The sequence below is a fragment of the Oryzias latipes genome, chromosome 7 (assembly GCF_053564925.1).
Source record: "Oryzias latipes strain Hd-rR chromosome 7, Olatipes_Hd-rR_3.1".
In the NCBI taxonomy this organism is placed as follows: domain Eukaryota; kingdom Metazoa; phylum Chordata; class Actinopteri; order Beloniformes; family Adrianichthyidae; genus Oryzias; species Oryzias latipes.
In genome coordinates this window covers 26,194,530-26,449,347 of record NC_136243.1, presented here as the reverse complement: position 1 = coordinate 26,449,347, position 254,818 = coordinate 26,194,530, and the positions used below count along the sequence as shown (strand labels likewise).

The 254,818-nt window shown below is 39.1% G+C and overlaps 12 protein-coding genes across 48 annotated transcripts in view; 2 read left to right on the top strand and 10 right to left on the bottom strand.

The window, feature by feature from the left end:
* The first annotated feature begins 29,454 nt into the window (after positions 1 to 29,454).
* tardbpa (TAR DNA binding protein a) lies at positions 29,455 to 35,412 on the top strand. Of its 6 annotated transcripts, none has more exons than XR_908992.3 (7): positions 29,455 to 31,614; positions 31,773 to 31,936; positions 32,031 to 32,171; positions 32,939 to 33,109; positions 33,248 to 33,332; positions 34,127 to 34,276; positions 34,993 to 35,412. XR_908992.3 is itself a non-coding variant. In XM_011476959.3 (6 exons), the coding sequence occupies exons 1-6, from the start codon at positions 31,374 to 31,376 to the stop codon at positions 34,222 to 34,224; spliced, it is 900 nt and encodes a 299-aa protein (XP_011475261.1). In that variant the 5' UTR covers positions 29,455 to 31,373; the 3' UTR covers positions 34,225 to 35,412. The 6 variants fall into 6 exon arrangements, 3 of the variants coding, with proteins under 3 accessions (XP_011475261.1, XP_078806880.1, XP_023812294.1); XR_908991.3 differs by having other exon boundaries at positions 33,248 to 33,764; XR_002873520.2 differs by having other exon boundaries at positions 33,248 to 34,276.
* A 3,736-nt stretch (positions 35,413 to 39,148) lies between these two features.
* pgd (phosphogluconate dehydrogenase) lies at positions 39,149 to 46,481 on the bottom strand. Its single transcript, XM_004070382.3, has 13 exons — positions 46,291 to 46,481; positions 45,846 to 45,921; positions 45,582 to 45,761; positions 45,440 to 45,505; positions 45,235 to 45,353; positions 45,084 to 45,153; positions 44,865 to 44,999; positions 44,578 to 44,767; positions 42,893 to 43,023; positions 42,488 to 42,621; positions 40,179 to 40,278; positions 39,713 to 39,835; positions 39,149 to 39,599 (listed from the first exon to the last, which is right to left on the bottom strand). The coding sequence occupies exons 1-13, from the start codon at positions 46,296 to 46,298 to the stop codon at positions 39,480 to 39,482; spliced, it is 1,452 nt and encodes a 483-aa protein (XP_004070430.1). The 5' UTR covers positions 46,299 to 46,481; the 3' UTR covers positions 39,149 to 39,479.
* Positions 46,482 to 47,772: 1,291 nt separating this feature from the next.
* kif1b (kinesin family member 1B) lies at positions 47,773 to 101,264 on the bottom strand. 19 transcript variants are annotated; one of them, XM_078950736.1, is made up of 51 exons: positions 100,872 to 101,264; positions 98,748 to 98,893; positions 87,277 to 87,353; positions 86,969 to 87,148; positions 86,742 to 86,810; positions 86,392 to 86,570; positions 85,703 to 85,814; positions 84,828 to 84,905; positions 84,681 to 84,746; positions 84,539 to 84,556; positions 84,153 to 84,228; positions 83,796 to 83,874; positions 83,552 to 83,694; positions 82,939 to 82,980; positions 82,379 to 82,444; positions 81,211 to 81,344; positions 78,837 to 78,916; positions 77,708 to 77,783; positions 76,317 to 76,396; positions 75,984 to 76,090; positions 75,693 to 75,776; positions 75,324 to 75,504; positions 75,107 to 75,179; positions 68,498 to 68,603; positions 68,367 to 68,384; positions 67,382 to 67,530; positions 64,905 to 65,083; positions 63,655 to 63,792; positions 62,577 to 62,828; positions 61,158 to 61,276; positions 60,766 to 60,851; positions 60,449 to 60,578; positions 60,023 to 60,176; positions 59,177 to 59,267; positions 58,937 to 59,055; positions 58,756 to 58,811; positions 57,620 to 57,728; positions 57,350 to 57,416; positions 57,143 to 57,227; positions 55,545 to 55,650; positions 53,736 to 53,850; positions 53,532 to 53,665; positions 53,373 to 53,434; positions 53,074 to 53,219; positions 52,709 to 52,969; positions 52,555 to 52,626; positions 52,132 to 52,253; positions 51,873 to 52,025; positions 51,344 to 51,536; positions 50,642 to 50,760; positions 47,773 to 50,565 (listed from the first exon to the last, which is right to left on the bottom strand). In XM_078950736.1, the coding sequence occupies exons 2-51, from the start codon at positions 98,851 to 98,853 to the stop codon at positions 50,523 to 50,525; spliced, it is 5,490 nt and encodes a 1,829-aa protein (XP_078806862.1). In that variant the 5' UTR covers positions 98,854 to 98,893; positions 100,872 to 101,264; the 3' UTR covers positions 47,773 to 50,522. The 19 variants fall into 19 exon arrangements, with proteins under 19 accessions (XP_078806862.1, XP_020560217.1, XP_078806868.1 ...); XM_020704558.3 differs by lacking the exon at positions 82,379 to 82,444 and having other exon boundaries at positions 81,211 to 81,422; XM_078950742.1 differs by lacking the exon at positions 82,379 to 82,444.
* A 425-nt stretch (positions 101,265 to 101,689) lies between these two features.
* On the bottom strand, positions 101,690 to 119,021 carry ube4b (ubiquitination factor E4B, UFD2 homolog (S. cerevisiae)). Of its 4 annotated transcripts, none has more exons than XM_023956530.2 (29): positions 118,473 to 119,016; positions 117,013 to 117,232; positions 116,051 to 116,186; positions 115,753 to 115,840; positions 115,342 to 115,486; positions 114,410 to 114,635; positions 113,759 to 114,238; positions 112,788 to 112,892; positions 110,701 to 110,842; positions 110,362 to 110,462; positions 109,966 to 110,080; positions 109,637 to 109,720; positions 108,378 to 108,434; positions 108,123 to 108,239; positions 107,913 to 108,011; positions 107,712 to 107,825; positions 107,396 to 107,594; positions 106,999 to 107,137; positions 106,821 to 106,920; positions 106,534 to 106,661; positions 106,307 to 106,405; positions 105,844 to 106,079; positions 105,551 to 105,677; positions 105,288 to 105,432; positions 104,905 to 105,039; positions 104,568 to 104,759; positions 104,282 to 104,456; positions 103,153 to 103,299; positions 101,690 to 102,608 (listed from the first exon to the last, which is right to left on the bottom strand). In XM_023956530.2, exons 1-29 carry the CDS (start codon positions 118,494 to 118,496, stop codon positions 102,544 to 102,546), a joined length of 4,140 nt encoding a protein of 1,379 aa, XP_023812298.1. In that variant the 5' UTR covers positions 118,497 to 119,016; the 3' UTR covers positions 101,690 to 102,543. The 4 variants fall into 4 exon arrangements, with proteins under 4 accessions (XP_023812298.1, XP_078806878.1, XP_023812299.1 ...); XM_078950752.1 differs by having other exon boundaries at positions 118,245 to 118,479; XM_023956531.2 differs by lacking the exons at positions 112,788 to 112,892; positions 113,759 to 114,238 and having other exon boundaries at positions 118,473 to 119,021.
* Positions 119,022 to 122,617: 3,596 nt separating this feature from the next.
* rbp7a (retinol binding protein 7a, cellular) lies at positions 122,618 to 124,307 on the bottom strand. Its single transcript, XM_020704569.3, has 4 exons — positions 124,144 to 124,307; positions 123,780 to 123,958; positions 123,578 to 123,679; positions 122,618 to 123,486 (listed from the first exon to the last, which is right to left on the bottom strand). The coding sequence occupies exons 1-4, from the start codon at positions 124,214 to 124,216 to the stop codon at positions 123,436 to 123,438; spliced, it is 405 nt and encodes a 134-aa protein (XP_020560228.1). The 5' UTR covers positions 124,217 to 124,307; the 3' UTR covers positions 122,618 to 123,435.
* Positions 124,308 to 125,205: 898 nt separating this feature from the next.
* Positions 125,206 to 131,385, bottom strand: nmnat1 (nicotinamide nucleotide adenylyltransferase 1). 2 transcript variants are annotated; one of them, XM_011476967.4, is made up of 5 exons: positions 131,277 to 131,385; positions 130,772 to 130,911; positions 128,432 to 128,615; positions 127,757 to 127,881; positions 125,206 to 125,803 (listed from the first exon to the last, which is right to left on the bottom strand). In XM_011476967.4, exons 1-5 carry the CDS (start codon positions 131,303 to 131,305, stop codon positions 125,400 to 125,402), a joined length of 882 nt encoding a protein of 293 aa, XP_011475269.1. In that variant the 5' UTR covers positions 131,306 to 131,385; the 3' UTR covers positions 125,206 to 125,399. The 2 variants fall into 2 exon arrangements, with proteins under 2 accessions (XP_011475269.1, XP_011475270.1); XM_011476968.4 differs by having other exon boundaries at positions 131,225 to 131,366.
* A 1,346-nt stretch (positions 131,386 to 132,731) lies between these two features.
* On the top strand, positions 132,732 to 135,488 carry lzic (leucine zipper and CTNNBIP1 domain containing). Of its 3 annotated transcripts, none has more exons than XM_004070385.5 (7): positions 132,732 to 132,906; positions 133,202 to 133,315; positions 133,403 to 133,538; positions 134,310 to 134,408; positions 134,605 to 134,700; positions 134,790 to 134,871; positions 134,953 to 135,488. In XM_004070385.5, the coding sequence occupies exons 2-7, from the start codon at positions 133,215 to 133,217 to the stop codon at positions 135,006 to 135,008; spliced, it is 570 nt and encodes a 189-aa protein (XP_004070433.1). In that variant the 5' UTR covers positions 132,732 to 132,906; positions 133,202 to 133,214; the 3' UTR covers positions 135,009 to 135,488. The 3 variants fall into 3 exon arrangements, with proteins under 3 accessions (XP_004070433.1, XP_011475272.1, XP_011475271.1); XM_011476970.4 differs by having other exon boundaries at positions 132,735 to 132,911; XM_011476969.4 differs by lacking the exon at positions 132,732 to 132,906 and having other exon boundaries at positions 133,022 to 133,315.
* A 2,164-nt stretch (positions 135,489 to 137,652) lies between these two features.
* On the bottom strand, positions 137,653 to 172,729 carry clstn1 (calsyntenin 1). Of its 4 annotated transcripts, XM_011476971.4 has the most exons (19): positions 172,362 to 172,661; positions 160,915 to 161,037; positions 158,131 to 158,160; positions 156,601 to 156,796; positions 154,633 to 154,841; positions 154,130 to 154,279; positions 153,728 to 153,913; positions 153,391 to 153,639; positions 152,324 to 152,445; positions 152,068 to 152,230; positions 151,236 to 151,286; positions 150,391 to 150,548; positions 149,975 to 150,123; positions 148,226 to 148,470; positions 146,629 to 146,799; positions 145,496 to 145,641; positions 145,281 to 145,416; positions 143,436 to 143,620; positions 137,653 to 140,513 (listed from the first exon to the last, which is right to left on the bottom strand). In XM_011476971.4, exons 1-19 carry the CDS (start codon positions 172,441 to 172,443, stop codon positions 140,319 to 140,321), a joined length of 2,946 nt encoding a protein of 981 aa, XP_011475273.1. In that variant the 5' UTR covers positions 172,444 to 172,661; the 3' UTR covers positions 137,653 to 140,318. The 4 variants fall into 4 exon arrangements, with proteins under 4 accessions (XP_011475273.1, XP_011475274.1, XP_011475275.1 ...); XM_011476972.3 differs by lacking the exon at positions 158,131 to 158,160 and having other exon boundaries at positions 172,362 to 172,729; XM_011476973.4 differs by lacking the exon at positions 151,236 to 151,286 and having other exon boundaries at positions 172,362 to 172,647.
* Positions 172,730 to 192,648: 19,919 nt separating this feature from the next.
* ctnnbip1 (catenin, beta interacting protein 1) lies at positions 192,649 to 214,351 on the bottom strand. Of its 4 annotated transcripts, none has more exons than XM_078950734.1 (4): positions 214,212 to 214,351; positions 204,367 to 204,481; positions 203,302 to 203,392; positions 192,649 to 195,186 (listed from the first exon to the last, which is right to left on the bottom strand). In XM_078950734.1, the coding sequence occupies exons 2-4, from the start codon at positions 204,460 to 204,462 to the stop codon at positions 195,128 to 195,130; spliced, it is 246 nt and encodes an 81-aa protein (XP_078806860.1). In that variant the 5' UTR covers positions 204,463 to 204,481; positions 214,212 to 214,351; the 3' UTR covers positions 192,649 to 195,127. The 4 variants fall into 4 exon arrangements, with proteins under 4 accessions (XP_078806860.1, XP_004070435.1, XP_020560231.2 ...); XM_004070387.5 differs by lacking the exon at positions 214,212 to 214,351 and adding an exon at positions 211,546 to 211,699; XM_020704572.3 differs by lacking the exon at positions 214,212 to 214,351 and adding an exon at positions 211,480 to 211,602.
* On the bottom strand, positions 212,484 to 233,213 carry pik3cd (phosphatidylinositol-4,5-bisphosphate 3-kinase, catalytic subunit delta). 2 transcript variants are annotated; one of them, XM_004070663.5, is made up of 23 exons: positions 232,934 to 233,213; positions 232,198 to 232,369; positions 231,574 to 231,802; positions 230,426 to 230,655; positions 229,945 to 230,121; positions 228,519 to 228,674; positions 227,998 to 228,087; positions 226,861 to 227,082; positions 221,810 to 221,906; positions 221,192 to 221,322; positions 221,056 to 221,106; positions 220,795 to 220,962; positions 219,152 to 219,273; positions 218,911 to 219,054; positions 218,733 to 218,832; positions 218,494 to 218,660; positions 217,910 to 218,019; positions 217,675 to 217,753; positions 217,440 to 217,607; positions 215,502 to 215,625; positions 215,114 to 215,259; positions 214,912 to 215,044; positions 212,484 to 214,832 (listed from the first exon to the last, which is right to left on the bottom strand). In XM_004070663.5, the coding sequence occupies exons 2-23, from the start codon at positions 232,333 to 232,335 to the stop codon at positions 214,695 to 214,697; spliced, it is 3,120 nt and encodes a 1,039-aa protein (XP_004070711.1). In that variant the 5' UTR covers positions 232,336 to 232,369; positions 232,934 to 233,213; the 3' UTR covers positions 212,484 to 214,694. The 2 variants fall into 2 exon arrangements, with proteins under 2 accessions (XP_004070711.1, XP_020560232.1); XM_020704573.3 differs by having other exon boundaries at positions 232,198 to 232,366; positions 232,934 to 233,126.
* Positions 233,214 to 239,073: 5,860 nt separating this feature from the next.
* Positions 239,074 to 253,874, bottom strand: tmem201 (transmembrane protein 201). Its single transcript, XM_023956533.2, has 11 exons — positions 253,654 to 253,874; positions 251,155 to 251,275; positions 250,869 to 251,063; positions 250,598 to 250,777; positions 249,751 to 250,112; positions 247,753 to 247,953; positions 243,725 to 243,945; positions 242,361 to 242,423; positions 241,986 to 242,270; positions 241,014 to 241,139; positions 239,074 to 240,312 (listed from the first exon to the last, which is right to left on the bottom strand). Exons 1-11 carry the CDS (start codon positions 253,776 to 253,778, stop codon positions 240,215 to 240,217), a joined length of 1,977 nt encoding a protein of 658 aa, XP_023812301.1. The 5' UTR covers positions 253,779 to 253,874; the 3' UTR covers positions 239,074 to 240,214.
* Positions 253,875 to 254,337: 463 nt separating this feature from the next.
* foxl2l (forkhead box L2-like) overlaps positions 254,338 to 254,818 on the bottom strand; it is a 1,334-nt gene continuing 853 nt past the window's right edge. The window contains exon 1 of the mRNA XM_004070665.5: positions 254,338 to 254,818. This exon is cut by the window's right edge and continues 853 nt beyond it. Coding sequence (XP_004070713.1) covers positions 254,737 to 254,818 — 82 coding nt within the window. The 3' untranslated portion in view covers positions 254,338 to 254,736.

Genomic DNA, 254,818 nt, shown 5'->3' with positions numbered 1-254,818 from the left:
CCCAGTGGTTTTTTATTTATGATTATACCATTTTTAGCCAAAATAAAAAAAACCTGTGTTGTTTTCTAGGACACAGTTTCTATAGAGCTTGATTAGTGTATTAGAAATTCGCCACTGAGTTGTGGGCGCAACTGTTGTCCAGAACAACCCCGTCCCCCCTTCCCATCCCTCTTGCTGAGAGAACGGAGCATATTTTCTACATCAAAAATAAGCTTCATTACTTTAATATTTCCTTCATCAGAAAAATGCTTCAAGAACATGTTTAAAACACCAAAAACATTTTTTTTTTATTGGAGTGGGTCTTAATGCCACTTTCCACCATTTAAAACCATGGTGCCTCCACTATACGTGTGGTTCTTGTGTCCAACATGATTTGTGTGTTTAATGAAAGGATTGGGGTTTAATAGTCAGTGAACCCGTGAACTTTAATTCTGAAAAAAGTTGTGGCATCAAATAATGAAATTTTAAGGTGTAAACAGCTTTAAAAAAGACATAAAACGGTAAAGTCAAAGGCTAAACTTTGCTGGTTCTAACAGAATTTGAAACTTTGCTTCGCAAACGCAGACTTCCTTCATCACCTGCTTTGTACAACCTGACAAAAGCTTTAGTGTTTTGCAATATGTGTTGACTATGTGTTCAACTATGATCTTACTTTGCGGTAGGTTATGTCCATAAATACCTAAGGAGGCATGTCCCTTCAACTAATCTGTTATGGGATCATGTCTTCAGTGTCAACAATGACAACAGTTTGGTTACATGATGACTCTTAATGCTAAAAATGTAGACAAATTTAAATGAAATTGCAATTTCCCATCAACCGTGTTATTAATTTTTAAAAACACCCACAATAGTATGTGATTTAATTTATGGGGAAAAAATGCTCTTGCTAAAAAAAAGGTCTAGGGACTTGTGCAACCATGAAAGAAGCAGGGCGGCTTTTTGCTGTCTTTGTTTCAGTTGAATTAGTGGATGTTTGCTACATTGTTGTATGATTCCACCCTTTTTTCAGCAGCCATTCTTGAAGTTGTATGGTAACCACAAAAAAGTGCACTACAGTATACCCACTAATCTCACAATTACTTGGCCTTCTTGGTCTTTTAAACTGAGACTTCCTGTGGAACAAGATGTGGCAGCAGCACATGATACTCCTCAATCCACTGAGTCTTTACAGTTTTAACATGGTCTCTTCCAATTATAGGAGCCAAAAAAAAAAAGTCCTAATTTGACCGGCTTAATTTGCCTTGTTTGGGGTCTCACTCAATCCCCTGCTTCCAAGTAACACACAGTGCACTTTTGCTTCGCGCTCCTCCCCGACAAATTCAGCCTGAGCCCTCAATTGCTTGTTTAACTTGACACATAATTACTGTGGAAATATTTGTGTATTTTGTACGAGTGCCACAAACTGCATTGCAACTGAGTGCCAAGTCCTCGCAGCTCCCACTGCAGCTATCACAGCCAGAATCCCTGATTAAAACAAGATGCTTTCATTTAGGCCAGCTTTGGAAAAAAATCACTCCCAGAGATGGGCTTCTGCCTGCCAAGCCCTGCTGCAGTCATGTTTGCCATGTGTGGCGAGGCTGACATGCTCATTTTCACTAAATTAGTCTTTTTTTCCCCCTTTACTTTGGGTTAAAACTCAAATATGCCACTGAATCAAATCTCCTTCATCAGAGTGGGGCTGCAAGAGGCCACAGTGGAGCTCTGGTCAGCATGAATCACACCCCTGTGAACTGAGATTGATGTTATTATTGCAAATCCCCATAAAATCTGAGGTCATCTCTATAATTTTTCACACAGAACCCTTTAATTTTTTTCTAGTTTTTATTGGCATTTCATATTACAATTTGGACCAGTGTGCAGAAATAAGTAGTTTTGAACAGACACAAACAGTAAAATTTGGTAGACCCCCTAATTTAAAGGAACATCTTTACATTTGTTACAGGTCAAGGAAAAATAAGGACAAAAAAACTCCAGAAGAGTTTTTTATCCAACTGCAATAAATATTTTAAATGTGACTAGGAATCATTAAACCTGGAACTCTTTTATTAGACTTCTTAAATTGTGCAACAGTGTATGCTTTCTTCATATATATATTTTCTTCCTGGTTTTAACTATTTTTACACACATTAATTGGGTATCCTGTTTTTCTTTAATGACACAAGCACTTTTATTTAGCGACAAATTAATTTTGATTTCCTGTTTTAGTTACTGGATAGTGCACTTTTTATGTATTATTTAATATTTTTAGTCATACGTTTTTACCATGGGCTGTTTAATGTATGAGTGTTACACGGATCAGGAAGCACTTTTAATATCATTGTACCTGTGACAATGACAAATGAAGATCTTTCTATTCTATTCTATTCTATTTAGAAGCAGGTTCTTTTTGTCTGTAAAGTCTCACAAAGTTACTGTCGATTATACAAGTTAAGAAATCCAAATCTATATTGCACTTTCTTTGCCATCAAATTGGCTTTTACCCTTGATAAATGCAGTTTAAGCGGTTAATCTATTTTTAAACAGCAGCTTTGACATCATACCTATAAAAAAAAAGATCAAAAACTAATACGAGGAACGAATCTACAAAAACTGGTTATCAGAACCAGAACATGGTGGAAAACGGATAGGTTCAGGTGTGTTTTATTCAGTTCAAGATGGTATGTGTGATCTCTAGCTTAATGATAACATGTGAATAAGCAACAGTGTTAGACATGTGACAGTCGCAGGTGAAATCCCATCCGACAGGCGGTGCGGTCACTCATCAATTGGGCAGTGACAGACGAGTCCGGAGTCTGGATGAAGCTGACACTTCGGGTTTGACTCATCAAGTGGCCCAAACCATCAAAACCTCAAGACTTTTGACATTTATTCGTTACAAATTCCTAATTTCTGTTTTGACCAAAATATTGAGTCTGTCAGGGTGAGCTTCAACATGTCCCATTGTCAAAATAAGTAAAACACACCACTCCAGTCAATGCTGTGGACTGCTTTCATGTAAATTGGGACCTCATTCACAATATCCAAAGCAAATTATCTTCATTTGATTTCCAAAGCCACACAACTGATTTATCAAGCTGTGAATGATAATGAAGTTGTCTGGTTAATGAAGGACTGAAGATGCAGGCTTCCACAATCATGATCATCTTCTATATAACCCTTATGAATATTTAAGGTTCTTAATTCTCCATACAGGATAATTGTGCACCAAAGCTCGGTATCCCGGTAGACTTCACAAATAAAGTATGTAACAATAAAGGCAGACTGATTTTATTTCATTAACTATTGAGATTAATTAACTGGTGATGATATAGGAGGTTGCAGGATCGACAGGGAACTGTGAAAAAGGGAATGTGTGGTGGGTGAGCGCGTTTCTCTGAAATTTTACTTGCGAGAACATCATCATGTGTTCACAGAAACACACTTTTGGTTTGGTTTTTGTTAATAGCTTTCAAAAAAAGATCTTGAAATGAAACTATAAGTTCTTGCTAAGTGTTCACCCTCAGGACTGTGGTTGTTTATTGTGCTCAGAAAGCAGAGGTTTGCAGGAAGCAAAGAACGACGGCCTTATTGTGATCCGACCAGGTGCTTGTTCCCAGAACGGCTTTGAGAGTAAACTGGAGTGGATTTGAGTGTCATGGTGGAAATCCTCAGTCAAATAAAACAAAGTGGAGCTGCATCGATGCTCTGTCTTGTTTTATATGATGGCATGAAATAAATGAACTTTAAATGGAACCTTGGCAGGGACTCAAGCTATTGATCGATTGAAGCAGCAGCTGAAGTTTAAGGGTACAGCTTTCCCGGGGCTGAGGCTGTAACTGGAGTAATGAAATTGATTAGGCCAATGGGGGGGGGGTGACAAGCCAGTAGAGTCAAGCCCTTGATGTAAGGAAACAAGAGTGCCATCTAATTGGGGTGTAATATGGGTCTTTAGAAGACATTAAGCACACAAGTGGCGGAAGTAAAGCCACTCTACTGGATGGAGCCAAGATGATGTTGCACAGTGTTATTATTTGGTAATTATTCACTTAGATGATTGGATTATAGGAGTTAAAACTTAGAGTCCAGCCAAGGGTCATCTTATAGACAAACTGTAGTCAGAGTCTGAACAGGAACCTCTAATCGTTGGAGAGTTTGTGTAAGACGAACGACGACAAGGCGATGAACAGTGAAGCGTGTTTTTCTCCGTCAGATGTGTTTTCTTTATTCTTATTTTCCTGGATCTGTGACCTCCACCCAGTATTTGCAATCTTTTGCAATCAACTAACTAAGGTGTTGAGCAAATTACACAAGCTTCATGTTGAAACTTGAACTGAAAATTAGTGCACCAATGCTCCAAACAGGCAGCTTTTACCACTAAGGCTCCAATTTGTACACCCGTCAAACCGTGTTGGATACATTTTTAAACAAATGTAGGATTTTGAAACACATTAAAATTGATCTGAATTGTTTTCTTTTTATTAGGTTTGGTTGGAAATCACAATATAGCAAATAAATAAATAAATTAGGCAGCTTGTTACACTTGAAAAATTGATGAAAAAAATTATCAAAACATTTAGAGAAGAGCTAATTTGAAGGCAAGTTTGGGTGTTTACCTTAAGTGCTTTTTTAAAGCACTTGACCGTGAAGGGGGGTCCCAGGGCAGGGATGCCAGTTTAGTTTAGTCTGCTTAGTTTTAGTATTATTCTAATTAATTCTATGCATTTATGATCCTTTTTGATTGCATGTTTACCTTACAATTACTGGTACGAAGCCCACTGAGACGACTGTTGTTGTGAATTTGTGCTATATAAATAAAATTGAATTGAAAATTGAATTTAATTAAAGATGAGTGCAAAAATCCAGAGACAGGTACCTAATGATATAAGATGTATTTTTTTAAAGCAGAAGGAAAACTAGTGCATCCTTGTAACTGGAGCTGTTGCAAACTTTGACTTAAGTTTGTAAGTTTGTGGAAAAAACATTTGTACCTTTTGGAATAAAACAAAACGTGGATCAGATCAGTCAAAGCATAGATAAATAATAATAAAGCAAGCTTTTAAATAAAACTGGGAATTTTTTCTTTTTGAAAAATCAAACAATAAAAGAAATTCTTTTGCTTCTGATACAGTTAGAGTTCCATATTTTAAAATAAATCCTCATTATTTTTTAAAATCTAAATGACAAAACTGGTTTATCTAAGGCCTTAGTCATAGCTGTCCTTAAGATTGGATATGGACCGTCCTGCAGGCGAATAATGGGTAAACCTGTACGGGACATGCAGGTGGCCGCATGAAATATCAAGGTTTTAGACCACATAGTGAGCACTGAGCAAAAATGATTGTGCACATTTTTTCTACAGGCATGCTGTGAGTGACAGGTCATAGCGAACACTTAAACAGCACATACAGGTAAGTAAGGAGGAAGAAGTTGAGACACAGGCATGTCATACAGATTTTTCAATTTTTCAAACCCTCGCCCCCACCAGTTCTGTGCAAAGGGCCTGTTAGTGCTGTTCAAGTGATATGATAAGCGCATTGCGCACTCCTTACATGCAGCCTGGCTGTTAGAAATTAGGAAATCGGATCCGATCGTATTTTGTATGAGCATTCTATGGGCACTTACGTATCACCTGCACACCATGCACATTTGCACGAGGTCACCAGAGGGTCAGTGCACACACCTTACTAACAACTAAAGCGTGGCGTGATCTTATGTTCTTATGATCTTATGTTTCATGAAGTGGCCGCACAGGCCTCAAGGGAACTGCAAGACTCCCCTTTAGATGCAGCCACTTCTCTCTAGAGCCCTCTGCAGGCCCAGACAACCAAAAACCTATACAGGTCATCCCCCGTCACCAGTGCATGTGACTAAGCCTTACTATAGCAGTAAGTTTTCTGAACCTTTTAGCAGTCATGGGGTTGGTGGAGCTTTTCCCAGCTGGAGTTGGGCTACAACGGGGTACACTGTGGACAGGTGGACAGTCTATCGCAGGGCCGCAAACACTGAATGCTCACATTTAAAAGAATTGTGATATTTTCTGCCTGATCACTTAAACAAGACCAAAAGAAAAGGTGCAAGGGTTGAAGAAACACTGTTTCCTATATCCTGTCAATTTCTTTGCTCAAAAAATGTATGCACACACCCTTTGGATTTTTAGACTTTTAAAAAATAATTTTTTGTGTGTAATATAAAATCACCTAGAAAACAAGTTAAGAAGGTTTGAAAAAGTCTCACGCTACTTTAAAACCAGCCTCTACAAAACACATTTTAGCAACCACTTTCAATGAAAAGTCCATGTAGACATGCATATACGATGGATTTCGAGCTTTTGTGTACAAAACTTCCATATTCACGCATTGCTATGTACGTTTTTAAGTCTGGTTTCGGGCTCTACGTACAAAAAGTGCAGCCATTGAATGTGCAGTGAATGTTAAACCAGTTTAACTTCACCCAATAAGGGACTTGGAATTGGGTGACATAAGAATGACTTACATTTTAATTCACAGAAGTTCCAATTTAACATAGAGGAGTAATTAATAATTGTGGTTTGTGCCTGGACGGAATTATATGACACCAAGTCTTTCATATATCAAATAGAGCCGTGAAAGCCTCTTCCAACTGTGAGTACAGGCGCTAGCATCAGGCAGCGACAGTCCAGTATGAACACCATATGCTAAATGTTGTTAGCATAGCATCAGAGGAATGGCCTTGCTCTGAAGGCTAGTGTTCATCGAAGCATCTGTATCCCTTGTGCTTTCTTAGATGACCCCACCCTTGCATTGACGTGTTCTCCCTACCATGACAAAGGTGGATAAAGGTGGAAAGATTTCATGTAATCCATGGACACCAGTGAAGATCACAAATCATTGAAGAAAAAAGGTTCAAGGCACTGTCTAGTGGGGTCTTGTTGGCATTGTGAGTATAAAATGTACTGTAATGCAAAAAACTGCATTTAGAAGCTAGACACAACCAAAATTATGCAACTAGTTGCCAAAACTCATTCATTCATTCATCTTCTAATCCATTTTATCCCTTTTTGGGTCACAGGGCTGCTGGAGCCTATCCCAGCCATTTGCGGGCGAAGGCAGAACCCCGGACAGGTCACCAGTCTGTCACAGGGCCACTGATGTCGAAACTGTCGCAAAAAAAAAACTGATTGTTTTGGCAAACTGATTAGTTTTTCTAAGTGTTTAATAATTATTCCCCACTGTTTCTATTTCTTTTATATTTGTGACCGTTAACTTTTAACTATGCCAAAACTGTCGCAAAAAAAAAATGCATCTGTGGTCACTTGTCTGCCACTTTTTCAAACCTGACAGAGAGCTCGGCGGGATCACATTGAGAGCAGTGTCCCCTGCCAGTCAGCAGAGGCCCTGTCCAGTACAGTGGCATTTATCTCCTGGCCTCAGCTAACTCACTCAACAGGATGGCCAGAAGTTACGGTGCATTACAAGCACTTAGCGCAGTGATATCAAGGTTCACCTCCGATTTTCAATCTCAGGCCAGAATAGTGGGCTGGGAGGCCGTCATTAAAAAGCCATTACATGCCCATATTTCATATTCCAGTCTCTCCTGTGTTTCAAGGTGTTAAAAGCTCAATGTATATTTCCTCTAAATTTAAGCAGCAGGACAACGGAGCAGCACATAGCATCTGACTAGCAGCCATTGCCCTTGGCCCAGCCAGCCTTCATTAGCTTTTAGACACTTATCAGTCATAACTGGGTTTGTCCTCTCCGCAACGTTTCCTCCTTCACTTCACCAGGGCTGGAAAATAATGGCTGAAATCCATTTATCTGCCATTTCTAACAAGTGCGTGACATTAACAAATTATCTACTTTTCACTAAGTATGGCCAAGGTATCCTCTAAAGGATTCCTTCAGTTAGCCGGCCAAGGTCAGACCTTTTTAGAATCTGCCCCTTTTTTCAACCAGAGCTTTTTTTCTTTCCTTCCCATCTTTAAATATTCATTCTCCTTTTGCATGCTGGGCTGAGATTTTATGAGCACCATCAGCCATATTTTTCCAAACACACATCTTTATTTGTTTTTGATTATTTATGTTCCACTCTGACTTTATAACTCACATCCCTAGGAAAACATTGATCCAAGAGGCAAATGAATCTAATTAGGACCTCTTTCTTCGCTGCTGAATATTGACTTGTTTTGAAAGGTGCCTCTCCATCCCAAGCAAATGTCTCTGGAACGCTCATTCCTGATCTCTTCAAGGAAAAACTTCCAAATGCTGATGAGATGTTTAGGTCCATAAATGCAGTGCTGCTCAGATCTGCAGTGGCGCCTTGAATAATGCACAACATTAATTGCTGGATAAGTGCCCTAATATCCAATTCTTTGAAACTCCTGCCATTTCTTTCACTTGTTGAAAGCTTTCCTTTATTTTTCTTTTGAAATCTCGTGCTTTTATCCAGACATGAAAAAAAAAACAACTCCTGCCTGAAGCCGGAAAAAAACATGGCACAATCTTTGCAGTGCACTCTTGTACTCTTCAGCGCTCCTGTCAGCCTGGTCAACAAGGACACCATGAGGAGTGATGATGTACCATTAGTCAAGAATCATCTCAGCTGAGAAGAATCTTTGTTCCTGACACAGAAAACTTGTGCTCCCTCTCGTTCAGTGAGGAAATGGGGCCTGGCGAAGCGTGCATCGACTTGCATTTGTCTCGAGCTGCCATCCCAAGGCACCAGTGCTTGTTCAGAGCATTATGCCGTCGTCTTTTGATATAAAGCCTCCGCATTTTGCCATTTCGCACAAACCCAATTCTAAAATATTCTGTCGCATTCCATGTAGTTGATTTCTATTTAAAATGGTCATGATTATTTTATTTTGTAACATTAATGGAAGTACATTTGGGCTGGAGGAGGGTGGCGGTGCTGCATTTGCAATTCATATTCCCCTGCATGATTACATTAAGAGTATGTTCTGTCATATTTGATTAATGTATGGTGTTTTCTATAAAACAGGACTAAAATATGAAAACAGACAGAAATTATTCTATTACAAAGACTGATCAATTTTTAATAATCCACTCAAGAAATAAAAATGATGTTGTTCCGAGAAGAGAGCGGATCAAGACTCTGCTACATTTGTAACAAGGCTTTGTTTCGAGTCCCAGACATAAGTCGAGACCTGCAGAGCAAACGTTCACTATGTGAATCAGGATGCAGGCAGATGGCTATTATCCACGATTTGGCACATTTATGTGTGTAAAAACTATAGTTTCAAACTCGTTATTTTTCTACAACCAGCACAATCTTTCCTTTTACTGGAGATATCTTTATAATTTTACAGAGGCAGTCATAACATTTAATGCCCCGTCCTAAATTTCAAGGAGAGTCAACTAATGATAACATAAATAACAGAAAAAATACACACTTAGATGTTATGAAAAGCAGTTTAACTGGCAAGAAAGTACATCATCCGACATGCCGTTTAATGTGCTCATTGCTGCCTGAATTGAAAGAGCATTTCAGGACATATCTCATTCAAGGAGTCCCTCTTGGCTGCATTTTTTTTATTGTAGATGAATAATACTAGATTTAGAGAAGTATTTAATAAATTTGAGGTTTTTAGTCGGTATTAACTGCCATCTTTGAGAGAAAGTGTGCAGGCGCTTGAAAACTGTCGACCAATCCCACTGTCGGCCATTTCGCCTGACCATGGGTGACTGTGAATTAAAAAGAGGGGTCTTTATGTGCAACCCTGCAGCACAAAAGGCTACAACCATAACTTATTGAGACAGGGGGGCCATTAGCTGCCACAGTCGGGCCACCTTTACATAATGTGGAGTCTGTGGACTAATCGCTAAACTGAAGAGTCAAGCTGTCTGTACTGCACAGTATATCACACCAATTCCACATAGAGGGATAATACGGGAGAATACAGAAGGTTTAATAAAATCAGACAGAAAAAATATCAAGTCTTTTCCCCTTTGTGTGGCGATTCAAGTGTGCTGACCGTCGGTTTGGGAGTGAACGGAAGCCCGCTTCTTCACAGCAGATCGCATCCATATGGTCGTACAAATGCAGGAAGAGATCAAAATGTCTCTCGTAAGCCAATTATTAATGCTGAGACTGTGATTTTTTTTTTTCTTGAGGGAAGAACAGATAAAAAGTAACAGCGAAGCCACATGGACTGCCGTACGGAGTATGAGACCCATGTGAGCCGCACATTGTCACAATGTTAATTTGCAGTATCATTAAATATTTAATGGTACAGCCTTTTGTGTTTTGGTTTCAAATCTGCTTTAAAACACAACCTCTAAACTTTCTTTTATCCACAGTTCTTGCTTGTGCTCTAAAACAATTAAACTCATCATAAAGTTGCTGGACGTTCAAAAATCAGGTAAGCGATACCGTGTATCCTGCTTAGAAAGGATTTGCAAACCAATTGGCCTGACTGCTCTTCATATTACCTTAATGTCTCCCAAAAGACCAAAAGCCAAGAATGAATTATTGATAGCCATCATATGGATCGCACGCTGTGGCTCCACATGCCTATTAAAGGCTTTTGTTCATTCATTTACGCCAACTTGGACTGCTGCCTCCACTATCGCATCACTTTTCTTCTTTTACTTTTATCCATTAAGTGTTAACAAAAAATGACTTTGCGCCAGTAACTGCATCTCTAGTAAACTGTGAAAACAGAGTACAGTGGCAGGAATCAGGTTGCATGCTCTCCTGGTTTCTTCCTTCACTGCCTGCCCAACTTGACCTTTGACACTTCTGGTTAACCTGCAAACCTTTTAGGCTTTCTCTTGTCTCTTTGCGCAAATTGGAAACGTGGAGACAACCATTTCTGCCGAAACAACAGCTGGAATGCAAACCGCTAGGTTTAAAAAACAGAAATCTAATTGTGCTGATTCCCTTGGGAACCAATATAGGACTATCTTATAAAAGGCCCACTGCCTCCCTGCAGTGATTTATTGCTGAATTCCAGTCATTTTCAATACATTATAGTTTCCAAATTGTGTTTAAATTGAGTGTAGAGGAGAAAAGGCCATTAGGAGATGCAGAAAAGAAGATAATATTTAAATATTCATGTAGCCGGTACCTTATTATTGAATCTGTACACTAACAAAATCAATATTAAGTGCAGCTTGACATAAATTTATTAATGAATTTCAGCTTTCTAAGTACTTGTGTTTTTTCACTCAAAAAAGGATGAGTAGAATGCTGTAATGATATCAAAACAGAGTGTCAGGATGCATTAGTCTGGGAGTTTATGAACGCGCACATAAAAACTCAGGAGCGCCCCTGTGGAAGTGCTTACTTGGCAGAAATGTCGCTTTTTACAAACATCAGTCATTTTACGGCCCCGTATAGCAGAGCGCTCCTCGGCTGTGGGTGATAGTTAGAGAAAGACGCAGTCATCTTGTTTGTCCTAAATAAGATCTTTGCAGTAAGCCTACTTGTATTAAGCCCTCCAAGTGGGACTGTGTACCATTTAATTAAAATGGATGTCTCTTGTTGTCCCTAACCTGTCCCCCTAACTCTTCCTTGTTTTCAGGCCATGTCTTTGTTTAGACAACAGCCCAACGTGACACTTCTGACATGAGGACGCCGGGGTTCGGAGGATTTTCTCGCTGCACCATTCCCGACATAGCAGCATAAAATGACATAGGATTGGCCGTCCCTCGCTGAAAGCCTCAAGGAGATTTTTAAATGTACTGCCAGCGATAAAAACACCAGTTTCTTTTTTAAGATTTTATAGTGTCGGTGACAGCAAAGGAATTGCCACAATTTTCCTGCAATACTGCATGTTTTATGCACACCATGATGTGAAAATAAAATGGATTTTCATGCGATTTCCAAACCGTTTCCAATTCTTTTGTCTTTTAATAGAAACGTGAGCAAAGTTAAAAGGCTCTTTATTGGGGGAGCCGCAACTCTGGACACAAGCTGATGCCATAAAAGCAGGAAAGCATTGAAAAGCAAAACATCAATCTAAACTAAGAGGAGGAAGCCATAAATCAGTGAATCATAGCCTTCAGCCCCGCCTTTAAAATCATTTAAACAGATTCAAAAACCCTGATTCTGCTCGAGTCTCTCTGTAAGCACTCTTATAAAACCTTTATATGCCTCCCACAGAGGATAAAACCGCAAAACCTTATTGAGACAGAAAAATGGCCGCTCTGTACATCGGAAAGGGAAGCTTTAAACCGCTCTGGCATCCTGATCACAGAGTGGATGCGAGTGAGTAAAGATCTATGAAGTCATCCATCCAAAGCATTTCTCTGGTACGTTTTTACAAACCTTTTCAGGTCTGTTTAAATGTAAAGGTCCACTCATTCGAGTTAAGAGAATTTCAAGAGTTTATCAGATTGAAAATGCATCTACATTATCACAGTTTTCTCATTTCCCAATTTAGAAGCATCGCAGCAGCTCTGCCTAAGCTCAGCGTCGGTGGCTGAAACAGATAAAGCTGCATCAGTCACTTCCTGCTAAAAAGGTACTGGAACATCAAGAAAAACAATCTTTCATATCTAAATACTTACTTTAAAATATTTTGAATTTAAGTTTTCATGTTAGAAATCAATCAAAAAGGTGACCCAGGAAAAACAAAATGTTGTACTAATAAATTTGATCAAAAAGGGGGCAGGATGAGTCTTTTTTTGTTTTTACCGGTACACGATTGATTGTGACCACTAAACCATTTTGTTTGTTGGCTCAGTATAAATGTTTTAGTTCAAATCGCCACACAAAACAAAATGTATCCTGTATTTTCTTTAAAACAACAGTTTGAAACATTCACAGGAAGTTATTTATTGACTGCTTTTACTATGTTAATGCAGTGTGAAAGAAAACCAAGAAAACAGTTTTCATTTTATGAGTAAAAAAAATGTTTTTTTCCACTGTAATGTGACGAATGGGGACGTGGTGCAGTATTTAAGTAGAACAGGTGTGTGTGTGTGTGGGTGTAACACTTGGCCGTTTCTGGTTTTGCAGTGCGTCGTGCGGTTGCTGTTTATGGTATGTGTTTGTTTTCACATTTTTATGTATTGTGTTTAATGTTTCACCTGTTTCTTAATATATTTGTGTATGTTACATTATTGTATGTCATCTTCTTTTGGTTGCAGTGCCGCTGCTTTGGTCTGGCAACATAAGAAAATAAAAAAGTGCTTGAACCTTTCTTCATTGTCTTCGCTCTCGTTTCTGTCGTCGTGGTACGCATCTACGGAGGTACGGCTACAGTAACCTACGGTTGAATCAGTGAACACTACAAATTATATAGTGTTTTGAGGTCCAAAAATGTGTTTTTTCCTGTTCTGAAAGGATTCTTGATAACTTGCTGTATTTGTTGTAAACTTTTCTGCTCAGTTTATCACATTTTATCATGAAGTCCTTCTACATCTAATCTATATACTTTTACTTTCTATCTGCATTTTTCTATGACACTCTTCAAATAATAAATTTTGTTGGATAATAGTTCATTTTGATATTTATCAATGATTCCTCTTTATTAAACCTGCATTTTATTTTGAAATTTTCAAGAGTTTACTGAAATTTGGATAAAAAGGCAAAAAAAACTCAACTTCGTCACTTATTTAAAAAGTAACAGCTTTAGATCCAGATCCAACTTTTTTTGACAAATGTGTTGTTGTTTTTTTTACACTTTTATAAAAGTACTAAGTAATGGTGAACATACATTTTTGGCCACAGTGGTGTAATAGCTGTAAACACACAAAACATGAGCAGTAAATTAAAAGTAAAAAATAATTTAAATTAAATTAAAAAACTTGTATCAAAAATATCTGATACATTTTTCTTTAAGTTTTAAACCAATCAAATCACAAAGGATGGAGCATGATGTGGTGTTTAAATGATAAAGCAGACTTTTGGGTCGTAGTTTGTTCAGTTGGTAGTGGGATGTTTCTCAGTAAGCAAATACAAAGCAACCTGAATTTAATCATCTCCAGAATTCACTTTTTCACATTTTCTTCCCAGAATCACAGCAGAAATAAAGAGTTTTCAGCTTCAGATCCAAAGAAATATGGATAATATTTCAGAAGCATGTTGTCCATAACTTGCTGCATATAAAAACAAGCTTTGTTTGGTGGCAGGAAGCTTAATAATTACATTATACACGGTTGAAGGGTTTTAGAAATTCATAAAAATGTGATTATAGCGCTGCAGCTCACACTGAAGGTATATAATTATTGTAAATTAATGTGAGAAAACAGCATTCAACCGCTGGGGAAAAAGTTTCCTTGTGGAGAAAAAATGTGTTAAAGATTGTAAATCGAAACTCAGTGTGCCAAATGTGACACTTTCATTAGGAATAGTTACCAATGTTCAAAAGATCAAATACATTTGGATACAAAGGTAATAAATCCACAACTTTCTCAAAATGTGCAAATTGCTAAAAAGTGATGCACTGATTTAGCAGCTTATTAGCAAATGTTTTATGTTTATGGAAAAACTCTCATTTCACAGTCACAATTTTTTTTAAGAGCCACTCCAATGAAAACCGTGTTTTGGGTGTTTTTAATATGTTCTTATGACATTTTTCTAATGAAAAAGGACATAAAAATAAAGAATTTTAAGCTCAAAATTGACTTTCTGGCTATTTCTTTACTCAAATGGTTATGAATCAGGCGCAGATGAAAAAAAAAAGCTTATTTGTGACATCGAAAACATGCTGGGCAAGCCCCGAGCTCCCTGCTCCAAGCTCTCAGCAATGTGGAGGGGAAGAGGGGCGGGGTTGCTACAGAGGCAAAGTATCAAATGAACTACTGCCACTCTGCAGAAACTCTGTCTTAGAAAAGTAAAGGTATTTTGGGGTCTTTTTGGCTTAAAACAGCATCATCGGAATTAAAAGATAATAACGCTTTCACAATGGATCAAAAGATGATCAGAGTGGCTCTCTTAAGTTAGTTTTGAAGGTTTTCTTTGCAGAAGAGCTGAGTCATTTTGAGTGAATGCGGTTTTCTGTTGCCACACTGTATTTTTTCCTCTGTGGGCCTGGAACTTAATGCGCCTTTGGTCTGTTTCAGCCTCCCAGTTCACTTTCAGCCCTGTTCACCAAAGAAATGGAATCATAAAAACCATTCATGCTAAATGAAAAAGGGCACCATAAAGCTGCATTACACCGCAGTACACTCCTCTGCACCTTCCATCCTTATCAATATCACCCTTCGTCTCCTCGCATATCTGTCTTCTTCCCGGTTCCCTGAAACAAAGAATAAAAGCCTTAGAAAGAGGCTCAATCCGTCATTCCAGTAATATAAGATAAAAGTCTTTAAAAGCTAAAGAAGAGATTGTTTTTTTTCCTTCTCCTTCAAGCCAACGGCCTTTAAGACAGCTTCTCAAGATTAGCAGCAAAAAGAACTATATATTATTTGCAGAAGAGCTTAGTGAGCGCACTCTGAGCTTATCTGTACATAACTCAATTTATATTAGAATTTCCATACATGCATTTTCCTGTTACTGTTGATATGCAAAAATGGTACTTACTAACAAACACTGCATAATGCACTGGAGGCAGAGCATCAATAACTGTATTTTAAGGTGGAAGAGAAAATGCAAAAAGGCAGAATAAAAAGATGGGCAGCATAAAACGCGTAACACATTAAACAGGAAAATGTCAAAAATATAAAGATGGCTCTTTGCTCAAGAGACAGCAAGTTGTTTATCTGCGAAGAGGAGGAAGGAATAAAAGGCTTCCATGGGCAGCTCTGTGTATTTCATTCACTAACAAAGTCAGGTGTTTACAGGCAAGTCTCTTCCCCCTGCCAGCTGCCCAGCTTCCATCACAGACCAGAAAGAATGGAGGACAGTGCCTTACGTTTCACCTCAGATTTATTGATAAACAAGTTCAGTACCTTATTTCTGTCATGTAAATTATTCCACATAAATCTGTGAGAAAGAAGCAGATCTTACATTTGGTTAAGTGCCTTTAAACACTTACTCCAATAAAAATCATGTTTTTTTGTGTTTTTAACAGATTCTTGTGACATTTTTGTAATGATGGAAGATATATATTAAGAATATTCAAAAACTGGATTTCTGAGTAATTCTTTATTCAAATCCTGGGGAAGTGAGGCGGGGTTGCTTCATAGACTACTGCTGCTCTGCAGAAACTATCTATGTCCTAGAAAACAACGCAGTTTCTTGTTTTTTTTCTAAAACCGGCATCATCGTAATTAATAGACCACCGGGAATACTTTTACAGTAGATCAAAAGATGATCAGTGGGTCTTTAAGGACAAAACCTATCAATGTACGTCTCCTTTGAGCACACTAAAGTATCACATAACACATGTTCTCCTCTGCTGGGGTAGGAGATGATGTTGTGTAGCTTTTTTGTGGTGAACCGTTGCTTCTGTTGCATTTTCTCCCACTGGTTTGACATTCAACGTCTCTCAATTATGTATGAACGGCAAGCAATATCCTTTACCATCAGGCCCAGATGTAACATATTTCATTTTCAAGGGCTGCGGAGCACAATCAGACCCTCTGTGTAATTACGACTTATTAAAAATGATTCCAAATTATCAGTGGATCTGTGGGCTGGTGTCTGGGTCCAAGCACAGAACTCTTTCACTGCATTAGACAACTTCCCGTGGGTGATTGGTCTGTCACTAAAGATCCCTGCGTTTGATTCATACATTTACATGCAGCCTACAGTAAATACCTATGGGGTCTTTTTTTTTTTTTTTGCGGAGGTAATTAGTGATTCAGAATTAAAACATAGTAATTTTGGAAATGCACCCTGACTGTCTTCCTGCAAAGCGCTTTTGTGGCTCCGTGTGTACAGTCTTATAAAGAGAAAACACAGCTCAAGTCAAAAAAGACACCTCAAACAGCATGTTTACCCTTCACACAACATGGAGGAATTAATAATAAATGAGGGCCCCCATCCATTATTTCATCCTCCAAATGGCAAAATCTGTATAAAGCTCTGAGTATCCGTCTGGGCGAAAATAAATAAACCAGATCTGCTCTTCAGCGTTTCCTGCTCCTTTTTCTGTGCAGGATACGTGTCTGCAGAGAGCACAGACTGCTCCTGAAAACATGATGAGCTTTCTAAACATATATAAATAAACCAAGTCTTTGCAATTAGCTTTCACATCTTTTCTGTTAATTCAGATGATTTTGTCACTTTTCTGGGGCAGTGCATTTAATATTTAGACAAGTCTCCTTTTTCTCCCAGAGCTGCTCTCCCAGCTGAATCCTCCCAATGTGAGGGATTGTAATTTGTGAACACGCCGGTGTCAGAAGTGATTTTGCTGTAAAGTCACTAATTATATGCAACATCAATGCAATGTGGTGAAACCGTTAAAAAATTTAAGATCACAAGACAAATGGAGAAATGCGTGCGGAAACAAGGAAAAGAAGCACTAACATTCACAGTTTTTCAATGAATAATACATGCCTCTTTTTTTCCCCCTCCCTTTCAAAAGAACTCGTCTAGATTGGCTCCGGTGTCTCACTTATCTTTGTCCCCAAAAACGAAACAAACAAAAAATGTGTTTATGAATTTTCACATGCTGCAATCCTGATTGCATCCTCTCATTAAAGGAATAGTTGACTATATGAGGCATTGTTCTATGAACTGATTTCATTAGCAGCTTGTGTGTACAGAACTGGAAAAACAATAGGAGGGGGGGAAAAAAAGACAAAGTGTGTTCAGTTTCAACTAATTTATACACGACAAAGTCAAAACTTGGAGGACGTCTTGAACCCAATCCCTCCTGTTATGATTAAACGCATGTTTCAAACAGAAGTGACCAATTTCTGTCCTTTTTTCCAGGTTTGGGCCTGCTTCTTTTGTCTCAAACGTGTAAAAGAGGTGTGTAAACATAACAGCGCCTTTGTTCAGAGCCCCCCTGCCACTCGCTGAGCATGTAACAGTGAAAAAGAGCCTGATAAACTGTTGGTGCATCAAATTGACAGCAACTAACCTGCCTTCTGAACTCTGTCAGCAAAAGCTGACACACTGGGTCAGCGCCGGAAAGACAAACAACTTTTTAAAGGCATTTTTCCAAGCTCCCTTTACACAGTAATTATATTCCAAATCATTATGTGTTGTAAAGTCTATTGACCCCTGGTAAACTTAGATTTACCAAGCTGGAACAGTTAATGAAACAGTCTTTTAATTAGCACTCCTCTTAAGGGTGGAACTTCTGAAGGGGTCCCTGCTTTGTTTCAGCTTTGTGGTTGACTGAAGTGTGCAGATCCACTGTTCTCAGATAAAACAGCAATACTTTAATTAAGACTTGCTGTTTGGCTGTTTACATACCAACTCAGCGGCACCATTATGCGCACCTCTGTACCGGGGGGACGTCACCTGCGCTACAGGAATATTCACAACTCTGCAAATCAATAACACAATATCGTAATTTCTTCCTTTGTTATTTTACCTTTTTTTTTTTTTAGAAGCCTGGGTCGTTTTTCAAGCTTGACTGATTGAAAGTGGCCTGAGTACTCACGGTAACAACTGGACGGGGGGATGGAGGGGTCGGGTGCTGCTTGTATAATGCAGTCTTTGGCAGGCTCTCTCTTTGTATTAGATACATTAGGGTGGAAATGTGCACTAACTTAAAAATGCTCATGTGAAAATACATGGAATGTATTAAATTAATGGTCTCTTTTGCCTCGGGGCAGTAATGAAAAGAGACCCCCAATGAGTTCATTTTTCACGGCTTTGGTTATGCATTCAACACTCTAATTGAATTTCAATGTAAGTTTTACGAAGTCTTTATTACGGTGACTCTTGATGTAAATTACGTGTGATCTATGGTGGGACTTTCACCCATTAAGTAATTTAATTGTGACGTGCACTTCGGGCACACCTCATGCTTTTATTCCCCTTCATCTACATTGTCACTTTTTTTTCTAGTATTGGCGTGTTTATGTGGATTGATGAAAGCAGCCACTTGTCTCCACTAGGACGGAGCAGGCGGTGTTCGCTCACATATCCTGCTCAGATTGAGTTCAAACTGGGAAACATGGATTATTTGACTTATATTAGGGAAGAGAAGGAACAGATCCTCCAACTCATACAAAAAAATTGAAAAACATTCAGTTCTGTCTCTGAGTGAGCTGCAATCTGATGCTTTCTCTGTCTCCATCTAGTGTTTCTGAGAGATCTGTCTGCTTAAGCTTCTCGTCACCTGGAATACATATATATGAGAACCTCAACCAGCCTTCTGGTTAAGGGTTATAAGTGAATATTGTTTGGGGGAAAAAAAAGCCCACACCTCAAGGAGACGGAAATCTTAATCAAAATACTGTACACAAATCTACATGTGAATGTGCATGAAACATCTGAAGGACTGGGGTTGAAATGACCTGATCATTAGAGGGAGGAAGAGGCTTGACCTGATATTTCCTCTGTTGTTTGGTCAGGAAAGGGACGTTATTGTATAAGGGCTGTAAAGATAAATAACCCTGCCGTTTCCATGGAAAAGGCACAAACAGTGGTGGCCAGAGACAAAAGAGAACAAGACAATAAATCCAACTGTGTCAATTTTGTTTAGTTTCCAGAGTGTTTTTGAGGGAAATATGATTTCAAAACAAGAGACCGCATCCATTTTTCCATGGAGAAAAGGAAATTGTGTCATTTTTTTTGCAGCTTTTTCTGAACAGGCCACAGTTTCATCTTGTGCATTATTTTCCAGACCGCTGCATCCTGACTGGTAATAGGAATATCTGACATGGGTTTTTTTGCCTTTGGATCAGGAAACTCCTTGTACAGCTGTATACATGTTTTTATAGCCTTCGGAGGAAAGGGTATTGTCTTAAAAGAAGAAGGCTTTGTCCAGCCTTCAAATTTAAGTGGAAAACCATGCTTGGAACAGTCTTTTTTTTTGGAAGCTTAACAATAATGAATTAACGCACACGTCTCCTTTCTTCAGGTCAAATGAAGTTCATCTCAATAGAATCCAGGCTTCAATTTTCTTTCATCAGTGCATCTAATCAGTACAAAAAATGAACTAGATGGAAACTTTTGTTTGGAGAAAACTTCACCACAATGTTAAAGACCCATTTCGATAAAAAATCTGTTTTTGGTGCCCTGGACAAGACATTTAAAAAAAAATTGTTCCCTCACTTTACCAATTCGTGCACACAAATTTGAATGTTGTTCGCACAAATTGCTATTTTGTGACCACAAATTAGCATTTTATTAGCAATTTGAGGCACACAAGTTCGCATTTTTGTGAGCACAATTTAGTATCTTGTGTACACATGTTAACACAAGTTAGCACAAGTAGGCATTTTATGCACACAAAATACTAATTTGTGCACCCAAATTAGTTATATCTGCAAACAAATTAGTTTTGTGTGCGAACAAGTTAGCATTTTGTGTACACAAATTAGTATCTAGATACTAATTAATAGCCGCATCTGTTTTATTTACCTAATACTAGAGGACTTTACTCTAGTATCCGAAAAGTTCATTGGATTTTCTTTAACACAGTATACCCAACATAGAACAAAAAAGTAAAGCACAAAATACTTATTTGTGTGCAAAAAAGGCTAACTTGCGTGCTCAAAATTTGAATTTGAGTTTTTTGAATTTGACTTTTTTTTTAATGTCATGCACAGTGCTCTGTAGTTGTTAACATGCTCTTGTGGCAATTTTTTGAGGATATATATTAAAAGATTAAGATTAAAATTGCATTTCTGAAAACTTTTTCCTTGAAATCGCTGTGAATCAGGAGCAGACGAAGAAATGCCGTTGGAAAAAGCTTGTTGCTGTGACAGAAGCTAGAACGGCAAGCTCCCTGTTCCGCTCCATTCTGACTAATCTACTTGTCGACAAATAGATCCACGCATGTCTCCATTTTCCTCGCCTGACATCTGCCTCGCAACAGTACTGCTGGATAGCTCCAATACTGCCCACAATTTTTGTTGCTCCGGTAATGTTAGGTTGGGGTGTGAGGGGCTGTAATAGCGGGAGAAGGTGTACACAAAGGGATGATGGGAAGTAAGGACAGGCTTACTCTATGCCAACATTCCCACCCACAACTCAGAGCTGAATTTTTGATTAACTACTCCCACTCTGCAGACACTATGTCCTAGAAAACGACACCTTTTTTTTTTTTTTTGGGGGGGGGGGGGGGGGGGGGGGGCTAAAAATTGCATAATCATAAAAAAAAAGAGGATCAGAGTGGTACTTTAAAAAAAAAACAGAGTTCTCCCCTGCATCCCTCCCCCAACTCACTTCACCATCTTCCGTCATCAGGGGAGACGAGCTGTGTTAGAAGCTGATGAAGAGAGGCCTTATCACTCCAATGCGAGAGCAAACACAGGAGTCTTTACAGCACATCTTCTCAGGAAGCAGCGGACGCTAAGATTACTGCCCTTTAAGAAGCACTAAGACACCAGCAATCCAGAGTGCTGTTTTATCTTGACAGTTTGCTCCGCTTTGTTTGCCTTTTCTGTGAAGCCTGGGGATAAAAGAGCAGCCTCGGTGAGCTGTATCTGATTAGGATCTAATTGTTAACATTCACTGTGTCGGTTTTATTAACAGCCCAGTGTTGCCGAACATGCAGCAGGTAGAGGCCTTTTCAGTGTTATGAAGGACTCTCCCCTAACTGCTCATGTGTTTTACTCAAGTACTAGTTAGCACTAAGGTAGCAAGAGAGGAGCCCCAAGCTCGACATCATCAACAACAACAACAACAACAACAAACAAGAATTGATGGCGAGTGTTTATTATCTGGTTTAATTGCTCCTCATCTGGAGGATCTGACAGTTGCGGTTAATGAGAGAGGGAGAGGAGGCGCACGGTGTTGGCAGGCAGTTTCATAATAGAAGACGTGCGAGTGTGTGTGTGTGTGTGTGTGTGTGTGTGTGTGTGTGTGCATCCGTGGCCAAAAGGAGTATAGATCACGCTCCAACTTGACAGGCGCAACACATAAGATGAGGGAAACATCAAACTGAATCAGGCCCTGAAATCCGAAATCCACATTGTTGCTGCACACCAATAAACACACCTGTTTGCGCACAGACGTAGGTGTTCACACAGCCCTCTTGGTTGTAGCTGCATTGTGATCAAAGATCTGACATTCAGCAAAGACAGGATATCACTAAAATTGAACCTCTTCCACAGTTTTTCATCCGGCCTGCAGTCCATCTGGCTCACTGCCAATCAGAGACCTTCCTGACATGGTGCAGGGTCACGCACACACATCCACTCACGGTGCAAAACCAAATGCATCGGAGCAACAGGAAGGCCTGAAGTATCTTACCTGGAAAAGCAGGGATCCTCAAAAGAAAGACAAGGTTTGGGTTGTGAGGGGCTGTAAGCTAGCGGGAAAGCATGTAAACAAATGGATGATGGGAAATGAAGGCAGACTTACTCTGCGCCAACAGTCTGGAGCTAATCTCCTGCTGCTCTGCAGAAATTCTTTCCAAGAACGAGCACAGTTTTTTAACTTTAGCCTAAAATGGAATAATCAGAATTAAAAGACCACTGGGAACGCTTTTAAAATAGATCAAAGTGGGACTTTAAAATGAAATGAAACTAAACACACATTATCACAATACAATACAATCGCATCCCATTCACAAATTTCTGCTTGTGAGAAACCCTGGCATTTCTTTAACAGGGCATACCCACCCCCTTTTACTACTCCAGCTCAGCAGGCCCACATGGGAACAATTAGGACTGCACACAAGTTTGGTGAAGACTCGTAGCAACAAGCCGCATCTGTTTTTATTTACCTTTTTGCTCTGGTGCAGGGTAATGTCAAGAGCACATCTGCTACTGTGCAACGTAGCCGTGGTTACATGCGTGGTTGACCCATGATTCTGTAATTACCAGCCGCGCAAGATGAAGAGGCCCAGCAAACCACTCCAAGCCGCACATTCCCGTCCTCCCGCCTTACTCCCCACGTCTCTCTTGTGGCACGAAGCCCTGTCTGCCTGAAAAGTGGAAGCTGGAGAGCTGGGGATGCTGAAGGGCAATTTGACGAGCCAAAGTTGTACACAATAGTTATTTTGAATTAATTTTGGTGTTATTAACCTGCCAGTTAATGACACTTTCCTTCTATTATGTCCCACTAAATGTGGTTATTCTGGGATTAAATGAGACACTGTGCATTTCCTAATCCAATTGCTCCATTGTGATCGCAGGAGACAGGTGACTCAGTAGGCTAGACTACTTTAAATGTGACAATGAGCAATAACTGAAAAATATGACACATATTTATATAAAAAAATGTTCCCACATCTATAAACTAAAAAGTTTCCTCCAAAAGGTTAAAAAAGTGACTAAATATGCCTTTATTGGGCAGCAAAAAAATAAAAAACCTTGTATCAATAATAATGAGCAATTATGAGTAATAACAATGAAGACCAAATATGGTTCACTTCACAGAAGCCTGTGGGGGCTGGGTGCCACCATGCTTAGAACCTCCCAGATGTGCAAACCATATGTTCTGTCTCAAATTAAAACAAAGAAGAAACAGTGCAACATGAAAGGGATTTCTAACTTTGTAAAGACAGCTATAGCCGTACAGATACGGAGGAGAACCAGCAAAAGAGGCCACATAAAAAGGAGGATGCCGCTGCGCCTTTTTTTTTTTAATTTCATTTCCTGCTCATAAGTTCAATGAACAGATGGGAACCAAAGACGGAGGGAAGTTGAGATTTTCTGCCCCACAGCCTCGTGTATATGATGCATGTAAATGTGTAACCCTGGGCTGTTATCATTTATGGAAGCTTTTGGAGCTTGGCAGGTCACAGTGGGACAGAAGAGATGAGACTATTGCTAAAGAAAGATGACAAAACTTTCCATTCTAGGTTCTAATCTGTGTTTCTATCTAAAATCTTAACTGCATACAAACAGCACTGGCAATCATAATTAATAAAACATTCAATATTTAATGATTCCAAATAAACGTTTGTCTTTTAGTTTGGAAAAAAGGAGTAGAACCTGCAAAAACTAGTCAAACTGGTTAATTTTGGTAAAGCTCATCTGAAGGCAAGCTATAAACCACCACTTTGAAACATATTCAATAGCGCCATCTTCTGACAATTTACTGCCAAAACATGACGAGGAGTTTCATAAACCAGGGGTCTGCAACCTTCTACACTCAAAGATCCATTTGGGTTTATTTCTCATTGACACAGTAGCAATCACAAAGTCTCACTTCATCCGTCCGAAAAATTGAATTACTGTTTTTCTGTTATTGTTACTGTTATGATTAATATAGATGAACTGCTGTTTTTTTGGCCATGACTTCCTTTCAAAATAAAAAATACTCTGTGTCAAATAGGATCATCTCAATGCAGCAAATGTAGTAGGTAGATAGTATAATAATAGTAATGATATAAAAAAGAAAAGTTTATTTTACAGTTTTGGTGCATCTAGGCCAGTAAATTTGTCAATCTAACAAACAAAAATTAAATGAGAGCTAATTAAGTGACCAACACTGGATTTTTCAAAACCATACATTTTGGTCTGTCATTTTTATTATAATTACAATAAAAAATCCACCCAATAATCCAGTGTGCCTTAATTCTGGTTGTGCTCATTGACCAATTGATTTCCTGTGGTACACAGTGCACAAAACTCTGTCAAAATGTTTTCATTTGACTCGTGATACGCAGTGTCCTCCAAATGTTTGTGAGTGAGTTGAATCAAGTTTGAGTTAGTTTACTTTTCTACGTACTTACATTTATTTTTTTAAATTCAAAACTTTCGTATTTTTCTTTAACCAGAGCCACAATGGAGGTGTAAACAAGCCAAATGTGGCTCCGGAGCTGCAAGTTGCAGACCCCTGCCATAATAAGTTATCATTTCTAAAAAATCTTGTATTTTATACCCAAATTAAAAACACATTTATAGCAAGAAAATATAAAATTGTAAAATCGTCAAGTCAATTTAACATCACAAGTTTCTGTGACAGGCGGCATTACTTTAATCAACTGTCGGGATTTCCCACTCCAGTCTATTGGGCAATGCAGGAAAAAAAAACTAGTTTATTTAGTCCCTGCCTATTACAGGATATTACTGCCCTTGAGCAACACCTGGAAGATACCCAAAAGGTGTTTTGTTTGTCTAATTAAACTTCACAGGCAGTAGTGCCACCTTGCATAACTGCAAACAGACACATAGCATGTCACATTAACAGAAATGAACATTTTCTGACGGCTTTAAATCACAAGTTTGTAGCAGTTGTAACAAGAATTTGAACAAATGTGAACACAAGAAAATTAAGATGGAAATTCTGACCATGGAGATGTACAGTAAATGACTCAATCTTTCAAAGTTTTAACTGTGTTTCCAAATATTCTAAAATATTGTCTGATTTTGAGTCAGTCCTCACACACGACAGAAAAGTCAACAAAAATTAAAATACCATCCAAATTTAGAAAATAAAACAGAAAAAGTAAAACGAAGCCTTTCAGAAAACAAAATAAAAACAAAACAAAAATTGATTTTTGTCTTAATCTGTCTTGTGTTACGCACAAACAAAAAAAAAAAATTGTCAAATGTTTCTAAACAACAAACAATGTGAGGACAGTAACCAGCCTGGAATAAGCTTGTGGTCACAGTGATGTCTAGTAATGACGCGCCTGTGCAGTTTTTCTGTGTTCCTTCAGCTGTACATAGAGTTGATCACATGACACAGAGCAAGAGAAGATGCTGCTGTCCGGCCAGAATCTTCTGATGAAGAGGACCAACATCACAGGGATTGATGATGCATCGTCTTGAACCAAAAGGAGCCCGTTACCACGTTTACTTGATGATCCAGAAGTAAAAATTCAAATCTATAGGTTGAAAATGAGCCATTTACTTAGGGGCTTTGAACTTTATTGACCTTTTAGAAGTTGACCTGTTCTCCCCTGGAAACCCCTCAGTATAAATGAAATAGAAACAAAAAAAAGGCTAACCATCTGATAACTGAGTGGATGAACAGCATCCTGGAAAAGCTGGATCTTTTAGTGATGGAGCTTGAAGATGACTCTTACTTATAAGGAAAATGACAATCAAAAGCGGCTCTGAACAGTCAGCAGGTTCTAACCATGAGCATTAAAGTAATTTGGTCTAATTTGTCTTTTCCTCTTGTTTCACTTTTGGGTTAACATTTCTGAGTTTCAGAATTTCGGCATCTGAGTTTTAGGCTCAATGTTTTTTGTTTTATCTTTAACTCCATATCATGTTTGCTTCCAACTCTACCAAAACTTGTGTCAACAGTTCATCTAAAACCTTTTTACAGAATGAAAATTCCTACTTATTGTTTAGTTTTAGGGGGAAAAAAATTCTTCTGCTGATGTTTGCAATGATTCTATGCAGAAAACAACACTTCAAAGACATGTTCTGGACATTTCCATGACAACGGCATAGCTGTTTTAGGAAGATAATAGAGTAAAAAAACTGTTGGGCAAATTATAAACCGTTAAAATAAGCATTTAAGTCAAAATACCAATTTGAGCAAATTCCATGTGCTGACTGACTTATTTATTTAAATTAAATGCAAAATTATTGTTTCCCAACTGTTGATTTTGACTTGTCAGATCTGAAAAATATTAATGAACACAATTTAGCAAATACTTCTTTGTTTTACTTTTTTGTCATATATTTTTTTACAAAATCTTGAATACTTTATTGTACTCTTATGGTTTCTTTGTTGTTTTTTTACTTACAGTTAAAGGATTGTAGCCTTTTTACTTCATGTGACAGCTGACAATAACCTCTAACTTGTTAGTGCTCTTTTGCCTTTTGACACGTCACTTCCATTATTTGTGTGCATAAAGACCTCCTAACCACCTTCTAAGCCGAAAGACTCCATTTTCCATTTTTCAAAAACACTAATCTAGTAAATCTCAGGTGTAATACCGTGTACAAACACTAGATGGCAACCTGGCAAAGTGCTGGCAAAGGGTTTCAGAATCTCTTCTGCTCTGATTTGTCTTCAGTCCCATCAGTGTTGATCTAGATCAGACTGACATCCAAAAATCCCACGTCTCCATACCAGTTTTTTTTTTTTTTTTTGAGGAACTTGCTGAATCCAGCTGAATCCATTGATCCCTCCTGACCCATTTGGAGACAATAACTTATCTACTAAACCAATTTTAGAAGCTTTTTCTTGAACAAAGCAACAACAAAGTTGTCCTAAGACATTGTTGTGTTGGCGACCGACAGGTGAAAAGTTCAATGATCCAGCAGGAAATGTGGATACGTGCTATAAAGGCCTTTCTTGTTAACAAATGTTCAACTTTATGTAAATAACATCAGAGAAATAATATTGATACTACTACTACTAATAATTTATATTTACTAGGCACCTTTCAAGTCACTTAAGCTCAACAGAATATAATGGATTTGTCCTCTGTTCATTTCTTAGAAAGAACATGTTGCTAAGAGATTATTTGTGCCTAAAGCAAATGTTATAACACCGGCTGTGTTAGTTGTTTTATTGGTGATTTAAATACAAAAACTTACCCAGATTTTTGTCTGATTATTGGTCAAATTAACCTTTTATTTAAATGATCATTTCAATACATTCAAATTTTATGGAGATAAAACTAATTGTTTTTAGAAAATGCCACCAAAGTAAAGAAATTTGTGTTTAAAAGACCAAAAAAAGAAAAAGGTCAAACAGATCTTCCCAGTTGGTATGTAGTGGTTAAGCCATCTCATGCTTGCTGTCTCAGCATTTGATCTAATGGTCATTTTACTAGAGCCTCTTCATTGAAGCATGTATAGTCAAGAGTATTCAGAACTATCTACACATCTATTTGGGCACTTTCTGGTTAAGCAGAAGGCTAATGGTGACACAATTAGTCAGATTTTGCCCCGTCTTCTAGAGTGTCCTAAGCTATGAATATTTTAGATAACTCCTCAGTTCAAAGAACAAAACACAAGAAAATGTGTAAATAATGCAATTGATCTGTATTAGCATTTTGAAATGACATGCATTAAGGTAAAACTATGACAGAAAGGTTGTGGCTTACACACATTCTCACAACCAGCATTGCACAAGTTACTTTCAAACTGTAATAAAGTACAGATTACTCATACTGTCAATCTTCTAAAGTAATCCCTTACTTTACAAATATTACTATTTGGAATGATAATTAGTTACACAAATCCTGAATAACTTTTAGGTTACTTTCTTTTTCTTTAAAAAAGACATGCAGAAGTAAAATAAAAAATAAAATATTCCACAGTAATTCTCGTTTATATGAGGGCCGTTGACAACCAAAAATATTGTGTACTTTGATAGAGTAAAGTATTGAAAGCACAATTGCAGGAGCAACCTTAATAAATATAAAAGTGTATCTACATAGTATAAAAACACGGATCTGTGAAAGACAAAAATGGACTAAAAACACCAAGAAGGAACACAAAAATGAAATTAAAGTGTTTGGACCAATGCAAACTTAAGAATTAAGAAATTCAGCTCAGTCATTTATGTCACAATCATTTTGTTTTTAAAGCTTAATGTTTGAGTGGTACGTCTGTTGTAAAGCACAAGTTACTGGGCATAGGAGTAAAACACTCAAAATGCCTTACATTATTTAGTTACAGCAAGAAAATGATATCACTATAATTCATTACTTTTGTAGTGAGTTACTCCCCAATACTGTTCTCAAGAGGCTGATGTTTGTTTCTTTGCTTTAACCCCTGAGGACGATATTGCAATTCACTTCAGGGCTGAAATTCTGACTGGTCCAGGCTATAATGAGGCTAGTTTTAGAGCCAACGTGTGTGAATAAATCAGAAAGATAAGGCAAATATATGTATTATATTTATAATTTTTATTGAGCCTATGTCGTAATTCTTAGATCAGCAATACATGTTGAAAGAAAGAAAGAGATAAAATAAAAATAAAAACGACACACAGCCTAATAAATAAAACAAAGGTAATTTTTTTTATTGGAATGAATGAATGAATGAATGAATGAATGAATGAATGAATGAATGAATGAATGAATGAATGAATGAATGAACTAAGAGCATCCAAAAATTCAATGTAAATTCTTAACTTTCAGTTGAGAATAATTTTGTCTTGTGGAGGATCCAAGTCCAAAATCCAAAATCCTCAGAATAAAAAATTTCTGAGATTAGAATTGTAGTCAAAGGGTCAAAGAAAAAGGAAAAGTGGGGAAAAGGAAGCATGAGGGAGAATTTTCCAACCATTGTGAAAATGATGCTGAGGTCACCCATCTTGAATGATTATCAGTTCTTTGAGGATTAAAAAGATATACATAAAACACTAAATTGAGTTAAATAAATTAAAGTCAGAGATTTCCTCTGCTATTTTAAGCATCAAAGGGTAGATTATTAACAAAAAAGCACTAAAAAACAGTCAAAACTCAACAAAAATCATTCAATAAATGTATTTCAAATTATTTCAGGTTCACAGAAAAGTGGAGTAAAATGAAATGCATCTATTTGTTACAGTAACCAGATTCAATAAGCACTAAAGTTAATAGACAGAGGGGGAAAAAAAACTATTTAAAATTCATTTTCAATATTTTCGTGATTCAAATTTAAAGCAATATAATGATTTAATTGAAATGCCGTAGACCGTTATGGCATTACTATCAAAAAACATAAGAAAACCCCAAAAACGGAATAAACTACTAAATAATTTGCACTCATTAAACTTTACCAATAACAGTACAACATTCGGCCACAAAGAGAACAACAACTAGACAAACTTTACTGGATACACTAAAGGCAATCGGTGCTTCAGCAGCGCTAGCTTAAAATTATCCTTAGAACATCTAAAGCACGTTAAAGAGACGACTCACCAAATAAAAAGGATTAATGGATCAAACGATGGGATGAGTTAGATGAGCAGTATTTGTTTGGCCAAACATTGAGCAACAGGAGTCAGGGAGCAGCATGGAGCACGAGGAGGAGGAGAAGTGGGCTTTGATTGAAGAAGAACAAGAAAGAAAAACATTCTTTCTGCAGCAATCGGTCAGGCGGCTGCCAAAGTGAAGTGTTGCAATCGATTTACTGACGTTTATTCAAAACTGGTGCAGTGATTTATTTATCCTTGCGGATAACGGCTTTCGGAGATTTTTACTTAAAATTACAAACATTTTTACTTCAAGTATAAACTTTTTCGAATAACGTGGATGCAGTTTCACCATATAACCTCTAGATGGCGCTCCGAAAGAAGGCCAGTAACAGTAACAGTTCTTAAAAGTCGTGTCCAAATGTGCACTTAGAGTGTCAAGAATATAAAATATCACTGTGTTGTTTTTTTAAACAATATCTCTTAAGCATATTTACGTGACCACTAAAACATCATTTTCGGAAATTATCAGATAACTTCAATAGTTGCATCCGACCCATGCATCATCAGCATAAATAATGCGCTTCAGAAAAATGATCCGTTTCGTCTAAAATATTCATGTTAGATTAACGTGTTGTCAATGGTCTATGAGTGATGTTTAACATTTTTTTCTCTTTCGTCTGCGTAACTGTGTCCACTTAATGTAATTATGTTTCCATAAAAAGTGTACATAAAGTGGGAAATCCGATTTTTGCAGAGAAAAATATAATAATAAATAAATAAATTTTAAAGACATTTCTCAAAGTCAGCTAACTGATAAAATCAAATAAATAATACTAGATTACTATGTTTAAATCAGTAATTTAAAATGTAATAACTATTTAGTCGAATAGAGTTTGCTTTCAAACGGGCCCAACGGAAGCCTGCTATTTCGGGGAGGAGGGATCTTCACAATTGTATTTTACAGGGTAGTGTCAAGACTGCAACTTAAAAAAAACTACATCACAATGACACAAAATATATTTAAAATAAAAACAATAAATGTTAATCTTGCATATTTAATTAAAATACCAACTTACTGGCTGGTTGAAGTCAAAATAATAAAATAATATTTTCCTTCTGTATTTGTGACATCCCTTGAGAAAAACGACAATGCTGTCTCCCAACTAAATGATGTCATCTTTACACGGTGAGCGTTCCGTAGCCATTTTGTTAGCTTGCTTAGGTTTAGCTCGGTGCAGCTGGTATTGTTTCGTACATAATTGTAGCGTAAAAATACTACTTTTTTTAATGAATTTTTGGGGACAACTTTATCGACTGTGGACTCATAAACAAAACGGCGACTCGTGTGTTCAGTGACAGTGTACACGGAGCGGCCATTTATTTGTTAAGTTGTCCTGAGCTTGTTAGCTCATTAGCTAGCTGGCTAACTTGTTTACGCGTGGCTATTCCTCTCAAGAAAACATTTGCCTTTCAGGACCACACGTTTTTCAAAGCTAACGTGGACTACTTCGCATAGTTCACTCAGGCTTTCATTGAGATTGTAAGAACATTTCATCGGCCTACTTAGGAGTAGACTAGAACAAAGATCGACACCAAGCGAAGAAGATCAAACTCGCGTGGTTCACTTGTTTTAGCTGGAGCCACGTTTCGCAGCTCTGGACACCATGTCAGAGTTGTATATTCGGGTGGCCGAAGATGAAAATGAAGAGCCTATGGAGATCCCCTCGGAAGACGATGGTACTGTTTTGCTGTCATCGGTAGCTGCTCAGTTCCCAGGGGCTTGCGGGCTGCGGTACAGAAACCCAGAGTCCCAATGTATGAGGGGGGTCCGGCTCGTTGAAGGAGTTCTGCATGCGCCCGAGAACGAATGGGGAAACCTAGTCTATGTCGTCAATTATCCCAAAGGTTAGTCAAGAGTCTTCCGCCACTCTCCAGTTGTACACCTGATGTTGATGTCATGTCAAGAGAGGAAAGAACTTCAAAACGACCTCTTTCCTCTTGGGTCTGCTTCCGTCCCAGACATCTCTCTATTTTGACTGGAGATGCGTTTTTATCCCTCACAGATAACAAAAGAAAGATGGAGGAAATAGATGCTGCCTCAGCTGTAAAAGTTAAAAGAGGCTTTCAGAAAACGTCAGATCTCATTGTCCTTGGGTTGCCATGGAAAACAACAGAGCAAGACCTGAAGGATTATTTCAGTACTTTTGGGGAGGTCATCATGGTACAGGTATTGATGTACAATCTCTTTCTTTTTCTATTTAATTGTTATGTTTACATCTGAAATGGTTGATTATACTACTCTTGTTACTACTACTATCTAGGTGAAGAGGGACGCAAAAACTGGGAACTCTAAAGGTTTTGGGTTTGTTCGGTTTGCTGACTATGAGACACAAACAAAAGTCATCACTCAGAGACACATGATTGATGGACGATGGTGTGACTGCAAACTTCCGAACTCAAAGGTACAATATGACAACCATCTTATTTAGAATCTTGTAAAATGAATGTACAGATAAATACACTTCTATAGATGACACCTTTAGAGATTACATCTTATAGAACAATGCTAAACTATTTGGATAGTATTTTTTTAATAAAAGCTGAAAAACAGTTTTGGTAGAAAATTTAAGAGACTGTCAGAAATGACAGTTGACTGTATCCTCCTGACTACCAACAATGCCAATAACCAAACGTGAAGGGGTGGGCCTTTGGGAATTGTGGTTTCGGTGGATTTAAATAAATGTTTGACTGGACAACATTTCTGTTCTCTGGTAGTCAAGAGGATATGAATGTCATTTTAAATTTACTGGCATTTATTTTGAAATAAAGATGATAAATTTACAATAGCTGTGGTTTATTGTTGAGCAAATCTTGCGTTTTTGTATAATTTTTAGCACAAAGGAAGAGTTTGGCTTCTTGTAAACAATTGTAAGCAAAAATGAAAACCTACAATTGCTGCTTCTTCATCAGTTATGAGCCAGCGCCTGTATGTTTAAAAATCAGGTGTTTTATATCCTTGTTAAATTAAAAAAAATAAGACTAAAATAAGTTAATTTAGTCATTGAGCCTTTTAAAAAAACAAAAACGTATGCATTTTTGTCTTAGCTTACAAACTCGCCACACAATCACAAAAAAGCATCTGCCTTAAACCATAAAACCAACAATTTAGATTCTTGCTTCCACTTTTAAATAGTTTCTTTTAATAAATACATTTTATGTTTCCTCTCAGGTTTGTCCCGATGAGCCCATGCGCAGCCGCAAAATATTTGTTGGCCGCTGCACAGAAGACATGACGCCTGATGAGTTGAGGCAGTACTTTATGCAGTATGGTGAAGTCACCGACGTCTTCATTCCCAAACCTTTCCGTGCATTCGCTTTTGTCACGTTTGCTGATGATCAGGTAGGCGTCACCATTTTTCAAAACTTTTTTTTTCTTCTTACAAACAAAAAGGAATTTTAGCTGTAAATAGGCAAATCCTTTCAAGTATCTTTGATATCCATCAATATCGGATTGATCCATCCTGTTGGGTTGTTTCAGGTTGCCCAGGCCTTGTGTGGAGAAGACTTGATCATCAAGGGTGTCAGCGTTCACATCTCCAACGCTGAGCCCAAGCACAATAATAGTAGGCAAATGATGGATCGAGGGCGGTTTGGGGTTGGTGGGTTTGGTCAGGGCTACGGCAGTAATCGAGGGGGGCTAAGCAGCGGCAGTGGAGGAGTTAACTTTGGGGCTCTGGGTCTTAACCCAGCAATGGTGGCAGCTGCTCAGGCAGCTCTTCAAAGCAGTTGGGGAATGATGGGCATGCTAGCTAACCAGCAGGGTCTGACAACAACGTCAGGGACAGCCACGACCACCCGAGATCAGACTTACAGCTCTGCAAGTACGAGTTACAGCAGCCCCAGCTCAGCTAGCCTCGGTTGGCCTGCAGGCAATAACAACGCCTCCAGCAGTGGCTTCAGCTCTGGGTTTGGCACGTCTATGGAGTCAAAGTCATCTAGTTGGGGAATGTAGAAGGCCTCAAGTTGACCTTTTATGTTGCTGTTAGCCTAATATGGTAAGTATACCTTCAGGGGAGAATGATATCTTATTTAAAATTAAAAAAAAAAAAATCATACACTGCCTTTTATTTTATTAAATGGAAAATATATAGTAAAAACTGTCTGGGTAGTTATGCATTGAATGAGCGAAATGCTTAGTTTAAGTGAATCTCCCCAAAATGGTTTTGTTGGTGACATTATTTTTACACCACGATGATTACGCATGGACCATACTGATTTACAAGATTGCATGAGTACCTCAAACCCCCTGTTAGAGCCTGTTGTGAACTGGCCTTGATATGAAAATGTATGTTTGAGCATTTGATTCTTTTTCCTTTGATCGTTTTTGGAAAACTCTTCATGGACGTCTCTTCTGCAGTTCACCAACTTTTTCGCAATTTCCCGGGAGGCATCGCGTCTTTGGCGACGCAGATGTTCGGCAGGTCTCAGTATCAGTCCCCCTCCTCCCATGTGTAAATGCTTTGTCATCCAAGAACACAACGTCACCCTGCATATACTGTTTTAGACGGTGGGTGTGTTTTGTTTTTTTGTTTCGTTTCTCTCCGCTTGCCTTTTGGTTAAAGAAATGTTGTAGCTCAGTGAGTGGGATTGGTGATGGACTGAGTGAGCGAGAGGAAACAGGAGAAGAAGCTGAACGAAAGCACGTGTGAGAAGAGCGGTTTGTGCAAGGTCTTTTTTTTTTGGTTTTTTTGAAAGCAACAAATGCCTGCAAGAGTTGAAGATCCTGTGGCGTGATGCGAGTGTGAGAGGAAGAATCCAGTGCGAGTGTGTTCCCAGTGACTGTCACAAGGACATTTCTTGCATTGAAGATCCTAAGCTCTCCATTTTCTGCTATCATTTTCATTATTCTTTTTAGAGTCACAGTGAAATGTCAAGTACTCTAAATATTTGTATCCTTTAGTAGAGCTCCTCCTGTTTGCTGTGAATGTGTCTGGTTGTGTGCTTTTTCTCCTTGTTACCACCCTCTCAGTGTGAAGACGTGACTTTGTTATTGACGTTTGTGAGGCAGAAACACAGCTGGTGAGCTGAGAGGCGATGTGATGAATGTTTGACAAGCTCCCATTGAAAGTTTGTGTTTGAAGTGGTTATGAATGCTTTTTCTATGTTTTGTGAATTAAAGGGAAGTCTGAAATAAAAACTGAGTTTGACTAGGTGATGATACTCTTGATAATGATTTCTTTTTGACTTTTATTGAACTGCAAACACTTTAATTTACATGTATAGGGGCCTCGGACATGGAAAGACCAGGTTTTCTTCTGAATGGAGGTGGGAGTCAGTTGCATGGAAGATGAAAGCCTATCCTGAAAAGGATCTTCATCATCTCAATAGCAAGAATCCTCGGATCACCAAATTTAGCTGGGCTCAAACTGGATCATAATCAACTGAGCTTTTTTTGTTTTGTTTTGTTTTTTCCTGAACAATCGGGACTAAAAACCTTTTTTGTTTATTAGCTCAAACAAAACAAAAAAAACTACATTTTCTCTTCTTTCTCCTTCGCTGATATTTTGTTTTGAACATGGCAACCATTTGGTTGCTACTGTGGTTAAATTTTTAGTGTAACCTGAAGTGATGCTACAACAGTATTAATCTGTTTTAAAAAGTACGTGTTGAATTGTGAAATAAAGTTTTTGAGGTTTTTCTATATCTGTGGTCTCTCACTGCAAGAAAAACTTTTTATCTGAGCTCTTCATTCAAAAGTTCAGCGTTATTCCTGTGTGACATTCTGCTTCATTATATTAAACAGTTTTTTGGTATACATTTTATTTTGAGTTGAGGTTATTTTATCATTGTTTTCCTTTGTACAAATAATTGTTTAAAACGGGTAATAATTTAGAAGAGAAACTTAGTGCATTATGTAGGATGTTTGAATGTCATCTATCTAAAACAATACTTTGATAAAAGAAAGAAATGAACCTTGAAGTTAAAAATGTATACATCCTAGAGTTCTTATGAGGGGTAAACATTCAGGTACTCCATAAACACTCCCTTATAGCCTTTCCTAAGCCTCTAAAAGACCGCGTTAAGTTTCCAGAGGACATTCCTGCAAATTTAGCCTGAAGTCGAGTTAATCCTAAAACCCAGTAGCTGACCATTAACTCTTAAACATCTCCTTGAGCCTGTTTATTGCAAAACTTTAACAGCTGGGTGAGAAGACTGAACAAACATTTGAAGGCCAAGGGAAAAAAAGTAACTTCTAAAGTAACTAATCATTACTGAGGTTAATAAAAGTGTTATCTAAAATATAATTACCGTCAAAAATGACTATGTGGGGTTAAATATGTGCGCTTGTTATGCAGATAATGTGTTGGAGTCACAGTGAGCATAAAAATCTTAACAGAAGAGACTTCTTGGAAACTCGGACAGGCAATCCAAAAAAATCCATGTTCTCTGGAAAGCAAAGAATTAGTTCAGTAAAGCATCTTATAGAATCATTTGGGTCAATTTATCACTGACCACAACCCAGCAGGAGCCGCAAAGTCTCACTTCACCCCTTAACCCTTGTGCTATCTTAGATGACCCCACCCTTACTTTGACATGTTCTCCCTACCATGATAAAGGTGGAAAGATTCCATGTAATCCATGGACACCAGTGAAGATCACAAATCATTGAAGAAAAAAGGTTCAGGGCACTGTCTAGTGGGTCTAGATGACCCAACTCCCAAGGTTAAAGTGCCTAGGATAGCACAAGGGTTACAAAAACAGGACACTGCTTTGTATTTATGCTGTTGTTACTATTATTTGTGTAAAAAAAAAAAAAAAAAAACTTGTTTTTTGCATGAATAAAACATACATAGGAAAAGGATTCTCAAAAAAACATGAAACAGTTTATGACGTAATTAACAGAGGCTCACATGACTTCCTTTCAAAATAAAATACATCCTGTGTCACCTAGTATCAATGCAGCAAATAGGTAGTGTAATGTCAGATTACAAAAAACACAGTTTATTTAACCATTTGTGGTGCATCTCAAAAAGAAATTTCTAAATCCAACATACCAAAATAAATCAGAGCTAGTGAAGTGATCGTTACCGTATTTTTAGAGCACACTTAAAATCCTATATGTTCAAGAATAGCAAATCTGCCTTAAAATCCGGTGCACCTTAATTGTGGTGGTGCTTACTGACCAATTGATTTTCTGTGGTATGCGGTGCTCAAAAATCTGTTAAAATGCTTTAATTTGACTGTCCTGCAACTTTTCGTGAAGGAGTTGAATAAGATTTGAGGTTTTTTTTTACTACTTTAGTTACTGCTACTCACTTTTTACCTTTTAAAAGTACTTTATAAAGTAAAACTTTTATTCTTACTTTAACCAGACAGCCACAATGGAGGGGTTGCATTCTCGGGTTGTAGACCCCTGGTTTAGACCCATAGAAGCGCGGTTCTGTGTTCTTCTTGAGTTTTATTGATGCTTTTAATTATAGATATAAAATAAGTTTCTTTGGTGTCTGCAGGTCTCTGTCTTCCTGTGCTTCATTTTAAGGCTTCAGACTGAAGCATCCTAACGACAGGTTTATTTTCAGTTTCCCCTGAGAGTCAAACACAATGACCTTTGAGAAAAGCCTCCTACTGTTGTCAATATGGCCGTCACTAAAGCCACCGCAGCCCTTTTCCACGGTCTCTGTTCCTCTGCCCAGCAGCAGGTGCTGGAACAGCTGCAACCGTCTTGATCTGCATGACATCTAAGTTCACACTTTCATCAGAAACTCACTGAAAACCTCACTGACAAAGTCAAACCTACAATAATTAAACAGAAGCGAATGCTTTCCAGCTGTGTTCAGATTGTTTAAAGTTATTCAGCATAGCTTTAGTTTTCATGCAGGACTTCATGCTGTAAAGTTTAAGTAGTAAATGTATAAAATTCAGGCATAAGGATTTACACCCAGTCGACAACAAACGTTGAATTAATGTGAATTCAGAAAACAAACAAATCTGTTTATTCCATAGTCTATGGTTTATTCCCAGAATATTCTTTGTTTTATTTGAAGGGGTGATGGACACAGAGGTGAGGTGATTGTCAGCTGAATTCTTTCAATAGGGTTGGGGCTCATGAGGTAACACCTGTTTAGATTTAAGAAGATCAAACTAGATCTTCCTTTGTGTTGTCGATTCAGATCCACCTGCTGGACAATTCCTGCAAACACATCCCTGTCTCTGATGAACATGTGCATTAAAGTAGGACAGTCTTATTGCCAGACTAGCAAGTAATCAGAGAATATTTAATGTACTGCTCCCCCTACCTCACCTACTGTAATGAAGTTTGGGGGACTAATTATAATCTTCATTACATCCATTATACATATTTATCCACAGATCCGAGCAGGTAAGATTGTTTCATAAACTGGGCCTGGACGACCCATTCCCCCTATTTAGATTAATACTATATTGTATTAATATTGTTGTGCTAAAAGGTAGATTTCCTATTATTGTTGTAATTATCCACTATAAGTACCATTGTGCATGCAACTTACATTTGACATGTTTGAATTAAATTCAATAACAATAACAGTTGTTAGGCTGCTAGAAGTTAAAAATTGAGGAAAGTGTAGTGCACTGGGGTTCTGTCCACTATTCTCATCTACTTCTCTCCTCTATTCTTCATCATTTATGTATCATTTAGTTCTCCATGCCTCTGTTTGGTGCAGTGTGATTCATATGTCGTCCCTCTTTCACACTCCCCTTTAGGGAGAACAGGAGTGATTCCAGATACCAGTTGGCTCGTCTCTGATCCTGTGTCTGTATTTGGTCCTCACCTCTGGCTCGTCTCGCGCCCTCAGCTGTGCCCCAACTCCATCTGGATGAAGTTCATCTGTTACACTAGTTAAACATGTAGTTGTAGAGTTAGATAAGCTAATTCTTCTCTAAGAGTTCTGGTACATCGCCTGTCCGTCTAAGGGCAGGGACGACCAGTTTAGCTTGGTCTGTTTGGTTTAGTCATTACCTACTGAATTCTATGACTGATGACTATGATTTCATGTTCTTATACAATTACCGGTATGAAGCCCATTGAGATGACTAGGTTGTAATATTGGGCAAACAAATAAAATTGAAGTATTGTTTGCATATGATCTATTACTAATTTAGGTTCAGTTACAGGAATAAGTATGTTCTTTGGCTAAACAGCTCTTCTTTGCTTTAGATAAGGTGTTAGACTAATGATGTCAACTAGGATGCATCAATTCTGAGTCTAAAACCAAACCATTTGTTACACCATTAACTGAATTGTGTGGAAAGTGAATTGCTGTATTCCTAATGTGTTCACATTTTATTCTTAGACTTCATCTCCCTCACTTCTTTTCCTAAACGTGTTGTAGTTTAAGGCCACAGACAAACATACCCCCGGGTCTTGTTTAAACCTCATACAGAGTAAGGACGAGCTAAATTTAAAGGGATTGAAATCTTTATTTAGTCTACTGCAGCACAACATTTCACCTTAATCCAGTGTTGATTCTGTGAAGCCTGTCCTCAACACAACAGGTGAACTTCAGCCTCAGATCCAAACTAAGCCCACACTTTCCTCTCTTACAAATGCAGCTACGTCAAAACACAAGACAGAGTTTAACACGTCATCTGGAGAAACTACAAGTCTCTGAGAGGAGTAGGGAGCTGCGTATGGGTCTTTGCTGGGCCAGATGGTTCCACAAGTGGACCGCTGTCCTCTTTCTAAGGCATGTCACTTGGTCCATAATCTTCTATTTTGTTTTTGAATGTCTTCAGGCGTTGTAGGAGGACGAGGACACGTTTCCACCGTGGCCTGTCCAGTTGGTGTGGATGAAATGACCGGGTTTTGACAGGAGCTCATACGTGTGAGCTCCAAAGTAATCCCTCTGGGCCTAAAAGAGAAACAAATCGGATTTCAGTTCTGAATATTTAAATTCTAGAAAAACTGCACAGCACTTATTTGTCATTTTGTGCTGAAGCTCTGCAGGTGGTGACGTTTTCTTACCTGGAGCAGGTTGGCGGGGAGCATGTCGTGTCTGTAGCCGTCATAGAAGGACAGGGCAGTGGTGAAGCAGGGCATGGGAATGCCGTGCTGGACGCCGGTGCCGACCGTCCTGCGCCACGACTCCTAAAGCCAGACACTCAACCCATTAAAAATCTCTGCTTTCGTGTATCATCTGATCATGTGATTAATAAACTGAATGGTTATTTTTCTGTAGGCAGATAAAGGCATTTGCCTAACCGCCGCAGCCACTGGTAGCACTTTAGAGAAATGTTTCTAATCTTTCCAGCAAAATTTGGAAATTGGTCAGTTTGACTTGATAAGTCTGTGCGGCCTCAGGCCGCAAACATCTAAGCTCAAAGTCTGTGTGGCTTTATTTCCCTTCTTTCTGCAAAATGAAGAAACAAGCGGCTTTGTGTCTTTGCCAATGTCGCTGTTACAGGTTTAGCCACTTCCTTATTCCTCGTACCTGACAGTCTTGCACTGCTTTACTGAAGAAATGATCCAGCAGCAAGTTCTGCAGGTCTCCGTCTCTGTCGAAAGCTTCTTTGATTTTCCCGAGGAAGACGCTGGCGAAGAGATGAAGAGAAGTGATGCATTTCAGTATAGATTCTCCTCCAGATAGCTCAGTGGAAAAGTGGTTGGTTTCATGTCACTGAGCTTTTATTTGACAAAGATTTAGACATTTTTCCACAGATTGCACAAAGCAGACCAGTGTCACAATCGGTCTTTCCTCATACCGTTCTCAATCTGACTTCTCTTCTTTTTTTTTTTTTCTTCTTTTTTTTTCAACTTGTCCTGTCCAACAGCTGGGCAGACAGATGAGAGGTGAGGGCCTCTTGTGTTGGACATATTTTACTTTAACAAGAGGGGTTATTAATCTTCAGACAAACCAAAGGTACGTCTGAATAAACCCCTTTTGTAATTGAGGCCAAACTTTATTAATTTCAATCATGTCTGAAAATCTTTGGTGTTGGACCGGACGGAAAAGGAAAGAGGGGAAGAAGAGAGAGGGACGTTAGAGAGAGGGGGGGTAGGGGGTGATAATAGGAGGGGAAGGGGGATAAGACCATGAAGCAGCATAAAGCAACAAGTTTACTGGTTGTTAATCATTATGGTAAGGTTCAAATGTAGAAAAAAAAAAGAAAAAAAAGGGGCGGAGCCTGTCCACACACACTCAAATGTTATAAACACACCTGCTAGCTGCAAAAATGTCCACCTGTCGACATGTACACAAAACAGATAGTGTTCACACGCATACTTATGCCTTAAAACCAACTAGTGTGAAATATTTCAGTCATTCAATCATGCAAACTGTTAGTGCAAAGGTGAGCTAACACCAGTGCTCAGGTGAGTGTTTATGTTCTTCTAAAATGGATGGTGGAACGTGAAAAGAAGGAGGGAGAGTGCCCAGCCATCCCCACCCCAAGACCCCCACCGCAGCAGCAGCGGCAGCCGGAATCCCCCCAACGCTACACGGGAACCGGCAGGGAACAACCGCCGCCCGGGCGACCAAGCCCGCCACCCAGGCCAGGGCCAGCAGGGCCGCCGCAAGGCCCCCAGAGCCAGAGGCCAGGGACGCACGGAGGGAAAGAGAGCGCCGCCCCAGCCCAACCAGGAGAGCAGCCCCCCCGCCGCGCCGGGAGAACCCAACGCAGGGCCCCACCGGAGAAGGACGCCCACAGCCCCAAACGAGCACCCCACCACCACCCAGGAGTTCCGGGCATCCCCCCGCCCCAACCCCAGGTACGAGCCAGGACCCCCCAAGGGAGACCCGCTCCGCACTCCAGGCAGCCACCCGCCCGGCCCACGGTTGGTCCAGGGAGGAGCGAGGCAGGGGCCCGCCGCCCCCGCCCAGGAGGGGGGAACCCCGGGGAAAAAAGAGGGCCCACAAGGGGTGTTGTAAATATGGCCCGACCAGGTTCGGCCACAGTTGGAAATTTGGCGGGGCCCAGCACTCAGGAGCAAGGACCAGAACCCACCCCCCAGGGACCAGACACCCCCAGCTCAGATGTAATGTGAACCCCCCCACCGCGCGGAGAGAGCACCACCGGGCCCAGGAAGCCGGCACCCCGGGGACACGGCCGCCGCTGCAAAGGGGCCCGTACCCCCCACCAGGGAAGAGGCAGGGGACAGACGGACCCAGGTCCCACCTTCCTTGCAAAATGTGTGTGCGTGTATGTGTGTTTGAAAGGGTGGGTGTGTGCATGTGTGTGTGTTTATGTTGGGATGTATATATTGAGGGGGGAGGGGTGTGTGTACTAAGGGGGGTGCGGTTAAAATTGGCGGGTAGGGCACTAAGGGGACATCTCCTGATTACTCACAGTGACGTCCCCTCACCCTCCCCACCAAGGGGCCCTAAATGTCTAAGGTGCAGTTAAAATTGGCGGGTAGGGTGCTAGGAGGACATCCGCTGCTTGCTGGCAGTGATGTCCAAGCACCCCCCCTACCAAGGGCCCTACATGTCTAAGGTGCAAATAAAACCGAAACTGACTTCTCTGAAAAATCCTTTTTTTTTTTGGCAAACAACGTATGTAGAGCCCTAATGGATAAAGACACCATCTTCTATTCCTCTACGTTACTTTTTTTTTCTTCCAGAACCGACGTTTTGCAAAAAGAAAACTTAACCAACAAAAACTGACAGTAAAAGAAATGGAGAAAAACTTCTGCTTTCTCAGAAACGGTTTCGTCTTACTACCCAACTTCATTTTCAACATCGGTGCTGAAGAACTTTGCACAAGTCAGGCATGAAGCAAGTATGCGGCACGTCTGCTGTACCTCCGGATGATGCAGCCGCCCCTCCACATCAGAGCGATGGCGCCGTAGTTCAGCGACCAGCTGAACTCCTTGGCCGCCTGCCGCAGCAGCATGAAGCCCTGAGCGTAAGAAATGATCTTGGAGGCGTAAAGAGCCTGGACAAACAAAAAAGAGACGCATTTCAGAAATGCAGAGACGTTACTGCACAGCTGCGGTTTCAACTTCAAATTGAGACAATCAGATTTTTTAGAGAAAGTTGTATGAAGTGCTGATGGACAGCTACTGTTTTATCAATCAGGGACAAATATTTGGATGCCTGGAAACTACAGCCAACCCAAACACTTGTCGCATAGATCAAAAGATGATGGGAGTGGGTCTTTAAGGCCTTTTTCCTTAAACAAAGTGTATGTTCCCTGGATGCTTTACCTTTCTGATGTCCTCCAGGAAGGAAGCTTTGTTGCCGCTGAATTTAACCCCCTGGGGCCCTGAGAGGCTGCGGCTGGCCTCCACTCTCTCCTCCTTCAGAGATGACAAGCATCTGGCGAAGACAGCTTCTCCTAAAGCATGACAGAGGGAAGAAAAAAGGCAAGGAGAAAAAGAAAAAGGGAAATGTGTTTTAGGAAATGTTCCAAAATCCCCCACTTTAAATTATGAAGCTGTGCAGCAACACTGTTCTCCAAAGGTCAATGTCCACAGGTCGGCATGACTCAGCACTGCTGATTTCATTTTCAAACAGATGAGTCACCTCTAGACCACGACTTGCTAGTTGCCAAACCTTTATGGAAAAGATGTTTCTTTTGTTTCATGAGTAAGGAAAACCTGTCCGGTCAGCATGACTTGCAAAAAAAAAAAAAAAAATGAACAGAGAGGATTTCAGCAAATCTGCTGGAGGACGGTCCACAATGAAACAATGCGGCCTTTCATGAGGAGGTTGCTCAATCTGCAGCTTTGACAGGGACTAAACAGGCTAAATTCAATCAATTCAATTCCAGATTGAAGCTGTGAGCAGCGCTGTGTGGCGCTCCCCCCATTACCCCCCCCCCCCTTTTTTTAACCTGCCTTCACTGGCTGCTTTACACCCTTTTTAAAAACATTTTATTTTTTTAAATGGCTGATTTTCAGTTGGTTTTAGCTCCATAACAACTATTTTATTGTTTGGTTGCCTGGGGATGGCGAACAGGTCTGTGTAATTTTGTAAAGGATTGGCAAAAGTCAACTTTTGGATTTCCTTGTGTTAACCCCGCTGACAATCCTAATATATTCATATCGTTTTGTTCTGGTGGAGCAAACGATTCACTTATTCAATTTTCATAATATTCTGGCAAAAAGAAACAAACAACAGGGGAGCGCCGCTTTTGTATGCTCGCCATGTTAGGCTTAAATCTACAAACTCAAACTCAAAACCATAGATGATACTACATGTGATATATATATATCATTTTCAAAACTTCCTTTGGATATCCTGACACGTGTGTTTTGGTTCGTTACTTGATTTTAAGCATTTTTTCAGACCCATAAGATATTTTGGCTTATCAATTGCTTTTAATGAAGTTGTTCACCATGTCAAAAAATTTATTTTTGACGGGTAGTAAAAACATGGAAATTCTGGTACGTTTTTTAGGATGTGGTGAGGGCAAAATGTTTGCTCAAAGGCGCAGTTAGAAAGAAAAATTCCTAAAACAATCTGGTCTCTGCAGTCCAGAACTGCTGCGGGGCAATTATTATGTAAGAAAACATCTACAATAAACTTCATGTAAAGCTCTGGTGGACACATGTAACATGAGATGAACAATATTGTTGCTTCTTGTTTGTCCCACACAGAGACTGAAACCAAATCCTTCTTGCGTCACTTAAGATGAGCAGACTATCAGAAAAGCCTTCAATCTTCTTAGACGCTGCACTGAACTGATCACACCTCTGAGACCAAGCTTACCAGCTGCTTTGTTAGCTAACAACAAATCCAATCCCTGACTAACTGTGAAACCCAAACGGGCGTGACTTATTGTATTTGGGAATCTGGATCATAAATGCAGCTGTCACTGAAAGAAGACAGAAGAAAAAGAAAAAAAAAAAGCTACTTCCTTGTCTACAGCTGCATTCCTTCCTCTTACCAATCAAAGTGACGGGCGTGCCGTATTCCAGGGCAGAAATGGCCGTCCACTTCCCTGTTCCTTTCTGTCCGGCACTGTCTCTGATCTTCGGCAGCAGGTGTTTGCCATCGCTGTCCCTGTATTTGAGGATGTTTGCGGTGATCTCAATGAGGAAGGAGTCCAGCTCTGTCTTGTTCCAGCTCTCAAATGCCTGGTTGTGTTAACATTTGAAGATGAAATTCAGTTAGTCGCGCTGCTCCACTTGGATTTTTATTTTTTTTACCTTGGTGGAGGGGGGTCACACTCACCTGTCCCATCTCATCGTGATCCATCCCCAGAACATCCTTCATTAGGTGGTAGGCCTCACAGATCAGCTGCATGTCTCCATACTCAATGCCATTGTGGACCATTTTCACAAAATGCCCCGCACCCTCATCTCCAACCTGCCCCGGAATCAAACAGTCCTGAAACTTGTCGAGGTATCAAACTAGCCTTTTCATCAAAATCAGCAAAGCTTTAGCACTGACCCAGTCACAGCAAGGCTCTCCTGTCCCAACTTTAGCAGAAATGCTCTGGAAGATGTCCTTAATGTGGGGCCTTAAAGAATATACAAGTAGATAGTCAGACATGAAGTTATTCCAACCTTGTTTTTATTTCACACAATTATCCATGATGTACCAGGCCTCTTTATGTCCTCCTGGCATGAGTGAGGGTCCGTAACGTGCGCCCTCCTCGCCACCACTCACTCCACTGCCGACAAACAACAAGCCTTTCTCTTTTAGACTCTGACACCGCCGCTGGGTGACAAAAACAAAGCAAAACTGTGGAGACAACCTCAGGAAAAAGATTTTAAACACCAAACCGTGGCTCTCAAAAGGCTTACTGTTGTGTCTCTGTATTCAGAGTTGCCACCATCGATGATGATGTCGCCAGCATCCAGAAGTGGAACCTGAGAAATAAAAGAAATGTTTGAAATCTGCACATCTACACGTTTGGGTTTCCTAAAACTGGTACAACCCACTGACCAGCTTGTCTATGAAGTCGTCCACCGCTTGTCCAGCCTTGACCAGCAGGATGATCCTCCTGGGCTTCTTCAGCTTGGACACCATGTCTTCCAGGGACTCGGCTCCGACCACCTTGGAGCCTTTAGCCTCATTATTTAGGAAGTCGTGCACTTTGGACACGGTACGGTTGTAGGCGCAAACCTACAACAGAGATTTGACAGACTGAAAAGAAATCTTCTTTCTTCACCAAGGAAGATGGGAAAACATAGGAAGCCATGGTCTTACCACAAAACCATGGTCATTCATGTTCATGATGAGGTTCTGGCCCATGACAGCCAGGCCAATCAGAGCAATGTCAGCCCTGTGAAACCAGGAGCGAGCACGTTTACTGTCAGGACTCAAAACTCTGACTACAAAAGCGTTCTAAAGATTAGGCACACAGCCGTACATGCTAAAGTATTCATAATTGAATCTACTTTAAAAATGTACTTCATTTCCCAGAATCCATAGCGACTACATCGATATTTCTTTTTCTTAGGGGGGTTAAATGGAAATAGAATGAATTAACTATATACTTCGTTAAAAAACAATTTAGTTATGTAATAATAATACAACAAAGTTATTGTAGTTATAACTCCAGAGGCCTACAAACTGACAAACGGCCGTTTAAAACGCTACCACCCCCACGTCTATAGCATATATTCAAAATAGAAAACTCGAATAAACTTACTCAGCCATCGCGTTTGGGTGAAGAAACAGTCGATAAAATGTCTTAAACTGACAGTCAGACAGGTTATACGCTTAACACTCTTCTTCAGATTCGCTCTTCTTCCTGGTTCTTCTCCATCTAACTTCACTGAAAAGCCAAAGCACGCCCATCTCCCTCCAACTTCCAATCATAAAGCGCGTTGATTACCGATGCAACGTCGTTTGTAGCTTTTGATTGGTCAGAAACTCTGGGCAGAGAAATGGGTGGTTCCTATTGGTTGCTTTTGATGGTCACTCACGTTAGGTAATCCCACAGTGTACTCCCTGCCCCCGGTGTGGAAATTCGGTTAAAAACATTAAATAAATCAGGCTCCAAGTTACACACACAATGATAGTTTGAATCAATGGTTTTTTGACAATGAATTGCAACTAAATTAAGCTTTAACCGGCACATGGGAAGTCTTAACACACTCCTCATTTCCAATGGCCACCAAAGTAGTTTGTCTAATCCTGTCAAGTAAAATTCCCACCAGAAATTTTCTTCTACCTCTTGGGGATTCACGTCAGGTTACTGATGTTCACTCCAGTATGTCCCAGGATTTGCCCCCTATATAATCTTTTATGGAATGTGAGAAATTTCAGGGATCAATGTCCTTATAAAGCGTTGAAGTCCTGTTACATCAAATCTTTATCTAGAAAAATCTCTCTCTAGATAACACAAACAGTGAAATAGAAACACACCAAAATAAAAAAAAATGAAGCAAATTTGCCTATTGTTTAATGCAAAGTTAACTGAGCTGTAAAAAAAAGTTTGGGTTCGAAACCAACTGCAGGTATTATTTTTTTCTGTACATTTCATGTTTTTAAAATATAGCCGTCTTATTTAGAGTTAGCATTTAGTTGACAGTTGTACATCTATAAGCATTTGCTGCATCATGAATGCACGCACGAGAATACAAAACAAAATTAGAATTAAACCAACTTGTTTCCATTTCACCATCTTAATACGACCTACACATTTTCACTCTTAAAATAAAACTTTCAAACTGCAAGAAAATAGTCTGGAAAATGGGAGCAAAAGCCCAAATGAGGTGCGTGCTCTGAAGCCAAGTAGCTGCTTTATAAATACATGTATTAAAGTTGATCAATGTTGACGCTATTTATCACAAATCCTCTGGTGACCCATGTTACTTCTCATTAGTATGAGGAAACGAGGAGAATGAGTGTAAAGCAGAGTCTCTTAGGTATATTTGTCAAAGAACAGAAGAAAAAAAACACTGTAAAATGACAATTTAAAAAAAAATGTTCATGGCTTGTTTTAAAACAACTGTCAGTCCTTTAAATTATATCTGAAAATGTATTTAGAAAAAAATGAAAAAAGCTGTTTGGTTTGGTGTGCTCTGAAGCAGGAGCATCTAATGGACAGCAGGAAGCTGTAACTTGTCAAAACATGCTGGCATCACTAAAGCACGCCACAAAGGAGAGGACAAACGGGCATCACAGGTTTTTGCTAATGCACAGTTTGCACTTTTTATTGTTGCCTCATTCACTAAACGGTTCAATGGTGCAAGATTACCATACACAGAATTAGGATACCTGCATGACACATCTATGCTATACAGCGAATGGATTATAATTATTACAAATACAGTAAACATATTTACATTTTAGTTCAAGCTCCATACAACATAGATATTTACAAAGTAAGTATGAAAATGAAACCAGTCGGAAATAATATACAGTGGTAATGCTTGTTTTCAATTCCAAGGTACCAATTAAAAAAATAAACGTAGATGATTCGAAGCTATAAGGGGAGATGGAAATGATAGTTTTGATTCAAAGGCATCCATAGAAAACAACGGGTTGAGATGAAAAGCTTTGTCCCAATGAATGAAAGTGTTACTCGCTACTTCATGTTAGAATCCCTGACACTTGGAAAAAAAAAAGAATAATAAGGATTCACAAGAACTCTTTCAAATTTAGCTGGCCAGCGTGAATATTGACAAAATTATAGTCTTCCAAACCAATCCCTCAAACCACTTCCTGATGGACAGAAAGCACTAAAGCAACTCACCTGAAAAGGTGCAGCTGTTAACATCTTAGATGGCCTCCCCACCCTGCTGAAACACACACTCCACCGTACATTCAACCCTCTTCCAGCTCAGACCAGAGGACATTTTGGTTGATTTCGAGCAGAACAACTAAACCGCAAAGACTTCATTTGATCAGTTAGTTGAACCTTTTTATTAATATGTGCAAAAAGCTGCAAACTAATATATACAATGCAAACATAAATACACAATCCAAAACAATATATCTCTGCAAATTAGCCACTGAGGGGAAAATGTTTGCTCTGACTTTTGCCCTGATAAAAGTGCAGCTGAGGTATGTTGCATATCAGCCTTGATGAGTGCAAAAAGGCCGTTTCCTTGTGCCGCTTCTCCTAACCGGCAGGATTTACTAAGAAAACAACATATTTGTTTGGTTGTTTTTTTGTCTCTGACTGACCAGCAGGTTTGCCGACCTGTGGAATGTTATTTAATAAATGCAGGCACCTCTGCTTTTACACAGGCTCCAGTTCCCCTTCCTGCACAGGGCTAACTGCTGGTTGGTAGGCCAGAGTTTGTTGACGCCCATCGATGCATCAAAGCCCGTGTAAACGCAAAGGCGCCGCAAATTTAAGCGCAGCTACACCAAAGCAACATTAAGGGGCAGTGTGCAGAGCAAAGATTTTCAGGTTACAATAAAAGAAACCTTCCTTCCACTACCTCGTCCCTTTAATATCTGAGAAAGCTCTTATCAGAGACAGCTATCATCCAGTGTAGCCTTGATATGTGCTCTCTTGTTCCTGATGCTCAGACATCATCCTGCGCGATCCGCTCTAGTCTTGCTATAGATTTAAGTTAATGTGCAAATGAAGTGAAAACACACTAGATGCTGGTTACAAATGAAGAAATACATAAATGCCCTCTGTTACATTTCATAAACACCTCTGTGGAACAATTAAAAGCATAGGCGCAATGTACAAACAAACAAAAAAATAATGTTAAGGTTTTAATAATTAAAAAAAAAACACGAGTTGAGGATGTTTCAATTGACATAAAAAGTGGTAACATTTGGTGCTGCTGAACTGTAAGCACTTCACTTTACAGATTCTCCCTGACGGTTCTCTTTCCTGCAGGCTGTGTACAAGCAGCTTCATCTCCTCACTACTCCTTATGACCTAAAGGCTACGACCTCGCTGTCTCCCTCGTGCCACGTCCCGGAACATCTACATGCATGTGACAGTCAAAGACATTTCTGTGGACAGATTGCCTTCCTTACTTATCTAACCATCTTCATTTTTCTTCTCAAAAAGCCTGTTTTTCATTTTGATGAAATAGCAAACTGACAATTATCTACTCCTGCAGACACGAATGCACTGGCACTATCAGAGGTTGAGGGGGGTGTGTGTGTGTGTGTGTATATACACAGACGCTTACAACTGCAATCCTAACAAAGCATCAATATCGATGAGCTCTAAGGAATTTCACCCAAATCTTTCCTGATTTGAGACAGCGGGGCTGTTTTGGGAGGAGGGCAAAGACTGAACGGGAACTCATTAAGATTAAAAAAAAAAAAATTAAACTAGGGATCTGTTAGCAGCAAATATCTCTTAAGGAAGAGCGTAACCTAATACATCACCTAGATATACATTTGTAAAGTTTCCCTTCATGATTTTGTCTGTAAGTTAAAAGATTTGTCACGGATTTTATTTTTCTCACGGTAAGCAAACCTAGTCTTCTCCTGAGGAATGTTGCAGTTGCCATGCAAGCACATCGTCTAAGACAACAGAAAAGTTAAAGAACATAATTTGGGAGACAACACTGAGACGTTTTTTTTTTTTTTTCCTCTCTTTACAGATGATTGGCAAACTTAAAATTAAGTTTCTGTAGAGCCGTGCACACACATTTAGACTACCACAACATGCTACTAGTAAGGGAGATCAGGGATGACTATAAAGAGGAACAAAATCAGACCCGAACGTCAGAAAATATGAAAGCTGAGGGGGCGGGAAGGAAAGCTAAAGCTGGATGGAGGGAAGGCCGATTTCTCTGGAACTGAAACTTTTAGTCGCATGAAGGGAGACTTAAGCCACAATTCTACTTACAAAGGAAAACCATCAAGAATCACAATGGTTAGTAAGTGTTAACACTTGTATGTTCGAAGGCTGTTCTGAAAGAGCAGGAGCCCGATGCTGGTGTGCCGCTCTGCTCAGTTCTTCATCAGGCCGCTGCGCCTCCTCGCCAGCTTCGATCTGTGGGGTGAAGTGAGGCGAAGGTTCAGTTTGCGTGAGGGGTGACGTGAGCGGCGAGGTCTGACCGTGTGTGTACCTTATCGTCCCCGCAAGCAGAGGGTTGAAGGCGTACAGCCAGTCGTTCTTGTCTTTCTCGTTGTTGGCCTGGAGGAGGATTCCTCGATGTTTTGTGCACACGGCAAATGTGTTGGGAGTCTGAGACAGAAATCAAGAAATATCCTTACTGATGTATGTTGTACACCGGAAACTTTGATCTGAATAAATGCTTCAGCTTTAGAACACATAGAAGAGACAAACTCTGCATAATTAAAATACAATCGAGGGGTTTCAAAATTGGAGTTAAAATATTGTTTTAAACAAGAGCTGCAGCTGCAAACATGAAATATATAAGACAAACGTATAAAAACCTGCATGCAGTAAACCTATGGGTAAATGTTGAAGATCCACTCCGATTCTCTTTTGATCTATTTCAAAGCAGCAGTCGTTAAATGATGATTGTGCCATTTCTAGCCAGCAGGGAGCTTAAGGCTCACCCACTTGCATTTTCTACATCACATATAACAGCATTCAAACAGCTTTTTCTCGTGTGCTACTGATTCAGAGTACTTTGGATAAATAAATGCTCAAATAGAATTTTCAGCGTAATTTTCTTTATACATGTCCCCTCTCATGAGAAAAATGTGACAAGAACACCAAAGACAAGATTTTCATGGGAGTGGGTCTTTAAGGCTTGGTGAGGCACAGGCTGGATGAGGAGAAGCCATTCCAAAAGCTCTACCTTGAGCATGGCCTGCTGGTCTTCGCTGTATTCCACCTGTGCAGTTGACAGGTTAAGGACTCCCCTCTCCACCGGGTCCTTGTCACTGTTGTAGATGAAAACATAGGGCCGGCGGACGACCACGAAGTGCTTCACCCATGAGTTAGAGCGCGGCTCCATGAAGCTCAGGAAACCTTTCTTGGACACAACAGACCTGGAATAAAGTTGGACAGTGTTTAGTGCTTCGTTAAGGATCCTCTTTTGTGGTTTCGGATGAGTTTCTTGTTTGTCTGTGTTCACGAGCCATAAGCAAATAAATAAAAGAAGCTACTGAAGCTGTACCGTTTAAGCAGAATCGTTTTAAGTTGATCATTGAACCCTCATGCCTGAATTTATTTCCAATTATATAAAACATATTCTTCAGTGTTTTTTCCATTTGAGGTTATACTAAATTAAAAGAAGTCCTGGATTAAATGGTACGTTGCGGATTAGTGAAGGGGTTAAACTTTGATTAGGTTGCTGTAAACAGCACAAGTAAAAAGAAACCTACCCTGGCCTCATTTCTTCAATATCAGGCACCAGGTTGAGGAACTCATTTTTTCCGGCTCGTGCAAGGTAGGATGTTTCCAGAGTGGCAACCAACGGGAAGTTCTCGTAGTCTGAACAGGAAGGGCTCGAGGCACGAGAGCTGTTCTCTGGAGTCCTTTAAGACAATAAAAATGGGGCATTTCCAGTCAAGTCAACATTCAAGCATCTGCTGGGTTGAAAAATGAACAAGTTTAATTTGTTTTTAATGGAAAAAGTTTTACTTCTGGTCCAAGGAGCCACAGCGGGAGTCAGCCAGAGACGGGCAGGTGGAGGAGGGGGTGAGGGTGGCGCTGCTCAAGCTGGTCACGGACAGGTCGCGTCCGATGGGTGAGATGTCCGACAGCTGCCAAGAGGCAGAAGATACAGTCGAACAACAGCACAGCAGACTCTGATGACAGACCATTCACTGAACAACTGTGAAGGTTTGTCTTCAGTTTTTAAATAAAGTTTTACCCTTAAAGATAAGGTCAGATGGAACTCTATGTTGGCCTTCTTTGGAGATTCATTATTGATAACACGCTTTTTCAAAATTCTAATACGCAAACAGATTTAGAAGAAATTCCTGCTTATGCTTGGTCCAATAAATACATCATATATCGACGACATAAAAAAAAAGGATTCTCCACAAAGAGGATTGTTTTTACCTTGCAGTCGCTGATGCTGTTCACCACCTGATTGTACTCGTTGTTGAAGGTGTGCGTGAGCAGACGCAGGCACTGCAGGGTCAGAGAGCACAACGCTTGACGTGAGCAGAAGCAGCAAAGACAAAGCGTCTCCTGGAGGAGATTCTCTTCCCACCTTTGTGGCCAGCTCCTTCTCACGGTCCACCAGGCTCTCGATGTCTGTGGAGTCGTAGCCGCTGCTTTCACTGGGGGTGATGGCGCTTTCAAAGGTTGTGCTGGAGATCTGCGAGGAGATGGACGTGGAGGTGGACAAAGTCCCTGAGCTCATGCTGGGGGACAGAGACTCGCACAGAAACTTTGTGGGAGGGGTGGTTCCAACTGGAGCTGCCTCTCCGAGCTTTTCTCGGAGCAGGAGAAGGTGACGCGTCTTCTCCACCTTGACAAACAACAAGGGAAGTTTGAACATTTGTAGACTGTAAAAAAGACGAACGTGTGTACTACTGGAGCATTTGAATGTCCAAAATGATTTTTTAAGCTCACCTCATGCAGCTGCTCCATTTTCTCCAGCTCCCATTGGTGCTCCAGGATGAGGCTGTCTCCTCTCGGCCTCCAGCCGGCCAGGTTCTCCTCTCCACGGACATAAGCCACAGACGTGTCCAAAACCTTCCTTCTCCTACGCTGCATCCCTGATCAGAGCCACAACCACAATTAATGCAGAGAAAAATGTCATCCAAACTTTGGGGGTAGTGTTTGGATAGAAGAAAACGGAAACAATTCACAGAAGTGTAGTCTCCTTCCTCTCCTTTCTCCCAATAATGTTAACAACCATTCTGACTCACCTGGACTACCAGTGTCTGAAATCTTGCACAAACTGAGCTCATAGATCCCAGTCACTCGGTTGCTGTAGTGAAGCAAAAGTGTTTGTTTGTTATTAGCGTCACTTCTGCTTACTATTTGTGAGCTAGAAGCAGCCAGAGATCATCCGTTCAAGGCCTTACCAGTCAGGAGTTTTAGAGTATCCGCTCCCAAACAGGTTCCTGAGAGAACGAGGAGGGGAGATCTTAGCGTCTCGCGAGTAGAACACCATACAGATGTCTTTAGTGATGATGGCAGGCTGGATGCAGTGGTCCAGCTGCAGAGGAAAGGCACAAAGGTCAGCAAACATGCAGAGAGGTCGATTCTGTGGCGGAGCAAAGACAGACCTCCAGATATGCAGACAAGGTCATGAAGATCTTCTCCCCATAAGGAGTCACTCGGTTCAGCAGGAGGGAATTATGCAGGGAGCTGTCCCACACGGCCTCAAAACGATAGAAGGTTCTAGAGTGGAAAACCAGAGGAAGGAGCAGATGGTTTCTATTTTATCTTCAAAATGATTATGAACTCTAGCTGGACAAACATTGAATTTTGGGAATCGGAGCTGGGAATGTTTAAGAAAAACGAAAAAAGGTTTCTTTATGCCAAAAATAAAAACCAAGAATTTTAGATGACAGGTTCAAGGATGATTTACACCGGTCCTTCCGTGGTGCGTCTCCGTTGTGTTGACAAAAAAACAGAACATTCATTAATCAAACAAAATGTTCACTTTGCCTTTGTCATGTCTGTGTCTGACATCCGTCCCTTTGTGGCGCAACACAAGCTTTTCTATTTCCAGCCTGGTGATGCGTCAATTTTATGGAAAAAAGCGAAGCATTAAAACAGGTCCAGGTTTTAAAAAACCTTTGCATTAAACTTTCAAAATAAAAAACCTAAAACATTTTATCTTATAATTTAAGGTGACGTGCTAACTAAGCACGCATAACACAGTTGTTCATTTTCGCCATGAACGATGAAATATTGGGAGTACAAAATCCTAACATCATTTTTGACACAAAACATGAATTTTACAAGGACTCAATGAGGAAGGAGAGTGCATGGGGGCCCGATTGCCAAAGTTTTGGATGAACTACTCCACATGAGCGCGGCAGGACAAATCACTTCTCCGTAAGCCAGGAGGGGGAGGGGACAGACTGGAGACACAACGGACACAATGTAAACTAACTGACGGTGGTGAGACGGACTCCCCACGCAACGTTAGGGAGTCGCACCCAAACGGACCAGTGTAAACCCAGCGTGAGCAGAGTGGAGTCTGAAGTTGTCCTTGCTGTAAATCCCTGTCATCAGAAGTGAGGAAACTCTCTGAGGTCAAACCTCAACACAAACAGGAGGGCGTCAGATAACAAGACTCCTTTACAGATGAATTGCCCGACACCATCAATGTTAAGCTATTTTTCTTCATGTTTGTGAGACCATTTTCAGTAAATACCCCAGGGGGCGCTGTTACACTGGGGTTAAGCTGAAGGTGACTGTTGCAACACTTTAGGTTATGACGGTGGAAAACAACAGAGGAAAAACATCTCCTGAAGCCTTTTGCTGCTACAGAAAACAGACTAATCTTTGTGGTATATTCGAGTCAGAATATCACAAACTGAAACAATAAACGGGGAATAAAGGTTGCATTTGCTGTTAAGAGTGTCCTTACTGAGCCATTAACATTTTGGCATTATGGGAAGTAAAATGACAATGGAAGTAAAGACAAATCTTAAGGATTATGCATGGAAATAAAACCAAACGGTGGAAAAAGTATTTCTAAAAATCTATGGGACTATAAGAAACATAAAGATCCTTGGGGTCAAGGAGTCTCATGTTTTCGGATCGTTGGTACCTATCAATATCTTTATCAATTGAAAGCCTGAGCACAAGCATGAGTCCAGCCGCAGCAGGAGGAGGAGGAGGGTGCACAGAAAAAATAAAGAGAGAAGCACAGACAGTCAGGACACAGACAATGAAGCAAATCAATAGCTGAGAATATGGAAATGGTCATGCAGTGATAAGCCACATGACAAAAAACTGTTTTTATTTGAAATGTTTGACATCAAATGCTTTGGAAGTATAATCGAACAAACTTCTCACAGAAGAAACAGACAAATTCAGCGGGTTTTTTTTGACGAAATCCACCTTGGAGGCATTTTTACCTGTTGGTATTGTGGGAAGATTTGATGTTTTTGGCAGAAATGATGTTGAGCGACAGAATAGCATCTGCTGCACTGTCGTCCACCTCCGCTTTGCTCCGAATACGACCTGTCAGGAAACAAAATGACATTTATTTATTGATCAGACTAAACAGAAATGTTCTGTCAGATAAATACATTTTCAACATCAAGTATCTTAAAGATAAATCAGTAAAAAGATATCTTTTAAATGCACTAAACGTATGGTTTTTGGTCCATAAAGCAAAATGACAATGTTGTTGTTCACCTCTTGGCTTACCCCGTCAGGGGTCGCCACAGCAAATCAGTTTTCACTGATACACACAGGTGGTTTGGCAAAGAGTTTACCGACACAACATTGTATTTTTTTAAGGCACAGGGAGACCCAGAAAGGCATCAGAGCACAGGGTCTTGCCTAAGGACTCACACTGGATGGGTTTTTTTTTGGCTCATTGCACGCCCTGGGAATCAAACCCTGTCCTGCGTGACAGTCCCACACCCAGCCAACCGAGCCTTCCAGTAGCTTATAAAGCAAATGACCAGAAAAACTGCATTTTGATGGGATAGAAATTGGTCGCGCTCATGAAACAAAGTTCCTTGAAGTCGATATTGACAGTCAGGTCAGTTGGAAACCACATGTTGAATTTATATAAAACAAAATATCTAAAGCTTTAGGTATAATCCACAAAACCAAAAGAACCCAGAGTAAAAATGTTTGCATATTCTATACATTTATTATTAATTATTCCATACTTCCAGTTTTGTTGTGAAATTGAGGGAAATGTGTACAAAACAAATATTGATCAAATAAGTAAACTTCAAAAAAGAGCAATTAGAGTCCTACGATTGTTTTTGTGAATCCCCAAATGCACTATTTAAAATGAGAATCAAATACAACTAAATCTGTGGATATTGTGCATCTAAGAATGTTAGAAAAAAAATGTTATGCCTTTAAAAGATGAGAGTGCAGTCATTTAAAAAAAGGAACATTATAATTTGAAAAATTATTTTTAGTTTGACTTTAACTTTATTTTATCTAACGGGGAAATTCACTCTTCATGGCAGCTCAAAGAAAAACATAAGTGAGTACATAAGTAGATAAACTATTGTTCAAATTTGTGTTTGAATCATGCAAAGCAAGAACTCGTGCAAAATGGAGAGATGTCCTTCTGTTTTTGGAATTGGATGGATAAACATTTTAAAGGAGTTATCACTGTAAAAGAAATTAGGCTACAGTTATAAAGTGAAATAATTAGGCAACAATAGTGATATTTAACTATGAATTAGTAAATATGTATTCATGTATTCGTGTATGTGTTTATACATATGTGTGTTTGTGTATTTGGTAAAGTATTTTGGTAAAACTGCTACATTTGTAGAACCAAATAAACTTAAAATTTAATTTATTGGTCTATCAGATGAGATTATGATATTAACATTACTGGAAACAGGAAGTTTCATCAGGATGTTCACAGTGATAACAGTCACAGGGTAATGTCCCTTTGCTTCACAAGGTAAGTGCTTTTGTGTTTCTTTTTCTGGTCTGCCGTTGAGACAATGATGCCAGAGGCAAAGGCACTCACCCACAACCAGCTCACGAACGTCCTTCCAGTGGAGCTCGCTGCCCTTCTCGTGGATAAGAGTGACTGTGATTCTCCGCTGGATCCCCTGCAGCACAAAACGCCACATTAGCATTACAGCAAAAACAGCTGCAGTGTTCTTTAAATGCTCTGTGCGCCAACAGAGTTAAGAGAATAGTGAGCGGAAAGCGTGGGAGGGGTGGCCAGTACCTGGTGCAGCAGAAAGGTGCCGTGACAGGGAAGTCCTCCAGTGTGATCCACGATAGCTGGGATGTACCTGTGGATGAATCCCTTTGAATAAACTCACAGTACTTTATGAGAAAATCACAAATAAATACAACCACTACAGATAAGACATGGAAGTGTTTATTTAGTATTTTTGGGTTAATAAAAGCCTGATTGGGATTTCGCCTTCATATTGAAGAACTCACATCTGAGTTTGACCTCTTTGAATGAGTGAAGATAAGATGCAAGACTTACTCTCCAGTAGGCTCCAGTTCACTGATCTCAAACCAGACGAGCAGGTCGTACTTGCTGACACAGTGACCCAGGTTGGACTTGGTGATGGTGTTAAGTTTAGTTGCTGGTACTGACAGAATTAACACACGAGAAATCAGTTTGTCAATTTAGAATGTATCCACATTTCAGAGAAGATGAACGAAAGCAAGAAACAGATATTACTGACGCTAGTTTGAGGGCTAAACGGAGAATGGATGAGGTGTGAGTCAGCTAAAACTAGGAATCTATGACTCAGCTTTAATCAAATCTGGGGCTAACAGAGTAGAAATGGAATTTTTTCAAGGAACTGTTCAATGCCAAACCAGAATTGTTCTCCTGCTGAACCCAGATGTGTTCTGATTTGCTTGGAGGGTAGTGTTTTCCTCTGAGATGCTTGAAGATCAAATCTAATGTATAAGTAGCAACTAAATGCATACATTTAGCCTTGTGAAATTGGATCATATGTAGTGTAAGTGATCTCCCTGAAATCAAACTCATTTTGGCTTTAGATTCTGCATAGGTAGCTCATCCACCTGGAAGTGTAAAGTCTGGCCTGCTTCTGAGCAAAAAGGGGAGGGTTGGACCGAGCTGACGGGAGCAAAACAGGTCTGCAGCGAGGTGCACTGCAGAGATCTGCTGTGCGACTGCCTGCGGTAACAGAGCACCACAGGAGCAAAGCGCTAGGCTATCCACTATAGCACAGGTACATCTAATGCCTGCCCGCTCAGCTATGACAAGCCCCTCTCTGTACCAACCATGGTGCCTGGGCACAGTTAGCACAAAGTCGCTGAGCGTAGGGAGGAACGGGAAGTGGGACGGACGGTCAGCCTCGTCCTCCAGACTGGCAACAGCAGAAGAGGCGAGAGCGTTGGCGTGCTCAGACAGCGTGTCCAGCACTTGACCGTTCACATAACCACTCACAAGGTATCGGATCAACTCAATCTTACGAGTGTGGTCTAGGTTAGCATCGCGATGCAAACAGAAAAACAGATGAGAGACAACGTGTAAGAAAAGGAATTAAGGAAAGTGGCGGACAGATAAATACGGTGAAATAATCACACAAAGAAATGGAGATGACCGAGCACACAACTGTGTTGCTCAAGGACTAAATGTCTGACCTGGTTTAGACAAAGGCATGGGAATAGGGTAGTATTTCCTCGACTGTGTTGGAGGACTGTTGGGAAAAAAAGAAAGACACTTAGTGCAAAAAGTAGCGCAATAAGCGCAATATGAACAGCAAACAATTATTAAAAAAACAAAAACCTGACACACACAATTGTCGTACTTGAACTAACAAACCTGATCAGATCCTGGCCATGAATATGCAGTGGATGCTGCTGGTAGTGTCCAAACACCTCAAAGACGATGGGTTTGCTCTTGATGTACTCAATGAAAGACTCTGTGACCTCCACTGAAATCTGCTCCATCAACGGCAAAAGGAGACGTCAGTCTTCGACAAATATAGACTCGAGTCTCTACAGTTGTGTGTGTGTGTATGTGTGTGTATGTGTGTGTGGGTGTGTGTGTGTGTGCACTTACATTCTGGACGTGGTAAAAGCCCAGGGGAGATCCTTTCCCTGCATTCTTCAGAGGCTCAGTAGAAAAAGCCTCATCATGGCGATGAAGGAAACTGGGGAGAAAACGTGAAAGCATGTTGGTCTGATGTCTTCACATTTTCAGTAAGTAAACTAAAATTAGGCTCAAAACATTTAATCATAACTTAATTAGGTTAGGTAAGGAAGGGAACAAAACTGCTAAAAAATACATATTTTATATTCTCAAAAGACTATAGTAAAATATTTTAGAAAAATTCCAATGTTAGAAGAACGCATGGTGGTGTAGTGGGTAGCATTGTTTCCTCACTGTGAGAAGGCCCTGGTTTGAAACCCAGCAGGGACCTTTCTGTGTGGAGTTTGCATGCACCCCCTGTGGTTTTCCCGGGACACCCCGGTTACCTCCCATAGTCCAAAAACATTCTTCATATAATGATTGGTTATTCTAAATTGTCCCAAGGTTTGAAAGTGAGTGGCCCTGCCATGTCAGTAGGGATAGGCTCCAGTAACCCATTGAGCCCAAAAGGGATAAAGTGGGTTTAAAAAATGATTGGATGTACAATAAGAGTCCGTGTTTTGAAGCCCTTTATGCCTGACTTTTTCTCTCCAATTGGTGTTGAAAACTCACCATGTTCAATTTTGTTATAAAAACAACCAGAATACTCCACTCAGAAATATTCCTTACTGCAAAAAACAATAGTGCGTCACACTCATCACATATCCACACGGTTGCTGTGGCCTGACCATTACCGTAAACTGGAAGTGTGCGACATAACCACCGTGTTGACCTAAATCGGACTGTGGTGGATGTGTGTAAGGATCGTGAACTCACTTGAACTGGCAGAAGATGTCTGCATACTCAGGCGGGACCCCACTGGCCTGGAGAACGGTAACACGGAAGGTAAAGATGCTGCCCACCTCCAGCTGGCCTGCCAGACCTTCACTGGGGCAAAGCTTGGCATCTGTAACGTTTCCCAATTTAAGATCTGGAAAAAAAGTCACAGGAGAAAGTCAGTGTGAGGTGTGACCATCTAAGAAAATGATTGTAAGCTTTTTCACAGTTGTTGTTCCATTTTTTGAAACTTTTGATTGTGGAAAGGATTCTTTAATTACTTATTCTTTAATAGAACAAAACTGGGTCACAAAGACCTAATTTCCATCACAAAGTATCCTAAGTTCCAACAGGAACATCTGCCAAGTGTATTTCCCAATGGGCTAAGGGGTTCAAACTGGAAGTGGAAGGTTCTAGCAGTCGCACCCATCTCGTTTATCCTGTTAAGCTCCTCCAAGGGTGTGATGACCTCTGAACTCTGACCCTGACCCTCCACAATGCGCAGCTCTTCCTGGGACATTCCGGAGCGGGTCATAACCATGGAGGGAAAATCATTCTGATTGGATGGGAAAAAGAAGCAATTAGCATACAGCTGGTGGAGAAGAATGAAATACACAGCTTATGTATTTTAAAGTAACTGCAGAAAAACTTAAAAGCAAAACATAACTATACGTCTATGGGAAAATTAGATAAAAACAGAAATATCACACATCAAAGTTGTTTTTATAAGATTCTGGGCTTACCTTTTTGAAGTACTCATCATCAAAAGAAATCTTGGCGGTTCCCGACTGCCTTACTCCTGACCCGTAGTCTGGAGCTTCCTCATCAGCTACAAAGAGACAAACCATCCTGTTGTCAGACTCTGTTTTTGTCAGAACCCTTAAGAAGTTGTCAGAGTAGCTCCAAAGAGATGCAGGGGAAAAAAAAGATTTAAGGGAATCTACTTTCTCTTCAAGAGCCCTTAAGCATTTGGTTGTGTTGTTTTTCTGAGGAAATTAAAACAGCCCAGGAACCTACTCTTTCAGTCGCAGTAAAGGAAAACATATCAACATCAACACCACTCAAATTAAATCAGAATAAAATCCTACCAGTTGCTTTAATTCATTATTTTTCTCAACTCAAATTTTCTTCTCACCAGAGATGGCCTGGACTCCGACACGCAAGAAACCTCGCACATCGCCCTTCTCGGTCACTATGGCAACACGGTGAATCAGTGGTACAGGGTACAGCAGGTTGCTCAGGTACACAAAAGCTCTGAGTAAAAAAAAGAGAAGGGAGAGCTGAGAGCCTGAATGTGGTGCAGTGCAACACTAAGAACCAGCAACCGGTCCCAGAACAAAACATAGAACTGCTGGGTTCTCTGCTGTGCTTGACTGAGCCGGTATGAAGATGCGTTTGTACCTGTAACTTAGTCATCAAGTAAAAACACATTTTCATGGTTTAGTACATATTTATGAATACAAAATATATATAAAGGCAAGCAAAAAATAAAAAAATAACAAAAGATACAACACCAAAGATGCTTTAGGGCACAAAAAAGCATGTCATGATGCATCCAGCTGTAAATCTGTAGACTTCTTTGCTGCATTGTGCAATAGAGAATAAGGTTCTAATTCACATCCTTACTGTTTGTGTGATGAGAGTTGACTAAAATTTTATTGCTCACTTTCAGAGCAGCTTCCTCTATCGGCCCTCCATTCCTGTGCTGGAGGAGCAGAGCCCAGAACAAAGGGCAGCTTTCAATCTGCAAACCTTCTGAAGTCAATGTGACACAGGTAAAGGGAGCTCCAGCTGCTGCAGACTCTGTCCAGATGGAGGCCCGTATCTTATTAGCAAAAAACTGAATTAATTAATAACCTATTCTAATAGCAATGCAAAGTCTCCATCATTTGCATCTGTGCTTGATTTCTGACACTGCTGAGGCATCTGCTTAAATCTGAAACACATCCAGAAGAGGGAGGATTACCAGCAGCTGTCACATGCAGGTGGTGGATGGAAAAACTACAAAACATTTTAACAAAACTGTTAAAACAAAAGTTAACAACAAAACAAAAAGCTTTGGATCGTAAAAACAAATAAAAAACAAAAAAAAAATGACATGTATTTATGCAGTTAGCATTCAGCACAGACAATACATTTTTTCACACAAGGATGGTAGTTAGAGCAGTCAGCACTGCAATGAGGGCGGAGGAGTAGATGAAGAAAAACACAGGACTTTTCAGAGGTCAGGAAGTTAGTTTAAATTAGAAGTAGCTCATAAAAAGTTGAAATATTTAATTACACATGTGACTAATGAAAATGAAATGCAGCCCTTTAAGATTTATCCCTGACAGCTCCAAATGCCTCACCAACTCTCTGTCATTTAGTTGCACAGAGAAGCGTGATCATATTTCAGCGTGGGATTTGTCAGGTGTTTCAAAAATAGCTTCACATTAGTATTACTCCAGGCTGTCATTAATTTCTGTTTTCTTGATACACATAAGCCCAACCAGCCCAATTATAGTGTTCCTGTCCCCGTGCGGAGGATGAGGACACAGACGCGCCCGTCACCAACCTTCCCACCAATATGAACCAGGGGGAGCGGTCGTAAAACGGGTCCTGGCCGTCGCTGAAGATGTCCGAACCCTCCTCGGTGCCGGCGTCCGAGCTGGTGTCATCCACGAACGCCTCATCGTCCATATAGTCGGACATCTCGCTCTGGCGCTCGTCTGCCAGCTCGGTGATCTCGGAGTCGGTGGTGGAGAAGGTGGGCGAGGGCGTGCGGTCCGGCAGGTGCTCGTTCACACAGCCGTGGAAAATTGGGGAGCTGAGGGTGGGGTTGGCGGATTGAACAAAGGCGGCAAGATCCAAGGAAAGGTAACAGTGGAGCAACAGAGCAGTTAAAAACAAACCACTGTCAGACGGAATATTTCATTATGGAACTATTTTCTCACAACTTGTCCCTCCAAAAACAACTTTCTTTGTGGTAAACTAATAAAAGCGGGATAACAATAGTAAAAAAGCAAGACTGGATCCTTCAGCCATACTTACAAGCAATCCTTCAACATATTAAAGCAAAACTATTTTAAGAGCTGCTGTAAATGCGGTGGAAGGATTATTTCACAGAGCAGGAATTAGACTAATACCAGGTGTCACAACAGTTTAAAGAAATGTGAGCATTTTGAACCAAAATGAAACGCCCCTTTAATGGATTAACATGCAAATCTTCTCACGCATGCTGAGAAGAAGAAAGAGGATCAAATGCAACACGCTGCAAATTCACGCCATTCCTTAAACCCTTCAGGTTCCTCATAAGATTTAAGTGAATAAAAGAAAAATAACATGAGAGTGACAGAAGAATCATAAAAAAATGTTTAAAAACTCAACATGGGATGAAAACAAAAATACAGGATTTTTTATGTGATGCCAAGACCAATAAAACACAATCAAATTTACACAAATGACAAAACAGAAAAAATAAACACAAAAAACATGTGGACTAACATGAGACTAATAATGAACAGTGAAAATGGATTTTTTTTAAAGTACAACATTTTTTTATACCTGTCATCCAAAAAAGAAACCCTTTCAGACACAAACAGCATTCAGTCTGCACGTTCAGTTTAAGTGACAACCAAAGTGTTTTTACAAACCTGCCTACGAGCTTGAACCAGTGGAAGCGATCATAGAAGGGGTCACTTCCTGTCAGAGTGCCCTCCCCATCGTCCTGATGAGTGGAAGCCATTTCTCCAGCTCGATCATACATCTCTCTCATCTGCTCCAGCCTCTGCCTGCAAATGACGGCACCGTGCACTCAGTGTTAATGGAAGGAGGAGAAAACACAGCTCACCTAATGGCTGAAGGAAAGTGACGCTTCTCAACTGAGATCTTGATTTGTGTTTTGTTATTTTTGTTTTCTTTGTACTAAAGGGAACATATGCAACAAAAACTAGAGGAACACTGAATATAAAACACAAAATTATAAGTTTCTCTTTGGGTAGCCTCCATGTAATATCAACAATCTTTTTAAACAGCATTTTTTTCATCTGCTCCCGATTCACAACAATTTGGAACAAAAGAAATACTCAGAAATGCAATTTGAAGCTTAATTTTCTTTATACATTTCCTCAATATTCAGGAAAATACCACGAGAACATGCTAAAAATACAAAAAACACCATTTGTAATCTGAGTGAGTCTTTAAAACCAAAATAAGGAAGTATCTAAAAAGGAAAAGTAACTACCGTATTCTCCGGACTATAAGTCGCTCTGGACTATAAGTCGCACCAGCCCAAAAATGCATTATAAAGTAGAAAAAAACACAGATAAGTCGCACTGGACTATATGTCGCATTTTGACGGGAAATTTATTTGACAAAATCTGAGACCAAGATATAATAACTTGCACAACCTCATATGACACAATCATAGCAGAATGTTTATCTCATAATTTCACAGTAATTTTTTCTCATATTTATTTATTCCTTTCATAAAGCATCATTGGCCAACTAATACTCTGTTTTCATCCTGTATTTGTAGAAACAGTTGTCATTTTTATTGCATTTCTGAATCTATGAAATCATTGGAAAATAGAATATTATGTTGTTAGCCTTCAAGATCTTACTGTAAAAAAAGTTTGCTGATTCTCTGAGTCACTTAACATACTCTTAACACTTAACATACCTCATACATCAAATTGACCCAGAAACATCATCTCTGTTCCCCACAAATGAACATAACAGGAGGGTTAACAATGTATTTATTTCAATTTATTTCTAATATAAGTCGCTGCGGAGTATAAGTCGCACCCCTTGCCAAACTATGAAAAAAAGGGCGACTTATAGTCCGGAAAATACGGTAATCTAAGTGTAGAAGGTTCGCATGTAGCTGTGGTGTGAGCATTACTTCAGTTTTTCGAGGGACCAGTAGTGCGTGGCTCCGTTCTTGAGGTCCTGAACCTCAACAGCCACCACTGTACGGGGGAACGGTCTGACTTCACGCTCTTTCTCCGGCTCTGGGGGCAGCAGCTCAGGTGGCAACGGAGAGTAAAGTGTGTCTGTCAGCAAAACAAACTGGAACTGTACCTAAGGGGGGAAAAAACAAGAGTGGGATTTTTAAGAGCCAACTAAAATAACACCCAATTTAAAAAAGCATTTAATCGACAGAGGCTTTCGACCATCATCAGACGGAGAAGAAAACCAACACGATGAACAAATTCAGACCAACTACAGAGATGACATTTCTCTGAAAGTATTAGTTCCTTAAATTATAGAAAGAAATGCAGCAAAGCAGATTTTCATTTGTACCCAATTCCATTCGTCTTTGTGACAACAAATCAATAACTCACTGCTGGATGACATAAAACCCCGGCTTGTGCACCGCTAAGACTATTAAGTGGGATTTTAGCTTCCTAACTTTCCATTTATAGTGTTCTCTCGCTATAACGCTCTTCGCCTTTTGCAGTCATGCAGACGGTTTGCAGTGCAAAACTGCACCGCAAACAGTCTGCACTGATCTGCATCCTGATTGGCTTTTGACCCTGTCAATCAATCACCTCCACATCCCATCTACTGTACACGATGCATTCAAACTGACAAAACTAAATCAGATCTTAACCTATCGCATGTTATTTTTAGAACATAACTCCTGCAATAAATGAGGTAAAAATAAACTAAAAGAAACAGCTAATAGAATGATTTGCATGAGTAAATTCTCTTTTTTAGTTTCAGAAGTTTCACAGGGACACATAGAGAGGGTACATGTTTAGATTTTTACCAGTATAACAATATATTAGGAGGATGTTTTCCCAACATTCCTTGTGATCCTTGTTCTCCCTTCCCTGAAGACATTATCATGAGATAAATGTGACATCCTACGTCACAGCCTAACACACATGACCCGGCTGAAACATTACTGTGATGGGAGATTCTCTACGCAGCAAAGTGATTATCCAAAAAGAAGAAAGGGGCGTTACCATCCTCAATGGTCTCTTGTTATTAATGTTTGAGGAATAATCCACGCTCAACTCAATCTACAAATCTACCCTTTGGCCTTTTGGATAATCGAGTCTTTTGTATTAAAGAGAACATCTGACACTGTGATAAGATTATTGAGTTATATTATGAAAAGAAGAAACATTTCTGCAGCTCCTGGATTCCAATTTAAAAATGTCTATTAGTCTGCCCCTTTTCAAATCCCAGCTGTCCTTGTAGCTTCAAACTAACACAGTTAAGCAGAACTAGGTGGTCAGCAGTGAACAGGGCAGAGACCTTCACAGGCCAACATGAACAGAGGCTATCAGGCTTGGAGTGGCCTGTCCCTGAAATCCTTTCAATGTAGCATTCAGTTTATTATGAAAAATGCAGTAGATATGGGAAAAACATGTGAAGGAAGCAACACATTATTTAAATAATGTATCATGTAATACATAAAAGACCCTTGATCATTTTTTATGTTGTGCATGGAACAAGCAATAGAATGATAAGGTGGGTGTGTGCTCTATAATATAATACACAACACTGTACATGTTCCCTTTGAGTTTTTAACATTTTTCCCTACTTTATTTATTTTAACAAACTCAATAAGGTTTTTGACAGGGGTGTAGTTATTAATCAATTTGTTTTCCTAAGATCCAACCAAATAGATCCTTCTGAGGCAAGTTGTTAATTGAATCGGTCTATACCATTATAAAAGAAATTCAAATTGAAATAAGTTTTATATATATATATATATATATATATATATATATATATATATATATATATATATATATATAGGAAAATACCATTTGGATTGAGGTACGGTTTATTGTACTATAACGTAAAAAATGACCAAGTGCATCACAGCGGACAATGTGATGGCAGCAAAAAATGATCAAGCATCATTCCAGTCCAGTGTGTGGAAACACTTTGAATTTTGCAAAGACATGTGACCGTACAGTGTGGTAGAATGTTCTAATAATGGATTATTTTGATGTGGAAAAGCAACAGTGGTCTGAGCTTTATGAAACTAAGTTTTGAATGGATTTATCATTATTTCTTGTTTACTTGTTTGTACACATATTTAATCTACGCCTGATTATCTTGCAATAAATATAAGGAATCTGGAAACCTTCCCCTGCACTGTTCAGTACCCAGATATTTATCTCTGAGTCACACTGGTTGAATTTTTGGCTGAAGATGTACCGGATCGATTCTAGAATCTGATTGTTCAAAATAAACCGATATCGACTGTGTATCGTACCTTCAACCAAAAATTATGATACGAATTGAATGGTTGTTAAATTAAAACGTTGCACCCCTAGTTCTTGATTTTATCATTTGATGGTGAACCTGCCGGTGACGACTGTTTGACTCTCCCAGCCCCATCGTCATCCTGCTTACTTTCTTCTTCAGTTCCACACTAATGGCGTTGGCTTCCTTCAGGTAAACGGCGTTCCCCCACAGTTGGTCACGCAGGGAGGTGAACTGGTGATACCTCCACTTCCTGAAGGCCCACTGAGCCAGCTCAAACTCATGCTGAGTCCACGGTACTGCGAGGAAGCAGCAGGGGGATATGAAGCACACGTTCAACTCCACACAACACAAACAAACTGGTGATAAAGGAGCAAAGCATGTTTTTAATCAACAGATCAGCAGTTTCTAAAATAAGTAAAGCGATACTCAGCAACAACTCAAGCTTCAAGAACAGTTCTTATCTTCTGTCTTGCAAGAAAAATAATCTCATCAAAACATTTTTCAATAGCAAAATTATCTTAATTTGAGAATACAAATCCTACAGACAGAATAATTTTAAATAGGAATTTTTGGTGGGAGAATTTTTCTTACCCGACTTGCAGATTTTTTCGCTGATCTAAAGAAATTTGCCAAAGGAGTCAGAATTTCTGACTAATTTCTTAGGGGCCTGTTTTGCAGTGTATATATTAAAGTTTTTTGTGAGGCTCTTAAGTATTTTAACAGAGTATTTTTTAGTATTTATGCAGGCAGTACTTCTGGAACAGGCAAACATGATGCAACTTTAAGGCTGGATAAATAATTACAAAATAATATAAATAAAGCAAATAAATAAGCATGTGGTTATATGTCCACAGAGGACTACAAAGTTAGCTTTATGTAAGGATGATTAATGCTTTTTTTTTTAAACCAGTGACATATTTTGTAATGAGTCAGCAACTATTTAAGGATAATTAAAAATAAAATTATAAAACAGACATTTTAAGGCAACTAATACAGATGTGACATACTGGTAAGTTATAAGGAATGAGATAAAGCAATATTAATGCAACTCAATAGCCTTCAATGGCCAATTAGTACTTCTTAAAAAAATGATTTTACTTTGAAAGGTTACAAATAAAAATCCTATACGCACATCCCAGTAGTTTAGACTCTGGATACAAAACATGGAAGAAAAAAAAGCACTTTATGATGTTTAGATCCTTTTTTGTCTATCAAAGTGCAATTTGTGGAGTAAATCTTAAAGGATCTTTCAATAATACACACCTTCCTCCTCCTCTTCCTCCTCCAACTCTTCTTCATCGGGGGTCTCTGCCACCAAAGAGCGAGTCTCTACCTGTTTCTGAAGTTCCTGCAGTTTGCTCTCGTAAACCTGGACACCAACAAACAGGAGAACATGGAGAGCTGTCCATCAGCCACAACAAAAGAAAGCAGCAGAGGAAGAGGAAGAACATCATCTTCCTCCAGATGAACCAGAGTTCTTAAGCCAAGATGACGCGCTCCATTCTGAAATTATCCACTGCCGACAAATAAGAGCTGAACTGATCTTAAAACGAAATGTGTCAACAAAATTTATAGTGAAAAACATTTGAAATGCATGAAGCAAAATGACTCAATTCTTAGTTTGTTATTTTTACAATTATAAATACGTATTTATATATTGTGCATTAAAGCTCAAAAAGCTGTAATTGTGCAAAAGACTTACTGAAAAATCTAAATTACTCATTAAATCAAATACAAACTGTCCCAGTTTAACAGAATTCCTTTAAAAATGGAAGTCATAGCAACCATAAATAACAATGACATTGTTTTTCGAAAGAACATCCCATAGAAATGGCTGCAGAGGAAGAAGAAAGCTGCTGGTAGAAGCTGAGTCAACTGTAATCCAATGAGGGGCGCCATCATCATCATCCTCATCAGAGAGAGATGGGCTGTGGTCCCGATGACCTCATCCTGTTTGTTCAGTCTTTTGAGAAGACAATGCAGCCGTTCATCCGGGCCTGACCCCCTCCCTGATGAAATCCTAGCAGCAGCCCATCACCCAAAGTTCCCATTGTTCTCAACTTACAACAGTGAAAACAACAAAAAGTCTTTCTAGATTCAGATCATGGATACAAATATTAGATTTATTTAAAAAAAAAAAAAGACCATTAAATAGTGATTAATTGTAATGGAGGATTAGCTATAGCCTCACAAATGCAACCACTTCCTCCAGTGCTAGTCAGCATACGATTAGCACTGGTCTGCTTTAATAGTGGGTAGAAAAATAAATCCATATTTTTTTTAAATAATCCAAGATTAACTGCAGATAAAAATTAGGTTTTCTTACATATAGAGACTCCAATAAAAATGTAACTTCATTAGCTTTTAATACTTTATTCTCATTTCATCCAGAGAAAAAGATAAAAAATAAAACACTCTTTTTGTATTGCATATCTGCACATGAAGCAATTTTATTACAGTATTGTGGTTTTTAAAGTAAACCTCCAGCAACACATAAATGCGTCATTTTTGTTTGAACTTAATCTAGAAAGGTGTTTTAACCAAAATAATAAAACTGCAACACAACTTTTGTACACAGTCACAATGAGGCACTTGTGTATTTTGAAGAAGCAGTCATTCGTGCAACACTCAGATGATAGAATGAGGTCTGTCTGAAGGAAGAAGGGTTATAATGACATCAGTTGACGTTGCATGGTTATATTGAACTGGTTGCAATGAACCAGAGCAAATTTTTTAACAGATCGATTAAGGCTGAAAACTAAGCCACGGCATGCAAAGATAGTCAAAGTCGCACAAAGATTTCTATAGTAAATGAATTATACAGTCCATATAGTCTTTACAGGTTTTAGACAGCTGAATGTCTCTGCTTTGATAGAACATACATGAAGGCCATCAGATAGTTATGAAACATCTTAAAGTTTCAAATATAGCAATGAAAAGAGGATAGGCAGCTCTGCAGCAAACACTAATGCATCAGCTAAAGCTACATCCACTTAGGTTGTGCAAGTTTGAGGAGTTTGCAAAAATAAAACAGTACTAAAAACCCCTAACTTGTTATGGATATTTCTCCTGAATAACAATGAAGCAAACATTTCAAGTTTTTGTCTGCCTTCCAACATTTTTAAGGCCAGACTTTGGAAACCATGACGACGCTCAGTGGGCTTCCAATTGAAACATGGTGAACTCTGTGTTTACTCATTGAACCACGAAGTTAAAACTTTTAAGACTGGATTCAATCAATAGGACCAAATGATGAGTTTGGTTGTGTGTGTGTGTGTGTGTGTGTGTGTGGGTGGGGGGTGGGGGGGTCTATTTACTGTAAAACTCTCATGATGATTTAAGATCATTTTTGTCATAGTGAAGGACGCAAAGGCAACAAAACAAGATTTCAGAGGCGCTAAAAACAAAAGTGGAATCAAGTATTGAGTAGATTAGTGTGCTTCCCTGGTAGGTTTGACAGCTTAGACATGACTTGAGTGCAAAATACTGTAGTACATGTGGTTAACAGTTACATCGTTGAAACAAATCTAAACATTTACAAAAGGACAGGCCAAATTATCAACTAAACTAGAAAGCAACTTGTTAATATTTAAAATGAAAGAACAATTGCATGTTAATAAGTAAATGTTAGTCTTAGTGAGTTGTGAAGTTTCACTAAACACAGCTAAAACCTGAGCAAATACTGTATAAAGTTTAAAAAAAAACTGCAAAAAAATGAACAGTTAGTGCATTTGAAGGCACCTTTTTTGAATACCACTTACCAATATCTTGGTGTGTTTAAAAGACATACAGTTAACGGTTGCATTGAGTTATTCAAATCCAGGTTTGACATGTTTGATTGCTAATCAAAGCCGGTAACTTTGGACAGAAGACATTCCCGAGGTACAACACAGGGTACAGGTTTCGCAAGAGGGTTATTTTCCCATTCTAACATTCAGTTCGATGGCATTCAGAGGGAAATGAAGCCTGTTTTCTGTTCCTCCCTCAGAAACAACAGACATCCTGCATATGTCATGTGATCATGGTCTAACAGCTAAAAACATTCCTCACATACAAACACTATAATGGCAGAAAAAAACGATCTAAATATCAGCAAGCACAACCAAACTATTTTTGGAAAATCACACTAATGAGTTGTCACACAAGCTGAGAAAAGAACAGTCATCACATCTGCAAAAATACTTTTCAGAAATCTCTTTAACAAGCATCTTGGAGTGATTTAAACAATAACACAAAATGCAGAAAGAAAGAAAAAACATGACAAATATGACGATGATGGAAGAATGTCTTTTTTTTTTAAACAGCACAAACAATACTTGAGCAATGTTCTGATGTAAAGGTCCGTCAGTTTTGTTGTTGTGATCTGTAATGCGTTTGCCTACATAAGCGTTAAAAAAAATTAAAAGTAAAAGCAGTTTGTGCGTCCACATGTCAGACTGCAGTCTCTCTGCTGGCTTTCAGATTAGGTGCAGATAACTGCCTGCGCATTCGTGGGGGGACGTGAAAGTTGACTGGAGGGTTAGCTTGGTCAGAGTGATAGTAATGCTGATAGCCATTGAAGCTGCCATCTGTATAGGCCATGCCATTATAGTGGCATGGTGGTTGTTGGTAAGGGGGTGGGGGGGTTGCCAGCTGGTTGTGGTGGTAGCGAGGCTGGTAGAAAGCTTGGGAATGCCTCCTGTTGTTGTCAGGCTGCTGAAGCGACTCCATGGAGCCAGTGGGGCGTTGTCTGTGGTTAAAGGAGTTGCTGCGACCTCGCTCGTGCTGGTGCTGATTGTTTCTATAGTGATACCTGTGGCCCTGGTTTGGATCCTGCTCAAAGTCTCTGACCTTGTGGTGAACTGAGGGGCTGGACAGAGGAGGCGTCATGTGGACAACTGTAGCAGCCATCTTGTCTTCATGCTGCACTACTTCTTCAGCCTGGCTTTCGCCCTCTTCTTCCTGAACAGTTTCTTTGGGAACCTTTAGCTCTATGACCTGCTCATCAGTTATTATGATGTGAGTTCCTGGACTCCATGAGTTGCGATGCTTGGGGTTACTTTTGAAGGGGAACCGTAGCTTACGATCTTCTGGAGGTATAAAGCGGTGCGGTCCGGTATGCCGCCGGAGCTGCTTGGAGATCTCTTGTTGCTGTAGATTTTTGAGGCGAACTTGTTCCTGGCGCATCCAACGCATATGACCTCTTCTTAGCGCGGCGTCATCTCCCGTCATCTGGCCCGTCGGGGAATCCATTTCCTCTCCAACAGGCTTTTCAGCCACAGGAGGTTTGCCTTCACATGGGCTTGGAGTTCTGGTGGCACAAGTCGAAGCTTCTACGCCAGGAAGCTTTTCTTGACCTTCTGGAGTGATGAGCGGAAGGACCTTCTCCATTTTCACCATCTTGTTCCTGAGAGCCCGGATCTCCTCATCCTTCATATTGTTCTGTTTCTTCACCTCATGGAGGATGTCTTCAAGTTTATCGATGTGTACTTTTAATTCATCCATGACAGCCCCGCCAGGTCGAGAGCCGTTGGTCAGGACATCCTCAATGCGTTCATCACCAACTCCAACAGTGTCCCAAACATCCCGGGCCACTGCCCTCCACGAGTCCCTCTCGTTGGGGTCTTTCTTGTTGTAGCTAGCACAAAGCTCCTTCATCTTCACAATAGCTAGGGCCTCAATTTCCTGCCGTGTGTGGCGGAAATCATTAAGTGCTACTTCATAGCATATTTCTTTGACTGCTTGGATCTTCAAGTCAGAGATGGTCACCCACTTGGAGTCCTTGGTGATGCGACGGCGCTGAGGAATCTGATACATTTTAACCGGCTCTCTTCTTTTCCCACTGCTGGGTAATCCACACTTTTTTACTATGGTTTGCAGCTTGCTTGGAGGTAGCTTTTCCCTCAGGGAAGTGATCAGTCTCCAGCTCTCTTCACAAGACCTCTTATCTGAGTCATCCCCACTATCAGAGTCTCCATCCTTGAGGAAACAACAAAGGACACAAACCAGATGGTTCGCCAAAAAAAAAAAGGAGAAATTACAATGGGAAATCAGGAGGAGGATGAAAGGATGGTTTGAAAAAAAAAATGAATGAATAAAATGTCAAATATGCAACATTGGAACTAAAACTGCGAGTCAATTCTAAGTTCAATTGAGTTTTCACTCACGTTTGGATTTTGCATACATCGTTACTGTTAAGGATGTATGGCATCATGCAGTTAAATGTCCACAAGAAATAAATGGCAGCAAACTAAGAAAAAACGGCAAACAGTGGCTTCATTGACGTTCTTTTCAGTTTTCTTTTACTCAACCTTTTAATCGAAATGTCAAAACTCAGATGAAATGATGATATTGTTCCTAATGTTGCATATTGATAGTAAAGTAAAAAAGTAAAGCATGTCTGTCATGATTAGAAATGAATTACCCAAAGATGACAGTCTCTGAATGGAGCAATTATTGGTCTTTTTGCAGTTTTCCTCTTCTTAATTGAAAATTTTGCGATTCGCTAGCTGGATCCCAAACATGCTACAGTGACATGCATGTGGGACGGCTTTGTAGCTTTTCCATCCATTTCTTCCCCCAAAGCTTTTAGTGGTTTGTCATTAGTGGGTGAGTTAGAAGACATTCTTGCAGTTGGTCAGAAAGCCAGTAGAGAGAAAAGGCAGAAGTGAGTGTAAATGTTAATCCACTACAAAAAGGTGTTAGTTGGAGAGGGGGGGGGGGGGGGGGGGGGGATGCAGTTTCTCATTTTTTTTGTGGTCGGCATACATTACAGATCACAATCAGTATGTATAGATGTTCAGCTGTTGTGTATCGTATTATGGGCTAAAATGGGTTTTGTCTGAAAAACTCTAGCTTGTGGTTCAGCACACGAGAACAGCAGAACATGAGACGGTTATGTATTTCATCCATTCAACTGTGAGCAGTGGGGATTGTTGTGGTGCCATGCCCTCAGTGTGAAGCAGAAATGCCAAGTAGGGCCAGCAAAGAAAGAAGTCAATGAGAAACCACATTGTAGCTATCCATCAAAAAACTACAGCAGGATTTTTTTTGTTTTGTTATCACAATGCATTGGACAAGTCAGCAACTGCATTGAAGAAATGAAACTCAAGACAAAACAAGAGAGCAGGAAAACTAGAGAGAAAAGCTAATTCAAGCAAATTAACAGCCACTTCAGAGTTCACCAGCTCAAGACCACAACTTAGTCCAAAAACCACTGAATGAGTTAAAAACATGCTATTAACATGAACCGTGCAAAAAGCAGCAGTTTGTTTTGAAGTGGAGGCATGTGGCGTTCTTTGAAGCAGTTCCAACTAAATCAGGATTTATGATTTAGAATTTATCTAATTTGTTTGAACTTTGCTGTTTTGCAAGGTTCAGTTCCACCACAGGAAATAGGAGAAAAAGAGACTAGAAGGACGTGCAAAGAGGAAAGCTTTACTCTAACTATCACTCAGTCAGACTGTCTCAGAAGATAACACATCTGTTAAACTCAAGAAGTTAAAGCTCATTTGTCTCAAACCAGAAAAACGTCCATGCGAGGAATTCAGACATGCGCTACGAGTAAAAGTGTGATTACCTCTCTCACACACAAACACACACAAATGTAAAGCTCAGAGTGAGATTTAGTACTAAATTTAAATGAACCAGATAAAAACTTTCTAACTATAGCTACAGAAAACTGTGCTTTAGCTTTAATGTCCTCTTAGATTAAATGGTGCTCCAAATCACAAGCTAGCTGATCACCTTACAAGCTTTTTCACATTATCATCTTTAAAAACACATCTCTTGTTAGCCCATTAAACTTATCTCTTCACCTAAAACAATGACAATAACAACATTTCCCATAAGTTCAAAGTTCATCCCAATAGATTCAAGTTTCGTTAAACTCACCAGTCGCTGTTGTTCCAGTAGCTGGTCTGCCTCTTCCTTCTCCTTTTTGTACAGTATTTCCATCTCAGTGAGTCTGCAAAGGTGAGTCATGCGACTGTTGAACTCATTTAACAATCATCTCATCATTACGCATTAACGCAACCACACAACTGTTAGTGGATTCCTAAGACATTGACGTCCATTCGTTAGAATGCGATAAACTCAAATGTTTCCGGACCTTTTCTCCATTTCCTGCTTCATGTCGATGCCCTGTTTCTCCAGCAGCTCTCTCTGAGCAAACGTCCAATCCACAGGCTCCACGGGGGTTTCAGCAGACGGAGTTTTCTCCCGTTCGGCTCGGGCCTGCTCCGGGTGGTTAAACCGGAACACGTGGTTCTTTCCCATTATGATACGGTTGCCTGAACATAGGTGGAACACAAGTGTCTCAGGACAGGAAGGATGCAAATCAACCTGTAAAAGCTTTATTATTCAAAAACTGAACGACTCTTTGGTAAAACAACTGGTAAGAGCTCAACTTTTAAAACCATGAGAGCAGATCAATAAACAAAAGCTTCAGAGATCTATATAAAAAAAAAAAGATCCATACCTGAACGGAGTTGAATTGCATCCTCAACCCGCTTGCCATTGACATACGTCTCTGATCCCTCACAGGGCACCAGCATGACAATAACTTTGGCACATAAAAATAAACAAAAAAAGAAGTAATTGGTCATTTAAAAAAAAAAAATCTACATTTAATGTTTGTCTATAAAGAACAAATATTTCCTTTATTTTGTGCTTTCACCACCAATTAAACTTAATAATTCAAATCAAAATTCAACTGATTCAAGATCTTCTAAATTGCCAAAAGAAATACATCCTGAAAATAAGGCCTCACCATCCCCGTTTGCATTCCTTTCACTGCGAAAGATGCAGTGCTCTTCCTTGATGTGAGCTCCGCTCAAAACAATGTCTTGTCTTCTCTCGGCATCAGCTTGGCCCACTCTGAAAAAACACAGAGGCCATTTCTCAAAAGACTGAACACTTCCTTGTCACCAAATTGTTGGATGTTTTGTCAAACAGTCATAAACAAGAGTAAAATCAAACCATTGAAATAAAGGCTTCTGAGTCGACACAACGAAAAAGACACTGAGCGTCTTGACATATGAAGAAGTACAGATGGAACAGAAATGTTTGGACACATTTTTTAGGATTACAGGTTTACCGTTACCTTGTTATCCCATCTTTGATGTAATAGAGCAGACACTCGGACATGAGAGGATCCTCGTTCAGGTTCACCAAGTGGGGAGTCTGCAAAAAACACGTTAGGTAAAAGATCTCTGAAGCATTTTTTCCTTAAGTATTTCAAAAATTCAGAAATCCAACAAAGCCACTTAGTGTAACTAATCTAGTTTTATAGCAAACACAACTATTCTCTTGTTAAAAGAACATCTTACACACTTGGGTACAAAGAAAAAAATTCAGGAAATTTTAAAATCACATATCACTTGACAACTACAAACTATTGTTGTAGCTATTTATTTATTCAACCAACCGACCTTTTTGGGGGAAAACACCCCATTAAAGTCTGTATAGAGATCGCAATGCTTCTGAGTGAAATGCTAACCCACAGAAAAGAGAGTGAAAGAAGAAGGGAAAACAAAGTCAATGAATGACACAGGAAAAAAGGAATAAAACTGCAAATATATTAAATAATAATGCGAATATGCAGCGAATAATGAAGCAGTGAATTAAAAGTTCACTCGCATGAATAAGAAAAACCAGGTTTTACAGAAATACACAATTTTCTGATGTTTTTGGGCTAACAAAAAATATATATATATATTAATTACCAAGTGCTAAGTAGTTTAAACAAAGAGCAAAAACCAAATCCTAACAGTGTAGATAAATTCTAATGACTTGGTAAAGTAAAGTAAAGCTTTTCCGTTACACATCACTGATGAAATTATTGACTCCTTACAGAAACAGTGATTCAGCTGATCAAATGTTTAGGGGATTTTGCGTTTTCTTTCTGGAGATTAACTGCTTTGCTTTTTCCAGAAACTGCCCCCAATGTCATGCGCTGTTGTTCCACTCAGGCTGTGTACACATAACTAAATACTAATCTGTGAAACCTCAACCTTCCACATGACTGCAAAGCCTTTTTTTTGACAACCACATACAAACATTTGTGTTCATGTCTCAAGTTAAAGGTAGGGGGATCACTGGTCACAGCACTGAGGATCTAGAAAGCCGTACACAAATAAAAAATCATTTCTATTCTAGATTTAATCTGTACTGCTAAAATGTAGATCACTGGGTTTATTCTAGTTTCTTCCTCTAGTTGCCAAATAAACAAACCTTCTTAGCAGAAAGACAATCAAACTGCTCATCAAATGGACCATCGTGGCTAAGCTGAGTATGTGAAGAATAGACACATAGAACACGAAGACACGTATGACGGTAACATGAGAAAGGAGAAGCGACAACACTCAGAAGGAAAACATGAAAAACTGGACCGTGATTGACATAAATCTCTACGCCAGACTCATATAAAACATAGTTCTATCTGAATAGGGTTTGAATGTAACCTCTGTTCTCTCTTTTTTCAAGCAACCCTACCTTCTTAGGAGAGAAAACTCCCAAAGTGCCTCCATCTTCACGGATTGCAACACCCATCTCTGCAAGCAAAGCCTCCCTGTAAAACACAATAAGGGTAAATGACATTTTACTTAAAAGAATACTTTACATGGAACAATATACTCATTTTTTGCCCCAAATCTGAAAGATAAAAAAGAGCAAAAAAATATCAGATTTTTTTAAATGAATATTTTTAGCAAAAAAAGGCATCAGATCATTTTTAGCACATTTATATGCATCTATATATATATATATCTGCCGTTGAAAATCTATTCAAATAAGGATGATCAGTAAAAATAGTCAAAAGTAAACATTTTAAAGGACACAATTATTTTTCCTATTCATGATGACCTCTTTTAGTGGGAGGACTGTCAATCAGTGATTGTGGGTGGGGCCTAAATGCCTGAGAAACCCACTCATTGCTGTGACTGCACAGCTGGGGGCACCAGGCCGGGCAGATTAAAGCTAAATGTATCCAGCTGCGTCTGCTTTAGATGATCATGTTCAGAAAATCCTACCGTCTGTCATTTCATGAGCAATAAAAAAAACAGCTGTAGAAAATCATTTAAAAATCTTTTTTTTTGTTTTTTTTTTTTAGAAAACAAATATTTCATAGTTATAACCAATATGTTTAATGATTTACATTTTATAATGCAGTGATGGAATAATAAAGCAAACAAAAATACATTTGATCACAATACACATTTTAAAATTGTATTATCTGACAATTTCATTGTACTTTTTTGTAATAAGTTAAGCTGAATGTTTGATAAATACATTGACTTTTTCCTTTTAATTGATTGAAATATGAATATTCTGGAGCTCCGTATTTACAGGGGACCAATGAATGAGACCTATTGTTGCAAAGAGGGATTGCAGCAGACATTTTTGAACATTTCTGAAGACAAAATCAGTGTATTAAGCCGCACACAGACACAACTGCACAACATTACAGCTGGAAGGGCACAAAGTCAGAAACATCTACAGTCAATATGTCTGTTTGTTATGTCTCTTTTGTATAGTTGCAGACATTATGACGGACAGAAAGTGTAGAACAAGTCTGTCCTCTTAAGAAGCTGCGAATGGAAATGAAAGCCGTTCTGCTACTGACCTCTCCATGCGGATTGCTTCTGTTTTCCGAAGTTTTTCCTCCCAGGTTTCATTGAGTTCAGCAATAATCTTTTCTGATTCCTAAAAGGAAGGAGCAGAGAGTGAAGAAAACAGTTTGATTTAGCTAAAACCCTTGGTGGGATTTTATGTAAGAGTTAAGCCAGTTTGAATCTGATTTGCTAACATTTAATGATGTCTTTTTATAGGAACACGACTTTCAGTTTAGAATTGAACTTTGCTTCATGCAGAATTTAAACAAGGTTCAAATTTTGAAGCATACAGCTGTACCACTACCCCCCCCCCCCCAACCAATGGACAGCTTTGTTTAAATGAGGCCTATAAAAACTCTCATTCACAGCTGCGTTTGTTTTTGGGTCACCGCTACACCTTTAAAATACAAATTCTGTAGGCTCACTCTAACAGCTAAAAGTCAAATAGGCCTGAATCTATTTTTGGTCTAATTTCCTCCATATATGCGTCGGCGCTTGACGTCATTGGGATGACAAACAGCCTGGGCGCCACGGTTGCTATGGAAACTGCAGCTCCTCATGCCTGATTGTTGCAGTCCTACGTGTCATCTTGTCTACTGAGTCAAAGTGTGGGGAGAGCGGGACAGCAGTGAGTTTTCCACTACGAGTGGGGATTCAGAAACCAAATTTCTTATATTTACAGCTTGATGGTATTACATTTAAGGAGTCTGATTAAAAGTGACATATCTACCTTAACTACGCTTTATGATTTTTAAATATGCTACAAAGTTCTAAACTTTAAAGACCCACTCCAATTAAAAAAAGTGTTTTTTGTGTTTTTAACATGTTCTTGCAGCATTTTTCTCATAGTGGAGGACATGTATGAAGAAAATTAAGCTCAAAATTGCATTTCTGGGTATTTTTCTTATTTAAATCATAGTTACTCATGAGCAGACGAAGAAATGGAGTTTGAAAAAGGTTGTGAGTGGGACATAGAAGCTACAATCGGCAGGCCACATGCTCCTTGTTTTGCTCCGTACTGATGTATCCACTACATCCTTCCACGCCTTCATGTTACTCGTCTGAGCTGGCATCTGGATCAGGACTGTACGGCCGGAGATCTATGATATTGCACCAGTAACCTTAAGCTGGGTGTGTGAGGGGTTGTAAGCTAGCAGGTGAGCGTCTAATCTAAACAGATGAATGGCGGTGTAGGCACCATAACCATTCGGCCTGCAAAAACCATTCGTGGTTCTTTGAGTAGTGCTGACGTCACATCATGTGACTGGCTGTCCGTTGGTCCGATGACGTATCAGGTCGTGATTGGTCTGGACAAATTATGATACTACCTTTTGAAGAAGATATTATGCAGTCCATTGTAAACAAACAGAGCTCCGACATGGAGCGAGATTTTCTTCTAAACAAGCTTTCATTACTGTTATGATTATTATTAATTGCATTTGCAGCCGAACGGACTGTGTTCCGAACCCTTCTCCGGACCACCTTTCCTGCCTGCGAACATGAAGCTACGAGACTCCAGCTGCTCAGAGACACGGTGGAGCAGCAGGTTCATTCTAATAGCCACAGATCTTTTTACAAAGTGGGTTGTGGCAAAATCTCTCTATAAACACCACAAAGAATAATGTAAGACACAACTTATGAGGGAAAAGAACTTTAGATTACAAAAGGAAACGTGAAATGAAAATATGTAGAGGCCAAGCAGATCTCCATGCTACATAGGTTTGTCCAAGTCGGGCTACCGTAGTGTGACGTTATCCTCAGTCGAAAGGACCCCGAACGGTTATTGCAGGCTGAATGGTTATGATACCTACAGCGGGAAGTGGGGTGGGCTTCCTGAACGGCAACAGTCCTGCCAAAAACTCAGAGGCAAATTTCTGATTAACTCCTGCTGCGTTGTAGAAACTATGTTCTAAAAGATGACACAGTTGTTTTTTTTCTGGCTAAAAACGAAAAAATCTTAATTAAAAGACCACTGGTATTGGTTTTAAAATAGATCAAAAGATGATTGGAGTGGGTCTTTTAACAAAAAGAGAAACTTATAATAGCTGAAGGGAATATTTTGCTTGTAAAATAGATCAAAAAGATAATTGGAGTGGGTCTTTAAATCAACTTTTTTTTAAATTAGCAGTTAGGTATTACAACAATGAATAGATGTACTATTGAGACAAGTGAGTTACACAAGCTTAAATTCTGTTTAACATTTACCTTTTATCAAATTCTGGTGATTTTATTTATACTCCTCTGCTAGTCATTGCTTTCTTGTTTCTGCAGGGGTTGAAATAAACCCTCCCAATGATTAGCAGGATAGGGTGTTTGAGTTTTTTCTCTCTCGTGAGAACTGTGAGAGGCTTTGTGTCATTTGAAGGGCCCCCATGTCATTTTTACCTTGAGTCTTTCAATGGCCTCTTCTCCTCCGGGAGTAGACATGATACGTTCTTGGATGCTGGTGACTGACTGCAAGCCCCCCTGGTTGCAAAGTGCACCAGAGGACGGGGAAGCTGTCAGGGAACCAATAGGCGCTGTGGAGAAATGGCCAGGGCGTTGGTTCTCTGAGGCTATCAAATATCTATTCTTATTGTTCTGAAAGTCTTTGAGGTCTGAGGCAACAACAAGAGAAAGGAGGGAAAGGCGGGGGTGGGCCCAGGATGGGAGATAGAGGGAATCAACGCATAAAATGGAGGGGTTGAAATGCCAAATAAATGAGAAAAGAGGAGATTGGGAAAGAGAAAGGACAAAGGGAAGGAAAGACCGACGTAAGACACACATCAAAAAGGGTTAAGACACAGCTAGTAAGATGGTCGTCCACAAAAAAGTCACAGTTTTCACAACAGCAGGTTTTGCACTATCGTCTATCCAAAGAATTTTTAATACGCAGAATTAAAATTAAGAGCAATCGACTGTGCTCTTAATTTGAAATGTAAACAATTGTTTTTCAGTTTTTGGGGGTCGAAATTTCAACAAATGCAAAAACTGCTGCATGAAAACTGGGATCAGTTCATCAAATACATGATGGGAAGGAGAGTGCATGGGAGGCTAGGGACTGAGAAGAGCAGAGTAAGACACATGTGCTTGAGTTCAGTGCACAGTTCAGTGGATTGCTTCACCCCACCCAAGCACTCGCATCCACCATAACACGGCCACAGCAGCCTCACTCAAAGGTCAGGCAGTGCATGTCAATACAATGGCCTCTGGGAGGCCTGAATAACAAACGAAGGGTTGTCAAGAGGCAGAAAATGGAAGAAGAAAAAAATGGAGGCAGGAGTAAAGAATTATTTACACCCAAAGGGGATGCTGAACCCCTTAACTTTAAGAAACTGCCAAAGAGTACTGCTCTGTTCAGCAAAATCTACACATTGAACCTGCGAGCTTCAGAAATCCATCTAGAGTTTGCATCAGGAAATGAAAAAAAGCAAAATTAAGCAGATGTGTTGGGGAGATTCAACAAGCACACTACAAACCTACTCCAACCAAACTATTAAAGCACACTAGGTTAGTGAGAGTTTGGTGTGCATACACACTTCTGGAGCCACTACGAAGAAACAAAAGTATGCACCTTTCTCTTGGTAGCTCTGAGCCTCACTTTGAGGACTCAGCAGAGGCATTTTAAAGGTTTGCGCACCTGTGGTAGATGATTAGTGAAAGAAAACAGTGAAAAAATAATGCCAAAAGCCACTAGTAACATAAGAAGCAGCACACAGTGAATGGCAGAGAGTGAGACATGGTTAATAAAATATGTATTTGAACTGGGGCTAAAGGAAAACTAACTCCTTTCTTTAAATGACAATCCTTTAAAAGTCAATTCTACAACTTCCTTTTAATAGATTTGGATGTAAGCTTACCTCATCATGATTTTGGCACCAAAAAAGGTCAAATAAACAAAAAAAATAAATGCAAAGCATGCTAACTTAGTGGCATGCTCGCCATTGCCAGATCAGCACAGCGTAATAAGCCTTGTGGTTCTGAGTAATACTCCATTAAGCTTTTGCTTTTTTAAAGTAACAACATGCAAAGCCAGCAGCATATTTGATATGCAGGCAATATGGCTCTTAATACGGCTACTAATAATGAAGCAAATCGCAGCACACGATGCAGGACTGATACACATATACACACATTTGATTCCACTTCCTGGGTAATCATCCCCCATAGGATCAACTAAGGGGAGGCAGGAAAAGATGAAAAAGGTCAGCATTTAGAGGGAAAGCTGGATGATGAAAACAATGAAAAGGTGAGACAAAATGTCATGGACCGCTTCATTAGGTGGACATCACAGGGGATTTGCTAGAAAGCAGATTTTTTTGTCACTTTTAAGGTTTATTAAATGGAATATAATGTCTAAAATTCAATTTGTATGAACCATCTCAACAACGTACAGAAAACAGTGTGGTTTCTCAAACATTAGTTTTCAAATGGCCGATTATACTGTCAGAATTAACCACATGCAACCGTATCTATTTTTATTTATCTGTTAAAAAATCCTTAATCCCAGATTCTAAAAGGAAACAAAATTTATGCACTTCAAATTTCAGCTACATTTGATTTGTTTTGTAAAATAGTAATAAAATATGAAATTAAGCTGAGGATTAATTTAACCAAAACTTAAAAGCATATAGAAACAAAAGTACAAGAATTATGTTAAAAAACAAAGAACAGAAGATGCTGCCAGCATTAGACAGGCTCGGCTCTAACAAAGAAAAGGAACACAGAAGTCAGAGAATAAACTTACTGTCAAGAATGTCTCCCAGGCCCTGGGCGCGCAGTAGCTCCTTAAGACGAGCCACTTCATCCTTCAGGTCACGCACCAACTTATTATTGGGATCCTCATTGATGACAGCATTACATTTGATATTTTTGGCTCGGTCAGCATACCTAAAAAGAGGAATAAAACCATTAGGAGGGACTCGCCATGTATATTTTCAAAAAAATTAATTGTTTTGTCATTAGTATTCAAATCTGGAGGAAAACATTACCGCAGTGTGCTGAGGGTTTCATCATAGTTGATATCTGCGGGGCTGAGAGCAGCAACCATGGCTGTTCTGGAGTTTCCACCTGGTAAAAACAGTAAAAACAGACTATAAAACCCCAAGATGCAGCCCTCCTTCCTACATGCCTGAATGGGAGGGTGTGAGCTCGTCTACTTAGACTGAGATACAGTCTGCCGACAGCAACCGTTTTTACTGGCATAGTGATGTACACTCGCCCCAGTCGGTTTTCCCCACCCTCATTTTTGTTTACCATCATATGTAAAGTAGAAAACTGATTCATTTGCTGTTGTGAAGATTTCGATTAACACATTTAAGATTCCCCTTCAATGTTAATGTTCATACCAAGATTCTCTCGTAGCAGCCATGTCAGAACAGAGTCTCTGTACGGGATGAAGTCACTTTTTTTCTTCTTCTTACTCTGCAAAAACAAAAAATAACATCAAAAGAGATTCCAAGTGATTGTGCATCAACAAATAAAAAAAAGAGGAGATGCTACACAAAATTTGAATGCAACAGGTTAAAGACATGATTTTATTTTCCTTTGTTCCGGTGCGATAATGATGATGGTTGTAATAACTGATGGTGCCTAAAAGCAAAGACTTTGCAGGGATAAAACAGCAGTAGCAGCAGCTATTTTTCCTACTGCATGTGGTAAAACAAAAAAACAAACAGTCAATCTGTCTCTTGGATGAATTACAGGTTAGTGCTTGAACTGTCAAAGACTTTACCTTGCTAGTACAGTTATCCTGTGTAAGCAGGCATTACAAGGAGAAGAGAAGAAAAGCCAGCTCATAAACAACAGATCCTTAAGAAGACAGGGTCATTTTGAAGAGAGTAAGAAAACAGACAGGAAAGAAAATAAAAACTCACCACTTCAGCCAAGGCAGAAATAACCTTTCCTAATGTTGTGAGGGATTTATTGATGTTGGCTCCTTCCTACAAGTTCAAAGAACAATGACATATTTTATAACACAAAACCAGCTGTGTATTCACCGACTCTTTAGGTGTTTGCCTCACCTTTAGCCTGGTACCTTTGGCTCCAGTAGAATCTGCCCGTTCACTCCCTGCCAAGTCTACCAGACTTATTTTACTGACCTAACCAGATAAAGAGAATGTAGATTCAATTGAGCTGAAACATAGGATCTCCAAATTAAAGAGAAACATTAAACACTGTATTTTAAACTGCAGTAATTTCTCATTGTAACTTAATTTGGTGCAGATCGGTTATTGTAGCTGGGGAGTAACTAATCAATAAGCAATAGCTCTGGAAAATATCTGAAATATAACTGAACATTCGAGCCCCGGGAAGCAGAACATGTGGAAAATCTGACAGCATTGCTCGATACAATAGCCTTTGTCTCCACAACAAGACTGCATTCTTTGTGACTCCAGAGGGGCAAATCTGAAAGTGCTCACTTTTTCTGTTCTAATGTCTCATTTTGAAAATGAATTTAAGCCCCTGCTTCCTATAACCTTTGACCTGAATGATCTACATAGAAGAAACCACATTTCAAGATCACAAATCCAGATCACAATATGGAAGGAGATCCTTTTAGAAGAATAAGAGGGCGCTAGGATATCTTAATGTCAGTGTTGTTAAGTTTTAGAGACCGTTTTAGATCAAGTCTTGTATTTTCCACCAAAAACTCACTGTCTGCCAACACCTTCATCGCTTTTCTCTGCCAGAAAACATCTGACCCATCAGAGAATTTCATAAAATAAAAGACAATTTTGCAGAAAGAAAAAAAAAAACGAATCAAAAATAGAAGACAGAAAGAATTAACCAATTAAAGAAGAGAGGAAAATCCCTCTTGACACCAGGGGGTGAGGACCTTAAATGCCACAAATGAACTGATTTATGAATGTGAATTCTATTTCTAGTTAGCTTTGACCTTTTCCGTGGAGAGGTCTGTCTGGTTGTCGTGTTTCCTCTGAGTGAATACGATGGTGAAAACTGCATGGGACCTGCTGCTGGTCTCGTTCATGTTGGTCGCAGCCACAGTCCTGTAGATTTGCACATATTAAAAAAAGTTAGAAAACTGAAAATATTAATCATTTTATGGGCAACTTTGTCACAACTCTATCACAAACACGAGTCAGAATATGAGCACCATCCTCATTTATTTATTGGCTTGAACTGAAGGTGAGGGAGTACTTTGTGCAGCACAGGTGTGTAATTCTGTGAGGACAACAGAACTGCAGAAGGCGTACCACAGGGGGCACATGGGCTTTATTCTCAATGTTCTCAAAATAAACCCATCGAGTCAGCACAGAAGGATGAAAGCAGAGTTCCTTCCTATTAACTGAAGCTCTTGTATCACATTTAAATATATGTATTCATTTATCACAGGAAGGAAATCACATACAGCATTGGGAATTACCGATGACCTATATGTGATTCCATAAAGAAACCCTTTTCCGAAAAGAATGCAAATTACAGAAAGTACTGAATTTCTAAAACTAAACTCATGAAGTGATCAAATATGTATAATCACAGAGGATGTGGATTATCACTTTTGAATATCTCAAACCACCGTTACATTTCTCCCTCTTACCTCGGCAACGTTCAAGTTTGACCTACCTGGCCTTGTTGCCAGCATCCATTAAGTCAGCGATGTCTGTGTAGGAGGTGACAGCTAGCTTAGACAAATCCTCCACATACGGACCCAGCAGAGGATGCTCTCGCACTCTTAAGTTCCCTTTGTTTTTGGGATTGAGCAAATCTCGCACCCTCTCACAGTAGATCTCCATGTAACTGACCTGGAATCACATTTCCAAAGTAACAGTGTGAGTTCAGCCTCAAGACATCCCCGAAACTTAAGTCATCATCATTCAAGGTCTGCCTTTTTACCGGATACGTGGTGGAGAAGGGGTGCCTCACTGATTAAGTAGGGGCTATAAATAAGGACATAGGAGTGCTCCAAAACATACCTCTACTGAGTATGAGAGCTCCTCTTTGTTGTTGTCCTCATTGATTTTCTCAAATAGATCTTCACACAGCTGAGCAGGAAGCAGGAAAAGAAATGTTTTAGTCTGAATTAACAATAGAGATGATCATTAAACAAAGGCCTTGTCACATCAGCAACAGCACACAAGCAAATGGATAAATCTGCAGCCTCTGGATGTTCTTTGGATGTTTAGGGTTGTGTTTTACACACCATGGGAATGATTCCTTCTTGTCCTTCTTCCTGCTTGCCCATCATCGTGTAGGATTTGCCAGCTCCAGTCTGGCCATAAGCAAAGATGCAGACATTGTAGCCCTCGAATGCATGCTCCAGCATTTCTTTGCCGATGTCATTGTATACTCTGTTTTGTGACGCAAAGGAGGGATCTTCGGGCTGGATGGCAAAAGCGAGAGACAACTCAAGTTATACCTTTGCGCAAACTTTTTTCACATTAGTACACTGAAATAGGTCATCTGACAAACTTTTCTGGAATGCAGGGTAACAAGATTGTTTGAACTCACTGTGGTGTGTGACCAGTAGGAGTAATCAAAACTAAAGGTCTTTGCTGGTTCCTTTGGGGCTTTGGGGTTGAGGATTGCTGTGGAAAAGACAAGAAAGTGTTTAGGAGAGGAGCTCTACATGAAAATCTGCTCCTTTGCTCTTCCAGCTTTTTTATTTTAGCTTCATTCAACCAAATCAATCCAAAACTTTGAACCAAAACCCATTACTTTTGATTTAAAAATAAATGCAGTTTTCAGTCATTTTCCAAAATAGCCCTTGGCTTATGATTTGGTTCCTCCTTCTGTATGATTTCACTATCACGTGAAATTGTGACACATTTGAAACATTTTTTTGTGTGTGTACGTGTTTGTGCGTGCACCAAAAAGACTAAACCGTTAAATTTGACTCACTTTAACTGGAGTTTTTTGCCTAATGGAGCTGCAGGCGATTCTACCCAGTCATTCTGTGTGGTCACATTCGTTTCCCAACAAGAACAATTCTGTTCTCCCTTACACTGTGTTGTACTGGTGGGATAGGTTTTTGTGGTAGTACTTATTGTAGAAGGGTAAAAATACATATTCTGAGGAATTCTAATAACATGAAGAGCACAATGTGAGGAAGGGGTTAAAAAGGGTAAAATAATATGCAAACTGAAGATTAAACAGCTCCATATATCAAGAGAAACACAAAATTGCATTTCAAATTAAGTGTATTAGCATACATTAGGTGTTCAAGCCAATGTTGCTCTTTCAGGGCAGCCCACTAAGCAGTAATTAGCTTTGTTTCATGTAAATGAAGTGCAAATGATGTGCTTCAAAAAAAAAGCCAAACGAAAGGCAGGTGCGTCCGTGCGACCAGAGACCGCACGAAAGGCGTTTGCATCAAGATGTCACCAGCAGAGTGCTCGCAGGATGTCACCGCACTAATCAATAATGCAGTAGAAGAGGAGAGACAGAGATTGCATATCGCCCTCCATGGGTCAAATCATGCCGACAGAGAAGCAACGAACGTCATCAGAAAGCAGCACGCCAACCGCTTCATGTTAAGCATGTGATGATCACAGCAAATACAGTTAAGATTACACAATCTTGCAGAAAAAAAATATATGCAAACTTCAATCTTCAGATTGAGATAAGCAAGAGCAGCTTCTATATTGTCGCTCGAAAAGGGATATAGCTAGACAGGTGGCTAAATAAAGCTCTTTTTCACCTCTGACCTCAGCACCTCTGAAGAGAAATTGAGACGGGGTAGGAAGAGGGATTTAGGTTACCAGCATCCCCATTCCCCTTTCCTGGAACAATATAAAAGGCATTTTGATGGGGGATAAACTGTTTGCAGTTAAGAAGTTAAAAAGAAAGATGGCGGGACAATAGTACAAAAACATCTGGACAGTGAAACATCCACAACATGCTAAAGATTTTTAACTCATTTTTGCTGAATGAATAAAACCCAGATTTGAAATGGAAGACATTCTGCTGCTTCATGATTCAACGTCATCAATCCATCTTGCTCAACCATGGTAACAGGTATAGGCCCAGACTCTGGTTGCCATAACAACTTCAACTTGGCACAAGAGGGGAGGATGCGGCACACTGTGTTCTCTTTTTTTCCCCTCGTCTCAACTAATCCCAGTCACTCTTCTCAAAAAACGATTGAGTCACTTCAAAGACAGATTTACAAATAACAGCAGTCAATAACCGTTTTTTGTTTCTACCGATTTAAGATCCCAAAAACGAGCGCAGTCAGACTGAAACATTGAGAAATCAAAGACATGTCCAATAAACATGGAAACATCCACTGAAGTCATTTCAGTACAGGAAAACCTGTGCTCCTATGACTGAACTAAAAACACGTATAACACCAATGATATTTACATGCAAACTAGGGCTGCACGATATGAAGAAAACTCGCGATATGCGATATCAGTGATTAATATTGCGATAACGATATAATTTCCGGTATATAAACAATCAGCAAAACAACCAAAAATATTATTCCCATTCCATTACAACAACTTAAAAATTATGTTACAAATGACCCTTGTTGACGTAGGAGGCGAACATACAACATAATAGGGCGCCATCCGATTAGTTACCAACGTGAAGGGGTCCATCTGATTGGTCAAATGCAGAAAGGGATTCTTTCAATCCATTAAACACTTCAAGCTGCTGTAAGATTGTTTGGCCACATCTAAGGTAACCATTTATTGCAAATTTGCTGTCTTTTGCGATATGCATATTGCACAGCTTGATATTGCGATAACGATAAATTTGCGGTATATTGTGCAGGCCTAATGCAAACTAATAAGCCCATCCTTTAAATTGCTAAATTAAAGGATGTCAGTAAGTCTACAAAAAGTGTTACAAATTTACTAAAAATGAGGGAATTCTTATTTGCTCTGAATGCAACATGACAATTGTATGAAGGGAAACATAAATACCATTTATTTTGTACAGTAACTAGTAGGCCACTCACCAAAAACAGAAAGCAGGAACAGGAAATAGTTGGATGGAACTGCTTAATATAATCTGTACCTGTTCCAATCAATGTGAGCCTTCCACTCCACGGGAGTTCTCCATTTCAATGTGGGGTGAAAAGCATTTAACTAACCACATCCTGTCATCTAAAGAACATCACCCAGCTGGTTATAGCTGGCGGCCATTTTCTGCAAGAGTGGGGCCTATGATCTGACCAGGAAAGCAAAAACACCCTTCCTTAATTAGGCTGTTAGGAGGTCTCCGAGCACCAGATGGGGACTAAAAGCAAGCTGCTTTCACTCCGGACTAAGAGAAAGCTGAAATGGCTTTAAACATGAATCTCACCTATGGAGCTGCTCATCTAAGATGAAAATGCTTTTCGAAGAGGATTTTGGATTGTTTGGAGCCATTTTATTTTGTTTGCTTGGTATTAAAAGAAAGAAAAAAATGAAAAAATAAATAAGATTTACAAGCATGTGAGAATGTTGCTTCCACAACCCCTAAGGCTACATTGAGTTAAAGATCCACTCCAATGAAAATTGTGTTTTGGGTGTGTTTAACATGTTCTTGTAGCATTTTTCTCATAACTGAGGACATATATAAAGAAAATTATGTTTTTGAGAACATTTTAAGTATTTTTGTTTATTCAAATTGTTGTGACTCAGGAGCATAAAAAAAACAGCTGGAAAAAGCTAGTAGCTGTGACGTAGAAGCTACAATCGGCGGGCCACAAGCTCCCTGCTCCGCTCCATTCTGGTGTAGACGACTAGATCCATGTACATATTTGTTTTCCTCGTCTGAGCATGCATCTGGCTCCAAACTGTCTGGCTGGACAGCTCCAATGTTTCTCACCATTATTTTTTTTTTTTCTGCAACTGGAATGCTAGACTGGGGGTGTAGGCTAGCAGGAGAGTGCGTAAACAATTGGACGACGGGTTGTGGGGGCACCTTTACTCAGGCACCAATGGTCCCGTCCATAACTCAGAGGCGGATTTCTTATGAACTACTGCCGCTCTGCAAAAACTATGTTCTAGAAAACAGTGCTCCTTCACCACAGCAAAGTGACTGCCTCGCCAGTTATCTTAGCACTAAATTAGCAGTTTGAGAAAAGAATTTTCCGTCAAACCTTTTCAAGGCATTCACAGAACTGCGCAAAGTCAGTCATTGACCACCCTATTATCTTGATGACTGAAACAGTTCACTGCTGTGTCTAAACATAAGTGATCCACCTGTGCCAGAGTTTGTGCACGAGTACTAAAGCCATGGAGGACATGAAAAAAACAAACAAACAGAACAAGCGCTGCTACAGTCACCTGTTTAATAGCTTATCCCGAACAGGAAGAGAAAAACTCCCTGTGCTGCATATCGAGATGGACAGAGGTATGCTCTGAGGACTCTAAAGAGTCTTTTGGCAGAGCCTGTGTGATGGCCGGTTACCAGGGCTACAGCACAGGTGACAGAGTCATCACTGGATGCAGCTCAACACTGAGGGCTAAAAGTAGTAGCGTGTACATGCTGCTAAGCACATTTGAGAAATAGTCGAGCATGTTGGAGCTTTAGCATCTCTGCCTGAAACTGCTTTGATGAACTTGTTAACCTTTTGTGTGAGGTGAGAACAACTGTGTATAAAATTCTGTCAAATAGAAACATTTTGATTTCATATAATATTAGTCTGTTCATCTGAGTACAAACGGCTCCCCTCATGTTCAAGAGAAAAGAAAGGAAGACAATAGAACAAAATGCAGAATGGGCTTTACAGCTGACAATCAAGTCTGCATGAAACATTAAGTAATCTGTTATGACTAGACCCTTTAAAATAAGTCTTTTTCAGTCTGCCTAACACTATTGAAAAAAGGACTGTCATTTTTCTTGACATCTGATTAGGATGAACAAATTGTTAACTGCACTTGACAAAAATCGTTGTTTTGTCACATAATACAAAAAATACTCTAGAAAATTGTCAAATAAAACATACGGGAAGAAAACCTGCATAAATCAAGCATAGTGATGTTGCTCCATTAGGTTAGAAAGCATGGGGGGAGAGGTCACCGACTGCCTTGCTCGACACGCCAGCTGTTCCAGCTCTGTTCTACTGTCTATTTATACATCAGCAGATGGCAGCTAGTGCTTTGCATGCCGACAGACCGTCAGTGACAGGAAGGAATGGACAGATTTCAGCTGCCCAAGCTTTCTGCTGAACTCTTAAGCCAAACCACACATTACTTCAAACTCACAGGGACCAGTACCCCACTAGGACTGTGAGTGCCTCTGATGTTAGCAGCTCAGCCAGACTCCCTCCCAGAGCGCACACCAACAAACTAAAGAGGGGATTCTAGAAACCACCAGACAACATGCAAAGCCAGCAGAACTCCATTCAGAAGCTAAACAAATACAGAACTTCAACAATGAGGAGGGGTATCAAGCAGTCTCTTTTAGGCAATGGCTAGCTGGGGTTGAGCAGGACTGCAAACAGAACTATATCACAAACAACAATTGTTTCAAATGCAGTCCTCTGTACAATCCAGAGTATAAATATTCACAAATGATCATTTTTAGAGCTTTGCTCCAAGATGCAATGCCTCAGAATGCTCAGGGCAGGTGCTTCCTCATTGATCAGTTATTTTGCTCAGCACTTCCTGCATTAAAAAAAGCCTGAGACAAAGTCAAGAAGCATAAATTCCATCACCATAGGGTGTGTGAATACAGTACAAACCTATACAATAGTTTGGACTTTGAGGATGTTTAAAAATGAAATGGTAATAGGCGACAACTCTTGACAATGTTTTTGGTGGACAACACAACTTTGATCTTTGCGGTTGCTATTGTTGTAATATTAGTTAGTCTTAGCACAATAATTCATTTCAAAAACAGTTCATCTAGAGCAGCGTTTTTCAAACAGTGTGCTGTGGGAAATTGTTCATTTTCACTGAATCTAAAAACATTTACCATCGTCAGGATAGCAGCTCTGTGTTCATCCAAAAAGGCTCCAATAAGTTAGTATTGAAAGTAGTTAGTATATGAAAGATCAGAAAATACTTTTCTCTTTGTGTTTATTTCTTTGTTTTTATCTGTTTTTCATGAGTTTTTTAAGTATGGAATAACTTGCTCCATGTCTCTGCTCATGATAAGTCGTCCAGATTCGTCCCAAAACAGCAGATTATCATAAGGTTCGGGCAGAACAGCTGAGTTGGAAAAACAGAATAAACCAAGCCGTGCAGAAAAACCAAAATAACAGTGCCCTTTGCAGTCACTGCGTCCAACAAGCATCAATTTCACAGAGCAGTGACTTGGATTTCAACTATCCGACAATAAAAGTAAAGTTTAAAAAGTTTTAGTCCTTGTGTAATCATCATGTCACAATGAAACAAAGAGTATTCTGTAAAAGTAACAATATTCTGTTACTTTTTATTTATTTATGTTATTTTAATGTAGTTCAGAATAATGGGGGGAGTTAGCAATGATTCATGTTCCAACACTAATCATCCAGAGCTTTCTCCACTAGGAAAGTAAATGACTTAGGACCGTGTGCATATGTGTATTTACTAGTATGTGTTTGCACCCTCCGCTGATCTTCATTAGCAGCAGAGTATTTAAACAACAGCAGGAGATGGCTCTATTTGGTAGCTGCAGGCAGTTCTGGTAGCCAATCTGCTTCATTGAAATTGAACTTTCCTGTTGCCATACCGAGAAACACAAAATAAGCATAATGCCCACCAATGAGCTGCCCGTGCCCAGACTACAAAGCGCTGAAGTTTGGATCTGAATGTAACCCTGAGTCGGAGAAAGGAAACCAGACAATGCAATCTGGAAAGAAAGCGGGTTTGAAGGGAACAAAAAGAAATCTTAGCCTAAAATGTGGGAAAGTCCTGACACTTCACCCGCATTGGGTTTGGAACCAAGAGAGGAGTGAGAGGACCAAATGAGAAGAGTGAAAACAAACATGCACTTATCTGCTTTTTTGGCCCCTGCATTCATCATTAGGGGACAAGGACAAAGAGCTACAGGCCCTTGTGAACACAACCACAAGACCAATGTGAGAATTCTGTTGGCTCTAGATTAAATGATGTGCTGGTAAGTCACAAACAAACAAAACCAGGCAATTTTGCCCTAAATAGACATTCCATACATAAATCTACATACACACTGCCTATTAAACCTGCATGGGACCATAACTTTTATCGTCACATGTCTCTGCTCGTGAACTACTGCTTAAAAATTTTTTTCCCCAAACAAAAATCCTGCACATACAGTATAGAGGTAAAGTTTGTGTGATGACATTGCTGTTACACAACCATAAAGATCTTAACAAGCCTAAACATACAGTTGGAGTAGCAGTAGATAATCTTTAGAGATAAGAACAAAGAGTGCTGCATGATGATTCCTTCTCATCACAGAGCCCTCATGTAAACATCACCGACTCATTCTGCGGAATTTCAAGCCAAAAAAACAGCTAGAAGGTAGAGAAACCGTTATGAATCTCATCATCCCTCACAGTGACGCTGCCTCATGTTTCACACACGTGCACAGTGCTCAGGCATGACTTTTTCTCCAGCTGCTACCATGACTGCATTCACAGTCAGCTAGCCCGATCAGTCCGAGTTAATCAAAAACCTTTATTTAGATTCTACTGAGGCCATTCAGCCGCTAAAAAAATGGAAAACAGAAAAAGAGAAAATAATTGATTCTGGTGCTAAATGGAAAAAAAGAGCAGTCTGCTCGCTAAGACAACACATTTAAGCTAGGTTATTGTAGCAACGGATTTGGGAAGTAAAAAGATATCATGTTTTAGATTTTTATCATTCACTATATGTCAAAAGATAGACTGTATAGTCTGTATGACCAAAGTCAGGATCATTTAACAATCTTCAGCTTAAAGACCCACTCTGATGAAAATTGTGCTTTTTACATTTTTTAACACGTTCTTGTAGCTTTTTCTCATGGTGGAGGATTATATACAGAAAATTAAGCTTAAAATTGCATTTGTGAGTGTTATTTAAATCATTATAAATCAAGAGCAGACGAAGAAATGGAGTCAGAAAAAGCTTCTAGCAGTGATGTAAAAGCTACAATCGGCAGGCCACAAGCTCCCTGCTCCACTCCATTCTGATGCATTCACTTGTTGATGAAAAGATTCATGTACGTCTTCGTGTTCCTCCTCTGGGCTGGCGTCTGGATCAAAACTGTACGGCTGGACAGCTCCAACATTGCTCACCAATGTTAGGTTGGGTGTGAGGGGCTGAAAGTTAGCAGGAGAGCGGGATAACAAATTGATGATGGGAAGTGGGGGCGGGCTTACTCCATACCAACAGTCCCGCCCACAACTTGGAGGCAAATTTCTAATAAACTTCTGTCTCTCAGCAGAAACTCTGTCCTAAAAAACAACCCAGGTTTTTTGATTTTGCATAAAAACAGCACAATCATAACTAAAAGATCAATGGGAACACTTTTACAGTAGATCAAATCATGATAAAAGTGAGACTTTAAATGTTATCAGCGATTAATTAGTTGGTTCCAGGTAGCACAAGAGAAGAAAAATGGTGAGAAGCAATAGTGGCAAAATATCAAATTATGTCATCAGTTACAAAACATGTATTATGACAAGACATTTCTACTTTGCTTCGATGACCATGCTGTGTAGTAAGATAGATGATATTCCAATCATTTTAAATCTGTTGGTTGACAGAGATTGGTAATATTCTATAGGCTATGTATAACTTTGTTTTAATTTATTTTAAAATTTAAAGCCATATGGAAACAAATTAACATTGCAAAATTTCACTTTGAAGTCCACTAAAAATACGAAATTATTCCCAAGAAAAACAAGAAAGCTGTTGATTTCCAAATAAACTAAACGTGAATACTGTAAATTCAATTTTCACTTCAGTTCATGTTTCAAATACCAAAACAATATGTCTGTGACCCCATCTTTGTCACAGGGAAAACTATGAGCGCCACAAAAACACAAGCTTCTCCTGCTTGACCCAGCAAAACCCAATAAAGCCTTTTTCACAAGACCTTTCTGGAACGTGGGGAGTGTGATCTCTAAGTAGTGCATGAGCGGCTCCAGAACAATCCCAGCTAGAGTTGATGAGGAATGCGACATCCTGACGGGTGTGCGTATTCCCACAAGGGTCAGAAGGATTACAGCGGCAAGGCGTGGCAATCTCGAACAAGCTAGTGGATTATTGGTCTTAATCGGGTCAATCTTTCTTACAAAGATATGGCTGAGCTACTGGATGACCATTCTTCACACCATGATGACCATTTTTCTCCCCAGCACAGTCGTGGGTTAGTAGCATTCATACAGACCAGGTTCATTATTATTAGATGTGGTGGTGGCCTCCTCTCATGTGCAGCTGAAGTGCATGAAGTGAGGCAGTTTATCCCTCTAGGATTTCTGTAAGGTCAACACCCACTTGGCACTTAACAAAAGGCCACTCAATACCAGGAGTGGAACGGAAAGGTGAAGGTGTAATTGCTGTTTTTGTTCAATATCGTTTTTAGTTTACCTAATCACTTAGCTCACCTAGTATAGAAATCCATGTAAAATCTATTTTTAAAGGAAAAATGACTCCATATCTACCATTAACAAGCTAATATTCCTAAGAAATTAAAAACTTTATCTTGAAACCCATGTATTTTTCCTTAAAAAAAAAAAAAAAAAAAAAGGGACAATTTCATCATTTAATTATTATTAAGGTCATCCATAAAGCAGGTTTATGGTTTGGGGTTAACATGAACCTTAAAGCAGAATAATGCATACATTACATAATAGGAGAGACAGCAGAAGAACAGATCAGAGCTGAATCTGCTGCTGCTCCTCAACATTTGAAACACTTCCATGAATTAAAGCAAATGGCCATTGAATTTCTTCTTCGTAATTATATTAGCCCTGGAACATTTAAGAGCTTCCACCCAAAAAGGCCTTTTCTTTCTTTTTTTCCCCCAGACTGCCTGCAAGGCCCATGAACAGTGGATAATCAATTTTCCGTCCCTCTACCAGCACCCTCTCCTTAGCTCCACCATGAGCATAAAGAATAGAGTGGAATGGAGGGGGGAGCCAGCGCATCCTGTTCTTCCCCCAAAGCTCCGTCTTTCTCTGTGCTGGTGACACATGGAAACAGACACATCTGCCCCTCTGTGAGCTACAATGGGAGGGGGGTGTCATGGCCTCTCACACATTTCTGCTGAACACATATAAGCTGACCAAGCAACTTCATGAAACAAACCGTCTGTCCTGGACTGCATGGGTTTATCTGAATCAATGCAGCGCCAGTAAAGCAGAAAGAATAAGAGTCTGTTCAACCTGAGGATGACTCTCTTAAAACTGTCAGTTCACAAAGTTATTCTAAAAGGTAACTTCCTCTTGGGGATTGAGATATAACTGAAAACATTTTACTTTCATTTTCTTTGACGGCTACCTTGAATAAAGCCAAGTGAAAAGTATATGAAACACAATGGCAGATCTACTAAGTACCGTTTAAATCTCAAACTTTGATTGATGTGCCGTTTTTGGAAGCCTTCAAGAGTTTGATCATGCATTTATCGCTTTGTTTGTCTTGAAGAGATTGCATGTAGTCACATGCTCCAATAAAATGTTTCAAAATTCCCAATCATTTATTCAATGTGTTTACCAGTATAAAAGACATTTTTATCATTTCTTAGTGCATTATATTAAAAAAAAAAGCATCTTAAACCCAAAATTTGCCCATTTGCTTTTCCTAATTTTTTCCCCTTCTCTCGATCAGTCTAAATATTATTCAATGAACACAAAAAAAAAGAACTGAAATGAAAACCAAGATATAAGATTGATATAAGAAAATGTTTTAAAATGTGCCTATCATTTGTTGGAATTAAAAAAAGAACATGCTTAACATTATAATAGGTACACCTACATAAGGCTACTAAATGACTAGAAAACACGCATCTTAGAAAAATAGAAAAAGTCAAAAATGCATTCGACTATTTTATGCAAATAAACCAATGTTCATGACCATCCAGTTAAAACAGAGAGATGTGTCCTCCCAGTCTCCTAAATAAACCGTTGCTTCAGAATACACACTAGAAACCAGCCGGGTGACCTTGGTAAATATGACAGACGGAAGGCATCATAACACTCCCATTTACGAGGGGTCACATTTTCCCACCGCATGCCAAATAACACACACAACAGCTTAAACACATACATGTTTAAGCTATAAAGCACAGCTCAACTTCTCAGCATCCTAATAAGACAGCATTGTCAGCATACCATCTGCAATGAAGCCCTGATGAAGAGGAAGAGTATGGCTGCCTGCCAGGCTGCCTTTCTGCTCTGCAATCTGCCTTTGAGAAAGGAGGTGCTGGAACCTACTCCTCTCCCATGCTGACTAATCGTCCCCCCCTGTGCCACAAACCACAGGCATTGCATGGCGACTTTGACATAATAAGGAAAGGGAGCAAAAGTAGTGGGGATTTAACAAAAAGCTTGTCGTTGGTAGAGTCTGAGAGATAAAGAACAAGTCAGCCACATCTACTGGGGAGCTTATGGAAGATTCACATAAGTTTAGTCCGATGAGGCAGAGAAGACGGAGTCAAGACTCGAAGAAACTCATGAAGCCTGTTGACAGATCATGTTTCTGCTCCATTTCTCTACCTCTAAAGCAGCGGTGAAAACATAGATAATACAGGCATAAACCATAGGAAATGAAGAATACTACACTAAAAGATACTCTTTGTGATATAGCCGTGAAGACCTGGCACGGGAAAAGCTGTGTAAAGACGGCTGGATCTCCCAGCATGGACCAACAAAGCATTGCTCACACAGACTCTTGGAGCATTCTGAAGAAGACTTTCCCTCTTGAAGCCTGTGATTCTCTTTCAGGCCGTTTGTTCTCAAACCTCAAAAGTATTCAGTTTGCTCATTCTGCCCTTCTCGGTACACCAAACCCTCCTTAGCACACTAACCTGAATAAATTCAAGATGTGGTATTAGGTTTGTGTGGATGCTGTTGTGTGTGCCAATGGGCTACTTACTTGTAGTGTTGCCTTGCATTTGTATGATACATTTGGACTCCTTGCCGATCTCCCTGGAGTTAAAGGGCCGAACTCGGACAGCAACTTTTACAGATGCCCCAGACATGTTTGCGGTTCTGGACCGTCTTCTGGTATGTTAATCCTTCCTTTTGGGTTAGAGAAAAAAAAGAGATTTGTTAGATTAAATATCACCACAGAATGAGCTTTGCAATTAGACAATAGATAGATATTACTTCATTTAAAGACCCACTCCAAGGAAAATTGTGTTTTTGGTGTTCTGGTGACATATTTCTAATGATGGAGGACACATATAAACAAAATGAAGCTTAAAATTGCATTTTTGAGTATTTTGAATTCAAATGGTGAATTAGAACCAGACACTAAAATGCCATTGGAAAAATCTTGTGATGTACAAGATACTACGTCAAGCGCTGTCCTATGCTCTATTCTGATGCCTCCACTCGCAGACAAACACATCCGTGTGGGTCTTCATTTTCCTTGGCTCAGGCTAAGCTCCAATATTACTCGCCATTTTTGTTGCACCGTTAATGATAGACCGGGGTTATAAGAAGCCATAAGCAAGCAGGAGAGAGCACATAAGCAGAAAGATGATGGAAAGTGGGGGCAGGCTTACTCTGCACCAACAGTTCCACCCACAGCTAAGAGCAAATTTTGTTATCAAACTCCTGTTGCTCTGCAGAAACTCTGTCCTGGAAAACATGTTTTTTGATTTGGGCTAAAAAGGGCGTAATCATAATTTAAAAAAAAAAAAACCTGGGAACCCTTCAAAATAGATGAAAAGATGATTGGAGCGGGACTTTCAACAGTGATGCTCAAAGCCCTTTTTGCAAACCCAAGTCTCAATTCTTAAAATGTAAAGTTAGAAAAAAAAAATCATTGTAAAACTTTTCTTTGTTTTTTTTTTAATTGTAGGGACACAAAAACAGGCAGTTGGTGTTTCCACATTCCCAGTGCAAAATTGTAAAATGAGCTTTTATTTTTTTTAGACCCGACAGCATATCATGGAGCTAAAATAAATAAGAATAAGCACTGTTTATACGTCACAAACCTCTAGACAAGTCTTAGGTCTCTGCATATGACACTTAAATGTGACACATTTCAAGTCAAAGTTCCAATAAGTATAAAATTTGACATAAACAAATATGGCCGACAAAAGCCAAACGACTTTTATTCTTATCATCACATGCATACAGCCATGAGCTGCAACCTATAAACCTCCTAAAGTAAACGTTTTTAGCCTCGTATTAAACTCAATACTCCAGCTGAAACACACTGATTCAAGCAGCTTATATTTTCACTATAATGAAGCAGCTTTTCTTTACAGTTAGTGTCAATTTAAGCCATACTTACTTCCTACAACCAGTGACTACATTGCTTAAATATCCTATGTTTTTCCACGGCAGCCATCCTAAGGGAAGCATACGCCCATGAAATTCTATCTAGCCTTCTCTGTGTGAGCTATAGAGATACCAATCAGGTTGGCTCCATAATCTCTCGCTGCTATTCCATAGCAGGAATTAGAAAAATAAAATAACTTCGATGAAGAAAACTGATAATTAAATTCTCCGATGTTCGGAAGTGGGCTAATCCTCTGCTTCGTGTTGTGGAATCGCGCAGGGAGGAGTTAACGTGTTTCTATCTTACCAGGCCGAACAGTTTGTTCACATTTATCAGTTACCAGATGACATATATAAAAATATATTTCATATCAAATCGCAAAATGCACATTTTAAATGGGGCTTTGCACATTTCGATAACAGTTGGCGTCTTTCTTTAGCTTCTTTTAAACAGACTTGACTCAAGTCTTGAGGTCAAAACTAACCTACCTGCAGGCAGAATGTTAACACTATAACAGCTATCGAGTCGTGAGCAAAATATGTGTCCAAAAGCAAAATATATTTATTGAAATTTACGCGGATCAATTCGTTAATTTAGCCCACGGCGAAGTCAATTTCTCATATGCACGGAAAATGAGCATATTTTGAGTAATTTGTGTTGATACGAAAGGTTGCTCTGTATTATAAATGTATTTTTTAATAAAACAACATTCTTATAAGTAAAATAATAATAATAAATGTACATGTATTTTTCGATCGCACTTACCTCTTAGGGTTCGCTAGCAGGACAGCACTGGAGCGGAGAGAACGATTAGCCCGCGGGCGTCAGGAGGTGGTCCTTTTAATCAGAATCTACGCACACGTATGCTGCTATAAAGTCCATTTTTGTAAAAACTAGCCATTATAGCGACATTTGTCGCTGGAAGGTTTGTAAAATTACTCGAAAATCCTTCTTTTTTTCCTCCCTTGCATGGGAAACCAGACGCCTTATCCGAACACGGGCGAAAATGGAAATCGATGAATCGCCTTGATTTACCGAAGACATTACGTCAACTCCCTCTCAGAGGGCTGAGTGACATGAAGATCAGCCAATCACCACGCAGATTCCATTGACGAATGCTTCTACCAGCCAATCAGAACTACGGATTTAGGCAAAAGGGAAGTGGGATGTCTCTCCTGCTGCGACGCCACACTGCAGGATTTCTGCCCACTTCTCCAAATGCTCCGCGCACTGATGTCGCCGCATCACCAGAGATCAACACAAACAGCGCCGTCTCGCGAGAAAAAACCAGGTCGCTGTCTCACAAAAACAAAAAATAAATACATTTTCAGTATAATTTGAAAACTTGAGGTGTGTGCTGCGAACGGATAACAGTACAAGCCTACCAAACTTGGTCACCAATCAGGCTTTTCTTCAATAAAAGCAGACTAAAATGAGTATCATACTACAGATGTCAGTTTAAAACAGAGAAATCTAACAAAAAACAATGTGTTTTACGACTAAAAAGCATGACACATTTTTACCCATAATATAGAGCTTTTAAATGTTTAAAAAAAAAGAGTGATAGAGGAACACACATGACATTTTATGAACCGTCCATCATTTATTACAATTCAAAATCCTAGATTGCAAAACAGGCATGTAGCTGAAAGAAATAATTTACTGTAAAGTTAAGGGCAGCAAGGTCAGGTCAGGTACAGAGCCGTTTCACAGGCGTAACTCAGCTGAGATAACTTCTATGCTCCCACAATATCCCATGATGCCTTGCACACCCTCATTAGATTGAACATCCACGTGGAAAACAAGTTTGACATATGCAATCACCATGAAGGTTGGAAAGTCACAGCTCATTACTTTCCAGCACTTAAGGCGGCTAAATTTTAGGTTAATTCACAATGTGTATCCATCTTTACTCATAGCTGTTCACGTCATGAGAATAACTGTGCATAAATTCTGGCACACCAGCATGTTTACTGATGTCTATTACCACAGTCTGGATAAAGCAAAGGCTAACAATCAGACTATAGACTGTTCCAAATCAACGTTATCAACTTTCCCTCAAAAAAATCTTTAATAAAGCAAAAAATATTAGTAAGAAAATAACCTTGAAGATTTGTTGCAACTGTGTGATAGTGTAAAACCGTTGGTGTTGGGAACATTTTTGCAGCATTTTATTGCATTAACCAACTACTATTAAATATGTGTATTGTGATATATGTACACAAACTCATGAGGAAAACAATTAAAAGTCTTATCTTTATTATATTTTGCTTTAAAACCATCACAATGGTTTAAAACAAAAAGGAAAAATGCAAAAAAAAAAAAGCAAATCAGGTCTCCTTTTTTTTTTACCCCATTCAAATGTTAACATTGGTAGGCGTGACACTGAATTTAGGCGATTTGGACAGATCCCTTCTTGATAGCCGTCTGACAGTCCTTAGAGGGGCCGTCTGCTCTGTTTTTCTTTCATCCAGGCATTGATCCTTTCCTTCAGTTCAGGCACTGTGGATTTAACAAGAGTCAGTATCAAACCAATGCCCGCAGTTCAAGGAGGACTTCCTCAACTTTAAATGCAAGTCTGCAAAAAATTACTTATGGAGGCTACAAAAGGAATAAAAAAACTTTTTCAATGTTTGACGTCGACAAAATTTCACTAAAATTACTTTTGATTAACCTCTTAGGACCTGCAATTTGGGTTATTTTGCAACAGTAGATAATTAGTAAGTAAGTAGTTAATGCTAAACTAGGGTCCTGTGACTATGAAATTAAAAAAAGGAATATCAAACAAGAGCTAAACCCTTGTGCTATCCTATGGGGTCCAGATGACCCCACCCTTACAATGACGTGTTATCCCTAGCATGACAAAGGTGGATAAAGGTAAAGAGGATTTCATGTAATACATGAACACCAGTAAAAATCACAAATCATTGAAGAAAAAAGGTTCAGCGGACTGTCTTGTAGGGTCTAGATGACCCCACTCCCAATGTTAAAGTGCCTAGGATAGCATAAGGGTTACGAGGTTAAGGAGTCATAACGAGGAGGCTACCTGACTCCAGCATGCTTTCTGTGAGTGGCTGCCTGTTGAAAGGGTCAGTCGGGGAATTGAGCAGGTGGCGCAGGATGATGGATCTGTCCATGATATTTCCAGAGGGCAGCATCACAGGGTCAGTCATCAGAGTGTCCATCAGAGGATCTGGAGCAAGACACATTCTTTAGAGAAAACTTCAAAAACAAAGACTTGTTTTTTATTGAATTTCCAGTTTCATTTGTCATTTGCTCAGTTGTTATTCCCTCACAAGGCAACTGTGTGGTTTTTTGAATGTGCTGGATCTAAAATGTTGTACACCATTCTAGAGGAGCATGTGAATCAAAATGTAAGTTCAAGTTCTGCTCCTATTTAAACCACTAACACAAATTTAAAATATGGGGAAAAAAGTATTTAAAAAAACAATCTTGTCTGTAAATGAATTAATTCAACATTCAGCTGGTAATTGTAATAATTTTAGGCAATATTTTTAGTGTACCTATAAAAACATTGAAAAACAGAAGAATCCAGCAGAATGTTAGAAACATTTTGAAATGTCAGTAAGCAGTTAAAGGGGCGCATGGACATTACAAAAATAAAACCTGGCATGTCAGTTTGCGACCACATGGACAGCTGATCCAGCAGCCTCCAGCATGGCACACTCCCATAAACTGTGACAGGCATATCTGGGAATCAAAGGAGGTATGCAGACCACATTCTCTTTCTAGCTTTTATTAAGTCTGTCGTCACAAGTTAGCCTTGGTTAAAGGTGTCTATATAATCCGTTTGAGCTGCAAAATCGGCTGGAAATGTGACGAATACACCGATTATCCTTACTTCCCTCAGGACGTGTTGAGAAACTACAACACTTTTAAATCTCAAGTGTTCTATATACTTTATGTATATTAGCAGTTATATAAGCAAAAAAATAGGTCTTTTCAAGTCAAATAACATCTAATATTTGCAGTAGAATCTAAACAGACATTACTCGAATTTATAAAAAGATGTCTGTCCAAGTTCATGAATTAAAAGTATACAAATAAGTAAAAAGCTTAATGACATTTAAACCAACAACCAATATCCATTCAATTTGAGATAACAGACGCAGTGGCAGTAGTTGCACTCTTGCAGGAATCAAATAAGGACAAACCTTTGAACTCATCAGGTGCATCACTGTAGTCCATTTCCGATTGGGAGTTCTTGGCAACTATCTCCTCTACCTTCTCTGCTAGCAGCTTGAATTTTTCAATGGCAATTGAGGACTTTATTCCAGCCTTCCTCATCTTTGAGATCACCTCCTCAAAGAGCTCACGGCTGTATGACCGCTGAAGAGGGACGAAGAGTAAAAATGTTTCAAGGGTTAACTTCAGATCCATCTCCTTTAGCTTGTAGACAGCCGGAACACAAGACAGATTACTCGAGAAACATCTGCCAACCTGGTCATCTGCAATTGCTTTCGCAAAGCGGGCGCAGTCTAACTGCAGGTAGATGTCTGTCAGCTGGTCTAGAAGCTTCTTGGGCTCAAAGCCATACTTCTCAGGGTTCTCCACCTTTAGGTCCCGGCACTTAGGGCCACAGAGCTGCTGAAGGTTAAAGTTCAGCATAGCAGCTAACCGAGGCCCCAACTCCTGTGTGTTAAAGGCACAACTATTAAGAACACTTGCTAGTCAGATCAACAATTTCGTTCATCAGTTGAGAAAAAATTGACACCTTCAAGTAACTAAAGCATGGAATTCAAATGACAGGGTGTGTAGTGGAAACAGTGACACTCACAGGTCTGAGGAAAGGCTTTTGAACCTGCTTCGTGAGGATGTGGAACATTTCAACCGTTTCTGTAGCCAGGGCCAGATAAGAGCGAGACACCCGCTCATCCTGAGTCAGCTGGGACTGGCGGCTCTGCTGCTGCTCCTAAAAGTTTCCACAAAAGAACAACACCCTTATAGCTTCCTTATAGAAGGACAACAACATCTGAAAAAGAAATGCCGCTGCAGAAATGGACTAAATCAAAAGGTCTTACTAAGCACCTCTACTTCAATCACAAAGTGCCTCATCTACAACGTCACAGGTGGGGGAATTTGTACTGATCCAATTCCACACATTTATTGATGTTCTCTCATCGTCTCTAACTTAAGTAGAAGAAAAAACTGAGCACAGACCCTGGGCAACTGCTCCCACTGCTCCTTATTCTTCATCTCCTCTTGGACTTCATGAATACGCTTCAGGGATTCCAGGCTCTCGTCTAGCAAGAAGGTGGTGTCATTAATTAGCATGTTGATGTAGCGCACAAACTGTTTGCCAGAGCTGTGGGGAGGGGTCACAAAAACACAACAAAACAATAAATTAGCCACTTATTCCTACATGCATGCTTTTACTCCAACACAAGCATAATATATTTTTGCATCATCAGTATGAAACTCACTTGAACTCCTCCATGAAGGTTCCATGGTGGGCAATGTTCTGCCAGAGACTCTTGAAGATAGTACTGATATGGTATCGTATAGTGAATTTGTCATAGAACTCGCTTGTAGCACCAGTGTGCTCAACATCTAAAAAAAATAAAATAAAAAAATCAGTGAATTACAAAAGTCAAAAACCTGATATCCACGCTTAATGGCGAAGAAACACTGAAAAAAGGCTGCTTTTGACACGAAGTGCGACTTTTACATTAGATTTTATAGTGTTTTGTAAGTGCTCAGTTAATATAAAACCCACCAGTGTAAAACTTCATGAGAGCAGGAACCAGCTGTTTGATAGACAAGGGGTGGTTTTCCATCATTTCAGAGAATCGCTGAGTACGAGGCTGCACAGCAGGGTTTGTCACAAAGAGAACCTCCACCAACTTGGCAATAAGGTATGGGTTCCTGATGTAGTTCTGACTGCAGATGAACACCACCAGAAATGTGACGATGTCCTGGATACATGGCTCATATAAAACCTGTGGCGCATACCTGGAAGAAAGGAAGTGGAGAAGAAGAGGGAAAATTAAACGACCAAGAAAAAAAAAACTGAGGTTTTATTTACTAAATCTAACTTTAGTATCTGTTCACTTTTTGAAAAATGCCTTTTTTTATGAAAAATCCTTGTCCTAAAAAAATTATAGCAGAAGACAGCTTTCTTGAAATAGAATCAACCATAGAAACTTTCAGTGCATCTTCAAATTGGAGGAACGACTTACTGTACAACGAAAAGCAGAAATTCTGCCACATCTTCGATGTAAAACTCAGGTAGAGCAGCAAAGCTTTTGGGAATCTCGGGATTCAGCGGCAGAGTAACACTAAAAAAAGAAAAAGGTTCTTAATAAAGCTAAAATAAATAACACAAAATTGATGTCACATGGATTATCGGTACAGCATTACGACAACAACCACTGATGTGATGTTTGTCAGCAGTGCCGTGACTCACTTGGGGTAGGCAGGGTCTACCATGTGAAGAATGAGCTGAATGACTGTGCTATAAAACTGCAGACATCTGCGGAGCAGGTTCTCATCCAGAAGGCCCACGTCGGCACAAGCTTTGGCTCGCACCAGTTTCTGAGGACAGGGGGACAAACAGAGACCACAGCTCTATAAAACAGTGTCATCACAAATCGTAACAATTTATTTTTTGACCAAAGTGGTATAAGAGCTTCAAGTCAAGCAAACAGAAATACAAACCAGTGGAATGACTCAATGATGAATTCCCATCATTACCTTAAGCTGAGCCTTGCATCGTTTGAGCATCTCTCTGTGCCGATTGGCCAGAGGAGAATCTTTCCATTGACTCTCACTGTTTTTGAGCTCTTCTACAGTCCTAATGTGTTGAGAGAATTACTATATTAATACACAAAAGCCGTGAGTTTTGAAAGAATGTCTGTGAGAAAGGAGTTACCTGTTGAGTTCACGAATGGCACGCAATCTGCGTATGTAGCGCCGGCAGCAGGGCAGGATTGATAAATGATGAGCATGAAGTGTCAAAAAGAAGCACTCGGTTGGGAACTTTGGATCCGGGAACTTGATGGGATCTTCATCTGTCCATGTTCAGATAAAGGATAGTTTTAAGAATGAATGAATTATTTAAAAACTTATATTATTTAATTAGTTTAAATGAGCAAAAAGTGTAAATAGGGATACATGTGTAAAATTTGTAAATAAATCAAGGTGAAGTGATCTGTCAACACTTATTATTCTTACTATTGATTTTTTTTCTCCCTTTTTGTGTTTATACTTTTTCCCCTCACTTTTTTTGAGAATTTTGCATTCAAGTGATTTAACTTGGATCTACTTACGCAGATCAGCCAGCCAGCTTTTGAGCTCCTCCATGGTGGCTTTGAGGCGAGTCTCTTTCACACTGACGGTGAGGCGACACCGCGGATGGAAAATGTAGTTGGGGTCCACCGTCTCCAGCTTAATCTTCATGCTAAGCTGTTGTAGCACCCAGAGAACATTAAGCATGAAGCCATCTGTCGACACCAGCTTGTCATCCGTCTGGAACAGGGAGAACAATGGCTCAGAAAAGAACTTCTACAATTTTCATAATGTGGCTTCTCTACAAACACAAACTTTAAAACAAAAAAAGTTGAATTAAAGAGTTTGAAGAAATACCTGCATCTGAGCTTTCTTCACATTGTTGTTGACCAGAGCTGCCATGTAATTAAGAGCCAACTCTCGTGTTTCACCATTAAGAAGTATGTTGTGGAGAATTTTAAACATATCACCCTGAAAGGAAAGAAAAAAGGACAGTTATTAAGTCTCATCTGTTCGATAACGAACAACAAAGAAATGTTTTTCAAAATAGAAACTCACCCTTGCTGATTCTAGATAGTGCTGTAATGACTGACTGACAACTCGAGTGTTCTCCATAGTGATGGCAGGGCCAGAGAAATACTTGTCTGCTACCTTGGCCTGGACAACAATTATTAGATAAACACTTGTTCTACAAGTTTAACAATATGCAAACACAAGAATATTTAATGACAGTTCAAGAAATGAAGACATTTTCAAAAATCAACTCACATCATCTTCTGCAAACACAGAGAGGCTAAAGAAAGCTCCCAGGTAGGACAGTTTCTGGATCTCTCTACCACAACCGGGGCTCAGAGGTTTCAGACACCATAACGGCAGTGTGGTTATCTGCAGGATAAAAGTGGAACTAATGTGCTTTGCAACAAATGATCCACTGGTGTGGGATTTATGAGAAAATGTATCCATGGAACCAAAATAGAAACAAGTTAGCACGATGAAGCTTTTCTAGGTTAACAATAAACTCACCAAACTGCACACAGGATGGCACTTCCCAAACTTAATTTCACAAAGTTCAGACAAAGCCTGCAAAGATGAAAAACACATTTAATTCTCAGTTTTATAAAGATCCTATATGGATACCTATACAAAAAATATTGATATGACTGCTCATACGTTTTGTTCTGCATATCATATCCTTCGCATACAGCAGCCATTCAGTTGTCTATCTGTTCAGCTCATTGAAAAGATGGTCAGTGCCTTTAGCAAAATGCAAATACATTTGACACCTGCATTGTTTTGGTTTGGTCTTACAGACTGAATTCTCAAAAGTGAAAAAGAAATGGAAGCAGACCAAACCACTTGTTACAAATCTCACAGTTCAGCTCATTCAGAAGTAACGGGCCAAAAAACAAACTTTGACCAGGAAGGAAAAAAAGTACAAAGAAGAATATCAGCTAGTCCCACTATTCCTCTGACGATCATGTTCGTATAAACTCTGGCACATCCTAAATGCACTGCGTTGATAGAGAAGCCATTTCATCTTTTTATGATTTTCACATATGGAGACTCACTGTGAGCTGCCCCCCCCCTTCTCTTTAACACACATGACACCAGCTACATCTGTTTTTTCCACTGTTTGATCCTCTGCACATTGAATAGACAGAGCATTCAGAGTTAATATAAGATTAACGTCTAGAAACCAGGGTTTGCCCATTTGATTCTGCAGAGTTCACACAGGCTTTCACAAAGTGGACTTTATGTTAAAACGACTGCTCATGTGGATCAAACCTGCCGGTGTAAATCCACCCTTAGAGTGGAAAATGGTCAGAACTTTATATTACATTTTACTCTAAATCGTACAACTCCTTCACTGTCTCATATAGACATGGCTTTTGTTAAGCAACCTTCTGTGCCGACATCCCAAAAACCTATTTCTCAAAATGTAAAAGTACATTTAACAGTTTGTTGTCTCTCCAAACAGCTTTGCCTTACACTGCTGAGATAATGAATGCACTTTCCAACATGTATAATTTGAAATGAAAACTCATTTTAATGTAGTCATTTGTCCTGACTTTAAGTAACATCAAGTCCAAAAATAATATTTCTTTTTAAATCAAAAGGGAAAAAATAGCATGTCAAAGTTATAGAAAGTTAATGCATTTTCCACACCAAGTGTTATTGTACACTAAACCCTGATGACTCACTGAGAAAAAAATGTTACATGTTGTATATTTACTAAGATGTATTCACCATTAAGAATTGAAAAGAGCAGCAAAAAGTCTTACCATGAGTGGAAACTTAAAGTTGTCACTGTCAAAGGAACATTCTTTCATTGCAAGTGCAAGCCCATGGATGATGGGAATAAAGATCTGAAAGGTAAGCAAGACAGCATTGTTGTAGTTTATTTAGCCTTAGTATTTTTAGAAAAATGTCTGTCATCGTTTTGCAACTACCACGAATTACTTTGCAAACACAAATGTCAGAAGACATCCTTAAAAAACAAAAAAGAATTTTGCTAAAAATGCTCAGTTTGTGCATTTCCTCCCACAATTTCATCAAAAACTGCATTGGTCATGTTTTGAAAAGGCTACAAAAATCCAGACGTGTTCCTCACCTGTTTGAACAATTCTTCCTCCTGATGGGTAATGCGCACGAGCTCCTGAATAAAGCCGAATGGAAGGTTCCTGCACAGCATGTAAGGTACCAGCAGAGACTGTTGCAGGGGGCTCCTACACATTGGAAAAAGGTAAATTAAAAGGCATAAAAACAAATAACTTGGTGAAAAAGTGAAAGAGCAATTACTATGGAAACAGGGAAGAAAAGGAATAAAGCAAAATGAGGCATCGGGAGCAAAAGTCAACACTAGAAAATTAAGGTTAAACATATATATATATATATATATATATATATATATATATTTCTTTTGACTTGATTTAGAATTCTGTTGAACCAATTTTCTTTTTTAACAAGGAATGAAAATAATGTGTCCCAGCAACTGTAGTTGTCTTACCGCGGTTGGGTCAGGGTGCCCTGCAGGACCAGAGTGACATGAGAGATGCACTGAGAACGAATGTTACTGAGAAGCTGGCTGACATTCGGTTGACTACACATCTGGAAAAGAGAAAGTTTGTGTTAATGCGTTTACCTGCCTGTGCATAAAGGGGTATTAAATGGATTAAGGTTTGGATACAGAATCTCTCAAAAGACACTGAAATAAACCCAATACTAATTCTTTTACTAAGAGAGTTGCAGCTAATCTCTCAAGACAATGTACTCTCTTGAGAACATCTGGTTCCAATTTAACAGAGGCTGATTAATAAAATGTTTTCTCTTGCAGACAGCAACCAACCTTGGGAGCTTTTCTTTCCTCCATGCCAACACTGTCAAAACGCTCAATGAGGTAGTTCAGCATCTCTGTCTCTTTGCATGCCTCAATGGTGAAGCGGTCGCTGGCTGCATCACAAGACACTGCCCCTCCACATGCACCAAGACTACAGAGGGGAAAAGCACAACAACAAAGAGACAAAATAAACACCAGAAAAGGCCAGAGCCCAGCAGGATGCCCAATTAGCATCAGATATATTTATCATCAAGCGGTTATCGAGCTCAAACTCAACCGGGAGCATTTTAAATGAAAGCAAATCCATCAGACATTTCAGCAGTAGAACCTCAACAAAGAAAATTGTTATTACCGTACTTGACGGCTTGCTTGAAGAGAAAAAAAAAGGAAAAACCCCTTACCTTTTCACAGTTTACCAACATGTGCAGTAATGGTTTCACTGCTTTACTGTTAGTGGTTAGCTAACTCCAGCATTTGACCTCAAAGAAAAACTTCCAGCAGGTAATATGATTAACTGGGTTATTAGCAGCCTATAAAGCAGGGGTCGGGAACCTTTTTGGCCAAGAGAGCCATAAACGCCACATATTTTGAAATGTAATTTCGAAAGAGCCATCCAATAATGTGGTGTCCCTTTACCACACGGAGGCACGGAGACTTAACCTCTTTTAAGGTTCTTTATTCTGGTTACTGCAGACCGCGACAAACGCCGTACAAATACTTCAGCAACTCCTTAATCTCTCCCGCTGAGACGAGAGCGCTTCTCCCAACTTTATATTCCCCCCCTCCTGCTCCAGCCCTCCCATTTCCCTTATTTGGCCCATGGCTGAACACCATTGGTCCAAACTACCTAATAACAGGCTGAGCGACAGAACTGAGAGCCAATCAGATGCGTTCAATGAACTTCAGAACTTTCAACGCGGCCCAACAGCCGCTCAGTCCGCGACAATATGTTTAAAACTAAAAATACAAATGAATGTGTGCATTTTATTTAATTTCAACATTTTTAAAGGACAATAAGTCTGTGGATTCTTTTTAATAACATTGTTATGCTGTTGCTAATAAATGATGAGTATTTCTCGTGGTAGTTCTGCTGATGGTCTAGTCTGGTTGATACGTGGTGAGTTTCTTCTTCATGCAGGCGTTGAGACTTTAAACGTGATCTTAGGTCTGAATGTTCTGTAGATGTGAGACAGACTGATCACATGCAGATACGGAGCCAAACACACACTCACGCTACAGTGAGTGACGGGCAGTGGGTTTTACGTATTTACAATCCCTGCGCGATTCACCTGCTGCCTGTCCCCACAACACCTCACCCCCACCCTCTGCTTTCTTCCTCTAACATCCCGTCCCCGCATCTGCGCACTCTTTCTCAGAGACGGGAGGGCGCACTTTTAGGCACGGCAATTCACAGGTTTCCAGGTGGTACAAACTCTGTGAAATAATAGATAATAGTAAACTGATAGCGCTGGCGCAGATTTTTCTCTCTAAGCACCGCTACGACTGCGCGCTTCTGGCATCGCATCGCGCCCGAGAAGGACTGGTCTAATGAAAAAAAAAGTATAATTAAAGATTTGTCTGCGAGCCACATGTGACCATCAAAAGAGCCATATATGGCTCGCGAGCCATAGGTTCCCGACCCCTGCTATAAAGCAATACCCCATTTACACTGAATTATGATTGATGATGAAGCTAAAAACAAACTATAATAATGCCGTATTTGTATTTGCTGACAGTGTTGCTTATTAATGGCGTTTTTTGTGCCAAAAATTGATGAAAACCGTCAGAAAAAGTGTGATTATTTTTTAAAAAGGGGAAAATATTTAAAGGGGGGGGCATAGCCGACTGATTCATGATTGTCCATAAATCCTTTCTGGGTTCAGGCTCATTCACTCTGCTTTTTTGTGTACATTCTATTTGGGTGGACTGGTTTCTCACACATCTCGTCCAAGAAAACTGAACTTATCCAATTATCTTTGAATATTTCCCTCATGTTTTTGTGCATGGTTAGTGCTGGACCTGCTCAAACATGCATCGGCTAACCCTTGAGCAAGCATGTGAGCACACTCAATAACACACGCTGTGCAGTGGTGTACCTGGACCCAAACTGAACCTGAGCAAAATCTTCCTCCTCCTCTGAGTCTTCATCATTGATGTTCTGAGATATGTCAGAAAGGGCAAAAAACAGGAGGGACAGAGGACTAACAGAACAACAAAAATAAAGAAGAGATAGATCAGAAGAAAGGAGGAGGACGACGTAAAACAAAAGATTTTAGGAAATTATTTAAATATTTTTAAACCATTGTGTCCTCAACACACACCATTAATTGTGTTTCAGTTTATTTTTTTCCTATTAAGGCCATTCTGAGTGCATTTATGAAACAAAACCTGTTTGTAAATGATTGAAAACCACAAATCAAGAAATTGCTAAAGCAGTTATGAGGAAAAAACTACACTCCTTGAAAAGTCAATGAAAACATTAAAAAAACATTTATATTTGTTTAACAGTGAATTATGTAAAAAGGGAAATTATATGTAAACTTTTGGTTTTTGATACGTGTGCAAAGATGTTTTTATTTAGATTAAAAGATACAGCTTGACACTAATGAAAATCTGTCTGTACGTAATCTTTCAACATATGTTTAACAGCTAAAATCCTACTTTTTAAAATTTTAAATATGAAAGTAGAACTTGCACTGCCTTTAATCTGTATGTTCAAATATTGTAGTGCAGTTCTATGTTACTGTAGTAGTTAAGTTGTCACAAACAACTAATCTTTAATCCTACTTCAAAATAAATAGATTTACCTTTTAAATAACTGTAAAGACCCAATTTGCACTTGGGCAAACGATTAACTGCCTTAGATTAGAAAATATAGTTCTTATAAGTGAAGCATCTTAAAAGGCCAACTAAATTTTGGGACGTAAAATTTAAATAAAATACAATAAACTACCAACTAAAGAAACATGCATATATTTGTGTGATGTCTATTGTGATTTATTAAAGAGGAGGTGTTTAGTAAAAGGGTTAGTGAGTCCATTCCACGCTGACAGAACTGAAGAAATACCTAGATGCTGGAATCCTGTCAGCAAAGGCAGCCTGTCGAGTAATCGATCTGGGAGAAGGAGGCTCAACAGGAGGGGTTGATGGGGAGGGTTGGTCGAGCGGCCTTGAGGAGCTCAAAGTTAAAGAATGGGGGCTAAGTGGTTGAACGGGAACTGGGGTATTGGGGGGGACATGGAGCCCACTTGGGCTGGGAAGAGATCCAACCAAACTAAATGGTCTGTGGGCTGGGATCAGGGGGGAATTGCCCCCCCAGGGAGTCGTGACAGAATACGGCCGATACCGTTGAGAGATGGGCATGGGGGCAGATGGAGCATTCAGGGGGTGCCTAGAGGTGGCAGTAGAAGGTGGACTTGGGGGAACAACAAACTGAGGAGTAGAGGGTGTAATAGGTACAGATGATGTGGAGGGAGCTGAGAGAGATGGACTAGTCCTCTTGGCTGCATCCAAAGCCACTGGGCAAGGACTGCCAGAGTCATACAGACTGTAGGTAACATTTATAAAATGATTATCGGCAACAAAAAGAAATACAGAGAATTTCCAAACAACAACATGAAGCACAAAACAAAATGTTCAGACAAAACATAAAGATAAGGAAAAAGAGTAGATGACACCAATCCATTTAGCTGTTGAATGTCTTATTCAAGACACTTGCCTAGACAGGGAGCTGGCTCCAAACGACCCGGCACTTGGGCCTATAGGGCTGCTTCCTTGACTGGAAGGCTGCACAAGTGTCAGGCGGTGGTCATTGGATTTTGCTGCTGGGATTGGCTGTGATGTGGCGGTCAAGCTGGCAAAAGGGTTGTGAAGACGTGACTGGGATGACATCATTAAGACTTCCATCAGGATCTGACCAATAAGGTCTTTGAAGTCAGAAAACACTGTAGAATCAAAAGAGGTTAACAGTTAACTTGTCACGAATTTTTAGCGAGTTTCATCAACATGTAACCATAAAGTTACATTCACAGCGAACGTAACTCGCACATCAGGGGTGTCCAGTTTCAATGTAAAGTATATGTTCAGACTTGATCAGACGTCCTGCAGTGCGTTTCGAGCGTCTGGAGAGGTGGCAGCAGAACGGGTCTAATCCTCTCATTTTATTCTCATTTGTATTTTTCCCCTCTCTGACTAATGCGGGACAGCAAGTAGTCAAACTAGGTCACAGAGACAAGAAAAAAAAGCAGCAGCAGGTATTTCCCGCAGCAGGAGTGAAGCTCACCGTACTGGGAGAGTCTCTGAATGATCCCATGAACCTCCATGAAGACATGGAGACGTGATTACCAGTGCTTTTCTAAAGCTCTTCAAAATGCATAAACCTGATCTCTAAACATCATCCGTGTCCTCCATGCATCGTAAATAAGATATACACAGATGCTGCTCCATGTAGCAATGAGACTATAAACGTCTGGCGGTAGCTCCTCCCACAGGCGTCTGGGGTGTCACGCTTATGAACACATTTTTGGACAAGTGTCGAGCAGCAAATTTGCCATGTGTCTAAAGAAAAGTGGCTAATATGAATTTGGCGTGCGAATAGTGTTTGGTGTAAACATGGCTTTAGAGTTAAGGGGGATTTGATCAAATACTCACCTTCTTTGGAGTTCTGGTGGAATTCTGCAGCTAACGAAGGGAGAAAGATGACATCTCTTCCCTGTTCCTTCCACGATACGCGGAGTATCTTACAGATGAGTTGAAGGGCCTGTTCTTCATTAACATCTGAGGTGGAACACGTGTCCTTGAAGAGAAAGTACATTTACATTTACAGCATCAGTTATCTAGTTATCAATCACAGTCAAATTTCACAACATTCACTTTTCCTGACTGTTTTGTTCACTTTTTAGCAAATGTGAAACAGCGAAAAGTTTTTCTAGAAAGTCCCCAGGTGCTCACTCAAGGTTTGAGGAATCTCAAAATAAGCGTAATCAAAGTCCTGTAAAACCAAGGAGCAACTGATAAGAGGCCATGCCTTTCTTTAGAACAGTCGTTAATAGAGCTGCTTACCTTTTCAGTCAGATTCCTCTTCTCCCTCCGATCGCTGTCATCCACCTCCATGTTTTCTATCCCTGAGTCCACATCCACCTGGGACATGCTAAACAAAAGAGGTCAAATCTGAATCATTTCAACAAGGGTCATAGTGTCAGTATTTCTATCAAACCATGGAAATCTTAAGGAAAACTCTGACCATTTTCTTTACTTGGTGCAAAATGTTTAAAGTTACTTTTTAATTTAAGAGGTACGGAGTATGCAACATGTAAAAAGAAGTGCATCTCTGTCCAATTTCTCCTGAGAAAAACTGTACCTCTTTTCACAGGAGGCAGGGTCAATGTCCATGCTCTGTGATCTGGACAAACTCTGTGACTGAGTCTCCAAGCTGTTGGAGGGGGAGCTGGAGAGGGAACTCACACCCTCACTGCTTTGACTGCCATATGCCACACCTGTAGAACCACAACACAACTGAATATCTCTGAAGAATAACAACAAAGACCTCATGATGCAGCAAATGCATTAAAAGCTTTCACCCTAACTTTATTCAAACTGTGCTTGAATGGACCGCTGTTTTATAATGCCAACATATATAATTATGAAACAACAAATAACATGTAAAATACATAAAGCTAACAGTAACAAAAAAAATGATAGCTTTTGAAAAAATAGTGTTACTACTTTTAAATAATTATACTGTACAACGAAATACAAGTTTTATTTTGAATTAAACTATTGATTTGTCAACTTATTTTGTTAGGTAAGAAACTGCGAATCCTACTACCTCTATGTTTAGATATCAGATAAAGCCACAAAACTCAATAAAACAGTAAAAAGTTAGCTAATGTAATGTTCAAATAATGCATAAATGAGAAGCTTAGTTTGAGAACCTAGAAATCCATAAATGGATCAAAATACTGCTTAGGTGTTGTTCATAGTGAGGAATGAACATTAAAATTCACTTAAAAGCTCAAAAAATTGACTTTGCATGGTAAAGGCCCTTGAAAATTTTAAGTAAAACCTGTTCAGAAGAGCGGGTTTCTTTTCTTTGCACTGACAAATGAAGCAAAAGAAATGTTGTCAAACACAAAAGAGTAGATAAATAAGTGAACATGTGAAATCTCAGAGGCAGCACAGTTTTACAAAATCCTAAAATAATGTTTTATTTGCAAAGAGAAACTGTTTTCAACTTCAATCTGTAATTCTTGGATTTTAAGCCTTCAAGAATTTTTAATAAGGAACATGACGACCCATGAGAAGTCACACTTCGTTTCTTACCAGAGTTGCCCATGGGGGAAGTTGCTGGAGTACCGCTGTGGACATTAAGCCCCAATGATTGAGAAGCAGCTGGTGGCGCAGGCTGGAGTGCAACACCTGAGGGTCCAGGGAGGGATCCAGGAGGAGTCTCTCTCTGTGGAGATGTCAGCGGCGTGCTAAGAGGGGTACTGGGTTGAGAAGTCTGCCCTCCTGCCAGTCGTGCCAGTCGCCTTCTGCGAATCTTAAATACACCACAGCAATGTTGCTTATTTATAAAAGGGTCTTACAAACAGTTCATTACGAAATCAACAATGTAAAAAATATTTTCTACTCTTATTTTTTATGGAAATTACAAGACTCACAAATCATGACAAAAACAAAAAAATAAACAGAAGGAAGCCATTATACTAATATTTTTGCAATATAATACATCACACATTTAACATAATGTATTCATAGAACCTATGATTGTTCATAGTATACAGGTTCAAATTTTGTTAATTTTGTAAACTTATTTTTACTTCAAAACGTTATTTTCATGTTAGTGAAACTGAATATTCAGAACCATTTTGACAGCCCAAAACCTTTTTCACAAAGTAAAAATTAAAACTGGTCGTCCATGATTTAGAATTTTAAATATTCCTTACTGGGCCCTTATGAAGAACAGTTTCAAAAGTGCCCCCTTTAAATAATAATAAATTATTCGTATTTACACAAAGGCAACAAGACCAGAGAATCTTCTGGGGTTTCAGAGAATGCTTCAAGTTCCAGCTTGACGGCTGGATTGCCTAAATCGGATTCAGTTCTTCAGTTTTGTCAACAAAATCAGAAAATCTACGCATTGGTTAATTTGTTAGTCCCACGTACATTATGAGCAATAATGTAGATGTTTACAAACAAGAAGAAAAACGAAATGTTGTTTTTTTCCGCTGAGTCGCCTAGCAAGCTAATTTCTGTTAGCACAATAAGGTTAGCATCCCCATACAGGGCTATTTCGATCTAGTCACGTATTTATTTATTTTTAAATGACAACGACTTCGATACAGAAAACGTTAAAGCTTGGATATGATTTAGTTGCTATATTTGAGATAAATTGTAACTTAAGTATGTACGGATGGTGGGTCTTTTAGCAAATGTGGTTGTAAGACGTGAGAACAAAAAGAAATTGATTCAAGCAATGATAAGAAAAAAGAAATACATCCAGGTGTACTACTTTTTAACAACAATCGTGTATTTTTTTTCAAATAACTAGCCTGGGAATCTGGGAAATGCGACTTCGTTGTTATGCCAGTCGTGGAGCTTGAAAACGCCTTTCTATTTCTTCCATTTAAGCTAATATCGCATACGTTATATAGCAGAGTAGGTAGCTAACCATGAAGATCCCAATAGAAGAGGAAAAAAATGTGAGAGAGAAAAAAATAACTGTCGTAAATATTAAGAATTTAATAATTATTTTGAGTTTCTGCTGTTTGCCACCTTACCTCATCTGCGCTTAGCTCCTCCATTACTGCAGCTAAATTAACGAGCTAGTTCACTTTCGGCCGCCTCACTTTGCCAGCCAGAGCCAGCTAGCTAGCTCCTATTTGAACTGCATAGTCTAATTCGTTCAACAAATAGTTGTCAGTCTTGATTGTCCTCCAGATGAAAACTAGAAAAACATTATACAGCCGTTGGTAAGTCAATTTCCCTCCAAATATATCCCGTTTTCTAGTTTTCAACGAAGAATGAAACAAAAAGAAAAGTAGCGAGCTATTATTATACGTCAAAATATTACAGCGGCCATTTTGGGTCGAAGGAGCCTCACGTGACCATGAGGGACCAATGGAGGTGTGAGACGTCACTTTATCTCATGGCTGCTTCCAGACCCTGTTCCTGAAGGACCCTTCTCCCTGTTTGACTCCTTTTTTTGTGATGATTCAAACCTTTAACGGTTTTATATTAAAGTGATAGCTTTTTTTGTCTATATGTTTTCACAAGAAATCATTTCACAATATATAAATACAATGAACATGAATGGTCTCTGAAATAGCACCTGGCTTTGCTTGTTTGCAGAATTTGTACCTACTTAGCTTATTTCAACCTTTTTAATTTTCCCAATCATTATGTTCACGTGAGATCGCTGACTATTGTTGTTAACCTTTTTCAGAAACCAACACTTTGAGCTGATTTTTTTCACATGCTGTTTGTTACACTGACTCCTGACCCTGCCTACTTTCTCTTTCCTTAAGTTTTTAGTTTTACATATGTAATGTGTATATTACCTTTAATTTTCTGTCTTGAGCAACTGAAAATTGTCCAAAAATTGTGTCAACTGTGTTCCCAATTTCTAGTTATTGGTCAAAAACAGAACTGATCAAAATCGATTCCTATCAATAAGAAGAGTGAAACCACTTGAAATTTGAACATTATAATGATGCAGGTTATTTTCTTTCAGTTTATTTGTTCCTTAACAAGAACATTTTAGCTCCATCTCTAGAAAATTTTCATTTAAATGTCATTCTGTTAGAGCTATTTTTTTCTTCTTTTTTAGGTAAAGCATCGACTGCTAGATATTTATTGTCTCTTAAAATAATACCTAGCAGGTTTTCATTTCTCTTCACTTCCTCCATCCATCTTTTTAACCTCCTGAATCCATTTCAGGGTCACCAGGTTGCTTATGAAGGTATTAATGTTCCAAAATGCACGAGCTTGTATATTTGATTTGAGAACTTGTAATACAGAATGTGAATACTGGTGCATTAATACCTTCATAGTTGCTGGAGCCTATCCTGGTTACTGTTAAGTGAAGGTTGGGTAAACCCTGGACAGGTTATCAGCCTGTTGCAGGGCCACACACTCACGTCTAGGGATGGTTGAAAATCGACCAATTAACCTACAAAGCATGTTCTTGGAATATGGTGGAAAGCAGGAACACCTTGAGAAAACTCATGCATGCACAGGGAGAACATGCAAACTCCAGAAAGGTCCCCTGCCCAGCTGACATTTGAACCAGGCCATTCTCGCTTTGAGGCAAGAACCATTGCCCAGTGCAGCCCTTCATTTAGCTTATTTTGCATAATTGACAAAAGGCTTTAGCAAAGCGTCACCTTCTTAAAATAATTGCCTACGTCATTTTTTCTGATTTTTCAGGAAACACAAAAAACTAAACAGTTTGTTTAAAATTTGATAGTAACTAACAATTTTAATCAAAATAGCTATGACAACAGATGCCGGTTGACATACTAACAACAAAGTTACCCAAACATGGAACATGGGAGAATTAAATGACTTAGGCACATTTTTGAACATGCCTTTGTGATTTAGGCCATTTTAAGCCTTATATTTTATTAGGAAAAAATATTATTAACAAACTAACTGAAATGATAATGCTTAGGAGGAATGTGCATTTTCTTCACATCTCTTTCCAGATCTTCTTTGCAGGTTTTTTTTTCTAATCTCTCTTAGTATGGGAAATAGTAAAAGAAGTGATGGGTTTATTTGACTGGAGGTTCTGGTACTTTCTTCCTGATTGTCAGATCACAACAATCTTATCCATACCAATTCCCCATTTGACATCTGTACCCTTTATGGCAGTTCTTTCCATACAGAGGCTTCTGAGAAGGACAGTCTGAATGGACCTTGCCATCACTGATAAACTGAAGAGCCCGCAAGTAATGCACAGCTGGGTATCAAGCTTTTTTGCCTGTAGCCTTTTGTGCCTGTAGCCTGAAGAAAGATCCATTAAGTTTCAGGAACCCATTGTGCTTGAGCACTTTCACATGTTAAGGGGATAGCCTTATACTGCAATCTGAAGTATAATAACATGGTCTCTTGGGGTGAAAATATCTGCTAACTATGTTTTGTTTACTAGTACTATGAATCTTGTCACACTTCATTTGTACGACCTGCAACAAGGTATTTCTGAGTTATTAGTCCCCCATATTTCCTTGCAAACTCAGAGTATGCATTCGTCACACATGCATTGGGATTCTGATAACGGCAACCATCACTTCACACCATGATTTCCTTGAGTTCTGGATAGCCTTTGATCACACCTTTAAAATGCCAATATTAAAGAAGGGCAAACACCTCACGACACCCTTCTGATTTGTCTCAAACGTAGCAGCAGCTTTCGTTGAACCCACGTTGAAAAGGGTAAATGACTGCTGGCTGGGGTTTTTGGACACAGTGGCGTGCAAGTCCATTGTCCAAACAGACTTCTCTTCATTGGCAGAATCCTTGTCCTGAGACTTCTCTTGCCTCGCTTCATCCTTCTTGTAGACACATGGGTCAAATACATCCCTGCTAACATTCCTGTGATTGAATGAAACACAAAAGTCCCACTGATCTTTTCTCGAAATAAATCCACATTAGTTCCCATGGAAAACATTGGGAATATTGGACTCCAACAGCCCTCACCCCAGAAGTTGTAGCCTTCTGTTGGTATTCACAATGTAGTTAGGAGATGGTGGTACCTGAGTAAAGGAATTCTAGTCTTTGTAGGTAGCTCTGCTTTTGCAGTATAGTGTGAATCAATACTGGGCATGTCCCTCAACCCGGTCTTAATGAAGTTCTTAAATCCAGGTTCAACCTTTATCTGCTTGTCTCTCTTAGGTCCAGATTTAGATGGGGCCGGTGCATGTTTTTCACAGTCAATGGGATTGTTCAACCATTTTTTAATGTTTTTCAGGAAGACCAAGCGAAGAGAAAAAAGTGCCTTGCACACTTTAACTTATTTCAATTTTTAAGCTTCAGTAGGTAGAAAAATGCTAAATTGCACCAGCAACATTTTTTATGTTAATTTTTGTGACCGAAGTGGTGACGCACGACTGGCCGGATGACTCTTCAAATATGTACGACTCCTCTCAGAAACATTATTTTGCGATCTATTTTATTAAGCTACATTTAGGTTTCCATAATGGTTTGTAAGTTGCCTATAGATATAGCAGAACAGCATACTATTATACCAGTTAAATCATGTTATGATAACTCATATTACATATGACTAAAAAAGCACAAAAGTGCAGATGGTCCTTTGGGATTCTTTTTAGATTGTAGATTGCAATACAGTTTTGAAATGTTAATTGGATTATGGACTGTTAAGAAAATGAGACATCAAAATCCTGTTCATTCAAACATTGTTTGATAAGACAAAGTATCACTACTAAAAGCCATTAAAATCCATTTTACTTGTATCGTTTTTTAGCTGACTTCCTAAACTGAAATTTTAACAAAAAAAAACTGATCAAAAGATGAAATCTTATGGAATATTTTCAGCCTAGTGTAAAGCATAGTAAACATTTTTATCTACCAATATGTAAGGAGCCATGAATTATGAAAATTACCTCAAAATCTGAAAAAAAAAACACTTCTATTTCTTGAATCAGCAGCCATTATGAAATGCTAATGAAATTGCCTAAATCACATTGACTCGTGATTTAGGCTAAATAAAACTGCCTAAGTCACACTCTTGACATAAGGAATTATGCTAAAGGAGTAGAATGGCATGTTCTGTTTAACTGAGGATGTAGGCAATTTTACCAGAGGTGGCCAGCATCATGAGGAGAGGATTTAGGCAAAAAAAAATCATTTCTGACAAAAAATGACATAGGCAATTATTTTAAGAGGGTGACGAAAGAGAAGATCATTTTCTGTGGAACATTTAAAAATGTATGTTTTATTTTACAATTGAATTATAAATTACATTAAGATTGAATGCATATAAAAATACAACAACGTAACAGTAATATCTACAGTTGAACTTGTCTCTCCATGGCATTACACATTATAAAAATAAATTACAGTGATCCTGAACCCTAAATGCATTTAAAAATGGGTACAAATGCATCGGTGTAACTGAAAATGTTAAACTTAAACACTGTGCACATTAGTTTAGTGCCGGTTGTAGTGATTAAAAAGAAAACTATTATTTGAAAAAATGTTTTTTAAACCTTATGCTATCCTAGGCACTTTAACATTGGGAGATGGGTCATCTAGACCCACTAGACAGTGCGTTAAAACTTTTTTCTTTACTGATTTGTGATCTTCACTGGTGTCCATGGATTACATGAAATCTTTCCACCTTTGTCATGGTAGGGAGAACATGTCAATGTAAGGGTGGGGTCATCTAAGATAGCACAAGGGTTAAGCAGGCAATAAAAGTATCAGCATTTGGCAGTGAGCTAACTGCACAATGGCCTGGACCACCACTGAGGCAGCTCCACCAAGCTGCAGGGCCTCACAAAAGTAGTGCAACCATGCCACCTAGTGGTGGATCTTTCAACCCTGACATGAAACACGAGCATTCTCTGGAATTATATTTGGAATCCATCACAGAGAAAACACCACAGACTTGTTGTCTTGTGTGCTTTTGTTTGTCGGGGTTAACAACATGGGGTCAGGCCAGCTCTGTCCTCCAGCGCTGCTTAGCTCCTGCAGAAACACCTCTTCTTTCTCTTGACTGCTTTACTTCTTTTTAAAGACCTGTCGGCAGAGCTCTCCTTCACAATACAGCTCCTGAGGAAAACCGTTCACAGAAGGGTTTCATTACAAACAAGGCATTTATCTTAATAGACCTGCTAAACAATTCTCTGTGTAGGATTCCTACCAGGTGGAGCTTGTCGTCTTCAATCCAGTGTGTCCAGCCTCGGTTCTTCTTCTCCCCAGTCTGCACACACACCAGTTTATTCCCCTCCCACGTCACCAGTGACTGCACAGATGCAAGGAGAAAGACAGCATAAGCACCAGTGGTATGTGATAGCCGGTAGAAACCTTGAAACAGATAACATGTTCCATCCCATCATGCTCACCTTGACGTGTCTGTTGTCCAGTCCCTGTGTGAACTCTTCAAACTCTTGGTTTAGTTTGAAGGAGAAGGTGTAATTCCGGAAGGGGCTCACAGTTTTGATGACATATTGATCCCCGTGCTGCTCAATCACCTTCCTCAGTTTCAGTTTCAGAGCGATTTTTCTCAAGTAGGGGCCGATACCTGGAATGGCAAAATCAATAGGAGTCAATGCACAGATAGAGATCATAACCCCTGCGTAGATATGTCACAGCTCTTTTTCAATGCATATATCATAACATTTTGAATGGATGATACTAACAAAATGCTTTCATCCCAAACATACTCCAGATCATAGTTAACATTATAAACATGCTGGAAGCACTCACCAAGAGCAACCATGTAGCCCTCAAAGTTAACATTGCTGATCAATTCCCAGGCTCCACAAATGCTGGCAGGCATGATTCACTGATTTCCTCCCTTTTGAGAAAGTGATAAGAAAAAGCGTTGTCCTCGACCTGCAAGGCAGACGTTCTGAGGGAAGGTTCAGGGAATGCAGTTTTGTAGGCGACTGCCAGGAGGTGTGTCAAAACCTGACTTGGTGTCACCTGAGCCCTGTGGGCACATGGGGGAGGTGCTGCCATCACAGCGGGGATGGAAACTGAAAAGTCAGGCGTGTCAAACAGGTCTAACTATGAAACTTATTGGCAAAAAGCTTTACGATTTGGCCTGAGGTGTTGAGGGCAGACAAAAAAAGAGCAAAAAGGCTTATTGAGAGGGGTTTTTCCACTGTTTTGAAACAAAGATAACGCAGAAATGAGAATTTCCCTTAAAAAGAATTTATCAACAACCTTGTGAAATAGTGTTTTTATTCAAGGTATTGAATAGTGGAAAAGCAAAAGCTGGTGTCTAATTATCGTTTGAAAGCTACTGCGTTTATTATCTCTTTTAGTTTTAGGGAAAGATCAATAAATGAGTAAAACTTTAAGCCAAATCATTTGAATAATTTCTCAAAAAATTTCAGATATTATGATTTTATGTCACCTGTTTTGGTTGCTAATTACTTCATCTTCTAAAGAATTAATGTTCTCCAAAAAGAAAAAGAAATTGGAAAAGGAATCAGTCTACTATGTAATTGACATGAAATCTTTGTTAAACTTGCATTGTAAAAAAAAAATCAAGCACTTTCAAGATGGAAATAAATTCCTTACTTCTGGTGAAACTTTAAACTAACTGTAGGGTTTTTAGTCTCTACGACTCTGTGATTCCAGTAAATGCCTGTTTTCCTGCATTACCATTAGCCAGCCAGTGGAAAAACACAACTTCTGCTGTCAAACGAACAAACTCAAGGTGATAACACTCAAAAGAAAGACTTATAAACAACAAGAGTGTTTATGATCATATTTCATGCTTGTAATTCTGTAGAAAAATACAACTCAAAAATTCTCACATAGTGTAAATATATATTTTATTATTTCAACAGTGGCAAATGCCACTTTAATGTAGAAATACAAAAGCCAGTCAATGTGTATTCACTTCTTTTACTTGGCAAAAGTGAATTTTGTTTTGATCAGTGTCAGGCTTTACCGATTATGTAATTGGCCGTAAACTTCCACCCGTCTTTGTGCTGTTGTGGCAGTAAAGGTCACGAGCTCGAGGAAGCGCTTGTGTACCTCTGAAGGGGTGCTAGGATTATGTCTGCGTTTTTCTGTTCACTCTCGGCGCTGTAAAGACGCCGCTCTTGAATGTAGTCGATGACGTTTTCTGGCAGCAGATATCTGACGCTATAACCGCGCCGCAGCGCCCGGCGCACATGAGTGGCTGAAATCTCATTGGTGATCCATTCGTGGACGACGTGGATGTTCCTGTGGTGCTGCCATAAATCGTCTGACTGGTGGATGAACTTGTACGGGTCGCTGCCACTGCGGGTGATGCAAACCAAACCGTGGCAGCCAACAATTTCAGCGATATCCTCCTGCTTCCAGAGGTTAGGAACGGCAAAGGATTCCAGGACATCCGCTCCACACAGGAGCATCAGCTTAGGGCCATCTAAGCACAGAGAAAGAGACAAGTTATGAAGAAAATACTTGATTTATTTATTGATCTTTCTTCTGATGGTTTTAGAAGTTTTGGCCAGGGTTACTCCAAAAACAAAAATAAAAATTTCAGCTGTTATGGGCTCTAAATTTTAACTATGGTTAAACGATTACTATCTTTAAAAAAACTTTTAGTGGCCCTGATGCACAAAAAGCTTTTTAAACAAAAACAAATACAGTTCGGGACTTAATTCAATGTACATTTGAGTTGGACTTTTTCTGCAATTAGTTGAAAAACAACTTCAAGCGCATGCCCCAATGCCCTTGTTTTTCTCCACGTTCTTTATGAAGGACAACCACATGCTGTCTTCCACCTCGCATGCTTTTGTGTGGTGTGGGTGGAGGTCATGTGCTTAACTGCAAAGCATCCACACCCTTTACACCACAGTGTCCTCAGTAACAGTAAAGGGCTGATCAGGTGAAGGCAGAAAGACAAAGACTCTTCTCTGTGAGAAAATACAAGGTGGTGATATTAATCCCTGGTTGATCCAGCAGCAGCAGGTGTGCTGCACACACGTTTAAACTGCCAAATAGTAAAAACATTTTGCTCTTTTATTTTACTTCTATTTCTACAAAATTATGTCAATATTCAATTTTCAAAATATGTAAACCAATTATATTTATTCTGTTGTTAGAACCATTGTAATACATTGTTGTTTTTGTAGTTTTACACACTCATTGTAATAGAAACAGTAAGCAACATTGAGACACAGATGAACAAAAAGTTAATCTGGAGTTTGTGGAGGGTTTTCTAGAAAATCGATTTGTAAAGCTGCTGTGGTCAAGTTGTGAGGTGACAATTGTGTTTGCAAAAGTGGCAGCGGAGTGGGAGGCGAAGCAGAGACGGTTGATTATGAGGAGTTGGAAGCAGAATGACCGAGTGATGCTGAGAGTGCATGAAATGAAAGAAAGATGAAACCTGGACTCCTAAAAAACTGGGAGCTTTGGTTAAAACGAAACTGTCAACATTTTTCATGTTTAAAATTGCACCTGAACCTGGTTTATATGTCAAGGAGGCAGTCAGGTGAGGGGAGATCTAAAGGGAAATGATAACGAGCAGAAGCCCCAGGACAAAACCCTGAGGTACGTCTGAGGTCGCAGGAAGTAAAAAAAGATGTTAAGAATTTAAACTGAGTGCTTCAAGAGGTGCTAGGATAGAGATGGATGAGTTATTCCTATAGTTAGTAGTTGGTAAAGAACATTGGTGAGTGTGTGTGGTTGTATCATAACATCTAATATAACAAAAAAGATGTGAATAGATGTAAATGTGATGCTTGGTGTGAATTTGTGTTATTTGTCACACACATAGAGTCATACGTGTTATTTTAATTTTTAGCGAACAGTTTATACGGTTTAGTTCCATTTTTTTCTTTACAAATATATGAATGACTTAATTGATTAATTATATGAGGACAATACATTGATTACGTTTTTTGTAATGAGACTAACATTTAAAATAATTGTTCTGATGAATTGTAGATTTTTTTCTAATAATAATAAAAAAGTTTCATTCATAGGTTTCTTAAAAGACAGACTAAACGGTACAAAATGAAGCTACACACGTGTGACTTTTACATTCCTGCTCCACGTGTGACACAGATTCACACATTAAGCAGCACATTTAACATTGACAAGTATTGACCTTTGACCTGAATCAGAAGGCAGTAGGATAAAGAGCCTGATCACCAGGTGGAAATGTCTGAGTTCATTGGTGTTGTTTCTATTTAAGGCAAATACATGTTAAAGAAAAAGAGAAGAGAGTTGATGGCGACACTACTATGCACTACTTCCTGTACAGCGGAGGACTAAAATACCTTCACTGACATATTTTAACTGAACTCACTATCTTTGACTTCACCTGTAGCACTCATTCACATTCAGAAAAGACTGTAGGGGGGGTGGTTACCTCTTCTCTCCTGATGTCTGGAGATCTCAGAATGATTCTCATCGACCCGTCTCTTTTTGCCGTGGTGGACAGTGTCCACATCATCCTTGTTATGATCTTCTGCATGGAGTTCTTCATAGTGATGTCTACCACATAAACAAAAAGGATCTGATTCATTCGCAATTTCTTCATTTAAAGGTTCCAAGACATACTGGACAAATGTGACATTTAGAAAATCTAAATCTGCCTTATTGCATTTACGCTCTCATTGAGAGTACACTTTAAGATGAAGAACATCTGGATCCCTTTTTGCTTTAGATTACAAAAAAAAAACAATTTATGGGATTTTTATTCATTAATATTTTAAAGGTGTTAAGGATTTATTGTCCTGATTTAAACTGCTGACTTCTGGTAAGTCTAGCAATTCATGTTGCCCAACCCTCGCAGCACACCTCAGCCGCCTAATGACAGATGGAAACTTTGCGGTTCAGAGTAACTCAGTATGAATGTATGACCTGCAAGTCGCAATGACCACGAGGATCCTATAAATCACAGATGAAAGATCAGAAGATTTTAACAATACTTGTAAACATAGAAGTGACTGGCCATGGAGCAGAACCAACACAAATGAGAATCACAAAGACATGAAATGGAAACTTATGGAAATGAAATTACTTCCACTGACTGCATGCATACCGAACAACTTTAGCTGTTTCCAACCATTCTGCCTGCAGGCTCTCCCAGTCGTCTACTTTAATCCAGTCAGAGTTCGCTGTGGCCAACCGAGCCATTTCCAGACGGTGAGACGCCTCAATCAAGCCTTTTTTCCTATAGGCATCGCCCACAGGAGATATGATTCCCTTCACCACATTGTATTGTCCTAAAAAACAAAACAAAGAGGAAAGTTTTCACTGACATCCCCATTTATTGCAGCACTAGTAAAGAGAAGGAGTGTTGTCCAACATGCCAGAATGTCTACATAGCGTGTTATGTGTTGTGCTGCGTAATGTGAAGCCTCAGCATTTCTATTAGAAAACATGCTTCGTCTAAAGGTGCTCTACAACTTAAAAACAAACATTTTACAAAAACATTGTGCACAAAATTATTAATTTTCTAAATCAGTTAAGGAACCTTTGACAAACCAAAAGTTTTTTTTAAATAATACTCGAATCATTTTTGGCAGGACTACCTTAAAAAACAACAAATTCTTAGTACAAGCAGGTTAAACAAAAAAACAAAACAAAAACAAACAAGTGATAAAAATTAAACATACTAATGACTCAAACATTTCTGCTTGAATATTTCTTAAATATGGACAAGTATTTGAAAGAGCCTTCAAAATAAAACACAACATCTAAGAACCACATGTGGCTCTTTTACCCCCTTTTGTAGCTTTTTTCTGGCTGAAGAAAAATAAAATAATGTTCATTTCTAAAAGTAAGGATTACTTAATGAGTATTGCTTTAATTTAGATTAGTTAAGTTTATGCATTTATGTCTGAGTTTCACCTGGAAGTAAGATTAATCATGAGGCCTTGCTTGCTTTAACACTTCCTCCAGACTGCAGATTTCGAATATTAAGCTAAACTTTGGTAAAATGTCTGATCTTTTCTCATTACTCTGTTTATTTTATGAGTTTTAAAGTACGTTTTTTCTGGTTAGTAGCTATCCAGAGGGAAGTGGCTAAAACATATTTGTATATTCTTTATATACTTCTCCTACCGAATCATAAACTAATGAATTTGTGTTTTAGTTCTGGTTAACAGCAGTAGTTGGTAGGAAAAATGAGACGCCTCAGCAAAGTAGACTTGAGGTATAACATGAAAAAAATATGATTTTTGTCTTGTGTTGTTATAATCTTTTGATATTCATTAGCCGGACTGGGATGATCCTGTTTGGCACAGGAAGTCTTTTATTTTCAAAGACTCACTCCAATGAAAAATGAGTTTCTGGTGTTTTCAACACGTTCTTGTAGCATTTTTCTGATGATGGCGGACATACAAAGCAAATTAAGATTAAAACTGCATTTCTGAGTATTTCTTTATTCAAAATGGTCCCTAATGAACTCTACCCGCTCTGCAGAAACTATGTCCTAGAAAATGACAGGTTTTTTGCCAAATAAAATCTAGCATAATCAGAATTAAAAAGACCACCGGGAATGCTTTGAAAATAGATCAAAAGATGATCAGAGTGAGTCTTTAATTTCTCCTATGACATTTTTTAAAATAATTCCAAGTGGTGTTTTCATTATAATTATTACGTTTTGTGTACCTGAAGCCTCTGTTTTCAAAAATCTCCTCTAGATGGGGGTGGCCATTGGTGCTGAGCTAAGTAGTCCTGCAGAATTACGAATTACTTTGCACAGCAAATAAAATGAAACGCCAGGAAAAAAAGTGACTCCCCTGATAATATTCTTGGTTTTGTTGAAACCCTCTCTGGTTATTGCAGGACAGCAAGACTTCAGACACAAATGAACGCAAATGCGGAGAACACATTTAGGACTTTGAGTTTAATATAAAATATGTGCGGCCAACAACAAAAAACCAGCCTTGGCCGCACTTAAAATACATGCGGGGAATGCAGCAATGTGCCATCTTCTCTTCTCTCGGACCTGAGCATGTCGGGCAGCTTGTGCAATGCGCATGCATTGCTGGACCATTGTGACATCACAACAGCTCATAATCTCAAACCAAGCGTCTTTGTGAAAGTTTGATTGACAGCGAGTTATAAGGAGAAATACTCTGAAAATAAAATCATTTTTTAAATGACATTTGTTCTCTTTCATAAGAAAAATGCCACACTTACATGTAAAAAATTCAAAAAACATGATTTTCATAGGAGGTGGACTTGAAAGGAAGTCATGCAACCTCCTGTCAAAAGTAATAAAATGAAACTTACAAAAGCTGCTCCTACCACGTTTTAATCAGTAACAAACAGGCCCAAATGGCTTTGTGTGTGTGTTGAAGGGCCACAGATCCCTGCCTGACAAATGTATAGTGACTGGAACATGGAGAAAAAACATGATGAATAACTCAACCTGTGTCTTGCAGGTGGTCCCGGGCCAGTTCAAACATTCTCAAGTGCATGTTGGTGATTGGATTAAAGGACCCGCATGCCAGCAACACCACTTCGGTTACCTTCTGCTTCTGCATCCCGCTTAGTGGAGAAGCCTTCTCTCTGAAAGTAAACACACACAACTGAACTGATTAGCCTAGGATCACTGAGACAATTCTGCCTGTTTATCTGCTATAAACGAATGAGCGTTTAGTAAACCCAAATAGAAAATGATCAATAAAGATGTTGAAATATATATAAAAAAATGAATACAAGAAAAACTATTTAAAAGTATTGGACAAAACATCAGCTTTGTTTTCCAGTAGGCTACGAGAATGCTGGCTAACTCTTCATGAGAATCAAACCTGCCACGAGAGAAAAAAATATTAATTTTACTTTAGAGTTTGGTATCTTTTTCCACAAACACAACCCTCACCTAGGACGAAAACCTCACTTTTCTTTTTCCAAAGAAAAACCGACATTTATACTTTTTAATAGAAGTGATGTCAACAATCATCCGCTCTAGAACTAGCAGGGTCGTCTTCGTCTTTGGTTCTGTTGCAGTAGGGGCTCAAATGTAACACTGCCACCAGGTGGTGGGAAGGAATTGAACATCACAACTGTGATTATGAATCACGCAGCTCAAAGAACATAACCATAAATTGTATTAACTATCAAATATTATTTTATATAAATGTTTGCACAAAAAATCAAGAGTAAAAAAAAACAATCTAGAAAGTTAAGCGCAAAAAACTGTTTTAGAGACATTATTGAAGGATTTCCTCTCAGCACTGTAAACGTTTTTTCTTCACAAAAAGGCATTTCTTCTGTACTTTCTTGTACTTTTCTTTTATTGCCCCTTGTTTAAAGAAATATCCCAATCAGTCCATTTTTATGGAACTCTGGAGTTGTTTTAAAATTTAGGAAAACACTTGTTTAGGAAGCTGCAATCAAAGAGGTTACTTAGGTACACAGTTATTAAACAACATCTAGAATGTTTATTTAATACTAATTTTTTGTTTAGTCTCAAATCTGCAACACTGTGGTCTGATGTTTAAGAAAATGTTTTTAATTTATTTTCTTTCTTTTGTTTTTAGATTTCGTAGTTTTTGTTTTTTTGTCATATAATGTTTATTTTTCTATATTTGTTGTTTAACGTCAAATTTGTCAGGCTATGTGTTTGATGACATGAAAGACAAATATTGTATTCTGCTGTGTTCTATCACAGAAGTGAAAACCTTCATTGTTCAATGTTTTATCCAAGGAACTACACTGATGGCTTGTGCTTGAGGCCAATCATCAATGTCTACACATTCGTTTCTCTCAACTACTATGGGAAGTAAAAATGATCATTCTGCGTGAAGGGATCCTGATTATTGAACTTATTATTATTTTTTAATTAATCCCCAACACTGATAATTCCCCATAACACTTGTTTTAAATTGTATATGGATCGTGCAGACTGAGGTTTTTTATGTATTTTTAATGTATTAATCTTTTCTAAGGATTTCATTTTAATAATTAGTTGTATTTTATTTTTGATAATTTAGATTAATTAATTAATTGTATTTTACTGTGTTTGCCTGTGTTGAAAAAGGATTTTTTTTGTGTTCATTGAACTGACAATAAAGTTTACTTATCTCTATCTGGAAAGTTAACAACAACAAAAACAACATCAACAATAATAATTTCCCCCAATTAATAACATGGTCATAATCTAAATCTTTTTCATTTCATTTCATCTATATATATATATATATATATATATATATATATATATATATATATATATATATATATATATATATATATATATATATATATATATATATATATATATATATATATATATATATATATAAAACAGTTGTGTGGGGAAAGGGACCCGAACGATCTGATTGGTTGGAATCGAGCAGGAAGTAGTGAGCCGCGCCTGCACTGTAGAGTTACATTCACAATCACAAGTCCTCTGATCACACACGGCGTAGTGCAAGTGTTTTGCAGCATATTTGCTTTGAAATACTCTTTGCTGGTTTTGTTGTTGTTGTTGTTATTCAGTTACTTGTGAACGGACACAAACATTTTATTTATCCAAGGTTGTTTCCAAACGGAGTCCCGGTGAGGTGATTTCTTTAAGTTTAAGCGCGCTAGCTTGCTTGTCAGCTATAATCGTGCCACTTTGCTAGCTGTTGAACCCCAACGTATGTATAGATTTTTCCTCTTTGGAGAACATAGATTCATCAATACCACCAATAATCCAGTTTCGGTCGCTAAAGCTGCCGTTTCGCGAGTGTAATACCCCCTCAGTAACTAATCAATAACAGCACAGATCCAGCGAAGTGCAGTAGTGGGTGTTGACCCTTTCTTCTTCCCTGCTTTCTTTGGTTCCTCTGTCTGTCTGACTCTGAGGCAGCATTGATCCGAGGATGGCTTCTCGAGGGAAATCCGAAACTGGCAAATTGAAGCAGAACATGGAAGAACAGCTGGACAGACTGATGCAGCAGCTTCAGGACCTGGAGGAGTGCAGGTGCAGAGCACGGACACGTGATGAATGAGAAACCAAGAGACGCTGCCTTCATCAGTCAGACGCTTAGCATTTGTTTGATCCTTCCAGGGAGGATTTGGAGGAGGGGGAGTACGAGGAGACCAAAAAGGAGACTTTGGAGCAACTGGGAGAATTTAATGACTCCCTAAAGAAGATCATGTCTGGAGACATGACCCTGGTAGATGAACTCAGTGGAATGCAGCTGGTATGGAAGCTGGAGGATGTATTTATTCATTAAATATTTAGGGATGAAACGATTAATCAACTTAATTAATGATTCGATTTATATTCCTTTGATTCAACCAGATTGATCTGTGTGAGAAAGGTTATCAATCAATTCAATATGTACCATTACAAAAGTCTTTCAGAATGAAACAAATTGATTATAGCAATATTGGAAAATACCATTGGGATTGATGCACAGTAAATATATTTTACTTAAACATGAAATCGACAGAGTGCATCACAGTGGACAAAACACGTAATAGCAGCAAAAAAATGATCAAGCATCATTCCAGTCCAATGTGTGGAAACCCTTATAATTTAGCAAAGACGTGACCGTACAGTGTGGTCGAATGTTCTAATGTTCTATTTTGATGTGGAAAAATAGCAGTGGGCTGGACTTTAGGAAACTAAAATGTGAATGGATTTGCTATTACTTCTTGTTTACTTGTTTGTTTATACATATATTTAATTTACACTTGATTATCTTGCAAGAAATACAAGAATTCTGGAAAACTTCCCTGTTCAGGACCCAGGTGTTTATCTCTGAGTTATACTGGTTGAGTTTTTGCCTAAAGATATCCTGAATCGATTTTAGGTCAGTGAATTGGATCGTTCAAAATGAACTAATACGGACTACGAGTCTTATCAGCAACCACTAATTATGATATGGATCAAAGCATTGTTACTTAGATAATATTTTTTTTTTTAAATTTCACTTGTCTCCCCTGCCGCTCGTCTCTGTCCCAATCAGGCAATCCAGGCCGCCATCAGCCAGGCTTTCAAAACCCCCGAGGTGATCCGACTGTTTGCCAAGAAGCAGCCAGGACAGTTGAGAACCAGGCTGGCCGAGGTTTGAACGGACTCATTCCGCCGTCACCTTTCATGCCTGTAAACGGCTTTGTTTCATAGATTCCTGACTGGAATGTGCTTTAAGCTTTTCCAACCAAGAACCAGAACATCCGAGCCGTATTAGTGCTCTGAAGGGACTGTCTTTGTCAATAACTTCCCTCCTCCGATCCCTGCCTCATTGTTAACATTCCTTGCAGATGGACCGCGATTTGATGGTGGGGAAGCTGTCCCGGGACGGGCACACGCAACAGAAAATGGAAATCCTCACAGCCTTGAGGAAGCTGGGCGAGAAGGTGATATTTTCAGACATGACTCATGGGCCTGAGGGTCAGAGCTGTTTCCAGACCAACTGACCAGTTTCTGTTAACGGGTTTTTGAACAGCTCACTGCAGAGGACGAGACTTTTCTCACCCAAAACGCTACCGCCACACTGAGCCAGTTTGAAAAAGTCACAGCTAATTCAGGTAGGCCAAACATTTCATCCTAAAAGTGCTGCCATGCGCGTCACAACTGATCCTGACCTTGTTTTTTCCCTCCTTTCTTAGGGTCGGAAGACAAAATTTTGGCTCTAGCAAGCTCCAGTGTGAAAACCAAGGTGTAGAAAGTGTGCAAATGTTCATTTTAAGTCCTTTTAGATTTTCGCCAATGGACAAGTTTTTAAAAACAATCACAGCCCTTTTAGGGGTTAATGTCAACGCTAATACTTTTTAACCGCACAGTTTTTTATATGTTATTTTTGTAAATGTCTTTTTTTTGTCAAACGTGGAGGAAATGTCTGTAATTAAGCTTAATACTTTGTTAGCACCGGTTTGAAAAAAAAAAAATGAATGTCTCGTGTGAAAGTTGCAAATGTAGCTGTGAGAACTAATTTATACTCTTAAGGTTTTAAAATACTCAAAAACAGCACAAATGCTTCTCATTTGTTGACAGAAGCAGTTTGTTTGTCACCTTTTTTTTTCTTTTACAAGCATTTAACTGAAAAAAACACACATGAATCCAAATGCTGACTAATGATCCAGCTGTCTGTTGACGGTGCAAATGGATGCTTTTGTGCTTACAATAAATCAGAAGATAAATCTTTTATGTGTCTGGCTACAGTGTAATCAGATTTCTACTTGATATAGATCTATTCTAACAATAAGAGGGTCAACTTTATTTATGTTTAAGGACAAGAGCTGCAGCCTAAAAGTCCCAAAGTTGCTTTTACCCCAATAAAAGCCCAAATGCTCCAGAATAGGAAAAAGGGGGACAAAAGAAAAAAAGTCCATATTGCATAAATGGATTTTGCTCAATGTGGGACTCAAGCATTGAAAATCCTCCCACATGACACTGGTATGGCTGACTGCTTCAACTAAACGTAAAATATATGAAAGCAGTTTTATAGGCCAAAAGGGATCGACTCTGCCGATACAGTAAAGGGGGCAAAACCAGACTCCAAATGACAAAAATGATTGTTTGGTATGGGGAGGTCAAAAATGGAGCTGGTGCAGTGGTTAGCACTCTTGCCTCACATTGAGAAGGCCCTGGTTCAAATCCCAGGGGGAGTTCTTGGGCCATGCGCAACTCTTTTATCTTCCATTGTGGCGTTGAAGAAAAATGTGAGCGATTTGAACAAATAAAAGGTTTGTCTGTGTTTAGGTTTTTTAACTGACATGATCATATATTAGTCATATAAAGTGTTTTTTATTTTATTTTTATTAAACCACTGCTGACATTGCACTAAAGTAAGAGGCCTTGTGCGGTTAACCTCTCCTCAAAGATGCAGACGTCTGATTACTGAGCAACACAATGACTTAATCTATTGCCAGACCTGCTTTAGAAAAAGTTTAAAGCACTTTTCTTTTTTAATCTTTAGCTGCACAATAGTGTTTAGTTGCTGTTCGGAGGCAACATTCTTTTAAAGTATTTGATAATCTGCTGCAGCAGAAGGATCTTCATTTATTTTGAAAGGAATTTGCACGTCCTTCAGAAAAAGTAATAAAGTTATCTTTAGAAAACGATCACACTGTTATAATTCAATTATTGTAAATATTTGAAAGCTACATTTCATTAAGGAATAGATCAATAGTCACAAAAGCATAAAAAAGTGTATTTTTCTATATGGCGAGGTGGGATTTTATGGCTTTGGTCTGTACAAAACGGTCCCAAATGACTCTTTTAGCGTTAAAGCTTGCAGAGCTCTGAGTTTGCATGTTCTCCTTGTGTATGGCACTCCTAAAACATGCTTCATGGGGGAATCAGCCACTCTTGTCCCCATGTATGACTGAGATTGTGTATAGGTGTGTGGTCCTGCAACAGACTGGTGACCTGTCCAGGGTGTACCCCCTACTTCACTCAATAGTAGCAAGGATAGGCTCCAGCAACCCCATGGAAAAATGATTAAATGAAAAAACTAGTGACAAGTTAGTGTTCAACAAGAGGATTGGATTCTCTGCTCGCCTCTTCGTGCTCAGGAGCAGAGGGGTTGTTAGTCTCTTTTTCTACACTATGCAACACTTTTTTCATTTTCTTTACAGTATAAAAAAAAGCACCCATCCATTCATTCCTCCATTTTCCGAACCGTCTGAATCCCTTTTGGGGTCCTGGAGTTGCTGGAGCCAACCCAGCTACTGTTGGATGAAGGCGGGGTCCACCATTATTAGTTCACCACACACATACACACACACACACACACCCCTAGGGGTAATTAAGAGACACCAGTGAACCTATGAAGACTGTTTTTGGACTGTGGGAGGAACGTAGACACACATGCACAGGGAGAACTTGCAAACTCCACACAGAAAGATCCTAGCAAGGATTCAAACCTTCTTACTTTGAGGAGAGCGTGCCAACCACTGCACCGCCGTGCACCTTTTGGAGAAAACATCTTCATTTATTCAGTAGGTCAGTTTTTAATCATTTTTGTCAAGCTGCATTCCAGGTTTCAGATAAAGAGGAAAACAGAATCTCATATAGACATAAAACTGAATTTGATAATAATTTTTATTTAAAAGCTTTACATCAACTCAGCTGGAGTCTTTTTCATTAAATCTGTGGCTATTGTTTGGTTACTGCACATTATTTTTGGTGTTTGATCAATTATTCAACCTGTAGTTTTTTTCTCCTTTTTATCCATTGCATTTTCTGTATTCACCACCAGGGGGCACCACAGTCTCAGACTAGTGGAAAGCACCATCAAGGGAATTTTTAAACATCTTTTCCAGCAGTTTCCATTTACAGCAAGTAAAGACAAGAGCAGACGACCGTTATATTCCATCTCATCCTTTATTCAGTTTATGAGCAAGCATCAACTTCACCACAATTCACCTTTCAACTGATAGAAAAGTGAGAGCAGCTCCGAGCACAAAGGAAGCGTCCGACCGTACCAACATCACCAATGTCCCATTTCAACCAAAAGTTCCAAACAAAACATCAAAATAATAATGACTCTAGAGTGTCGGCGACGTGAACGGGAGAACCAGTAGTGTCTGGCAGCGTCTTTCTGACTCAAGCAGAGTCGAATCCGCCGCAGTGTTACAAAGCAACCTGAACATCGAACACCGGGAAACAAGTCTTCAATCACAGACCTGCAGATGTTGGAGACTCATCAGTGTGAACACGCCACCAAGTCGTGGAACGGGATCCGTGCTCTCACGAGTTTTGGAGTGACCGCCCCGCTGCCCTCAAAAGACTTTCTTAACAGGACGTTTCAAATGTGAGACTCCCACTGCACACAGACAGGTAAGTTAGCAGTGAGCCCATGGAGCAATTTGTACATCTTTTTCAGGTGGATTCATGATTTAGCACGTTAGATAAAGATGATACAATACCGACCTACGTTCTCTACACATCAACAAGAAACACAGGACACTTTGTAAAATGTTTGCACCTGCGATGGACAATGAAGGTCCAAGTCTGTCCCCGCAGCTACGAAGGGGTAAAAACGCCACAAATCAAAGAGCATGGATGCATGTTTTGTCATTTGAATCCCGCTATGATCGGTAAAAGGCACACTCTTCTTTCACACCAAATCATCACGGAGGGGAGACTGGTCATTACGTTTCCACCACAGGCCCAAACTCTTTTTGTTCCCCCCCTTAAGAATCAAAACAGTAGATCAAACTCTTTCCTTGAATCTGTTTTGGCCTCCTGGCAGGATGGACATGCAGAAAAAAGAAGGTTTGGGCAGCAGCTCCTTTTTATCCTGGTTAATGCCACTTTTCTGCTTATTATAATGCCTCAAACGTACAAGAAAGAACGCGGCGCCCAAATGCATGAGACAAACACTACGCAGCTGACGTGGGAGGAGCTTAATTATCAGGTGAATGTGAAAATCTATTTACAACAGAGTCTAAGAGGAAGGACAGGCGCGGCACACTTTCCCAAACGGCGGTATAAGCGTCACACTACTACCAGCAGGAAAGGAAGTTCATCAAATGTAAACAAATATCTTAGAACAACTCTAAAGTACAACTCCATTTACAAGAAAATCTAGTGGTCTGTTACAAAAACAAAAAAACAATCCCCATTTAAGATCCAAATAAGATGCGCCCATCTTGAAGTGTTTTCCTCCTGAAAGCAACACCACAGAAGAACAACGCGGTCTGTGAGGTTTCACAGAGAGAAAACACTTGCAGAAACATTAAATGTTTCAAGGAGAATAGCCGTGCTGTTGAAAAAAGCAAATCCAACACAACTCTTGGTGAACCTCTCTCCACACAAACTACGTCATGATTCATCCAGTCTCCACTACTCCTCAGTCTGGTAAATGATGCTGTTTCAATCCTTTGAAAGGTTTCTCTTCGGTTCTCCTGTTAGCACAGCAGGACTGGAGAAAAAGGCTTCAACGCTGCCGAGTCGCTCCAGACGTCGGCCAACATCTCGCTTCCTTTCCTCCAGATCAACAGCCCCGCCCACCTGCTGCTTGTCCAGTACCACACAAAATGTACATTTCTTTCTACACAATATTTCCCTGCGTGTCATCACTCCAGACAAACACAAAGTCCCCTTCTGTACAACAGAGAGCTCTACGGGAATGAAAGACCGCAAACGCCGGGACTTCATCAAGCAGCTCTGCTCACAACAAATCCACAACGGCTGAAAAAAAAGGGGAAAAAAAGACAAAATGGACGTCACTTTGCCATGGAAACCTCTGCAGAACAGTCCTGGGTTTCTTGTCATGAGGCAGCAGTTTTGTACAAGCGTGACAGGACAGCTTTTGCAGAAAAGAGGCGACATGCAACGGGCCTGTGGGACACACATTTTCTACATCACATACCGAGTCTGTTTAGATATTCGACCCGCTGAGCTGAGGGGGGGCCTTCACTAACACACTAATTACATGGTTTCCTCATATTTACAAAATCTTTAAAAAGTAATTTCTTCTTCTACACATAAGACTTCCCAAACGTCCCCATGCACTAAAGGTAGTCAAAAGAAAGAGAAACTGCAGGCTACGTGTTAAAATCCTTGCTCTGTGGACGAGAAGCGTTTAGAGCGGCGGGAAAATAGGAACAAACACCAGGAAAGGAAATGATTCTCCTTCTGAAAGCCTTTGAGAACAGAAAGTGCAGCGTCGGCTTCCTCAAACAGTTTTCATGGGAATTAGAATAAATAAAAAACGGGAAAAGTAAAAAGGAGCAATCCGGTGAAGACTACACTACACGGAGAACCACCACGAAGATAAGAACAGGAAAGCCTCGACCAGATACAAGCTGGAAGATTTTTTTTTTATATATATATATATATATATATATATATATATATATATATATATATATATATATATATATATATATATATATATATATATATATATATATATATATATAAATATCTCATGGCTGTTTGACATGAAACTGTAGGAGGCGCTGTGTGCGAAGCAGTGGAGGTGTCAGGGGGGTGATGTGTGTGTCAGAGCGCGTTTGGCGTTTCAGTAGGTGAGGGTGGAGTCATCCCACTCCAGCTGCTGCTGTCTGCTCGCTCCCTGCTTGTCCTCCGGCTCGCCGCCCTCTTCGTCCTCGCTGGTATCTGACTCAGCGCTCGTGATGTCATCTTCCTCCTCCCCGTCCTCACTCTCCTCCTCCTCTTCCTCCTCCTCCTCACTGCTGTGCTGGTCCTCGTAGGTCTGGTAAAATGAAAGTGCATCGTTGGGAATCTATTGTCACTGACAGGAATATGAAAACTCATGAAGCAGATCTGGCTCCAGAGGAGTTTAGGATTTTTAAAACACATTTATTTGAAGTCTAACAACAAAAAAATCAAACTTTAAATGTAAATAAAACCACAAAAATAAGATCAAATGGTAAAAAAAAACTGTATGCTGCATCCCTATTTACTGAATACCATCACCTGGGTCTGTTTTGGTTCCTTGAACTACAGAAGTTGTGTTCTTCTTCCAGACAAATACTGCGCTGGATAATTTTGGAGTCGCACTTGCTTAATTTTATCAACTCCATGTCATCTGGACGCGACGAGTGAGCACGAGTGCTGCTGCCGCCGTGCAGCGGTGAACACTAGAGGCAGAGCTAAAAGATTAGCTGCAGTTGCCTCGCTGATGCTGAAGTAGTTTCACTCGTTTCATTGCCGCTTCCACTTTACGGGCTCAAGTCTTTGTTTTTCAGACAAGCTGTAATTTCTAGCAATATAAAATATCGAGTGCGAAACTGAAACGATACGTTAGGAACCTGAGTTGAAGCTACATTTACTCATAGCCCTATTTTTTGTCTGCTCTATGTCATAGAGACTTGTGGGTCCTGAACCACATCACAAAGAAAAAATAAAATGCACAATGGGTGGGAATGTCACTGTGTTTAACTGATTCTTTTACTTTGAAAAACACAGCCTAACTTACAAGCTGTTTCCCAAACCAGTGAAGAGGTTTCTGCTCTGCCGGTGGAGCCTTAGACGCTATCGAATCACGTTTCCAGACTTACCTCTGATTCAACGGGTTTTCATGGATATTATGATAAGTTTAAATACATTTAGATAAAAACCCAATTCACTTGTTGGGTGTTTTTGGCCACTAGATGGCGTGGAGGGGCAAATGAAGCTCCAAGACGCTTCAATTCCTCCACCAGGACCACTATGATGTTCTTGCAGTTTTAAAACATCTGCAAGTTTCTACTACATTTGTAAACTGCAGGCTGCAGCTGGAGGAATAAAAAGCTGTTCCTTCCAGTTTTCAGCCTATATTATAATCTACAGTTTATTTATTTGCTTTTTAAAAATAAATTCTTGAAATGTATAAAGCCTTGTTCGGTGTTTATGGCATTTGCTTATGTAACCCAACAGCAGCTAATCTGTGAAGTAACACAAATGTGTGTTCATTCATTAAGAGCTATGAATCCTTACAACAAATATTTATGTCCCGTCAACAAAAGGACTCAATCAAATACGTTTTTGAAGACAAAGAAAAATTTATTCTATGGTTTATGGTAGTGAGATCAAACTACGGTGGGAAATCAGATCAACAAACCACTCATAGCAAAAAAACTATTAAAAATCAAAACGATAATTAAAAAAAGGCCAAACACATAATAAAAATAATAAAAATAACAAGATTACATTTTAGAAATACAACTAAATTCCAGAAACCAAAATGTATAAAAAAGACAATTCCACGAAATAAAATAAAAAGAAAACATTTTCAAAAACAAAAGTAATTTCCAAAAATCAAAAAGAACTGTCATAAAATAAAACACAACAAGACACCGGAAAAGGCAGGTATTATGGGACATCACAGATTGGATGATGACATTAATTTGGCATGGCAATATCTTTGAACTATGGAAGGCACTGCCATATCTACGAACTAAATGATTACATTGTTTCTACGAAAAAGCTTTTCGTTGCCACAGAATAATTCAATCAATAGAAAAATTTAATTGTTCCCTCAAAATATTTATTTATTTGAATGAAAGACGCATTTAAAATGAGGAAAATCAGCAATAGTTACTTGTAGGGTAGTCTCTCTTTTCTGACTAGCCCCAATTTGGTGGAAAATGAAGCAAATCTTCTCATCTATTAGTCAGATTTGCCATGTTTGACTTTGCAAAATGTGTAGACAACTGTTGTATATAGAGGCAGTGGCAAAATATATTTTATTTATATTATTGTTTAAACCAGTTATCTTATTTACAGTCAATATGTATGTTTGTTTCCAGGTTGAAAATACTGGGTGTAAAAGGTCGTATTTGCCTGGTTTCCACTGTGTGGTCGGGTATTTGAGCATTTCCATTATAAGCCTGTATTGTTCCACTTGATAAGATTTTGTGCTCAAAATTTTCAATTTGAATGATATTATTTCATGGGAACAATTGAATTATTCTGTGGGAACGAAATAAGAATTTGTTCAAACGAATTATTATTTCCAGGGAAGGGATTACTATTTGGTGGGAAAGAATGAGTCTTTTTTTTCACATGTCAAGTCAAAGGCTCCGTATCGAACAGACGTTTCTTTCCAGCCACTGTAAAAGTTCGGTGATTGCTTAACCCTGTACCACAGTTCAGGCTAAACCTCCTTCTGCAAAACTCAAACAAACATCATCATCCAGTCTGGGATGTCCCAAAGTGCCTACATTTTAAAGTTTCTTATTCCTTATTTCACTTTGATTTCTGGAAATTACCTTCTGATTTCCAAAAGGCACTTTTTATGCTTTGGTTTCTGGAATTTTGTTGTTTCTAAAACAATAAATCAGCAAAATGACATTTCTTTATTGTGTTTTTTCATTGCTTTGCTTTTTTACTTTGTCGGTTTTTGTGTTGAGTGATTTGTTGATGTGTTTGGCACTTCAGGGCCACCGTACTGCACAAGTTTCAGTTTCATAAATGTGCAACAGCAGCTACCCCCCCACCCGCATAACTGTCAATTATCAGGACTAAGAGGAAAAATGAGGTCAGTATCAGCAGCATCACACGGAATATATAAGCTGATAAAGAAAACGCCGTCTCAGCAGCAGCCAACCACGTTTTGTTAAGAAGTTGAATTCTATTTAAAGCTTTTACCGACAGATCCCTCAGCCTCACCCCAGAATGGTTCCCTTCTTACCTCCATGGGGTTAACGGTGATGGTGAGGGCAGAATCATCCCAGTCCATCTCATTCTCCTTGCCGTTCTCCTGGTCTCTCATGGTGCGTTGATGTGCTGCTCGGATGCGGAAGACGCCAAGAACAATCATGAACACCAGGAAGCTGACGCACACCACGATGACAACGGTGGCAGCACTGGGAACCACTACAGGAACACAAACACAGAAGAAGATAATCACTCAGGAGGGAGGAGAACTCATTTGAAGGGCTGCTTCAAATGAACCCATCAGCATAAAGGCCTGTTTATACTTCATAGAGGTGTGGATTTTTTTGAGACCATCAGAAGGTTATCGCCCAAAACACGGGCAAATGCGACTCAAGCTGATGCCATCCTCTGTGTTTCATGCCCAAAGTACAAGTTTTGAAGACAAGCCTGCTATTACTGCATTCTAAATTTCCTTCTGACTCAGTTCCAAAATACAAAGAAAACCCAATATTTTCACTGCATATCTACTTTCTTATATAACTATAACTTCAGCTGTATGTAAAAACAACCTGATGTTCCACCTACCTTGTCTTGTCCACACCAATAATTAACAACTTATATATATAGATGTCAGCATGTTCAGAAAAACTTTAAAATACCAAACCACTGAAGCACTGGAGACAATCACATCATCAGGCTTGAGAAGTATAAATGCCACTCAGAAGTTAGCCGCAGTCATGCAAGCAAAGCCGCCCAACCTTAGTCTGAACTAGACCGGACGATTGCTGTAGATTGATGCAGTGACCGATCGCTATGAAGTGTCAACCAACCCTAAGGGTAGCTCCCATGTTCAGAGGGCCCCTTGGCTCGGAATGGGTAAAGGAGCTGCACATGAACACTTTCTGCAGAAGTGGCTGTAAGGCTTTCTTTAAATCGCTCTGATGGCCTCCTGTCCACTTAACCTCACGTCGTCAGGACAGGACCTGTGTGGTGCAATGGCTGTCGAGCTGTGAGCCTATCGACCAATAAGTAAAGCTGAAGTAGAAAAAGTTGTGCTCAAATGTAACACTCTAGTGTAATCCCTAAACATGTGCCGCTCTAAAAAAAACAGAAAACAGCTGGGGTTTTGTTTCCTGGACATTTTGTTTCAACAAAATCCAAGCAGCGCCGGCTTTTACACTGACCAGATATTCCCCTAAAACCAGTTTGATTTTAGATTTCTGAATGACAGAGAACAAAAGAAAGAGTTCTGAATGATTTAACAAGCACAAATGTCGTTTAAATAGCTTAAGATAATGAGTTTGAAAACAGTATCGCAGGAAGCAATTCTGAGGACCTTAAGCTAATTTTACACATTAAATAATAAACAACATGACTCATCGAACCCGATCTTCTTTGAGAATTAGTTTCCTTTCATGTTTCTTATGTGGAAAAGTTGATTCCACATTCCAAGGGCATCTTTTAAACGTCTTTTCCCTTCATACTTTTGCCGTTCAGAGCTGTGGATGCTGCGCTGAAGGTGAAGATGACAGAACAAAACTTCAAAGGTTAAATGAACTACTCTAAATGTATCTGCCAACAGTTTACAGATTAAAAACACACATTTTATAAGCAGACTTCTCTTTGTGAAACTGTGACAGCGGATAAACGGGTTAATACGAGTAAAACACTTATCTAGTGAATACGCTCATCCCATAAGTGTGTGTGTGTGGGGGAGAAGTGATGTCTGCATCAAATGAGGTCTCTTGGTAATGCTAATCCTCTGAAAATGGGGCTTAAGACTGCAGATATGATTCATTAAAAGGTTTTCCTTTCAGGGAAAAACAAGAGAACAGTCTGGCAGTTGAGCTGAAGCGTTTCATATCGAGCTCTCAGCTACCTGACGCCTGGTGAGCGTTCACCAGGTTGTGTCCTGACAGATCCACAGAGGCATGGTGGACGGGGTTGATGAAGCTGGGCTGCACCATGGCGTTGTTGGCGTGCTCCACAGGAACAGCTGTGTGGATCACATTCACCTGGACAGAACAGAAACATTAGAGAAGGCCCCACAATAGGAGTGAATATTAGTTTTAGGACGCGGCGTATGAACCGTACCTCAACCTTGAAGTCGTTGCTGATATAGCGACCGTTGAGCTCAGAGCAGACCAGCTTGAACTTCCTGTCGAACAGAGCTTCGGTGTGCCAGTTCTTGTAACGGATCAGGTGCAGGACCTGCTCATAGTTGGCCATGGTGTTCACACCTGAATTGGGTCAGACACAGCATAAGCTTTCACCTGGAGGTGCCCAAACAGCTCCTAAAGACTCACTTGGAAGAAAATCCTGTTTTTGGTGTTTTAACATGGTCTGAGACAAGATAAGATAGGATAAAGATACTTTATTGATCTCAGCGAGGGAAATTTGGGTGCTGCAGCAACCATGTACAGGCTCAAACAACAATAAAACAATGAGTGGCAAAGGAAAGCAATCAGTCAGATAACATTGGCATTTTCTCATGATGGAGGACATGTATAAAGAAAAATAAATTTCGGAGTATTTCTAATCATAGAAATCATTGTGAATCAAGAGAAGACAAAAAAATGCTGTTCGAGAAACAGCATACTGGCAGAGTAGATAATATGCTGGACGGGCAACAATCTTCCTGCTCCTCAATGGGAGGAACATTTCTAAAACTAAAAACTGCATTATCATAATTGAAAGACCACTGGGGGCACTTAAGAAACTAGATCAGAAGATGATCGGACTGGGATTTTAACCTTACTAGAATCAACATTGGTGGGGAAGGTTTGCAGTTTGTTGATTTTTCAGAATTATTTTTTTGACACTTTCACTTCCTGCTTTGGCTTTTAAATTCAGTGACAGAGACATTTTAAGCAGCCCTCCCTCTCCCTCCCTCGCTCACAAACACAACAAGAATTTATTGTCTATAGTCTATGTGCAGCCAAACTGGTGTAGTGCAACCTGCTCAGTTCATGTTCTGCTTGTATGTTTAATTTTCTAATTGTCCTTTTCCTGCTTTGCTCCATCTGTTTATCTCCTACACATCATCACCCACCTCTGAAGTCCAAATCATGGTTTATTTCCCCACTTGACTTATTTTATTGGTTCTTATCTCGTGTTTTTAACCCTCTTTCTTATTGTTTTGTACTTTGGTCAACACCAGTTGTTTTTAAAAGTGCTCAGTACAGAAATTGAACTTAGTGTTTAAAAGGCCAGAGCTGGGTATGTACCGGTGATGATGAGGCCCAGGTTGGAGGAGCTCATTTCTAAGGCACGCTGCTGCAGCTGAGACGGGTCCATCTCCAGGCTCTCGTGCTCTCCATCCAGTTCTTCTCCCATCACAGAGACCTCACAAAAGTCCAAGTTGTGCATGATCTCCTCCGACACCACAGTCTCTTGCACTGAAACATCCATAAAAAAACAGTAGAAGAAGCTGTGAAAACTAAAATTCTGCAACAATGATAATGTGATCTGATGTTAAAAACAAGAAGATTAATATCATTCAACAATATTTTAAAATTTGTGTAAATCTGCCAACAATTTTCAAGAAAAAATTGAAAGGAAAATAATTTACAAATATAGTCAGTCTTGAAAATACAAAAAAGTTATTGGATGTAATTTAAACATTTTCTGACAACATTATTGCTCATGAAAAATGTTGATCTATTTTCTCAGATAGAAGCAGGTCTAATTTCTCCCCAACAACACAGTGGGTTTCCTCTTCCAGTCCATATTTGATTGGTCAAGTCATTTAAACTTAATGGGCCTTTTTCCCCCCCAGACAGATTAGTATAAAGACCTACTCCAATAAAAATCATGTTTTTGGTGTTTTTAACATGTTCTTGTGGGAATTTTCTGATGAAGGAAAAGCCATATGAAGAAAATTAAGATGTAGTTGCATTTCTGAGTATTTCTTTGTTCAAATTGTTGTGAATCAGGAGCAGACGCAAAATATGCTGTTTGAGAAAGATTGTATTTGTGACATAGAAAATACACCACAACTTCATGTGTCACAAGCTCCCTGTCCCGCTCAGCACCAAGGAGGGTTGCTGCACACCAGCGGTAACTCAGAGGGGAATTTCTAATAAACTCCTGCTGCTCTGCAGAAACTACGGCCTAGAAAACAACACAGGTTTTTTTTAATATTGGCTGAAAACGGCATAATTATAATTAAAAGACCACAGGGAACGCTTTGAAAATAGGTCAAAAGATGATCCAAGTGGGTCTTTAATTTCATTCAATTGTAAAGTTTTAACACAGCAATCCACATTCTAAAAGTCAAACGGATGTTAAACAGAAAAGTTAACTTTCCCACCTATCATTCTGATTTGTTATTCATTTCCTTTTGGCACCCGGCAACCATGGGGAACAGAATCTGAACTATCTAAGCCCCATAAGTCCCATATGGCCTTTCTCACCACAGGATATTGCATGTCACCTCATGTCACTGTGCCTGTGTGAGCCTCTGAGCACGCCCATTGTCTTCCCTCTACCTAACTGATGTGGAGATCTAACAGATGGCACGTCTGGCCCCGACTAGTCCTATAAACAACAACTTATCTTTTCTCATTCTCTTAAAACACGAGACTAATCCTCTAGAAAACAAGCTGTAAGGCTTAATCGAAGCTAACCTTTGCAGTAAATGAACCGCTCCTGTGGATCCATTCTTTCAGTAGTTTCAGTAACCACAATGAAAGGACAACCTACATACAAGAATATGTGTAGCCACATTCAAAACAGCATTAACTATGATATGAACTACAGGGTCAAATTTGTTGCTACTTCCACTTAACGACTGTTGAACCTGCTTATTGTGGCCCGTCTTACCTGTGGGGTCATCGTCCGCTCCGTCTGCAGCTTCGGGCTCGGTGTCGGCCTCTACTTCACGCGTGATGGTGCTCACAATACGCAGCTCGGGGAAGAGTGTCACTCCTTCCTGACTCTCAAACTCAGCGGCGCTGCGGGCGAAGTGGTCGATGCCGCTGAGGCTGATCTTTGGCTCCTCTGGCTGCAGCACCATCACATAACCTTCAGCATCAGGCACGGACACGCAGGCGTCCTCGTTGAAGCATCTGCGGAGGAGTGAACATTCATCACCTTGACCCCCAAAACTTTGGGAAGTTGAATTGTTTTTCCGCTCTATATGTAGATGTACACAACCTGATGAACACAAGTCAAATAAAAACAAAAACACTTCCATAACACTGCCCAGAAATTAAGAGAATAAACAAAGGTTTTTAGCAAATATAGTTGAAGAATTGATCCTCAGCTCTTGGGTGAATCTATATAAAAAGTGAATGCTGATAACTGTGGTTTTTTTTAGAACTGTGTTTTTTTGGTCTTGCCTGCAGCTACAGCACCTTGCAATCCCTTATAGTCACTCTTTGACTATGTATACCGAAAAATTCCAGCGTCAAATAGGAGGCCATCTGTCTGACAGCTAAAGCTTGACTGAAAGTGGGTCAGGATCCCAAAAACAACAACACAACTACAGCAGAAAGGCTAAAAAAAAAAGCAATCCAGGTGTTGCAGAGGCTCAGTCCCGGTCCAGACCTCAACCTGACAGAAGAAATACTGCAAGAGCAAGCTATTAAAAATAACCATATAACTCCAATGAACCGCATGAAATCTTAAAAAAACTATGTAGTAATTCTAAAAATCTGAAAGAACATGATTACTTTTACTTATTACTGCAGAGCGTTGGTTTAAAAGTTTCAAAATGATTGAACAGCTGACCTTTATTTGTAAACAAAAAAATTCCCACAATAATATTCATTTCTGGTCATCTGAATTAGATTTAAATCATGATTTAAAAAATAATAATTAATGTTGGTGTGTTATTCTGTGCATCTAAGCTTCTAAGAAAACTATTTGAATTTGCGTTGAATGTAAAGCCACAGACACGTGTAAAGTCCGTCCTGTGGGCAAAATGGATTCAAATTCCCACCGGCCTGCAGGCTCCTGTCATAAAATCAATAATATGCAGCCCCCCAGACATTTCTAAGAACTGTGTGTACAGTTTCTTGATTGGGATTGGCTAAATTAAGTAATACGCTGAAATAAACCTGAAGGGCTATTTGACCTTCAGGCCTTTAGGGCCAAACGAGAAGAACAGATTTATTTGCTTCTGTGATCAAAGCCACAACGGTTTGTACTTCTAAATAAGATAACTATTTTCATTTTCCTGTTCATTTACATTGGAAGTTTGCAGACAGAATTTAATGGTAAATAATATGTAAACTTTTTATGTATGGTAACTTCAGATTTAAAGTTATTTTTTCTAGACTTTTAGTCTTCCACTATGAAATTTACTGTAATTTTGGTCAAATGTATTTAGATGTATTCCTGTTCTATGAGAAGAAATGAAAAGTATCCCATTGCAATACATTTTTCATTAAATAGTTCATTTGCATGTATTGTTATTGTAAAAGAGCAATAACCAGCCTCACACATTTTCCCCTTTTGGTCCTCTTTGCAAAACGCTTGGACAAACCTGTTCTAGAAAAACGCACTGAACTCTAGGAAGAGACGTGTACAGAGAGAGCATATGGAAACGGAATTGTTTGTGTTACATACTTGACCGTGGTGGCGACTCGAAGATGCCTGATGCCTGGCGTCGGGAACTGACGGGAGTTCAAGTAGGAGATATGCTGCATGACTTTGTCAAAGGCATCAATGTCTTCCCCTTCCACGGTCAGGGAGGACTGGTTCGGGTTGAATTCAACCTGAGATGAGAAAAAAAACAGCCACACTTTTGAGCTGTGCTCTTAGAAAACCATAGAAACAGATTAGTGTCAAAAAGTCACATGGGAAAGACTGAGACAATACACAAAAGGGCTGTGATATTTTAGTTCTTTTTATTTACATTGCTTCTTTAAAAACTTCTAGAAGTCGTACTTTATCCATAAAAACATAACCTTTGACACAGGATAGCAACTGTTTTGCCACACACAGCTGCCCTCAGCCTGACTTCGGCACATTCCTGCTCTCACCTTGACAGACGATGCCACCTCCTCCGGCAGCTGCACATCCAGTCCTTCTTTGCAGGTATACAAGCAGTCAATCACTTTTTTGTTCTCCAGTTTACCAGAGCGAATGATCAACCCGGCCAGATTCCCTCGGAAAAACTGAGCCATCCGGGCGTTTCCACCTGGTTTCGCCAGAACGGAGACGCAGCAGAACAAAGACAGACAAAAAGAGCCCGTCAGGAGTGCATTCCACAAACATCCCCCTTTCAGGAATCACAATTCAAGCATGCCGTCTCTGTCAACCAAGCTGGCATGAATGGATTTCATGCGAGTTAGTGTGTGTGTTTAATAAAAAGGCCTCCGGCCCCGGAGGGGGAAACAAGCAAATGATAGATGAGCTTATGCGCGCTTAAGCACATGCAACTTTTGCACAAATGGAGTGAACTGGAGCCTTTCTTTGAAAAAGAGAGGCATGAACACACACAAAAAAGAAATTAAAAAAAAGGGTGAAATTCCAGGCACTGTAATAATGTTTACAACTCAAATTCAGGACCGGGAAATGCTCTGAATTTTTTTCTCTCACACAAAAGTGTGGATATTTTTCTGATGGAAAATTCTTCTTCAGGTTTTCCTGCTAAGTGAAAGTTATCACCCAAATCTTTGATGCATAACTGTGAGGAGGAAATTAAAAGGGGACAAAAAAATGAATGTAATAACTCAAATGACCAAAAACCCTCTCATGCCGCATTCAAATCTAAAGATCTTTTTGTGTCTAGCATGTTGAATGATATGAGTATATGCAGTTAGCATGGTGGGACTTTGAGGGAACATGGACATTTCTGAGGAGAAAAGGGGAAGACTTGAGCAACCTGAGGTGGGCTCAGGGGCCGTCTCAGTTTCATTGTCATGTCCTGAGTTTTCTGTAAAGGACGGAAATGACAGAGCAGGTAGAGACAGTGAGGAAAGATCTGCAGAAGACTTGATGTTTGAGACTTCAGAAGGTGTATCACACTGTTCAGTAACTGAAAAATGAAAGTTATGTTTTAAAGACCCACTCTGATGTTTTTAACGTGTTCTTGTGGCCTTTTTTCATTATGGAGGACATACATAAAGAAAGTTAAGCTTAAAATTAAACTTCTAAGTATTTTTTATTCAAATTGTTGTGAATCAAAGCAGATGAAAAATTCTGTGTGAAAAAAAGCGTTTTTATTACAGTAGGCGGGTCACAACCTCCCTGCTCCGCTCTATTCCAAAGCATCCGCTTGCAGACAAGTAGATTCATGAACGTCTTTGTTTTCCTCGTCTGAGCTGACATCTGACTCAAAACTGTACGCCTGGATAGCTCTGATATTAATCCCCATTTTTGTTGCATCTGTTATGTTAGGTTGGGGGTGTGAGGGGCTTTAAGCTAGCAGGAGAGTGTGTAGACAAATGGATATCAGGCAGTAGGGCGGGCTTATTCAGCCAATTTTTAATGTACTACTGTGGTTCTGATGAAATTATGTTCTAGAAAATGACAAAGGTTTTTTTTTATTTTGGCTAAATAATCATAATCGTAATTAAAAAAAAAGGGAAGCTTTTAAAATAGACCAGAAGATGATCGGAGTGGGTCTTTAAAGAAGTTCTAACACAAAAGTAGCACCAACCAAAATTTCTAACATTTTTCTCTTTAAGTCAAAAATGATGAGATGACTGGTTTACCTTGCCAGCAGGCACCAATGGTGAGCTGAGTTTCGATCTTGGTGGCGTGCAGCGGGTAGTCCTCTGTGACTAGGAAGGGCTCGAAGGTTGTTCCGTCCACAAAGAGAGAAGCAGTGGGGAACTCCACGTTGAGAACGTAGTGATGCCATTCTTTGTCACATACCTGCAGCAAAGAGGAAACAATCAGACACTTCCATTTCCGATCACTTATCTTTTCCAACCACAGGTCTCTGAGGCGGCACAGGAGGCTGCTGACCTGGTCGAGCTTCCAGTGAAACTCTGCTGGTTTGTAGGTCTCTGCCTCACTTGGGTCCTGGCGCAGCAAAAAGATAAGCCTGCAGTTGTGGACGTAGAGCGAGTAATGGTGTCTGTTCATGTCTGCAGAGGAGAAGAATATGAACGATCATTAATAATACACAACTCCAAAATACAACTTACTGAGAGCTCCACCCACATTTGGAAATACAGTATGTTGTTCTGTGAAATTAGCGTTACACTGTTTTATTGAAGATCAAGGCTCCACCCATCAGTTTCCAATTTACTGGTCATTCACTGTACCTCAAAAATGGACTTTTTGATATTTCTCTCTCTTTTTTTAAGAGCAAATTTGTTTCAGTGGTTACATTTCTTACACAGAAATTACAGATCATTCCGTTTTATCTTTTGACTCTTGGATGGACATAAGAAATGCAGTTTTTTTTTATTTGTTTCTGCATTAAGCTGTGAGGCAGAGGGAAACTAACAGCTATTTACAACATGGGTAAAAATAGACTGAAAATCAAAAGTATTTTTGATGTAAGCTTCAGCACGTATTAAACAAATCCTTTTTAGCCATTTATGGTCAACCAACTTCATAGGATTTAAGATCAAACACCTACTGGACAAAAAAAATTGATTTCCCACTTTGCTCACTGGCATTTCACACTGCTGTGGTGGATTTCAAAGTATTGGTTGTCATTGAATGTGTTGGTCAGATGGACAGACATGGAGATCATGAATGGTGTGCTGAGGTCATGAGGATGGAAGCATCCTATCCAGGGCACAGCCGTTCAGATGTAATCCGTCTTATATAAGCAGCCCTGCTGAAGCGGATGAAGCTCCGCCCCCCTCTCTGAACAGGTCAGAGACTGTACAGTCAATAGGATCAAGGAGGCTGCGACTGTAATAACAACATCAGTGAAATGTCACAGAGATTTCATTTTTTTAGATCTATACCAGTGCTGTTTTATAAAAGCTTTATTATATCAAAAACCACATCAGAGGCAGCTTAAGAGCAAAAATGTAAATATTATACAGCTAAATCAAATCGAGGAAATCTGTTACCAGTTTTATCAGAGTTGCAGAGGATAGTCTCCTTCTCGTGGGCGCCGGGGCCGTGTCTCATCCACACGGAGATGGTGAATGGCTCCTTCAGGTTGGTGCTCACTACACCATTAGGAACCTTGATGGCCTGGGTGCCATTGAACTCAAACACCTGGTCGCTGTCGTGGCCATTGTCGGTGGGCAGTCCTATTGTCCAGTTGGCGGAGCTGCTGGGCGCTGGAAGGAGCTCCACAGTACCAGAAGTAGCCCCTAGCAAGCAGAGATGGCAGAGCGTTCACACTGGGTGCCTAAAAAAAAGGAACCCGCCGTGACCACCACCGGTTTGGGTTTTACTTACCGCACAACTTGTGCAGAGACTTCTCAGAGTAGGTGTCACGGTCGCAGCCTTTCCCAATGTGGTTTGTTTCTAGTTCAACACTGGCTCTGATTGAGGAGACTGGCTCATCACAAGTCTCCAAGTGCATGCTGGGAAAAAGGGCCAGACTTCCTGTGCCTGGCTCATACTCAATCCTCTTATTGAAGCCTGGAACAATAACAGAATGACCGGCTGTGATTACAGAAGTTAGGTTTTCGTAAAGGGTCATCTTTCAAGAATCATTTTACTTCTTTTAACGGTGATAAACATTTTATAGCTTACATATAACTGTATTTTTTCTATTTGTACCACTCTTTAGTCACTTTTCTTCCCCAAAGGAGACACGTGTGAACAAACAGGGGAACATCAGGAAATCCTTGCTACCTTGCCAACTGGGTTTGCAGGTGGGCTTGACACTGATTTTGACCAGAACATCCTCAGAGGCCCGGTTCTTTCCGCAGTCGTAGGCGGTCACGGTCAACTTATACATGTGCTCCTTGCCGTAGCTCAGTTTCTCCGTGTTCTTGATGAAACCTGAGAAGAGGGAGAAATAAAGGAGATAAATATTTAACTTTTTTGGTAAAGCAGACAGAACTTGATTTTTTTAAAAGTTCCTTATTTTCCATTTTATTGTTTTACTAGTTGTATCTTCGACATATCAAAGAGAAATATTTGTCAGTCGTAGGACCAACCAGCCTTAAGGAAATTTTTTCATTCTCTTAGCATAATTCCAGCCCCCAGGCTCTGGTGAATTCTAAGTGACAAGTTCTTGGCATCATCGTCCGATCAATAGACAATTTCATGCGCATCATTACAATCAGGGCTTTAGACATGTGCGACAGCTTTATCCACAATGCAAGCAGACAGGGCTTCTTTGTGAAGGTTACCGTCTTTGTCAATGGTGAAGGGCACGTCGGGTGTCACAATCTCATAATTGCAGATTTGGCTGAACTGGAAGGAGCAGTCAGCATCCACTGCCTCCACCTTCAAGATGCTGTCGTATTTCTTTCCCTCAAGAACGGTGGCTTTGTAGGTCTTCTCCTTGAACACTGGGGAGTACTCGTTGATGTCATTCACTTGAATGTGGACAGTCGCCCTGAGGGGAACACGCAATTATTTCTCTGTTAGCTTTTCATCAAATCAATTACTGACGCTTGTCTCAAAACAAAAACAAAAATCTAAATTTGAATCATATGTAGCTTTAAAAGAAAGATATTATATAAAAATATCAGCTTCTGGGATAATTATCCTTAAATGGTCAATTCTCATTTTTACACTTGCGATCAATCAAGTCATTAGGAGCTGAAGATATATATTTTCGTGTTATGATTTAAAAAATTTCCTCTGCATAGTTCCTTGAATGTGGATGGAAACTACAAGGACGTCAGGATGCGCTTGCTAAGAGCTAATAGAGGGAGAAATTATTTTCTCTGCACACAAGGATTGGATGTATTACCCAACCTGGTTTATCCATCTCTCCAACTCATATAAGTAAACCGAAATTTACAACACAAGAAGCCAAAGTCACTTGTAAAATTCTCCCCTTTTTTCTTTTATCATCATTATTTACTTGATGAGGCAACGAAGAGCAAGAATCAGCCTGTCCTGTGTAAGTGAGCGACCAGAGCCAGTTGTCATAACAACCATGAGAGGCGATATTTAAAGCTGCTTGTTTTGCCTGCAGTCTGTTGACTGAACTGATTATTGTCATTTTAATTAAAAAAAGCGGGCAGATCTTTAACATTTATGCTAAGGATGAATTAATAAATCAAAATCAAATGACAACAAGGTAAAGACATTCTTCTTCATGGATTAAAAATCAGTTTAGTGTTAATAAATTGAGGGGGAAAAAACATTTTTCTATTTAACAGTCACTGATCCTGTTGTTCCACCCTAAAAAGATGAAAAAGGTCTGTACTGTTCATCATATTTCAACTTTAACAGGAAGAATGGGAAAAACGTCATTTGTAAAGAATGTATTTGTGTGATAGTGCAGAAAATAAATATTAAGCACCAAAAAATGAGCCTGAATTCTGTCAATCACAGACCTATAACTTCTATTTTAAGAAGCTTTTTTTGTCCTCCTCTCTTTTTCTTGCACTTCTCTCACTAAAAACCTTTTCTGCCAAACATTTTAAAAACAAAAATAAACAAAATAAAAAAATTGATTTTGATTTTGACAAAACGTTTTAGTAAATGGATATTTCAAATAATGTAAATCGCCTTTCCTTTTTTCCCAACATTTAAAGACCCACTCCAATAAAAATGGTGTTTTTAAAATGTTTTTGCAAAATTTTTCTGATAATGAAGGACATGTATAAAAGAATTAGCATTAAAAATGTGTTTCTGAGTATTTCCTCACACAAATTTTGTTGGACCAGGAACAGATGTAAACCGGATGTTTGAAAAAGCTCAGACTTATGACGCAGTAACTGCCGAGGGCGGGCCCAAGTCTCGCATTCTCCGCTCCAATTTGTTAGTTTGGGCTTGTGAGGCGCTTTTCGCTAGTGGGAGAGAGTGTAAACAAAGGTATGCTGGGAAATTAGCTACTCTAACGTCCGCGCCAACATTCACACCCACAGCCCCAAAAGCCAATTTCTGATAAGTTCCTGCAGCTCTGCAGAATACTGGTACGCCTTAAAAACAATGCAGGCTTTTTGATTTAAAAAAAAACCCGGCATAATCATAATTAAAAGACAACTAGGAACGATCTTACTTTTTAAAAAATGGGTTGGAGTGGGACTTTAAATAAAATTCTCCCCATTTCTTTTTTTCCCCTTTTTTCAAAATAAAGATGGAAAAATGTGATGTTAAACCAATTTTATTGGCTTTTTAAGAGGCAATAGTCGACTCACTTGTGGGATTTCTTCATGTTGGCTCCATCAGGACCCTCTCCACAGTCGTAGGCTTGGATGGTGAAGGTGTGCTCTTTCTGCAGCTCACAGTCCAGCTTGTCCTTAGCCCTGATAACTCCTTCTCCAGTGGATTTGTCCAGAACCACAGCCTCAAAAGGAACATTCTGACCATGGATCCTGAAGCCGCAAATCTCACCTGAAAAGGTTCGGAAAAAGAATAGAAAAGGAATAAAAAGGCGTGCTAAGAATGTTTTAAAAATTAATATTTTTTTTTTTAAATCAGAAAAAAATAAAGTGCTGGTTAACAAAAAGATAAAACCAAGTAAAAGAAAAAAAAACTTTAGCCCTAATTGGGAAATTGTAGACTGGGGTGCATGAGGTCTGTAGAGGAGAGCCAAATATGGGTGAGTAGTTGGGGAAAAGGTGTGGGACACAGCTTTAGTGTCTTTTACAAGCCACTTGAAAACAGTGCATCCAGTCATGCAGGCGGAAACTGAAAAAAACATGGGCAGGCATTTCACAGGAGCACTCAAGCTATTACAAATGAAAGCTACAAAAATGTTGTTACAACAGAAAAGTCAAAACCAGAGAAAACAAATGTCACAAAAAAACAAATATGATTTTTATTACTGTGATAAATCAACCAACGCCAATGAAATCATGAAAAGCCCTAAAATCTGTGAAAGAAATAACACTTTCAATAATAGTTTTTCCACAATTAAAACAAAGTCTTCCTGTGTAATTTTGCCTGCGACTCACCCAAAACTACTGCAAAAGGAATCCAAATAAAAACCATGTAATCGTAGGGAACAAACCATTTTGTTAAAAAAGTCACTGGATGAGAACTGGGGTTAGAAATATCAACTTGCTTGACATCCACATGAAAAACCAACTGCAGCCATGCTAATGGTAGAGATTAGTGGTGGAGAATTAACTCAAGGAGATCCACGGTGGCAAAAAGGCAACAGAAACTTTGCAGCATAGAGTTTGCATTAGTTAACAATCTCAGCAATCTCGTTTGAAAATAGTAATGTCAGTGAGTCTGCAAAATCCGTACATTTTAAAGGTCAAAGAGATCTTTGTCTTTAAGAAAATTTGATCAGCTCACTTTAGTTTTCTGCCAATTTCTAGTCGTATTTCGAAAGAGGCAAAAGTTTTCAACAAAAGTGTTTTAAACTCACTGACAAGATTGCAAACTGACGGAAAAGTCCCGTAGCAACGCAGCTTTCTCTTCCCTGGTGACAGCTGAAAAACTGTTAGGGTCTGCAAACTGCAATGGATGTCTCATGCACAGATATTTCTAAAATAGTTGGCCCCACATCACACTTTTCATCCAGCTGTTGGAACTTTAAAATATTTAACGTGAGGAAAAAATAAAGAAAATCAAAACGGAAAGGGGGTTGCAGAGCATGGCAGGATTTTCTGCACTAAAGTGTGGATGCTGTTTTTGCGTTAGTGGGTTAATAGATTAACAAAAAAAAGAAGAAGAAAAAAAGAAAGCACAAGGCAGAAGAAAAAGACCAAGATCACCTTCTTTGGTGAGGGTCACCTCAAAACTTTCTATAGGGAGCGGAGAGAAGATAAACCCAGATGAGAGTTAGGAGGTCAGAAAAGACACAGAGGACAGGAAAACATAACGGAGCCATCAGAACGGCTCTAAAGCACAAATCTAACTCTAAAACGAGTTTTTTAGAGCCGACGCACCAGCTGAAGTCCAGAAAACCAGTCCCCTTCTGCATCTTCAAGCCCATCACAATATTGTTTCCTGGAAATTGGGAGTAATTTACTTACCTTCAGGATAAAATGACAAAATAAGTTTCAAAAATCATTTTATTTTTTGTGCATTAAATCCAAAGAACAGAAATCCAATTTTATTGTCATCACAACCAATACTAGACTTTACAATTAGAAAAAGCTGAATGTATTTCCTATTACTGTAAAAAGTCTAAAGCAGTTGTCCCCAACCTTTTTCAGGCCACGGACCGGTTTAAAACCAGACAATATTTTCCTAACTGGCCTGTACGAGGCTAAAGTGAGCATGGGATGTCTTTTTATTGCTTTCTTTTAGCTCCCTTTTAAGGCTAAGATTTATCGTTATCCTCTGTAAAATATCTGCAGCTGCTTTAAACTTTATTAGTAAACTAGATTCTGCGGAGGAGATATTAAAGAGGGATGCATTTTCCCTCAACCTGTGACTGTCAAAGTGGAAGCTAAAACATAAAATAAAATAATAAATCACACACCGACTTGAACCTCATGTGACTTCTAAGATGTGATGGATAAATACAATTTTTAAAAAAATCAGTAGAACAAGTTTTTTTTAATGTAACCATAAACGTGAATCCACCATTTGAACAATTTTATTAGCAGCATCCTCATAACATTAGACAGCCAGTTGCTGAATATTATGCATTTTTATTAAGGTGTGTGGGAACCACTGTTTCAATGCATCAATGGTTTGAGTAAAAACTCCTAGATTTTGTCTGTTAAATGCAGATTTCTTTTTTCTTTGAAGTCAAAGACTCTTCTCCTGTTTCCTCACTGCCTCCTTTCTGCCAAAAGAAACTTTCCAAATATACTTGTTTTTGGTTAACTTTGCTAGCCTGGGAGTTTACATGTAGCAGTCTGCAGCTGCCGTAACCCTTGTGCTGTCCTAGGCACTTTAACATTGAGAGCTGGGTCATCTAGACCCACTAGACAGTGCTCTGAACCTTTTTTCTTCAATGACTTGTGATCTTCACTGGTATCCATGGATTACATGAAATCTTTCCACCTTTATCCATCTTTGTCATGGTAGGGAGAACACGTCAATGTAAGGGTGGGGTCATAGGAGAGCACAAGGGTTAAGAAAAGTAGTGGATATTTTTCGACATGTGACCGGTCGACCTGAAATGCGTCGAGAATGAGTCGAACGTGGTGAGCAGAATCCAGTAGTGTTCCAAAATAATACTTCCTTTAGAATCAGACTACAAATGAAACGGGAAAAATGTAGGTCATGTTCCGGCCCGGTACCAACTGTTCCACCGGTCTGGTACCGACCGGTCCACGGCCCCGGGATTGGGAACCACTGCTTTAAAGCATCACTACTAATACATGAACACAAACACAGACAGGCAAAAGAGTCAAACACCCTTGTAAACACGCTAGTTTGCAAAGAAACTCCTTGTGTTTGTTGAACGCGCAGCTTTTCACACTGATCTCACTGGAACTTTGAATGGCCTGTGGGTCAGATTAGCAGTGAACCCTCTTAGCTGACACAGACGGACTGACTGGAGGGAGGCTGACATGACTGAGCGGCTCACCCCTGCTGCCACGTGAAGCCAGACCGCTCGCTCTGTCTAGAGAGAACAAGTTCACAGGGACACGCAGTCCATTCCAGAGTCCTGTTCATCAAAAAGGGAGCCCCAACTGAAAGATGTGGGGGCAGAAAGCTCTGCATTCAGCAATAATTTGCTGTGAAAGAGGACAAACAGCTCACAGAGAATGGGCACATTATCAAATCCCCGGGCCTCTTTTTTGAGACTTGAAAATTGCGACCCTGAGGAGCCCTGAGGAGCCAATCACTTTCTACATTTTTACCAAGAATATTATGTTTGGGCCGTCCCCAGGCCAACACGTGCCTGTTAAAGCCACATCCTTAAACCAGGAGTAGTAATCCTGGATTAAAATGGTCATAGAGATGCACAGAGAGCACTAAGTCTAAAGGATGCAGAGTACAAAAGATTCCAATGAGTTAAGACGTAATTGAAAATCATTTCTGTGCTTCAAATTCGTTTCTTGCATAATTCTGAAATTACATTTAAAAATCAAAAAATAAAACCTGTTTTCATATAGAATCACACTTACTGATGCTTATGTGTGGAAGTTAAAACTGCCCTCTAAAATAAATAAAAAACAAACAAAAAAGTCCTGTCTTAAAAATAGATCCATTTAACTTTAAATTTGTAGCTAGAAAATCCCCCTTCAGGGGCGCAGCCCTTCATACATTAATCATAATGTAATTTCAAAGCATGAAGCTGGGAGCAGAGGTTCTACATCTCTGTTAAGTGAAGCTGTTCTTTCTAGTTCAGTTGATAATAATTAATTTGGCTCAGAAATAAATGAATAACAAACAGATCCTGAGTCTTTAAATGTACATCGCTGCCCTTGAAGAGTGCATTACGGATGCAGCTGCTCTGCATTCACATGCTTCTCGATGCGTGCTGGTACAGGGCGGCGAGCGCCGTTCTCTTCCATTTTGTGTCAAACGAAAAAATAAAGATGGCGTAGATTCTGTTCTGTGAGGAGAGGGGGCGGAGCAGCGGATCCTCTCACCTGCGTAGCGTAACGGAGCGTCCTTGTCGAGGGCGATGAGTGGAGGGTCCAGGAGAACTTTGTCATCGTTTTCCGTCACGATCCCGTGGTACGTCGTCTCGATCCACGGTTTGTGCTTATTAACTGAGAGACACAAAGAGCAACAAAAATGTTGATCTTATCCCCAAAAACATCATATTTTTTACAGTATTACTTTAAAATGCGAGTACTTAACATACATTTTCATTAAAGGTTTGCAAAAAATCCCATTTGGTGTTGGCTCACTTTCATCCCTTCCCCTCACACAGCTAGGATACATTTTTTATGAGGCTTTGGATGGTTTTTAGGTTATTTTTAGAAGCACCGTATAAAAGGAAGATAGCACCTACAACATCCTCCATCTGTCCACTAAAGGACAAAGAGGACGACCTCCCACAAGAAGCTACATGCTGCAACATTACAGCTAAATGTGCTCCCTATATCAACATTTCTACTTTGATTCATTTCTTATTTTTAACATGTCTGTCTGTACCAGCGATATAAACGGTGTTTTTAGGTGGATGACGCATAACAGGCCTTTTATTCCACGGACACTATGTGCACCTCAGGTCGGGCTATTAGTGGATCACGGGCAGAATTCTGCTGCAGTGAGCGGCATATCGGCGCTGCCACTGAAAACGGGCCGGATGCGGCGAGCGGGCGGGCGGCTCTCTTCCAGCTGATGTGAGCTCACGCCCGAGCGAAAGGGGAGCGTGGCATTCCTGTGCCTCTGATCTGCAAACATGAGGCTAACACTGTCTGACAGCACACTGTGTAGAGCAGTTACAATGAATGAGGCAACCGCTGCTGTACAACAAAAAGTTACAGTAGTCTAGAAGTCCTTTAAAAAATAAAACACACAAAAAAAACTTGATTATTATTAAACTTCTGTGTCAATCAGAATTTTTATTTTCAGTTACCCGCTCAAAAGTAATTATACAGTTTTCCTTTTCTAAGGTCAACGTGACCTGACAATCCAAACAGACATTAACTGTGAACCACAGCAGCACCCTAAACAATCAATGGCAGGAAATCATTGATCAGAGTGCAATAATGTTGGCTAATAATGTGCAGAAAACTGATCGGTGACATAATCTGTTACAGCCCACTTCAAGCCTTGGGCCGTAGCAAACTGCTACGAAGAAAGGCGGGGGGTCAATCTGTCTTTACAGTTACATTTCAAAATAAAAGCCTGTTGAAGTATTATAAGATACATTTGCAATTATTTGTAGTCACAATTTCTATTGCATAAAATGTTAAATACGTTTTTTGTTGGTGGAAATTTACTATTTTATAAGACAGAAAGAAATTACTCATTATCTTAAAGGCTCAATAAAAGAGATGAGGGGTCCTCAAGTGTGTGATGAAATCGTTCAAACACGGAACTGGATAAAAGCAGGATTTTTGCAATAAAATCACCAGGAATGGCAATAAAAGCAATTTTTTCAACTGTGAACTTTATTTGTTATTAGGAGAACCTGCATCATTAACACATCAATAACTTAGTATAGCAACACTTTAAATTCTAACACCAGTTTGGCATTGCATATATTTTTCTAACAGAAAACCAATGAACGTAGAAGGACAACAGGAGGATCTCTGATTGCATTATACATGTCTGCCAAATCCATTTTTTGTGCAGCAAGTTGCTTCATTGGTGTCAGTGCATTTGTCTGTGATTTCACAATCAGTGAGAATTAATTACAACCTACTTGCTTGCAGTTGTTTTGATACGGTCATCACACTGAATAACACTGTGATGAAGAATTCTCTACGCTTTAAAACGTTATTAAAATAAATCAGTTTCATTACAGCCATTTAACAACATAATGACGGGTCAAAAATGGAAGAAAAACAGTGACAGATTCTTTTCTAAAAAAATGTTTTTAAAATACTTTCGTTTGCTTTTAATTTTTGCAATGAAGAACAAAATAAGTAAAGGAACACCCTGTGAACTCAAACGTGACTCAAAGACCCACTCCGATCATCTTCTGAGCGATTTTAAAAGCTTTCCCAGTGGTCTTCTATTTATGATTATGCCGTTTTTATTCCAAAAACATGCAGAGCTGCAATAGCTCATTAGAAATTCTTATTTGAGTTTTGGCACAAGGTTACTCCACGCCAATAGCCCCGCCCCCTTCTAGTCATGCATAACTAACTATCTATTTACAAACTCTCCTGCTAGCTTACAGCCCCTGGACTACAAAAATGAAGGCATACTTGGATCTAGTCGTCCAGAAGTGGATGCGTCCGCATGGAGAGGAGCAGCGAGCTTATGGCCCACCCAGCGTATTTTCTACATAACAAATACAATCTTTTTTAAATGCTTTTTTTTCTGCTCCTGATTTGAATAAAGATATACTCAGTGATGCCATTTAAGTCTAGCTTTCTTTATATATGTCCTCCATCATCAGAAAAATAGGAAAAAAAACACCAAAAATACTTTTTTTCATCAGAGTGGCTCTTTAATAAAATCTGCTCCAGCAAAATGAAGATGAGTTATCTAAGGTTTTGTAAGAATATCATATCTCTTGACTGTTTGCGTTCTGGTGCAGATAGAAGTCATCATCTCATCCGGTTCAGGCATTCTGCTTTACAGACGGGGACGACAGTAAGTGTCAGAACTTTCAAACATCCAACTCTATAGAAAAATATTGAGACAACTTCTCTCAAAGCCTGAACGCTGTGTCAGACTTTATGTATGGTTTTGGGTCCAGGTTCCCCACTTTTTGCTACCTCTCTGGTTCTGCCACACCAAAGACAGGAGCCAGGGAGGCTCACACAAGCACCCATAACATAACAGATATCAAGAAAACTGTCTGGCAGCTCTCAATACATACTTAATAGTCCAGAACATACAGTAAAGATCGCCTTTAAGGAAAGTACACTAGCAAGAACCAAATCCAACAGTCTGATGTCAATTGTAGAGCTTTGACACAAAGTCAGATGTGAACTGCAGCTTTATCAATAAAGAGAATTGAATTGGAAGAAACCCATCCAAAGACAGAAACACCACTGAGTCAATATTTTAATTTCCTTAACTTCAATTGTGAAACGGTTAAGATGAATGCAGACTTTTAATGGAAGCACAAGATCAGATGCATCCATTACTTGTCTGCTGCTACACAGACTTTTCGGATCTTAAACCCAGCATGTGAACTCCTCAAAAGCTCTGAAAGATGATGTCGGACACAAAAAACCAGCTTCAGATTTTTGAGCCGTCAGAACTGCAGTCATGATCCTTGTTTAACCGAGCTGCCCTATGTTCAAGTCTCCATCAGAACTCACTTGTTAATGTTTCTTGGACCTGCTCATAACCTGAGTTTTCCTCTTGAAGTGAACATCCTCAGACACATTGCTCAGCCGGTCTGCTTTAGCCTCTACCGAGTCACAGTTATGATGAGCGAGCTCACACTTTTAGCTCTGAGGTGTGCTGCACAGGGACAGGAAGTAAAAACAAATCAAGCAGGGCAGTGTTCTAAGATCTGAGCAAAACATTGAAATTTGTTCTAAAAAAATCTATGCCAATCCAGCTCATCTGCAGTTGAGCCGTGCCAGAGTCCATCTGGCCCCAAATATGTTTGTGATCACTCTGGGATCGTCCTTAGGCACTGGTTCATCTAGAAGAGGCATATAACCCAGTCTAAAGAATCATCTAAGCTTGTTAGCACATCTACTTCTATTGAGACACAATGAGTGAGACAAAAAGCTAAAACACAATGCTTTGAACAAGTGTGCGAATAAATCAAAGCCCTCTCAGCTTTTATGTATTCTATGGAATGGAATTCTGTCCTTCGATCTTAAAGGAAGTCATGAAAGCAGAGTAAACGCCAGAAATCCCATTTTGTCCAACAGCTTCATCACCTCACTACACGCCTGCAGAGGACGGAGACTGTTTGTTTTTACGTGTTACAATTCATTTTCATAGAAAATATTATGTGGCTTGTGAAAAAGCAGAATGTTCTCTCCTAACTGTAGGAAAGCCTTCAGGTTAAGATAAAAACAAACTAAAAGCCCATACAATGAAACTCATATCGATCAACAGATTTTTTAAGTAGCATAATTAATCCTGGTTTACATTCAATAAGCGAAATAAAGCAAAGATTGGTCTGCAAAATATTTTTTTTAAATGACACAAAGAGAGCAGATCGACATTCACCACTAAAATGAATTACAGCTTTAAAAATATTTCCTTAAATTAAAATGTAACTCGTAACCCAATTGATGTCAGACAGGTTGAAGTCCTACAGGGTCTCCTTTGCATATTAAGATTTTTCTATAAATAAAATCTCTTCTGACCTGTCATCAGTGAACAAAGAATCACGGTTAAAACAAAACAACTGGAAAAAAACAGTTGTTTAGTTTTGTTCAGCTGTAAATTTATATCTGCAGAGAATTTTACTTAATATATCAACAATCAAAATCTTTGCCGTTTGTTTTATATTTTTACAATAAAGTATAAATGTAGGTGTGTATTAAGTCACAGATGAGTTTTAATTTGATCACATATACTGACTATTAGGGTTTTTATTTTAGGCTATGAAATGTTAGACTATGAAACTGTTTCCTTTTAGAACATTTGCAACAGGTCTTACAAAGTTTTTTTTGTTGCAAAATAGAAGAAGAAAATGTTTTCTTCTCATTACATATTAAGGTCTCCATCACAGATTCAGCAGTTTTTGGTGCCTCGTGACACGGAGGCGGTTAAGACAAATTTCAAAAATTACACAAAATGTTTCCATTTTCCTAAAGTCCTCTTGATAAAGACACTAAGACAAAAGTTTAACAACAAAACCAATTGAAGAATCTGCACATTTTTATAGTAAATAAGGGGCAACTTTTTATCTCCCAGATCAGCCAGAGTATAAAAATCACAGCAAATCAGATGGAAAACCAAAACACGGACATGGTGGCTGGGTTTGTCAGAGAAGAAAAACCTTTGAGGCATGAGAAATCCAAACATGAAGGTATCATCACGTGAGCACAGATGGCGTGTTGCTGTATTTTCTTAGAGTATACAATCCTTTTACACAGCAAATAAAGCCAATAACACTTAATCCTGTAATGAGATTCCCGTTTTTCATTCACTCACGTGGTCTGTGAGGATCTAACAATGCAACCACAGGAACGTGCCAACATTTTTAATTGTTCATTAGTGGGGATAAAATTACAAGAAAAATGCACAAAAAAAATCAATAATAGTAATAGAGATTAAATATATGGCAAAAATAATTTCTATGCAAAGATGAGTTCTTCTTTCTATCTGTATGTGTATTGCTTTTAATTTGAAGGACAACTAAATCAGGATTACTGGTAGTTAATGCACAGAGCTTATGGTGGCAGTTTTTCCCAATGAGTCTGCAAATGTGAAAACGTGCTAAAAGTGTTTATTAAAGCGTGATTATACAATTTCCATTTCTCTCTGAACAAAGAAAATAATATTTCAAGGTGATCACGCAGGATTTAAAATACTTTCACAGAAGGCACTGGAACAAGTCCCTTTTTTCCATCAAAGACCCCTCAGATAAAAACAGACATTTGTACTAACGTCTATAGTCTGACTTTTGCTCTGATGATGCTTCCTGTGAGCATAACACAACCATGATGGTGCTGGGTAATCCTAACATTCAATCTGCTACATTTCACTCATTCTCATAAACAAGGTAAAAACCTTGTTTTTTAATAGTAGGGGTTAAATATGTATATAATAATTTACTTAAAAACCAAATCATCAATGAATGTTGTAATACGTATATCAATTTCACTTTATTGTTTTTTCTGGTAAAAAGCTCCTTTAAATTTATTTTACTATTAAAAGTTTCTCCTTTTTTACTATTAGATTGGAATTTTTTAAATCCAAAAATAAAACTGGTTTTGAATGACAAAAGAAATAAAAAATAAATCAATTTAGTTTAGATTAGATTCAACTTTGTTGTCACTGCACATGTAGGTACAAGGCAACGAAATGCAGTATTGTGAAGTTGTGGATCGGACTTGAATTTCATTATCTTGTCAGTGATGCTCGCCCCCAATAAAACATCTAAGGGAAGGAACATTTCAAGACAAAATATCACCACATTTCCAGTTGTTGTCTTAATCTCACTGCCCTTACAAAATGCAGGATTCTCTACGCCGGAGCAGCAGTCAGAGATTATCAGATGAAGCTTCATAACTTCTGGGCACCTTGGAGGGCTTGTTGTGTAACCATGATGCTGCGGTCATTCTCTGCTCCTATGACGAGCAGCGCATCTCTGTTTCATCGATTTAGCAAACTTTCATGCCCAGCAGCGCGAGTTAACGTCACATGCGAGCGTACGGCTCCCTTCCTCTATGACTGTGAGGATGGGAGGCAGAGCGCTCTCCACGCCATGTTTGCAGACAGTCTTGTTGAGACTGGAGTGAGCCTGGTCGCTCACACTTGTCCCACTAGCTGCACGCCGAACAGAAACAGCTTATCTCCATCCAGACAGAAAGTCCAACTCTGAAGTGTTTCCAGAGAGTTTGCAACACGTAGAATAGCTCGAAGAAAAGAAAAAATTGCATCCGTTTTTGTTGATTGAAGAACTCAATTTGCATCCAACCACATCAAACCTGGACTTCCTCCGGTCTCTTTTCCATTTAACCACAACTGGGCTTTAGACAGTAAAGTAGGCAGGTGTGCTGTCAACTGAAACCCTTCAGGTCTTCCTGGAGTCAGGCAAAAATATTCAGCAAAGGCAAGCACAAACAGGAGTCAAATAGGTGGAGGTGCATGATGCGTGTACATCGATGGCCAATCAGCTCGTGAAGGGAGAACGCGGCACACGTATGTGTTTGTCTTGGAAGTTCTGCAGCTTGTTGACACAAGGCAATTCCTTTACAGAGGGGAACTGTTCTCAGAGGCCCCAAACCCCGAACCGAAGGAAGCCCAGACCTCAGGGGGCCCTGACTCTCTAAACGCCCAGCCTCTCCACTGCCCTGCCAGGCAACAACATTTGTTTGTCCTCTGCGCAGTCACACCACCCAACAGAGCGAACACACCCTGCATGACCGCGGCGATCCGCTAGACAGGGGGGGTGGGGGTGGGCTGGGAGCGGCATAACCCCAAACCAGACTGAATCCCTTCTCTGTGAGCCACACAAAAGCACCAGTGAGAGTGAACCACAGAGAGGGAGCAGCATAAAGCCTGAAACCGGCAATCCGACCTGCAGCAGGTAATGATCTCCCTTGTTACCCGTTTCCCATGGAACCTGAGTCTTAAAGTAAACACGCCCAAACGCGAGCAGCTGTCCAACGACACTTTACCGTCTCCTGGAAGCAGCAGCTCTCTGTGGAGGAGGAAACTCAGCCTGATGAGCTGCGATCAAACCCAGCAGGGGTTTCTGGTGTTTTCACCACCAATTACTATCTGAAGAAAGAAAGCAGCATCACATTTATTTCATTTTAATTTTTTAAAAAACATTTCCTCAGTAAATTTAAATAATTTTTGAATTATATTCAGTATTCTTAAAGGAAAAAAATCTTAAGAAAATGAATGCAACAAATAAGTTAATTTTTGGCTGTTAATAAGGGAAATTTCTTTAAACCAAATCCCATGACAGACATTATAACCACCAGCTAAACTGACTTCTTTCTCAATGACTGACAACTTCCCACTCCTCTGGCCAACTTAATATTCACAACTGAATGACCCTTTCTGAACAGTTCACTGACTCCATTCAAGGCGTAAAGACGGCAGTGAAAGGGACGTCACCTCACCGTCCATCCAAACAGAGACTGCTAGCCTCATAACCTTAGTGGCAGCGAAGCAAATGGAAATGCTTCCACATCTTAGCACTTGGGGATTATCTCATATACACATTCTTCAAGGGTTTGAGTCGTGATCCTTCCAACAGTGGGCGCACTGTGGGAATCCCAACACTGAAAGCCTTTTGTTCCAGTCAGAAACATGCAAAAACAAACTCCAAACAATTGACTTTTGAGGAGAAAAACTTCTACAACTGAGACGAAGATGCTAGTTAACGTTGATTTGACAAATCCAATGTATCCAATATTTTGAAAATGTAAATGCTTGCCTGCATTGGACAGAGGTTGTGTTCGACCATGAACGTTTATTGACAATGGTCAATAGAAGTTCAGGATGATTTGTTCATGACTTTGTAAGGCAACAACAAGAAGAAGGTGTGACCTTAAGTGTGTCAGTTTAGTGTGTTGTTTCTGTTTTCTCCAACCAAAAACACTCAAGCAGAGCATGTGTTTCATATTTTGATCTATCGTAAAGGCGTTCCCAGTGGTCTTAATTAGGATGACACTGTTTTTGATAAAATTTCCAAAACTTCTGTCGTTTTCTAGGGCATAGTTTCTGCAGAGCGGCACGAGTTTATTCAAAATTCGCCTCAGAGTTGTGGGGAGGATTGTTGGCAAAGAAGCAACCCCGCCTCCCCTTCCTGTCACCCACAACTGAGAGCTCTCTCTTAACAGTAAATGGTAAATGGCGTATACTTATGTAGCGCTTTTCTACCTTCTTCGAAGGCCCAAAGCGCTTTCCAGTCACAGACCCATTCATCCATGCACACACACATTCACACACTGGTGCCGAACACTGGCGCTAGCCTCCCACCAGAGGCAAGGTGGGGTTCAGTGTCTTGCCCAAGGACACTTCGACATTTGGGCATGCAAGGCGGGAATCGAACCTGCAATCGTACGATCATGGGTCGACCACTGCACACGCTCTCCTGTTAGTTTACAGCCCCTCACACCCTCAACCTAGCATTACTGGTTCTGCAAAAAATGGCGAGCAATATTGGAGCTATCCAACCGTACGATTTTGAGCCAGATGTAAGCTCCGAAAAGGAAAACATAGACATGTACAAGTGGATGCACTGGAATGGATAAGAACAGAAACCTTGTGCTCCACCTGCCATATTTCCTATGTCACAAATAAGCTCTTTTTTCCAAAACCATTTTTTTCATCTACTCCTGATTCACCTCAATTTGGATAAAGAAACACTCAGAAATGCAATTTCAAACTTCACTTTCTTATATATGTCCTCTAACATGAGAAAAATGCTACAAGAACACATTAAAAACACAAAATTCCTCAGAGAGGGTCTTTAAACCTGACCCGATGAAGGCAAGAAGGAACTGCAAAGATCATCAAATCTTGATGTAAACTTACGCCGAAGAGTTGAAACACAAGAAATATCATTCACCCTGCTTGGAAGAGGCAAATAACGCCTCACTGTCACTCAAGAGCAGCTTCAGTTCCTGACTTGCCATCAGGTCAAAAGAGGTCTACACAGTTCGGGGCAAGTTCGAAGGCTAAAAGAGTCTGATGATGAATTCTGCTCCACACAGCAAATGTGAGCCATCTGTAGTCCAGTCAAGGGCTCTCAAGGTCACTGATGGATTTTTTTTCTTTCACATGATCATTTCAAATTACAGTTTATTTTTCTTGATAAATGTTTGAGCTTTAAAACAGACTTTCTACTTGACATTAAAGGACACTAAAGCAAAACGACTTGATTGTAATAGAACAACATAGATTTTCAAGCCAAAGCAAAACACAGTTTCTGTTTGAATTAAAGTGTATTTTCTTGCATCAGCTAAGACAACAAAATGCATCAACTAGACCTGACGTCCTCATCTTTCCTGCCATTCTCATAAGCTGAACTGTGAGAAAACTGCTGGGTGTGACCCACAGTCTTCCCCAGCAGTCTTGGAAGAGTGCATATGTTAATTCAGCCCCACACAAAAGCAGGGCACCCAATTTGTTTGACTAGAATCAACTTAATTCAATGATGAATGAGCCGAGAAACTTCCCAGCCGCTGGTGCGTCCTTTGTCTGACGGCGTGCACACAAGAAGCTTGTGCATTTCACCAGACGTTAAACTTTACGCACAAACATGGGTGCACCCAGCAGCTGCTCCAGATAACCGGAAAACTTATTTACATTCATGAGACTGTGGAAATAAATGTTAAAAAATAAAAAATAAACAGAACAAGTGATGTTCCAAGTTCTCCTTAAAAGTATTTGAAGCACAAATACACTACTGAAGGCTTCAAGGACACGATAAAAAAGCTCGACTCTTTATCTTAACCTGCAGCAATGGCACCGAATTATTTTCAAAACATCGAAACTCCAGAACAAGAGCCGAGAGAAGAACTGAGTGTTCTCTCTCCTCATCTGCTGCCAGACGGACGGCTGGAAATTAAAAACAAGATTTGGTAGAATAAGGAAGGAAACAAGCAGGAAAGCTTCGGTTATGAAAACTGGAGTTGACGTCACATAATTCCTGATAAGAGCAGGTAAAACGGCGGCGGCTCCACTTTCGCCCTTGTGCAGACTTTTATGGCCACGTTTGGCTGTGCACTTTGCTCACGGGACATTAAAAAGGGTGTAACATCTGTAAACAAGCAACAACAAAGTGAATGTAACCCACTGGCTTGTGGCATACAAGGGTAATAGACTCGCCCTGTATGAAGCAGATGCCTCTCCTGGGCTCTGGATGGATTTGGGGGTAAAAAGTGTCTATAAACGTGTGCAGTGGGGGTGGGGGTGGGGGTGGGTGGGGGGTTATGACTGAGCAAGAACCTATGGGAGGACAGCTCTGCAGTAAATAAATAAGAGATGTCCATTTGCAAAACTAAAAACAGGTAGACAGACAAGCTATTTTTAACTGCATGGCCATAAATAGGCTCAGGTCCAGATTTTTATTTTTATATTTTATCTGAACACATAAGCAGATAAATATTGATGAAAATAACCATGTGAAGAGGATCTGCAATGCGCTTCATCCCCCTGAGTGTCCACAGGGTTTCCAAACACAAGGATTAGGCTGTTAAATGACAGATATATGTAGATTTACGACCTGAATAGGAAAACAGTGAAGGGTTAAAAAAAAAGCAAAAATAAAACATCTGCGTTCATTCCGATTACATAAAATAGCACAAAACAAGGGCAGATGAAATCTATTCACAAACTGCGGAGGGCGAGGCTCAATTCTTTATTTAAAAAAAAAAGGGGGGGTGTAATGTGAAGAAGCGACCAGAATAGACCCAAATAGACGCAGATGACAGACTAGGGGGTCGTTTTGTACCCTTGGTTTAACCCCCTTTGAAAACACGTTAACATTTTGTGCCAAACGTGACACGTGAATGAGAAATGTGGCTGGGAGACGTTTTTATGATGCCGGGCTTGGTAAGGACTCGCTGTCTGCCGCTGCTCCGCACTGACTGACTGACGGGGAGGACCATCCCTGAACAGGTTGAACAAGCATCCCTCGCGGCGCGGCGCGCGCGGGTGCTAATATTTTTCTGTCAGCCTTCGGGGTCTGGACAAACCCGGGGGGTTCTGGGTGGGGGTCGCTACCTTCACTTTCCAGCCTTTTAAAATCAGAAATGAGGTTGTCACACAAGACACGACGGGTTCCAAATCCCGGCTTAGTTACCTTTAGCTGCCTTCACCGCACATAATAGTCCGAGGACCAGTCCGACAGCGGATGCTAGCTGTTTATTCCCCAGGAACCGCATCCCGACCTCGAGTTAAACCTCAGCGAAGTCAAACGCAGCCTTCTCCCCGCGTATAGCTTCTCTGACAGGAAAAGTAGAAATCCTCCCCCAAAAAAGGTAGATGTCGGTGACCGCGGCAGCTCTAAGATGGCCGTCTTCACCACCGCCGCTCGGCTCTGCTTCAATCACTGCTTCTCTCGCAGTTTTGCAGCCTGTGACGTTCACGGACCGTTGGAAATCGGCCCGACACGTTTTAGCGCAATGAAGAAGACCAGTAGCTACGCATTTAAGAGTCGATTACGAGTGCTTAAAACAGACAACACCAGTCATTATGTCACAATAGAACAAGCTTATTATGATATCTTTCAAATTTATTATAATATGGTTGTTTATTGCGATTAAAAAAGCTACCTTGAGTCTTTGGCAACCAAACCTGAATTTCCACTCCAATTAAAAACTGGGGTATGACAACAATGCTGCAGTTAACTAACCCTATGGAGAGCAGAAAATCTTGGATTTTTCCAAGATTTATTAGCACACGAGCTGAAAACTACAAAAAATGGAAAAATACAAGACTGGGGTCCCAAACACATAAGATGTGACCATGACCATGAACAGATGCAAAATATAAAAACACATAAATAATACCAATATATTCTTGTACATCATCAAATCTGCAAATAACTGTAGTACTACCCTCTACATTGTACTCATATCCACCTCATATCAAAATACGTATTCAATTATTATTTATTTGTGTTAAAAAAAGTTAAATAAAGTCGAATCTGATCAAATCTAAAAATAAACAATGATAACATATTAACAACAATAACATGTAAAACAGAAAAATAATCCTAATTTTCCTAATTAAGACTTCTATGGCAGTTTTACACAAATGGAAGTAGCTTAAAAGGGTGACAGTAAACTAAAGTCAGATTTAGTAAAATAAAGTAAATATAGGTCAGGAAAAAAACTTCCTGTTACTCCTCATGTCTGGGAAGCCTTCAGGTGTCAGTGAGACAGCTGAGAAAATTAACATCTGTCCAGTTTGATAGAAGGACAGAGTCCAACTGTTGTGTTTGATGTCACAATTTATAGAATAGCTCTACAAAAACAGCCTTCCCTTGTTCACCAACAGGTCCACAATCTATTCCACTTTTTTCTTATTCCAGTAAAATGTTCTGTTACATGTGAATTTATGTAAAGGGTTCTTAATGCACATTTCATGACACATCATAAATAATGAAATGTCAGGGTGTTGCCAAGGACAGAATTTACATTCATATTCCTGTGCAAATCTTTTCAGAAAAGATTTACATGGATATCTAGGGGTACGCTATATATCTATTTATATGCACATCCCTCTCATTCACAAGTATGCATTTTAATCTATGAATACACATATCTTGAACTCACAGTATCATCTTAGGTTTGCTATTGCAAAACCATTTTTACAGGGCAAAATCTGTCAACTTTGAACTCAGAGTATAAAAATAAGTGTGTTTTTTTTATTGCAGTGAAAGATAAATTGGGACAATAAAAAAAATGCTATACCATTTATTTATTTCAGTTTTTGTGATATCAGGCCTGATGCACAAGTGGCCAGAGCTTAAGAGGAAGACATGAAGGCAGCATGATACTAGTGACGTCAGTACTGTTATTGTGGGAGCATGCAGCCTCTTTAACACAGAAGGCTGGAGGGGCTGGGAGCAAATGTCTATTGATGCTGTAAGGAAAATGAAAGCTCAACAAGAGATACAATGCTCAATTAAACCAATCATGTGAAAAAAGGAACATGTATCAAGACATCTCTTTGCAAGATTTATTTTATCTGTTAGTTATGGGCAAATTGTTTCATGAGAAAATGTGTAAATGTTAACCACAAGGTTATGTGAAGGCAAAATGTTATTAATCAACTTTATAGTTAAGAGAAATAGCATTTTGAATTACAGTAATTATAATTTTACTCTTTTTTGTTTTGTTTATGAAGATGAAATTTAAAGTAAAGTCCCATTTTCTTTTCTCCCGCCTCATATGCAAATCTTTTACATGCAAGAAATGTCTAAAAGCAATATGAGGACTTCCACAGTGCCCCACCTTGTTAAAAATGAATAAATATATTTCCAGCATGCGTGAAAACAGCAATTCCTTCTATTAGGAATGTGGGATGGCTTAGCAGCCCTATCTGAGGGTGTTGATTTGATATCAACACCCTCAGATAGAGATAGCCCCCCCAAGGAGAAGACGATCTTGTCGCTTTCCAGGCAAATCTACATTTCAAAATAGGCCACACATCGGGTAACCCTGATATGGAGCAACTTTACATTTATATGCAAATTTAGATGTGTAAACTTTTCATTGGAACGCAGAGGTTTACAGGAAAAAGGCATAATGAAAAGTCGTACAGGTCAATGCTAAAAGTGAGTAAAGCTTTGTTGTCTTTTTACATTCAGGAATGCTCATTTTTGTTACTTTTACCACATACTTTTACCATAGACAAGAAAAAAAACAGTGCTGACAATTATGTGAGCTCACAGCAGCTTTCTTGACAACCCCAAGAAGACAGTGCTGAATTGTGCAAGACCACAATTAAAACTGATGGGTCTATAAACAGTGAAAGCCCGTGGTCTTTGAAGCAGAGCAGCAGAACAATGCTTTGTTTGTTTGCAGTCAGGCAACTCATGAAGTGGCCAGGAGAAAGTGGACATTCTCCCCTCGCAGATGCCCAGCACTCTGGGAAAGAGATCGTAGCCATTGTTATGCTTCAGAAGGACAATAAGAGGCAGTACAAAGACGCGGTGAGTATGCGCAGGGATCACAAATGCTCACGAAGGTGTTACTTCCTTTAAAAGACATCACTGCATTTAACAAGACTTCTAGATATTTACTCTGAGGGTTGCTGCTGTGCAGACAGTTAGTTGGCAATCAGAGTCTTTTATTTGTTCTGCAATTATAAGCACTTTCTTATTATTATACAATGAACAACATTAACAACTTTTTAGACAATTGAATATGTTAATGTATTGTGGTACTCTTTGTGAAATAAACAGAAGAGAACAGATGAAGTTATGGAACCACAAGTAAATCAACTTGCAGGCATTTGGTGAAAGAGCGTCTAGAGGACTGTTTTTATGTAAAATGTTGTGCGTTATTCCTCCAGGGTTGCAATTACTTAATTTCAAGAGTTGGTTAGGATGACTATGTTTGAATTGAAAATATGCTTTGACTATGATATACAAGTCCTTCCACTAAAAAAGGAGGACGCTTTCATTTTTATATCTGCAGGCTTTCTTTGAAGACTGGCCTGGAGAACTGATAATAAGAAAAAACATTGACAAAAAATTAAAAAAACAAAAAGCAAATTAATGAAAAAAAAACAAAAGCAAAAATATATCTTGATTCCAAAGATGATTTGCTGCATCTTTCTTGTAATTTTATTATTCCACCAACATTAATAAAAACACACTTTTTAAATAACAAAGTAATTTACAGTTGATATTTTCCTTTTTTTGTTTTGTTTTATGGACAATGCAATCTATAAAAACAGTTTTTCATTACAAACATGAACACATTGAAAATGCACCATGTACAAAAACTATGAAATATGCAAAATGCCAACACTGAACAAACAAACATACATTTAACTGTTCTGTTTTCTTTAAAAAAAACAACAACATAAAATTCTGTCTTTTTTTGCCGTATAATGACCTAAATTCATCTGAAGACTAATTTAGATCATCTACAATGACAGGGTCATCAAAGATTAGAAATGTCCAGTGGTTTCCATTGACCGTATTAAAAGAACTTGACTGAGTGACTCCTCCCACCTCGCGTTCCAAACAGATGGTACCTACGGGATCCAAGAGGCCAAATCCAACAGATCTCTGTTGAGTAAATAAACAGCCATTACTCCGTCATTATACCTGTCTAAATAACCAAATCAACCTCAAGATTTTAGGTGTATTATAAGGGTAATTCATCACAGAAATACAACCCCAATGTGGTATTTTGATCCAGTCACGCATCTCTGAGCACCAGCCCCTCTCGACCCTCTTGTGACATAGATAAGCGAGGAACAGCCTCTTCCAAGACAACCCCGGGTTAACACACACACACACTTTCTCCATGGAGCTAGCGGTGATCAGCAAACACTTTCCTTTTATATGCACAGTATGCACATCCATCTTTGCAAAAGTTTAAATTTTCGTGAGCGAAACTCAGACATGCTGCCAAGGCCGTCTCTAGGTTGACGTCGCGAAATGGGCGGCACCCACAAGGAGCAAAAGGCGGTGGCTCAGAGATCAAGTTGGTATACTTCTGGGTAGGAAAATGAGCTCCGAATGTATCTTGCATTTCATGAAAAATCATTGTTTAGTGTGCCAAAGATAATATATATGGATTTATACCATGGTCCAGGTGAATACTCTATTCTGAATGGCTGCTGGATGTGGATTAAAAAGTGATAATCCACAGTAATAATGGACACCTAAAAAAGAAGTTCTGATCACATAGCTTAAAAGTTCTGTATCCCTGCGCTGGCTTCTTTAAAACAAACTTTTGCTTCATCATCTGGACAAAAACAAGCACTAAGAGGTGAACCTTCTCTCTGAACTGATGCTTTATTTAACCCATCTGGATGATCAGCATATATATCTCTTTCCTTTGCTACTGCAGTCGAGGTCGGTGCCAACTCAGCCGGCTAAACAGCCCGTTGTCACGGTAACATGACAACGCCCCGCACCGCGTGACAAATAGTCCACTTTTTGTGAAAAAAGTGATCCAAACTATAACAATATGAATAAAGTACTAAAAACTGACAATTTCTTTTTCTTTTGTAAGTGACCATGGTATGAGTGAGTTAAGGACCATCAAAGTGTGCATTATCAGAAATTAACACACTTCACGGAGGCAACCGTCCTCCACGGTTCAGGCTTTGACGACATGCATTAATTTCTGACAATGCACATTGTCGGCCATCAACCTTTACATACAGTAGTTTACTCTGAAAGGCTTTAGAATGACATAGACCCTTTAACATGTTCTTTAAATTCCTTTCTGCAGTGCAAGTTATTCAAGCTGTAAACTGGCCAGTCAGATGCCTCAAAAAAAGTAGGTCGTTTCACACCAAACATTTGAAAGGTTTGATTGATAGATTCTTCCGAACCCGCTTTCAGTTGTAAGTGTGTAAACTTCCAACAAGCTCACTCCTGATTGACAAAAGTGGTCATCATAGAAACGATGACTCAGACTGATTTAGACCAGTCACTTCTTACTATCATGACTCCAACATGGCAGTGTCGAAATTGCCAAAAAACAAAACAAAAAAAAAAGGAACTGAATTTACTTTATTTGGTTGGAGCCAGATGTTTGCTTTTTTTTCGATAGTTGATATCACCCTCACTCTGTCCAGTTCTCTTATACAGTCAATAATAGTTCCTCACCATATTCCAAGGCTTTCCATGTCTGTTTTTTCATCTTTCTCTATAGAATTTCCCTCGAAGGAAGGAGTTTTTTAGTAGCAGACTGCAACCCTCCCATTGTCAGAGGCATGTATGTGGGCTGCAGTTACTGCGGGTGGTTGGTGCTAAACAGAGCATGAAAAAGACTTGACTGCTATCGTGGAAATCAAAGCGTCCATTAAACACACAGCTATTAAAAATTCTCTTTCCTGTCTCATGTCTAGACTGCAGCTTGTGCTATTAAGTGACAGATATTCCTTCAAAATGAAGCACCACAATAACAACAAAGGAGTTTGCAGGATATCATTTCTGGGAGGTGGATTTTCAAGCTGCTCAAAACTCTTTGTAATGACTTCCTGACAATTGGCTGCACATTACAGACAAAATTGCTTGACAAAAGTGCAGCTCAAATTTTCCAAATCGCCTCTTCCTATGAGGAAAATACCAGAGCACCATTAGAGGATTACAGTTCTACACTGTATTTGTCTTTTTTTTGTTGTGATAATCAAATCCTAGAAAATCAACAAATGTGCATGTTTTACTTCTCAAAACCTATATTTTTTAAGAGCTCCATCTTTAGATATGATTAGTTTTCAGATTCTTTGGACGCAGAAATCTTCTTAACTTAATTCATGAATGATTTTCCTAAAATCCTCAGCTGCAAGAAATGAAATTTTCCTTTAGAAATGTAGGCTCTTATGCCAGAAATGTTTAAAGCTCCTGGGTGTTCAGGAGTCTGCAGCTTCCAAAATGAACTGCAATCGTGTCCTTTTAAGCAACCTTTGCCATTTAATTTAAGCTTTTCTTCACCAGGACCTTTAAGGACACAGACATCAGTGACTGATTCCTCTCCACTTAAAGTTTCATTTATCTTTGAGGTGGGGGCTGTCACTCAAGGTTGCTTATTAAACCTCCCTCCATGCACACACGTCATTTCATTATGCTTTTAAACAGACTTGTTTCTTTGTCTTTTTTTAATTATTTCTGAAGATAAGATCTCTATTTTTTGTTGTTGAAGTTATGGAAGAAGTGTGCTTTCGAATGTTAAGATTTATTTATCTCTAAAAATGCTTGAGTGAGTGGGAATCAGCAGATGGATGCTTCAGTCAGTAACCCTGCAGAACTGAAGCCCCCACATTCATTCAGTTTGAGAAGTAACATGCACAAGACAAAGTCCAACAAGAATGCAGTTGGTGCACTTGTGTGAATCTGCTCCAGATGGGCATCAGGTTGCAAGAAGGAGTGTGTGGGTGCCACGAGTTTGATGTTTTTTCTTTTAAGAGATTGGCCCCTGAACCCCACAGAAGGTCACCTCTGACACTCCACTATGAGGGTTCAAACCGCGGGTCAATCTGGTGACAAACTCTTGCCTCCTCGGCTGTATAGACTCTGAGATTTTTGGGAGGGGGCACCGGCAGAGCTGTCACGATAAATCTAATCAGTCATCCGAGATAAGCAAGGGATCTCGGCTCCCTGGAGACTCTTGATTTGAGCACTGAAAATTAAAAGCCTCGGGGATGGCAGCTGATGAATATAGACATGTTGAGTGTTCAAATGGGAATGAAGTAATGTGTGCCCAACTTTAAGTCCAGAACCCCTAAACACAAAAATGTTTGCTTTAAAGAGGAAGATATTATTTTATTAAAGTACTTTTTATTTTATTTTGCAAAACTGCATCCTGTATGTGACATCTTGGCTTTTTTAATGTTGCACAGACAAATATCTCACTCTGCTACAATTATTTCTTCGTATTGGATAGTTTTAAACACATATGAATGCATTTTTTGTGTATAGGAAATCTGCTGTTTTCACATAAACTAGACACTCTCTGCTTTATTTTCAAATTATACTATGATAAAAATGTTGGAACTCCTTCTTTACAGGTCTTTTATAGAAGCACAGTTTGCTTAATAACGACGTAACCTGAGAATAAACTTCATCAATATAACTCAAAAATAAAAAAACAAGTCCGTCGACTGAACACAATTAAAAGTTTTAATGTTGAATGAGTTGTTCCTTGTTTGGAACTGTTGCACATCTGGCCACTCAGTATTGATCTCCTACAGTGTGGCACATGTAATGACCTCACACTACGACACATTCACGCACACTAATAGCACAAAGCCATGCCACAAAGCCCACCAATTACACCCCCCCCCCCCCCACCCCAAATTGAGACAGGTCTGAGATTAAAATCTGCATTCTGGTGTTTGTGTAAAGAGAAAAGCTGCCGTCCACACAGAGGAAGTGAGCAGTCTGTTCCCTCATTACTCTTAAGGGAGGCTCAGATGGTGAGTGGGTTTTATTAGAAGGAGGAGGTCTAGATGGCCTGAAGTCACTGGGTTGTGTGCTCAATCTTTTTCAAGTGTGTGGGCAGAACGGGGATCAGGATGACCCGGAAGGTAAAACGTATGGAGGAAAAGAAAAGCATTGTTAAATAAACAAATACAATCATTTTGAACATTTGAGAAGAAAATTTACAGCAAGAATGTAGCAAATTATGCATAATAAATATGATAATAATGACTGTTTCAAATAGTTTTTTATTCATTCCCGAGCATTTTTCCTTTTTTCTGAGCTTTTGAAATCTTTAAAACTGACAAGTATGCCTGTTTTTGTGTTTTGGAATCATTATAGAATGGTGTGAAATTTAAATGTCACTAAATAACATTTGTTTTAGAGCCATAAAAGGAAAAACTGATGTCTGACATTGAGAAAGTTTTTTTTGGCCTCAGGGGACTGCCCATACATTCAGTATTTAGTAAAACAAATTGCTCTGACAGGGCTGCGTCCGCTCAGTAGTTTTAGATATCTTGGGTCCTGTTATTAAATCACTTGTGTCCTGCCCCCAAGTTGCTCATAATGATAGTTTTCGCCTGCCATTAACTCTAATAGGATACAATTACCTGATCAGGTCATTGCCACAGACTGAGAGCAATTAGAGTCACCACAATCAGTTTGAGGTCCTCCCTCTGAGATTCATTTGCTGTGTTTGATTTTTTCTTTCAGAATGACTTCAAGACTTCTTTAAGATTTTAGTAACAGCAAATCTGTGATATATGAGGGTGGAAATCCTCCATTTGGTTACTGTTCTATTGTCAATGTAAACACACACACACCTCTGGTAAACAGCAAGGATGTATTTCTTTATGGTGGCCCGTTTCTTTTTTTTTTTTTTTTGAATACTGAAAAACAGCTTTCAAACAAATAGCTTAATCAAATAAACAGAATTTCAACTTTCTATTTTAATCATCAAAAGTTTCCAAAATCAGCAAGATGCCCAGGACCCACACTCTCTAGAAACTTCCTCCAGAATCTGTGCGTGTGGGGATTTCCACTTGTTTTAAGATCTTTCTAGAGAGTTTCCCAGCATGTGTCAGCCATGCTTATAGATTGTTCATATGATCTTTAGCACAGTTTTGCAAAGAGAATTGTGATTGGGCTGTTTTTAAGTTGCATCCAAAAAACTCTTTTTTTAAATACCATTTTTAAAAACTACACATTTGCTGATGAAGTATGTCAAAAACAGTGATTTTTTTCTTGATAAGGCTTCCTTCATAAACCCAACATGCTAAAGAAGACGTAGTCGCAATTCAAAAATAATTTAAAGTTTTTACTTTCAATCGATGAGACAGTGTGTTGCAATTCAGGACACACATTTTCAAATATGGACAATGAAAAAGCAAATTTTCTGGTTTGACCACTTTGGCACTGGTTTAGGGCTTTCCAAATCGCAAATTTGACACTTTAAATAATCATTTAAAAAACGTATTTTGAACTGACGTTGAATCTGCAGGCATCTGATGGATTTGCAGAAATGTAACTTTCCATAATGGTTTTAAAATAGTAAAATTTCATTTTTACATTTTTCTTTCCTAATTGCATGTAAATGCATAGACAATGGGGTGTAACGATTCATTTTAACAACGATTAAATTCATATTATTCTTAGTTGCTTATACAATTCATAGTCTACTGTATATATCGGTCCATTTTGAACGATCCAATTCACTGACCTAAAATCGATCCAAGACATCTTTAGCCAAAGACTCAACCAGTGTGACTCAGAGATGAATACCTGGGTACTAAACAGTGCAGGTGAAGTTTTCCAGATTCCTTGTATTTCTTGCAAGGTAATCAAGTGTACAAACAAACAAACAAAGAGGTAAACAAGAATGAATGGTAAATCCATTCACATTTTAGTTTCCTTAAGTTCAGCCCACTGTTGTTTTTCCACACCAAAACAATCCAAAGGGAACATTATTAGAATATTCAAGCACACTGTACGGTCTTTGCAAAATTCATAGTGTTTCCACACATTGGATTGGAATGATGGACTGATCACTTTTTGCTTATCACTTTTTATAATCGATTTTTTTTTTAGTTGGAAATGGTTTTATAATGGTATAGGTCAATTCGTGTGTCAAACTTGCCTCAGACAGATCAAACTGGTTGGATTGTAGGAATATAAATCAGTTAAGTTGATTAGTCGTTACCCCCCTAACAGACAAACTCATTAATAAGAGCCATATGGACATAAGTACATGTAAATTTTGTACTGTTTTTCTAAATAAATCTGCTGTATTTTCCCACAGAATTTGGATCTGTGTTTTTGCCATCAGCTGCGATCACATGACGCCTCAAGAGTTCATGTTAAAATGGTGAGATGGTCTTTATTCTTATCATAGGATGTCACTGAAATTCCCCACATTGAAGATCAAGAGAAAAAAGATAATGTATTTGTTGATTTCCTTCCATGTCACTCGCCCAGTGTTTGTAACAAGAAGACACTTTTGATTCCCTGTAAGGCAACTACTTGTGATGATCTATGAAAGCCACAGACGTGAGTGGATTCAGCTGCAGCCATGGTAATCTCAGAACAAATACATTGCATCACTAGTGCTTGTCAGCTCATGATTCATCCTGTGTGTATATATTCATGGAGCCGGGTAAGTTTTGTGTAAATAATACCCATGATTCATTAGTGTGGGCACTCCCTGTCTTTTTCTGTGGTGAAGAAAAGGAAGATTTCGTCTTTGTGTACAACAAAGATCTGATTTAGTCCAAAGATTGTCTGTTTCTTCCTTTTGACCTTGTGATAATTGATTTTTTTTACCTACTGGGCATTGAGTTTCCTCTGATCTCTCCCATGATTCCTTTTTTCTTTTTACGACCACTTCTCAAACTATCGTCTCTCCATCTTTGCTGTTTTAGTTCTTCCCACAGTGACTCTCACAGTAACCAGAGCATGTGCCTCTAGCGCACACACAGTTATTGTCATTTTCTTCTCCCACTCATCCTCAGACTTGTCCCCATATTAAAAAGCATAGCTACAGGCTGCTGGCTGCCGTGTCAGCAGAGGGGAAAAAAGGAAGACAATTCATATCCGACTTCCGCCTGGGCTGGAGGTGAGGAAGCTCACCTTTTCGCTTACGAAACAGCTGAATTTGAGACCAGCAGAGAAGCCCAGATCCGTCAACAACTAGCAGACTCAAACATTCTCATTAAATACTGCATTCTGTTGCTGGGAGTTATATTTCAGATTAAGATGAAGTCTGGATCATTTCTCCAAGTCAAATGTGTAAATAAGTCTTGTTTGATCCAAAACATGTTTTCTCTCGGGTAAACATACAGTTCTGATTATTGCAAATGCAAGCATGTGGACAAACCCTCAGCATAGTTCTTGTAGATGATGACCCCTTCCTCTCTGTACACTTCTGGAAATAGACAATGAAAAAGATACTGACACACACAAATGACAAATAATGCAAAACCTTCATAATTGGCCAATGAATACATGAAAAGTCTTTGATATGTTAAAAACAGAACCGTTTTAAAAAAAACTATGAAAACTATGTTTTTGGAGTTTTAAACATGTTCTTGTAGCATTTTTCCTCATGGAGGACATATTAAGAAATTTAAAGCCAAAACCTATCATTTCAGAGTATTTATTTATTGAAATTGTTGTGATTAGAGTGCAAATGAAAAATTGTAAATGAAGGGATGATGGAAAGTTTTGGAAGGGTTACCAATAGTCTGTCCAAAACTCAGAGGTGAATTTCGTATGAACTACTGCCGCTTTGCAGAAACTGTGTCCAAGAAAACAACAGGTTTTTGGATTTAGCCTAAAAATTCATAATTAAAAGTCCAGTGGGAATGCTTTCACAATAGATCAAAAGATGACTGGAATGGAAATTTAAGGCACTTTATTTGCATCTTGAAATGTATAAACTTGGTTGGAAAAAAACATGAACTTTCTTTGGACTTGTGATGATGACACAAAAAGGAAATGCTTAAAAAAAGTACAGTTATTTTTAGAACTCATTCCCAAACCTCCAACCTCTGACCTGCCGGTAACCCTTACTCTAATCTTGGCCCTTAAAAAAAGACTTCAAGACAGGAGGTGGTATAAAATACCGTTGCTGTGACAGATTTATGAAGTAGCACAAACAAGCATGCATGCCTATCAGGTTAGTACTCGATCGACAGAGTTCAAAACACTTATTTATGTTCTCCCACGCCCGCCCCTTCTCTGTCTGCATCACCCGCTGGATAAATCTGTCTCAGGTATTCTAAGAATCTGTTTCGGGAGAAAATAATCCAGAGACAGCTGCCCACTAATTTTAATTGGATGGCCCTAGGACTCTGGTGTCACAAGGAGAGCAGGGAGTCAGTTTATATTAAATTCTGAAGAAAAAGCTGCAGAGTGCACAGTTTCTGATAAAATACTCTCTGGGGGCTCTGGAGAGGTCAGGACCTGATCTTAAGGTAGAGGGCGAGTGGATAGTATGTCCATCATTCACTCCAGCAATTATTGCCTCCATCGCCATGGCAACAGCAAGTGCATTCAGTAGAGAGAACTCACAGTGTGACACCTTCCACTCACACCTCTTTGTGTGCTGTGATTTATGCTTTTAAATCCCGCCAACGATCAGCTGGTAAAGCATTTATTTATCTTCTTATGCTTGCATTTTGTCACAAATCAGGTGTTTTCAGAGATGCTGCTGTGTCAACTGACAGATTTCATTGTTGTATCATCATACTGTCGGCTGACTGTGATCCTTTGTCTGCGTTAGTTATTTTCCATTTGTCCCAATAAGGCACATAGATATAAATATGAATTTTCCCTTTTGAGGTGAGGAGTGGCGGCTCCATCCTTCAGCTGGAGGAATGAGATCCGGGTCCCTGTGGATGGAGCTGTATGGTGCTCCTCTGCAAATGATCCTGACCTTTGATGATGTCCTGTGGCAGAGGACACATACAAGAACAGAGCTGGGGAAACGCACACATGTAATACAGTGGGAGCTCTGCTGAGGTTTGTCAGGTAACTGTCAAACCTGAGCACTTCTTATCGCAATAGATAATCATAATATAATATTTGATGCCAAAAGAATACTCATTCTTTCATGGAGTTAAACACTTTTATGGGTTTTCTTTGAAATAGGAAAACAGAAGAGCCTCTTTAACTAATTAAAATACACCATCAAACAATAAGTAGTGAGTTGCTCCTGTCAAATGAGATGTTTCAGATGTGATTATAGTTTAAATATTGGCTGATTCCCATAATTACCTCCGCTCCAGCTCTCCTGAGACCAGTTTGACGCTAGCGTAAGACAAGGTCAGAGGTATTTCATCATTCTGCAGAGGTGTCTGCTCTGCCTGCTCAGGAGCTACAATGTCAGAGGAGGCAAAAGGTGTCTGCAGGCTGCCAACAAACTGTCTTTTGATGAGATGAATGTCTGCTTCGTCAGCTCACGCTGAGAATGCTAAGTCATTTAGCGTATTGCCACAATTCAGCAGGATGGTTATTCGCTTCAGTTACTTCATGTAGGATCAAAGTCTAACAAAAAGTCAGCACAGAGGATTGGAAAAAGTCTGGTTTGGTGTTTATCAGTTTGAGCCAACTGTGACAGAAATGATTCACAAAGAAAAAAAAGGAAAATAACAAAAATCCACTTCTCCTTGCTTGTGCTTTGCAGAGTTCACCACTCTGAGAGGAAGGCTGAGTAAGAAGTGGAGCTTTGAACTCACAGCCTGTTTCGTTAATCAATGCTGGAGCTGCTGCTGCTGCTGGCTGAGCATCACTCTTTTTTCCTCCTCGGCCTCCTCCGGGATGAATTTTACTACTCAAAGTTCCATCTGTTTAGGATGCACCCCACGTTGGAAAAACGTTAAAAAAGGGAAATGTTTTTTTAACGATCTACTCCTCCTAAAATAGGGGAGAAAAGAGAGGTATTGTTTAAAAAAAAAAACTCTGTAGAGAGAGTGTGGACCTTTTGGAGGTCTCTCCTGTGAGCCATGGCTGCAGCTGGCTGCAGGAGCTGTGTTATTGTTGTTACTGGATCTTTTCTAAACACTTTCTAAATTTATGCTGCTTCTGCAGCAACAGTATTCCATCATGCTTATTTCAGTCAACAACACATCTGATACCGAGTTACAGTCGATATTTTAGGGCTGGAGTGGAAGCTTGTTCACATTTCGAGCGTAGGATCGGTGCCTATGTGCCAACAGAAAGACGTTTACATTTGCTGTAATAACTACAATACGTTTCCATGTGCTATATTTTGTCCTATAAGTACCTCCTTTGAATTCTCCCAAAAAATGTCTTTTTGTTCTGGTGTCAGCCACAGAAATAGGAAATGACATCTCCGCACAGCCTGCCTACGTACTGTAGCAACACTACCTGAAATAAATCTCACCCGGAGGAAGCACTGCAATGGGAATCCTGGAGGAGGACAGGTGTGTTACTAATAAGAATATATAGCAGAAATCTGTCAAAATGATACTGCAGCTGGTAAAAGCTTGAGCAGACGCAGACGTCAGGACTCCTTTGGCTGAGAGGTGCATTAATTCCCTCTGAGAACAAGTGCAGGCAGGAATGACATTCAGAAGGAAAGGTTTCTCATGGATTGACTCAAAAAACTGGAGCAGTATGTGTTTCCAAAGAAAGGAACAACTTTAGAAGTATTTTTTATTGGGAACTGGTTTTAATTTAGTTCGTCTAAAACGTTTTCGTAAACATTCATTAAAAACATCCTAAAGCGATGTAATCTTGAGGGAAAAAAATCAATGGCCAAAATGCAAAACCTGCAAATTTTTAGATTTTGAATTTTCACATTAATTACTGAGAACAAGGCTCACCACATTTTCCCAGATAGTTTCAAGCACATTTTTTTTGTTTTATTTAACTCTTTTGTTTATTTTCATTTTGTATTTGTGGTTAAAAATTACCTCCTAAACGGCAAGTCTTTTTCAAACATCTCCATGATTCCAAGAACTTAGTTTTTTGTGCAATTAGGAGTTAAAACTGATCCTTAAGATTTAAGAAAAGCCTCAGGCATAGTTTAATTTATACTTCACTCCCCATTTGAGCCTCACTTTGATCAAATGTTCATCTCATTGAGAGGAGAGGCTGAAAGATAAGCAACACATTTCATCCATTACTTTTTGTGAGGGAGGCCAGGAGCTGCGCAAGAATATATTCAGCAAGGTTTCTTTCATTAATTTCATGCATTTAGTCGCTACTTTAATAACAGAGAGATGCAATAAACATGGAGAAAAGCCAGGCTTGTGCTGCAGTAAAGCTGCCAGAAAGCCTTAAAGTATAGCTGGTGAGTTCCAAAAATCTCGACACCTCCCGAATCACCAGGATTTAAAGCTTTGGTCAACCACAAGATGCTGAGATGGTTGACCCGGAGAAAAGGTGCATCTTTAAAAATCCCCCTTTCAGTCCTTTTTACTGTCATTTGCTGTGCCATAAAATGCAATTGGATTGTTTTTATTATGAAGCATCCTTACATAAAATAAGTAAAAACACAAATAAATCCAACTTTTACACACTGTTTTGTTCATGTAAACTTTAAAGGACCCATATCATGCTTTTCTTATGCCTTTCAGAGTAAACTATATCCTTATATATGATAATACATTACCTTTGGCACACTATATTTATTGAAATATGACTTCTTTTTGCAGTTCGTTTTTCTTATCCGTCAGTGAAGGGATTCAATCTCTGAAGCAACGGTGTGGGTGCCACCCATTTCATGGCGTCAACCTAGAGTCGGCCTTGGCTGAGTTTCACCCACAAAAACAAACAACATCCAAACTTTTGCAAATATAATATGGATGATCATATTGTGCATATAAAATAAAAATAAAAGCATTTTGCCGATCACTGCTAGCTCTGTGGACAAAGTAGGTGTGTGTGTTAGCCTGGGGGTGGTGCTAGCAGTGCAGACCCTGCCTGGAAGGGGCTGTTCCTCACTTTGTTTCATCACAATGTGAGAACCCGCTTGTTTTTGTGGATTGAGAGCGGCTGGTGCTCAGGTTTTTAGAGGAGAGCTTAGAAATGTGTGAATGGATCAAAATACAGCTTTGTTCATTTGAGGAATGAACCATATACAATTATACCATATACACCTAAAAGCCCAAAAGGTAGATTTTTCATGGTATAGGACCTTTATGATGTGGATTACATCAGCAACGACACTTTTTACTAGACGAAAAAACTCCAGAGCATTGTTCTTCAGGAAGTTTTGGCTCTTTGAGGTTTGCAGCAAAACTCCACAGTCCTAAATTATTTTGTGACAGATAGATTCGTTGGAGCATCTGAGTTTGCCACTCCAAAGAACCGTCTAATAAGGCTGGTGGAGCTGGTTGTGCATGCTGTAGGACACTAACCTGCAAAAACAACAGTATTCACTCGAAGGATGGGTGGAAACCCTCAGAACTGCCACAAGCCCTTAATCTCCACATGACATGTTTAGCCTTTACCTCTGTTTGTGTTTTTTTGTTGCTGTTGTTGTCTTCTTTCAAGTGCCTCCAGAATTTAAACTGCTTTTAGAGAATTTTAATGAGTTTATCTTGAGTCAGAAATGTAGGGCATGTCTCATGGCTGTCCCCAGAGTCTCGCGAAAGCAACTTTCATTTCTCAAGCCGCACAAGTGAAGCTTAAATCTCCGGAAATGTGTTAATCAAAATGTGTTTAATAATCTGACAAATGTTTTCCCAGCTATATGTTTAATTTTAAACACGTGTCTAATTTAAATTCCTGCCTTTTGGTGTGTACCAGAAAAAGAATGATCAAGGCTCTTTTTCAGAGCCTCTGATGCACAAAAGAGGCTGCACTTCTTCTGTGATGAGAGCCTCAGATGCTGCAAGCTGAACGAACTGTGAGCAAATCTCATCTATTAGTCATGAGGTTTAGGGTGTACGGGGTGTGTGCACAGCTTTGTGGAGGGCTGAGAGCAATTGTGCAGTGCTGCATTGCTGTCCGTTCGCACACAGCTTTCGTCTCTTCCCTGGTTTCCTCCCAGCTTTGCTTTAATATGTTGAGTCAGGAGGTGGGATGGGGGAGAGACTCCTCCTTTGGTCTCGAGCTGCTGTGCTCACCTTCTCAGCTCGTTTTTCCCTTTGAAGATGAAAGGTGGAGCTGATTCCATTAATTTTCCACCAAATTATATCCTTCCCTCCATATTTACAGGGTGGGCCTATTTTAGTCAGAAAAATCTGGCACTTTGAGTTTCTTCCTCACTGACATGTAGCTCTTCCTGCACTCCTCCTAATTTTAAACCTGCTAAAATTGGATAAAAACATCAAAAGGGAGTTTTTCATGATTAAATTGTACAAGAAATAGTTTCAGTTCCTAATAAAAAATTTTAATATTATCATTATAGAACCATTTTTGTAGCATGATGAGTTTTGCCTTTATTCTTCGGTTTCAAGATTAAAATAATTTTGTTTTTCTACTTATTTTGGAGTTTCAAATGCATTTTTCGGTTTCAATAGCAAAATAATTTTTAAGCACACAATTTTTTAAGCTTTACAACAAAACAGTGAGTGTTACACTTGGAATAATGGCCCAAAAATCACAAATATCGATATTTGAAAAAATCTGTCAAATTTGATTCTAAAATTAATTTTTTATTCAAGTGTTCTTGTAGTTTTACTGTAATGCTTTTTGTATAATATTTTATCAAGAGGCACTGTTTTTTTCTGATATGTCGTCTGAAACTGTTTTACCTAAAACCTGTTGTGGTTTAACCTAAATTATTTTAATTATAGATTCACAGCCAAACTACATAGCAGAAGTTAGTCATAACAAGTTACACCTACTGAACAAAACCTATTATTTTCACTGAAATAATATTTTTTATGTTAGCCTTATATTAATTGTGAATTGTCAAAATGTTTAATTTGATATGACACTTGACCTTGTTAGAATACTGAGGGTTAGGATCAATAAAGATGCAAAACATGTGTGTGGGTAAATGGGACTGTAACTACAAAGCGCCTTGGGCCTTCAAGTGAAGTAAAAAAGCTCTACATGAGTTTACGGCATGTGCTTGATGGGCCAAAACATCATTCATGTAACAGAAATAATTCATATTGAAACCTAAAATATGAAAGAGTTATGTCAAGACCTTGAGTTTTTGGCTGGAATTTGGAACATATTAGTCACATTTACATAGTTTTATGTATTCTTACTTTTTAAAAATGTTTTTCCATAATTAATGGTTTTGTGAGATGATTTGTGTTTTCTTTAAGGTTTCTTTTAACACATGTATTATTCCTTTTCATTTCAAGTATTTTTTGGTGTTTGGGGTCATTGCTGTGAAATGTCTTGAGTCTGGTTGTTTTCTTTGATCGGGGATCACGTGGTGGCGGCCTCTGGGATCTTAAGCAGGGTGTTTGCTGATGTAGACAGATCCTCAAAATATGACTTCCTCGCTTCAGAATCAACAGATTTTTGTTTCTTTTTGTCTTTTAAATCTTATCTAAATACCATTTAATGTTTTATTATGTTGATTGTGTGGGAGTTGTTGGGTTGAGTTCATTCTATGTGTTTTATCATGTTTTCTGTAAACAATGATGTGTTAATAGGGTATGAAAAGTGTTTTATGAATCAAGTTTGATTTAATATGTTCAGAGTAGAAAAAAAAATAAAAGCTTAAAAATACAGTTCAGATCTGATTGGAAAAAGATTTGAGTTTTGGTTTTAATTTATCAGTTATCTCTAAAAAATGCTATTTATTTCTTTATTTATTTTATATAATTCAATTAAACTTTATTCATTTTTCCCAATATCACAATAGTTGTCTCAATGGGTTTTCACAGTGCTTGATTTACTTGCTTCGAATAATATAGCATGGGTGACTACTTTTTCAGTTCAGTTCATTTAATTAAAAATACTCACCCATGCCCGTTTTGATGCAACATGACCAACAAAGCATTAATAACCATTAGAAAGCTGATTATGAGATTATGGTCGTAAAATTCAGCAGCAGAGTTTACAGTTCCTGCTGCAGAAGGAGGGGATGGGAGTAAAAAATGGCCATCAGTTCAGTTTATTCTTTTGAACTTTCTTTGATCTCCAGTATTCTGAATAGATAGACAAAATAAGCCATTCATGGTGCAGTGAAAGCTTTTGTCTCCATGTTTTAAAGCCCAGCCCTGAAATGCTGCAGTAAAGGATGCAGGCCCACACTCACAATGTTGCGTAACGTGATGTGATAATACGGTTATCAGCCAGCAGAGCACTGACAGGCTGCTAAGCTCTGCCTGCCTGCACATCAGATAAACAGCATCAAGGCACACGTGTACAGAGGGAGACGGAGCTTATGTTGCTGGAAGGAGAGATGTGCTGTGTTCAGATGGCTGGAGTCGGTGTGGGTATAAGAACAGATGTCTAATGATGCTGGACATGGCTGTTCTCCTTGTTATAATCTGATGGGTGGGATTAAATTTAGCAGGGCTGCTTTTTCTAAAAAAATAAATAAATAAAACAATCTAAAATTTTCTTCACCACAAATAAAACTATACATTTTTTTAGATTTATGTGGGGTTTCCCCCTTTGATAAAAGGAAATATATGGACAGATGTTCATAAATTATTCATATTCTATACTCAAACAAATCATCCTGGGGATTTATCATAAATAATAAATGTAAAAAACATGAAAGCTCAGCTGTTATTAACAGGTTCTAAATAAAAAGGTAATTTTAAATAAGAGTTATACGGTATGTTTTAAATGACTTGCAGGCATTTAACACAGAAATGGTGTTTTTCTTATTTTTGATTAGGCTAAAATCTGAAGGCGTCTCTGTTTTCCTCTCTATCTGACCATTTATATCATATACACACACATTTCTGAGATGCCTATTTTATGAGCATGATCCAAACTTTCTTTAAAAACCCTATGACTCGGTCCATGTTTTCTGTCCTGCAGTGAATTAACACTCCACTAGGGGCAGTAGAACAGGGTTTCCAAGATGGCTGCCTCCATGAAGTCTCAAAAACACTTCTGTCGGGAAACATTTAGCTAATTTTCAAAACTTGATGGTACGATGGAGTATTAGGGCCATCATTAAAAATTAAGAAATACAAAGTACAAAGCAGTAAAACTACAAGTCACAATTTTACTAAAAGTAACACATAAAATGATGAGACGTGTGGCGAATGTGTGACAAATGACCAACGCAAGAATCACTTATGAATTATCAAAAGACTGAAATTTCATATGTGGAAAACACCCAAAATATAAAAAGTGGCTGTGAAGTGGCCTTAAGGCAGAAAAGAATGACTAAACTTCTAATGTTTTGATGCCTGGCCGGTGTATTGTTCAAAACACCTTTAAAATCGATATCAGGTTTTAGACGGATAGATAAAACATGTATCACTTCCTGATTTTACTATATATTTTTCTATTATGAAGATTCTAGCCAGACAATTAGGTATTTTTCTCCTCAAAAAAGTAAAAAAGAAGAAAGTTTGAGTTTTTCTAAGGTCTTTAATGGTTTAGTTGGTATAGGGTTTGGAAGCATTAAGTCAAAAAATGGCCAGCAGCCATATGAAACAAAACCCACCAGTACATTTAGGATGAAAGGAAAATAAAATAAAAAGCCATGAAAAAAAAAAAAAGTAAAATAAAAATCAATATAAAACACAATAAAAGAACATCAGGTCATCACAGTGAAAAGACAATCTTAGCCTCATTTTAACATCAGGATGAAAATCAACACTTTTTTTCTTTCAAAGATGATGACACAAACATTCATGTATAATTTAATCAAAGGCTGCAGAGCAACATCCATAGGCAAAAATGTACAATAAGACACCTTTAAGCAAAAACAAAAATGATGCATAGACAAAAAAATTTGTTTTAAAACAGTGTAAACATAAAACAGTGACAGATATGTTGGCTGTTTTACATTGTGATGATTGTTAGGAACATTCAAATAGATTTTATTGCCAACAAGATGCAATAAATAGCATTTTTTTCTTCTTCTACAGAAACATTTGATCATTAGGCGGGAGCATCAAACAAATCTCCTGATAAAACCTACAGTCAGTGTGGGGAGGGTTTCACTGACCCACACTTAAAAATGAAGATAAGAAACCACAAGGAAGACGCCATCGCACTTCTGTCACAACTTAAACAGAGTTAACATTAAGCATGTCTCTAAGACTAAATCAAAATGTCTTGTTTACAAATGCCCGTTGAAGATCCAGTTGTTTTTTTTTGTCACAGAATAATTTTGTAAACCCCTTGAGGAATAAAAACATTTTACAAAATAATTTTCCAACTTCTAACTAAAGACAGGATCTCTGTGATATCATTGAAAATGTCTCTTCTGAAAGTTTCCTGCTGATAATAGTGCAAGAGGTACAGTGTACAACGTTTGGTTTGATTTCTTTGATTAGTTCAGAAGGTCAAAACTTGTTTGCGCTTAGTAAAAAACAAAAAAACAAAAAAAACAAAGAGGGCATAAAATTGTAGTTATTTCACTTTTTGCTGTCTGAGGAACAGGAAGTCCGTTCAGTGAACAATAAATTACACCTACAGCTCATCTGAACCTTTTAAGTTTAAAAAAAAATAAAAATAAAATAAAAATAAAATCACAATATTTTTCAAATATTTGTACAGTTACCTCAACACACACGTGTTATGATATATGGTAGTGTCTCAAATATCTTGAGTATTCCCTCATATCAAAAGCAGTTTCCCGCTTACTAGCCTTCAAAATAAAAGCAGCAAAAGGAAGAGTGGGGCCTCACATATAAACACGCTGCACACACATTTTCAGGAAAAAGCCTTCAGGCAGCCCCTTATTTTTAGCCCCTTATTTTTAAGCCTCCCTGGATTGAACATCCAGGCAGACTTGTTCCCCTGTTACCTAAAAGGGAGGGATTGATATCAGGCCTGAATTATTACAGAGCACTAAAATGACCTAAACTTACTTCCTTTTTCTTTTTTAATGAAAGAGAAAAATAACACTGATTCCTGTAACCATGAAGCTGGGAACTGATGAGAAAGAGCAGCTTCCTTTGTGTCTGTGTGGATTTTATCACTTCAACTAATGCTGAACCACATGAACAGTCTACAGTCTAAAATGGAAGGAATTGAAACACAAGTATCTATTGATTGTTAATTGGCAACATATCAGCAGTTACTGCAGCCATGATTATTATCACTAAATGATAAGGTATTAATACTTTAAACATTGGCCTCCATTAAGAGTTGGACACAGAAAATACCTATATGGTAGAGTGGGAACAAAAAACTATATTTACACATTTTTTTTAAATAGGGAAACTTAACTTTTGTACATGGTCAGCATGCACTTTTAAATTAATCATGCAGGAGTGGGTCAATTCTATTTTGCAGAAGCTGATCTATGCATGTGTCATGCTGCTTATAGTGAGGCCCCTGCCGGATGAAACACAAGGTTTCCCCACTAAAATGAAAAATAAAAACAACACCCAGTTAGGGTCAAAGAGAAAACAATGATACAGACCTTCCGACACAATCGTCACACTCATTACCAGACTGGAACTAGAATTTGTTGCATCATCCAACTGCCTACTTGGTTCCTCCAGCAGCCAGGATAACATGCAGCACAGCTCAACTTTAGTCAAAAACAAAAAAACCAGCCCCTGCCCAAACAGAAAGAGATATTTAGGACTATCCACAAAACATCCAAGAGTTTTCCTGGACTGTTGGCGAGCTTTCAGCCCGCTGTGACCCACGTGGGTGCTCCTCAGGTGTGCTGACGCGTGCGAGGATGGGACGGGGTGGAGGAGAGCCAAGCAGCCACCTGGCTGTCCTCTCCTCCGGCCCTCTCCAATGCTGATCTGCTCCTGAGCTCCTCCATGACAGGTTATGTGGATAGGAGTGTGTTTACAGATTATGTGGAGGGTGGGGTGTGTGTGTGTGTGTGTGCGTGCGTGCGTGGTGGGGGGCCAGGGTCACTGTCTCCGATCTTCTGTCTCTGATCGTGAGAAAGCCATCACCACATCCTCGGCACCTGGAAACCAACCGAGAAGAAACAAAATGCAACCTTATTGCTTCAATATTTGAGAAAATGCTCTGGGTGGATTTTGAGTACAATTATATGAAAAACAGAGAAAAGGCCACAGAAATTCACCTGTAGAAGAGGTTATTTATGACAAGATGGATCCATTTCTGACCGTCAGCAAATAATTTTGATTTCTGCTGAGTTCAATTATTTACTAATTACTACTTACTTACAAAACTATAAAATACAGACAAAACAACCAATAATTCATATTGTACATATTTTTGGAATATTATATTTGAAGATCATTCCATACCTGATACCTTTTATTTTAACAGATTTCTCTTTAACTTTAGTTCTTAATTATGGATTCTAAAAAACTGCAGGTTGTCTTGTTCTTTTTATATTATTTTTACTGCAACCTTCATGGTCCTAAAACTCTAACAAAACAATGATAAGAAAGTAAATAAAGCTTAGTTTGAAATAAAATACATTTTCTATATCTTTAAAGTCTGTTAGACACTGGAGTCGTTTTGTAAAAAAAAGAAAAACAGAATTCCAGCGTATAAGAATGTTTTTGTGCAACCCCTATGAGCTTTTTGTGTACATGTCTTGTAAATCCAGTTAACAACAGCACCACAAAAAACAGCTGCACTGATTTCATTGTGATTTTTCTGTGCACACGTAAATACATTTGCTTCTTTATCTGCAGAAGAAAATCAAAGGCTGGAATCGTAGGATAAACACACCAAGTGGCCTGTCGTCATTTTCTGCTCCTCCCTGATAACAAGATCTGAGGCTTCTGTGCCATTCAGTCAGTCAGCTGACAGACGTCTACCTCAGAACGTAAAGCAGACACAGAAGAAGACGGAGTGAAAGCAGAATCCCATTTTCAAACCGGAGCACCAGTGAATTAATTCCAGCTCTGTTGATTACCGACTCCTGCACGACGCCAGCTGGGTCTTTGACTGTTCTGTTTGAAAGGAATCCTTCAAGAAGGATTTATGCCAGCAAAGCTACATCTTTAAACCTGTTCTGACAGCAAAAAGGGAACAAATCTTATGTTATATTCCAGTGCAAACAAAATGTCAATATCAATGCTGGTATGACTGATATTCTGATAGTCCCTTCAGTGCAGCTGTGTTATCTGGTACATCTTTCAGCATGACACCCTTGTGTTTCATCACTGATGCTCTTCACACCTCACTTATCCTCCTCTCTTCCAGCACTTTGGCTCATTATTTAACCGAGTCTCAGAACGGGGACTCATAATAAGGATGAAATCAGTCACAACTTGCTCTCAGGACTGCACTTATGCAAAATACTCTTTTGTTCATAACGCCTCCAGTCACTTCAGTGCCACCATGACTGTGTGGATATTAAAATCCTATGCAAAAAATGAAAAAAGAAATACCCCAAAAGTTATTTTGTCTGAAATTCATTTGATTTAAATCAAGTTAATCTTTCATTTTCCTGCAGTTGGTTGCTCTGGAACTGCTCACCTGAGAGCAGGACTTTCACTCTAACTATTTTTTTTGTCATTTCTGGCTCAGGGGGCCAATTTGTTACATTCAGTCTCTGGTAATTGTAGTCGCGGGTTTATTTTCACGCCCCCCCCCACACAAATCAGATACGGTTTGGGTTCTCACAACCTCAAAAATGAATCCATTCTTTCCAGAAAACAGGGTTTGGGTGCAGCAGTTTCTGTTTACATCAACCTTTGTTGATGCGTAAGAACAACCTCAGGTGTGATTAACGTGAGCTTTAGCACCTTTGTTCCCCCCTCCTGGTGTTGGACTTTCACCACTGCAACCTTAGAGGCGCTGGTGAGAAAGCAGGGCAGAAATATGCATTTGTACTCCTTTTAAATGAGAAAAAAAAAATGGAATATTTCCAAACATTACAGGACAACTGCCTTCTAAACTGGAGGTTTAGACTGGAGTTTATGCAGGAATTCATCAGTAATTTACATCTGACCTGCAGAGTAAGCCCTCCCATCATCCCTTCGTTTATATGCACCCCTGATAGCTTACAGCCCTTCAACACCTCCAACCTAACAAAAATGGTGAGTAATATCAAAAAAAGACATATTTGTCTGGAAGTGGATGCATTGGAATAGAGCAGATCAGGGAGCTTGTGGCCCGCCGACAATCTTTATCATCTGCTCCTGATTCCACATGATTTGAATGAAAACATACACACATATTTATCTTCATTTTTGTTTATATATGTCCTACATCGAGAGAAAAATGCTAGAAGAACACGTTAAAAACACAACTGTGAACAACATAAAAGACCACCCTCGCAGACAAAAGCTGCCAAAAATCAGGTCAAATAAAAAAACTAAGAGAAACTTTAAATCTTATATATTTTTAAAAAGGAAACGTATATCACAATGGACTCAAGACAACTCAAGAAAATAAAGTGAGAAGATGGGGAAATCGCCTTACACCTCACTGGAGAAGCAATCAACTTTGTTGATCACATTTGTAGTACCGTAACTTTTTTTAAGGAGTCTGTCCACCTTAAAGGATCAGATTAAAGGAGGAATGCACAGAAACTTGAGCCAAACACCCAGCAGGTTTTCCTCACAACACCGCCTCAGGCTTCGCTATATCTGACTGCTTGGCCTAACTACAACACTCGCAAACAACAGACACGCCAGAGCCGAAAACGCTGTTGCCTAGTGACGGGAGGAAAAAAAAACAAGAAAAAAATCAGTCTGCATCAGTGCTGCAACTGCATGTTAGCTGTTAGCAAGCATCTGTTTTGCAATGATCACTGGCTGTCTCATCTGCCTGATAGAGGAGAACACAATGTCTCAGAGAGGTGGAAAAAGGTGTCATTTCAACAAAATCTACATCAGTGCAAACCCTAATTCACTGATATTGTAGGAATTACACAACAGGTAATACTAAAATCAAAGAAGAAACACATAGTTTTGAAATAAACGTCAAACTTTAGGCTGCCAAACTAAGCCCCGTGTAGAAAGAAAGCCTTATTGCACTTGTAAGAGAATATAAATAAATAGACAATTTGCCAAAAATCAACAAAGGAAGACAAAAATCTCTGAGGAGAAAAGAACAAAGCTAAAAACAGTCTGGGAGAAAGAGACACCAGTGTTTCCAGCATTAATAAGCAAAGATGGATGTGTGGGATGAAAGCAGCACTTAAAGCATGCAGGGTCAAAATATGTGGCGGGTCAACTGAGGGATGAAGGATGCTGAGAACAGCAGGGGAGGGTCGAGGCCCAACACACAGCGGGGGGGTTGTGCAGAGCGAGGAACGTCAAGACAGATTCATATGACATCACAGCGTGCCAGCAACGTTATGGTCAAGTTTTTCTCTCAATGATTCAACTTGAATTTGTAAATGTAACGACCCGATCCATGCATCCAGTACATTTAGAATGTTTTAGTTCCTTATAGTTATCCTGGCCTCATTTCAAAGTGTTGTTTTGATGAAGTAAAACTACATACATGCATGTTATGTACCTCATTAAGATAAAAGCAACTTCTCAGTGACTAAATGTAACTATAGGTTCTTGCAAAAATGCAATATTTCCCTCATTTAGGCTAATTAAACATATGTTAGTTAAAATTTGAAGACAAAAAAAGTAATGATAAAAAGCCATTATTAGATTATTTTAAAGTAGGAAAAAAAGTAATCATGTAATTTTAAATTGATTGCTGAATTGTATTCTTCACCTTGGTGCAAAAGTCAACAGCAAATAAAACCCCTTTTAAAAAATATTATTTTATTATTCAGAGATGGAGTCTAAATTTTACATTTTGACAGGAAAAAATGTACATTTGTGCTTCTATGATCCTATTAACAGGAATGAAAACAGCCCCTGTAGTTTTATAACAACTGAAACCTGATTTAAGTTTGTTTGAGATTGAAAGAGAAGAAAAACAAAAACAGGTTTCTAATCTGGTAGAAATGGTTCAACTGATGCTTCTATTCTGACTGCAGAGATGAACAGCAAAACATGAGAAGCTAACAGTGATGATGATGCTTTCCCCTTGCTAAAAGAGGGTCACGGCTCTATTGTTAAACAAACAAAGAAACCACTGCTTGCTGCGGTCTTGTCTGTGTGGTAACAACTAAAACACCAGAGGCTAGAAGAAGCACAGACGTAATGAGACTCTGGAATATCACACCCTTGCATGTAATAAGAACGACCTCAATGGAAGCAGCTCTATTTTTTACCACAAGGACGTTCTGACCCTTTTTCTGGTCTTTGTTGAGAACTTCCAAAATCCTCAAACAGTGTTTTCAACAACTCTAATCTGTTTAACTGTTGGGTTAAATGATGAACGCTACACAGAGACATATATGAAATTTTGTTTTTTTTAAAAAGGTCCCAATGGAGATGAAGATCTACAAATGTGACCTCAATTAATGAAAGCTTTTTGGTGTTGTATCAACTTGGTTTAAACAGCGACTGTTCAACAAAAGGCACAGAATAAGACTTTTTCAATCATCTTTTGTCCATCAAAATTCAGCGACATTAAGGCTTTTACAGAAGAAAAAGAAGGATAACGGAAATCTAAGCCTCCGCTTTTCTGGTCATTAGTTCCGCACCAGTCCAATTAAAACAGCAAAACAAAATTCTATATTTGCATTTATGGTAATCAGCCAATTAGGAATATTTGAAATGCAAATGCAGTGACCCAAAGAATTATGATAAACATGATGAACCCTGTAGGATTATATAGATAAACAAGGAGGTTTTATTCTGATTACACTGCTGCTCTGAACTGAAACTGAAGTTATGCGTTTTCTATCTGGATCTGTTCTTACAGGTGAATTTCTGTGGTGAGGAACAGTTCAGTGTCACAGTCTGAAGAGAAACATCTGGGTTCTACAATGATTAGGGCATGAACTGTTCATCATTTTAATTCATGGCCCACTCTGAAGGAAATTGTATTTTTTGTGTTTTTAACATGTTCTTGTAACATTTTCTGACGATGGAGGACAAGAAAATGAAACTCAAAATTGCGTTTCTGAGGATTTTTTATTAAAATTGTGATGCAGCAGGAGCACACACAAAAAAGCCGTTTGAAAAAGATTGTATTTGAGACGGTGAAAGTACGCTGGGTGGGCCACAAGCTCCCTGCTCCGCTTTATTATGATGCATCCCTTGTAGACGACTAGATCCATGGACGCCTTCATTTTCCTCACCAGAGTCGGCCACTGGCTCAAACCTGCACGGCTGGACAGCTCCAGAACTCTTTGCCATTTTTGTTGCGCTGGTAATGTTAGGTTCGGGGTGTGAGGGGTTTTAATCTAGCGGGAGAGCTTGTTTAGCATCAGTGAGGGGAATAGGGGATGGGGTTGCTCCACACCAACAGTACCATCCACAACTCGAAGAAGGCAAATTTCTAATGTACTACTGCTGAAACTGTGTCGTACAAAATGACACAAGTTTTTTTTAATTTTGCCTAAAAATGGCAAAATCATATTTAAAAGACCACTTATAACACTTTTTGAACAGATTGAAAGAGGATCAGAGTGGGTCTTTAAAAATCAACAGAAATTCTTCACAAGAGTCTGAAACTTTAAAATAGTGAACAAATCAGTTTTACCTCTGATAAAAAGGTGTTTAAAGTTTTCACTGAAGTTATGTAACATTTTAAAATGAAGAAGCTTTTAAATTTAAACAGGAAAACCAGAAGAACTGCTGATGAAGAGGCTCAGGCTGGTGTGACATGCGAAGGAGGGCGTGGTTTGGGATCTGATGACAGGTGGAGGTGTTGCACATTGACACGCATTATGGGACAACCTGCTGGCTCATAAAGTGCTGCTCCATAACATGTCTGAACAACAATCATTTTTTATAAACAATATATCATAACACAAAAAATCTTTAAGGCAAAGATATTTAAAGCACTTAACCCTAAACTGTTCTTTTTGCTCCTGGAACCTTAATAGCAAACTTCTCTGCAAATGGCAATATTGTTACTTATCCTCAAGAGTCCCGCGTCTTTAGAGACATACAAAGAACTGCCCTTCATGCAACCTTGAATATTAAAACCAAAGGGTTAGCTCCCTGTCCTGAGATGCACACTGAACATTTTTGGGGCACCTTTTACCAGTTCTATTCTTCAATAATTGACCAGGTCTGTCCGTGCTGAAGGTGAAGACATTTAAAAAAACAACAGATACAATTTTAATTATTACTAATGTCCCATTGGATGCTTCAGTTTTATGTACAAGACGATAGGTCATAAAGGGAAAATCTCTGTTTTATGACAAATTGCAGATCTACACCGGCTTCCTTTCATGCTGAACAGTTTATAAATCCTCCTCCATCACACAGACAAGGATAAAAACAAAACCAGCTCCTGCTGATTGTTTCCTTGCAGAGGTGACGCATACAAGGACACCCAACCCTTCATTGTAGGAAAGGTGCCACTGGCATTCTTCCCTAAATTTAATCTCCCCTGAGGGGGGAATGTCATGCAGGCGGAGACACAGCAGGTGTGTCAAAGCAGGACTTCATAAACCCAACTGGTTTTTGGATTTGTGGTACAACTCTAGTTACCTGTAATTTACTGCAGTTATCTCAAGAAAGCTGCAGTGCTTTGACGCTGGAAGTATTGTCTTGAACGCAGCGCCATCTTGTGGTTTCAATAGAATTTAACAAGGCTGTAGATACGGCTCAACGGCGCCTTCTAGTGTTTGTGAATAGGAAGGTCATTTTAAATGAGTCTCAAAAAAATAAAAACAACTACAATATAGTTTGATATTTTTAGGCAGCACATTCAATGATTGACACTTGCATATTAATATATAACAATTATATGTTTCAAAGCGTATTTTTTTTCTATTTTAAAGACTATGGTCTGTAGATAATAGATATGCACCCTTCTCTGTGTAAAATCAAACAGCATGTTACACTATTAAACCGAATCATGGGGAAAGTGAATCGTTGCATCCCTACTGTAGACCATTATGACGGCATCAAAAACGTGTTGTGCTAAATTTAAGGTTTTATTATTTATAGTTTTATTTGTTTACACCAGGTTAGCTAGCATGAGACAACTGTAAGGGGTTTCTTCATTGTTACTTGCTTAAAATGGGCATTCATTTATAAAAAGGCTTTTTTCTTTTTCTTTAGTTTTTGTTTTGTGATACACAAATCATATACCACACCAAAACAAATCTGTGACTCAAAAATCGAGGTTTGAACAGAGTCATGGGAGCGTGAATCGTTTTACTTTCTATGCCTTAAATATGTGGTCTCTTTCCACAAACTACAGCATCAGTGGGTGGTGCCATGGAAGCCACCGGCCTGTAGAACAGCACAAGTGTCAGGGAAGCCCAGCTTGCTGTAATAGCTGTCTTCAGCTCATCTGTATAGTTGGGTCAGAGATCTCTCATCTTCCTCATAACTAGGTCCAGGTCAGGTACGTGTCCTGGCCAATCCATCACAGTAACAACACGGTCCTTAAATCAGGCTTTTGGTATCTTTGGTTGAACAGACTATGACATTTTAACAATATTCTTAATTGGGGGCTCTCATAATGTATGTATAATGCATGTCCTGATAATCAAAATGACTAAATATTTTGGGAAATGATTATCTACAAAAATATGAATTTCATTTTTTTCATCAACTGAACAAACTATTGACAATATTCTAGTGTAAATAGAATATTTACACTAAAGACCGAAGACACTGACATTATAACCTGTAAGCCATAATAATCAATATTAAAATACAAGTTTTACTTTTGGAATCGTCTGATTTTTTAAAACTTCTTTTTTAACAATATTCTAATTTTTGAGACGTATTTAAAGACAAAAATCATCAAAAATGTTGTACACAGACTAAGATCGAGAGGCAGTGGTGACTAAAATGCTGAGTCAGGTGCAGACAGGAACAAATTGGACCTGCTGAATGGAGGCTGAGGGTGTGATGCGTGTTCAGGGATCTTCCCGTGTTTTTGTAAGGACACAGTTTCACCTCTGTGGTATTTGGGGTGACAGATTGTGAGCTCATACTGTTAAAGTTGTGTATTGACTTACACTAATATCACACAGAAAATATTCATCTTTTTCCTGAGCAGATGATTAGAAATCTGTACAGTTGTGGGAGGGTTGCGTCACGCTTACCCTGATCAATGTTGTGCTGGGGTAGCTGGCTCATCTGACTGTGAACCACACCTGAATAACTCCGGAGGAAAGCCTCTTCACTTGGTGTAAGCTGCAAACAAAACAAGGAAACCAAGTACATTTAAAGCTTTCGAAACATAAACAAAGAACATGGACGCAAAGAACAAGCTAACTGAGTACCATGCGTTTACTCCTTAGTCACAATTACCCTTACGGGTGAATACAAGCCATCTGTGGGCGAAAAACGGGCTAGTCTTTCTGGGGCATGCAAGTTGTACACTGGTCTGTACGATTCATGATACTCTAACCACACGCATGACAATCATACGTTTAATTGTAATGACGTCCCTTGAAGTTTTGTACGAACCTCAAGGGAACTGAAAGACACACCTGCGTTCTCTTTAAGATGCGGCCTCTCCTGTCTATGACCCTCCACAGACCCGGATGACCCAAAAACATGCAGCATCCGAATGTGTCAACCCTTGTACTAAGGCCTTAGGTACACACGCCTTTGATCGGTTCCTTTTTGAAGGAGCGTGTCCCAACCCTTACAACTTCCAGTTAGGTTAGGTCTGCACAATAAATTGCAAATCTATAGACATCGGCTTGTGACACGTGTATCGCAATAGACAGGGTAAAATGCAATAAATGGTTACCCGATACGTTTACACACATGCTAAAAACAATCTCATGGCAGCTTGACTTATTTAGCAAATCAAATAGTCTTTTACACATTTGTCCAATCGGATTAACCCTTTCACACTGTTGACCAATCAATTGAAGTCTTTTTTGCTATATGTCTGCCTTCTATGTGGATGTGGGTCATTTGGAATTTAACTTAAGTTATGTTGACTTTTAATTAAACAAAACAGCTGCAATGAAATTAAAATGATGTATTAGTTGTTTTGCCATTTGTTTATATATCGCAAGCCATATCGTCATGGCAATACTGATCACTAATATCGTAAGTCACAGGTTTTCCTCATATGGTGTAGCCCTGGCCCTGATGATGAAGTTTCCTGCTGTAGACACCAGTAAAAGCGACATCAGAGCTCCTGAGCTTACATTTGATCCCATCTTTTTAAGCATGAGCAGGACCCGCACTTTCTGTTGGATGTACATGTCTTCAGGAGACTTCCCCGGCGCCTCCTCGCGGTTCATACCCCCTGCTCCTGTGGCTCTGAAAACAAACACATTTTAGCCACACATGCTAAAAACACACACAGCAAATTCAACCACAAATCTGAATTTGAGTCAATTACAAAACACACATTTATCTACAGAAACAATATTAGAGACTGAATTGCTTAAATGGTCCTGTAATGTGGTAAAGAAACACATATTTGAGCTCCGTGGAATAAACCCCGGCAGGAGACTTGGTTCTGTCACCAGTGGAGGTTTGCAGCATTATAAATATTGCACAGCAATATTTAACACAGATCTATCTCACCTCTAACAACTTTCATCTCAGATTCTCCGTCTAACTAATGACCTGCTTTTTTGCCGTCGGTCTGCAGAAGCAGGGAAGAGGCAAAGCGGGAGAGGAGAAATGCGGAGAAGAAAGCCATGGAAAGACCTGCCACAGCTAATGTGGGTGACAGAAAAGAAATACGTTTTGTTGTGAGAGCGCACACATCAACAACTCACTTGAGTCACGACTTTTGTCATATTAGATCGTTCTCGCAAAGCACCAGCAAGAAATGGCAATGAGCTAAACTGCAGATACACCTCAAATCTGCTACCTGAACATGCAAACAAAAAATTTAAACAATCATCTCCCCCAAATTTAAGATAAAGGTGAAATTAGTATGCACATCAGCTTTGTCCTCTGCTTACAATATTAGATTAGAGGCCTTTGTGGGGCTATGAAAGTTCTGCCAATTTATTTGGCCCTTTTATCCTTCCATAGGAGCTTTGATGCATGTTGGCAGACCGTTTGATGTGGGGTTATATTTAATTAGGGGGGTGACTTGATGTACCCTCTTTCCAGAACCCAGGGGGTGGGGTGGGGGTGGCAAAAATGAGGTCCTGCTGGCCGCGCGCAGGCGTTTGGTTGCCACAGTGACGTGGATTCAGGCAGATCACAGCAGCTCCAGGCCATAATTCTGATCATACTCTACAATTACAGCAACCTTCAGGGGCTTGTTTATTTCACACAACTCATTGCTAACTTTGTCATCTCTTATTCATCACAATGAGCGATGAAGAAACCAGTTTCTCCAGTTTGACCGGAACATCATGCGGGGTTTTAATTGCGGTTCTGCTGAAGACTCGGAGCCAGACAGACATGAAAAGAGTTCAGGCTCGCTGGTGTCAGCTCAGCTGCTCAGCAAACCTTCAGGGGATTGGTGGTGTGTGAATACATTTGGGTGGGGGTAGTGACATGAAGGACGCTAGAGGAGGGTGACGGGAGCGACTCATCCGATCCCGCTTCCAAACTCTGGGTTAAAAACAGACGTTTGAGAGCGGATCCAGGCAGCATGAAGGCTGAACCTGTGAGCATCCGTGCCTCTCCTCACAAGCACACTGGGATTTGTAAAGCCGCTGCACTAAAGCTGTTTCATATCATGTTTGATTGTTCAACCTTGAAAAACATCCATATTAAGCAGAATGTCAAGCTTCTGACCATTTTTAATTAAAACATTTTTATTTTATGGTATCAACTGTTAAAATAGTTGATATCATAAAATAGTGATATTCATAAATCCGTTTTTTGTCACAAATCCTACTTTATTGAGGAAACCTATTTATTTAAAGATGACTTATTTTTGCACCGGAGGAGTTTTAGATCAGGATTTTTTTTTTTACAATAAACTGACTAAAGAAATACCCAGAAATGCTGTTTTGAGCTCAATTTTCTTTATACATGTCCTCCATGATCAGAAAAATCAAAAACACAATTTTCATCTATGTGTGTCTTAGTTTTTAGAAACACCTGCTTGTTTCTTATGCTTTCCTAAAGGAGCAGTGATAGGATTTTATATAAATTGATTGGTGTTGCTCAAGTTTTTTCTTTTTCAAAGATCCGATACATGGCTGATGCAAGCATGAATTGAAAATGAAAAAGGGACATTTTATTGGCCTATTTTAACATTACTAAACAGTTTCATCAACTTAAACAGCCTCGGGTAATTCTTTGAAAAAAACAAAAATGAAAACCTCCAGATCGACGACGGCTGGCATCTTCTGATGTGTAGAAGAAACCGAGCTGAGGTAAGCTCCCTCCAGACTCCAAACTACAGCTCTCCTCTCTGTGATGTCCGAATTAAAATGTTGTTTCCGAGCCACATGTGGCGAACCGCAGGCAGAGGCGGTTATGATAACCCACGTGTGTGAAGTATACTTCACTGTGGCTGCAGACCAAGATCTAAAGATAGATGATCATTTAAAGGCAATAGCAAGCATGTATGGTCAGAGCAATCATTTATATCTCTTCATGCTTTCAATGTATTTGCAGAAAACACGTCTTTGTAGGTGAACATAGGCCTGGGCATCACTGCCTTCAAGCTCATGATTCAGTTTACACTTCCATTAAAATATATTTGTTTTTCAAGTTTCTGTTATAATTCCAGTTTTCTTTGGTTATAAAAATGATTTGTACATAAACATTATAAGAATATTTTTGCCTGGGAAAAAACCCAGTTTTCAGTTTTATACCCTAAATAAATAAAGCAGCTTTACAAATGATCTCGTACTAGTATACAACTAGACTGTATTAAAAGGTAAACAATGACCAAAGCAGTTTTGTCACAAATCTGGTTTTGAGCGTTCGCAGATGGTTTCTATTTTTCATTCACTTTCATTGAGTTTACATTTCCCTCCATAAGAATCTGTGTTTATGGATGTCAGACTGTGGGGACGTGTTCAGCATTGTGGTCTGTCATTTTCACAAGTCTAAAATAAAAATAAAAAAGCCTGATCCTGTCAGATTCTTTGAGATTGTAGCTCCCAGAGGTAGACCAACTCCCTCGAGGGATGCTTAAGCGGCCTCAGAAGCGTAGAGTTATAAATCCGGACCCAATCAAAAGGTTTACTTCAGTGATTAATCCCCAAACGTCCCCACACCCTTAACTCATTTTCTGGCTTTCCGTATCGGTAAAGTAAGCACCAACTATTTCAGGCGGCCCCTTAAAAAATAACTAAAATATTTTTTTTCCCCCTGAATAAAATTGACTTTAAAAACAGATTTGTGTAAAACTATACATCTAATGTCACTTTCTGCATCCCAGCAATAGAATTCATATTACCGGTCTAGTAAATCATCTTGTAAATAATCAATTAGATTGACCCACTTGGGGAAAAAAAAAACACCAAAAGATGCCAGATCAGGCTTGCAAGCTGGAAAATGCGCTAACTAAAGGTTAAACACTATGGAAAAAACAAAAACCTCCCTCACTTTAACAGGCATTATAGATATAGAACACATGTGTCAAACTCAAGGCCCGGGGGCCAAACGTGACCCGTCATGTCATTTTATGTGGCCCGCGAGAGCATAAAAGTTTTTAATTTCTTAAAATAAAACATAAAAGTTGTTGTGTATGTATTCATATCTAAGGGGAATCAGACTTGAAATATCAGATTGGGCAACTAAACATTATGACTTAAACACTGTCCATATAACCTAACCTGACAGAATCAAATGTAAAAGGATTCATGCTAGAGTAACAAGCAAACGTGTTTTCTATGAAACTGTAATTTTCACTTTAAAAAGTTATAATAAATACATAATGAGTTATTTAACATTAAGGAGTAGTTACATTTACTTTTCATTTAGTTACATGTATAAGTTATATCTGGCCTTTTGAGGACAGCCGCTATGCTGATGTGGCCCTCGGTGAAAATGAGTTTGACACCCTTGATATAGAAAAACCACCAAAGTCCCACTCCTATCATCTTTTGATCCAATGTAAAAGCATTCCCATTGGTCTTCTCGTTTTAATCATGCGTTGTTTTTTAAGCCAAAATCAAAAAAACTTTCATTTTCTATGACTGGTTTCTGCGGAGCTGCAGTAATTCATTAGAAATTCACCTGTAATTTGTGGACGGGACCACTGGTGCAGAGTGAGCCTGCCCTCATTTTCCATTATCCAACATAACATTAGCGGTGCAAAAGAAATTGCAAGTAATATTGGAGCTACACAGTTTGAGGATGAACTAATTAAAGTAGAAGATCTACTGCAAACAATACCCCAATTGATCCTTTCAGACTGTTTTTTTTTACATTGTAATTTACTATCAGGGGAGCTACAAGGGTTCATGGGGGTCCCAAGTAAATGTTCCCAGGAGGCCCCTATAATGAGTGTTGATCACCTTACAATGATCTGCTGTTTGCAGGACTGTCAGTTAAGGATTTCACATGTTATCATATATGTCAAGAGCCTGGCTATGCTCCAGAGTGCAAGAAAGATCTGCTGCCAGGCTTCTATTATGCAATCCCAGAGGCCCAGCCATGTTGAAAGGGTCAAGAAGGGCAAAGGATGTCAGACAGCACCGGGGAAGCAGCTCCTTCGCTCTGACTGGCTCTGCAGTTCACCAACTGCACGGTGTCTGATTTGCAAACAAATCCCTGCCCTCACCAAACCAAATCTGAACACGACTCTAGGAGGTTAACAGCTTCGGCAGAGGGGAACAAAAATAATCTGAATTCATTCACAGGGAGCCTCAACATCTCAAGCAAACGTGTGAGAAACATTAGCGGCTGCAAGCAGAGCAGCCAACGATGACCCAGTAGGGTTCTGTTCAGCAGCTGTGGCCCTGAACGTAACAGAGGTCCTCAAACTCACGTCATGATTAATAACTATAATCAAGAAATGTGGTTAAGACTTTACCAGCTACAGATAGCTTTTATAGTAAATTTTACTAACTAATTCTGACTTTTGGAAAACAACTTTGTTCAAAGACCCAATCCAATCATCTTTTGATCTATTTTAAAAGCGTCCCAGTGTTTTTTTTATATTATGGTTATGCAGTTTTTAGCCAAAATCAAAAAAGCTGTGTTGTTTTCTAGGACTTGTTTCTGCAGAGCGGCAGTAGCTCATTAGAAATTGACCTCTGAATTGTGGGCGGACCGTTGGTGCAGAGCAACCCACTCAGAGCAGGGATCTTGTGGCCTGCCCAGTGAACTTTTTACGTCACAAATAAGCTCTTTTTCAAACTGTATTTTTCATCCGTTACTGATTCTCAACAATTTAAATAAAGCAATACTCAGGAATGCCATTTTGAGCATAATTTTCTTTACTTGTCCTACATCATGAGCAAAAGGCCACATGAACATTTTCCTCTCAGTGGATCTTTAGCAGCAGTTCCTCAGAAAGAGACACAATCGCAATAAATCATCTCCATTCATTTTTGCTCATAAAGCCACTGGCCCTAAAATGGCGTGAGCACGCCAAACAGATATGAGGCGTGGGTTCAATACGCCGAGTGTCTGCACGTCACCATCTCTTCACATGTAGTGTTCACCACAATAGCTGCACTATTTAGGGACAATGGGGATGAAGTGGGTTGTGAAAACAAGGTTGATAAGTGGGTCATGTCTTGTTGTCACCTCGTGACGCATGAATTCAAACAGTTCTGCTGAACTATCACAGCTATAGATGAGCTCAATTATTTCTTCTGTTGTATAAGGATGGAGCAGGCCCTAACAGGACAAACCACATGAATCACACAAATTTACATGCAAGAACCCGAGGCAGCTGCTTTTTTAATTAGGTCTTACTTCTGCATAATGACAAATCCTAAATTTTTATTGGCGATCTGGACTACAATCACAGAGCATCTATGCTCGCTCCTTAAGGTTCTTCAAAGGAGCTGAAACAGAAGCTGGTGCCTTAAGCTGGTCCCTTGGGATGCGGCGGAGCGATTTTCAAGAGAGCTCGCACCAAAGTGTGGCATACATTTCTGATTAGTGGAGGGCTACATAAGATGTGCTGACACAATAGACGCAATGTGAGTCAATCTAGAAGCTGAGGAATGACAAGAACCGGACGCACATTTCAAAATGTTATTCATTCTAAACAGCCAAAGATTTAAAACTACTTGCTGCTTACACGGATTTAGACTACTTTAGTTTTAAAGTGACCGTGAGCTACAGCTGTATGGGTTAACGGCGGAAAGTTGGTGCCAAAAATCAATGTGAGAAGAACCAGCCTCCCTCCTGATGTATTCACACCAGCAGTCGACGACAACCGATCCCTGCTCAAACGCGCTTCAGCACCTGTCCTGCAGAGTGCAAGCAGCCAAGCGGTCTTAATCTCCCAAAAATCCATACAGCTTGGAGAATGTGCCAGCTAAGATGGGCTTCACTTTCTGTGGTACACGATCAAGTTTGACGGTTCCCAAGGGTATCTGGGGAGCCTGCCTGTGGCCAAGCCCTGACACCTGCTGGCTGCAGCACTCATCAGTGTCCTGCTGCCAATAGCACGTCAGCTTTGCCCCTTTAGGATCGTCAGCTGACATGTGGAAAGAGGAGATACTGCAAAAGGCAACATGGCACACATACAATTTATGGAAAATTATCTCTGTAAGGATGACAACAAAAACATGAAATCACAGATACTGCATACGCTAATTTTTGTAGGGTGGAGCATCTTCGCTTGAGCTTTTAAATTTTATATTATATATACACACTCACATCTCTACAATACTATGTTTAGTGCATGACCACGTTTGTTAGGGAAATCAATGAAAATCCAGTGATGCTAACAAGTAATTAACATACCTGGAGTAAACTTAAACTGTTCAAGACAACATATTTTATATATAAAAAGTTAATTTTTGAGCCTATATGTGTATAAAATTGTAAATAATGACGTTCTTCGACCTGGTGTTGGATAGTGCTTTTTTGTGGTCGTGTTCCGGGGCGCAGACTGTGTTCAGTTAGCAACCGAACCGACGAACCTTCACTCACAGACAGCGTCTCGGAACGGCTCCTCCGTGATAAAATGTACAGAAAAGGGAACATTTGCTTGACGAACCGGCTTTGTTTTAGCGCAGACATGCATTAAATTCAGCGTCTACCAAACCCGAGACGCTATAGGGAACACGAGCGATGCTAACAAGTCGAGCTAGCTTGCTAGCATGCCCCAGACAAAAGCCTGAATGAAGTTCCTATGGGTGCAAACACCATCCAGGTGCCGCTGCTGTGCCACAACTCTTAGCGTCACCATTCGGACACACCTCATATTTCTATAGACTCCTGACGACGTGCAACTCGTCAAGCGAACGTAACACATATTCGCTTACCCCTCCTGGTCCAGCTTTACTTTTCTTCTGTGCACTGTTTGAATGGGGTGTTGTTGTGAGGAGTCCTGTTCCGGGGTCACATCCCTCCAGTCAGCCAGCGGAGCTGTAGGCGGACTGCCTTAGCGCACTCCAATATTCAGTACCACTGCCAACCGCTGGGGGCGGTGCAGACCCCACTCAATCACGCCACACGTCTGCGCAGCTGCAGACTCTCAGCAGGAAAAGCAGACATGTTCCAAATGTGAAGTAAAAATAGTGACAGTTATAACGCTTGCAGTATTTTATCATCTTCTGTTTTTTATTATTTCTATTAAAACTTCTATATTCATTAGGTTTTACCACTGTCAAAATGTTCATAAATTTTTTAAACATAGTTCAAATTTGTTGAACATTATTTAGCCTAAATGATTGAAACTGTTACGTTTAAGTGTTTTTTTTGGTCACTAAAATGAATTTTTCTCAAAAGAAAATAAATTAATTAAAAGTGGAGAGCTTCTTACGGTAACTGAACACATTTAGTGTGTCAAAATATGCATAACCATCTCAGTTCAAACCGTTAGTGAGTTAGAGTTTTAATTATAAATGATATAGTGGTAAATGGCATATACTTGTATAGAGCTACTTATATAGTACACACCGGTTCCTAAAATGGCTTTTTTTTATTTATTCATACATTTTTGTGAATAGGCTGAAGCTCAATAATAAGGGAATTCAAACACTAACACCACAAAAATTCCCAAATCTTTACATAAACATACAAAATTAATTATAAAAAAAACAGAGGTGCATTATTTCAAGGTTTAGTTTGGGGTTAAACTGTTAATAAGTGATATAAGAAAATGTAATATTTTGGCTCTGTTTGTTACTGCGCATGCTTAATGGTTTCAATAAACCACCACAGAAGACAAACATCAAACCTCTCAGATCTTCAGCAGGCCTTCTGGTTGAAAACTTTTTATTTGGCACGTTTTGTCCCACTGACACAAGATGCGGATAAACAGGTTCACAGCTGACGACAGAATATTTGTTTTAGCTGCACATATTTAAAATCAAGCTCAAACCCTCACAAGTTTCTGCCATTTGAAAAACCACAGATTGCAATAAATTCAACATTATGTTTTCTGTCAAATGTAGCTTCATCTTTTTTACCCAAAGCAGCTAGAATAATTGGAGCAAGTATTAATGGATAAGTATTGTTTAACTTCAACAGTAAATACTTTAGGTTTTGAAACTTATGACTTGCATAATCTGCAGCTACACTTATTCTTCTGTAGGGAAACGTTGTTTTGCAATTTGTATAAGAGTAAAGCATCTTTACTGTTCCCCAAAATAAATCCATGAATTCGTTCAAGTCCTTCTCAGGTTAGAACAGATAACATAATTTACAGCATTTAAAGTCATAAAAAGCACTTTTAAAAGAAACGATACAGCATACGGGCTCATTTTCACTTTATAAATACATATCTGTGCTGCATGACGTTATGGTAGGAATGAAATCTCTTTCTTGGCACCTGGCACACATGGTCAAAACTGCAAAACCACACAAGCTCACTAATGCCCACTCACATACACAAAAAACTTCTTCTGATAAAAGTACATACATATTTATAATCCAGCAAACGCCAAAAAGGAAGTTAAAAAAAACAGAATTTTAAGTCTATGACAATTTTTTCAGTGCCTGGATTGCCTGTTTCTTTGATTTGTCATCACATAAAGCTCTGAGCTTGCTTGAGGCCATTTCTATTTCAAGTTGTTAACAACTGTTTTAAGATAAAGAAAATGTTTAGACATTTAAAAAAAAAAGTTAGAGAAGGAGAAAGAGCTGAGATAGCTTGCCCTTTAGTTCCCCTGCCTTTCAGAGGCTAATCTAAGTTTAGTTGCTATTTGACATGAGTTTTCAAAATCTATAACAGATAACCCCCCCTTTATTGCATGATAAAGGCCAGATGGGATTTCAGATTAATATTCAAACGTCTGTTTTGCCAAAAAAAACAAAAAACACCTAAAAAAACAACTAACAAATAGCGAGAAACTCATGTTAAAATGTTCATCTCTGTTAGGACATAGGCAACTGCGGTGGGACTCATCTCTAGCGGCAATGAAAGCAAATAGTGATGAGTAATCAGAGGGGAGGACCACGACCTGCTCTTCTTTATCTGTAACACCAAAGAGGTTCTTGTAGATTTCAGAAGGGGGAAAATCGGACCTGGAGCCCCTCTGCATCCAAGGGGAACGTGTAGAGAGGGGGCTCAGCTTCAAGGTATGAGGGCCTGCACATGGATGCAGACCTTCATTTGAGTATTAAGACTTCTTTCTGAGGATCCCCAGAAGGGCAAACATGACAAAGGAGCTGCTAACTGTTTTTCTATTGACAGTTCCTTGAAAGTGTTCTGTCGTACTTCATATATTCTCTTCTAGGGCAAAAGCCCTTCTTAGAAGGAATCCCATTAACAAGCTCAACGGACCATAAATGCTGTACAGTATTTGTATGAACAGATGGACATTTCGTTCTCCTTTACCACAAGTAACAACTTTTGAAACACAAAGATTTTTCAAAATGACCTTCATAAGTGCTTAAAATGAACATAATTAAATAAAATACCACAAAAAACTGTAAAAGGCGGTAGAAAATAAATGCAAGAGACATCAAGAGTTGTAAACCTTACAAATGTCCTGAGGTTACCCGGCCAGTTCATTTTCGTACTCTGTGACTCGGCGGGGTTGCAGGTAATGATGCTGGTTGTTTGCAGCCTTCTCCCTGCTGAGTAATGTCGTTTGCAAGATGAACTTTCTCCTTCGGTGACTTATGGCACTTTGAGCAGTTAGCTTACGAGAAGCAGTTTTAAAATAGATGCTTGAACTGGGTTATCTCGTTACCATGGCGAAGGCATTCCATTAGTAGTTTGGAGAAAGATGACAAATAAGACAGTAGCTTCTTGGAACGATCAACTATATAATCTCCTCGTGTTTTTCTGAAGCCTATACTTTGGGATTTACCATCAGCAGTTCAGACTCTTGTAAACATTTACTAAAGTCTCTCTTTAAATACCGTCTAAAATATAAAATATCTTTGAATGTTTTTTTTTCCCTTTTCAGGCCAATAAATAAAAGTCTGAAATTGTTGGCACATTACACTGATGCAGTAGTCTTTATGCTCTGTTATCTTTGGCTAAGGAGTGCATCATCCAGTTGACCTTCGTCTTCCAGCTCTCTCGCAAAGCTTCGTTAAACTTTACTTTGAAGTTCTTCAGTGCTTCATCCTCGGATTTGCCCAAAGCTAAGGAGTCCTTAGCAAAAAATCAAGAAACACTTGTGAGTAATCAGATCAAAATCAAACTCATCAGTAGCATTTACATTTATAGGTACCTTTAGATACTGAATGTCTTTGAAGCAGGTGAGCTCAGGCAGCCCTGCAGCCTTCATCATGGCGAAGAGGTTGACGAACAGCATCCCATTTCTGCACAAGATCTTGTAGGCCTGCTCACAGTACTCCCTAAATCTGACACAGAAGCACACCTTAACGATACACCACAACAAAAGAAAAAGCCATAAAATATCACTATCTTACCTCTCAAACTTCTCACTGTTGTTCGTCCTTCCTTGTTGGATCACATGCACAAAGTCATATGTCAGGATGAAAGGAACCCGCTCTCGGTTGATCCCAAGTTTACGCTTGAAGTTGCCCAGGAAATGGCCAAAGTCGATGTGAAACAGCTACACAGCGAAAGGTTCAAGTGATAGTTAGAAGTTTTCTGACTCACTAATCTCTGTCAGTCCTGACAAACTGATGAGTCACTGAACAGAGTGACTCAGCACAGCCACTCAGTTTTACAAAACCTTGATTTGGAATTCGGTAAAAATCAACATCAAACTCTAGGATTTTTAATTATCCTGGTGGTTATTTTGCAAACTGATTCTGCAAATAGGTGAACCGTGAGACATTTGGCAAAACTGACCTGTCCAGTTTCTCTGATCATGATGTTGTCATTGTGGCGATCTCCAATTCCCAACACATATGTAGCTACACAGTAGCCAGCACAGGACAATGTAAACTCCTCTATTGCTTGTTCAAGCTTGTCACTAATGATAAAAAACAAGAAAAATAAGTTAGAAATACAAGTAAACAAACTATATTGACATTATTTTTCATACATTTCACAACCCATTTAAAAAATCCTTGCAGCAGATGATCGTCGTCTAAGTATAGTTAGAAATATTCACAGAAGAGATTAGAGATTGACTGTTACATTCTTAGAAATGTACACACATCAAGTTAAGTTTTAACTAATTTTCTGTAATCCATTTTAGTCCCATTGAGAGTTAATATCCTGTTTGTTTTGTGGAGTCAACAGGCCAGAATGGCTACACCTAAGCTAAAAGCCTTACTCCAAATAGATTAAAAAACAAAGAAATTCATCAAAACCTTCACTCTACCTAAAGCAGACAATTCTATAATGCTGAACATCAGATATCATTTAAAAGGGATGTATCAACACATTTGGGGTTTGTTAAGTGGACATATTAAGCAAATCATTTTATCAAAGACTGCTGGTTGGGTGTTAAACAAAAAGACAATGTTAAAATGCCAAAAAAAAAAACCACAGAAAAACTGCCAAAAATATGGAATCCATTTCCTTTTACAACTTTAAAATTTGATTTAATCAAATATCAATTTATTTTTTACCATTCAAAACCAATTTTGTTTGGAAACAAACAGATTTTTCATATAATGAGTGCTATGAACTAAAGCTGTGAATTAATAAGTATTCAGTTATTACATCAAAAACAAACTTTGCCATCAAAAAATTTGAATAACCTTTTCTCTAAAGGACAACCAATTCATGGATTTGGTTAATTAAAACAGCATATTTTCAGTAAAACTCTATTAGAAATGGTTTTATTTTTAAATCCATATCTTATACAATATATATATAGAATATCAGCTCTCTCTTCATTGTTGTAGATTAAACTACAGAGTTTATTTGGGAGTTGAACCAACTGGAATCCCTCCATCATAAGCTGCACCCTGAAATTCAGCCCTGGGTGAATCCAGCACCCGAGGAAAATAAGTCAAAGTTGATGATACAAACAGAAACCAATCATAGTGGAACCGGTTATGTAGATATTTCAGGCAAAATGTGCATTTTGTGGTGCAAGTGCCAAATTTGGCTTGGATGTATGTTAGGATCCCCTCTGTCAAAAAAGCACTTAAGCCACGAGAAAAATCCAAAATAGTATCTGTCAAGATGGTAGCTATACACTCAATTTTTTACAAAAATATTCAAAATCTATTTATAGCAGTCTCAAAATAATGTGTTCTTCATGCACAAAGTGCAGTCTTTAAACTTGAGGGGGTGCCTTCAGAATATTATTATATGAATGCTATATATTTTATATATATTTTAAAATGTTGGAATTTTCTAATGGCAGACATGCTTTTCTGAAAGAGGGGGATCCTAAGTTACATCATGCCAAATTTGAAGCTTGTACTATAAAATGGATTATTATTTTTAAAACCGGCTCCACTTTAAGTCATTCTAGTAGTTTAGGTATCAGCTCACACCAAAGAACCCCATACTGCTTTTATGACAAAAACAACAAAAGGTCCAAACAACTGGTTCCTACAGAGAGAAAGCTTTAGATCATTAAAATACATTATTGCAAAGTATTTTTAAGAGTGCCAGGCATTATTCTTGCAAATTGAATCAATCGGTTTGCAGTAAAGAAACAGTTCTGTGCTGGTTACTTTCTTGTGCTATTTGTGCATACATTCTGTGAAAATAACAAACCCAGAAATTTGTCATAGGAGTTTAGGAGGACCATTACTTTCACCACAATATAGATAAAGGTTGACTTTTTAACAGTAGTAGACAAAACCAAGTCATCCGACTCACCCAGGATTCTTAGATTTAAGCCAATTGAGCAGGGCATCCTTGTTGAAGGCGGCTGTGGCTGCACTGTTACTGCTGTTGAGCTGAATGTTTGCAATGGTGTCAGAGTTTTTCACGACTTCAATGAGTCCCATTTTGTTCCCCGTGGACAAGCAGCCGTATGGGATCATCCTGTGGAGGCAGGGGGATTATTAACACTTTGTGCAGAAGAAAAGCGATATTATGAAGCTTTTCTCACCTGAGATCCAGGCCTTCTTTCTTCCACATATTCTCCATGAGCTGAATCATCTGCAAAGTCAACATGTCTTGCCGAAGATCTACAGGTGTCAAAAGTGACAGATTTAATTTTCTAGACTTCCACCCTCGTATTGTTTTTTTTTTAAGTTTGTGATTGTGTATGTATTTCTGGTCTACATCTATATGGCAATAAAGTAGGGGACATGTCTTGTCATACATTTTTTCTTCTTTCTTACCATCGCCGTTTTTGAAAATGATGCCCACCATGTCTCCTGGGGTTGAGGGGTTCTTGTACATCAGCCAGAGAGGTTTCATCTTTGAGTCCATAAATCTGCACTTGTCTGCACTACAACAGCAACAAAAAAACAAGTCATTTCAATTTTACAACAAGCACAGTGCTCCAAAACTCCAAATACAAGATGTTTCTGACTTTAATTGTGCGTGAAACAAGGAATAACAACAGAGAACAAAAACCAGTTTGATGTGGATGAAGATAATCAAGAGTAAGAGGAAGCAAAACAAAGTACCCCATCTGTTAAGGTCAAAGTTACTTTAATTTGATATGAATGAATCCTAGAGAAGAAACACAACAGTAGATGTTTTTTGTATTTTAAGTTTTTTTAATGAAAACAAATGTTCTAAGAAATGTGCAAACACACTTCTCTATTAGATAGTAATGCATTTTAACACAAACCTAAAGCCCTCACTGTTTTATTTTAGGATAAACTGTGTATAATAAAACACACAGAAATAATTTCATAGTGGGTCCTCAAAGTCAACACATAATCACAGCATGTTCGCATGTATTTGTGGCACTAACCAGATCTCTGTGAGGATGATGCTGGGGTTGAGCGGCGACAGCAAGTCTGACAGGGCCTCCATGTAGGTTTCCTGTCTGATGCACAGCTTCAAGTCCTCTACGGTCATTTTCTGGGAGCCTGACTTGACAAAGTCGCTCAGGGCCCTCATTTTGGCCAGAGCTTCATTCTGAAGCACAAAAGTCAAGATTTAAGATGACGACCATTGGCTTCTGGAGTTCACTCTAGTGAACAAAAATACCTGTTTGTTTAAAATCTTGATGTGGTGGATGTTTCCCCGGCAGTATGCTTCCAAAATAAGGCCAAAGCGCAAACTTACAGATGCCACGTGAATTTCTGACCTGCAGTGAAGGCAAAATCTTTAGTCAAATAGGTGCTGGCTTTTCTCATCTAAATGCATATGTGTGATTGCTTCTTGCCTAAGATGCCAGAAGAGAAAGTGTCCTATTCTCCTATTCGATAAGGCCCTCTCTAGCAGGAAGGTGGTGAGGTCACAGTCCAGGTAGGACTCATACTTCAGGACCTGGACCAGCTGGATGAGGTACTGCAGCAGCTCATCATCACTATGTGGGAGAGACAAATGTTGAGATGTTTTGAGCATGTTTTAACGTTTTGTTTTCCACACCACTAGAAGCTGAAGCTCTGGGAGTGCACGCTCACCTGAGCTTCCTCAGGCAGCGGACAGTGAAGGAGCGGACAGCTGGGTCGGGAAAACTGTAGTCCAAGAGTTCCAGGGCATGAATGGCAGGAAGGTCAGGCCATTTCTTCAGTAAACTCACCATCTTAGGACAATCAAAGAACCACCATCATTATAAGAAAAAACAAAACTATTTCAAAGCTTTATTTTTTTTTGATCACATTGACAACTAGATTAGTATAAACGTGTTTTAATAAAAAGCATTACAGCCAATCAAAAGATAAAAAATCTTTTGCCATGGTCATTTTTTTTAATGATTTCAGAATTAGAATGAAAAATAAACTTTAACCTAAAAATGTTTTTCTATGAATAAAAATGATGGGAAATTCTTGGCTTTAAAATATATTATACAAAGGAAAATGCATTTTAAAATGATTTATAATTTGTAAAGCAGAAGAATAACAGAAATATAAAAAAAATCTTACAAGCCCACTCCAATATAAATGTTGTTTTTAGTGTTTTTAACATGTTCTTGTGGAATTTTTTTTTCCACGATGGAGGACATTTAAGAAGAAACTTGAGTGAATCTGGAGCAGACGAAAAAATGTTGATGGAAAAGCTAGTAGCAGTGACGTAAGGACTACAATTGCAGGCCACAAGCTTCGTCCTCTGCTCCAATCTGATGCATTTTACTTGAAGACAACCAGATCCATGTTCGTCTTTGTTTGCCTCATCTGAGCTGCTGTCTGACTCAAAACTGTACGGCTGAAATTGCTCCTCATTTTCGTTGCACTGGTAATGTTAGGCTGGGGTTGTAAGGGACTGTAGACTAGCGGTAGAGCGTGCCAAGAGTTCTGGCCACAACTCAGAGGCAAATTTTTAAGGATTTCTTGTTGCTCTGAAGAAACTTTGTCAGGTTATTTTTATTTTGGCTAAAAACTACATACCGGTAATCAGAATGAAAAGACCACTGGGGACGCTTTTACAATAGATCAAAAGATGATCAGAGTGGCACTTAAAGACTTAATCATGAGCTCTTTCAGCAACATGCCTATGAATATAAATATGCCTCTTAGAAATAGAAATATAATGTCTTGAAATAGCGGTTTGTTTACATAGCGTTTCAACTAAAATATGATTAAAATCAACAGATAACTGGGGCTGAGGTGATGAGGGACCATGCGGAACATGGGCAGCAACCTTAAAAGGCACATAGTCGTGAGTGTGTTCCTCTTCAAAAAGTGCTCCGTTAGGTTCAGTGTACTTGGGGTCATTGTCTTTTCGTTTCTTTTTCGTTTTTAAGGAAATGCCTTGTTCTGCATTATAGCTTTGTTTGCTTTACTTTTTCTGCACCTTTTAGAGATTTACTTCCCGTTCTAGCATTTACAATTTGTGTCCCATGTGAATTCAGTTACGTTTTGCTTCCCGTTTTATAGTAAATGCTCCCACCTGCTTATTATTCACAGGAACCTCACCGTGCATTAACAGTTTTCTCTCTTTTCAAACTTTCTGTAATTTGTTACTCCTTTTCACTTTTTTCTATAAAATGTCCAACTCAAAAATCAAAACCAACAAAACCCACATAGTGCTTTTTCCTCATTTGCAAATCTGAAAAGTATCTTGGAGATAAGAGACATTAAGTTTAACCTAAATGTTAAATTCCCACCTGAACAACATCCTCCCTTTTGTTCCATTTAGTGACGAGGAGCAGCTTGGACAGATTTTCCGGATAGTGCTCGCGGATTTCTGTGCGGAGCTTCCACAGAAGATCTTTCTCATCCTCGAAAAACTCTGTGTAATGTTTGTTGTCCATGATTTCTTTAAGTTTCAGGTGCTGAAAAGTGATGTGACAGAAATAAATTAAAACGCATGTTTAGCGAGAATGCAAAAACAATGCCCCATGTAAATGCTCAGAATTTGGCTTTACCTCTTCCTTATGGGTACACGCCACGTCTCCATTCTTCTCAAAGTCAATTATCTGAAACCAGATGAGAATATTAGTGTTCCTTAAGCTTTAAAAGCAATTATTGTTTAGCAAAATGTTTTTTTTTGGTAGAAAGTACCTTTTCGAGTGATGGATAATAGAGAGGATGGGGACGAATGTTGGGGAACCGAATGAGAAGACCAGCAGCGCTGTCCACGTTGGGGTTCTTCTCCACTGTCCCCATCGGGTTCAACAGATCGCTTTTGTCATCTGGAACCAGTGTAGAGAGGAACTCATTAGAAAAGTAATCAATTACTTTCTGCTGTAATTTGCATTACTAATAAATTTGTAGAAATATTTTACCCATTATGTGGCCCATAACTAGACCACCCATAATGCAAATGATCAAAGCAGCAAAAACAACATTTTTTTTGGCTTTAAGCTTTTTTAAATCTGGTTAATTGAAATTAGTGAGCTGTATTTCCTAGAAGTAACTTGATCAAAACTGTCAGGGATTAACACATAAAACAGTTTGAGAGCAGAATGTGACACTGACTGTGTTTTTTTTGTCTTGATTAAAAAAGGTGTAATAAAGTTTTAAAAACAATAAAAGTTATTATTATTTTAGTAACTTTTACAAAGGTTTTTCTTTTGCTACACAATCCCTGAAAAAAATTCTAAGAATAACACATAAAAAACACCAACTATAGTGAGTTTAAATACGCATTTCTGGAAAGTAAGATGAAGCTAAACATACCAGGTACAGATGGCCACATAGATAGGAGAAATTCCCCTGTCTTTAACTGGTCCTTGTAGTCAAACACCATGGTATTAACCCACGCTATTGGACAGTCCTGATGAAAACAGGTGGGAAAACTCTGTTTTTTAGACACAGATATGACAGAGACAAAAGCCCTGCAGCCCTGCAGCATCATCACCAACATTTAGTTCTGTAACATTTATTTTGACAACAAAAAATACAAATTTAGTCCAAATGTTTACCAGTTTAGTATTTAAAGATTTTTTTAAGGTTTTATTCTCTGCTAATGTAAACATTTGTCAAATTAAATGACATTTTACAGATTTGTTTTTGAGAGTCACAACTTTACTTTGGAAGTTTAGCTGTAATTATAAAGGACACACACACACACACACACACACACACACATACATAGTGGGCCTTACTTAAGACATCACGGACAAGTTGTCAATAGCGTGGAAAAACATGCTATTGACATGGGCTACTTTTGTTGTGATGGGCTATATTTTATTATTGTCTTAATTTTAGGAGTAAAAAATATCCAACTAATACAAATTGACTTTCTTCTCATTCATTAGTAATCATATCAAAGGGAAATTTTAAGTATTTCGTTAAAATTCTGTGATCCAAGACATGAACAGATATTTCTTTACAGTTTTAGCTTTGGATTTCTAATTTCATTCAGCTTTGGTAGTTTGGTACCAGAATGTACAAAAACGTCATGAATTTAACTGGACACGACTCAGACTTACAACTCTGAACAAAGTCAGGCACTGTTCCAAACATTCATTCAAATGACACCCAAAGCAAAAGCAGGCAAGTTTTCTTATACGTTCTTACTGCAGAGGAGGACATTTTTTGTAGTCAGTCTAAAACTTGTTTTCAATACCGTAGAATTTAAAAAACAGAAATAACACGTTTAAATTAAGAACTAAGAAACAGGAGCTCATAAACCAGAGCAGCAAAAATAGCCGCACTTCCGTCTGTTGCTCCACAGAGTCTACCCGCTGCCGGACTTCTCCAAGCAGCAGAGGAGAGAAGTGGTTCCGAGAGCAGAAGTAACTGAAGCCCTACACGCATACCTGAGTGCCACGTTTGTATCCGGTCCACCCAGAAAGGGGGATTTGTTTTTGACCACTGTCTAGGTCATATGACCGCTATTGTGTTTGTTCTTTAAAGTAACACAATAGTGTAATAATAAGGAAATGCAAAATGACCTGCATGAATAATGTAAAAACATTACATTTTAAATGGGACTCAAACAGGAAATGTGACTTTGGAGTTTTTGTTTCTTTAATACCAACTGTTGAAAAGAAAGAGGACGAAGATAGAAACGCCCACTATGAGAGCAAGAATGTATGAATGTGAATGGTTCAGAATAAATAATGTCTTATACGGCCCCTCATACACACCTGCACTTTGAGACACTTCTGTTTTCTTTGAGGGGAATCTCATCAAAAGTTCTCATAAGAACATGCAAAGCACACTGGATTTGCATTCAACAGGACTTGGAGTTTTTTTTAATGATATTACCATTATGGCTGTTTTTCAGTCTCCTGAGAATACTATCAAATACTCTCATTGCAACTTGTTTTAAGGTTTATATAGCAGATTTGGTCCAAAATAGCAAATACATTTGTTTATAACAGCTATTGTTTTGATAGAAAGTCTTTTTTTTAAATCAGAATTTTGTGACTTAAAAACAAAAGCTTCACAATAAAAAGAAAATTTTGTCACTTATCATATAACCAGGAAACTATAACTTAATTAATAATAATAATAATAATAATTTAATCAAAATAAATAGATGACCCAAAGTGAAATCTCTTTTTCTATGTTTGTTCTGTTCACTTAATAAGAAACTGCAACCAATTGCAAAGCATCCAATGAAAATGGATTTTTCTTTAGTGCTTCAGATGCATTCATTTTAAGAGCCATTTCTGTCTCGTTTATACTGGAAAAACTAACAGGCGCAGTTGTGAATCAATAAATGAACCTGACCAAGCAAAGCAATCTGATGTTCAGCAGGTTCATCTCCTCCAGCACAGAAGAGAAAGTTACAAACCTCCAGAAAATTATCATTAAAAACATGCAAAACAAACGAAAAAGCAAACAAAAAATACACGGAAACAACACTCTCATAAGTCATTTGTACAGTGAGATTTATAGGACATAAATGGTCAATGCGTACAACTATGAAGGGCAAAAACTGTCTGTCCATTTATTCACTTTATTATTTCATTTTATTTTATGATAACGCCAATAAACAAATAGATAAATAAAACATGAACTTAAAGCAGGCCAGAAAATGTATAGATGTCTACATTAATGCATTCTTTTTGAAGCATAGAGATCTGTGTTTCATTTTTCCTCCAAACCACAAAATTCACCACAATAATATAATTCACCACATTTATGCAGGTGACACTCAGATATACATTTCACTTGACCAGCAGACTCACTCCTACAGCAGCCAACATAAATCTGAGTGGAACAGCTTTCTGCAGCTAAACATCTACAAAACTGAATGAATCTTCTTTAGATCAGAGAATCAAAGAAAAAATGGGTAACAATCACCTTCAAGCTCTAACTCTTGCTCACTAGACTCAGTAAAAGGGCTGCAAGGTTCATCCAGAACGCTGCTGCTCGGGTACTGACTAAACCCTGGAAGAACAACCATATCAGACCTATCCTCAGGTCTTCCTTACGCTCAGAGAGACCTTAAGGCAGCTCTGTGTTCGATCAAGTCTCCCCATGGTTTATCTCTGACATGTTTGACCCACATGAACCACTGTGGACTCTGAAAAGCTCAAAAGCTTTGCTGCTGTTAAGAGTCAAGACTAAACATAGTGAAGCAGGGTTTCACTTTCATTCAACCAAAATGTAGAATGGTTTTTCTGATGATGACTGATATGTTTCTACTCTGACAATGTTCAAATCTAAACTAAAAACAGTCTTTTTCGGTCTATAACAACTGAGTCTTTTATTTACATTCTTCTTTTTACTTTTAGTTTTTAATTATTTCTTAGTTTAAAATTAAAATGTATTGAAATTTGATTTATTTGTTTATTTTAAGCAATAAAAACAAAGAAAACAGACAATACAATTATACCTCAAATATTCCTAATTTGACTGGAAAAATGAATAAAATTAAAGTAAATGATCCTATCTTCTTGGCATTATAATTGCTTCTAATCACAAATAGACATATATTTGTACCTCTACATGACACATTGAGTATTATGGTAATCACATAAAGTGTTAAATTCTTATGTGGTTTGAAATTGTCTTCTTTTTTTCCTATAAAGCACTTTAAATATGAATTGCGCAATACAAATAAACCTGCTTAGCCGTGAAATTCCTCACAGGGTTCCAACAAGAAAGAGAAAAGTGCAACTGTTCTGTATGCAAATGAGAATTTTAAGCATAGAATCAGGTTCTTCATCAAATAAACCCGATACCTTTATTTACTTTGTCACCAACTCATTTCAACAGTAGAGTGTTCCACTGAACGTCATAACTGCAGCACTTTTGCGGGAAAAAGAAAACGTATTTAGCACATTCTCAGAAAACTGTCTGACACTTTAGACAAATAATAATAATTAAAAAACTTTAATTCAGCAGGAATGCACAAAATGTATGCATTTTTCTGTTCACCTGTCAAACTCTTGACTAATTGCCACCAAAATAAACTTACTTTGGTCATAAAATGTTGTTCTCACAAAATTATTGACCAAAAGAGAACAAAGGTGGGAATTTCATTAAGTAAATTATTTTTTAAATTAAAGTTTGAAAGAAAAGCAGTTTTTGCATTACAAAATTTACCAGTAATTAATTTTTAAAAGTTTTTTGTGGATTTAATGAATTGATGTTGTATTTTTTAAGAAAATAGGGCAATAATTGTCAACTAATCCATTTTTTTCAAAGCTGGTAAGGCAGATTCACTTTTAGTCACCTTTGACTAAAAGTGAAACAAAGGTGGACATTGCATTAACTAAATTATATTTGTTTAAATAAAAAGAGTCAGAAAAGCAGTTTTTGCCTTAGAAAATTAGCAAGAAATTGATTTTAAAAATTGTTTTGTAGATTTTATGAATTGATGTTTTAACTTGTAGAAGAATTTGGAATAGTTGTCAACTTATCAATTATTTTGGCTTACCAAAGGCAGAAAAAGGCATCTAAACATCAACATGAGAAGGATTACAAAAGCAGGGGCATGTATGTGGTTCCACCAAAATAAAAAAAATAAAAAAGGAATTGCTCACAAATTAGTCTTTAGAAAAATTTGGAAAACATATTTTATCAAATGTAGTGAAATGTCCTGTGATGTCTCTAAATCTGACCCTTGTTAGGAGTCAGAATTCTGAATAGATGAAAAATAAATAAAAAAAAGTTCCCCAAAAAATTCACATTTTATTTGTACTTTTCTATGCCTCTTCCATAGTTCTCTCTTGCAGAGAGAATGACAAAAATATATTTCTAAATAATTTCTGCTTTGTACATTTTATTCACTGTAGTTCAAACCAAGGCACTTGGCTATTCTGAGTGTTCCAAATTCCGGGGTCTAGAGTAAAATCTTTAATTAAAATGTTTTCGTTTTTTAAGCAAATCTGCAATATGTTTGTATTTTTTTCTTTAAAAGTCTAAAAGATTCAGATAGAAGCAGGCCTGTCATGCTTCAGGCCTGTCTTCAACCAGGAAGTATATCCACCAAAACAAAGTTGCATTCAAGGTGTGTGTGTAAAATACTAAGCAACTATGAATTTAGAATTCCTTGAAAATGCCATTCCCTTGGTCTGATGTGCAGATAAAAAGACCAAAGTGGAGGAAACTGTAACCACAACTTTGCCACTGAATACACTTGCACAACCAGACGCAACAGCCAAGCACACCCACACAGCACACATTGACTACGCACGCCACACTCTGCAGAGGAAACAGATCTGTTTGTGCCTGCTCGCACATTCACACCCATCCGCCCGCCTGCTCAGTCACAAATTCTACAGTTCAGCCCCCCTCCACCCTCCTAGAGCATCTTCCTCACTCACCGCTTTTTTATTCTTCTTTTTGGTGCTTTTGGGTTTCTTGGTTTTCTCAATGACAGCGTAGAGCGCGAAGCACAAGCGGCTCATGCGGGGCAGGTCGCACACATTTATGTCAAACTCCAGCCTTTGGTCCCACAGCGGCTCCGAGCACACCGTCACATCCAAGCTCGTCACCACCTTGCAGAGCAGCTCGCTGCCGTGGAACAGGCCGGCCTGCACCACAAGCTGGTGGGGGAAGCGCACACAGACACCGAGTGGTGATTAGATAAAGGCATGACGAGTGGTTTGTGAGCTGAGGAGTTTAGGGTTTGCGTGAGTGCGATTGTTTGTGGAGGACTCGATGCAAGACTCTGTTATAGATGATTCAAAACTTCCTGTGTCACTCAAGTTATGAGTCAGAGGGTCTAGACCATTATAACGTAAACAGGTCAAAATGACTTTCAGAGCCTTATAAAGTCCACAATATCTAACAAACAACTTCAAGAGTTCTTCTGTATCAAACAGCTAATCTAGATCATCTGATTCTACACCTACATTGCTTTTAAACCGCTGCCTGTCAGCTGCAGACAGAACTCTAATTTATGTGGAAGGACAAATTACCCATGAGTCATCCTGCTCTTAAGCAGCTGTCAGAATCTACTTTTACTTAATAATGCATCTAAACACCAACACGAGTGGGATAACAAAAGCAGGTGCGTTTGTGGTTCCACTTAGTTTTCATAAAATATAAGGCATTCTTATAGTCCTATAAAAATGATTACTAGGAAGAAGGAAGTGGAAACATTTTCATGTTCAAAGATAGATCAGGGTGCAATTGTAACATAATGCATGCAAGGGTTTGAAAACAGAACTGCATCTGAGAGCAAGAGAGGGGAAGAGAGCATGAAGTCTGTCTTTTTTCTTAGAATCTAGGTCTCAGAATGAGACGCAAAAAACCAGATAGGCCCTCCCCACTTCCTGTTTTGAAGTTTTAACCAACCGCCTTGATGAATTATGGGAAACGTGTGGTCTGCACCATGTGACCCCTGTCATTTACATGTCAACACTACTGTTCCCTACAACTGAAATTGAGAGACAGGTAAACAAGTGAACGCTGCACTTCATTGAAGCAGAAAAGAAGGGAAAAAACCCCACACCAACCTTCATGCCTTCGTCTGCATTGACGCGGCTGCCCTGCAGCAGCTGAATGTAGAAGGGCTCATTAATGGACCACAAAGAGGAGGTATTTTGCTGTGGAAAAGAGTTAAAGATTAAGTTTTTGTTTTCCTTATGTTGGATATACATGTACAGCTTTCAATAGTATCTAAGTCATAACACTAGTTGCTATAATTTCCTGTACAGCAACAAGTTTAAAGAAGAATGCCTCAATACTGTCAAAAAAAGGAGAACAAATTCTAAAAAACAAAAAATGTCTGTTAAATTAATCTCATCTTTGCTGCTTTTGGTTTTTTTTTCCTGCTAAAATCTGATTAAAGCTCAAATACATTAAGGAACGTCTGTTTTTTCCAATGAGTGCCAAAGCAACACACAGCTTATTCAAAGCCACAGTGAATGAAAGCACAGCTGCAGAGGGATGTAAAGTAACTTCATTGTGCTGAACAGCATTTTCCAAGTGCACTAAAATATAAAAGAGGACAGGAAGAATAGATCCTGAAGGTTACCCTCTTCAGGGGCAGAGGAGGAGGTCTGGACAGGGAGCGACTCTTAAACATCTGGTTGCACATTCTGCTCTGCTCCTCCTGGAACCTGCTGACGGTGGAGTGGTGCACCATGGTGAGCTGGGGGTTCTGACCATTTCTCAAGCACGAGAAGATGTACTGAGCAGAGCAGGAAAGAGACACAGGTGACATCAGAGGTTTTGTTAACTTTTACAACAGATATTTCCTGATGGGACAAATATAAACATTGAGATCACAACATTGTTAGTGTTTTAGCTTCTCTAAGAAAGGAGGCTTTGGTTGAGTCCAAATTCCTTCACTACCTACTATACAGTGCACTATGTGGAGCGTTCGCCATTTTGTAGAGCTGTCCGAATCTACAATTCCAAAATCCAGTGCTCTAGAAATTTCCCAGAAGTCTCTGCAACTTGATGCTCATCAGATTTGTCATGTGAAGAAAAGGTATTTTTATTTATCTTTTAAACAAGTTTTCATAATCAGAACTCAGGGGATTCAGTCTTTGTAAAATGTTCCTACTTATTAGGTTTTTATTTCAAGAAATCAGCAACGGTCAGGAGTTTTGAGACAGATGTGAGTCTGCCCGGTAAGTTTTAAGATCAGCAGTGAACTTCTGCCCTCCAACCCATCCGTTTTCTTAACCCGCTTTCTCCCTTTCAGATTTAAGATTATCGCGGGGTTGCCAGAGCCTAACCTGGCTACTGTTAGGCAAAGGCGGGTGCACCCTGAACAGGTCGCTAGCTCGTTGCAGGGCGACCCCTTCGGTAATCTGAAAATGTTATTTTGGTAAAATTCAGTCAACATGACAAACAGAAAAAGTAAAAATCCAGCTATATCTCTGGTGTTAAAACCTTTTGACATTTACAGAGGCCATCAAAGAGGATCAAACATCAAAATCAGGCTTCCTTTAAAATGCAAATGTTAAGTTTTGTTTTAACTGTAATACAGATATGAAGAGGAAGCCAATGAAGGAGGAAACTGTTTTCACCATAACAGCTCACAAATGTGCTTGTCTAAACACTCCTGCACTTCTGATTGGCTCTCTTAAAGCCCCCCCCCAAATAGGTACCGTAATCAGTCCAAGCTGATTGGCTGACTGTAAAGAAAAAAATTCAAAATGCAAATTACTGCTCAACACCTGTTCAGAGCTTGCAGAACCAGTCACATGACAGGAACTCTGCGAGCTTGTTCCACAATGTTGTTGATGAATAACAGAAGAAAAGCTTAGATGACAAATCAAGTCTTTCAGGAAGAAAAGGTGATCTACAGTGACAACACTGCATCTATGCTAAAGCTAAAATGTTCGTTGGAAATGATGACTTTAACCTAGATTATTTACCTAGAGTACGCTGCAGTGGCTTTCAGAGTACTTCAAATGTCAAACATGTTTTAATTTGTTTTCTCTGCTCACTTTAAACTGGCAGAGTGGGTGTTTCCCATAGATGAAGTCCCATCTCCCGTTGACCTGTAGGATATAGTCCTCAGGCTCCTGCCTCAGCGAGCGAAAGACGGTGGCCTTCTTCTTCAGAGCGCTCTTCATCAGCGCCACGGGAAGGTCATGACAGTCCTGCTGCAACATGAAGCTTTCCTGTAAAAGCCACCAAAAACTGAACTCAAACAGTGTCAGGTGAACATTATAAAAGGCAGAATGCAGGCTTTAGTTGTGACTGTATGTTAAGAACCTGATTGATGTTTGAAAGGTAATTCTCATACAGTAGGAGGGGGATTTCCAAAAGGTCTACATTGTTACATAAAACCACCTTGCACAGTTTGTCTCCACATGGTGGAACCGCAGTTTTTCCAACCAAGCTACCGTGTTGTTTGTGGACTCCACTACAGACACCACGTTAAACCATAACATGAACATGAGTCATCACAACTTCAACACTCACATCAGAAGCCTCAAACTTGACATTGATGAAAATCTTTGAGCTTTTCATCTTCACACTCCCAAACCCAGACGGCGTGCGGCATGGCTCCAGGTCACATGGGAAGCTGTACTCAAGCCATCGTTGCCATGGTAAATATTGCCTCTCCAGAGCTTTTTCTTCACAAAACGTCCTCATCTTTGTTCGAAACTCATTGACCTCGTGGTTCTTCTGGGTCTCAAACTCATGCAGACCTGAGAGGTCATAAAACATGATTTCAGTTTGATCAAAAGAGATTCTAGCAGGAAAATGTTAAGGAAATGTCACGGGAGCGTAGAGATGAATTTATTCACTTAAGCTATGTTTACACCGGGCTTGGAAACACACGTTCAAGCGACCACTTCCAATGAAAAGTCTAAGTTGTTCATGTTTCGGCACATCCCATCAGGGGTCGCCACAGCGAGTCAGCTTTCATTGGTTCACACAGGTGATTTCCAGTTTTTATGTCCGCTGTCATTCCTGACACAGCCCTGTATTTTATCCAGACTGGGGACCGGCACAGGGAGAATCACATTTGGACACCCCTTGTGACTACATAATAAAAAGTCTAGTAAATGCAGAAGAATTCACGTTTTGGTCTCCCCCATTCAAAACTCCTACGTTCACGCATCGCTAGTTCGTTTTCGAGCTCTGTGTACAAAAAGCAAGGCCATGAAACAGCCATGAAAATTTAAACCAGTTGAATTTTGAGCAATCAGGGACTTGGATTTGGTAGTGACGTAACGTTCTCTTCAAAACAAGGAAGTGCACAACCTTTGAAAATTGATCACGAAGGATAAATTAATAAGTGTGGTTTGTGCTGGATTGAATTTTATGACACCAAGTCAGACATATATCGGAATAGAGCCTGGAACAAAATTTGCGGCATTTGGACCACTTCAACTTTTCCAACTGTGAGTACATGCGCTAGGATTGGGTAACGGTCCAATGTGAACACCATATGCTAAAAGAGCGTTTAGGAACCCGCATACAGTGCATTCTTAAATGTGCATCACATGCCCGGTGTGTACGTAGCTTTAGAGTTCTGTTTTTGTGGGTTTCCCCTCTGACCGTGAATCAAATCTAAATGAAATCCTCCATGTAGAATATCAGGAAAGAGATGTGCTGCTAACCTTTGCCAATGAGCTGGGTGATCTGGGTGTTGGTGAGTTTTTCTTGTCTGTTACCCTCCCTTGCCACCAGCCTCAGAACACACATGAAAGGCTTCACATCCCTTATCCGCCGGAACTCCTCCTCTAGCTCCTCCCTCTCGGCCGTCTGGTTAATGCAGGTGAACACATACCCGTCCGGGTCACCCAGTCCACTGAACAGAGCCTCGCTTCTGGCATTTCGCCAAACCATCTGGAAACAAGAGGCGACACAAATACAAAGACTTCAGTTTAGGACGCCATTCATAATTACAGATTTAAATGAAACAAACATTGAATATTCTGTTCCTCTTTAAAGGTTCCCAGAAAAGCATTGCTATATAAAACAGTGTGAATGGCGGCGCTGCTGGCACACCCATCCTGCTCAGCAGAGCTGGAGTAAAGCCATAGATTTATCTTCCAGAAACTACCAAAAAAAAGTGTGGGAATGTTGTTGCTTTGAGGCAAACAGTCAAATCGTTTTCTTTTAAAGTGAATTGAGTAAGCATTGCTTGCAGCAGATGCGTCTTGTGAGCTGCATTGAGCAATCAGTGACGAAAAGCAGAGGCCACTTCTGAAAAATAGACAAATTTCAAAGATTTTTTTTACCTCTTTGATGTGTTTGATAGTGTCATTGCGAGACACAGGGAATTTGAGGAAGATCCCAGTTGGCAGCAGGAAGTCCATGTTGATCTCCTGGTCCCCATCCTCCCACTCCTCCAGCATCCCATATATCCCAGGGTGCATGGTGATGGCCACTCATTTACCGTCAGCTACCCTGCTGATGATAGACGAAGTTCAACCCTGGTTAATACATTTCTTATTACCATACACTTGTAATGCATTCAGCTGGATAGATCACTTTTGAGTACATGCAGAATCTGCTAAGTATATATGAAAAAGTTATTTAAAAAAATGTTATGTGTGCTGTTAGATAACAATTTGTGGTTTGTTTTTGGCTGAAGAATGATTAACCATTAAACCCTTATGTTCTGTCAGAAAAAGAAATGTTCAAGGGTCAAGTAAGGTTAGGACTCCACAAAGAAACGTCTGTGTGCTGAATTAGACACACTGCAGGAAGTACAGACCCTTTGGGCATTTGCCTTCTACTGAAGAAGCCGGCCGGCGCGTTCATGTTTGTGATCCTACAGCTACTTATTTCCTGCAGGGGAACCCTGGCTGCGCGTACATGACGCCAGATACAAGCTGCGGGGAATTGAACTGCCGCTTTTACCTGATGATGGCCTCTCCACATTTGTGTAAAATATGAATTTAAAACAAAAAACAAGAAAAAAAGCAGTTTGTTTTAAAATGACTGGAGGATAAGAACGGGGTATTTGCCAACCTGTTGGCGCACACTCCGCCTGTCAGCTCTGCTCTTCTTTTTTTTTTATCGCAGTGCAGATGGAGGCTGGAACATCACGGCCACGCGGCTCCCCGCTCCCCCGAAATTCCATCCACTAGTCTCGAGCAAGTGATCCGGAATCCACCTGCTCCCGCGTGCCCGCCCGCCTGCCCGCCCGGCCCGGCGCTGACTCTCTGGAGACCGCTCGCGCGTTGCTCTGCTGATGGCTGAGCGGCTCTGAGCGGCTGCGCGTGCGCGCTGCTGCCGCGGTGCTGTCAGAGCCAAGGGACCGTCTGCAAACAGAACAACCCTCTGTCTGTGCCCGGGACTCCCGCCCTCTGCTGTTCCATCACTGTCACTCGTCCACATCTAGATGCAAAAAGGAGGAACAACACTAGTTGTTCTTTAAGTTGCGTTAATGCAAAAATGGATTACATTTTTGAAATAATGTGAAGCTATGCTCAGCAGGCAGGGGGAAAATTAGAATACTCATATTAGAAGCTTGCAGTTCCAAAGTTCATGTTAAAACCCTTTTTAAAACTTTGTCTTTGATCATTTCCCCTGAAAACTCTCATGCTTATGAAGGGGATTCAACAGGGATGTAACCATTAATTGATGAACCGATCAATTGATTTATATTCCTACTATTCTACCAGATTGATCTGTCTGAGGCAAGTTGTTTTTTGAATCAAATTATAAAATCGTTAAAAAATCAATAACAATCGATATTGGAAAATACCATTTAGATTAAGGCATTATTTACCAATGTAAAAACGACCAAGTTCCATCGCAGCGCACAACACAAGTGATGGCAGCAAAAACACAGAATATTCCAAAGACATGTGACCATATAGTGTGGTTTAATGGTCTGATAATACTCATTTTTTCATACTTTGTATTATTTTTGTGTGGAAAAACAGTGAGTTGAACCATGTGAGTGAATTTACCCTTAATTCTTGTTTACTTGTTTGTTTGTTTGTTTGTTTGATTGAACACTTGATTATCTTGCAAGAAATACAACGAATCTGGAAAACTTCACCTGCACTGTTCCATACCCAGGGACAGTATTTATCTCTGAGTGGAGTTTTTGGCTAAAGATGTCCTGGATCGATTTTAGGTCAGTGAATTAGATCGTTCAAAATGAACCAATCTCAACTGAACCACAAATTATGTTTTAAATCAAATTGTTTTTTAAATAAATTGTTACCCTAGGATCAACACGTTTTTCTTGCCAGTGCCTCTTCTCCATAAATCTTTGGTATAAACTTGGGATAAACCATGTTTCCTGTTTAAAGACCCACTCAGATAAAAAATATGTTCTTTTGTATTTTTAACATGTTCTTGTGGCATTTTGCTCATAATGGAAGAAATATATCAAGAAAATTAAGCTTTAAAATTCATTTTTGAGTATTTCGTTATCCAAATTGTTGTGAATCAGGAGCAGACAAGAACATGCAGTTAGACAAAGCTATTAGATGTGACATAGAGGCTACAATCAGCAGGTTATGTGATTGCTGCTCCATTCTGATACATTCCTGTAGAGGACTAGATGTGCCAGTCAATTATAGGTTCAGGGTGTGAGGGACTGTTAGCTAATGTTGTAAACAGAGACCTCTCAGTAACGGGGAGGGGAAAAGGGGGTGAGGTTGCTGTGCACAATTGGTCCCGCCCACAAATCAGAAGGGAATTTCTATCTAGCTCCTCCCACTTTGCAGAAACAATGTCCCAGAAAATGACAGGTTTTTGATTTTGGCTAAAAACTACATAATCATAACTAAAAGACCACTGGAAGCACTTTTAAAATAGATCAAAAGATGATCACGGTGGGTCGGTGCACTTCTTAATCCTTCCCTGATTATTTCACTAAAAAAACATGGCATAAACAAACCAATTTAATTAACTTGTGTTGTACCCCAGGGCTTATGTTTAGGTCCCATACTTTTTAGAGCTTACATCCTGGTAGATTTATCACAAAATGTGGCATAACCCTTCACGGTTACGCAGATGATACTCAGCTTTATGTTTCCAGAAGTCTCCAATGCATCTTTAAATTATAGTTTGGATTTAAAAGGATGGGTGGTGGAGAACATTTGCAGTTCCACCAGGGAGAAAGAAAATGGGTTCAACCACACAACCAAACTTACAATCCAGTCAGCAACCCTGAGGTAAGATTTGATTCAGATCTCAACTTTTGACGCAGATGAACCCTTTCACAAAGAACTGCATTCTTCTCCTTAAGGTTTCCAGAGAGAAAGGATCTCTTTTTGATTATATCTGTTAATACATTCCTTCATCACTTGCAAAAAAAAAAAAAAAAAAAAAACTACTGCAAAGCTTGTGTTTCTGATCTTTTGAAACACGGGTCACACAAGCAGCAGCTCATAATTCTGCTGCACCACCGTTGATTAACTCCAGACATATGCAGCTCATTACATCAATGTTGAGGTATTTGCACTGACTTCCATTAAATTGCTTAATTGATTTTAATTTTTAAAAAGGGGTTTTCAAAAAAAGGGTCTAACATCATTTAGCAAAGTGCCATGTTAGTATTCTTGGAAACAGCCTCTTTTGGAACTCAAAAATGAAAACATTAATTTTATCATAAACTTTTTGTTATTTTTTGTTTTCATTCATTAACCTAAATATTTGTAACACTTCATTTTTTTTACATTTAAATCAGTAATGCACTGTTAAGACAGGCAGAAGTGACACTTTGGTCAGAGTCTAGATGGAAGTCTTGGTATTTACGGAGTTGGGGCGGCCATGGTGCAGCAGTAGGACGATCAACGCCCGAGCAGATGATTGCAGGTTCAATTTCTGCTTTGCGTCTGGTGGAAGGTTGGTGCCAGTGTTCAGCAGCAGAGCTTTTAGATCTGTGGGTGAATGGGACAGTGACTGTAAAGCGCTTTGGGCCTCTGAGGAAGGTAGAAAAGCGCTTTACACATATATGCCATTTACCATTTGCAGTACACCTGTCACTGGTTCCCCTAGTCTCATTTTGACCCAAAGGTGAGAGACTGGTGACCTACGGAACCAAATTGTCATTCACTGGTCATCCTACACAGTGGCAGCTAGAATACGCACCTTCATTATACCAACCCAAATCTCATCTGAATTCAGATCCAGATCAAGCTTTGCCTGAACGTCATCTCAATTCATGTTGGATTACAAGAGGAGAAGTAAATGGGGCGTTTTTTTTATTGAGGCTGCATGGCAGTGCAGTGGTTATCCCCCTTGTCTCACAGTGAGAAGGCATTGGTTTAAATCCCTTTCTGCATGGAATTTGCATGTTCTGCCTGTGCATACATGGGTTTTCTCTGGGCACTTATTGGTTAATTGGTGCCTCTACATTTTCTCTAAGTGTGCATGTGGGTGTGTGGCCATGCAACAGTTCAGGGTGTACCCCGCCCTCCCCCAACAGTAGCTCGGTTAGCTCCAGCTTGACCCCAAAAGGGATTCAGCGGATTCAGAAGATGAATGGATGGATGGATGGATAGACAAAAAAATAAGATGAATGGATGGACTTCTTTATTCATTCTTGTGTGGAATAGCAACCTATGTAATAACTTTAAAGGTTTTTTGGAGGTGCAAACTAGTTTATTGGAGGTGAAAAAAAAGTTTCATTTTGCTCCAAATTCATGAAATCAACAGACAGGAAAACACGAGGGAAAATTCATTTGGGGAATTTTTAAGATTTCTTCAGAAATATTGTTTAAAAGTTTTTGCACACTGTCACAGCTCATCAACATTTATTTAGGTTTTACTTGCTAATGACAGGTTTTTACATAAGGATGCGGTTGACTGATCAGAGTGTCCCTCTTCTTCCCATCAGCTGACAGATTAGACAAGTGACAGTAAACTACCATGACTTTGATTAGGACTAATTAGGTAAAAAGTTGGAACAAAATTCAATATTTAAAAACTCATCATGCTGTACGTGACGGTAGAAAAAGAGAAAATATGAGGAGAAAAACCAGCACACCATGAGGAAATTAGAATGTGGGTAAACTGTGATGAAATTTAATCAAGCAATTTTATCACTCATGTGAATTTTCTTTTCTTTTGTTCCAATTGCAGCTCTGCAGAGATCCTAAGAGGCTGGCTCTGGGGATGTTTTTCTTTTTTAAAGTTGCTGTAGTTCAGCCCACATAAAAACACATCAGTTTTCTTTGCCAAATGCACCATTAAAACCTCACTGCATCATAAACTGTGGACTTGTTCCTGAGATCAGGGCTGATTGCTGGCTTTCATTTTTGGTGGAGCTCATGCGCCATCATTTTATATTCAGAGTCAGCAATAATTCTTCTTCTTTGGTTTCCCATCACACACAACTCTGATCACAGAAAGGTCAAAGTTGATTTTTGGACAAAGTTTACAAAAAGTTTGAATCAGGATTTTAGGTCCTGTTGATTCATACAACATTTGGAAACAGAAATTTTAACTAAAAAGGCTGCAAGTCTTTCAAAGAAGCATCAAGTAAATTACTCTCAGAAAGATTTATTAGTAATTTAACATGGAAAATATAAAAGAGATGAGAAGTTACTTGAATTGTGTTTTTTTACTATTGCAATCTGTTTGTTTTGCACTGTAACCCTGAATAGCAAGTGCATTTCTCAGTAAGTTCCGTTCCTGTAATTCTGGCAGAAGTTAAACTAAAATAACTCTAACCATGTTTGTAAGATGAAAAACAGGGCTATTACATTCAAGTGCATACTTGACTTTTAGTTAAATCAATAAACAAAAAAAAAAAATACATATATATTTTTTTAATCCCATTTGTATCTCAGCTTTGCAGAAACATCTGGAATTTAAAATTGCATAAAAAGATTTGCAACAATAAAAGCAGAAGCTCCGTGAGAATAAAAAATGTAAAAAGAGGTAGGGTAAGTACTCTGCTTTCTGTTTATGCAACATCAACAACCAAATCAGCAATTCATTTGACTGCAGTGTATGTTTGGATTGCAAGTGTGAAGTGTGCAGGCCTCGGGTGGTCTGCTGCCTCAAAAAAGCCCGTTTCCTGTCGAATGTGACCAAACGTACGATCAACAGCATCAAAGATCTGCCAGATTCTGATCAAGTGTAGGAAAATGCAGCTGGGGCTGAGATTTCACTTCAGAGAGACACGTGAAAACAGGAAGCCACTGTGCAGAAGAGAAACCTTTCAGCCAGTTACACTCTCTGAACGTGAACCCGCTTCCCACCAACGGCCCCCAAAGTGTTACAAACTATTTTCAGCTTGAAGATGTCAGAAAAAGTCAGTAAACAAGTTACAGAGTTGACATTTGAGCATTTCCCTCATTGGAAGTAAAATTCCAGCATCCAAAATATTTAGCAACCTTACATTTGATTCAAAATGGAAAAATATATGATGGTTTCTTGAAAGTTTCAATAAAACAAAACGTTCTTCTCTATCTGATCAGACCTATTAAACTGTGGTGGGCTTTAATCTTTGCTTTGTGAAAGTGTGTTGTCTCGCTCTGCAACCGAAGACGAGCAGTCATTCAAAAACTAAGAGCTTGTTGTTTCAGTTCTATATTTTGCAGGCATGTGGACACAATGAAAACATTCCCTAAAGACATCTAGTCTCCAGCAGGTCATAATCTATTTAGTTGCAGAGCTCTCAGTTAGGTGTAGGTCATGATTTTCACTAGGACTTTTTAAATATTTGCCGCTTTGTTTCAGTGTTTCCTGAACCTTTGAAGGAACTTTTGGGACAGATTATTTCACATCCAACTTTCATAGATCAGCAAATACAGTTGACTCCTCTCTTCCTAACTGCTGCCAAGTTGTTTAGATACAACTCTGTAAAGAGAAGACATGCATTACTCGGTTTTTAAAGGGAGATGGGTCTTGTGTTTGTTTTCTCTTAAACTGGTCATTTCTAAGCTTCCGTTTTAGTTAGATTAAATCTTAAACCAGCAGAGCTAAAGAGCAACAAAAAAAACATTTAAATTTATAAATCATTTGATACATATTTGGTAAATTAACATGTACTGAAAGGATCAGTGACACTAGATTAATTAGAGCAGATACATTTTACTTTGGAAAGCAAAAACTGTTCTACAAAAAACACAAAAGTCCCAATAAAGAGTTTTAATCATATCTGAGCAAAAAATCCCTTATATGAATCACAACGAAGGTTCTCTTTTTCAGAACATTTTATTGAGCCAAGAGAAAATTCACATTTGAGCAAATATGAGATTTTCCTGAGGAAGGAATAACATCAAACAGGCTACAACAAAATACAAAACATCCCGTGGGAGTTCTTTTTTCAAATATATGCACATTTTATACAAGTTCCACCTTATTATTTCCAACTCATTACAATAATAAATGTCAAAAAGTACAAAACTAGCACTGCAGAAAATTAAATTAAAACCCACACCCAGTAATTCCCCAAGGAAAAGCATAAATAAAAGAAAAACACGCGACCATTCGAAAGAATTTTCACTCAAAAATCTGACAAATAAAAATACCTAAAAACCAAAGACAGCAGATATTTTTGTATATTTTTTAGGTTCTGCAAACACAATCAAAGAAATCTTTGTGCTCCTAGGATTAAATATTGTCATTTCATACATTTAAAACCCAACATAACTTCAGAAACACTGTGCAAACATCATCACTCAGACTATGGCGATAAATGAAGTTTTGTAAACAACACAAGCCCACGAGCTTGAAAACTGTGGGTTCTTCCAATACTGCCGTAATACTTTGCATAATTACTTTTTTCAGCTGAGAACACAAAAACCAGTACATACTTATTAAGAAAGCAAACAGTCCTTTCAGTTTTTCAGTAGTGAAGGTTCAAAAATGACATACAACTGGGAATGCTAACCCAAAAAGAACCATGACTGTTTTCTTTTTTTTGGGGGCAAATGAATACGAACAAAGAAACATACTACTTCCATCAGATGTCTGAAGCAGCATCTTCTGAACGCCATAGGGTTATTGCACATTTCACATCATGGGTGTTTAAAACGCCATCATTCAGAGCAGCGAATGAGCTTTACAAATATGCTCGAACTGCATTCATGTGTCTGAAGGAACTAAAAGATAATAAAGATAAGAAACCACACACTTAAGACGGAAACTCACAATCTCAAACATATCTTAACCCCTTCGTCACTGAAAACCTATTAGACGACATTTCTATTTTTATTAAGCACCATTAACAGTGAGCTGGAGGAGGATGCTTTCTGACAGCTTAAGGGGTTGAGGGGAACATCCAACAGTCCAGAGGCTCGGCACCACCAGAGCAGCAGCCCCCCCCCTGATGCTTCACCTCCAGTTGTGATACATATAGAAACCAGCAAACAACAGGTTGGAGGACAAACTTGCAAACAAAACTCCAGGCCAGATGAATCGCTTCAGAAAACCTACAAAAAAAGAAAGATGTGAGAATTACATAAGAAATTACTGACGATTTGTATGTTTCATGATTTGGTGATGTTGAACATGTATTTGCTGTCTTTAGTTTAGCTCGAGCCAAGTTAACCCCAAATGCATTTACTGCTTAGTTTACAGCTAACTGGAACCAGTACTCTAACATGTCACTGATAGGTAATCGCAATTAATTCAAAATCAGATCAATAAATTCTTTTATAATGTACAGCATAGACTGTAATGTTTTTTTCCTTTGGTTCAACTTTATTAGGACCTACAGTAGTTCTTTGCTGTATTGGGCCCCATCTCTCAGTCTTTTTTTTTTACAGCACACTGTTCTGTATCCCGATTGGCTGTAAACTTCATTAATCAACCTCCTCCGTGCTGCGTCTCTTGTACAGAATCCGTTCACCCCCCCGAATCTATAAATCTTTGATCGCAATCAGATCATTGTACTACTAAGGTTTGAACGTTGACAGTTTAAACAAGAGAGAAGATTGAGAAAATGATCATGTCTGTCTGAGAAAAGCGTAGAAAGTCGGTACTGAAGGTTTGTCGATTTCACCTATCACTACTTATTTTTAGAACGATAAACTTGGGACCACTGTAACAGTAAAAAACATGTCCTCTTCGATAAAACTGAAACGGAGTTACACATGACAAAACATGTTGCAGGAGTCATGAGAGCAGATGCCTTTGGCTGGAGGGATGTCCTCAGGACTTAGTGTTGTGGTTCCAACTTGACATGCAGAGGATTCTGAGGAACAGCTTCTTTTCTCCTCTTCAATTACGCTGCCGTCTCTTATGAAGGAACTCAGATCTGAGACAAAAAACCCCAAACAAAACAGAAGCACTTCATCAGAATCCACAGACAAAACCAGCAGAACATTTACAGGTGTGTGTGTGTGTGGGGGGGGGGAGTAGGTTTGTCCTAAAAGCACCCCTGATCCAGGTAATAAGCAGCAGGTAGGGTTTCTAAAAACCAGCAGGATGTTGCCCCTGAAGACTTGGGAGTCTGACACTGACCTGATTTACATTGGTAAAGCGCCATCTAGTGGCTATAGTTACAAACTGTGCAGAGCATGAGGTTCTTATCAGGGTCAGTTTGTGGGAAGTCTGTGGGAGGCCTCCTTTCATAAGAAACTAGTAAAGACTAACCGCACTGGAACAGTAATATATTTCAGAGCTAAAGAAGAGCTTGGTTAGTCACTGAAAAAGTCTAATAAAGACCTTCCTCAAACATTCAAAGGTTTATTTTATACAGTTTAAATATAGTGAAAATCTATCAAAAATATGAATTGACAGCAAACTGTAACTATTATACATTACAAGCCTCTGAGAGGTTGTCCGGATGATCACATAATTGGTTCTGTTTAACACCATGTTGCTGTAATAGAAAATTAAATTGGGATAAAAGAGGCTTGAAAGAGCAAAAGTAATTGGATGATTCTGATCTTTTCCTTGTAGATTTTGAGAGGTCAATAATAAAAAAAACATTAAAATCTGCTAGAGCATTGATTGGAATTTAGGTGAATAAATCAAATGTTTGTGTCCAGTTTTGCTCAAAGTTCTTATAAATAGATGCATCTGTGTTTCCCAAAACAGATTCCAAATCAGCATGAAGTGAGTTTAGCTGTTAATAATAGCCCCCTCTCACTTTTCTTACCATTTTGACAGTGAAGAGGAAAAGCGTCGTGAGAAAAACAGCCGCTGTAGACTGAGGACGCTGGCTCCACGTGCAGAGGAAACGGAGACAGAGGAGGCGTTGGGAGCTGAGGCTCTGAGGAAAAAAGGCGAAGCCTCTGCCCGTTGATGTTGAGACGAGCTGGGCTGATGAGGGGCCGGCGCTGCTGCGCAGAGCCTGAGCTGGATGTAACTGACCCAGCGACGGAGGGAGTTGGAGATGGGCCGGGTGAAGACGGCCGGCTCCCAGATTTGAGTGAAAAATAATCTGAGAAGAAAAAGTCCAACATTTTTAATCATCCAGGTAAAACGGGTAAATATTTAAGACGGAGCATATTATGATGACCATTCTACATACCTGAAGACAATGAGTCTTTATGTAGTGAGGCTGGTCTGCTGCCGCTAAACAGGTATCCAGAATCTGAAAATGAGAGCGGTAAAACATGCAGACAAACAATAAACGTCATTTTTCAGAATTATAAATGGTTTCCAAACTTTTCTTGCTGTGAAGCAGTTATTTTACATCCGTCTTTGGGTCACGGAGCCAGAAAACACACTGCAAAGTAGAGCTGGGCTCTGCAATGAGCGTGAGGTATGAAATGTAAAGTCTAATAAGAGACATCTTTATAGGAACACAGGAAAAAAACAGAAGAGAAGATGAGGAGGAAATTTGGATGAGCAGCATAAAAGAGAAGGCACATCTCATTTTATAGAGTAAATGTGTCATAATGGCATATTTTAAAGCTCATCTGTCAAACTCAATGCCCCCAGGCCAAATGTGGCCCACCATGTCATTTTATGTGGCCCGCAAGAGCATAAAAGGTTTTAATTTCTTAGAATAAAAATAAAAATTGGTGTGTATTCATATCTAAGGGGAATCAGACTTGAAATATGGGATTGGGCAACTATACGTTATGACTTAAATACTGTCAATATAAACTAACCTGTCAGAATCAAATGTAAAAGGATTTATGCTAGAGTAACAAGCAAACATGTTTTCCATGCAACAGTAATTGTCACTTTAAAAAGTTATAGTAACTAAATAATGAGTTATTTAACATTAAGGAGTAGTTACATTTATTTTTCATTACATTTAGTTACATGTATAGGTGATATCTGTCCCTTCAAGGACAGCCACTATGCTGATGTGGCCCTCGGTGAAAATGAGTTTGACACCCCTGGTTTAGAGGATGGATCAAATGTCTAAAAGTGGGGGAGAAAAAGGGTTCAGTTTAAAAAAAAAAAAAAGAGCCCAAATATCATAACATAACTACCGAAAGTTAATCCTAAATTCCAAATATTCACTTTTTTTATAGTAAAGACTAATCATGATTGGTAAAGAAAAAATAAATAAAACAATAAATAACTACCGTAATCACATGTTTAGATATTTTGATAAACGTATAGAGCCGTTTTAAAACAAAATTGTTAACTTTTGAATTTACAAAAGTGATTAAATTGATAAATATTCCACCTTTGCTCAGTTTAAATGACTTGTAAGTAATCATAGTTTTTCATAACCAAAAATGTTTTTTTTTAAATATAAACTTGCCAAAATGATTTTTAATCTTTGACTGAGTGGAATCAAAGTGACAACTTGTGGATTTAAATCAGATCACTCCTGTAGTTTGGTGTCGATACCCAGCTCTAAAGTGCTTTGATGAAATAGGTGCAGCCCCTGTGAAAAGCACATTTTTTAAAACTCACAAACGTCAGGGTTACCTGTCCTGCTGAGGGACGGGATAGTTCCCAGACAAAGGGCTCTGTTGAGGCGCCCAGGCAGAGAGGACGGCGAGGCTTTGCGGCCATGAGAGCCCTGATGGTGGCTGGTGAGCTTGAAGAGGTTAGGAGGGGGGGTTGGGATGAAGGAGTCTGTCGGGTCAGGAGTGTAAAAAACGGGCTGGCTGCAAAACGGCTGAGCTGCAGCGCGGCCTGCAAGGAATCTGCAACACAAGAGCAACGTAATGGTCCACTACCCCAAAGCAAAGTTTCAAAAGAAGCCTTTAGAGGGTCTGACGACAGCAGACTTCATGGTCATTTACCCTTATAGCATAAAAAAGGAACACAAATAATAATGATGTGAGGACTTTATACGTGCAAACAAAGATTCTTTGATTTCTCTTCACAGTTGAGATAAAACAAAGATAAGAAAAAATCTTAATAATGAAATGCAGAAAAACTGTCCAAAAAGTGTCTGAATACATAACATGCAAACCAGAAAAAGATGAACACATGCGTTCTAAAAACAAGCAGACACCATACTTCTTTCACCAACTCTTTATTCAGTTTCCTTTACAGCAAAGTATTTCTACAAAACTCTTTCCACCAAACAACATGAGTAAATCAGCACGTCAAACACAAAGCATGTTGGGTAAAATGATGAGAAATCCCTCTGTAAAGATGAAGCTTTGAAGTTGCAGAAGCATCCAGAAGCAAAAGTATGAGACAAAGCTCGGGCCCACTGGTCTACGCCGATTTAAAAGAACCAATTCAGCTAAACTGAGCAATGCTTTGGGTCTTCCAGTCCATATAAAACAGCACTCATAGGCTTCATATTTGAAAACAAAGCAATGAAACCATCAGCTTTAAATAAACTCCAATATCTAATTCATGATTTGATTTCCTTTGAAATTCATTTTATAGATTTTTCAGCAGAAAACCTTTTTTTGTTTTTAACTTCAGAATTTATCAAGTTAAACTTTTGTTCAGTTTTAATCCTTGCTTATGTAAAATTGTTTTTATATAGAAAGCTGACATCCAAGTCCATAGTTATTCAATTTGTATTAAATCAAAACATGAAATTTTGAATCCAATCAATTCAATGGTTCTCTGAGAGCCATCACTAACCCCCCCCCCCCCCCCCCCCCCCCCCCCCACCCCCAAACATTATAGAAAAGCTGTTTTTGACCCAACTACGTCTAATAATCACACAGCTTACATCAATACAGAGATTCTTCAGGTCAAACGACAGATAACATGACAAAAAATGAAATATTATCAAGATAATAATATCTATACTGGTGGTTTAAAGCAAGCAAACATGTTTGAATAGCTTGTAAAACACTGGAAACAGGACATTTCAATGCACTAGCAAAGAGTAAAAAAAACAAGTCTCAAGTACTAGAAAAAAAGCTGCATCTTTATCAATCACTTGCAGCTGATTTACACTAGACTATGTGTACATCTTTCTCACACAAAAAAATAGAGTGCAGTGTGTGACACTATTCTTGTGGGGGCAAGAAAAGTCAAATTAAAGCATTAAACTTAGAGAAGATTATTGTTAAAAAAATATATATATTTTGCAAAATTTTTGAAAAACTGACTAATTGTCAGTGTGTCAAGTTTTAGGATTACTACACAGCAATGGTTTAAAGACTGAAATTTATCTACAAGACAGAACGAAACATCACAATCTTTGAACACCAGATTTTAGTCACTTTGACAAAAAGACAAGCTAGGCATTTTGTCCTACTTAGTAATACTGATTTTTTTTTCACATTAACTAACAAATACAAAAAATGTTAATTTCAAAATACTGAAAGCATGCAATGATCATTAGTACATGTAACACAAAAAAACTAAGTTATTAGGAACTGCTGGGACAATTATTGTGTTAGAACTAAAGTGTTCTTTTAGAAACACACAGTAAAGGAGCATCTCCAGGATAAACAGAGGTTGGCCAAATGAGCACCTTATAATGTTAATATTCATTTCAAGCACTGATACCGAAAGGCCACAACAAACCACAATAACTACCCAAAGATTAATGAAGGTTAACGGCAACAGCGGCATTGTACCTTTCATCCAACAGATACATATCAGAAGGATTAGCTTTGAAATACGGTAGTTTTTACCAAAAGGACATATAAACAAACACACTTCAAAAGCTTATGTGTCACATGAGCACTTTTTTAAATGACATAATCAGTAAAAAGCTCAAATATACAACAAACTACAGCTACTTCTGTACTACAGGAACCTCTATCCGACTCTTACAAATTCTAAAGCTAGTCCCCCCTCTTACGAAAGTCTACTCAGAAGTGCTAAAGTTAGCTATGTTTTTACATTTCCTAAATATGAACCTCAAGTGCATCAGCCCACCATGAGTGCACCATAAAAACTGTGTGGAAAGGACAAATATGAACCGTTTCAATTAGTTCCACAACTAACTAATTAGTCTTTTCCTTGTTTCTGTGATCTGTCGGGAACAACTCAACAGAAAATTCATCAAAAAAGATGCAGAGATTTCAGTATTTAATCCAAACAACCAAAAATTGGCAATACTTGCAAAAAGTAATCGTCACATAGTAAATATCACTTATTTTCCAGCTTTTGAAGTAGTAAAAAAAAATAAAGAACAAAGATTGAGCCCACATATAAGGCATCAGATGCTGTCTGAACAGAGATCATGAGTGCAGACCTATATTAACATTAGTTCATTCAGGGACAAATATCCTGCTACCGTGGGCTTGACCACAACAGTGACAGGATCTCCACATACATGGATTGTGTGTTAACGGTCACAGTAGTTGTGACTGAAATCACAACAATCACAATATTTCATTTTACAGCAGTAAAAAGAAATATTCATAATCGTAACAAACGATTCACATAGCTTCATGTCCCTTTTTAATTTTTGCCATGCATATTCAATACATTCATCAAGACAACTCGTCATCTTCCTCCTCTTAAGCTGCACAAATAATCCATCGGTCAGTTATCCCTGCTGTATTTTAGTTAGGATCTCGGGACTTGCTGAGACTCTGGACGGGTTAGGTCATCCTCGGGGTCACAAAAACTATAGACACTTCTACAGCTACTCACGAGGGACAATTTAGAATCCCCAAAGACCCAGTCAAACAAGTTTTCATGCAGTAGAAGACAGCAGAGGTACATGTCCTAGCAGACGTACATTCATTAACAGTTACTGTCACAAACAAATGCATAAAGCAGCTCTCTTCTAGTTCTCAGTGAAAATCTATAGTTAAACAGTGAAGACCCGCATAAGAAGGTATCTAAGGTCTTCTTTGTTACTTAAAATGGAAAGACAACACAAACTAACACATTTTGATTATGGTCTGTTGTGTTTTCACAGGTTAGTGTTTCAAGCAGGTTCAGTAAACATATAACACATAAATGCAACACGTATTAAATAGGTACTACGTAAAAAAGTTATTGAAACAACACAGTGTGATGAAGGTACATGAAGCCAGAATCCTACTAAACTGGCTGATTTTTAACTGTAAAATTGTGTACGCTTGGATTAGTTTGTTACTGAATTAGTTACACATCAACTTAACACAAACTTTGACCCAAAAAATGTATGCTGTTTGATGGAAGTATTGGATAATATGCCTGAATTTCAACCTCTGACTATTATTAACGGTTTGGCATATACTCTTGCCGATTTCATGATGAAAATGGTCTTTGGTCTGTCTTGACCAATAAGTCACCCCCATAAATAAAAAGAGACATGAAAACAAACCAACAAAAACAAATCACTGGATGATTTTTGCAAAGTTAAATTACTTTCATAGGTAGTGTCTTGAAAACAGTTTACTACTCACGTCTTTATCTCACAGTTCTTTCTAACAGTAGTATGACAGCCATCAACGTAAAAAAAAAATTAGAAATATAGTATTTCTCATGATTTATTCATTGGTGATAAACAGAAAGTATCCCAAAGATTTGGGGTAAAATCCTTGTTTTGAAACTCAATGTCAAAATGAAACTACTGCTCAGATTCTGACCTTCGATATCTGCCTCGTCGTGGACCCAGCGGTCTGCGAGTCGCAGCGGCGGCAGCAAAGCTGATAAGGCAGCAGAGTGACGTGGTGACGAGCTTTGCTTTGTCCATCCAGCTCAGGGCATTTGAAAAGTAGCGCTCCAGCAGGTACAGGCACAGGACAGCAAACCACATGACAGAGGCCAGGGCATCAATTCTCCTTAGCCTAAAAATCAAGCAAAATGAATTTAACCCTCTACTGCAGGGGTCGGGAACCTATGGCTCGCGAGCCATATATGGCTCTTTTGATGGTCACATGTGGCTCGCAGACAAATCTTTAATTCAAATTTTTTTTCTTCATTAGACCAGTCCTTCTCGTGCGCGATGCGATGGCAGAGGCGCGCAGTAGTAGCGGTGCTTAGAGAGACAAATCTGCGCCAGCACTAGTATAAGTTTAAAATTGTCTATTAATTCACAGAGTTTGTACCACCCGGAAACCTGTGAATTGCCGTGCCTAAAACTGCGCGCTCCCGTCTCTGAGAAAGAGCGCGCAGTTGCGGGGACGGGATGTGTGAGGGAGAAAGCAGAGGGTGGGGCTGAGGTGTTGTGGGGACCGGCAGCAGGTGAATCGCGCAGGGATTGTAAATAGGTAAAACCCACTGCCTGTCACTCACTGCAGCGTGTGAATGTGTGTTTGGCTCCAGGTCCGCATGTGAGCAGTCTGTCTCACATCTACAAAACATTCATACCAACCTAAGATCACGTTTAAAGTCTCAACGCCTGCATGAAGCAGAAACTCACCACGTAAACCAGACTAGACCATCAGCAAAACTACCACGAGAAATACTCATCATTTATTAGAAACAGCATAACAATGTTATTAAAAAGAATCCACAGACTTATTGTACTTTAAAAATGTTGAAATTACATCAAATGCACACATTCACTTGTATTTTAGTTTTAAACATATTGTCGCGGACTGAGTTGGGTGGCTGTTGGGCCGCTTTAAAAGTTCTGGAGTACATGGAACGCATCGATCATGCAGAGATCTGATTGGCCCTCAGTTCTGTCGCTCAGCCTGTTGTTAGGTAGTTTGGACCAATGGGTTTCAGCTATGGGCCGAATAAGGGAAAGGGGAGGGCTGCAGCGGGAGCAGGGGAATATAAAGTTGGGAGACGCGCTCTCGTCTCGTCTCGGCGGGAGAGATTCAGGAGCTGCTGAATTAATTGTTCGGCGTTTGTTGTGGTCTGCAGTAACCAGAATTAAGAACCTTAAAAGAGGTTAAGTCTCCGTGCCTCAGTGTGGGAAAGGGACACTACATTATTGTATGGCTCTTTCGAAATTACATTTCAAAATATGTGGCGTTTATGGCTCTCTTGGCCAAAAAGGTTCCCGACCCCTGCTCTACTGCATAGCATTGCTGTAAGGCAGGGGGTGTCCACAACTTTTTGGCATGTGAGATACTTTTGAGACGACAATGTCTTAAAGATCTACCTATAAATAAATATGTTTAACATGTTGAGACGATTGTTTATATACTGATAATTCAAAAACTACACAGTAAAAGTACACAAATCTTTGTGAGGAAATCCTTTTATATTAGCAGATGAGGCGTTTTACTACAAAAACAGAAAGCAGCGACTATCGTACTTCATGCTCTGCTGTAAACCATGCAATGGGGAGAGCATGGCATTTCTAAAGCGCTGCTAAGAAATGTATAAATACAAGCATTTGGATACATTTTATAGTTTTGATGTTTATTAGCTGTTTGTTTGTTACTTTATGTTTATTGTATTGTAAAATTTGAATACAATACAATTGATGATCTGATGTTTTTACTATCCTCGTTGCACAGTGTTGCCTAGAAGCAACAAACCAATATTTGGTTTGGGGGGTGATGGATGATCAATTTTACATTTGATATTATATGAGGGACCCCAAATCTACCCAAAAAGTCATGCAACATTATCTTTTTAAATGGATATAAACCTGAAACAACACATTGGAAAAACTGGTGGCTCACCTAGTAGGTCCAGCAAGGAAGACGGCTGTGAGACACGTCAGTAGGCCGACAGAGACTATTGCCAGTTGGTTTTCCGCTCCATATTGACACGCTAGTTTGGCATTTTCAATAGCCTCGCGTGGCAGCAGCTCTAGAACGCTTTGCCACATGGGCATCTCTCCATTGGCACTGCCGTTGGTCGTAGATTCGTTGTGAGGTTTGGGTTTTGGGGGTACAACGCCGCCGCTTAAGGTTGGGGTCTCACTGGACGAGACAGGGTCTGGCAAGTCCCAGAATGTTGTAGCGAGCAGGACTGCACAAATCAGGAAGGCAAAGACCCGTAAGAGTATGACTCCGGTGAACGACGAGAGAAAAGGCGAGTTCTGTGGAAGACATGACATGCTTGTGTTGTAAACACGAATATTCGTAAACAGCCAAACAAGTAACAGCACAAACTTTGAGACAACAAAGAGAACAGAACACACACTGCACCATCAAGTTTAAACCAGATTATCAATGTCAATTCTAAACGATACATTTGTCCATTACTGAAAAACGGACATGAAAGAAGTCTTAACAGTTCCTACAACATACATTTAGATCAATCAGTTATGATCTTTATTATAAAGTCCCACTCCGATCATCTTTTGATCTAATCCAAAAGCGTCCTCAGTGGTCTTTTTATTATGATTTTGCCATTTTCAGCAAAAATCTATAAACCTGAATCGTTTTCTAGTACAGTTTATGCAGAGCCGCAGTAGTTCATTAGAAATTCGCCTTTGAGTTGTAGGCCGAACTGTTGGTGAGTACTTTAACTGGGTGCCGTTTTTTGGGACTTTACTCGTCTTTTTGATCGAGTCACACTAACCTTAATAAAGCCTCCCTCCGATTCACGTGTGCGTCGAAGCTGGTGGTTTAGGAGAGCTGTCCGAAGCTGACGGTTTTGATATTTAATGTAGTACTCCACAGCTGTCTTACATGGCCTGCATAATTTATACGTCTGCTCAAGGTGGTGCTTGAAGACCTCAATTTCCTCATCGTAGTATTTCTAAAACAGAGAGAAAGGCAATCTAATTAAGTATTAAAACAGTATTAGAAAATATTCCGTTTTAATTTCATGAATTGATAAAAATACATACATCATCCCTTGGTGTATATGAGGCCAACTGCTTTATCTTTGCAGACTGGTTATTATTACACTTCCTGCATAGCAGCATCTGACAATTGACCCAATGCAGACTTCTGGGTGTCTCAGATAAAGGTTGAGTTCCAGACACACCATGATTCAGATGTTCCGTGTACTGAGCCGGAATAGGCTTGTTGTAGTCCCCATTCTGACAGAGGAAAAAGAAAAAACATGTCCAAAAAAAAATTCCATGTGGTTCATAACATGCCAAGAAAAGCAAAAACATCATTGAAACTCACCTCCTGAAATCCATTATACTGGTCACAATTGGGACAATCCCAGCAGTTCCTGTTTCCATAAGGCACCACTGTGTTTTGGTTGCAGAACCAGCAGTTTACATTTGCATAGGTGGGCTTCTTCCTGGAGGTAAGATCAAATATGTTTTTTAGGCCAGTTTCAAACAAACTTATGAACAAATGTTTTCCCTCTGTGGCATGATAAGAGAAAGTAAAGTCAAATCTTCAAGTTTCACCAATAGATGAAAAAATTCTTCAATGCTTTTCAACAAACAGTGAAGAATTCTACAAATCACATATACAAGAATTAAGGCTCAATATTTGACTTTGAATTAAAGTTCAAGACAAGCATTGGGACTGTCCCCAAAAGATCACGGCAAAAACTCAACAAGTACAGCAGATGACCCTTTCCTTTGGCTTTTCTACATGAGATCTATTTGGTGCACTGTTTAGGCCAGGGGTCGGGAACCTATGGCTCGCGAGCCATATATGGCTCTTTTGATGGTCACATGTGGCTCGCAGACAAATCTTAAATTATACTTTTTTTTTTATCATTAGTCCAGTCCTTCTCGGGCGCGATGCGATGTCAGAGGCGCGCAGTAGTAGCAGTGCTTAGAGAGAGAAATCTGCGCCAGCGCTATAAGTTTACTATTATCTATTATTTCACAGAGTTTGTGCCAGCTGGAAACCTGTGAATTGCCGTGCCTAAAACTGCGCGCTCCCGTCTCTGAGAAAGAGCGCGCAGATGCGGGGACGGGATGTGTGAGGGAGAAAGCAGAGGGTGGGGGTGGGGTGTTCTGGGGACAGGCAGCAGGTGAATCGCGCAGGGATTGTAAAAACGTAAAACCCGCTTCCCGTCACTCACTGCAGCGTGTGAGTGTGTGTTTGGCTCCCCGTCTGCATGTGAGCAGTCTTTGTCACATCTACAGAACATTCAGACCTAAGATCACGTTTAAAGTCTCAACGCCTGAACGAAGCAGAAACTCACCACGTATCAACCAGACTAAACCATCAGCAAAACTACCACGAGAAATACTCATCATTTATTAGCAACAGAATAACAATGTTATTAAAAAGAATCCACAGACTTATTGTACTTTAAAAATGTTGAAATTAAATCAAATGCACACATTCATTTGTATATTTAGTTTTAAACAAATTGTCGCGGACTGAGTTTAACTTGGCTGTTGGGCCGCGTTAAAAGTTCTGGAGTTCAATGAACGCGTCAAGCAGAGATCTGATTGGCCCTCAGTTCTGTCGCTCAGCCTGTTGTTAGGTAGTTTGGACCAATGGGGTTCAGCTATGGGCCGAATAAGGGAAATGGGAGGGCTGGGGCGGGAGCAGGGGAATATAAAGTTGGGAGAAGCGCTCTCGTGTCGGCGGGAGAGATTCAGGAGTTGCTGAATTAATTGAAGGGCGTTTGTTGCGGTCTGCAGTAATCGGAATAAAGAACTTTAAAAGAGGTTAAGTCTCCGTGCCTCAGTGTGGGGAAGGGACACTACATTATTGTATGGCTCTTTCGAAATTACATTTCAAAATATGTGGCATTTATGGCTCTCTTGGCCAAAAAGGTTCCCGACCCCTGGTTTAGGCCATCGATTGAAAGCCTCTCAACTGAGGGTCCTGTCTGACATTATGCTTAATTTCTGGTTAACACTATGTTTGGGAAGAATATGCGAATGTAAGCCATGAAAAGGATATCCCTCACTAGATCTCCTGAGAAAAAGTTAGCTACCACCAGAAAAACAAAACAAGTCAATTTGTTTAATAATTAAACTGCAAAAATACTAATTTGTTACAAATCTTGATACAGCAGTTCAACCTTCTCCTTCTTGTGGTCATTTTTTACACTGTTTATAATGTATTGGTTTTTTTTAATTATTAAATAATTACTAGATGTTTTTAAGTTTTTTTTTTTAATATTAGATAAATCTGCAATACCATTTTCCTTTAATGCACCATTCCCTTCTTCATCATTTGATTTCATGTAATTTCTGTGCTATTCTTATATGTGGTTGAATGAATGTCTAAAGCCATAAGTTACATCAATCAATTGCTCTTTGGGAATTATAACAAGTCAAGTTTGTATCTTTTAAGCCAACCATAATGAATCCAGTTTACAGAAAAGTGATTTCACCATTATTCAAATATTCAATGGATGCACAACATAAAAATTTGAATATATTAGTTCCCTGGCTGCAGTTGTTAAAAAACTACAAATACACAATGATTTATGACATTGTTGTGCATTTTATGTTTACAAATAAGCTAAACCAATAATTTCACATGGAAAACTGTTAGCAATGGAGCTAGCAAAGTTAGCAATAGGGCTAGCGTTGTTCAACGTACAACTATTGCAAAAAATAAAATAAAACAGTAAATTAAAGATTTTTCTGACGTCGACAAATGAAAGTCAAGCATTCCTAAATTAGGAAAATGAACTTTATTGCAGACCCAAGTGCTAAGAATGCTAGCAAACCCGTCAACGTGACTACAATTTACCTTGTGGCAATTTTGTATATCAAAGCACCTCCTACGATAAATGCCGTAGCTCCAACTCCGCCATACATTAATTCCGGATGTTCTGACAAAAACTTATTAAACGTCTCCATGTTTGCCATAACCATTTGAGGGGATTAAACTGTTGGTTAAAGCACGACTAGAGCGCGCGCACGCTGGGAAAAGAAATGCCTCTTTTTTTGTTCACGCCCTGTAACGGAAGCGGATGTTACGTCACATTTGGATTAGTTTCAGAATACATTTTTTGTTTTGTAAGTGACTTGCAGTTACCTTATCAGGCCATTTAATCGTATATGAATATTGAATTCTAATAGTTTTTGAAAAAATATTAGTAAAATTCGATAATACTCGGTGAAAGTAAAGCAACGCCGAAGTAAGTAGAAGTAAGGCTGCACTTCTGACATCGTTTTCTTTTAATTTGGTGGGTATTTTGTTTGACTTCCGTTCAACCAATAATAAAAATAATAATGATGATAATAATAATAATGTATTAGTGAATGTGCGCAAAAGGTTTTTTCAACCTGGTGCAAGCTAATAAACCATAACCACATGTCTAGACGACTGTGAAAAAAAGCCGCATTCAATAGAGTTCATAAGGAAAGTCTCACAGTGTGTTTAAACTTAGTCTTGATCCTCCTTATAATTATAAAAATAAAACAGGCAAATCAATAGCAAAACAACAATTTATTTGAACAACCACGATCAAAATCAAACTAGAAACATCTAGACATCTAAACATCTAGAAAACATTCCAACGTTGTAACTGGTCAGTGCTTCAGTTGTCAGAATTTAATGAAAAAAGCCAGGAAGAAAAATAAATTAATAAATAAAGTAAACATCGGTAAAAACAAAGGAGAAATGGAGTAACAAAAACACTGTCTTTTGACTGTCAACTCATACAGTTGTATTACGATAAAACAAGAAGAAGCGGTTTTATCGATGACAGTACTTGCAGATCCTTATCCGAACAGAACCTTAACTTTTGTGAAACCTGAAACAGTAACCTTGACATAGCCACATCCGAACTGAAATGGTGAAAAGGGCGGATTAAGATGTTCAGGTCAGTCACGGGTCTGACTGGAAGCCCAGCGCCGGGGACTCTGTCTGCCTCCCGTAGGGCGCGAGCTGCTGGTAGCCGCACGCCACG

What these genes read in the sequence shown, in the direction of transcription:
- pgd (XM_004070382.3), bottom strand. An exon ending in ATCACGATGAGATGGGACAG is followed by an intron (nt 44,768 to 44,864) that starts GTGAGTGTGACC and finishes TAACACAACCAG; the next exon opens with GCATTTGAGAGCTGGAACAA. An exon ending in AAGCAGTGCAAGACTGTCAG is followed by an intron (nt 39,836 to 40,178) that starts GTACGAGGAATA and finishes GTCTGGCTTTAG; the next exon opens with GAGTCGTGGCGCAGGACGGT.
- kif1b (XM_020704558.3), bottom strand. Translation starts at nt 98,853, where the DNA reads ATGTCTGGGGCATCTGTAAAAGTTGCTGTCCGAGTTCGGCCCTTTAAC. An exon ending in CCAAAGGTACCAGGCTAAAG is followed by an intron (nt 84,747 to 84,827) that starts GTGAGGCAAACA and finishes TTGAACTTGTAG; the next exon opens with GAAGGAGCCAACATCAATAA. An exon ending in TGGTCCCTCGAAAAACTGAA is followed by an intron (nt 63,793 to 64,904) that starts GTAATGCTCACA and finishes CGTCATTTGCAG; the next exon opens with GCAGAGGCTGGAGCAGATGA.
- ctnnbip1 (XM_020704572.3), bottom strand. Translation starts at nt 211,535, where the DNA reads ATGTGTTACGTTCGCTTGACGAGTTGCACGTCGTCAGGAGTCTATAGA. An exon ending in GGAGTCTATAGAAATATGAG is followed by an intron (nt 204,482 to 211,479) that starts GTGTGTCCGAAT and finishes GTTTGTTTTCAG; the next exon opens with AGCCACAGGAGCAGGGGGTA. An exon ending in TTAAAAAGATGGGATCAAAT is followed by an intron (nt 203,393 to 204,366) that starts GTAAGCTCAGGA and finishes TTTTGTTTGCAG; the next exon opens with CTTACACCAAGTGAAGAGGC.
- clstn1 (XM_011476971.4), bottom strand. Translation starts at nt 172,443, where the DNA reads ATGCGGTTCCTGGGGAATAAACAGCTAGCATCCGCTGTCGGACTGGTC. An exon ending in CTTCACCATTGACAAAGACG is followed by an intron (nt 154,280 to 154,632) that starts GTAACCTTCACA and finishes CCCTCTTCTCAG; the next exon opens with GTTTCATCAAGAACACGGAG. An exon ending in GGCCCCTGAGCCCACCTCAG is followed by an intron (nt 150,549 to 151,235) that starts GTTGCTCAAGTC and finishes TGGCGAAACCAG; the next exon opens with GTGGAAACGCCCGGATGGCT.
- tmem201 (XM_023956533.2), bottom strand. Translation starts at nt 253,778, where the DNA reads ATGGTTATGGCAAACATGGAGACGTTTAATAAGTTTTTGTCAGAACAT. An exon ending in TTCCTTGCTGGACCTACTAG is followed by an intron (nt 247,954 to 249,750) that starts GTGAGCCACCAG and finishes CTTGATTTTTAG; the next exon opens with GCTAAGGAGAATTGATGCCC. An exon ending in TAAAGACTCATTGTCTTCAG is followed by an intron (nt 242,271 to 242,360) that starts GTATGTAGAATG and finishes TTTTCTTCTCAG; the next exon opens with ATTATTTTTCACTCAAATCT.
- tardbpa (XM_023956526.2), top strand. Translation starts at nt 31,374, where the DNA reads ATGTCAGAGTTGTATATTCGGGTGGCCGAAGATGAAAATGAAGAGCCT. An exon ending in GGGAGGTCATCATGGTACAG is followed by an intron (nt 31,937 to 32,030) that starts GTATTGATGTAC and finishes ACTACTATCTAG; the next exon opens with GTGAAGAGGGACGCAAAAAC. An exon ending in GCAAACTTCCGAACTCAAAG is followed by an intron (nt 32,172 to 32,938) that starts GTACAATATGAC and finishes GTTTCCTCTCAG; the next exon opens with GTTTGTCCCGATGAGCCCAT.
- lzic (XM_004070385.5), top strand. Translation starts at nt 133,215, where the DNA reads ATGGCTTCTCGAGGGAAATCCGAAACTGGCAAATTGAAGCAGAACATG. An exon ending in TGAGGAAGCTGGGCGAGAAG is followed by an intron (nt 134,701 to 134,789) that starts GTGATATTTTCA and finishes GTTTTTGAACAG; the next exon opens with CTCACTGCAGAGGACGAGAC. An exon ending in AAAAGTCACAGCTAATTCAG is followed by an intron (nt 134,872 to 134,952) that starts GTAGGCCAAACA and finishes CTCCTTTCTTAG; the next exon opens with GGTCGGAAGACAAAATTTTG.
- nmnat1 (XM_011476967.4), bottom strand. Translation starts at nt 131,305, where the DNA reads ATGATTGTTGACATCACTTCTATTAAAAA. An exon ending in GACATCACTTCTATTAAAAA is followed by an intron (nt 130,912 to 131,276) that starts GTATAAATGTCG and finishes GTTTACTTTCAG; the next exon opens with AGAGAAGGCTTCTCCACTAA. An exon ending in GAAACAGCTAAAGTTGTTCG is followed by an intron (nt 127,882 to 128,431) that starts GTATGCATGCAG and finishes TTTATGTGGTAG; the next exon opens with ACATCACTATGAAGAACTCC.
- ube4b (XM_023956530.2), bottom strand. Translation starts at nt 118,496, where the DNA reads ATGGAGGAGCTAAGCGCAGATGAG. An exon ending in ACTTTAAGTTTCCACTCATG is followed by an intron (nt 108,435 to 109,636) that starts GTAAGACTTTTT and finishes TCATCTTTGCAG; the next exon opens with GCTTTGTCTGAACTTTGTGA. An exon ending in TGCACCTGATGAGTTCAAAG is followed by an intron (nt 103,300 to 104,281) that starts GTTTGTCCTTAT and finishes GTCTTGCTCCAG; the next exon opens with ATCCTCTGATGGACACTCTG.
- rbp7a (XM_020704569.3), bottom strand. Translation starts at nt 124,216, where the DNA reads ATGCCTGCCAGCATTTGTGGAGCCTGGGAATTGATCAGCAATGTTAAC. An exon ending in GGGCTACATGGTTGCTCTTG is followed by an intron (nt 123,959 to 124,143) that starts GTGAGTGCTTCC and finishes TTGCCATTCCAG; the next exon opens with GTATCGGCCCCTACTTGAGA. An exon ending in TGGACAACAGACACGTCAAG is followed by an intron (nt 123,680 to 123,779) that starts GTGAGCATGATG and finishes GCATCTGTGCAG; the next exon opens with TCACTGGTGACGTGGGAGGG.
- pik3cd (XM_004070663.5), bottom strand. Translation starts at nt 232,335, where the DNA reads ATGCACCCTGGGATATATGGGATGCTGGAGGAGTGGGAGGATGGGGAC. An exon ending in ATGCAGACGAAGGCATGAAG is followed by an intron (nt 227,083 to 227,997) that starts GTTGGTGTGGGG and finishes TTCCCCCACCAG; the next exon opens with CTTGTGGTGCAGGCCGGCCT. An exon ending in TTTCTCTTCTGGCATCTTAG is followed by an intron (nt 218,833 to 218,910) that starts GCAAGAAGCAAT and finishes CCTTCACTGCAG; the next exon opens with GTCAGAAATTCACGTGGCAT.